This window comes from Tursiops truncatus, chromosome 15, assembly GCF_011762595.2.
Source record: "Tursiops truncatus isolate mTurTru1 chromosome 15, mTurTru1.mat.Y, whole genome shotgun sequence".
In the NCBI taxonomy this organism is placed as follows: domain Eukaryota; kingdom Metazoa; phylum Chordata; class Mammalia; order Artiodactyla; family Delphinidae; genus Tursiops; species Tursiops truncatus.
This window is the reverse complement of record NC_047048.1, coordinates 82,379,032-82,667,389: the sequence shown is the minus strand read 5'-3', so window position 1 is coordinate 82,667,389 and position 288,358 is coordinate 82,379,032. Positions and strand designations below refer to the sequence as shown.

Below are 288,358 nucleotides of genomic sequence, written 5' to 3'. Positions count from 1 at the left end.
CCGTACTCCCAGCCTTTTACAAACAATAGGCACACACTGTAAATTCTTATTCTCCTTATCATTGTCATATTTAATTTGGCTGCTACAAGGAGACATCTGAGGCCTTGAGGATGGAAAAGCTGAGGCCAGAGGCTTCTCTCAGATGGTGAGACACAGACACACGTCCGCTTGGACCATGAAAGACAAGAGTAGCTCTTTCAAGACGTCTGCTTTCCTTCTAGTCTGGCAGGAAAAGAGTTCCTTCCAGTCTCTGAGACTGCCTTGTCTTGTCAGAAGGGAATAGCTGAGCTAATTAGGAAAGTGTTGTCTGTGTAGGGCTAGAGCTGTAGGTTGGAAAGTCAGTGGAGGAGTTTGCATCCGGCCACACGCATACTTTTTATGGGCTTTTGTCTTTCGGGGGCACGTAGATAGCGGGCTTGCCAAGCACGTTGGTGAACCAGGCAATGGGGTGTCTCTTTCTCACTTCCAGACAGCACAGTGTCCCGCCACTAACGCAGCCCCATTGGGGAGGGATGGCTTCAGAAGACGCGAGGACGCGCTTTGTCAACGAGGCAACGTTCCGCTCTGATGGTGGGGTCTGGAGTCAGACGTCCAGGGCCCCCCGGTGGACGGCGGCTGCTTCCCCATGCCCAGCCCCCCACCCCGGGCTGCATGCATTTCTCAGCTCCAGCTCACGAAAGGCCTCCCTGCTAATCTGTGTCCAGAACAAACTTTGGGAACTGCCCTTCCCCTTCTGTGACTGCAAACATTCTCCAGGACTGAACTTGGCACCGTGGCAAAGCACACAGCAGAGACGACTATCACCCGCCACGGAGTTACCAAGATTAGATGAAATAAAACCCTACAAAGCAACATTGCGACACTGCAGATTAAAAAAAAAAAAAAGTCCTGCTGTCTCTCACTCAGATGATTCAAATCCTCGGGTCTCTTCCGCCCTGGGAGCCGCGGCCCTTCACTTAGGACCCCTACCCCCAACCCGTGTTTGGGAAGCATGCGTTCCCTCCGCACACTGACCCCAGCCTGTAGTCGCCCTAGATCTCCTGGGTTTGGCTTTTTCCAAATTTCATCTAATGGTCTTCGTCGTAGATTTGATTCCCACTTTAAAAGTTCTGAAGAAAACATGTTTCTGCATATCATCTCTGGGATGACATTTTTGTGGTTTACGAAATCTGGATTCAATATATTGGATAAACTGTGGCTCCAGAGACTTTTTTTTGTTACAGCTTGAAACTCTCATTCGAAGGTGGCAGCGTCTACAGGATTGTCATCATACTGCCCTGAGCTCTGAACTGACTTTTCTAGCGTTTATTCGCCAGAAAACTTGAAAAGTGCAGTTTGATGTGGAAAAGATTTGGTACCAATTTCTCTGCATGTGTGTCTTTCAAATGTTTCTTTTTTCTATCATGTAACTTTCAGTCAAATCCTTGAAAAGAGAGGGATTTCTTTTTTTTTCTTTTTTTCATCCCCACAGGTCTCCCTTGAAACCAAGGCACCCCAACCCAAGCTAGGCCAGTTCACAGGGAGACGGACACTAAAAAGGTGGTTGTTATTCTTGTTTTGTTTTGTTTTGGCCGCACTGCACGGTTTGTGGGATCTTAGTTCCCCGACCAGGGATCGAACCTGAGCCCTCAGCAGTGAAAGCGCGGAGTCCTAACCGCTGGACTGCCAGAGAATTTCTTTCTTTTTTTTTTTTTTAATCAATTTCCCTGAGAAGTTTCCAGAGATGGTTCCGATGGAGGGGGTGACATCTCAGTCGAGCCAAATGAAAGGAGGTCTGAGGGATAAAATACGCAGCCGCTTTCACCTCGGCATCAAAAAGGCCATTAAAAGCCCATCACCGAACAGAAAGATAGGGGCTTTCCCTGTACAGCTTTTAACACGATGGAGAGGAAGGTATTTCGTTAGGGCTGTGTGCGCATCTGTAGGAAAAAAAAAAGGCAGAGGACGGAAGTCTTTTTTAGAAAGTATGTAAATGAGTTGGTGCATACAGCGTTCAAGTAGGTGCAAGAGGAGATGGAAGGAAGAATAATTCAGGAGCATTTCTCTGGTAACCTTTTCTGTGTGGGAGCTAAGAACCTCTCTCTTCCTTTCATGTGCACTTGCGTCCCGCTTGTATTTAGTGAGGTAATTAATTCATTTCTAACATTCCTTGACTTGTAAATCTGGCTTGAAGGTTAGGCAAGGGAAAGAGTCCCCGGGGTTTTCACAAAACTGTTATTAAAGTCGGAGGAGAGATAGATCGGCTGTGTTTGCATTCGAGAGGCAGAAGGTCTCTTGAAAGGCAGAGAAGATCACTCCCCCCATTTCCCTGAGATACACAGGGTTCCCCGGAACCAAAGTGTCCGTGCATCCCCGCCCACGCACCCACCCACGCATGCACGCAGAAGTACGTGAACAGGGGCGAGTGATTCCCACTCGCGTGTGCGCGAACTTCTGGATCAATTGCAAACAACAATATTTGGAGATGCCTTGTTTCAAAATAAAATGGGATGTAAATTGTAAATTTTCCATAGTGCAGCCACTATGGAAAACAGTATAGAGGTTCCTCAAAAAACTAAAAATAGAGCTATCATATGATCCAGCAATCCCACTCCTGGGCATATACCTGGACAGACTATAATTCGAAAAGATATATGCACCCCTATGTCCATAGCAGCTCTATTTACAATAGCCAAGACATGGAAAGAACTTAAATGTCCATCGACAGATGAATGGATAAAGAAGATGTGGTACATATATACAAGGGAATATTACTCAGCCATAAAAAAAGAATGAAATAGTGCCATTTGCAGCAACAAAGATGGACCCAGAGATGATCATACTGAGTGAAGTAAGTCAGAGAGACAAATACCATATGATATCACTTATATGTGGAATCTAAAATACGACACAAATGAACATATCTACAAAAGAGAAACAGACTCACAGACATAGAGAACAGACTTGTGGGTGCCAAGGGGGAGGAGGGTGGGGGAGGGATGGAGTGGGAGTTTGGGGTCAGCAGATGCAAACTACTATATATAGGATGGATAAACAACAAGGTCCTACTATATAGCACAGGGAACTATTTTCAATATCCTGTGATAAACCATAATAAAAAAGAATATGAAAAAGAATATATATGTATAACTGTCACCTTGCTGTACAGCAGGAATGAACACAACCTTGTAAATCAACTATGCTTTAATAAAGTTAAAAAACAAACAAAAAAAACCAAAATAAAATGGGTATTTAAAAAAATTAAAAGAGGGCTTCCCTGGTGGAGCAGTGGTTGGGGGTCCGCCTGCCGTTGCGGGGGACGCGGGTTCGTGCCCCGGTCCGGGAAGATCCCACATGCCGCGGATTGGCTGCGCCCGTGAGCCACGGCCGCTGAGCCTGCGCGTCCGGAGCCTGTGCTCCGCAATGGGAGAGGCCACAACAGTGAGAGGCCCGCGTACCGCAAAAAAAAAAAAAAAAAAAAAAAAATTAAAACAAAGGTCATCAGTATCCTCCTGGGTCTACGAATTTACCATTCGCTCCAATCTGTCTGTTATTCTGCACCAAACAGAAATCTAGGGCGCCTGAGCCTTTTCCACTGTTAATCCCAGGTGATTAGCACGGGGCCTGGGGGACACTGGTGTGGAAAGAAGGAAGGAGAGAAGGGGCACCGATGTCTTTCAAAAGCCAATCTATTTACATATTTTAAGTGAACTGCCTTGAAGAACAATGTTCAGTAAGTGATGCTGGCCTGTCCTCTGTACCAGGAGCGTTTGAGGCTGATGTTGCGTGTCTCTCCCGGCCCTCACCTCCACGCACCCAGGGCTGCTACCCAAGTAACGGCACCAACCTCCACACAGAGACCACCAAAGGACCAGAGTTAACGTGCCCAGAAGCAGCCCTCAACCCCATCAGTTAAGTGTCTTGGTTTGGGTTCCCCCGGGAGCAAAGCCTGAGATGAGGATTCGAGGGCAAGCAGTTTAGTTGGGAGGGAGTCCCAGGAAACACCCGGGGAAGAGTGGGAAGGGAGACGGGGAAGGGAAGCAGCCACGAGCGGGTCCACTGATGAACAGGTGGCCTCTGTGGGCAGCAGAGGCTCCGCCCTGCTGGCTTGCTCCGAGATGGGGCAGGACAGTGCCCTTCACACTTTCTGCTGTGCAGAATTCACTTGTCTTGCCAAACTAAGGAGAACTTACGTTTTTGTAAAACATAATAAAATGGAGAACAAAGACATACAAAATCCAAGCCCTACTTTTCTTATTATTCGCGTCAACGGCCATGAAATTAAAGTATCAGATTGCTGTTGAAGTTTCTAGCTGGTCACGCTCAATTTTAGTATTTGGCCCATCACAGATCAGTAACAAAACAGCTCAGGAAACCAGCCAGCACTGGTGCCGGGACCACACTTGGAGTCGGAGGATTGGTGCAGACCACAGCTCAGAATGACCCCATCCAAGGGCTAGGGAACCTAGTGTATTTATCCACCACTGTCCTGCCTGCAATTGATTAAGGGCTGCTTCCAAGGGCATTAACTCTCCAGCAGTTTACGCACCCTCTGCAGGCCCAGTGCATCCCTGCAGCGGAGAGTGGCAGGGGACGCTGTGACAGCCTTCAGGTGTAGAGGTGAGTGTGAAGGGGATGTGGACGGGATGCCAATGTCAGCTGCTACCTGGAAGGCTTTTTGCTTCATCTCCGCTTCATTGCCACGGTCCTCAGAGTGTGGTACCCAGGTGGGCAGCATCAGTATCCCCTGGGAACTTGCTTAGAAATGCAATTTATCTGGCCTCATCCCAGACCTCTTGAATTAGAAACTCTGGGGGTGAGGCCCAGCCGTGTGGATTTTGACAAACCTTCCAGAGGGTTCTGCCTCCTGCTCAAGCTTAAGACCCTCCACACTACTGCATCTTAGGGTAATTAGTCCCATCAAGATTTAAGGAGACATATCCTTGCTCTCACATACAAGTAATCCAAACTTAACTAGGGTCGGTGCCTTTCTTTCAAAGGGCACAAATGAACTCATTTTTCCAAGAATTGCATTATTGAAATAAATACAAAGCTTAAGTCGCATACTGCCTTTCTCTAAACCAGGCCAATAAGCCCAACGCATAAAAATCCCTTTCAAATCCAGCTCTGAAGATCTGCATTCGGCAATGTTTCTCCAGTCCCTCCTCTGTTACATGTCAGCAGTGGCACGTGATAAACCGTCTTCTGCAATGCGACACCTTCCTTATACCAACAGCCATTAAGCTATCTGAAACAGAGTGCGCGCTGATTAAACAGGGTTTACCAAGATGGGACCCAGACACAGAAGAAGAAAAACCCTTTGATTTGCTCCAAGTGTTCTATTCCTCAAGGTGCTTCTGTGTAAATAACCCCCAGAGAGTCTGGTCATAGCCACGTGCGGAAAACAAAAAGGCAGAGTGATGTCCCCACCTGGGGGGCAAGGGGATTGAAGTTGGGATGGTGGGGGGACTTGCCGGGTGAATGGCGTTTGCTGAGTGTGAGGTCCCATCTCCCTGCCCCGTGCTCTTTTCTCGCTTGGACCAGAACCAGAACTTGGATGGATCTGCTCATGTAGACATGTTTTCCATCGAGCCGTCTTCTCCTGCGGGCATCAAATAGCTGCTAGCGAGTGGAGTGTGGGCTCAGCCTCCCGGCCTGGCTGAGGGTCCCCGGCCTCACATCTCACGCCCAGGTTGTCACGGTTTCGTCAAAACTTTGGTGTCACCTGTGAGTCTGATGAAGCCAGAAAGGTTTCATTAAATAGATCATTGGTCCTGAGACTAGAAACACAAAGGCAAAGCCCAGTGAATGTGCTTTGCTGTCTGTGGACATGTGTCAGCCCTAAGTGAGCAGCCCAAATTAATTTGAAGGTTTAATTCCTTGGCATTTTAGCTGTGCCTATTAAGTGCTTCTTGACTGGGGTGATTGTGCCCTCAGCCTCAGCCTGGGGCACATCTGACAATGTCTGCAGATATTTTTCATTGTCACAACCGGGGCGGGGGGGTGATGGGAAGGATGCTATTGGGATCTAACGTGTGGAGGCCAGAGGTGTTGCTTAATGCTTGGGACCCCCTCCATGGTGACAGATCTGACCCAAGCTTGAGAAATGTTGCTTCATGGCTTTCTGTGGACACCATTTTCCCACTCAGCCATACCTAGCAAATCATAATAAATAAAACAACACACTAGAAACATAGTGAGGAGAGGAAGGCAGGTCCCCGGCACTGAGAGTACAGTTTTGCTGAACAGTGAAGCTGGGTGTCTTAGCTTCGTTCCCTCTTTGCAGGAGGGAGGATTCTTCCTACCAAGGGTTCATTAGTGAGTGTCTCTGGGCTCTATTTTAGGCCACCAAACAAGCAATTTATGTTTTTTTGTTTTTTGGGTTTTTTTTGCAGTACGCGGGCCTCTCACTGTCGTGGCCTCTCCCGCTGAGGAGCACAGGCTCCGGACGCACAGGCTCAGTGGCCATGGCTCATGGGCCCAGCCGCTCCGCAGCATGTGGGATCTTCCCGGACCGGGGCACGAACCCATGTCCCCTGCATCGGCAGGCGGACTCTCAACCACTGCGCCACCAGGGAAGCCCGCAATTTTGCTGTAACAATTCTTGCTGTAACAATTCAGCTCCATGGGATGGACTTTTATTGAGCGTCTACACTGCTGGCCACCACAGGGTCACTGTGGAGCGCAAGGAGAGGATGGGGAGAGAACAGGTGCAGGCGAAGTACAAAGGAGGGTGTCAGATGGAGGCCGGTGAGCAGCTAAGAGCGATGGGGCTCAGAGAGACCAGGTGATGAGAGTCGGGGAGGGAGAGGCGTGGGGTCAGGAGACTCTCTGCAGAACCAGAAAACCCCAAGGATGCCAGGTTCCTCGCCATGTACAACAACTGCAAAGCCCCGGAGAAAATTCTCTGCAGTCACGTGGGGTAGAAAGGTCAATGAGACTCAGAAGTGTGCCTGTCTATTCAATTTCCTTCCTTCAAGTCCTTCTTTTTCCCACCTGCTTCCCGGCCCCCAAACGAAGACAAACATCTACAGTGCATGAGGTCCCAAGAGCCCCGCACCAGGTTTTCCAGTTTCTTAACTGGAGAAATAAAAGCAGTCATGCCTGCCTTCCGCTTTCTGTGTAAATGAATACATTTCGGTAAACTCTCTGAAGACGCACCGGGAGCTGCAATTATTCCCGGCTGAAACGGACCATCACAGACTCACCTCATGAAACACAACTCATTTGTTCCTTCTTGTAATCCGATTTCTACTCACTAACTTTATTAGTGTCAAAATGGAGCCCAAGTGCCCGGCGAGGGATGTACGATCATGTGACTAGGGTTTGCTGTGTCCGGCGTGCCCTCCTTGGATCTGGGGGTCATGAAGAAGGTTGGGTGGTTATAAAATCATCCTCACGACGGAAGCAGGGATTCCATGGGGAGCACGTGTCCTGAGGCAGACAGAAACTCTCCCCAGAGCCCACGGAGGAATTACCCTCCTTTCTAAAACTGGGCAGAACCAGTTAGTTTCTATTTCTAAGCCCCTGGGGCTGGGACGACCCCATTTTCCAAGGAGCTGTTGTAACCGTTTTTGATCCTTAGAGCAGGTGACTTGGGTCCAGTTGTTTTCTTAGTGTTTTTGTGGAACTAATAAATGTCTTTCCAGTGCTTTGTTGTAGCCCACAAGACAGGAAGTGAGGCTCAGCCTGGGGGGAGTCCGTCCGATGGGTTGAGTCCAGGCTCCACGGCAGCGAGGTTGCCATCCTGGAGAGCACCTCATGCAAAGGCAGCTCAGCAGGAAATTGGAATTTCTCCCCCTCAATTTATTCATTATCGGCAGCAACATCTTAATAAAACAGACAGGGGGTCAGCGATTTGAGCTTGGTAATTAAACTGAAAAAGAACAGCCTAGCTCAACGGTCGAGCATGGTAATATATTCTGACATGTAATGACACACGAGTGAAGGGAAGGGGCACGTGGGGGGTGGCACAGAGATCAGACACGAGACAGCTGCGTGAGTCGCTGCAGAACGGCCCTGCGTTCAGGTGGGGTGGCTTTTGTTGGCTGGGGTCACTGCTGGGGCCTTTGACAGGCAGGCCACTTAACCAGATTGCGGGACAAACGAAAATGAAATGTCTGTGGATTTCCATTTCTTTTAAGAATGGTAAATGCCAAGCGTCCCTGGAAGCTTGCCTGGAAAAAGAAAGTAGTCCCACCTTTCAGAAAAGAGGGAGTTGGGGACGCACCCGTAAAACTCCTCATGTGGGCTTCATGCTGACGGCAGAGGAAGATGGAACTCCACGGGGAAATGCAGAGGAGAAGCAGCCCCCAAAACACCCACCTTGGGCTGTCACTTCCGATGTGCTTATCTCCTGGTTGATTATAAAATCACGAGGGCTTCACCCCAGGCAGTGGAGGGCTCAGTGGAAGAACCAGGACAGTAGGGAGGCTTGGTTTATCTAAATAATACGCCTTATCAAACACACCTGGAGTGTGCGAGCTGTCATTCTGAGAGCTGGGTTTCCAGCGATCATAACTGTCTGGTTCGTTCCCACAGCCCGACTCTGCAATCCAACAGCCGACCTGGGGAAGAGCAGCTCCCCTGAAGCCCCGTCCCAGGCGTCTCACGTGCCTGTAGCCACAGCCCCATTTGAAGGGCCTTCCGGTTGTCAAGCTTTGCTCTCACATTTCCCTTCAGAGAGGATCACAGAAACAATTTCATGTGTCTTTCATGCAGGGAGAGAAATGCTGGATTTAATAGCCCCGAACAGGCAGGTGTTCATTGTCTGAGAAAAGAGATTTCTCTGCCTCTTGACATCGTATCTTCCACAACGTCCTGGGAACCCCTTTGCTCAGGGACACCCTCTCGCCCACCAACCCCACTACCCGCGCCTTCCAGTCAGTGGTCACCTCTCCCCATGCCTCTGTCCTCATCCCACCTGGCTGGCCAGTTCCCTTTTCCTTCTGGGGTAGGAAAATACCTTTGTCTCCAATTTGTCAAGCCCTGACTACATCCACCCCTTGTTTCAAACTTGCTGGTTAGATTTTAGCCCACCAGCGTAGAGGGCTGCCCAGGGTCAGGAGGCAGACGTCCAGAGACGGACGTCGGTGGGGAGAATCTAGCACAGCATGGCACAGAGAGAGCACGAAGTGCTCATTTTATCCACCAGCCTAGGCACCTGCTTCTCGACAGGCTACTTATTTGTCAGTTTTCCCTGCGCGTGGCAGTGGTCAGTGACGCCGTAGAAAACCCTTCCGTTATTCCGTTTTATCAACGTTCGCGTCGTCAATGATCAGAAACCACAGAGGCCTCATCACGGTTTCCTCCTGATCAGAGACGGGAGGTGAGTCCCTGATCACAGGTGGAGTCCCGGCCAAACACTGGTTTATCGCGGGCCCACTGGACCCATAGACTGACCCCCGCCCACCGGGGTCAGCGCCCTGATTCCCGGCTGCATATTTAGGACTGCCGTGCTGGGCAGCCGGTCCTTGTTCTGTGAGGTTAAGAGCCATCTCGGTGGAGAAGGTCAAGTGGAAGGTTACACTTCATCCCCTCCAGCCCAGGAGCGGGTGGTGGTCAGCATCATTCTTAAAAGAGCTAAAAGATCCAGGGATAGGTCCCCATCATATCACTGTGGGATTCACCTATCTGGTCCTCGAAGGAACAGGAGGAGTCCCAGGGGTGACTGTGGGTGACCGTTAGTAAGGACCCCTGATCAGTTTCTGTACTGAGTGTGTTACCCTCACAAACTAACTTGCCCGAGGTCCGCAGCTACGGATCAGATATTTGAGCTCTATTCCATCCCAATCAGAAAAGAGGTCCAGAGATGGTCTGCAGGGCTCCAGAAATGGATCTGGAGCGGACAAGATGGGTTTGCAGGTTTGTCCCAGGCCGAGTGGCCTCCTTCGCCCTCTCTCGTAATGCAATCTGGACCATCTGCATATCCGTGGAGCATTTCTTTGGTCCATGACAGTGATGATATTATGTTGATCAGCCCAAACGCGCAAGAAGTGGCCAGCACGCCAGAGGCCTTGAGAAGACACACGTGCTTCAGGGGGCTTAGACAGGCCCTGCGAAGAGGCGGGGGCCTGTTACACCTTAAGGGCCCCCGTGGTCAGAGGCACACCAAGACACTCTCCCTAAGGCAGAAGACAGTGTTGAATCTTGACCTCTCTGCCGCAACCATGAAAGAAGCACAACTCCTGGTGGGTCACAGCTGGGTACTTTGCATCCGTAGGCGGGGTGACATGCAGCGGCTAGCTGCAGGTGCGCTCGGAGCAGGTCCACACAACCGAGCAGGTGCCGTGGAGCTGGAGGCGTCAGTGGTGGGGAAAGAATTCACTGGAGGATCCTATACCTGGTGGAAACCAGCTCCTGCGGTGCCCTGGTACACCTAAAATGTCATAAAATTAATGCACGTCTGTCTTTACTAACTAGCTAGCCTCAGTTCTGAACACCGTAGAAAGCACAGTTCTCAGGTCATTATATCAGAAGAATAAGAATGATTCTTGAAGGCTCATAATCTGTATTTTGATCGAGGATTGTACAGTAGAGTTTTTAATGCTTTCTTTAGACTATGTGTGAATGTAATATACATTAATTAATGAAACGGAATGGTTTATAGTGTGTTAAAAAAATTCCATTCTTGGCAGAGAAGGAATGGCTAACCGTGGGACATCAGGTGACCACGAAGTCATGACTACCCATCAGGATCTGTGTCCCCACCAAGCCATGGGGTAGAGCTGGCCCCAGAGCAGCCGTCATAACACGGAAATGGCACAGGCGGGACCAGAGGGCTCAAGCAAGTCCACGCACCCACCATTAGCTGTGCCCCTTCCGCTTAATGATGGAAGCCCCCAGGGCCCCCTTCAGGGAAGCACGTGCTCACAGCTCCAGGAAAGATGGGCAGCCTCGGCTGCTTCAGCAGCGTCACTCCTTTCCTGGGACAGCCGACATCCAGCGGTGGCAAGGGGAGGACACAGAGGCCTGGCGATTTCAGCCCGATGGGCACAGCCTCTTCTCACATTCCTGCTGGACTACCGGGGCTTGGGGGTCCTCCATCTGGGTCCTGATTCCACTTCCCCTTTGCTCAGCCCTGGCTCCTCCTTTCACAAGTATTGGTCCCTGATGGACACCTCGCACTCCAATTCCATTTCAGCATCCGCTTCTGGAGGGAGGGCTCAACCTGTGACGGAGACCCAGCAAGACAGAGTGACGTCAATCCGCCAGAACTCGCTCCTCCCTCGATGACGGGCCTGTCTGCGCAGGTGAATCACTTGCGGGATGGTTTTATTCCCAGGCTGGCTCTGCCTGCGCCGCCCACAACACTTGGGTTCCAGCGTCAGCCTGGTCGTTTCCCTTCTGGCCCACGGGGGCAGAGGTGAACGCTAGGAGGAGGCACACCTGCTTCTGAGATGCTATGACCCCAAGGTGACATGGCCACACCCGGCTGCACAGCAGGCTGAGCAGCCCTGGCCGGATGCCCCGTGGACCCAGGCCAGATCTCATGCCATGTCTCGCTCATGTCGGTGTCTGCCGGAAGCAGACCTTGACATGGGGAATCCAATGCAAGTAGTTGATTCGGAAGGTGATTCCAGGAAACACTGAAAGAGGATGGAGAAGGAGACCGGGAAGGGAGGAAGCCCATAGCTGCGCATGAGCAGGCAAGGTACCATTGATGCAAGTGCTGTTTATCCCCGCCCCCCACCCCCACCCCGACAAGCATCGACCCTCCAACTCTCCCTTCCTGCTCTTCTCTGGGTATTTTCTGGGACTCCCTCCCCCCAAAACTACTTGCTCTCGAATCCTTGTCTCTGAGACTGCTCCTGGTGGAACCCAAACCAAGACCCTTAACTGATGCGAGTTCTTGAAATTCTTTAAAATGAAAGTCACTCTTTCTCTTTAAATGTTAAAATACGTTGATGGGAAGTTTCTACATAAATATTCAGGTCTCTGGCTTCCCTCTGAAAATAAGAACAAGTAACAGCATGGGACCCACTGTTAAGCATGGCAGCAAGGAGCTGTAACGGGGCCCCCTTGGGATGCAAAGTTCTGGGGTTTTCCACATCCTCCACCATGCCCTGTGGTTTCCCCGAGGCTATTTTCCTTGCCAATTATCATTTCGTTGCAGGGTATTTTCCTCAAAGTAGAGAAATATTTCCCGTGAACACAGACTCCATCAAAAATGGGTACAGATGAATCAAGGGCACTCCATGTTTCAAGCAAGAAATGAAAGAAAACACATTTCTTTGAAGGAAGGAAGAGGGTTTCTTATGCATTTCACAAACAGCAGCAAAGACTCTTCACCCCCAGCTCTGGCCTCCGAGGGAGTTTGAGCCTGTGATCTTGGGGCCTAGAATGAGATTTCATCTTCCGCCTCCAAGGACAATCAGATCATACAGGCAGCAGGTAGCTCGAGGGATGCCATCGGGACCCAGTACATCAATTCTGGGCGAAATTGGAAAGCCAGTGGGGCATGTGGATGGAAGAGCTTCCTTATCTCAGAGGACAGAACCGACTGCCATGTCCTCAAGTCCATTTCTCTTGGATGAGGCCTCAGACCAGGAGACAGGGCTCCTTTTCTGAAGCCTCACCCTGTTGCCTTGAAGCCTGGCAAGGTCACCACTGATGGCCTCTTCTTAGACCCAGTCTCCCTCTTGTCTATAGCGATACCCTCGCTGGCTTGGATTGAGCGAAGTGAGTCCTTTTACGCGAACGTTTTTCTGTAAACGTTCCAAATGTTGGTTATTATTGTTAGCAATGTAGAAAACCTCTACTTCCAAACGGCCGTGAGCCCCTTCTGCTCATTTAGCCAAAGAGATTATTACACAATCTAGAGACAGAGCATCGCTTGAAAGGCTGTCGCTTCTCCTTCAGAATCCTGCTACAGAGGCACCTGCTTTACTTGGCCTCTCTTCTTTGTTCTCCACATTTCTATTTGTCAGAAATGTGCAGTTTCAAGCCCAAACAAGGGGAGAAGTCCTTCCCTCTGAAACGCACGATCCTGACACAGTAGGCATTTTCCTTTTTCCCACTGCAGAGGGTACCTACAACTTTTGATTCCTGGGTTTTCCCCCATATGATCTCATCAATGTTTCCGTATGTCTGGGCAGCCTTTATGATGTCTGGGGGGGCCGGGGGGTTCCGATCACAGGAGCTCTGATAGCACCGGCCAGAGGCACTTAGGTTGTTTTCAGTTTGCTTGCTTGTTTGTTTATTCCGCTATTATCCTCCTGTGCTTGAACGTCTGTACACATGCAGCATTTTTTCCCTCTAATGTATTTTCTCCTTCAGATAAATAACCAGGAGAAGGAGGACCCCCGGGATGAAAGGACGTGAGGTTTAGAAAGCACACAAGGAAATCAGCCTCTGGGAACTGGCTTCGCTGTGCAAAATTTTATCTCAGAGCATTATCTTCCCAGCTTATCACTAACCGATCTTGGCTCCAGTGACTTATTTCAGGAAATCCAGCCCTCCCTCAAAGAACGTAAATATGACATTACGAAGATTTTCAAACTTGTGCCAAGTTCTCTGTTCCCCAAAGGGAAGGCTGCATCCAAAGAAGGAGGCTCAGACTCCCTGGGACCTGGATTTGGGGGCCCATTTTTTAGGGAACCCCCCCGGGGGGAACCTTCTTCTTGCCCATACATGCTCACTTCTACACACCTGTGTCCCACCTGCAAATCCACGGCCACCTTACCTAGAGCAAGGTGGGTTCTGACATTAAAATATCTTAAATTACATATTTTACGTTTCTCTCATTTTTATGTTTCCCATTCCCACTAACACCAGTGGTCACCCCCAAATCAACATTAAAACAGCAGAAGACTCCAGAAACTCATCTCTTTCTGAAGCAAAAGCCTGGAAATGACATTTTACACAATTAAGAAGATAACATTTTAAATATAATCCTATCTATTCAGCTAAATGCTCTCAAACTATAAGATCTTCTCTCTGAAACAAAGGAATACGTCTTTCTAATCAGTATAATTATATTTTTAAATGAAATTTTTAGAGTACCCTTTCCATGAGGCATCTCAATTGTTTCTAAATGCTCGATTAGGTTATTAATCTCCTTTCCCTCCTTAGCAATGCACTTCGAGAGGCTACTTTATGTCAAGTTCACATTAATGAAACAATTAAGACCATTTAAGATAATACATCATTTCAAAAAGATACGATTCCGGATCCCTGAAAGCATCTTCTAAAAGACCCAAGAATTTCATTGCAGAAATGGCCCATCCAAACAGAATAATGTCTTACACTATTTGAAGGACTCAGATATTCTTTCAACTTGGGGTGTTTTTGCCACAGCCAGAGTTCTTTAAAATAGTTCTATCTTTTATTTCTCCCCATAAGATTTTCAGGATTCCCAAGGATCCGAATAATCTCCAAGAGAATTTGGGAAATGAAATAAGAAAATCTTTCCGAGATAAAATACTGCTACAAACATAGCTCTAATGCTAGAGATCAGGATGGCGATAGCTGGGTGGTACGTGATCGGAAGGCAACGTCAGAGAACCCTACAAGGATTCATCCATATACAAAAAACCATTACGATTTTTGGGCTTTGTCGTTTGCATGTTATACCTTAATTTAAAAGTCCAGGTAAACAGTAATCAAGAGAAAAAGGAAATGCCACCACAAACTCACCTCCCTGAGAAATAGGGGTGGACTATATTGTGTACGGTGGAGAGAAGAATATTTAAAAGGAGGCCTGGAGGTACGGCAGGTACGGCAGCCAAATTCCATGACCAGGCTCAGCTCCACAGTCTGTGGGGCTCAGGGCAGTGAGATTGCGGACTCTCCTTCAACAGCTGTTAAGAACTGCAAGATGGTGGCAACCCAGCATTAAAGCGCGGTGTGTCGGCGCCTGGGGCCCCGGTCTTGCTGGAGAAGGTGGCGCTGTCTGTAATCTGTCCCCACGGCCAAGAAGGGACTGCTGGACTTCTTAGGTGTTCCGTTTTTCTCCTTCCCTTCCTAATTTCAGCCTAATAGAATCTCTCGTTGCCATGGTTAGTCGTGGCTATCATTGGTGCCCCTATTCAAGGCAAATTCACCCTTTCAAGGGCCCGCAGAGGTCTGTCTCTGCTGAGGCCTGTAGCTGGGGAGGGTGGGACAGGAGAGGCTGGCGTCTGGGACCGAGTTCTGACTCGTGCTGGGGCCTGGCTCAGCCCAGGTGCTTCTGCATAACGCACGGAAGCCACTGGCTTTGAGAATCAGGTGCCCTGCGCACAGCTTGCCCCTAAGTGTCTCCAGACTCCTCCTGGGACCCGCAAAGAGTTGCTTTCCCGGAGCGGCAGGTCTGCAGGGCCCCTGCCTCGGGCAGGACACAGCGAGGGTGCCACATGGGGGCCTGGGAGCCTGCCTTCTCCACGGGGTCTCCTCGACCCCCTCTTTGGTCCTCAGAGCAGCGTTCCCCCAGGAGTCCCCAGACACAACTAATGACATGCTTTCAGCTCCTCCAGGGCTTGGAACTCTCTGGAACTTAAGGGAGGGTTTGGCCCACGCTTGCCTGTTGGAGCAGGAGAGGCGGCTCCAGCTGCCACAGCCCTGGAGCCGCAGCCAGGCGCACACATGCCACGGCCTCCCGCCCCTGCTCTCATCTCACTGCTGCTCTCAGGTTCCCAAACGCACCTCCAGCCTCCTGGCTGCCACCCATGCGGTCCCCCCGGCCTGGATCATTTCCCTTCCTTCCCTCCAACCTCGTTCCTCTTGCCTCGTGGTCTCCTTCTGCCGGGAGATCTGGTGCCACGACGCTAGCACACAGCCAGGACACGTCGCCCCCGTGCCCACCTCGCTCAGCACTGGCAGCTTCCCTGCGGGCTGTGGGTTCCATGACAGCAGGGACCTATCTTGTTCCACATCACCCAGCACCTATAAGTCTGAGGGACGTGTGTAGTTGCTTTCTAAAAATCTGAGTGAGTCTTGGGATTAGCAGATGCAAGCTGTTATATATAGGATGCATAAACACCAAGGTCCTCCTGTAGAGCACAGGGAACTATACTCAATATCCTGTGATAAACCACAATGGAAAAGAATACGAAAAACAATGTATATATATGTATAACTGAGTCACTTTGCTGTACACCAGTAATTAACACAACATTGTAAATCAACTATACTTTTATAAAAAAATTTTTAATCTGAGTGAGTGAGTGAATGAATGAATGAGTCACTCCAGCTAAGGGTCTCTGGTCAGGCCTTGCTACTTTCTCACCAGGGAAAGGGCTCCAGATGCAAGGATTACGTGTTTAATGATAATCAGGGGCTTGCAAGAGGTGTAGGCTGTAGAGAGAGAATAATTTTAAGGTTCTTCAGCATTCCTTCATGGTTTGGTCCCTCTTGGTTCCAAAGGATTCCTGAAAAAACAGGGAAGAGTTGAAGTTCTCAACTCCAAAGATGACGGCTGCTCTCCCTGGGGGATACTCAACGTTGCCTGACTCAGGAGGATGGAAATGTGTGGAAGGAGCAGGACCCAGACAGAACTGCGGTCATTTGGGGCCAGAAGCACTTATTAAGCACCTACTGTTTGAATGCTCAGTGAAGGGCAGTGCACGGGTCTGAAGAAATGGCAAAGCTGAGCGTGATCCTGGGTGTTGAACCATCAGAGGTTCAAACGTCCCCTCCAGGTCCTGCAGACACAGTGGGTGGGGCAGCAGCCAGGCTCCGCTCGGGGGGCCACAACTGAGTGACCTCCCCCCCGTTTGGAGGCTGACAAGACATCGCTCCAGGGAAACACTCAGGCCCCGTCAGCAGTACACGGGGAGGGTTTCCCGACCAACTGCTCTGAGCCCAGAGCCCTGGCCCAGGGGGCAGGTGCCACCCTGAGCCCCAGCACAGTACACGTCACCACCCAGGAGATTTTTTGGCTGCAAAACGTTTTGGAAAGAAGTTGATAATCTGGCTTTTACAATGATTTGGAATTTGACTCACAAAAAGTCACAGATGACCTTAATTTGTCTTTACAATTTTCTTGTGATGTTTTATTTTGTATTTTGAGACACACGGGTCTTGTTCATCCTGATCTGGTAACTTCAACTGTATTACGAGTGAAGCAACCTGCAGGCCCCTGGCTGAAACGCTATGGAGTCAAACATTTACGTAGTCCACTGTTACTGCTTTGTTTTGACCTTTTAGAGGACTTTGCGGAAAGCAGGTGGGCCTAAGGGGAGCACCTGCGGGGCCTGAGTGTTCACAGGCAGATCCAATGATAAGACCCAGACAAGAAGGGCCGGTCAGAAACCGTGCCCAGCACCTACCGTAGAGCACGGGAAACTATACTCTGTATGTTGTAATGACCTATATGGGAAAAGAATCTGAAAAAAATATATGTCTATAACTGAGTCACTTGGCTGTACACCTAAAACTAACCCAACGTTGTAAAACAACTCTACTTCAATTAAAAAGAATAATTTTTTTTAAAAAAAAATTGAAAAAGAATGTTAAAAAAAAAAAAGAAAAGGCACCTAGACTTGGCTCTGGGAGTGCCTCTCCCCAGTGGTCAGGGCCAATGCTGGAGACCCTTGACCTGTTGCCAGCTGTCAGGGGTCCCAGCTGTGTCCTTCCAGGCCCCTACGACCACGAAGGCCAAGCCCGGGCCCCTGGACGTGCCAGTTTGGTCCTCACTCTGCCATTCCTCGGGCTGGAGCGAAGGGTATGGAGAGAAATTAAAACATCAGCGTGAAAAAGAAACACAAAAAAAATCCTTCTGCCTTTTTTCATCTGACCCTTTAGCCGAAGTAGCTAATAGGAATTATAAAACAATATAACGATTTAATAATTAGATCCAAGACACATGCGGTCTTCATTATTACAATGATTACTTTTCAGTAATATAAGGAAAAACATGAATCTTAAAGTAATTCTCAATAATTAGATTACGGTCAACCTTCCCCTACAGAGCTATAGCTTTGCTCGGGAGGGATTTATGAGAAACCCCGATAATGCAGTAACAGGCCTTCAGAACAGCTCTGGGAGCCCGTGCACTTCTCAATAGGAACCGGGTGGCACATTTCAGGGTTTTTTTTGTTTTGTTTTGAGAAAGGGAAATATGAAAGAGTTCCCCAATGTGTTTATTCTATTAAAACCCAGCTGAGGCTGAGCACGTCTGAACCCATAAGCGTTTTCCATGATCTCCTCTGTGCGAGGGCTTTCTGGTTCCTTCATATTTCGCTGCGTTGGGGTCATTGGACTGACCGTTAATGCTTAGGTTCCATAAGCCAAATTAGTTTAATTTAGCTGGAACTTAAATTAGAAAATGGTCCCCATTCTCCCCAGTACAGGGCAGCGGAGGTGGAGAAAAGACCCATTCCCTGTCGCCCTGTCCCTCAGCTCCTTTTCCATCCTGAAGCAGCGATGCTGTTTCTAAGCCGGAACTCAGACTTCCCAAATGGTACTCAGCATGCTTCAGTTCGACCCCTACTGCCCACCCCGCCTTCCTCCTCACCCCTCTCTCTCCCTCCAGACCTGCGGTCAGTGTTCAGACTGCCCCGCTCCCTCCTGCCACTGGGCCTTTGCACCAGCTGTTCCCTCCGCCAGCCAGAAACATCTCTCTTCTGATGGCCACCTGTCACCCTCTGGTCGGCCAGGTCTCAACTCCAAAGCTATGTCCTCCTCGGGTGGCCTGCTGAGAGCACCTGCTCATCACTCCCATCCACCATCCAGTGTCCTTGCAGTCCAGGCCTGGATCACTGCCTGTATTTTCTTTGCAGTTCTTCCACTGCCTTCCCCACTGACACGCAACCTCCGTAAGGCGCTTGTCTCCTTGGTCAAGGCCATTTTCCCTGAGTGAGAACGGCACTGGGGCCGAGGAGGTGCTCCCTGTGTGAGTGAACGGAGTTACTGCAGGGTGTGGCGGCCCCGCTTTGTGTCTTCAAGGTCGGTGCCAGGGTGAGGGGTGATGGGATGCACAGTGACCAGAGCCCAAGAGAAGCCGAAGAGGCAGGGGCTTTAGGAGGAGAAAGGCAGGACCTCGGCCTGCGGTCGGCAGGGGAAGGCTGGCGACAGTCCCCCCCCTCCCCTTCACAGCTCTGGTCCTGGTGTCCCCAGTCGTTGCCAGGTCCCTGCACCGAGGACACTGCGATCATCCTTGTTTCCCGTACGAGGAGCCGGAGCCTTGGAGAAGGTAGGTAGAAACTTCAGAAGTTTGCAGAGCTAGCGAGAGGCAGAGATGGGAACCGAGCCTGGGTTTATGCCCACGTTCATTCTCCTAAAGGCTTCTCGGGCGGATCAAACGAGATCGGCCAGGGAGACGGTGTGGGGAGCTGGGGTCTGGGAGGTCGCAGACAGGTTGGAACCAGGGGTGGACATTTCAGGCTGGGGGAAGGGCGGGTCCAGCCGGGCACAGACCCCGTTTGCAGCCCAGCCAGACAGCCGTGAGGCCCTGGCGCTGTGGGGCCACAGAGTCTTGGGAGAGGCTACAGGCCACACTCTCCACGGGAAGGGGCCCTTCCCGCCCCGACTCCAAGCCTGTTACTCAGCCTCTCCGACCCTCCTTTGCTTTCTCTCCAGGCCTTGCAGCAGCTGGCCGCCCACCCAGCCACCTGCCGCATCTGCAGTGATCACGTGCCACGTCCAAGGTCATCTGACTTTCGGGAAATCTAAGGACAAAGGCTGGGCCCCCCAGTCCTCCCCCGGCCCCCCGACCCCACGGCCCAGCTGGCAGAGGCCCCCAGAGGTGCCTGATCTCCTTGAGGTGACCGAGTTCACTGCTGCACGGCCCAGCCAAGAACAGAGGTCTTCCCGGCCAGGCGCGCCCTGCCAAGTCACAAAGACTTTACTGTATATATTCCAGATGGAGGAGGAAGAATTTCAGGTTTTTCCACCCCGACAAAGTCGTGTGGATTATTTGCAAGAAGTCTGGGAAATTCCAGAAGTCTGTTTTCAAAAGACGCCCACTTCTGCACCCCCGCTTCAGGTGCGGAAGAGGACGTATTCCGCTGAAATTTCCAGACCCCACGATCAACCCCTTGGGCGAAGACGGCCAGAGGTGGAACAATCAGAGACCCAAAATCATGCCCCCACCCACGGTCCCTCACGTTGTTCACAGCCTGCCCCAGCGGCGGGAGCCAGGCTTCCCGGGCCACCTGCCCGAAGCCAGCACCTGGCTTTCGCTTGGCATCCGTCAGTCTGTGTCCATTTCCCATTACTTTAATTCCAATTCTCAACTCGGTCAGCCCCCCTCTCTCTCCCCCCTATAATGTGCCTTGGCCTGTACATGTAAACTCTGAGATCAGATCGAGATTCCAATTCACGGACGTAAATTGTCCGTGTGATTTGAGTAACTGGGACAAGCCTGGTTATTTTTCCTGGATTCCTAGACGGGGTATTTACATGTTGGAAGGCACTGGTTACATAATTGAGCTGTTCCTCTTGGATGGGGCTATACGTTGCTTCTGTGTTGAGGGAAAATAAAACAGGACCAGGAGGGGAAGGTTGGTGCCTGGACTAAGTGAATTTGTCGGTTGTACCTAGAAACTATTTATAAAGATATAGAAGGGAATTTGTAAAATATACAAGCGTAAGAAAAGCTGAAACTGAAGTCCTTTCTTCCCAAATAGTTTAGACTAAAACCTGAGGACCGTACATTGAGTATTTAAGAAGAGAGCTATGGTAGATCATTTTAAACATATAATTACAATGTCACTCTAGGATTTTTATTATGTAGATGGAATTACTCCATTCCTAAAACTTGTTTTGTTCTTTTATGAAATAATTTTTATTTTAAACATTTCAAAGGCAGAAAAGTTCAAAGACTAATAAAACAAACACCTTGTGAACCCTCCACTGAAATCTGACAGTTGCAAACATTTCTTCATATTGCCCCAGATATTTCTTTTAACTAAAGAAATGGAAATTTAGGATGGAGAAAATTTTGTGTATTTATTCTCTGTCTTTGGACTCCCACTTAGAGGCAACCTCTACCGTGAACTTAAATGTCTTTTCAACCAAATGTCTCTATCTTGCCTAGATGTCGATAGGAAATATTTGAGATACGTGCACTTGTATTTATATATGTCCCCAAATAATGTAGAGCTAACTTTTCCTGGAAATGGTCTGCTAAGACACATTTCGGCGTGGTGGACCATGTGGCCTGCGTCGCAGCTACTCAGCCTCGCTGCTACGGCGCGAAAGCAGCCCCAGGCGATAGGTGAACAAACGAGCATGCGCGGGTTTGGTTTTTTATTTACAAAAACAGGTGGTGGGTGGCGCTTCCCCAAGTCCTGTTATACACTTGCTATGTTGTGTGTCTGTTTAACGATATGTCCACCGAGCTGTAGTTCCTTCGTTTTAACTGCTCTTTCGAGTTCGGACATGTGCACTGTCTCATTTTATTTAGCCAGTCTTCTGCTGATAGGCACTGAGATTTCCATGAACGTTTTGTGGTTTTTTTTGAAAGACCAAACCCATATGATCCAACAGGTTAGCTGGAGCTGACACAGTCTAGTTGGAGCTGAGCCATTCATGAGCTCTTGAATTGTGAATTCAAACCTCGGAGGGTATGGTGACAACCTGATTGGCTTGTGCCCCCATGGAGCCATCTTTGCCTAGTGCCCCCCAAATTTGTGCAAGAACTAAAATGTTCCCCTCTAATTACCCAGGTGCTTCTCTCAATCTCCTTTGTTTGTTTCCCTTGAAGGTGTGGGAGAATGCTTGCCCCAAAGAGGTGGGTCCTGGCAGAGCACAGAGGTCACATCCAGGCACCAAGAGAGGGCAGACCAGAGTAAACGAGGGAAATGCGCTGAGGACGCCAGCCCCGTCTGAGGGTCAGCACTGCGGGGGAGCACGGCCATTGCTGCCGGACCTTTTGACGCTTCAAGAGAAGCTGTGTATCTGGACTGCAACAGGAATGTGCCCGATTTTCAAATGCAAGTAATTGATGGAAGGACGGGAGGAAGGAAGGAGGGGAAGGAGGGAGGGACCCCTCGGACGCGTCCTGGAACACATCTGGCCAGAGTTTCCAACCTCTAGGGGAGAACAGGGACAAGCAATCGTGGCACAGAAAAGCCTAGAAGGCTTTTCTTCTAGGGAACTCGGAATCCGCTGGCTCTGCCCTTGCTTCTCCCTCTGTCCACCTGGGTGAGTCTTTCAGCCTCATGGGCTGAGCCTGGAGTTTCCCATCTACAAAGTGGGGCCTGAGGATCCGCATGCTGCTGACCTATTTACAAAGACGGGGCGCTTTGGGAAAAGCAGAAAGGAAGGTGTTATTATCATTACCCTACAAAACCTCTGAAACGGAGTATAAGCAGCGGCTCTCTCCTCCCGCAAAGCCCCATCTGCTCCATTGTAGGGCGTGTGCTCGTTCCTTGTTAGCTCCTGCCACACCAGATGCTCGTAGAACCCGGATTCCTTTCCGAATTCCACTGGGCCATATCCCTGGAGCTTGTTGAGTGCGCGATCTTTTGCGGGTCCAAGAAAGACACTCCTTCCTTTGCTTTCTTGCAAGAGGTTTATGAGGGCACGTCCTGCCCTTTCCCCAACATCCAATAACTTACATTTTCTCTTCTCCCCATCCCTCCTCCTCAGTTTGGAGAGAATGTTTTTGCAATCATCTCCCATTGTTTCTCCTTATTTCTTTTTCACTTATTTCAGGGTCCTGGCCAGCTGTGCAGCCCAGGCAACTTCCCAGCCCTTTGTGAGCATCATTTGCCATATTTCCCCCTAAGATTCAAAAAGCAAACAAACAAACAAAATTTTTTAAATCCTCTTATAGAATGCCAGGCCTCCCAACAGACTAGAGGGGGCGTTTCCTGTGGGCTTTCTAGCTGCTCTGAAGGCATTTGGAAGAAGTGGGGCTGTTCGGAGGTCACCAGGTGCACAGAAAGCCTGGCATCTATCTCCCTTTCCTTGGAGCTGACCCAACCAGCTTCTTCCAAGGATCCTGGACACACGGTCCAAGCCACAGGGGCAGTCGATCTTCAGAAAGACCCAGGTGGCGTCACTACAAGGAAAACCACAACCTGATGTTAGAACAGTGGGAAACTGGGACACCTCACAGCCTCGATGGACGGACTGTCAAAGCTCCTTTCCCGTTACTGCAAGCAGCCCCTCCTAGAAGCCTAGGCCTGCCTCCCCTCGTCCTGCCCCCTCTGCAGCTGGTCCACGTGGATGGATCAGACAGGCCAGGATGAAAAGCCCATGCATGGCAGATATAAACTTGATTTTCATTCCAGACTCCAGTTTTCTCACCCAGGAGATAGAATGTACCCAGATACAGGCTTGGACTTGGCCCAAGAGCAGAGAGAGGAATGGGGTAGGGCAGAAAGAGAGGTGATAGAGATAAGCCTCTCTCTTTTCCTGGGTTCTGCCGCTTGCATCTTCTGCTGTTTCATCTCTAGGCTTGATAGGAAATCTGGTGACGTGTGAGGCCGGATATTTTCATTCCATCTGCAGGGCCGTCCTGCGTTCTTTCAAAGGGCAGAGGACAGTCACGGAGCTCAGAAGAGAGGTTTCCCTCAACACATGAGAACACCCCGGTCGAGCGGGTACAGGGCCCCTGATGGGCTGATCCTGGGCTTGACTCCTGGGCTGTGACGCTGGCTGGCTGGCCTTGGGCAAATCACCTACTGCCGCTCATGAATCTTCAATTTCCCCAACGACAGCACGAGAATCTGAGCCATATCCATCTCGGACGGTGTTGTGAGCAGCCGGCTGGCCCAGGAATGAAAGAGTAAAAGGAACAGCGAGCCTGAACATGGCTCCTGGTGGTGCCTGCCGTGGTAGGAGTGGATGCTGTCACGGTCAGAATCCAGGGACAGTGAGACTAGGAGCTCTGCCCCACGGACAGCACCCGGAGGGATGGTAGGAAACACAGCCGTGGGTGGTGAAAGGAGAAAAGCGTCCCCAAGCTTCCTTCTAAAACCCCAGATTCCTACACACACTTCCTTGCCCATCGGCTTTGCGCGGCTCCCACCTGCCCAGAGCAGGGCCTGCTCTCTCCTCCGCACAGAGCTTGGGAGCTCTATAGATACGGATGGAAGGGTTGAGTAAGTCGCATTTTCCCGTTGGCTTTCAAGACGCCCCTATCATCCACCTAAACTTGAAGCCCCCAGACCACCCTCCACTGCCTTACTGGAAACATCTCCCCTCCTTAGGACTCTCCCCACGCTCTCCAGCACTGGACCAAACCAGTGCCAACCCTGTCTCTCTCCCCTGAATCCCACAAGCGGTGTTGTCCAGCTCCTCTCCTGGGGATGGATTACTCTGTGTGTGCACGCTCCCCGGTCCCCAAACACGTGGACAGATCCCCCAGGGTGGAGACCCACCTTGCACTTATGACTGATTTCACCCTGGCCACCACCTTGGACTTTTTCTCCTGGACCCATTTCTTACTTTTCCCTCTTTGGGCATCTTCATCCCGGGTTTCTGCAAATGGGATTCTTTATACTGTCATTTTTTTCACCTCATTTTCTCACTTTCTTCCTTATGTCTGTCCTCAAGAGTTCCCCTTCTTTTTCTATTCGTTCCCTAATTCCCTGCTGGTCTGGCAATACCTTGACCTTGATGGAAGCTGCAGGTCAAGGTCAAACCACCTTTAGGAACTCAGCTGGCTCACAGGCCCTAGAATGGGATAAACACCTTCCCAAACACAAACCCGGCAGCAGCAAACGCCACAAGGAAGAGCCGAGGAAACAATGAGATAAGTTCTTGCTGCAGATGACTTCATGGTTGACCTTAGACTTAGCTCTGCCATTTCTCAGCCTCTGAAACCATCTGTAGAGCATTTGATGGGAAAAGGACAGACAGTCTTTGAAACCTTCGTCCGAGAAGCGTCATCTAAATCCTTTGTGACTTTTACTCTTCAATGTCTAATTGTACCCCCTTCATTGGATAGCATGACCAATTTCTCAAATACAACCTTAGCAATACATTTCCTGGAAGAATTTACTGCCAGATTATTAGCTTTGTAGTGCAGCTATTATTGTTTTGATAAGAAAAAAAACATTTGAAAGACTGCACACAATACATGTGTATTTCAGGGTGAGTTCATAAAGGCAGGCGGCCAACTGGACATGTCAGCAGGGAAACCAGCAATCAGGGCTCAGGGTGGCTGCGGCACGTGGGTCTTACGGGGGAGGAAGGACAAGGACTCTCGGATGAGCACTCACTATCTACCCCCCACCCCCAGGAGCAACTTCCAAACGTGGAGGTCTCGAGAGCTGTTTGGCATAAGACTCTCTGGACATAAGGAAATGGAGACATTTCTTCTGAGCATCAGCTCTAGCCCATGAAGGCGGGGAGCCACGGTCCCCTGGGAAATTCAACCTGCCTTTGGGGCCACCCACTAGACCAGGACGTCAGCATGTGACACGTCATGATGCTGCCCCCTCTAGAACTGGGCATGGGTTCGAGCCTTTGGTCGGCAAACACTTTGCTCATTCGATGACCTGTCTCACGCCTCCCGGCTACCACTAACCTCTTTTTATCTTAGACTTAAAAGTCTGATTCCAGGATTGTTGGATAAATGAGAAAAAGTGTGAATGTTTGCAACTTGCCATCCATAAGCCTGTAGTCCTAGACCTTCGGGACCAGCGACACACACACCCCCGCCCCCATCCAGGACTATGTGTATATTAGTGCTAGGAGCTTAAAAAACTATATTAAGTATCTTAAAAATTCCACCACGATTTCCTCCGCTGTGAATATATATATATATATATATATATTTTTTTTTTTTTTTTTTTTTTTTTTTTTTTGCGGTACACAGGCCTCTCACCATCGTGGCCTCTCCCATTGCAGAGCACAGGCTCCGGACGCGCAGGCTCAGCGGCCATGGCTCACGGGCCCAGCCGCTCCGCGGCATGTGGGATCTTCCCGGACCGGGGCACGAACCCGCGTCCCCTGCATCGGCAGGCGGACTCTCAACCACTACGCCACCAGGGAAGCCCCGTGAATGTATTTAATTACTGGTACTTGTATCCCATTCCCCTGCTCCTCTGCCCCCTGCCCCCCTTGTTCACAATGCATGTGGATCTCTGTCTGTAAAATAACCGCTTCTCACTCTAATTAAGTTCTGGTTCTTTCTAAGCTGGGTTTGAACGCTCAGCTAAGAATTTGCCTGCAGTTTTCTAGGGATCCAAACGTTAGGGTTTCTTCATAACTGTATTAACATTTTATGCGTAGCCTTTAATAAAGAGGGATTTTCTCTAAAAGTCGTTAACCCTAAGAAAAAGCGGGGATAGAAGCTGGAATAGTACTGGGGGTGGGCATTGAGGAGAAGGGGCACATGGGAGCCTTCTGGGTCATGGGGGTGGTTTCCATCTGGATCTGAGTATAGGTGGGAGGGTGAATAACGACCCCCAAAGAGGATACCTCCTCATTCCCAGAATCTGTGAGTATGATATCTTTCACGGCAAAGGGGACTTTGCAGGTGGAATGAAGTTAAGGATCGTGAAGTGGGGAGATTATCCTGGTGGCCCAGTGTCATCAGAAGGGTCCTTTTAAGAGGCACATAGGATGGTCAGAGACAGAAAGAGAGATTGGAAGATGCTATGTTGCTGGCTTTAGAGGGGGCAGCCACGAGCCAAGGGATGCAGGCAGCTTCTGGAAACTGGAAAGGACAAGGAATTCTCTCCTAAAGCCGCCAGAAGGGACGCAGTCCTGCTGACACCTTGATTTTAGGACCTCTGACCTCTAGAACTGTAAAATAGTAAATGTGTGTTGTTTTAAACTACTAAGTTTGTGGTAATTCGTTACAGCAGCGTTAAGAAACTAATACAGTTATGTCTATATCGGAAAATTCACGGATGTGTCTTAAGACCGATACCCTTAAGATGTGTACACTTAAGATTTACACACTTGGCTATACATCAGGCCAGACCTCAACCTCAGCACTGCTGACACTTGACGCCGGCTTACGCGCTGTAGCGGGGACTGCCCTGTGCACTGCAGCCTCCTGAGGCTCTATCCACGAGATGCCAACAGCATCCCCCCGTCCCCAGACACCCAAAATGACTCCAGACATTGCCAAGCGTTCCCTAGAAGGCAAAGCCACCCTTGGTTGAGAATCACTGCCATCTGAGTATCATACTTCAATATTAAACCCGTTTAATAAATCCCACACAAAATGAAGTCAAAGAAAACAAAGCAAAACAAACAACCCCTCCGTCCAAGTCTAACCATAGCAGCTGTAGAAACACTCGCTTTCTTCCAGGCGCAGATGAGGCTGTTCCCCTCGAGGACAGCTTTGAGGGGCTCGCCAGGTACCATCTCAGAGGACATTTCTAAGCCCCCTGGTTGTGCCGTGCGTGCAGGGGGCGAGGGTGAGACTGTGCCAGCCTCTAAGGGGACCAGGGTGCCTGGGCTGAGACCCCACAGGGCCGGACGCGGATGCAGAGCAGGCAGGGGAGGCCGCCGCGGCCCTGGGGCCCTTCTGTCCGTGTTAAATGGAACCACCTGAGTTAGACAGAAACCAGCCTCGGGGTTGGAAACCTGAGCCCCCTGGAGAGGCCGGGCCTGCACAGTGTGAGGGACCCGTGGGACTTTGATGGTTCCCAGTCGGCGCTCTGGAGGGAGAGTGCTGGGTGGCTGATTAGTTGGAAGGAAAACAGGGGTGAGAAGAGACAGCTTTCTAAACAAGAAGTCTCTGCCTGACGATTTCTCTCTTACTACCAGCCTTGGACTGACTGTCAGCACATCTACCTTCCCAATCACCTAATTGCTGCTGAGGGACATCTGAAGGCTCCAGGAGGCCAGGCCTGGAGGTGGGCTCCCTCTTTGCTGGACGGGGTCAGCCCCTGGGTCCCCAGCCAGGGTCGGGGAGGCACCAAATGTGGCTGGCTTGGCTCAGACGCCACCTTTGAAGGCCTGGGATCGTTCCCTTTGACGTGGGGTCAGCGGGTCACCTGGGAATTCCAGGAGGAGCAGAAGGCAAGAGGCTGGAAACCAGGAGACAGAGAACAGTTGGATGCTTGGGCCACAGCTCTTGTAAATGGGGCCAGAAGGTTCTGGGTGGTTTGGCTGCTTTCCAGCTGGGCAGCTCAAGGTGGCCCTGGAACACTTTCTCAGGCTGCCAGGGATCAGAGCTATAGGACAGATGCCACTCTCGCCTGGGTTTTGAGGGCAGGAGAACTGTTTTTCGAGGTTTAGGGTGTGAGCAAAGTGCTGAAAAGGGGGGGATTGTGGCCCCAGATCTTTCCTGAATTAGGGGGACCCCATTTTCTCCTTCTTCTATGGGGTCTGTCCTCACACGCATCACAAAGTCAGCAAAATGGGGCAAGGAAACAGTAATCCCCTCATTCTTGTTCCCAGACCCTTTAATCCTGAACTCCAACGATGAAATAAAATCGCTATCTCCCTCAAAGAAGGATAATTCCCAGGCTTTGGGAGCGGGGACTCCAGGAAGAGGGATGTGGGTCCAGACACTGCAGGATGTGTCAGCGGCAGCCGGTGTTTACCAGCAAGACCATTTCTCTCTCCTCCTTCCGGGCCAAGATTAAATGTGCTGAACAGCCCAGCTGTTGGGAGGCTTTACTTTCTGCGAGGTTTTTAACAGGCTGTGGTCGCTGTCCGGCTTAGTGGAGTCAAGGAAAAATAAAACGGACCCTTGCACTTATAAAACCTACAGTCCCCTCGGTAACCCAGCGTGACATCTACCATCAGGGCTTCACACCTGTGGACCAGCTCGATGCCCAGCTGGGCTCCTGGCTGGCGTCCGCACCCCTGGCGGGAGGTCCCCAGAAAGATCCCACCATCGGCCCAGGCCCTGTCTGACGGGGGAAGAGGGAGGGAAGAGCTTAGCGCTACCCAAATGTTTATTATTCAGACTTCTTGGATTATTAATGCTAAGATATATGAAAATGCAGAGGTTGCTCTTTTTATGATCCAAGAATGTGAGGTTTAGGCAAAAAGCCTTCACTGAGCTTTGGCACGAAATCCCTTGACGTTAACTCTGCAGGGTGGGGTGTTCTCTGACCGCTGCTTTTGATGGTTTTCCAAGTCTCTGGATTCAAGGAGCCGAGAGGTCTCCACTCCACCTGCTGGACTGCCAGCCTCTTCAGAGAGGGCTCCTGATTCCAGGGTGGTCTCTGGCCTGAGGGCAGAAACAGGGTTCGTGACGGTAGAGAGGTGCAGGCACTCCAGGCAGGATGAATGGTGGCCTTTCCTCGTGGGAACTGAGAAGCGGCCTGGTCCGGGGTTTCCTGCACCGACACACAGCCCGTCTCTGAGCTGTGTGCCCTTGGACAAGTCACTTCCCCGCTCTGTGTGTTTTTCTCACCTGGAAAATGGAGCTGATGATACAGCCCTGCCTCAGGGATACTCCCTGCGGTCACCTGGGGCCATGCTGAGTGAGGGGGGCTGTCCTGGGCCCTTCGAGGGTTTGGCAGCCCCCCTGGCCTCTACCCACTAGAGGTCAGTCAGCCCCTCACCCAGTTGTGACAACCGGAAATATCTCTGGACATGGCCAGACACCCCTGCCCTACCTCAAAGGCCACCGCGAGGGTTCAGCAAGTCACTGTGTACCAAGCCTTCACAGTAGTGCCTCGGAGGGGAAGCGTTGGCTTAAAAGAAGCCCTCGGAATTGGGAGCGGACTAGACTCCACACGAAACCCTGCCTGGGTGCTCCCCTGGCTCCTTGAGGGGGTATCGCACTTTCCCAGGGGGCTGGGAGCTCCCTTACCTCCACTGCCCCTGGGGCTGTGTTTTGTGCCATGCCCATTATGCCAGCCGCTGACAGTGCCACCACCCAGCCACTTCCTCATTGCCCCGGGTCCCCTCCTTGGCAGACACTAGGTTGTGGAGTATGGGATGGGGGCTTTGAGCTGGGACTGTTTTCTCTCCCTTTGCTTATTTACATCCAGCGATGCTGTTCCCTGGGCTTCTCCCGGGGCCTGGAAGACGGAACTGCAGAAACACCGAGTGTCCTTAACCAGGGGGCGACCAGGCAGCCTCCACCCAAGGGCACTCAGTGGCTGTTTGCAGAGTCTTCATCACCACAAGAGCAACAGCCCCTCCCTTTGTAATAACCCGCTCAGAAACAAAATCCTCCCACATTGGAAACATCAGACCATTTTCTACAGGCCTCTGGAAGAGGCAAAGTTGGTGATGATGGGTCCGGAAAGTCCCTTGACTGGAAGCGTCCAAAAGGGCCGCTGGAGACGGGCCCGGGAGGCCAGATGCGCCCTGGGCCTTGAGGAGGTGAGGGAGGGGAGGGAGGAGAAGGCTTCTTGGCTGGGCCAGTGAGGTGTCATCCATGTGTTTGGTAAATACCGTCGGTGGGCAGAGAGTTCTGTGGGCCGCGCCAGGAGACGGTGGTAGCAGTTAGTGCCCATCTGGTGACGCCATGTAGCCTCTGAACTCTGAGGCCCCAGATGCAGCCACAGTTGGTGATATACACCTTCTCTTGAAAAGTCCAAGGATCCAGCAGCCCTGGCCGTGTTCCCAGGGGATGGAAGGTGGAGGTGGAGGGGAGCTGACAGCAGCTGGTGCGGCTCTGGCCCCAGGGCCAGGACCCAAACAGGGGCCCTCGTTCCGGGCAACGGTGGATGTGCACCTGATTTCTCCACAAACAAGGAGAAGTCAGTTGTGACAAGGCACACACTTTGAGGCGTCAATTCCCCATCATAATTTCAAAGCGAATAAATGAAGCGGGGGTAATAAAGTGACAGCCAGGGAAGATGGTGGCCTAATGAGTGCGTCCCGCGTGCTCATCTCAGCTGGCCTGCTGCGGTCACTGGAGCCCAAACATTCGGGTGGATGTAAATAAACATTCGTCAGCTTCTTCAGGGGTAGTTTATTTGCTGAGCCAACATGAATTCTCCTGGCAATATTTTCTACATGACTCTTGATGGACGCTCTCATGGTCTCTTAAACAACTTCCTGCTAAGTCTGCTTTTCAGAGTCTTTCTCTGCTCTCTCATTTTTTCTGCAATAACCTCATTAAAAGGGCTTGAAAATAGATGCCAACTTGCTGTTTTTTTTTTTAATAACGACTGTATTTGAATAGCGAGAGACTATTTTTTATGGAAAAAAAGGAGACAACCTTTCATAAAGATGCCCTTTGGGGGTTATAACCCCCAAAGTCCTTCCTTTCTGGATTCATTTTGTAATTATCCCCTGTCAGGTCTTTTCTTTCCTAATTCATCACGTGGTTGATCTTCTCGTTTCTCACAATGAGAAAAGCTAACGCGCCCATTTCTCATTTCCTCCCAAGCCTGTTGGATCCTCTCAATGACACGTATCATCTTAAAAGGTTCTGCCCGGTGCTCACAGGATTTCTATGCTAACGAGGACCCAGACTCTGTGTACCTGGACGTTGACATGCTTTGGGCCATTCCTGCTTGCCACCTGAATGATGAAAAGTGGCATAAAATTCAACCACAAAATATATGGTTGCTCATGTGTGAATGAACTTCCTGCATCACCATCTTCAAAGGTCCATCATTTTTGGAGCATGTCATGAGCATGACAAACATTCCAGTTCAAGCGACCGACGTGTGTCAAGGGAACCCAATCAAGAGATGTAGATGGCGGGGCGCTGGGTGGGCTCCGCAGGCGAACGGGGTTCCACTTTTCCACTCCTGAATGGGGGTCCTCTTCCCCCTTCTGTCTTGACTCTTCTTCCTCTGCTCCCCCCTTGCAAGGGAGTTGCGATGAAATGATGCCTGAAGATCACAGAGACATTGAAACTGCGGAGGCTTCATCTCTGGAAGAGTGGGGACCAGCTGGCCCACCGGGGGCCAGGAAGCAACACGGGGAGACGAGAGTCCTGCTCTAGCTTCTCTTTTTCCAGCTGCAGCCCTAATACATTCACTCATTGTTTCTTGTTGACAATGAAAAATCATGATCTTTTTGCCTGTGTTCTCATTGACAGCAAAGAGATGGATCTGCGTAAACAGGAAATCAGACTTGCCAAGAATATTTTATGCCACTTGGGAAAGGTAAAGCTAACAGACCTTTTGCAATAACAGAGGCTTTAGCCAGGTCCTGTCACTCTATATCATTCATTCATGAAGTGAACGGTCTGGGTGCCGTCACGTCCCTGAATCTAAATTGTGTTCTCACCCAAGATTCCTGAAAAAAAAACCTATTTTCTAGGTTGTTTTCTGAGCCTCCATGTTTAATATTATAAATGTGGCCAATGGAAATTTCAGTCTTATTCTGGGGGGCACAATGGGCACATGCCTAAATTCGAAGACAAGAATTTTTTCCATCAAGACTCCCATATGCCAGAAAGCAAATGAATGTTGTGTATGGAGAGAGAGGTTCAGTGCACTGCAGAATCATTCACTTCTAAATTAAAGAACGTCTGAGATCAACTCAACACAACGCGCTTCATGAATAAAAACATACTTGCCCACTGGGGCCAAAGAGAGACAGAGAGAGCAGAGTCAGGAAGGAAAAAGTGAGATGCACAGACAGAGCCAGGTAAAAGAAGGGAAGAAAGAGGAAAAGAGAAGGAAAGGCAAAAACAGGGGCGCAAAGGAGAACTTGTTTCCCATTCTTTCCATAACCTGAGTATGGTTGTCACATGGGAACCCAGGGCCTCCCTGAGGACGTAGGCCAGTCGTCGCTACTCCTTGTAACCTTGGGATGTAGCACAGCACCTAGTACACAGTAAGCGCTCAATAATTGCTTGAACGTTGGACAAGAGGCCAAAAGAATCTGACTTTCATGGAAAGACCTCCCTCATTTTGTGGCTTAAATGGATTCAACTCAACTTGATTCAAGTCAACTCAGTTCTCTTCTCCTTTCCTTTCTTTTTCTTTCAGTTCTTTATTTTCCTTATACCCTTATTTCTCATCATGGAGAGAAGATACTAAAGTTTTTTCAGTTGTCTTTGGATTGTGGCAACCAGGGGGAGCCATTCCTCCAGGGAAATCTTACATCCAGGTACGAGGCTCTGAAGGGCCAATGCAAGACCAGCGTTTTGCTGCAGGTTCCCGACTGTATTTCCTCATTTCAGAAAAAGTCAGCTGGGGAGGTTCGCCACTGCTCTAGGAAACCCCTTTGCCAGCTCTCTCGGAGGACACGTGGCTTTGGACTAGAAAGAAGGCTTGTTCTACTCACACAACTGTAAGGAAGAAGGTTCCTCTGGGTTTACGTGGAGGCTCAGACAAGATAACTCTGTGGGCCTAGAACTTGGCTGATGTCACATGGTTAGTGAAAGGAAGAGCGAAGACTCCAATTTAAGGCCTTGGCTTCCTAAGCAGCTCTTTTTTTTTCTTCTTTTGGGAGGGGGCGTCTCGCTTGTGGGGACAGACCCCTGCACTGCACTGGATGGCTTTCCAGAACCCCAAGTGTGGACTTCTCAAGGACACTCAGAAACCCTGGAAGACCCTCGGGATCCAGAGCACGTCTTGCCTCCAAGGCCGTCTTCAGGCCTTAGTAACCCCAAGCCCACCTCTCCTTCACTGGTCACAGTGAAATTGGGATGAAAAAGGGATCTCATGTTGGGGACGTTCACATGGATTCATGGTGGAGAGCTGAAATCAGTGCTCCTATTCTAACTAAAGTGTGAAGGGTTAACATAATTTCATTTCCAGTAGGTGAACGTTGCAGATAAGGGTCCACAATGAGGGGACGTACACCGTGGGAGGATTCTTAACAAAGAGGTGGGTGTTTTCCAAAATTCTACTTTGGTTTCCCTTTCACTGAACGCTATCAAGTCTCCTCTGGGGAGTTTCAGCCAAGTCTAACCTGGGTTCAAAGCATGTCTCCTTTGCAAATTATTATGGAACTGGAACATCTAAAAATAAACATTGTAGGATTTATGGCAAATTGAAAAATCTCCTCCTTGAAAGAGATTCTAAGTGAAATTGAGAGAAAACGATTGTTCTGGGCCATCCAGGAAATGTTGGGGTTGGCGGCTTCTCCATAACCCTCGTTCTTTCTTGTGAACTCTGAAACGCGGTAATTGGGGAATGATATATTTGTATCAATGACTATTACAGAACACATTTTAGACTATTGTTTTCAATATCATGAGCCAGGCTGTTTAAACATTTTATTTCAAAGTTGGAGCCGGCAGTCCATACTGTGGGTCTAGCCCCTCTCCCTCAGACGCATTGTAAGGCAATTGAAGAACTTGAGGTCAACATGTAAGCATGTTGAGAAAACAACAGCAATGCCCACAAGGAAATGGTTTCTTGGGGTTCAACCCAGCCCTCAGAGGAGCAGCAGGAGAGGTTCTGAAGGAAAGCCCAAAGCAAGAGGTCTTGGAGAGCCAACGCCACTAAGGGAAAGACAACAGGAGGGGGACACTCGCTTGGAAAACTATTGGCCCTCTGGTCAACCATCCACAGCTAGATCAAATTATGCATTCATTCATTCAAGAAATATATATGGACAACTACATGGCATGTGCTATCCTAGGCAGTGGGGATACAGCTGTGAACAGAGCAGACATCTCTGTAGCTACTCAGGAAAGTTGCTGTGGGTAAGACCTTACAAGGGATGGGAGGAAGGAAAAAGTGAGTTACTAGCTCTTTCCTCAAGGAAGCTCCTTAATCAGGTAGATAGCAAGACAGAAGCCTGGGAGAAAGTCAACAGCATTAGCTATATATGTTTTTCAAAGCATTGGTAGATAAGATGGCAGACAGTTAGGGCTGAAGAGGTAAGGACCCTCCCTACAGTAGGAAGTGGGATTCCTTCCCAACTGCACAGCCTTTCTTTGTACCTCAGCCTAAATATCTGAGAAATGGAATAATGTTGCTGCATTACAAATTCTATTGCCTTTACCTCCCAAATTGGAACACATTTCTCCACCTCCAGCATCTCCAACTATTGTTTCCTACCTGGACCTCAGCAAATGTGACTTACGTCCTGGGTCCACAACTGCTCCCCAGCCCTCACCCTTCCACACAGTCCCAGAGGGACCTTATGACCAGTAATCAGATTCTGTCATTCCCTGCTTGAAATCTACTGGCTTCTCCCAAACTTAGACTAAAATCCCAGTCCCTCACCTTGTCTTCACATCTAGCACAGGTGGGTCCTGCCTGCTTCCCCGATCTCACCTCCGCATCCTCACCCCAGGGCCTTTGCACGTTCTATTCGCGCTACTAAGCACACCGTTACTGCTATTCTGCACATGGCTGGCACCTTCTCATTATTCCGAGAAGCCTTCCCTGACCCCCATGTTTAAAGAAGCCGCTCCTCATTGCTCTCTATCCTATCTTGCTTCATTTGCAGGCATTATCATCTGCAATCATCTTGTTTACTTGTTAATTTACTCATTTGTTGTCTTCTCCCCCACTAGAATGTAAGCTCCTTGAGAAAACGGGGACTTGCCTTGTTTATGCCACATCCCCAGTAGCTGGCACAGTTCCTGAAAGATAGCAGGACCTCAATAAACAACTGTCAAAGAAATGGCGTTCTCTTTAATCTTCTAAAGCAGGCAGATTTTGGAGGAGAAATGGGATAAGACATGGGGAAGGGCTATTGAGCTGCACAAACACGCATGGTCAGAGCGCAGATAAAGATGATACTATGAGCCTAACCAGCTGTGCCGATGGAGCCGGGGGTGGGGGGCGGGGAGGAAGATGGCGGCTCTGCCTCACCTCCCAAACGTGATTGAGAATCCCCAGCGGACCTAACCCAGTGTGGGTCCATTAGTGACCCAATGAGGAGCTCACTGGGGTGGCATATTTTATAGTCGGTCTACAGGGCTGAGCTAATCCTTGTTGATAGGAGACAGGGTATCATTAGGAGAGATTACCCTTGGCCTAGAACTTCTTCCCTAGGACACGTGAGCACACCTCTTTACGTTCCCACCGCCGCAGGAGCCCAGACTCCCCAGGAACACCCCGACTTGACTAGCACAGAGGCATCCATTGGGGTGGCTGGTGGCCCTGGGACCCCACGTTCCCCCACAGTCTGGGAGCTGTGTTTGCGGATAATCACAAGGGCACCTACACGGGAGGAACCACCGTGTCCTGGGAGCCCACTCGCTGCCCACCACGGTCTCCAGGCTTCACCCACCCTGTGGTCCCGCCAGCACCTCCACCAGGGCTGTGTGTTTCCAGATGGGGAAACAGGCTCAGAAGGGCCGTATGACTTGCCAAGTTCCCCTAGTCAGCAAGTGAAAGGGCAGAGAGTTGAACCTGTCTATGAGCTCATCCTGTCTGTGTTCCCTCTAGTGAAACGGCATGGATCGGCCACCTGGAATCTTTTATTTATTTATTTTGGGGGGGAGTGTGGGTTTTTTCAGGCACAAATGCATTACATCATGAGTAGAGAGCACCACCTGAAATACGTAAATTCAAGGAGAGGAGATTGGAGATAAGCCCCTCTTCTTAGGTCCCGAGTCAGGGCCTCTAGGACGGGGAAAAGACTGGTGGAAGCTTCTAGAAGGAACTGAGCCTCTAAGAAAACATTGCGCAGAGAGGCTCACGGCGGCCGCCTGCAGTTCCGCCTGCGGCCGCGTGGGCACGCTGTTGTGTAGCGAGTGAGCGCAGCGCGTTGGGGGTGGCGGCGGCGCGGGGACTTCTCGGGTTTGCGGAGCCGCGCGGTTGGGTGCGGGGGGGGGCGGGGGGAGACCGGCGGTCCCTTCCCTTTCCTCGGGCCCACGTCCCCCACCCGAGTCACGGGGCGAGGTCCTGGTTGTGGCATCGCCCCCCGCGAGTGCCAGGCCTCCCCTTGACGGAGCCCAGATGAGATGGGGTCCGGGAGGCAGACCCCGGAGAGAGGGGCTGGAGATGGGACGCCTCGGGGTGACTGGGCCGGGACCGGCTTGCTCGGGGCCAAGAGCCCGCCCTCCCGGCCTGGGGGCGTCCTAATTGCGGCGGTGTCCTCAGGACGCCCAGCACGGGCTGGTACAGTGAAGTGCTGGGGAGGTGGGCATGGGGGGGGGCGTGTGCAGGAAGGTACCCAGCTGGGACACCGAGTACCCTACCTGCTCTGGAGGGGGACGGCGCAGCCTGGCCCAGGTGCTGCAGATGGGAAGGGGACCCCAGGAGAGGCCTTGGGAGCGAGGGATGGGGGCGCTGGGCGAAAGGGCCAAGGTCACCGTCTGGTGGGCCAGGGTGTTGGATGAACCACAGAGCCTTTGGGCCTGGACAGTGACACAAGAACACTTTTCAGCCTAGGGAAACGGTGTGTGTGTGTGTGTGTGTGTGAGAGAGAGAGAGAGAGAGAGAGAGACAGACAGACAGACGGAAAGACGGGGCCTAAGTAGAGAGAGACACGGTCACACTCTACATCCATAAGGAGGAGAGGTGCCCTTGGTTCTCACGGAGGCTGAGGTAGAGCCAGGCTCTCGGCCGCAGGGAGGACGGGGTGATGGGGTTTGCAGCCCTCATGGTGGTTAAAGGAGGGAGACCTTTCCAGGGTGGTCCAGAGAAACAAACAATGATTTTTCCAGCAGAGAGAGAGAGAGAGAGAGAGAGGGAGGGAGGGAGGGAGGGAGGGAGGGAGGGAGATTGATTTTCTTCTTCCCAGAGAAAACACGCACGCACGCACACGTGTTTCCGTGAGCAGGAGAGACAGAGCGACAGACAGGGCCCCTGGAGGGTCCCGTCTGGAGGGGGACGAGTGTTTCCTAGCGCCCTGTGTTTCTTGGCTGCCACAGAGGAGACGTTTCCAAGAGGGGATGAGAGAGGGAAAGGGAGGAGGGCAAAGGAGAGGAGGGCGCCTGCTGCCCACACGCACACACGGAATTTTCTGCAAGCTGCGAAGTAGTGTTTGCTTCTCAGGTGGGGAAGCCTGAGTGATGGGGTGGGAGACAGATGTGCCCAGGAGCAGGGCCAGCAAAGGGATCTTTGTGCTTCTGTGTGTGTGTGTGTTACACAGACAGACAGAGAGGATCTTCTAATATACGTTTGGAAAAACAGCACATATATTCCTCCGCTTGCAGGGAATCAACAAAAATCAGGAAATCCACACAGAGACACTCTGGGGCCACACACATGTGAACACGCACAGGCGCACACACAGAGTTTTCTTCTTTCCCAGTGTGCACTCTTCCTAGCTCATCTGTGATTTCTTGGGGAGAGGGGAGTGACTTGGGCCCGGTGATGAAAAGCTTTCTTTAGAGCGGAGAGGGAAAAAAGAACATTTTCTGCCCGGAGACACACGTTTCGGTGAGCTGAGAATTACAAAGTGCTGGAAATTCAGGTGATGCATACTTAGTGAGGAAGCGAAGACCTTCTGCCCAAATGTGTGTGTGTGTGCGCGCGCACGTGAGCCTGACATCCACGTTTTGCTGCATGGAAAAACGTGTGTTTTTTTGGCCCACAGGAAGAGACAGTCTAATAAATTAAAGGTTTTTTCCCCTACATACACACAGGCATACACACACACAGAGTTTTCTGAGTCTAAGCACGTGTGTTTTTATCTGTGGTGGTCTTTATGGGGAAGGGTGCATTTCTGTCCAGTGATTTTTAAAAAGTGACTTTTCGAAGTGGAAATAGAGACTTTTTTTTTTTGGCCTGGAGACAAGCACAGATATAATTTTCTATGAGCTGAGAAACAGAATGTTTGTTTGTCTGTTCATTTTCCAGATAGTACAAACACAGCGGAGAGCCACCTTTCTGTGTGTGTGTGTGTGTGTGTGTGTGTTGGGAGTATTATTTTTTCTTTCTGGAAAAAGAACATTTTTTTTTCTGCTTTCACGGAGTTGGCTCAGCCCCAGAGAGACTTTTTCTGCTTATATCCACACTCATGGACACACACGGATCTCTTCTTGCTGTGTTTGTGTGTGTGTGAGAGAGAGAGAGAAACAGACACAGATCCAGAGACACAGAGACAGAGACACAGAGACAGAGAGTTTTACTGTCTGGAAAAAGATACGTACTTGGGGACTCGCAAGAAGACAGACCCAAAGCAGTGATTCTGCACACACGCGTGTACACACACAATTTCCAGATACGGAAAGGGGGTGAGAGTGGGCGTGAGTTTCCTGTCAAGGGCCCTCCCTTTGACGGGGGGTCATTTGTCTCCAGTGATAACATGCTTTGGAGAAAGGCTTCTCAGAGGAAGAAAGCCTTTCTCATCTGCAGACAGGTTTTTGTGAGCCGAGCCTGAGAAGGAAGGAGCCTTGATTGTCACGCAGTGCACACTTGGTGGGAGGGGCATGTTTCTGCTCTAGTGTATGTGTGTGCACATGGGCGTGTAGAGAGGGTAACAGGGGTGTGTGGAAACACACACCATGTTCTTCCTGCTGTGAGTTTCCATGTGCCTGACTCTGTGTGTGTGTGTGTGTGTGTGTGTGTGTGTGTGTGTGGAGGAGGGTCCTGCCTGGTGACAGAGAGCTCTCAGCCCTTCTCAGTGAACAAGAGTGTTCATGATTTCTTGAGAACCAAGAATTCCAGAGAAAGATGTTGGTTTTTCAGGTGATGAAAACTTAGGGAGAGGAAGGGACACATTTGTGTGTGTGTGTGTGTGTGTGTGTGTGTGTGTGTGTGTGTGTGTTTTGAGGGAGATGGATTGTGTGTGTGTAGGCACACACACACACACACACACACACACACAATGAGTAAGCTTTTCTCCAGTGCGAGAGTAGGGCAGCTGCAGGACATGCATTTTGAGCACGAGAGATCATTTTCTGCTCGTAAACAGACACACAAAATTTTCCATGAGCTAAAAAATAGTGTTCAGCGGCTGAATGCTCAGTGAGAGGAGAGAGGTGTGTGTGTGAGATAGGTCTGCTTGCAGGAAGGGAACTAGATAAACAACAGAAAGACATTTTCTGCTTGTGCCCCCGGCACCCATGCAGATGCATCCCTTCTTGCTCTGTGTGTGTGTGTGTGTGTGTGTGTGTGTGTGTGTGTGTGTGTGTGTGTGTGTTGCAAAGACAATTGCTGCTTTTTTCTGTTTTCTTTTGTTTTCGTATCTGGAAAAAAGCACGTCTTTCCGAGCCTGCAGGGAGCCTGCCCGGTACCTGCCGTGTGCTGTGTGGTACAAGCACACACGTGACCTTTCTGGTGTGCAAGGGCTCGCTTTTCTGGGGGCACACAGTGAGGCCTTGCTGCCAAACGGGTGAGTGTGTGTCTGGTGCGTGTGTGAGTGTCTGAGACGGCTTTTTCTGCCCAGAGGATGGCGCGTCCATTCCCCTGCCCCCATCCCCAAGTCTGTAGGGAGACTCAGGCTGACAGAAAGAAGTTTCTATTCGTTTTGTTTTGTCCGTTTGTTCCTGCACGGCACGTGCGCACACACATACACGAACACACACAATTTTCTTCTTGCCCAGACAGAGAATTTACATGTTTTTTCTCTCTGGTACATATTTTCTCAAGGGAGCCCGCACCTCTGCTCAGTGAGAACCAGCTACAGGACGAGACTCAGAATAATTTGTGCCTAAAACACACACACACACACACACACACACACACACACACACGCATGTATGCACTTTCCCGCAAGCTGGGAGACAGAGTGTTTAGTTCTCAGGTGATGAATCCCTAAGAAGACAAGTAATTTCTGTCTAGTTTTAACAATGAATAGAGAGAATTTTTTGCCTGAGAGAGAGAGAGAGAGAGAGAGAGAGAGAGAGAGAGAGAGTGTGTGTGTGTGTGTGTGTGTGTGTGTGTGTGTGTTTTCCAGATTCTTCTGCCTGGAGAGAAGACATGCATAGATGTTCCTGCCTGTGGGGAGAGACCAGCAGTCCGTGGACAGAGGCTCGTTGCCAGCACACACGTTCACACACACGCCCACACACACACACACATGCACTTTTCTTCCTGCTGTCAGAGTGAGACTAAGCATTTCTCTTCCGTGTGCACTTTCTTAGTGTCAGTGTGTGTGTGCGTGTGTACCTTTAGAGAGAGACTTTTCTGAAACAGAAAGAGACCAACAGACAGAGAGAGAAACAGAAAGACAATTATTTTAAAAAAGAAAAAAATAGAAAAAAAAGAAAAAAAGGAAAGAGAAAAAAGAAAAAATGATTTAAAAAAATGAGAGAGAGAGGGTCCTTTCTGGCTCCCCCCTTCAGACACACACACGTTACCCCACATCCTGGGAGGAGAGAGTCTGTCTTGCCAATAAGAGACACTCAGTGAGGGAAGGGAAGGCACTTGTGTGTGTGTGAGACAGAAGGGGTACGTTTTTCTTCAAAAAAAAGGGCATATTTTCCCCTCATTGCACGGAGAGATAAATCAACCCAGAAAGACGTGTATCTGATACACACACATGTACATGCGTGTGCACACACACACACACACACAGAGTTTTCTTTGGGGACAGAGAATTTATGTGTATGTTTTTCTCTCTGGTACGTGTTTTCTCAAGGCAGCCAGCATCTCTGCCCAGGGAGAATGAGCTTCAGAAGGAGACTCTGAGAGAGAATAATTTTTACCTAATACACACACACACTTTTCTGTATGCAGAGAACTAGAGTGTTTTTCTCAAATGATTCTTCCCTAAATAAGGGGAGTAATTTCTGTCCAGTTTTAAATCCAATAGAGAGAACTTTCTGCCTGAGTGTGTGAGTGTGTTGTGTGTGTGTGTTTGAGAGAGACAGACACAGACACAGAGACAGAGAGACAGAAGGAGACAGAAAGTCATTGAGTGGGAGAGAGACAGATTTTTTTTTCTTCCTGAAAAGAAAGCACAGATATATTTTTCAGCTTCCATGGAAAAACAGATCACAGGCAGAAGTACTTCTCTGAGTATTTCTCTCTCAGTTGCACTTTCTTAGGGAGAAGGATGTACAGTGGTTGCCCCATGTTCGCAGGGGATACGATACGTCCCAATCCCCCTCCCCAACCAGTGGATGCTGAAAGCACGGACAGTACCGAGCCCTCTGTGTTCCGTGCTTTTCCTGTACCAGCGGGTAGGTAGCACGAGCATCAGCGGGCCGATTCCTGGGGGAGCAGGATGGGGCAGCTCCAGGACGGCACAAAATTTCACCCCACTCCTCAGAACAGCATGCAGTGAACTTATTTACAAAACAGAAATAGACTCACGGGCATAGAAAACAAACCTACGGTTACCAAAGGGGAAAAGGTGGGACAGGTATAAATAAGGAGTTTGGATTAACACATACACACTACTATATATAAAATAAACAACAAGGACCTACTGCATAGCACAGGGAACCATACTCGACATTTTATAATAACCTCTAAGGGAAAAGAATCTGACAAAGAATAGACACATAACGGAATCACTGTGCTGTACTCCTGAAACTAACACAACACTGTAAATCAACTATACTTCAAGAAAAAGGTTAATTAAATCCAAAACAAACCAAAGCCAAACAAACAAAAGAACACCTTATGAATTATTTCTGGAATCTTCCATTTCATATTTTCTAGCCAACGTTGACCGTGGTAACTGAAACCTCGGATGGGGGAGTTGGTGGGGGGCTCGTGGATTGTTGCTTAGAGATAGGCGCTTCAGAGAGAGGCTTTTGTGGGGGCGGGGCGGGGAGCATTTCACCAGGGACCTGCGCGCTTCCCTATGTGCTGAAAAACGGATGGCGTTGATTTTGCATTTCAGCTGGTAGATAACTCAGCAAGAGAAATGGAGACCATTCTGTCCTGGGAGGGTCCTTCCTACCCACGTGTGAGATCCTCACCTATGCAAGCACGCATGTACACCCACACCCTCCCCCTGGGGCCGGCGGGATCAGGGTATGTGGCATTTCCTTAAATGCTGCCTTAAAAATTGCTATCTTCTCATGTTTATATATAAAATAAGCAATAAGGATATATTGTCCAACACGGGGAATATAGCCAAAATTTTATAATAACTATAAATGGAGTATAACCTTTAAAAACTGAATCACTATATTGTACACTTGTAACTTAGATAATATATATCAACTATGCTTCAATTTAAAAATTAAAACAAAAATAAACCAAAAAATGTGTCCATATGCAAATCAATAACAACAATAACAAAATTGGTGTGTCCTACCCAGAGAGAGGGGAGGAAGGAGAGACCCTCGCTGTCCAGAGAGACACTTGTGTACATGTGCGTGCGTGCACACACCCACACAGAATTTTCTACTATATAATTGAGAAATGCAGAGTGTGCTCATGTGTGTCTGAGAGACAGAGACAGAGAAATAGACAGACTTCAGATCCAGAGGAGAGCTGCCGGCAGGTGAGAGACAGGACCAGATGACCAGACCTAGGCAGCTCAGGGCCGTGTCCCCCTCCTGACACCCAAGCTTCCCTTTCATGGGTCAGAAACAGGTCCAAGTGCCAGTTTGTTGCTACACCCAGGGGAATATGTAACTGAGGGGGCAGAGGCCCTGCCCACGATCCCTCCTCCAGCTGCTCTGGGGTAATAGGGGAGGGCGGGTCTATCCTTGACCAGACCTGAGCAAGGATGCGTGGAATTTGAGGTGGGGCCGCTGCTAGGGTCTGTGGTTTTCATTACAGCCTTGCTGACTGATGGAACTCAGTCTGCGAACCCAGGGATAACCTCTGGGGTGGCCCCAAGTGCTCTCCTGCTTCCCCCATAAGATGGGGCAAGCACTGCGGCTTGTCGGGTTGTGATGAGGTTGGAGAGGGGCTGCTGGGAGGATTCAACTCAGTGACTGGGCTCAAGAAACAGAGGCTCTTTTCACCTGCATTACTATTACGAGTTGCAGAAATACTGACCACCCACCCAACAGTCATTTTCCCTTTGTTTTTGTGAATAGAACCCTGATTTTGTGCGACAATATGCCCAACTCCACAGAAAGACGGCTGATTTGTCTAAGCCACTGAAATCTTATTCTCTTTTGTCTTGATTGACGTAGAGATGGGCATATAACCTACTCTTAGACAATGGAATGCAAGAGAAAACCTAATCTCTGGAAGAGATTATCCCCCCAGAATAAAGAGAGAGTCCTAAAGAGAAGGTTCTTTGGCTTGTATCCCCTTCTTTCTTGTTTGGGATGTCATTGTACAAGGATGTGATGCTTGGAGCTATGGCAACCATACTGTCACCATGAAGATGGCAAAGCAGAAAGATGGGAGGAGTGAGTCTTAGCTGATATTGCTGAGTTACTGTCCATCTCTAGGCTGCTAGTTATACAAGATTAGTCAACCCTGCTATTTGAGTCACTTGGAGTTAGTTAATTCATCACCTGCAGCCATGAGAATTTTGACCAACCCATTTTTATAGTAGATTAACGTTGCCATTCTGAAAAATTGCAGATGCATGCATCGTTTGAAACAAATAACAAGCTGGCATTGGAGAGCCCATCCTTGTAAAATTTCTTATGCACTTTTTAGGGGAGCAAGCAACCTTGTTCTGACCTCTCTTTCCTCAGAAGATAAGGGCTAGGAAAAAGCCGCAAACCAATCCAACTTTCCTCAAATGAACCCCATGTTAGAGGAATTCCAAGGGTGCTTGAAGGGCCTAGGATGGATCCTCTTGTGGCATAAATAACCTTGCTCGTGGCTACTGGTTCTATAATAATAGCTGGCATTTGGGGAGCATTTTCTACAGCTCTTTGTGGTCCAATCACTAAACCCATTTGTCGGTGGATGGACGCAAAGGCTCCCACAGGTACCCTGCTAAGAGTACTCGAAGAGTTAATCCTCAAGTTCACGTTCAAGTCTGTCTCATCCCAAAACCCGAGTCTCAACATGGCCTCTTAGGAATTGCCCTTTAAAAAAAACTACCAGTTTTTTTATTCCACTGCCAATGAGGGTGGAATTTAGGAGTGGTCGGGGTCATGTGTAGACGCAGAGATCTCTGCAATAGACGAGGTAGGGAGGGGGCAGGTCACAAAGAGAGCTACTGAGAAGAGGGGGCTTGGGGACCAGGAGGACAGACCAGTGAGCACGGGGAATGACCTCTGCCCTGAGAGTCGCCCTAACGGCCACTCCTCTGCTCCGACCTCGGCCGCCGTTCCTCTGGACACATCTATCCCCCTTTAATCATCTTATTCCAGTTGATCCTTTGAACACTCCTACAAGGATGAGAGTTTGCAAACTGACAGCCCTTGGGCTGCGTTTGGCTCACAGATGTGTTTTCTGTGACTTGCAGAGCACTTTTTAACCTGGATATTGAGGGCGTCTCGCCGAAGTCTATGCCCTGCCGTCTACAGAGTCCAAGTCCCTGGTTGCATCTCCAGTTTCACAGATGAGAAAGGTGACTCTCACATCCTAGCTTTTCTTAACCCCGAGTACCTGGCACTAGGAAGGTGCCCTATGAGTGTTTCTACTTGAATGAATGAATGAATGAATGACACAGGCTTCTTGCTTCCCAGGCTTTTTAAGCATCAGGACAAGAGAAGACGTGTCAAGAGATTCCTTCCCTAGGCACCATCTAGAAGAGGAAGCAAGGCCAGTATCTATAAAATGAGAGAAGTAGCAGGCGCTATGTGGTGGGGTCCCACCTCTAGGAGCAGGTGGAGTTCAGGATTTGAAAGAGTGAGACACTGACAGATGCTGAAGTGGGCAAAGGCAGCCAGGTGGAAGAGACGAGGAAACCCAGAAAAATGGGCAGGTTTGTCTAGGGGAAAAGGAGGACCTGCCTTGCACACAGTAGGTGCTCAATAAATAGGAGTTGGTTTGATCCAAAAGACCATGTGCACCTATGTCCAGGAAAATAATTACTGGTATTCTGTTGTCAGTAAATATTTTGGGGATAGATGGATGATTGATTGGATGGCTGGATAGATGGATGAAGAGATGGATGGATGGAGGGATGGAGGATGGAGGATTGGTGGATGGATGGATGGATGGATGGTTGGCTGGACGGAGGGATGGAAGGAGGGATGGAGGGATGGAGGAGTGGGTCGGTGGATGGATGGAGGGATGGAGGATTGGTGGATGGGTGGATGGATGGAGGGATGGAGGATGGAGGATTGGTGGATGGATGGATGGCTGGATGGAGGGACGGAAGGAGGGATGGAGGAGTGGGTCGGTGGATGGATGGATGGAGGGATGGAGGATTGGTGGATGGGTGGATGGAGGGAGGGAGGGAGGGATGTTGGGAATGGAGGACTGGGTGGGTGGATGGATAGATGGATGGATGGATGGATGGAGGGAGGGAGGGAGGGATGTTGGGAATGGAGGACTGGGTGGGTGGATGGATAGATGGATGGATGGATGATGGATGGATGGATGGATGGATGGAGGGAGGGATGTTGGGAATGGAGGACTGGGTGGGTGGATGGATAGATGGATGGATGGATGGATAATGGATGGATGGATGGATGGATGGATGGATGGATGATGGATGGATGGATGGATGGGTGGATGGATGGATGAATGGATGGATGGGTGGATGAATAAATATTGGCATGGGAGGAAACGGGGACATTTCAAGTGGGTCCCAGCAAGTCATGGGATAAGGCAAGGGCAGTGAGATTAGAGGCAAAAAGAACCTGTCACTTTTGGGTGCTCCAAAAGCGAGGGGCATGTCATTCCTCTCCCAGCTCTGTGTCCGGATGGAGAGGTCCAGTGATTTATAATTCCCTCCCTGGTATAACCAAATCAGAAGATGCTGACTGTCAGCTCTCTGAGGGTCTGGAGCAACCTCCAGCCTGGAGTTAGTTCTCCAGGGGACCCAGATCCACAGACTCTCTGAATCTGTTCCTTGTAAGCTCTGTGGGGGGGCAGGACAGCTGGCTGCTGGCAGGGGTTCAAGGAGCCCCAGCAAGGCAGCGAAGCATTAATGGACTTTATCACTTTGTCAAGAACTTAGAATTGCAGTCATTTCCGTGACTTCGTTTTAATTTGCTGCAATAAATAATTTTTGCTTAATTAGGATGTATAAACTTATACATCATTTATTAAAAAAAATAATTTGCAGTAAAAATTGATGTGTTTTGGGCTTCCCTGGTGGCACAGTGGTTGAGAGTCCGCCTGCCAATGCAGGGGACGCGGGTTCATGCCCCGGTCCGGGAGGATCCCACATGCCGCGGGGCGGCTGGGCCTGTGAGCCATGGCCGCTGAGCCTGCGCGTCCGGAGCCTGTGCTCCACAACGGGAGAGGCCACAGCAGTGAGAGGCCCGCATACCAGAAAAAAAAAAAAAAAAAAAATTGATGTGTTTTGCCATTGGGCACATTCTGTAGCCTTTGGAAATTCTGAAGCATAAACAGTCGCACAAACACCAGAAACAGACATTCATAGATAGAACCGAGCAGTCTTTTCAGGCCTCCTGTGTGCCTGGCTCTGTGCTGGTGTCGGGGAGCCACAAACAGAGGAGATCAGAGAACCAACAACAGCACAGACAATTTTGGGGGTCATTACAAGGAACCTTGCAGCTGGGCTGGAGTCTTCTTACAATTTATCAACTTATCCAAGAAACCTCTCTATGCCTCACTTCCTCCTCTGCAAAATGCGTCATAATAGAACCTTCCTCCTGAAGGTGGTGTTAGGATTTGCATGAAAAGGACCACAGAGGACAAATATTCCTTTAGATGACTCAGCATCTGTTTCCCTTTCTTATTTTTTTCTTTTTATTTTTGGCCTCACCGAGACATGTGGGATCTTAGTTCCCTGACCAGGGATCGAACCTGAACCCCCTGCAGTGAAAGCTCGGAGTCCTAACCACTGGACAGCCAGGGAAGTCTCCTCCCTTTCTTCTAGTAACTATATCCTGAGGTTCCTGGAGGGATGCATTCCCTTTTCTCAGTCCACGTGGTTTGAGTGGGGCTGATTACTGAAGATCTTTGGGAAAGGGGTCATGCAACTCAGCCCTAAATCAGCCAACATCATTGTAACCATAGTGACCTGGATTGTCCAATCAGAGCGAATGCTGAGATTTTTGCCGGAGTGACTGGAAAATGTCCTTTCCCACCAGGAGCTACAGGAACAGAGTCTTGGCACCAGCACATGGACAAGCAGAGCCAGGAGAGGTCTCAGAGTCCTGTGATGCCCCCTGGCGCTGCAGGATCCAGCCATGCCTGAAGCTGGAATAACCCTTGGCCCATTCAGATACATCAGCCAATGACATCTGGATTGGGCTTGAGCCGGTTTGAATTTTTCTTTTCATGGGCGACTGAAAGACTCTTAATAAAAACAATTAGAACAATGCCAGGCTCATGGGGGAATTCAATACTTGGTAATTAACAATATAGAAGGCTAAAGAAGCAAAATGCAACTCTTAAACCTGGCCTTAACCTGACAATCCCATGAGGAATGGCATGTGGTCCCACAGTTTGGGGTGTTTGCATCAGTTTGGAGCAGGAGACGGACAGAAAAGAGATGACAATTCAAGGCCCAATAAAATCAAATGCTAAGCCTCGATAAATCTATATGTTGAGTAAGTTGTGTCTCCCAAGAGGTTACTATTAATAATAATAAACTGATCCAGAGAAAGGAGATATTAGAATTGGCTGACGTGACTGAGGGAAGTTTCCTGAAAATGGGTGGCTACTCATTCCCTCGGTCAACAAATATTAATGACGCTCAGTGCTTCCCCCCCGGGAGGAACAGAGACGGGCTTGCCCTACTCAGCTCAAGGGTCAGGCAGTGCCACTTCCCTGGAGACCAGTGGGGGAGATGCTGCTGTGCCCGCCCGTATCCCCCCAGCACTTGTTCCAGAGCATTCCAGAAGTGTCCTTCGGTGAACACTGAACCTTTTCTCCCGACCGGAAGTGCTAAGGAGCTCTCACGCCCAGAGCCGTTCTCAGCCAAAGATGGTGGGAGGTGGGGGATAAAATCCCCCGTCTCCTTCTCCCTCTGTGACGACAGCTCCGAGGGCCTGGTCCACACCACGAGCAGAGGCTCATCTCCCGAGAAACAGCCTCGGTTGCTCGTGGCCACGACCTTCACGCTCTGCTCCCCTCTGTCATCTGCCTGGCTTCCTCTCCTAGGGGTGCCTCCTGGGGTCGCCTCCCAATCCAGCTGCTTGTCTCCAGCCCTACTGATGTGTCCAGAGCCAGGAGCGAATCAGTATCTGTTCTTTCGATCCATCCAGTTTGTGCTCGTTTGTTAACACAATCCCGGGAAACGAATCCACCTATCTTGGGCGAGACGCGGCCACCCTGACTTCTGGGATAAGGGTCCGGTACTGGGCTTACATCTCATTCAGCAGACTGGACTTCATACCTCGGAGGAGCCCACGAGCCACCAACCGAGAGACTTCCAGCAAAGGAGCAACAGGGCCAACCTTCATCTTTAAAGGGCTCCTGGGTGTTATGCAGGACGCAGACCGGGGCTGGGCTGGGAGTGGACTGTCCAGCGATGAACCTGGAAAGGCCTCGGGTGCCCCCGCTGCTCCCGACATCTTTGAGTCAATCCTAAAGGCACAGCCACACCCCAGGGAGGCAGGCTTTGACGTTCCCATCGCACAGCTGGTTCTGTAGGGTTGGGCGCCTGCTCTGGGCCAGCCAGAGGCAGGGGACGGGTACCTGGGCAAAGGCTGTAGGCTCCTGGTGGCCCTGAGCAGCCCCTGGCGACGATGCCCACCGTGGAGGTGGCCTTCCCCTGCGTCTGCCTTGTGTTTGTGGGACAGCTCTCCAGGTTGGGCACCTGCTCTGGGCCAGCCAGAGGCAGGGGACGGGTACCTGGGCAAAGGCTGTAGGCTCCTGGTGGCCCTGAGCAGCCCCTGGCGACGATGCCCACCGTGGAGGTGGCCTTCCCCTGCGTCTGCCTTGTGTTTGTGGGACAGCAGCTCTCCAGAAATCCTGGAACCAAGTGTAATTTACTTCCCTCCTTGCTGAGGTCGCTTTCATCCTGCCAATCACATTCCAGAAGTAACGATCCTGGCAGCACCCCTGCTTTTGACCCACTTCACCAAACCGGGCGATGGATCTCCCCCGGCCTCGCGCAATGTCCCCAGGGGAGAAAGACAGTCACTCTTCTCGACGCTGGCCGATGTCCTTTCTGGGTAACCCACGGTCTTCCTGTGACCACCAAGACGGTACGCCCAGCTGAATTTGTTCTTTGTGTAATATTTCAGCTGAGGACTGGTTTCTTCATGTTCCCCACTCCCTCTGATGAAGTTCTTAAAGGATTCGCTGTATCTTTCCACCTCCGAGTCTCCCGCAACAGAAAGAAAAAGAGGGGAGTCCTATGACCTAACTTCCATGGCATTAATAACTTCGGGGCAATTCATCTTTTCCCACTAACCTCTCCCTCCTCACCTTCCCATCCCCACAGCCAAGACCCATTAAGGCAACCGACTGGCTGGGGGGAAACTGAGAAGCATTCCTGGAGAGACGGGAGGGAGACGGATGTATTTCTTCCTGAGGAAAGAAGGAAACGTCCTTCCCCCTCATCCGCACCAGCTGGGTTCACCTGCCCTTGTTTTGGGCCCCTCTTGTGCCAATACAGGGAACTCTTGCCTGGAGATTCAGCACTTCCCTGGGGTGTGTCCCTCGCCGCGTCCCAAGATGCTAAGCTCTCCTTGAAGAAGCACAAAGTCACGCAGGACCTTCCCCGCAGTGTCCGGGGGGCGGGGGGCGGGCGAGGGGTGAGTCATGGACTCCTGATCCAGCAGCTTCTTTGCTAGCCCCTCTGCGGTGATGGACAGCCAGGTGGTGCTCTGTCTTCCCCTCCCACGCTGGCACTCAAACACTCACCAAATGTGAAGACAGTCAGGAGAGAGAGAAAAAAGAAAACTGTCCACGCAGCCAAGAAGCCCCGGGAGATGTTTGATCAGGAGGAAGGAAACTTACATCCCTGCTGGCAGCCACGCCCTCCATCTCCCGATTCAGCTGCAGTTTAAACATCCCCTTCGGTTTTCCAGGAGGAATTGGTGGAATTTGCATGTGCCTTTTCCACCTACCTCAGTCTGGTGCCAGGATTGCTGTCAGTTTCTTTGAAAGCCACGTGGAGAGAGTCAACGTAGGCAAAGGAAGAGACCAGGGGGGCGCCCGGGGCCAGCGTGGAGCTGAGGATGGGCTCCTTCTCTGATGCCTGATCTACCGAGGCTGTGAACTCCCCCTCTGACCTGGGGTCTCTGTTCTCTCCACTTGATGCCTCAGTTTCCCCCTCTGGGATTTGAAGGGCTGCCCTCGGTCCGCGTTTGATGAAGTGTGGTGTTGCAAGGACAGATTGCGTAAGGAAAATTTTATTTCCCGTCCAAGTCTTTGACATTTTCTCATTACATCAAGAAGAATCTCAATCTAACGTATCTGCCGCCCCCAAACCCTCAAAGAACTTCCCTGTCAAACAAAGCAGGGCTCCGGCTCAGAATCTTTGGGCAAGGTCTCCTGGCAGATCTCATAATGTTTCATTTCCGTTGCCTTTCTTGTCATGGTTCCCATCTATTTATTATGGCAAGGAAGAACGATTTTTCACTTTCAACCCTTTGTAAAGAAATCTATTACATTTTTTTTTTTAAGGTGAACTGATTCAGAAACAAATATCGGAAAGTGACGTCAGTGGGAGTCAAAGGGGGCGGGTTTATGAAAGTGGTGCCCTTTGCACCTGGTGAGGCCGGCGTGGCGAGCGTGTCCTCAAATGCAGGACCTGGGCCACCTGCCTTCCTCCCGAGTCTCGGGTCTGTGTGGCTTGGAAAACAGTTCAAGGTTTGGGACAAGCATGTGAAGCTAAAGGATGGGCGAACAGGGCGAGATTTTTAAAGTAGCTGCCACACGTGTCCAAAGGTAAGGGTGGGTCTGCTGGTGGGGTTCAGGAAGAAGGGACACAGGGTGGCTGAAACAAGAGAGGAACCTCACAGCCAGGCGCTGGGCAGTTGAGGTCAGCGCCGGTCACACGGGAAGGGCAATGACTGCTGGCCTTGGAGGAAAAACTGCCCATCTCTTTGGGTTTTGTCTGTAGCTGCCCTGGGAACTGGCCCCTGGCCCTCCTTCCTGTGTCAACACAGGCCCTTCCAGAGAGGGAGGCAGCCCTTGGTTCCAGAACAGCCCAGAGCCACAGACACACAGAGCCCAGGAGCTCCAGGCAGGCGGCCTTCAGGGCAGTGAGCCTGGCCGCCTGTGACGACCTTGCCACACTCCTCCCTGTGGCCCAAGGAGGAGCCCCTCCTCCATCTCCAGTTGGGGAAACAGAGGCTCAGGTGTTCAGGATCGCCCAGGGACACAGGAGAGAGCAGAGCAGGCGTGAGCCGTGGGTTTGCTGCTGCCCACGCCAGCTACTCGTTCCGTTGCGGCAGGGCTGGAGCAACGCTGGAGGGTGCAGCCCTGTCCGCCTCGGGCACCTGACGGGGAAGCTGCCCAGCTTCTCGGTGTGCGAAGCGGCACCGGGCCTGAGCTGGTATTTGAGACGTTCAGTGGAGCAGAGCGTGCGGCGTGCTCACGCTGACCAGGTCCTCCTGCCGCATCAGCGACACGCCGCTCACACAGATCAAGGGGGCAAAGCCCTTCTTCTGGGCACTGAGGACACTCCCCCCCTCGCAGCTCTTAGTCCCCGTGGCCCATGGACGGAGGATGCCTAAGGAGCCGGGATTGCACCCTCCCGCCCCTCCCCCCTCCCCCCCTCCCCCCTCACAGCCTCCCCTGGAGGAGGCGGGCCTGGAGCTGGGTCCTGTGCATTTAGGATGAAGTGACATCCTAAACGGTGGGAGCAGCCCGAGGAAGAGGCCTGGACACTGGATGGCGTGTGTGTGGCCTCGAGGGTGGGCTGAGCAGGGACACAAGGATGACCGTTGTGCTCTTCACATTGGAGACAAGATCCGGCATTCAGACGGCGCCCCCCTCCAGCCTCAGAGGACCCACATGCACCTCTCGGTCTGTCCGCACACGTCGGGGGCACAAGAGGCTGGACAGACCCCTGCAGTGGTCGGGTCAGATTCCCAAACCCGCCTCAGTCTCAAGCCAAGCTCCGCCCGGAGGGCAGACAGACAGTGGATGTGCAGAAGGACAAACATATGCAGACTCACACCCCAGCACAGCCGTCCCGAGGGACCCCAGAGCAGGGAGATGAGGAAAGCAGCAAGGCCAGCCCAGACCCCCTGCTCCCTCCAGAAACCACTGCCTTCTGCAGCCTGGGCTCCTGGCCTACTGGTCAGTCCCCGGAGTGTGGACTCTGCCTCCGGAAAGGACCGTCAGAGCCCTGACCGCCCTGTGCTCGGTACTTCAGCGCTGAAGGCCAGTTACCTGATAGAACATTTAGCAATTAATTTGGTTCCCAATAAGTCACAGAGAGCCTGGTTTCCCAGAACAGTCTGTTTCTTGCCCACGCGGACCAAGAATGTAGCCCCAGATTTCAAAGCCAAAGCAAGGGTGCAGGAAATTGAATGTCTGTGCTTTGCCACCATCCCAGACCTCTGCTTAAGCTACATTTTAACCACCCTTTATTTATATATATATATTTTTTTTTTTTTTTTTTCTTGCAAGAACAAATTATGTACCATGGAAAGGTACAAGCCCAATGCTGTGATCGCGGGCTTGCGGGTGCCTGCTGTGAAAAGTGGTTCTATCACTCAGCTGGATAATCGCCTCTTTATTGAGCTCGGCTATTAGCTGGCTGTCTTCCCAGAAAGGGTGGCATCCTGAGCTGACAGGACTTGGGGTGGAGCAGAGACGCAGTGGCGATGACCCTGGTCCACCGAGCGTCCCTCTGACCTGCCGTACACAGGACAGAACGGGTACCAGGGAGCAGAGGTTGGCAGGGGGAGCGTGTGCCCTGAGTGTCTGGCATCCTTGTTCTTGGATGTCCATCCCACTCACGGCTCTGTGCCCAGGTTGTCACCCTGTTGTGAGCCCTTCCTCAGAGGCCCTTCGCCTGTCCCAGGAATGTCTTTCTAGCAATGAACCCAGGCCAAAACCAAAGGACTGGCTAGAAACCCAGCCATGTCCAGTTTCCAGGTCCTTGGCTAAGTAAGAGAGGGGCCCGCGGGCCAGGAGGTTATGACTGTGATTGGTGAGGAAAGGGTATTCCCTGACCAGGTGGACATGTGGGTGCTCAGGTCACAGAGTGACCCCGAAGCTGCCAGGGAGCAGGCGGGGCCGATGTGACCTCCCGTCTCACAGAGCTCAAGCCTGGAGCTCAGGACTGGGGCAGGCCTGGCCAGAGACCCCTTGGTTAGCGGGGAGCGAGTCTGAGATCTCAGCCCAGGCCTGACCCCAGAGCTCGGGCTCCCTACCGTGTCCCACCTGCCTGCTGCCATTCGTGCTTCCTGGGCGTGTCCCCATGGGGTCCCTTGTCTCGGCCATGGTTGGAGTGCCCAGGGAGCGGAGAGGGGTGACAGAGGGCCGGAGGGGCCGAGGCACAGAGAAGGGGCTGACCATGTCTCAACTGAGCACTGGTGCCAACACCCTGAGAAGGAAGAAAGCCCAGGGACTGAGGGACTCAGGGACACAGGGACCCCCAGCTCCGGCTCTGAATCAGCCAGCAAGCTACAGCCTCTTAGCAGCCATGTACTCTGCCCCTGCTGAGGTGCACTTGCCTCTGTGGCCTTAGCCCTTGCCTCAGCCCACCCACACTACCATGTATAGGATTTTTTCTTTAAATCAACTGTAGATGAACTGACGTTTTAAAACTTAACCTACTCCTGGGACTTCCCTGGTGGCACAGTGGATAAGACTCCGTGCTCCCAGAGCATGGGGCCCAGGTTCGATCCCTGGTCAGGGAACTAGATCCCACATGCGTGCCTCAGCTAAGAGTTCCCATGCCACAACTAAGGAGCCCACGTGCTGCAACTAAGGAGACTGAGAGCCGCAATTAAGGAGCCCGCCTGCTGCAACGAGGACCCCATGCAACCAAATAAATAAATATTAAAAAAAAAAAAAAAAACTTAACCTACTCCTAAGCAATGCTCTCCATGAAACCCCAGACAGGAGGACCCAGAAACATTTTCTAATAGCTGCTAAGATCAATAAACCCAGAGTAATGAAGACGAAAGGTCTCCACGGGCGTTCCATCAGAAATCTCTCACAGCGGTGTGTGGACCTAACCCGAGTTGGTGATGCATGTGAAATCCTTGGCCGAGCGCTGGCACACAGTAGGCGCTTAATGAATGGAACTGCCTCCTGTGGCCTGGGAAAGGTCTTCTCTGGAACTCTCTGATCCCTCCATCAGAACATCTCCCCCATCCTCCTGACTACCCACCTTGCTGTCGGTCCCCTGGTTCCTGCATCCCCGTTGGCTGGTTGCCTCCACCCTGGGCCTGTGCGTTTCCGTGGTGGCACTTGTGACAATCTGTCCTTGTATGTTGAGCTGTGCTGGAACCTGTTTAATATCTGTCGCCGCAATAGATGTCAAGCTCCCTGAGGGTAGGGACCCTATCTGCCTTCTTTGCCACTGATTCCTGAGGTCAAAGAACAGTGCCTGGGGGGAGGGAGCCATTTGGTAAATATTAGGGGAAAAAGGGAAGGAGAAGGGAGGACTCGCGCGAGTTTCCCAGACACTGGGGGCCCCTGGTGGAGGCTGCGTAGGCTCCTCTTGGGGATACTGAAAGGTGCTCCCATGAGAAGGAGGTCACAGTAGACAATTCAAGCCCCCAAGAGGCTTGTAAAAATACTAATATTTTAGATTTCTGCAGAATGTGAGGTCAGCTGTTGGCATTAGTAATGGATGTTATAAACAAACAGGACCCTGAATCATTAAGAAGAGATTAAATGATGCTGAGTATGTTCTGTTAACTAAGGCAGGAGCCCATGCAAAGGATGGGTAATGACATCCATTAGGAGTAGACAGAAGGGGGACTTCCCTGGTGGTGCAGTGATTAAGAATCCACCTGCCAGTGCAGGGGACACGGGTTCGAGCCCTGGTCCAGGAAGATCCCACATGCCGCGGAGCAACTAAGCCCGTGCGCCACAACTACTGAGCCTGTGCTCTAGAGCCCACAAGCCACAACTACTGAGGCTGTGCACCACAACAACTGAAGCCCACGTGCCTAGATCCCGTGCTCCGCAACAGGAGAAGCCACCGCAATGAGAAGCCCGCGCACCGCAAGGAAGAGTAGCCCCGGCTCAACGCAACTAGAGAAAGCCCGCGCGCAGCAACGAAGACCCAACGCAGGCAAAGATAAATAAATAAATTTATTTAAAAAAAAAAAAGGAGTAGACAAGGAAGGAGTTTGGGTGCTCAGAATGATTTCGGCCTCCCCTTAACCAAAAGCTCACTTATCCGGAACACTGTGCCCCACCCCCTCTCCCCCCAAAAACGCCAGGCCAGGGGTGATGTTGCCAAACTTCTAGGTGGTTTTGCTGAGTTCGGGCATTCTCTCCCCATGCTCACTTGAACTATCGATTAACATCAGCAGCTTCCCTCGCAGCTCATTTTTTCAATAATGCTAATTTTAGGAATTGATTACGTGAGCCTAAGAGTGTATCTGCTTCTAACGTGTAACGAGCTAAGTCATGAAATCGGGTGATGTACAAACTCCAGGGAAAAACAGGTACTTGGCTGAACGTTGCTGATCGGCGTGGCACCTGGCTCTGAAAACGTGAAACGCGCCACACGCTGAGACCTGAAATGACCCTCGTGCTGCCCCAAACGGCCATCTCCGAGGCCGAGCGAAACTTCTCCCACGAGGCCAAATGAGTCATCTTGTTTCTGAAGTTCTCGGTATTACAGAGATATTCTGCCCCAGACCATCATCATTCATTGCAGAGTTTAATATCCTGCAGCATCAGGAAGTTTTCCCCAGTATCTAAATTAAATTCTTTCTCCTGAGGCTCAGATCCATTTCCTTCTGAGTAGATAGCAAACTACCAGCCACAGCCATCTGTGCCATAACCAGAGATTCATAGACTTTTGAGGATTATCTGATCCAAACCCTTCTTCCTGGAGGAAACCGCATTCGTAGGTGGGCACACATATTTTGCAAGACCACACGGAGAACTGGATGCAGTGTTCGTCTTAGAGTCCAAGACCCAGGCACCCCTCGCCCGCCCCTGACCCAAGACCACCCCTCATCGTCCCATGCAAGGGGTCTGACGGGCAGGGTAGGATAATGCCAAGGGTGTGCCCTGAAAGTCCTGAACAGAGAAGCCACAGGGAAGGAAACTGCCGTTGGCTTTGAAAGTACGTGAAAAACTGCCCCGCCCCACTCATAACAAGAACAAGGCCAATGTGGCATCCATCAGATCGGCGAAATCACAAAATTTGGCAACATCCTGCAGTTCCTTGGCCTGGGCACACCTGACACCCTTGAACACAACCGTTGGCAATAACCATTCAGATGAAAGATGGACACACCCTTTGACTCAGCAGCTCCCTTCTAGGAATTTGCCCGAAAGACATTCTCGCACGCCGGAAACTACAGATGTACCGCGATGATGTACCGCGATGATGTACCGCGATGATGTACCGCGATGCTGCACGGCTCTACGCACACACACACACACACGGGCGCACAGGATGGCTCTGTAAACTACGGCTCATCCACACCACTGTATGAGCCACCCCAAGAATGAGTCAAGTCCATCTGTACTGACGCAGAACTGTCCCCCAAATAGCCTGTTAACTGAGAAAAGCGAGGCACAGAGAAGCGCACGTTAGCTGCAGCTGTTTGCGTAAAAAGTAAAAAGAAGGTCATGATGCAGAAATATGCATGGAATACGCATAGAAGGATGTCCAAGAAATTGTTATCTGTGGTTGCTTCGAGGAGGGGGGACTGGAGAGCGGGGAGGGGAAGCGGGAGGGGATGGAGACTGATCTTCCTTCGCACTTTCTGTTCTCCTTTGGAGTTCTTCAGGTGCGAGCATCTCTCACCTAGCATGTTTATGCGCGAACTGACGTTACGTAACAGAGCAAAGTTGATCATGGCCTTTAGAGCCAGACAGACGCGGCTGAATGGCTGTAGCTGCACTGCTACACTTCCTGGTGTCTAGGACTTGGTTTCCTCATCTGTAGAATGGGGAGGATCCTGGCTCCTAGGGCCACCAAGATGGGGGTGTGGCTCGTGTCTTACTGGGAGGTGGTGGCTTTGCCAGATGCCCTTTGGAACCCACACGAGGGGACTTTCTCTTCTGCACTGAGTGTTGGACGTGAGGTTGTTTTTAAAGGTCAGAGCAGAACAAGTAGATCTGGGCCACGGGGCGCAGGATCTCAGCAGCTCCACAGAAGCCCCCCTCCCCTTGCAGCCTGCGAGCTCCCCCAGGACCTCCTGTCCACACTCCGTGCTCGCTTGTACGACACCAGCACGTCCTCACCTGCTCCTCCAACTCGGATCACCTCCCATCCCCCTTCTCATCGACTCATGACTCACAGCTTCCCTCAAACCCACTCAGTGTTCAGAATCTTCTAGATCTTTGTCTCGGCATCCCCAAGACTCGAACACATAGGATTGGGGGTTTTGCTGTCTGGAGAGAATCCTAAGGACTGTCACATGAAGGGGGACAAGGGGCGCGTTCCCACCTCCCAGCTAGCTGGCGCTCTTCCCACTGCGGGGCCATGGCCTTTGCTGTCCCCTGGCCAGGGGCACCTTCTCTCAGCTTTTCTTGAGCCTGGCTCTTCCTCAACAGCCCCGTCCCAGCTCAAATGCCATTTTCTCGAACGCGTCTCCCTCGACCACAGCAGCCAAGCAGCCTCGCCCCACCCAGCCTTCTCTGTCTCGTCTGTGTAATTATGCATAACCTACACCCCCCAGAACATGAGCTCCAGGAGGCCAGGGAACCGGGATTGCCCGTCATGACAGTATCCCCAGAGTCCTGTGCCCGTTAGAGCTCACCCAACATCTGCTGAAGGAACTAATGATGACAGCACATGAGAAATGTCTTCCTTTTCTCCTTAAACCTTTCTGCGGGTTTGTGCTCCAGAACCTCTAAGAGCGCTCCCCCTGCCGGTCCACTGTGGTCCAGGCCCCCGTGCCTAGCACTCAGCACCTCCTAGCCAGGCCAGACTCCCCCGATGTCACACTCTCCCCCAGCTCCCTTCCCCAGCGTTACAGCCTGCAGCCCCGTCAGACACACGCACCCTGTTCTACCTCTAGATCTCTCCACGTGCTCGTGCTCAGACCCCAGGCACCTCTCCCCTTCCCTACGCAACTCCAACCCGCCTTCAGGGCTGACTCCCTCCCCCTCCCGGTGGCCTTCCTGGCCTATCCAGTGAGAACATACCCCCTCCCTCACCTGTTCCACCCCCAGCGATGCTTAATTAAAACGCTGTGTTTCTCTGACCCCTGCAAGCACAAGCACATGGGGCTTGGGCAAAGCTGGGACCCGCTGCTTCCCTGCAAGGCAGGATGGGAAAGGCTCTGCAAGGTTCAAATCCTAAACCTCCTGGGCTGTCGGGTAAGTTCCTCAACCATAGCTCAGCTCCCCCTCCCAGGACACGGATCTTCCCACCTGGTGGTTGTGAAAATTAACAGGGAGTGAGTTGAGCATTGTAGCAAGAAATCAAGAAGAGGTTGTCATCATCACCCTCCTCAACATCATCACCATTTTTAAATGTACGGATACAGCTTCACGTGTCCTTTGTGCAAGTCCGGTTTGCCGAGCTCTGCAGCTGCGCCAAAGGGCTGCCCTGAGCAAGGCGAGACCAGCAGGCTGACCTTTCCCTGGGCCTCAGGGTTTGCAAAGAGTGAGACGGCACAGGCCCCAGGTTGGCTCGGGCTGTCAGGATGGAGCTGGCATTTGTGGGGGGGCGAATCGATGCTGCTGGACTGGCATCAATCACGGTAACCTTTCCCGGCACCTGCCGGCATCCTTCAGGGCCAAGGGCCACCGTCGCGGTCCATGGCAGCCTGTTTCCGTTAATATGTCCACCCAGTGAGTACACGAGTGATGACTCCAGCCTCCAGATCCTCAGGAGCTGGGCTGGGGATCTGGCCCTGGACCCTGTGGGCAGGGCCACCTGACACACAGGCCACTGAAGAGCAGGAAGTGCCGTTCAGGTACAGAGGACCTGTCCCCACGGGTCCTCATCCTCCGTGCAATCCTGAATCTGAGGGCTTTGGAAGAATGCCTGCCCCTGGTGGGGTTGCTCCAGGTGGCATCTGGCCGTGCCACTCCTCTCTGCCACCTGAGGGCCCTTACCGTCCTAGAGGGACTTCTCCTGTGTTTACTGAGAAAATCATGCTCACAACTCTCCAGTCATTCCAACTCAGAGACACCAGCAATTTTTTTTGTGTGTGTGGTACGCGGGGCTCTCACTGTTGTGGCCTCTCCCGTTGCGGAGCACAGGCTCCGGACGCACAGGCTCAGCGGCCATGGCTCACGGGCCCAGCCGCTCCATGGCACGTGGGATCTTCCCGGACCAGGGCACGAACCCGTGTCCTCTACATCGGCAGGCGGACTCTCAACTACTGCACCACCAGGGAAGCCCCAATTTTTTTTTTAACTTTTCCCAGGGAGTACCCCAGGTGGAAGCGACCAAGCCTAATTACGAACTCACCTTTTTCTCTGCAAATTAAAGCTCAACGAGATACCATTCCATGTGCGTGAGAACAACAAACATTTAAAAGCCCATCAAAACCGAGGCAAGGATATAGAGCAACAGGAGTTCTCAGAAACCACCGACGGTGGTGGGAAAAGGCATGACTACTTTGGGACTTTTGGGAAGTTCTTGATAGAGTTTAACAAGGAGGTATCACGTGACACGGCAATTCCACTCCTAGGAATTGACCCAAAAGGAATGAAAGCACATATACAAGAGTATTTAAAGCAGCTTTATGGATGACAGCCCCCAAATTGGAAACAACCCAACTATCTCTCAATAGTAGATAACAGTAAACAGATTGAGGTATATCCACACAATGAAATATATTCATACAAGAATAAAAATAACAGATTGCCGAGGTAGACAACACCATAGTCGATTCTCAAAAGCATTATGCTGAGTGAAAGAGGCCAGGTGTGACTGCGTATGTCTGTATCAGCCCAATTATATGAAGTTCAAGAACAGGCGGAATTAGTCTGTGGTACCAGCAACCAGAACATTGGGTGCCTTTGGGTCGCCAAGGTTGAGGGGTGTGGGGTAGTCACCTGGAAGGAGACAGCGGGACTTTCTGGTTGAAGGAAATGCCTTATGTCTTGGTCAGGATGCTGGCCGCATGGGTGTACACGTGGTAGAGTTTACAACGCTGTAAACTTAAGATGGAAGCATTTTACTGAACGTAAATATACCTCAAACCGAAAACGTGGGGGGAAAAGAGCCACATTTCCCAAGGCCAGATTTCTAGCCCCGATCCTTCATCAGTGTTTCGTCCTTTGATCTGTACTAACTCTGCATGCCAAGACCCTAGCGGCGGGGGTCCTCCTGGGCTCCAAAGGCACGCACTTGAAAAGAGCATCCCTTAAGCAGCTGGGGGCACAAAGGAAGCCGAGAATAGTTGAGAGCTATTTTGACACTGTGGTGAACACGTACGGAATCGTTCTGTGTAGATGAACGCTTCTGGGTATTTTCTTGCCTAATAAGGAGAAAGTTCTGTGTGCCATTTCTTGGCCTTGGAATTCCTGCCAGGGCGACCTGTTGAGGCCCAGGAGGGTCTGTGTAATAAGTGATAGAATTTTGTTTATGGGGAGCCAGGTACCCTGGACCCGCCTGGTGGGCTGATGGGTGGGATCAGCTCTCAGGTGATTGCTGAAATTACTGGCTTACTGGCTCACAAAACTGAGGTGCGAGCTGCACCCCGCTGGGCTGGGCCTCTAGATCCTAACAGCCCCGGGGAGTAGTTACATTTGGTCTTGACATGACCCCACATCTCTATTTCTAACGGTTACTTATTCTGCCCCCGAACTCTTGCGTGTCCGCCTTGCCGACAATTCCAAAGAAGCTCCCTTATGTGGGGAAGAAGATGGGAGGCTTCCGAGTGGTCCCACACGGTGGAGAGCGGCAGAGCCAGGTCCCCAGCCTGTCACTACCATACACCGCATTGCCCCCGGCCCACACTCTCTGACTCCGCAAAGCCTCCATCCCTCCAGGGGTCTCTGCTCACGGGGCTACCCAGATTCTCATTCGCTGCCTCCCTGCATTCCAAACTGGCTTAACATCCTGGATGGTTTACCGCTGAAAGTGGGCGCCTCTCACAGCACCTGGGAGAGCCTCACCTCTTTGGACAGCTGGTCCTCGTCTGAGGTCTTCACAGCATGGGATTCAGGGCTGAACTGATGTCAGGGAGGCAGAGGGGGCGGAAGCATGCTCGGTACTACCGATTGATCCATTGACTGGCCCGCATCCCATTGGCGATCTGTTTTAGGAGTCTCCTGGGGCATGCACGCTTCCGGATTCGATTTTTACTCCATCAATTAAGGATGCTGTGTGAGCCCGCTGTGTCAGCTAAAGATCAAACTCTAAATAATGCTTAGTGTCTGTTCCGGAAGCACGTTTGCTAAGCCTCGATCCCACGCTGGAGAGGTGAGGCTGTGAAATGTCTAACACCCCACGCAATGCAAACACACCGGGGAGAGCCAGCGTAAATCAATTAGAAGTATGATCATTAGCATTCAGGTGAAGGCAGCTACTGAAGGGGGTTGAGATACGGAGGGTTTTTTTTTTTTGCGGTACGCGGGCCTCTCACTGCTGTGGCCTCTCCCGTTGCGGAGCACAGGCTCCGGTCGCGCAGGCTCAGCGGCCATGGCTCACGGGCCCAGCCGCTCCGCGGCACATGAGATCCTCCCGGACCGGGGCACAAACCCGTGTCCCCTGCATCGGCAGGCGGACCCCCAACCACTGCGCCACCAGGGAAGCCCCGGAGGTTTTTTTTTCTCAACCACAAGGTCATTTCGCCTTCATCGACCTACCGACTGTTTTCAACCCCGGATTTAAACAATAAAATGTGTTACCCAAGTAAAAATGCGGCAGTGAAACATCTTTATCACTCTAGTGTGGCTTCCTGGATGTCAGCTAGGAACGTGCAGGGAGAGGGCAGAGGCAGGTGGCGGCGAATATCTCCCCTTGTCCTGACCCCTGGGAAGAAAGCTTCCAGCAGGAGCTTAGGGCTGTGAAGTTCTGGGGCAGAGGGCTGCTGAAGGACATATGGGTCTTTATGCTGACCTTGGACAACAGGTGTGTCCCAGAAAGGTGTGCCCGTCTGCATGGGTAGGGGTGAACCCACCCTGGGCACCCCCAGACACCGAGAAGCGTTACCTACCCCGTCTCTGTGCTCTGGCCCATTGATTCTCATTTGCTGTTATGTCCACTTCTTTGCCTTTGTTTCAGTGCCCTCTTCCCATTTCCTCAGCCCTGCGGGTGGTTTGATTATACTTTTTCTTTCTTAGCCTTTTAAAATATTCGTATGCTTCGGGGACCCTGGTGGGGCCGCCCTTCGAACAGGAAATAAACCTGCTATGTGGACACCAAGCCCTGCTCCATCCGTGGCTCCAGTCCCAACTTCCATCTAAACCACAGCCCAGGTGAGCCGCAGCCCAGCCCAGCCCAGCCCCGTCCAGTTCAGCCTTGGCTGGTCCAACTGGAAACCATCTGGCCGCTCTCTTGCCATCACCCGGGGCTGCAGCGGCCAGAACCACGGGGGGCCAACAGGAACATGCCCATCAAGCAGCCAACGTCAATAACAGCTCGAACGAGGACATTGGATTCCTGATATTCTAAATTCAAACTGATGCTAACTTTTCTTTCAAAACTTTTCTTTCTTTCTTCCACCCTAAATACAATCCTACATTAAAATGCACGGAAGGAAAGAGCCAGGGAAGGCTGTGAGCAAAGTGGGACCTGGTGAAACCGGGGGCATGAGACAGCCGTTCTCCCGCCCCCCCATCCTCCCACCCCCACCTGCTGGAAGGACTTTCAGATTCCAGAAAGTCTTCAACATGCTAATTGATGACACCCCAATGAAGAGCTAATGTAAACACTAAATGAGAAACTGACTATAATAACGTCAGCTTCTGGGGCCCCTCTGGGCTTGAACAGAAGACACCTGCTGGGTGGCGGAACACCTAATTGGGAATTTAATGAGGCTCCGGTCCCACGCTAACAAGTGCTCCCCAGGGTGGCGATGCGGATGCCCCCCCAAATGTACCCAAGGGGCCGGAGCAGATGGGCCGGGCCTTCTGCAGCTCCAGGCGGCTGCTTCTTGCTCAGAAATTAGCCCGAGAGGCTCCTTGGAAGCCAAAATGACTTCTTCAATAACTGCAATTTGAATTTCTTCCCCATTCGCCAGGGCCTTAAATCTATATGGAACGCGCACGTGTCGGCAGTCGCGCTCGCCGCTGCCTCTCGAGGTCGGAGACGTTCCATCCAGGCAGATGCCGGTTTTCTGCGGAGTCCCCCATCCCTGCCCTGACTGGCCTGGCTGTAGAGGGGGCGGATTTATCAGTGGCCAGTCGGGATGGGGGAGCTTTGGGCAGAGAAGTGGAAGGCCAGCCCAGGAGGGAGGGAGCCCTGCAGGGGAGGGCGCCTGATCCCGAGCAGGGGGTCCGGGAGAAGCAGCGCAGCTCTGGCCTCACAGGACAAGCTCTCGGTGCCTCCTGGTGACCTCTCCGCTCTCCTCAGAGGAGCAGCGGGGGCCTGCATCTTCAAACCTCTCGTATAACTGTACAGGGAGGGGCACAGCTCCCTAGAGGCACACACCAGGCGGTGACACCTAGCCACCGGGATCTCAGAGGGCCCACGTCGCTGCCCTGCAGTCACCACCCACTTTGGAAGGGCAGCCATGACCCTGACTCCCACCAGCATCACCTTACTTCCCCTGCTCCACAGACTGTTAAGTGGAGCCATTCAGAGAAGACTCTTTTAACATCTGTCTTCTCTCACCCCCGTGTCTGTGGGATCCTTCCAGGTCACAGAGGTTGCCGATGGCGACTTACGCAGGATTCCGTCACGTGGATGGACCACCACGCATCCGTCCCATGTCTGGTGACCGGCCCTTGGGCGGCTCCGGGCCTGAGCTCTTGGGGAAAATGCTGCTGTGAATATTTAGTGAGTTTGGGTGGACCTAGGAATTTGTACCTGGCATGGATTTGGGCCACAGGCCGGGTACGTGTGCCGCGGAGAATGCCAGGCAAGTGTTCATATGGAGTCTACAGATGATTCTTTTTATTCTTTACTGGATTAATCATTTTGATTTTGGAAATCGCTACGGCAGCTTTCTCTCTGGATCACAAAACGTTCTCCCTTGCCGTGACAGTGATCGCTACGGCCATTACTTTTCTCATTGCTGTCGGAGTGGTACTTTTTGACGCAGTCTGCCAAGAGCCAGAGGAGCGCGCCACTCCCCAGGTGAGGCGGAAGGATCGTGGCGGTGCAGAATTGAACAGGTGGAAGTTTAGGCTTAAGCGACAGAGATAGTAACAGTCAGCACCTGCCTCTCATCTTACCTGAAACCTGGCTATCTTTAGACCTTTGGACCTTTTAAAAGTCTCGAGCATTTTAAAAGGAATAAATGTTGACTTTTTAAAAGCTTAAAAAAAAGAAAGACGGGCTCGCTCTCACCACTCAGCATCCATCCGAATGCCACATGCCTGGAGAGGCCTCAGCAGACCTCACTAACCGGACACCCTCCCTCAGGAGGCCCCACCCCTTCCTCTGCGGAGCATTTGTCATCATTTTTAGTTGGACATTTATTTTTTTGTATATCTGGTTAAGGCCTGTCTCCCTGCTGTGCTATAAAGCCCATGAGGGCAGGGAGCTGATTCTGCCTTCTGCTCTGCACTCATCCACTCCGTCAACATTTATTAAGCTCCAACTGCACGCACGGCACCCGAGACTCAGCTGTGCACAAGACCAAGTCCCTGTCTTCAGGCGTCTCGGAGCCTGACGGCGGAGAGCGATTTTAAGCAACAATATAGAAGGAGTCCTAGGTACTCAGAGGGAGTGGGGGGATGGGTAGAAAGAGTAGGGGGCCCCCTGCACAGAAGGAGCCACAGCAGCTGCAGCGAGGGGCTCGGGTGGGAGGGAAGGAGGTCAGAGATGGGATGGGGGTAGGGATGGCAGTGCAGGTACATCAGGGGCTCAGAGGGCAAGGGGAGCCCCCGAGCCCAGCCCAGTGCTCCATGTGAACGAATGAATGAACGAATGTCCTCCTAACGGTTCACACAACCAACAGAACACTCTTCCTGTCCACCGCTCGGAGTCCTTGTCCCTTCTGGAAGCTGCAGCCTTAGAGGGTCCACTGAGCACGTTTGCATGCAGAGAGTCTCTGACTTCCCCTCCCTCCCTAACCCTGCCGGTCAAGACTACCCACCCCACCCCCGCCAACACCTGGGGCAGCCGCGTTGCGTAGCATTTCCCAGGAAACTAAGCTGAGGACATGGGGGCAAGCAGCAACTTATCAGTCTCTGCCCCTCGAGGCTGCTGTCCCCCGGGCAGGGCTATTCCGTTTCTACTGAGGAAACTGAACTGCCAAGAGGCCACTCAGGGTCCCTCAACCCTTGATGTCTGTCCCTTCATCACCACCTATTTTTGATTTCCAAAAATGCAGCTGAAATAGCAGCAGAACAGATGCTCCCTTTGGGACTACAAGGGGACTTGGGGACGTTGGTGGTGACGGTGGGGGTCGGGGGACGGGGGAAGCCCTGTGGGCTCCAGGCCTGTAGAAATGGCCATGGTTGCAGCAGCCGTTTCCATGGGAAAGAACCCCAAAGACTAAACAAAGATGGCTTGTTTTGGCCGAGCAAACTTGGGAGTTGAAAGGCTCCGGATAACGTATGTCAAGTTTCACAGCTCTGAGAACAAGTTCACGTCCAGCCAGCTGAGGAAATCCAGGCAGAGGTCAGAATTCACTGCTGAGCCGTCTGCACACCGGAGGGTAGAGGACTGGGCCCGGGACGGGAGCCAGGGGAGCCTGCTTTCTCTGTGGTTTGGCCTGTCAACATCGGGACTGGAAACGAGCATGGGAAAGGTCAGCGAGGGGGGACCGGGGTTGCAGTGTGTGAGGGAAGGTGGGGTCTCTCTTCTCCTCCACCCATCCATCTCTCTCTTCCTCTTTCTTTCAAGAAACAAGCCAGTGGAAAGCATTCTGTTCATCAGTGCTTAGATTTTGAATCAGCCATTTAATCATCCAACCCTCTATCCTAATAACCAACATTTTGTTTATCTATATATTCAAGTATCCGACATTCATCCATTCAAACATCTCTCTGACCATCTACCCAACCACCTGTTTGTCTGTTTGTCCTTCCTTCCGTCCATCGAATCACCAACCATCTATTCAAACACCACTGGAGAACCATCTACCTGTCCACTCACCTACCTATCCATCCACCCACCCATCCATCCATCCAACAAATATATCTTGTACTCACTCGGGATCAGACATGGTTCTATGAGACACAGTGATGAACAATACAGACCCAGTTCTTCTGGAGCTCATTTCCTAGTGATAAAATCCAACAAATATTCAGTGACTGCCTATTCTGTCCCCGGCCCTTAAACAGGAAAGACTGATACAAAACGGGCAGTTGCCCCAGACCTCTAAATGCTGGGGTCGGGGAAGCACAGAACCTAGGGGGGCATCAAAGAGGCTCCTGCCTCTGGCCGGCACGTTCAGGAAAAGCCTTCCTGGGAGAAATGCTCTGTAGGTTCTGGGCGGTGAGTAGCAATGAACAAGTAGAAAACAAAGTCCAAGCGCAGGCCCTGCCCTTCCTCCCCAGTGTCTAGAACAAGATGTAACATGCAGTAGGAGCGCCATAAACCCTTGTTGAATGAATGTTGGGTAAAAGCGAGAGAGAGCGAGACGGTGCTTTAGGGAACTTGACGATCGCGCTTGGTACGGGGCCCGAGGCATAGTTTTAATGCAGTGAAAGGTTAGAGGGCATAACCGTTAGCCCATCTGTACAATGAGGATGATAACAGTGCCTGCCTTGCAAGGTTGTGATGAGGATTAGAGCTCCCAAAACACTCGTGGCACACACTGGTACCCTGTGTTACTATTAGTAATTAAGGTCAATAGCAATTGATCATTAATAACGCAATTAAACAACACGATACTGCAACGATAATCACACTGAACGCTACCTTATTGGCACCTAGCTATTATTATTGTCATATAGTACCGTCATTCATTACAGGTGATGCTTTTCTGTACCGCTTTGCAGGAGGTATCTGCTGGGGAGTCCGGAGGGTACCACGGCCTCATCTCTTTTCTCTCCCTACTGAGCCCTGGCTGAGAGCAGTGGAGTAGCCCTTGGACTGTTGGACTCAGAGGCTTCTAGGAGGGCCTGCCATGTGCCCGGCCTCTGGCTGCTGTGGTGACGAGGGGATGGCTGCAGAAACGTACAGGTGAGCAGGTCCCCACCTGACCGGAGGTAGGTCTCGCCCACGGCTCCAGAAGTGGTGCGTCCTACTCTCTAAATAATGCCATTATGGCTGTCACCCATGAATTTCGCTAAAACCTTTTGGAAATTGTTTATATTTTCAGCCGAATGACCTCTCGGGGTAATGAGTTTCCATAACGACTAATGGGTGGCCGGCGTGCTTCCGCCAGGCTGGGCACTGCCTGCTGGTTGAGCGCTGATGGAAGTTCCTGTTTGCATCCTCCCGCAGGCAGGGGAGGGGCGGGTGAAGGGCTGGGTCTCTGGCTTTGCCCCCAAATACCCTCTGACATGAGCCTCTCCCCACTTGGAGCTGAGGGGACAAGCTTGTGGCTGGCTGGAAGCTTGGAGAAAGCACTCCTAGGCCCAAAAAGGGGACACCCTGGCTCCGTGGCCACCTCTGCAGCTAAACAGAGGGAAAGCTTGGAACGCGAGAAAGCGAGGGCATAAATCCAAGTGTCAGCGTCCACGTCTGGCCTTTTTCTCGGTCCGCTGTTCCTGCCGGTCGGGGAAGAGAAGGGGAGATTTACGGATACCACAACAGACCACCTCCGATGGAACTAGGTGTTACAGTAGAATGGGCTGCCTCTGACTTGCAGGAAACACTCTGCCAGCCAGCAGACTCCCCAGACCCCGCTCCGGGCCTGGAGGAGGGAAGGCTGGGCTCAGTTTCCAGCCTGGAGCCCTCCCGGCACGGCTCCCACCAGAGGGGATAAGCGATCCTACACTGTTTTCAGTGCGCAGAGGTGAGCTGATGGGCAGCTCTTTATGAAGGATTAAGAGCCGGGGAAGCACCTGGCAGATGTCAGTGGCCTCAAAACGACTCTGTCTCTTTCTATATTGGGAGCCGCGTGCCTCTCGCCGGAACTGAGCTCTTGGTACCAGTTTCAACTCCTCACTGGAAGTGAGGGGCCTCGGTCACTGACAAGGCCAGGTGGTCCCATTGACCCCGAGGGCCTTTTTGCCAGGCTCAGAGGCCACGTGGCACCATCTACCTTCTTTCCAAACCCAAAACCGCCCGGAGGGTACCCCCGGGGTGGAGAGGGGACTACCTGAGGACCCCACTAATAGCTGCGGGGGGAACCCTCCCAGGACGATCAACCTACTGGGAACCTCTGCTCCCTCGTGTGTAAAATGAGCTCAAGAAAGATGAGCCCAGACTCACGAAATGTCACAGCTGAAAAAGGCCTGTAATGAGCCTTTGGCTGTGTCCCAGGGCCTCCGAAACTTGTCTGATCACAGAATGCATTCATTCACTCATGCACTCCGCTGACGTCTCTGAACACCTACTATGTGCCAGACAAGGGGCCAGGCGTGCCGATGCAAGGATGAAAGGGCACGTTCTCGTGAGGCAGGAGACACACGAGCAGATAAACAGAACAGAATTCCGGGCCACGATACGGGGCGATGCTATAGGAAGGTAGACGGTGTGACCTGGGGAAGTGACCACTGAGCTGAGGATTGAAGAACATGATGGGTGGGCCACGGGCAGATCAGAGCATTCCAGGCAAAGGAAACGGCATGTGCAAAGGCCTGCGGTGAGAACCACTTTGGAGAGAACCACCGACTGAATGAAGCCCAGAATGGCTTAACAGAATAAAGAGGGAAAGAGCGGCACAGGTGCAGGCAGAGACAACAGGGGGAGGACCCTGGGGCCACAGTCCCAACTCCTGTGGGTCTCACTCTCAGTGAGTTGGGAGCTGCTGGTGAGTTCTGAGGCACGGTTTAGACTTTAAAGTTCACTAGGTAAAGAACAGACGTGGGGGCCAGAGAGGCATTGACCGCTGGAAATGCTGAGTCAGGGCCCCCGGGCAGAGCCAGGCTGTCAGTGTTTCTGTAGAGTTTGGTGCTCAGGCAGAGGTGGACCCCTCTACAGGCTCTGGCCCCTCGGTGGTGGACACAGGCGAACTGAGACCCTGAAGGGTCAGCGACTCTCCCAAGACGGGCCAGGGGCTGCTGGCTTCTCGGCCTTTGCTCTGCACAAAAGTGAAGCTCTGTCAGCAAAGGGGAGAAATCAGAAGCAAGAAACTTTCTGAGCCTCTGTTAACTGTGTCCTGAGCAGAAAGAAAGAAAAGAGCTCAGAAATGATGGAGGGGGGACGATGAGCCGCATAAAATTGGGTTTATGAAAGAAAAATCAATCTGTACTCCTTCTCAGGAAGAGGGCCCCACGGGGCCCAAATTACCCCTGTGGGTTATTTGGTTTTGCCTTCAAATCAGAAAATTGTAGTTATTACAGCCCCAGGACTGATTGGCACGGAGGCGGCCTCGGGGCCGCACCTCTGGCTTTGTCCGTGCAAGATCGGGATGGAGGGTGGGTCTCATTTCCTCCCTGGTGGGTGAGGTCCGGGAGGGCCAAGCGTGGGCGTCTTCATGGGGCCAGTGAACCAGCAAACCGCTTACCCTCACGCACTGGAGCCCTGGTTCCTCTAGTCTGACACGTGCCAACGCATCGCATACTTTTGATGTTCAAAGGGGTGCAGTCAGAGCTGCCCCTCCCCTCTGGCAGCCCCTGATCCCAAGGCTGCAGCCTGCTGCCCCCTCCCTCCAGCACAGCACAGCAGTAATGGCCCATTGATCATCCACAGGCTTTAACCTTAATCCCCTTTAAGCCTCAGTCAATAGCCCTTAATTCACAATCACCTGAAACGCCATTGATTTTTTTTTTAATTTAACCTGCCGTAAGTTTCCACTCGCACTGCCTCCCAGAGGGAAGGAGAGGATTTCAAACCCCCCCCCCGAGCCATTAAAACACCCCCCACCCCCCTCCAAAATAAAAGCCTATCTCTCAAGCACAAAATAAGCTTTTTTTGGGGGGGGTGTCATTATTTATTGTAACTCCATGACCTTTTAAATTCCTAACAGCTCCAAGAACAAAGGCAAGTCGCTAGGGCACGTTAGTTTTGCAATTTGTTATTAATTTGTGTTCCTTGGATGTGAGCAGATACCTTCCCTCTGGTGTGTGTGTTGGGGCCTCGCCTGCCCCCCTCTCGTGGGAGGTGGGTTTCCATTTGCCAGTGGGTCTCCCCCAGCCCTGGCTGTCCCTGGTCACTTTTGTCCACACCACCAGACTGGAGACACCTTGTCAAACCGCCCCTTCTCCGCAACTCTCCACCTGTTCACTCACGTCAAGGCCATGCCTAGACGTGAAGATACTTGTACCACACTTTTTTTTTTTTAAATCTCTCCTCATCGCGTATCATCTTTAGAGGAGATAAACTGGTAAGAAGACATTTTTACCACCAGCTGTGTCGGTTATTCAAGGGCTAAATTCATCCGCAAGTCAAGTTTCCACATTTTAATCATGTTCCCACAGAGTGGGGTACTGGAAAGTCTAGAGGGGCAGGTGGGGTGTGCAGGCATCTGACCCTGATGTTGCCTGGCTTGGCCACTTACAAGCCTTGTCATCTTGGGCCAGTCCCTTCAGCCTCTCTACAGTTTGGTTTCCTCATCTACGAAAAGGAGATCAGAGTGACAAAACTGAATAGAACTACACACACACACACACACACACACACACACACACACACACACAAATGGTGCATGCAACACCAGTGATCTCTGAGTAAGGGCTGCAGACGGAACCAGTGTCAATGTTCCTGCTTTTGATACTGGGCTATGGTCACATAAGATGTCATCAAGCTGGGTGAAGGGTACGTGAGACCTCTCTGTTCTTTGTTTGCAATTTCCTGTCTATTTCAAAATTAAAAAGTTGTTTTTCATAAACAACAAGGTCCTAATGTATAGCACAGGGAGTTATAGTCAATATCCTGTAATAAACCATACTGCAAAAGAATATGAAATATACGTATAACTGAATCACTTTGCTGCACAGTAGAAATTAACATTGGAAATCGACTATACGTCAATAAAATCAATTTTTTTACAAAAAATTTTTTTTCTTAAGGGCATAACAGTGTCGATTTTACCAGATTTTAGAGGGGATTCAGAGAACTAAGTCAACAGGGAGTGCTGAGTGCCAAGCCTGGCATCCGTTACTGTGTTTACTAATGGGATTTATTTTTGACCCATCCGTCTATTTATTTAAACCACCGGCAGCTCTTTTTCTCATTAGGAGTGTCCAGAAAATCAGAATGGTGTTTGTTGAAAGGGTGTCTGCTGTGCTTGGCAAAAGAGAAACTTTTTCTTTTGTGGTGGTTCATTTATTCTCAAGGTTAATTGTTGCTAATTGTACCACTGGATTGTCAAAAGAAGTGTCAACACAAGCCCAATTAGATGTTCTAGTTGTTGATTGGCTCCCGCGAGGTGGCCAGGAAGCAGAGCCTTGGGGAGAGTTTGGGGTCCACAGAACAAGATAAAGTCCAAATAAGGGAGGGAGGACCCTGGCCACTGGTCCGTGTGGTGCCTGTTATCCCTCCTACCCTGTAGGAATTCAAGTCTCCTCCAGGCCTTTGCAAAGCAAAGTGCGTCTCAGATAGAAATGAAGCTCTGTCTTCATTTCGGCTCTTAGGCATCAGACGTAGCCTTTTGCAGAGACCTACAGTTCTGCTCCTGGATTCTGTAGTTGCACGACAAGCCCCTGCTCCTGCTTTTTAAGCCCTTCGGTTGTTCACACTTACAGGCAGCTGGGGGTGTCACAGGCAAAGCTGCACCCAGATTCATGCTCATATCCCACCACTGCTGTGTGACCTATTGCAGGTTCCTTAACCTCTCTGGGCCTCTGCTTTCTCTTAGAGATTGCTAATTAAAAACACTTTTTGCTGTCAACACAAGGGAAAGCTGGCTGAAGGGTCTAGAGGAATACTATTTTTGCAAGTCTTCTGTAAGTCTCCATTCATCCAAAAAGTAAAAAAATTTGACCCAAGCACTAACTTCCTAGGTTGTCTGAGGACTGGAGATGACAAATGTGAAGTGCTTGGTATGTACCCGGCATTCACTAGCTTTTATGTAGAAGAAAGAAACAGCCCAAACATTGCTTCATCTTCTTTTTTTTTCCTTTTCTCCCCTGCTGTACTCTGTTTCAGATTAGGAAAACAGATTGATCCAGCTCTGAAGGGGTGATATAAATTAAAGAAGCTTATGGTCTATGAAAGAATACTCTTGATTCTATGGAGGGAAGCGTGTTTCTCCCCTTGGGATTGCAATCACAACCTTAGAAGCGAGTTCCTGGGGCCGCCAGCTGAACGCACTGCTGCTTCTCCCACACCAAGGGTGAGAGCCCACCTTCTCCCTAGGGCCATGCAAGGCAGGAGATGGTGGGGCTGGTACAGGACCCGTCCTTAAGCTGCTGAGAATAAAAGGAGGCTCAGCTTCCTCCTGTGGCGGATCCCCCAGGCGCTCCTGGCAAGCTTAACCATTCTGGAGCCCAGGGACAGATGAAGAATGGCCTGTATCCATTTCTGCTATTAAAGCAGGAGGGGTCCCTGATTGTATTTACAGGGAGAGTTGGCAGCGGAAAGGCAATTCAATTAAACAAAAGGCAGGACGCCCGGGAAGTTTGAAAGGAGGGTCAATGGCTGAAATGCTTCATCCAAACACAATTCCATCCCCACCTGGAGGCTGCAGAGAAGCTGCGTCCTGTGCAAGATTTACGGCCCCGAGCATCGCCTCCATTGGGTAATAAACTGTGTCCTCTAATCAATACCGGTGCTGGCTGCCCGTCTGCAGCCTGGCCACCCATTTAGCAAGATCACTGAGTAATGGAAAACGCAATCAAGTTGTATCATGAGTCTGGGTAATTGGATGGACCAGGCAGAATGGCCCAGCTAAATATATGCAGGCTGCCCGTGTATTAATTAAAAGCTTGACACTCCAAGCCCCGTCCAAAGTGCCCCATTAATTATTCTTTGAATCCAAAGGTCAGAGGTAGTGGGTGAGTTACAAGATGGCGATCACATTGCTCAACACCAAGGCCTTTGTGGTCGGCACCGCGTCGGGGCCGGGATTGACCTGTAGCTCCCATGGCGCATCAGCTCTCCTGTCACCTGGGCACCCTGGGTGCCGGACCTGGAGGAAGGGCCAGCAGCTGCGGGAAGCGCTGACCCAGCTCAGCCCCAACCCGGGGCCCGGGCCGCAGCCACCCAGCAGCAGAGTCTCCCTTGCATCGGCCCAAGGAGGAGCTCACCCCATTAGGCCCCTCACCTGTGACCTCTGCAGGCACACACAGGTAAAGGGGCTTACCCAGAGTCAGCAGGTGAGGATTCAAACCCAGAGCCATAACATGGTCCTTATTTTATATAGGAAGAAACAAAGATATTTTGGGCTTCAAGCAAAAAGCAGAAGTGGTGGAGCTCCCCCTGGGAACCTGACAAGCTGTGTGACCTTGGGCAAGTCGCTTTGCCTCTCTGGGCCGCTGTTTGCCTATAATTGATCAGATCACCTCATCTCTGGGACTCGAAACCACTTCAGAGAGGAGTGGACCATCGGGAGGGGTGGCCTCACTTAGCAGCTGCCCATGGGGCCTCAAACAATCCTTGAAGTTAGTACAGAGGCACGGTAGGCGGTAGCAGTGGCTCCAGAGGCCTCCATCTCCACCGCGCTTGTGTCTCTGGGCCTGAAAGTGCCAGGCGGAAAGAACGTACAAGACTTCCGGAAAAACCCAGAACCGTGCCAAGAGTCAAGGACCAGCTGTCTCCTTGGAAGGGTCAGCAATTTGACAATATCCCTCAGAGTTAACCACTTGGCCCCTTTGATTTGGGGACTCTGCTTCCAGGAATTTACCCTCCTGATTCATTGGTTCGTGCGTCTAAGAAGCAAGGGGCTTTCAGAGCAGGATTTCTTACAGCCCTCACCTCCGGCTCCTAGGTCCCTGAGACCCATGAGGGGGTGTCGCACCATGAGAACCCCACAGCCGGCCAACAGGGAGGCTCACCTGTATTCCTCCACTCGATGCAAATATTTCCAGGGGGCTACTTCAAGCCAGGTGCCGGGCCAGTGACCAAGATAGGGCCTCCGCCTCCCTGGGCTCATATGGGAAGAGATCCCAGTTAATCCAGAGGAGAAAAGCTAGTGGCAACCAGCACACAAGAGGCTCCACTGTAGTTGTTAAAATGTAAGATAGACACATACACGGGTGAATATATATGGAAAAGTTCCAGAAAAATGTAACATCAGGGTGAAGGAGGGGGGAACATTTTTTCTTTTAAATTGTATTTCCTCCCATCATGATTAATTTGCTTTTGCACTATCATGAACACATATTTTGTAATTGTTTTAAAAAGAGTTTGAATTTGAAAACTTCCATGACCAGCTCTGAAGTCTGCCGATGAGACGGAATTCCTCCTCCCTCCAGGGATGGCCCCCCACCTCCTGGCCTCTGAGGGAACCGCACACACATCAAAGTTCAGAAGCCAGCAAAGCCCGGGAGAGAGCGGCCAGGCGGTGTTCTAAGCCCGGCTGGTCCTTGAAACCATGTGACTGTTTATTTAACTGATGGCTGCTGTCCTAATTCAAACGATGTTCTCCCTGTAAGAAATGAACGCCCCTGAATCTGTCACCGTGACAAAGTGCATCTGCGCGTGTCCTTCAGGGGCCAAGCTGGCAGCTTAAGGTTTTGTACATTAATTTTTAACACCTTTTTGTAAATGGGTCTTTAGAGAGGGAATCAATAGGAGATCACATACGGTCTCCCCCCCTCCTCCTTCTCCCGGGGTTCGTCTGGAGGCAGAATGAAGACACCCTTGTGGGCCCTGCCGTGGAAGGAAGGTCACGCTCCCCCAAAGCTGTGGCTGATGGGTAGAAAGAGGCAGGTGACTTTCTAACCGCGAGAGGACACCCCGGCTTGTGTCCAGACGCGTGCACCCCCAGTAGGAACATCCTGCTGTCCTTTGAAAATGCCCAAACCTTGTCAAGGCTTCTGGGCTGCCTTCTCCCCTCGCTCAGCCTGCTCTGTCCACATGGGCACCGTTTCTGTTCCTTGTCTTGTTCCCACAACAAATGTTCTCCAGGTGAACTGATTTATTCTGTTTCCGCGAGGCTCTGACGTGGATCTGGCTTCGACAAGCTCATGTCCCATAAGGAAGGACGGAAAGGTTCTGCTGTGTGAGCTTGTTCGTTCGTTCATTCATTCATTCACTCATTCATTCTCAGCCCATCTGAAGCTCCTGATGAGGGCTGAGTACCACGCTGGGTCTGGGGACCTGGCGGTGAACCATCACACGGGAAAGCCCGTCCACACGGAAGGGGCAGGCTTCCCAGGCGTGGTGGGCACTCGGGGATGGATCCCCCTCCTCCATGGTGCTGGAAACCAAATGGAGCCTGGGACGTGTGAACAGGCAGGGTTTGAAGGCAAGGGGAGACGGCCAAGGAGCCCGCAGACTGTTACCAGCTTCTTGAGGCTGGAGCTGCGTGCCCTCAGTGCTGGGTTTCCATCTCTGTCTCCCACGCGCCTTTGCTCACACTGAGCGGAACTCATCCTCGGAAGCCTTCCCCACCCACTGCCCAGCACAGGCCGCCTTCACCCCTCAAACTCTCTGTGCCTCTGTTTCCTTATTCCCCCAGCGGGGATGGGACAGCTCCTGCGTGGCCGGTGCCAGGCTGCCTCCTAAACCCTGTCTGTGCTGCATCCCTGTTCATCATCCCAGCAACCAATGCAGCAAGTTCTAGCTCTGCCCCCGCGACCCCAGGAGGAAACGAAGACTCAAAGAGCCCAGGAATGGCCAAGGCCACGCTGCCGCTGAGCGGTGCAGCCGGGATTTGAATGTGGCCACGTCTGACCTGAGTGGCGATGGCCTTGACCACGCCCCTTCCTCCACGGATGGGGGTGGGAGGCACTGGGCTGCAGTGTGTAGATGCCAGGGCTGGGCACGGCCAGGCTCAGTTACAGCTTCCTTCCTTCCCACTGAGGTCCGGCCCGCATCCGGTCAGCATGAAATATACCACGGATGACCTCAGCTCCAGCCATATCCGGGCCGTGGCCTTGGGGGAGCACCCAGAGGGGGTCCAAGGCTGGGCCACACTGAAACCCCAGACAGTGGGTGCCCTGCATCTCCCCAGACCAGCTGAGAGCCCACACGGGACCCCACCAGGTAGAGGCAGGGGTCACCTCCACCTGCTGGAGAAAACTCCTGGTATTTCATCGCACCCTTTTGTTTCTTAGAGGGTGGGCCCTGGTCCCGGTGAGCAGGTGGGGACACAGAGAGAGACAGACACAGAGAGAGAGGGTGGCAGCGGTCCTAAAGACAATGGAAAGCACAGCAGAGGAAGCCTGGCCCCGACTTCGATGGAGCTGAGTGGGGAGGGGGAGACGCGCAGAGGTCAAAAAGGCCAAGGCAGCATTTCCCTTCTGCTTTCCTGGACCCCAGGAGCCCCTTGGCAAATGTCCCTGTGGTTCCCTTGGGGCCATCCCCGAGGCCCTGCGGCCCGGCGATAAACCCATGACAATGGGGGCTCCCCTGAGGCCTGCTTCCTCCTTCCCCACGTGCACTATTAATTATAACAACCCCGAGGATATTCAGAATAGCTGCTTCCTGAGCCCTTGCCATGCCCGGCGTGGCTGTGATCCCACCGGACACTCATATCAGCCCCATGGGAGAGGCGCTGTGGTCACGCCCATTTTTCAGATGAGCAAACTGAGGCTTCAGGAGTCCAGCGGCCCACTGCCCAAGGTCATTCGGCTGGAGCAGTAGGACTGAGCCCATGACCTCGCTGTTCCCTTTACTTCATTCATTTGACTCAGTGACTAGACATGAAGTGGACGAGTCTATCCTCTTAGAAAGGGTCCCCCGGACAGGCCTGCCTCCCCAGCTACAGTGGACACACCTGAAACAAAGGCCTGTGATGGCCCACAGGGCCTGGTGCTGGGCAGTTATAGAGGTCCAAATCCACACTGTTTCTATCCGATCTCAGCCTTATCAGGTAATACCATACCTTTGTGTAATTATACTTAATTGAGGGGGAAATGGCTTTTATCACAAAAGCCATAACTCTGATTTTGCTTTTTCATTTTAAAAATTCCATTTATTTAAAAAGCAAAACAAAAGGCCTAAGAGGGCAGGGATGGGGGTATTTAGGCTGAGACAAGAAGAGCCAGCCAGGTGAGTGGGTGGGGGAGGGCATTGCAGGCAGAGAGAAGAACACGTGTGACTCTCAGACGGGCCCGGCCAGGCACTGGCTAAGGACACAGGGATGACCAGCCTCTGCTCTGTGCACACAAAATGGAACAAATGGTCATAGCAGTGGCCAACTGGAAGCCGGTGAGATTCAGGCCTGGCTTGACCTGGGGTCCGAATCCTAGTGGGTGACCTGGGGGCACCGCTGAGACCAGCGTCCTCATCTGTCTCGGGGACGGGGTTCAGATTGAAACGCGAAATTGCTACTGCCCCAGTTGGTGAATCAGGCAATGGCCCCCTGCCCAGAAGGATGCCGGTCCAGAGCCTGCAGGCCACACAGAGCAGGGAAAGTGACCTCCTGCCGGGGGCTCCAGGCTCCCGTGGAGCCAGTGAGGATCTCAGGCCACAACTCAGAGGGGCCATGTTTCTTAGTCTCCCCATCACTGGAATTCACTGCCGTGGGCCTCTCCTGTCAGCTGGAGGGCACCATGGGGCTCCCTAGGGCGTGCTGAGGTCTGAACAGCCTCCAGAGTGAGGAGAGATGCCTCTGGCTGGTCCACCATCCGCAAAGGTGCCCACACTGCCCCAGCCAACGAGATCACGTTGGGGAACCCGTGTGAGCTCAGACCTCCCTCCTCCGGCCTGTCCTGGGCCCCGAGTGAGGATGAGTGCCCTTCCACAAGCTCCAGCTTCCCTCTGTCTCTGCCAAATCGCCCCCCGCCCGCACTCTCCGCAGTTCCCGCAGGACCCCCAGCCTTAGTTCTGCAAACAGCCATGATCGGGTGGGGAGGGCGGGATCGTCTCAATCTGACCCAGACGTGCACCCGACGTGTGTACATCTTCTGCTCCATGTCAGTGACCCGCGAGGCCTGGGATGCAGTGGGTCCAGCATGGATGGAAACCAGGGAGGTGAGGGCCCCCTTCCCTCACTCAGCTTCAAGCAGGCAGGAAAAACAAGCCCCCTGAAGGCAGCGACGGCCCCCAGCTCCAGCCCACTGTTGCCAAGTGTGGATGCCCAGATCACCCGGCTCCTCAAGAGAACCCAGGTGCCTGGCTTTTGTGTGGAACCTGCGGATTTCCCGTGGCCAGTTCACAGGGGACCTGCTTTCATGGGAGGAGGGAAGCTCCAGCAGGTGACTCCCACCTGGGCCCGTGGAGCACACACCTGGCAGGAGGCCAGGGGGTGCAGCCGGGCCGGCGAGCTGCCAGAAAAGGGGGAAGGAAAAATAGGAAATCCGGCCTGAATGACTGTTTAAAGAAATGACCAGTTAACACTATCTGGGGAGGCCAGTCCTTGTGAGGAGCAGAGAACAGGGTCACCCGAGGAGACCCCCAGAACCATGACTGAAAAAACAGAACCATCCCGAATCCAGTGGGCCAGAGTGAGGGGCAGCGGGAGGCGTGTTCTAGGAGAAGGGAAGGAGAAATCTCGGCACCACAGGAGATCCTATCGGCCCTGCCATCTCCTGAGAACAAATGATTAATTACCCAGATCATGCCAGTGGTACCAGCTCTGAATTCCTTGAACGATTCAGTACTGACGTCAAGGTTCAGGTGGATAAGTAACTTCCGCCTTGGAGAGGAAGGAGTATAGCATCTGCCTGTCCTCAGATGAAAGATCTCCAGATAAGTGCTGCACTGTTGCTGCCACACTCCATTAGGGAAAGCAAGTTTAACCTATTCCAAGCCCTCAGGTTATGAAACGCAGCCACAGTTTCCGAGGGAGAGAAAGTCATTTTTCTTTTGTTTTTTTTCCACTCTTCAAATTTAGTTTCACTTGCTAAGGCATGCACCAGAGCTTCCTGCTGGCAGGTTGGGTCCCAGCTCAGCAAGTTGGCACACAAGCCCACCCCAATGTGCTTCTCCCACCCACCTCCCTCTGCCCCTGTCACCCACCCTACCTGCAGGAAAACGGGCCCTCCCTCCCCTGGGTCCCCATTGCCTCTGTTACCACTCTTCATCTGACTGGGCCAAAACGTAGGTATTTATTTGATTCTCTTTCCCCACCATGATGAGCGAAGGACTTCCAGAAAGATCACTGTGTACTCCTAAGGACTTCATACAGAGCCTCACATCGCAGAGGCACTAAGTGATAATTGGATGGATAGATGGAAGGAAGGAAGGAAGGAAGGAAGCAAGGAAGAAAGGAAGACCTGCCAATAATTAAAGCAACGGTCATCAAATTGTAGTGTGCAGAGTCCTCATCTCTAAAATGGAAACAGTAACCCTACCTCTGAGTTGGGGGTATTATTGCCTCCATTTCACAGATGAGAAGGCTGAGGCTCAGAGAACCCAAGTTCCACAGAGGCTGCCTCCTGGTCACCTGCCCCAGAGCCCACATCCTCAGCCTCCCTGTTGATGAGACACACACAGCTCCCGTCCCCTGGTGCTGAAGTCTAGGTGGGGAGGGTGGGAGGCTCGTGGCTAACTTGTCCTCTGGCTGCCACTGGGTAAGGGTACGGGGGAAGCAAAGCAGGAGGCATCGGAAGGGTCAGAGAGGGACTCCACATGGCGGGGGGTTGGGGGCGGCGGGGGGCGGGGATGAAGACGGTTCTGGATTCAACTTTCATAGTGATTGTTTGCTCTGATTGGCTCAGGGTTACTTGGATAGCTATAAAACGGCGACCTGGCCCAGTGCATTTGCCAACACTATCAACCCTTGGATGGGCAGGCGGTGGTGAGGAATTCCTGTAAAAGAACTGAAGGCAACTCTGAACTTGCCTCTAGGTCTCCCCGTCTTAGCTGACATTTTATTTTTTATTTTTTGCGGTACGCGGGCCTCTCACTGCTGCGGCCTCTCCCGCTGCGGAGCACAGGCTCCGGATGTGCAGGCTCAGCGGCCATGGCTCACGGGCCCAGCCGCTCTGCGGTATGTGGGATCTTCCCCCCAGACCGGGGCACGAACACCGCATCCCCTGCATCGGCAGGCGGACTCTCAACCACTGCGCCACCAGGGAAGCCCTAGCTGACATCTTTCAGAGCTGGGTTGCCTCCTGGGTGGCCCACTGAAGCACAGATCATAGCTTTTCTGGTGCATTAAATGATTCCCCCATTAAAGGGGGCCTGTTTGGCCAAAGATCTCTGGGGGAGGAGAGGAGAGGTACGTGATGACCCCATAGTGAGGCCGTGATATCCACATAGACAGTGACGAACAGCCCAGGGCCTCCGGCAGGCTACACTAAATGTTCATGTCATCGTGGCTGGTTTTTGTTCCTTACGTATTTGTTTAGATTACACCATAATCCCTGGAAAAGGTAAAAGGCCCTTCCAGAGTATATGTTTAAGACCCATTAGGAAAACCCTGCTGTGTTCGAATAGAAAAATAGGATCTGGGTTAATGAACTGCTTCTTTGTGTTTGTTTTATCTTGGTGTCCTAGGGGGTTAGTGCTGGAAGCAGCACGGATGGCCCCTTCTTCTCAGCCCTGTGTTTTACAGAAGGGGAAGCTGAGGTTCTCTGGACTGCAGGTTTCTCGCTGTTTAAGTGACATAAGCAAAGAGGGGAGGTGAAAATGACCCATGAAGTAGTGGGTTACACTGGAGATACCAGTATGAACTCACTGCTGACCTTAATATAGACACAGGTAGTCGCCTATGAAAATATGTGTTGATACGTGTAGTGCCTGGCTTAGTGTACACACACCCATCTCCTCACTGCCGGCTGAGCACACCTGGAAGCAACAACACCCCAGAAGCAGTGAACACACCCAGCACCCAGATCTTGGTTTCTAATACCATTCTCCAATAAAAGCAACCAGAGCTCCTTAGAGAAGTAGCTTATTCTGGACAGGAATATGCAAGATGAACTTGGGGCATCTTACAGTGCCAGAAAGTCAGGAAATGCTTACTAATAATAATAATGACCACCCACAATGATTGGGGGTAAGTGAAAGAGACACGGGAGCCAACGGAAGAACCCCGAGCGGTCAAAGCCGGACAATTTATGCAAGAAAAATAAAAATGTAATACTGGATTAAAACTCAAAGCTAAAGCAAATATCCATGAGACCATACTGACTAAATAAATGATTGAATAAATAAATAAACTGGGGAGAAGAGAGAAGTCTCCCATGAAGAATAATCCCAAATAGTTGATGTATCCTCCAGCCTCAAGGAGGTGGAGCGTGACCCCTGCTCTTTACGTGTGGGCGGGGCATTGTGACCCCTTCCAAAGGGGATGGGATGCAAAGGGAGGGGGGACAAAAAGAGTAACTTTACAGTAGAAAAAGCTGATAAACACAACCTCAGCCAGGTGGTCAAAGTCAACGTCAACAGTGATAAGTCAGGTTGAGTGCGTGGACTCCTGATACGATGTGAGGAGAAGGGTGCCCTTCGACTCTTCCTCCCCAAAGCCTTTAACCCTAGTCTAACCAGCAGAAAAGCATCAGACAAACCCAAATTCTACAAAATACCTGACAAGGAAAGTCTGGAAAACTCCACAGCCAAGAGGAGCCTAGGGAAACGTGACTATCAGATGTCATGTCGGGTCCTGGGTGGGATCCTGGGACAGAAAAAGGACATTAGAGACCTAAATGGGAAGGAAATCCAAAAAACAGGGGATATGTGTACACGTGTAGCTGACCCACTTTGCTGTACAGCAGAAAATAACACAACATTGTAAAGCAACTACACTCCAATTTAAAAAAAAGAAAAAGGACATTAGGGGGAATTCCCTGGCGGTCCAGTGGTTAGGACTCTGCACTTTCATTGCCGTGGGCACAGGTTCAATCCCCGGTCAGGGGATTAAGATCCCATAAGCCATAAGCCTCACAGCGAGGCAGAGGAAAAAAAGGAAAAAAGGACATTAGGGAAAGGACTAAGAAAACCCACACAAAGTACGGACTCTATTGCTCCCTTAGTTGTGACAACATACCACACTGATCTGAAACGTTAGTAGGGGAACTAGGTGTGGGGTACAGGGGAACACTCTACACATTCTTCACAGTAAGTGTGTAAATCTGAAACTGCTCTAAAATGAACAGTTCATTTGTTAAAAAGGCCTTCACCTCCACTGAATCTATAATCAGGAAACGGCAGTATACTAAAACATGGCCCCCCAAAGATATGGGGTCCTAATCCCTGGAAGCTCTAAACGTGCCTTTGTTCGGAAAACGCATCTTTGCAGATGTGACTAAGGGTCCGGAGATTACCCTAGATTATCTGCGTGGACCCATAATCCATGACAGGTGTCCTCATAAGAGCGAGACAGAGGAGAGGAACAGAAGGGGGGAGGCCACCTGATGATGCAAGTAGAGACGGGAGGGATGCGGCCACCGGCCACGGAACCCCTGGGGCCACCAGAAGCTGGAAGTGGCAGGAAGGATCCTCCCCTCCAGCCTCTGCAGGGAGTGTGGTCCTGAAGCCACCTACATTTTAGACTTCCACCTCCAGAGCTGTAACAGGATACATCTCTGCGGTTTTAGGGCCCCCCCCCCCCCCGCCTCCGGGTCACAGTCATTTGTTACAGAAGCCACGGGAATGCAGTCAGTCAACCATCTTTTCACAGAGTCCTGCCAGGAGCCCGGTGCCTCCCAGGTGCCCACGATTCAGCCCTGAGAACGACAGCAGGGTCCCCGCACTGAGCAGGACAGTAAGCACAGCAGGCGATGAGGATATAATTACAAATGTTCGAGGGATCACGATGGGCTGCATCGTGAGAAGTTCACGGCCACAGCAGCATGGAACTGGGAATCTCACCTAACCTTGGCGCAGAGGAGGCCCCGCTGACACTTTAGCCGAGACCTGAGGGGGAGAGGGACCAGCTGAGTTTGTGTGGGTGATGGGGATGAGGGGAAGAGCATTCGGGCACAGGGAACAGAGTGAGCTAAAGGCAAAAGGAAGCACAGTTTGCTGAAGGAGCAGCAACAGGACCAGGGGCGGGATTTAAACCATGAAGCACCGGTAGCATGGTGGGAGCCATCATGAGAGAAGACCCAGGTGGTCGCAGGGGTCTGGACCCCTCCTGACAGCCCAGCTGTCACCCCTTTGTTGATGGATTGGGAGAGGTCCCGAAGGTTCCTGGGGAGGGGCGCTCAGGGCAGCCGCGGTTTAACAACCGGCAGGGAGGGATTTCACAATTCCAACCAGGCGTCAGAAAACACTTTCTGTAAAAGGTCACATAGTAAATATTGTAGATTTGGGGAGGGACGACTCAGCAGAGGAAGTGGAGGAAGCAAGCCTGGAGCAATCCGTAAAAGAACGGGCGTGGCTGCGTTCCAATAGAACTTCCTTTGTGGGTGCTGAAGTGTGAATTGCAGGTAATTTTTCAGGTCATGAAATATCGGTTTGATTTTTAAAAATTTAATCAACCATTTGAAAGTGCAGAAAGCGTTCCTGGCTTGCAGGCCTTACAAAAACAGGGGGTGGGCTGGATTTGGCCACAATTTGCTGGCCCGATTGTCCCATCGATCAGATCGTAGCTGCACCCGGCACTGAAAGTATCAGCCCCGAGGTTTGCAGGGCTCCGGTGTGCAGAGAGCAAGGCGGAAGGGGCCACATGCCCCTGGGGGCGAGCTAGGCGAGGCGGGAATACAGGCCTCGGTGCTAACCTGGCCTTCCAGTGCCCAGACACTGGAAAGCCTTCCCCTCAAATCTACCCTTTGGGCTTTCTTTCCAAAAGACCACGGAACAGCAGGAGGACGGGGCTGAGTCTATGGGTCCCACTGCCTTGGACTCTGTCTGCTCAGAGGCGACGGCAGCAAGGCGCCTTTCTCCGTGGGGCTGTGGTTTTGCCATTGAACTCAGACTCCATTAGGCAAGGCTGGGCTCTAAAACCACATCTGAACCTGTCACCCTATGGTCCTGCCCTACCCCCCACACATCTGATCTCCGCCAGTCTTGAAGGCATGGGGGAGGGGAGGCAAGTCCCCTGCAGGAGGGTTTTACTTGGAAGTTGATTTTTAAAGATACAGCTTTCTTGACCAGCAAGGCACGCCCCTTAGAAGAAGCTGGGCAAGGGATGGGGGCCCAGGGAGGCTGGGGCGGGAGGCCAGAGGCCCCTATTTTCAGGTCCTCCAGGCCTGCGCCGAATGTCAGCAGCTACAAAATACGTTATTTATAAAGCGCCTTTGCAGAGACAGCACCAAGGTGAGGAAGCAGCCTGGCATCCCACTGCCCGAGCCCTTGCCAAGGTCACCTCTGTCTCTCACCTGCTTCCCTTCCACCCCTCCGGCTCCTCCAGCAGCCCCTTCACTGTCAAGTCACCCTCTGCTCAGTGCCCTCCAATAACCCCTCATCTTGGCCTCCGAGGCCTGTGTGGTCCAGCCCTTGTTGATCTGCCTGGCTGCATCTCCCTCAATTCTTCTTTTTCACATGCCCCTTCTCCCCTAACCACAGGGCCTTTGCACCTGCTGTTGCCACTGCTGACGCTCCCTGCCCTGTTGACTTAGTTACCTCCTTCTCACCCATCAGGGTGCAGGTCCTAGCTTCGTTTCTCCCCTCTTCTCTCTCTCTCTCTCTCCCTCTCTCTCCCTCTCTCTCTCTCTATATATATATAGAGAGAGAGAGAGGGAGAGAGAGGGAGAGAGAGAGGGAGAGAGAGGGAGAGAGAGAGGGAGAAAGAGAGAGAGAGATTCCCTGGAAACAATATGTCTCCAATGGATACAGTTATGTAAAGCACTTGGCACATAGGAGGTGTTCAGTGAACGGCTACTGTATTTTTTCTATTGGCTCAGTCACTATGCATCAGGACCCTAACACATAACAGGTACCAGGCTAAGTGTTGGGGAAGAGGGAGGTTTGGGGTTGAAAGGCCTGTCCTCTGGTTCTCACAGTCAAGTGTCATTATCATCTTCCTTTTACAATGAGGACAATGAGACTCTGAAAACTTAAGTGACAACTGCCCAGAGGCAGGACAAAACCCGACCTGAAGTCCATGCTCATGACCCCGATGCCACACTTTTGTACAGGCCTTTTCATCTTTCCAGGACACCGTTCTCTTTCATCTTTGCCTCGTGGGTAAGCAGAGTTACTATGCCACGTTATGGATGGGAAAGCTGGGATTCAGGGAAGTCCTGAGGGTGACACCGGGTCTGGGCCAGGACTCGCCTGCCCACATTCTCCCCAGCCGCCGTTTGCTTAGCAGAGCCCCAATTCCCAGTGGCCAGGGAGACTGGGAAGAGCATTCACACCCATCCCCTTGAGCCGCGCCTTCCAGAACTGTGTGGTCCTCCCAGCCGTGGGTTCCACCAAATGAGTTTTGCTGTTACTTCAGTTAGCGCTGCTTTTGGAATCATTGTCTCTGTTGTGTTTCTCTCGCCTCAGTGCAGCCCAATATGTTCATTTCCATGAGCCAGGAGCCCCCACGAGGTGCTAAGAAACAGAGTCTGAGCTACAAACACATCTGATGTTCTCTCGCTGCTCAGCCTGGGAGCTGAGGGCCACTGCAGAGACTCCGGGCCACATGCAGTAAAGACATGAGGCTCTTTCTTTCTCTGGGAAGTTTTTTTGGTTATTGAAACAAACCTCTTATTGACTCTGGTTCTGTTATTATGGGGACTGGCTCCATTGGAGTCAGGGTCTACCCTCTGGTCCTAACACCCACTAGTCATGTGACTTTGGCCAAATCAATCTTCTCCCTGAGCCTTGGTCTATTTACTGTACATGAGTCAGCATCTGCTGCATAACAAACAAGTCCCAGACTAAAAGGCTTGAAACAATAAACCTTTACTATTGTTCATGGGTCTATGGATCAGCCAGTGGTTCTTCTGGGCTCAGCTGAACTCACTCATTATTCCGTGGTCCTCTGCAGTTTAGGTGGGCAGCTCTGCTGGTCTTGGCTGGGCTCTCTCATGTGTTTGGGGGCTGGCTGGTTGTTGGCTGGTCTAGGATGGCCTTGGCTGGGACAACTGGGCTCTCCTGCTTATGGCTTCTCATCCCCCACAGGCTTATTCTCATGGCAGCTGGGCAGGGTCCCTAGAGAGCAGAATCACTGAAGACCTCCTGTTGCCTGGGGCTCTGGGCTGGCACACTGGCCGTTCTGATTCATTAAGGTGAACAAAGCCAGCCACAGCCCAGCCCAAATTCAAAGGATGGGGAAACCGACATCTTTTGGGGAGAAGACAGGGAGTCACATCACTAATCCTGTGGACACAGAGAGGGTTAGGAACCGCAGTCATTTCTGCAATGTCTGTCGCCACCTGTAGGGAGTCACATCACTAATGCTGTGGACACAGAGAGGGTTAGGAACCGCAGTCATTTCTGCCATGTCTGTCACCATCTATGTAGCAGCCACTGGTTTATCTTCTCTGGATTTTTGACCTCCAGCATCCACTTCTTCTTTCTCACGTCATCCTTTTGGGGAACTTCCCCGCCCTTGAATGTCATCAGGCAAGACTGTTAATAACGAGTGTCGCTGTCCCCAAGCTAAGAAGCGGGCCCACCAGCATGCTGGCCGATCGACCCTCCCTCCGTGAACAGTGATGATCCAGCAAAGGGTAACCGAGCCTGGAAACGGCTGCATTCGCTCACTCCAGGAGTGATTCTGATCAGACCTTTCCTGCAGCCCCTCTGTCCTGGGCCTCGAAAGCGTCTTTGGTTCCAGCCCAGCCCCAGGCCTGGTTCTCCTGCCTCATCGATTCTGTGAGCCCCCAATATCCTTCACTGACCTCCTTGCCCTCCCCCATCTCCAAGCCCATCTCCCCCCGGCCCAAGTGGTCCTCCCAAAGCATAAATCCCAAGACGTCACTCTCCTGTTCCCAGCCCTGCAGGGGCCCCTCAGCTCAGAGTCCAGACTGCTTCCCTGTGGCCTCCAGGCCCCCAAGTGCGGCCGGCCATCGGTGACCCCGGCTCAGAGCCGCATGGCTTCAGTGTCTGCTTCCCTCTCCACGTGGCCTCTTCCCTGTGTGTCTGCATCCTCTCCGCTTCTTCAAGGAGCACCATGTCCCTAGATATTAATGTGCATCTTGCATCTAAAGGTGGCCAGTGCCGAGCAGTCTTGGGGTTCGCCTTTGCCCGACCTGCTGTCAGCGGGCACTGAGTTGCTCTCAACTTCTCACTATTCACGGCGCCTGGGATGAACAGCCTTCTGCAGACACACCTGCTGCGCTCCTGCGGGATTCTTTCCAGAGGTGACCCACTGGAGCCAGGAACACATGAACTTCACCTCTTGGCCTCAGCCTCCCATGACCCTCCAGAAAGGAGGCCGCCACTCTGGCCTCTGCCGGTGGAGTATCAGGGTGCCCACCTTCTCACACAGTTGCCTACAACATGCAGATGGCTTTCAAGACCCTTGGGAGTTTGCCCCATGCTGGACACCGCAGACAGTTTAACCTGAATGTGACCAGGTCCTTGAAAAAGTGGCACAGGAAGTGGCTGAAGCCTTGTGTAAATGTCCCAAGGCTAACACAGGCTCTGAGGCATCGCCAGTGAAGTAAAAAACAGATGAGAAAGGTACGTGGAAGTTTCAATCTCTGGGAGACCTTTGCCTGCAGCCTGACCAAGGCACATCATAGCCCAGCAGGCGACAAGGTCTGAGCTCATTTTCAGCAGGTCAGCCCAACAGGCAGCGTTGATGCTGGGGATGGGTTGGAGGAAAGGGGGCAGCTGGAGATATTTTGAGGTCATCTTAGCCTCTCCCTAAAACATGAGTTCTAAGCCGGGACCGATTCCTCAGGGCACATCTGGCAGGTCTGGAAACATTCTTCACAAGTGGAGGGGGGCGGGTCTACTGGCATCTCGTGGGTAGAGGCCAGGGATGTCGCTAAACACCCTACGATGATGCACAAGGACAGCCCCCGCGATGGAGAAGGATCCAGCACAAACGATCAGCGGCACCGGAGCTGAGAACCCTTCTGCAGAACTGGCGAGAGGTTCGGATTGTGGCTCAAGGTCAGCCGCTACCCGGAATCCTTCTCCTTCCCTAGTTTCCTCATCTATGGGATGTATATCAAAATGGTCCCCACACAGTGTTATGAGAATCGGGTGAGACAGAGCAGATGACGAGACCTCCATCACCAAGAGCGTGTCTCCGAGCAGACGCCCAAGTGGCTTTTCCAGACGAACGTGGGCTCCTGCAGCAAAGTGAGGACCAGGCAGGTGCAAAGCAGAGGCTGCCGCCCTGTGACATCTCCAGAGCGTCTTGTCTTCATCTCGTTTCTCCAGTGCATCCATCTGCCGGGTGTGACCAGCCCAGATGAGAGGGCACCAACCGGCAGGGCAGCAGGCCATCTGCACGGACGCCCAGACATCTCCCTAAATCACAATCGCTCCTGTCGAAAGATGGCGGCCACTGTCACCACGCTGCCTGGTGGCACTCTCTTTGACAAAGGAACTCGGGGCTCTGGAGTTTTCTGGGAAAGAATGTGTGTTCCACGTGCACCCAAGTTCAGCAGCAGTCAAGCTCCCCCGACGAGGGATGGGCGGGGAGGGAGACACGTCACATCTTGGCCATAAATCTCTCTTGAGCAGACTTTTCCTGAGAGCAGGTCAGCAGCCCCTCCGGCCTCTGTCACCTCGTGCCTGGCTGGGCTGTTGTTCCAGTGCCCCAGGGTCTCTGGGGCCCTGTCTGACCCCTAACCCTGTGGGGAGCCCAAGCGCCCCTTCTAATGTGAACCTAAATGTCCCCGCCCCACTCCATGGCTCCTCAAGGAGCCTCAGTCTTTGATGCCTTACTAAAAGCTGCCTTCTCCAGGAAGCCCTCCTGATGCCTTCCCAGAATCCCAGGGCAGAACAGTAACAGGGAGCTTGTGCCAGTTTTCCAAACACTTAGATGTATTACCCCATTTAACCCTCACAAAAACCACAGATGAGGGCACCAGCACAGAGAGGTTGAGCAATTTGCCCTAAGTCACAGAGCCAGTAAGTGGGGAGCCAGGATTGGCACCGTGGCCGTCGGGCAGTCTCCAGAACACTTAGTGCCCTGGGATCCCGCAGTATGTCTCTTAGACCTTTGATCGCCCTCCAGATGGCTGCCTGGATGGCTCTACCCAGAGGACCAGATTCCAGGAGGCAAGGACCAGCCTCAGAGCCCCAGGGCTGAGCCCAGAGCCTGGCGCCGGGTCAGTTCTGAATTGTTTCCACCAGGCCCTTTGGCTCATGTGTGATTCCAAGCTGTCTGAAGGACGGGCTGAGAGACTTTCTTTTCATCACCATCCATCTCCCCAGCTGCTCCCTGGCAGGCACCCCCGGCCTCACCATGCTGGGCGCAGATGTCGTCTGGCTGGAGCAGAGCAGCGCCCCTTATGGGTGAACCCCTGCACCCTGCGACTTAGCGCCCCGTCTCCTTGCTGTTCTTCCAACACGTGCTTCTTTGCAAAGACGACCAGTCGGGGAGTCCTAGTCTGACAGGGTGCACGTTCCAATAACCCAGATCATGTCCTGGCCGAGGCTTAGAGCGGCCCGAGGGGGCTCCTCGTGTCACACGCGGGGGACCGCTGGACGGTGAAGGGTTTCATGGCAGATACATGGAGGGACTGCAGACACAGGCCCCTCCTCTCAGCCCCTCTTCCTCATGATTTTCATTGATGACACATGCCCCGTGCACACCCTGCTAAGTGTTTATGAGCACCAGCTCCTGTAGCCGTCACGACCACCCCGTGAGAAAGCGTCCTCACTATCCCACTTTACAGATGGGGAAATCAAGGCGGAGGGAGGTCAAAGAGCTTGCCACAGACGGCCAGAGGTATGGGGTCAGGCTTCCGGCCCCGAGCACTCAGGCCTCCCCGGATGCTGCTGATAAGGGGCTGCACCCCAGACCCCAGCTTTCGAGTGCAGTGCATCACCGCTGCCTCACGCTTTCACCCTCACCTGCGCGGGTGGAATTTCTCGGAGTCCCCGGCGGCCTCTCAACTTGTGCAGATACAGGGCCACGTACGTCCTCCAGCAGGACACCGGCCCTCCTTTTCTCCCAACTTCCAGGAGAAAACCCATCTTCGGAGAAAGCCCTCACTGATGAGGTGCTGCCACCCAGAGCCATATCGTGGCTCTCACTGGTCCCAGGCACTTTCGCCCTCCTGGTCCCCTTCCTCCCTAAAAAGTACTGAAAAGCATATTTTACAATTACATCGGTACAAGGATGAAGGTAATCCAGGCTGAATCTGTTATTAGATACTCATTGTAACGATGTGCATTTTTCTTCCGACTTTAAAAGAAATGTCAACATTGTCAAAGCGCCCTGGAAGTCTTGTGGGGCGCAGCGCTGTGTTTACTGAGTCTAATGGGGAAGGTGGCTCTGAACTGCTGGGCTTGCGGCAGAAGGGGGGCGGGTCCCGAACTCTGCGCCCCTGGTCTGGGGGCCCACAGCTGCGCTGACTCCACCTTCTCATGAGAGAGCGGCTCACGTCCACATGGCAACGGGAAGGTAGGCAAGGGGGATGCCACGGAACCGCCCCCCGTTTCTTGTCTCTGTCCTTTAGGAAACCACCTTGCCCCAAACTCTTTCATGCACGTCAACATTGCGGGTAACCCACAACCCATCAGTTCCCCAGACATCAGGCTATGGATTCCAGCCTCGGCTTGGCCAGGCCACCGTTCACCGCCCTTCCGCCCACCAACATCCCAGGATCCAGCAAACACATGCGTCTGCCTTTGTAACAGGGGGCCCTGCCGCGTGTTGGCATTGGAACCACACCAGCATCCTCCCAGCGCACGGCTGCCAGCCTGACCCTAAGCCTGCCTGGAGCCCTTACACCACCCCAGACGCTGTCAGGAGCGCCTCAGTTTAGGCAGAGCTGGTGTTCCTGACGGGTTATGTGTGAAAGGAATTTTGCATGCATTTTGTATGTTTCCTAAGACACCGATCCAACCCTCTGACTTCAAGTTTCTCTGAACCTCGGGCCCTGGGTCAAGGAATCAGAGTTGATGGTCTGTGCGTGAGCCCTGATGAATGGTCGAGGGGCCAGCGCATCTGCAGAAGGAACCCCTCTGCACGTGGACAGTCACCTCCAAATGTCCGTTCCCGGGCCAATGACAGCCCAGCCAGAAGACTATGTTTTGGTGTTTATATTTTCTCACTCCACCGAAAACTTCTTTGACAGCCGTCATTGGATTAGTCGCTTCTTGCTAAAAAACTTAGGGGAAGGTTTCAGAATATTATTTAAGCAACAGGTTTTTGTTTTTTTTCTCTCCAGGTATTTTGCTATTTTAAGTAACATTGTGATGAATACCTTTGTGATCAAAGTTCAAGGTATGAACATTTGCAAGTTCTTCCATCATTTTGACAGACTGTTTACAGATGGACCATTGCAGCTTGCACTTCTGCCAGGAGGCGATGAGAATGGTACCTCCTCTGTACTGTTGTCAGGTTGGGTCATTGCCGAAGTCAGTTCTACGCTCAGAAACTGCTGTCTTGTTTTGTTTTCCAATTAGGGAATAAAGGGCTGAACCGCGCCAGACACAGACATCTGTTGGAATGTGCAGAACGAAATCTCCTCTATCTCAGATTACCAGATGAAATATAGGACACGCAGTGCAATTTGAATTTCAGATAAACAACCAGTAGTTTCTCAGCACAGTATGTCCCAACGACTGTATGGGATATACTTCTACTAAAAATTTATTGCTTATCCGAAATTCAAATTGAACTGCGTTTCCCACATCTTAGTTTGCTAAATCTGGCAACCCTACCCCAATCCCCCTTTGTAAGCCTGTGTGTTTTATCTGCTCTTTTCCGTCACACATCAGGGCAAAGCTTGTTACCTCTATCATTTATGAGCTCTTACTCTATGCTAAGATGGTCCTAAAGCACTTTCTCTGCATTGACTCATTTCATCTTCACAATGACCCTACAGGTCAGTACTATTGTAGTAGTATTGTTTCGCTTACGGCAATTAAGCAATTTATTATCTTAGAAGTTTCTGTGAGTCAGGAATGCAGGAAGGGCTTGCTGGGTTGTTCCCGCTTGGGGCCTTTCCTGAGGCTGCAGTCAAGGTGTCGACCTAGGATGCAGACTTCTGAGGGGTGGCAGTGGGCAGGACGATCCACCCCCAAGGTGGTTTCTCTTGCCAACCGGGAACGTTGCTGCTGACTGTTGGCAGGAGGCCTTATCATCCCCCATTTTTACAGGTGGAAAATTTGAGGCTCAGAGAGATTAAGGAACCAACCAGGGCAGCAAGTGGCAGAACTGAGGCTGGGGCCCAGGCCTCCTGACTCCAGAACTGAGCCCTGCATTTCTTCTCCGTTTCATCGTGGGTGAAGTATTCTAAGTGCATCAGAAAGGAAACTGTTGTAATGAGCTACCTTAAGTGCTACTGTGTGCGACTCTGAGCACAGCCAAAACCAAGAGGAGGTCGCCCACCAGAATTCTGGTAGACCTGGAAAAGACTCATCGGTAATTACCCTATGAATTTATGACACAGTAACAGGTGTGCTGAAAGGGCATGGAGTTTGTTCCTATAGGCATGTCCCATGCCAACAGGATTATGCTCTTAATTTGCTATTTCATAGATAATTTGAAGATCCAATCCGTTCCCTGTCAGAACAATTATAAACTCGAAATTTATGGAGCCCACATTACCGAGCGTGGACCACACAATTCTGCAGGTGCAGAAAATACGACATCAGAGGATGATTTCATTGAGGCCTGAGTGCAAAACAGTACAAATTCTGCTGTTCCGGGCCTTTTTGCTAATTAACCCTGAGCCTCTCAGAGGCTTCCAGGCTGAATGCCCATCTCCCTAATCCTTTCACAACAGTCTCTTCCCAGCTTCCTCTGTATTCCCTGCAACTCTCAAGTGAGAGACGGCTGGGCCCCCCTGACGAGGTTGGGAGAAATGTGGTAACCAGAGCAGGTGGGTACCACTTGTGGTTGGCTCCAATTCCAGGCCCACAGCTGCTGCCCAGCTGCAGGGACCCAAATCCAAACATTTTCTGAGGATTTTCCCACCATCTGGGCTCAGACACTCCCATGCCCAGAAGCTTCCTTGTGAGCCAAAGGGGCCCAAGTGTTCCATTTCAAATGTTACCAGTGCCATTTCCAGCCTGTTCCTGTCCCTGAGAACATTTGAATCCCCTCCCCCCCGATGCCCCCCACCTCCTGCAGCAGTGAGGCCCCATCTGTCTTCCAGCAAGGACTGTCCATCAGAAGACGGGCTTCTGCCCAGACCCTCATCATGCCTGGTTCAGAAAGAGCCTGGAGCCTCTCCAGTAACATCATGTTACCCTTTGCTGTCCTCGTGGTTTGGTTTTACTATCCTAACAGAGAAAAGAAGCAACTCAAAGTTCCGAGAAAAAGCCCTCTTCCCATGCTTCAAAAGTCTCAGGATATTCTCCCATTAGCTACGTAACAGCCCAGATATCTGACACACGACAGGGGACCAGGGGTCCATGTTGTTCCTCACAAGACCCCAAGAGCCTGGGCAAACCTCCTTGCCTTCTTTTCCTCGCATATGTTCTATTGCTGTGCTCTTGAAAAGCGGGTCTCGGGCTTCCCTGGTGGCGCAGTGGTTGAGAATCTGCCTGCTAATGCAGGGGACATGGGTTCGAGCCCTGGTCTGGGAGGATCCCACATGCCGTGGAGCAACTAGGCCTGTGAGCCACAACTACTGAGCCTGCGCGTCTGGAGCCTGTGCTCCGCAACGAGAGGCCGCCATAGTGAGAGGCCCGCGCACCGCGATGAAGAGTGGCCCCCGCTCGCCGCAACTAGAGAAAGCCCTCGCACAGAAACGAAGACGCAACACAGCAAAAATAAATACATTACTTAATAAACTCCTACCCCCAGCATCTTAAAAACAAACAAAAAAAGCGGGTCTCACATCATTCATTCATTCATTCAACAAACTTCCCTGGGCTCTAGACAGCCGGCAAGAACAGCAGGAAGGTCACGTTTATCGAAACCATTCAAGGTGTCCAGGAGCTCGTCAAGCCCCTGGCAGATATTAACAAAGTCCACACGGCAGCCCTGTGAGGAAGCTGACATTGCCACCCCAGTCTTGAAAGCAACCGGGGCTCAGAAGATTAATTCACTGCTTCAAAGGCAGACAACTAGTTAACAGCAGAGTTACAAACCCCAGAACCCAAGGGAGGGAGGCCTCTGATGAGACATTGGGACCAACACACACACTTGGACACCACACAGCTTGACGCTGGGAAAGACCATCACAGCGAGTGTGCATTTCGTGTCTCTGTCACTGGACTTAACATCAGGAAACACAGATTGCACTGTATAGGACAGACAGAATTCGGGTACAAGGAGGTTCTATTTCTTGCTAGGGCTAAACATTTCCTTGAACTATAAAACACAAATGAGAGATTTGCTGTCTATCTGTGATAAATACACCAGTGTAACTCCAATTTTCCACCTCTCTCATATATCCACGCCCTTTGCAATATGATTTTGTGATCCCTGCTACTGAGAAACGGAGTTCATTTCTGTGCCGCTCGAACCTGGGCTGCAAGATGTGGAGGAACTGAGGCCCCAGGGACCCTGCATCCTTTGCTCCCTCACATTCCTGCCTCCAGCAGGGAGACCAGCCTGTGGGAAGAAAGGGACCACACGGAGTAGAGCCAGGTCAGCCCAGCCAGTCCCGAGCCAAGCCACCAGCTGACGGTACATTATAGACCAACCCGCAGACAGCAGCCAAGCCTGCTCAGTAGATACACTCAGACGACCCACAGACCCATGGGCAGAATAACAAATGGTTATCTTTTCAAAGTCACTAAATTTTGAGATGATCTGCTACCAAGCAATGGCTCACTGAACTGTTGACAGAAGCTAGCCACACGTCAACCATTTTGCTTCATTTCTCAAGACTGATCATTTGAATCTAAGCAGTACTTGGACCCATGATAATCTAGAACCCTACCGGCAAAAAAAGAGAAAGAAAAAAAGAACCCTAATGGCAGCCCGGAGCCATTCTATCCCGAGGCACATCCTTGTAGGAACAAGGCTTCGGTTGAGAAAGCGCTCAAGGACCCGCATTTGAGGGCTGAAAAACTATGAAATCTATTGGCTCCGAAATACAAACAAACCTTGCAAAATAAAATTGATAAATGCTTCACTAAAGGCCTTCAAAACATTAGCATTTCGTCAACTAGTCAACTGCAACTCTGCTGTATCCACATGTAGCTGTCTAAGTCCAAGTTAACACACCCGAGCCAAATGAATCATTTCTTCTGAGTAAAATTTAAAAATGTTGAAAATCATAAGTTCGTATAGTTATATCTTTGCCACTTTAACTGACCCTAATTCCACATGTGTCCAAAGAAAAATAATAAACCTTTCAGAGAATTTTACAGTCCCCGCAAAATTGTCTAGCAGGGATGTGCGCGTACTTTCATGTAGTCAACATATTGTGGCCCGAGACCGCTGACAATGATGGTGACCATGGCCTGCAAAAGTCTGCAAACAGCTCTGGGAAAGCATCCTCATTTTTCAGATGGAAAAAGTGAGATCTTGAGAGGCTAACTGCTAAGGAGACATTAGCACTGATCTAAAGCAAGAAACACCATGGGCAGACGAATGTGGTGACTCTTGGTGAGACAGCAGAAGAGCCCCATAGCTGGCAGGTACCTGTTAGGTGTCCTGGAGAGGAGGCCTGCTTGGTCCTTGCTCCTGTATCAGTCACAGAATCCCAGGCTGATCACGCTCTGTCTGTTGGCTTGCTTTTCCACTGGACGGTGGGCCCTCCAGGCAGGAACTGGGCAGTACTCCCTGTGAGGGCTGACTGCTGGTCTGAGTGCTGCAGTCACGCAGAAAACACGATGGATGTCCTAGCATGGGAGACTAACGGAGGGGACGAGAAATAAACAAAATGACAAAATAAGTATGCGCAGGACGAACTACACATGAATTAACAAGGAGGTCTGCAGCCTTGACCTGCACCTCCCCCTCTGGCTCCTCCACCTACCCTGTCTGAAGGGGAACCCCCTCTGTGAGATGGAACTGGGGAGAAGGGCTGAGGACGGGAGGCTCTTGCCTCGTGGGAGATGTGGAGAAAGTGTGAGCGGGTGCGCGTGTGCGGGAAGATGCTGACACGCGTTGCCGATCTGTAGGGTCTCCCTTCAACACCTCTGGGAAATTCAAGTAAAGGACTCGGGTCTTTTCCATCACTGAACTGTGCCTCTTAGCGGCTCTCTCCCAAGACAGGACCATGTGGATGAAGGCTTGGTGTGCACGGTGAAGGTCACCAGGAGGACAGGAACTCAGGAAGCTGCAAGGAGTCTCGTGTGGTGGGAGCATCAGTAGTAACTGGGCAAGATGAGGTTGTAATAGATAAACAACAGGAACCTACAGTAGAGCTCAGGGACCTATAGTCAGTATCTTGTAATAACCTATAACGGAAAAGAATCTGAAGCCGTGTACCTGAAACTAACACAATATTGTCAATCAACTAGCATGAAATCTAAAAAATAATTTAAAAGATGAGATTGTAGATGGGGAAGGACCAAATCAAATATGGCCTCACAGTCACAGGAGGGATTTACGCTCACTTTATCTTAAGAGTAACTGGTAAGCAGTACGTTCTTAGGAACTGGCCTTCCCCCTGCCCCGCACCCCATGCCAATACTGACTTCCAGTTTACATAAACCAAGAGAAAAAGCAAAACCTTCAGAACTCATCTCCCCCCAGATCTAAGCTAGGGCCATATTTAAAGTCCCTGCGCCAGTTGGAAGTCCCTCTGTTGTCAAATAACTTTGAAGAAGATTCAATAGCAATTCTGATTCATACTGATGTTTTCTTATCTCTAACTTATACCTGTAATTAGGACTCCTTGATCCCAAGTAAATCAATTAGTCACTAGGAAAATGTTTCCCCTGGTCTTTGATCCAAGCAACTAAGTGCATGAGTACTTAAAATATAAAAGATATGACTTCTGAAACTCCAGACACCCTGACCCTGGGTAAGACTGGAGTATGGTTGTGGGTGATGGTTTCCTGGGCATCCCCGTAATGCTACACACACACACACACACACACTCGTTGGCCTCAGACTTATAGTTCCATTGCAATTTGTGCGACAGTCTCCTCTAACACTTTTCTTAAAAAGAAGGCATATTTCCCCTTTGAATTTTCTCTTTCCCCCAATTAAAACCCTAGGCTCTTTCTTGGGTCACAGGGCATGGAGAGAAATAAAGATGGTACCGGGTCTTCTCTGGTGAGAAATGCTAGAAAGATGTGTCTGGAAAGAAGTCCCTGAACACGCCTGTCAAGATGCATTTCACGTTGGCAGGCTGCAAACTGAGGAAAACCATGGTTTCTCTTGGAAGCACTTAGTTCACTTAATTCAAGGCAGACATGATACCTTAACCAACGTCCTTGGGTTACAGGCACGTGCAATAGGGCCCCATGGGTTTAGCTGCCCATCTCCCATTTCCCCCATCTTCTGAGAAGAGCATTGAAGCTTCCTTCAGTCCAAGAGCTGAGTGAGCATCGGAGCCCAGGCCAATCCTCTGGCCCAGTGACCAGTTCAGGGATGGACAGATGACCCAGGTTGGCCCAGTTGCAATGGATGCAGGACTTTACAGGAGCAACGGAGTCAAAGCTCTCTCTTTTCCCTTGGACTTGGGACCACAAGAGCTGGTAATTACTGGGTTCTGTCTGGTAAGTTAGAGGAGAGTGCCCACATTAGAATTTTTATCCCATTACATGAGCTTCAGGAACCGGAGGGATTTTGCTGAGAGAAGAATGTGTAATTGCATAAAATCCAAGTGTAAAGTACACCCAGTGCTTATACGAAGTTGAGCCAGAGAGAAAGCATCACCAAGAACCATCACCAAGAACCAGGCTTCATGCTGTCTTGTCTCTCTGCTAGGACTGTAGGTTCCTTGTTCCTCTCTCCATCTCTGAAGACGGGCTTTCTTCAATGCTCTAAGGCAGTACACACATACACACAAACACACACACACACACACACACACACACACACTGGAATATTACTCGGCCATAACAAAGAATGAAATAATGCCATTTGCAGCAACATGGATGAACCTAGAGATTATTATACTAAGGGAAGTCAGACAGCGAAAGACAAATACCATATGATATCACTTATATGTGGAATCTAAAAGAAAGATACAAATGAATTTATATACAAAACAGAAATAGACACAGACATAGAAAACAAACTTATGGTTACCAAAGGGGAAAGGTGGGGGGAAGGATAAATAGAAGTTTGGAATTAACATACACACACTATATATATATAATAGATAACCAGTAAGGATGTGCTGTAGAGCACAAGGAACTATACTCAATATTTTGTAATCGCCTATAAGGGAAAAGAATCTGAAAAAGAATAGATACATATGTATGTAAAACTGAATCACTTTGCTGAGCACCTTCAGCTAACACAACACTGTAAATCAATATACTTCAATAAAAAATTAAGAAACTTTTTAAAAAGAAAAGGGAGCTCCTTCCTGAGCTGTGACACCCCCAATTGCAGCGCCCTCACCCCCAGTATCTATCCAGCTGTCAGACCATCCCACTTCTAAACTCCTAATGGACAGTTTGTTCAGGTGGCCAACCCTGGTCCAATCAGATATGGCCAGAGTGGCGGGGTCATGTGGTATAAACTCTGCCACAGAGATCTACCCTGTGGGTGGGCGGTTAAGTTTTTGAAGAATGGGCTTTATAGACACCCCCAGAATGTCTGGCATACACGGATATGGACCTTGTCTTTTGCATTCTCCATGAGGAAAATATGCTCGTGTTGGTGAAAAGATGCAAAAGCTATCATAATGGGATGGAGGCCTAGTGTTTCTGAAAATGGCAACCAAACGAAGGAGTCCAGTCTGAAAGAATTGCCTATGAGGGGGTTCACTCAACAGTAAGGAAGAAACAAATCTATCCTGTTTTTAATGGCTCCCACTGCCCTTCCTGATGTTATCAAAATTCCAGAAAGAATCAGTCACCCCCAGGATCACTATGGGACAGGAGAGGTTCTCAACAACCTTCAGTGGCTCCCACTTCCTTGTGTACCAGTCCTCACTCCACTCACTGTTTTCCCTAATGTTTCACGAGTATCACTCGTGAAACGTATCTCCCTTTACCTAGACAGTACTTTCCATCCCAGCCCATCAGGCCTCCCTAATTCTTAAATAAGTTGGTCCTTCTTACCTCCTTATTAGCCGTGGCACTTTGGGGACATTACTTCACCTTGTTAAGCCTCAGACAGATTACTTCTCTAGAGGTGGGGATAATAACACATTCCTCAACTATGACAGTATCTACCCAAAATACGGACATCTTTCCGCTTTAACACACCGATCTCACTTCTAGAAATGATGTGCACGTATATGAAATGACCACTGTGGGGTTATTCATCATAGTATTATGTGTCATATAATAAAAATATTGAAAGTGACCCAGTTGCCTATCAATAGGTATCAGTTGAAGAAACCATGGTAAATTCATCTCCTAGACATAAGAGGCAAAAAAAGCGAGGTACAAAAGAAGTGTGGGTTCATGGTATAATAGAAAATAAATATTTGGTCTCTGTGCCCAGTTTCTGTCACCAAGCTTCTAAAACCTCTGGAATTTCCTATCTTTTCTGTACTAATGAGGTGACTCATGGCGGGGGGCGGGGGCCTAGGTATCTTCAGGATGGGGGCTGATGCCAGAAGGACGAAGCCATGATTAAAGGGTTGGAACGTTCAGCCCCATCTCATGACCCCCAGGGAAGGGAGAGGGACTAGAGGTTGAATTCAACCACCAGTGGCCAGAGATTTAATCAGTTATGTCTCGATAAAAACCCCTACTGGGGTTTGGGAGCTTCTGGATTGGCGAATACATTGATGTGCTGGGGAGGGGGTGGGCTTAGAGAAGGCATGGAAGCTCTGTGCCGGCCTGACACCCCCTCCCCCAACAACCTGTTCTACGCCCCTCTTCCATCTGGCTGTTCTTGAGTTACATCCTTTGTCAAAACAAAACAAAACAAAACACCTGTAGTTGCAAACAGAGTGCTTTCCTGAGTTCTGCAAATCGTTCTAGTGAGTTGTCAGACCTGATGGGGGAGGCAAGGTTGTGAGAATAGTCAAACTGTAGTCAGCTGGGCAGAAGTGGGGATCCCCTGGGGACCCCTCTTGTGCTGGTATCTGAAATGGGGTCGGTCTCCTGGGAATGAGCCCTTGATTTGTGGGATGCGATGCTACCTCCAGGTACCTTGAAATTGAATTGAATTGACACCCAGCTGGTGTCACAGAATTGGAGTATTGGTGCGGGAAAATGACAACGTATTTGGTATCAGAAGAAAACCATGCATTTGGACTAAGAAGTGGTGTCCGGAAAGAAAAATCACAGTGTCGTATGCTTTCACATAAGAAAGGAGAGAGAAGCAAGTCTATGCGTTTGGATTTGCCCATATTCTCACAATTGAACAGCAGAAGGGGAGACTAGAAAGTAACAAAAATGACCACCTAGAACAGGGTGGCCAGGTCAGAGATGGGGATAAGACTTCCCTATATGTCATTTTTTCATAGTTCTAATTTCTCAATCACGTAAGAGTATCACTTGTTAAATGCTTTAATTTACAATATCTTCGTAAAATTATCACGAGCCTTAATTCCTCACTGTCTTGCCATTAACTAAGTGAGCGCTATGCAGATAGGTGAGGACCAAGTACGAGCCACGTGACTGTGGGCTAATTACCTCTCTGGGTCTCTGTTTCCTTGAGAATCTGAGATGAGGACAATGAAAGCACCTATATCATGGAATTAAATATACTGAAGATTTGAAAAGGTGGCACATACTTTGAATAAATGGGAGAAATTAATGTGTGTTTTGGACTCCTCATAGTACCTTGCACAGGGAGAACCCCTACAAACATCTGTGGATTGACTGACCGGAATAAAGCTTTACAGGAAAACTTGCTCCCTGGAAAACCTAAAAGAGTCTTCTAATGATAGGCCTGGATTTTCAATACTAAACTCAGACTCAAAGAAAGAAAGAAAAAGAACATAAAATATGCAGGCAAGGGAACATGAAGAAAATAGGTACTTGAAATTCTAAAGATGTGATACACACACACACGCACACACACACACACACACACAATGGAATATTACTCAGCCGTGAAAAAGAATGAAATAATGCCATTTGCAGCGACATGGACAGATCTAGAGATTATCACACTAAGTGAAGTAAGCCAGACAAAGAGAAATATCATATGATATCACTTATATGTGGAACCTAAAAAGAAAATGATACGAAGGAACTAATATACAAAACAGAAACAGACTCACAGACATAGGAAAAAGATGAAAGGTTACCAAAAGGGAAAGAGGAGGGAGGGACAAATTAGGAGCTTGGGATTAACATATGCACACTACTATATATAAAATAGATAACCAACAAGGACCTACTGTATAGCACAGGGAACTATACTCAATATTTTATAATAACTTCTAAGGGAAAAAAATCTGAAAAAGAATATATATATATATTATATATATATAATGTATAACTGAATCACTGTGCTATACACCTAAAACTAACACAAAGTTATAAATCAACTATGCTTCAATAAAAAAATAGATTTTTTAAAAAGAAATTCTATTAATAGACACTCCAGAGAGACAGACCAGCAGAGCAGCAGTACTGGGGACAGAGCATAACGTCTTCCAGAAACTTTTAAAATAGGAGCTGGGGGTAGAGATCCTCAGACTGAAAAGTTATACGAAGTACTAATTGGTATACACTGGAGGAAAAAAAAAAAAAATCCCCACTTAGACACTTGCTACTGAAACTTCAGACCATCAGCGATAAGGAGAAAATTCCTAAAGTACCAGAGAGAAAAGACAAATTACCAAGGCAGGAAGGGCAGTCGGTCTTAGACAAGATTTTCCCCAGCAGTAACCGACATCAGGAGAGAATGACATAACATCTTTAAGCAACTGCGGGAATACAGCTGTCAACCTAAATTCTATCCCCAGCCAAACTGCCATCTATAAATTCCAACATAAAGACACTTCAGACGGACAAGGACACAGAAAATTCACTACTCACGGAGTTCTCTGTAGCAGGGATTGGCAAGTGGTAGCCCACTGGCCCACTGACTGTTTTGGCAAACAAAGTTTTATTGGAACACAGCCAAGCCAGTTCATATATTCATATACACATTATCTAGGGGTGCTTTCCAATTACAACAGCAGAGTAGCTGCCACAGACACTGTATAGTCCAGACAGCCAAGGATATTTACGCTCTGGTTCTTTACAGGAACATTTTGCTGATCCCTGCTCCACAGGACTCAGTATTTACACGTGTGTCTATTCATCCAACATATACTTGCTAAGCCAGACCTAAACACGGTGAGATGAATGATGGCAGGTCCTGGTCCAGGCAGACGGAAGCTTAGCAAGGGCAGTGCTGGATAGCCACCCCTCTTTTCTGGGAGGTGGAGCCCACAGGTGTGTCTGAAAACAGCAAAACAGACATCTGTCTGGACAGAGACAACTCAGCCCCCTTTGAATCTCATGTTTCAGACAGGGAGCTGGTACCCTGAGATAGTTCAAGGGTCACAGAGTTGGCTTTGGTTCCTTGTGTCACGGACCTGGTCATGAATTCCTCATCCCTCTCACTTGCCATCTGTCCACATCTGCTCTGACTGTGCCCTGACGCACAGCTGATGCTGCAACACCCCGCAGCCCACCCCCGCAGGTGGTGCTGCGCGGGGAGCCGATACTGGCCAGACTTGACCTTGGTGGTTATTGCCAATAGTGTAGATAAATAGGAATGGATGTAGAGCAGCTCCATGATGGAGGTCTGTTCAAACAAAGACGGGAGAGGAGAAGGGAGGAAGGAAGCAGGGGAGGCAGCAAGCTCGTGTTCAACAGACGAACCCCTCCTCCCCGCCCCGGTCCCATGGGATTCTTTCCCTCTGTCACGAATTCTTGATCCCTCTGCCTCTTCCGTTTCTCGCCCACCTCTTGTCATTTACTCAGCGCCTCATTCCGGAATGCTGGAAGGATTAATGTGACACGCGTGGCAGAAGGGTGCTCATGTTTATTCACTCCGGCCCCCCACTGTTATAATTCTTACAATTTCCCTGCACTAAATACCACTCAGATCTCAACAGTTCTGAGCTTTCCTGCCAGCTAAGAGACAAGAAATCACATATTCAGGTGACGGAAGGACCCAAGTGGATTTATAATGGTGTGAATAGCAGGTAGCTTGATTTACAAAGCTTCGAGATACTTAAGAATTCATATAAAAGGATTTGGGGATTTTGAGAATACATGTCTTCCAGGGGTGGGGATGGGGGTAATTGACTATCCTGACAATTTCTCTAAGTCAAATTCTATTACTCTGAGGAACATTCACAGATGTGCTTCCGTGAGAAACTTCTAAGTAAAAATAGGAACCCGGGACTAGTTCAGGGCAAACTTTGAAGACTGTATCTTTGCCTTGTGTGAGTTTAGGATTCAAAAAGTTGTCTATATACTTGTTTCTTTCCACTTGGCCTCCCAATAAGGCTGTGCGGTAGGCAGGGGCCAGTGGTCACATCCATTTATAAACGAGGAAAGTGAGGCTCAGTTTAAGGTTGGTTCCCCTCGGAGATTTGGTGGCAAAGCCAGGTCTCCAGACCGAACAGCCCCTTCCACTGGGCTTCCCCGGCCTGCAAACTGGGCAGGTGATAGACCCCGCGCCTGGAAAGGCCCCCAGCTTGGTTCTACTGTTGCCGTCTTGAAATTCTCAATAATTTTGACCCAGCGTTACCGAACCAGGTTCATTTTGCCCAACGCACAAGCGAAAATGCTAAGACTCCAAGGTTTGCAGCAAAGAAAGGGTTTACTCACGTGGCAGCCAAGCGAGGAGATGGGACACCGAGTCCCGGACGCCCCTTCTTGAAGGCAAGGGGCTTGGGGTATTTGGGGATGAAGAAGCAGGGTGTTCTGAGGCGTGGGGGCCGTGAGCAGCGTGGAGAAGGTGGTTGGAAAAAGATGCAGTCATTGTCATTCTGCACAGATGTAACCAAGCTCCAGGCCTCTGCACGTTAAAACATGGAGGTGCTTAGCACAATCGGAGGGTGGAGACTTGAGCCCTCTGACGTCAAAGGTCACCGAGCAGACGCTCACACATGCCCAGTTGGAGGGCTGGTGGTCTTATCCAGTCTTAACTGGCTCCGCTTGAACTAGACACAGCTGACTCCAAGTTCTTGGAAAACAACTTGGACAAATATCTTATTCTTTAGGCTACGTGCCCCTTGGAGGACAAGCACGTTTTTTGTAGCAACAATTAAAACGACCTTGGTGGTGAAAGCAGGGTACAGGTGTAATGGATTCAGTTAATGATTACCCGCGGTCTCACCAGGAGTCCTGCATTTGCATTTTGCACGGGGCCCTGTAACTCCTGTAGCCCATCCTACCCACAGTTCCACGGGCTCCCCTTCTATTCCTCCACCCGGATGCCAGAAACGCCCGCCACACTGGGGCTTGCTCTCCCAGCTCCCGGGACTCCTCGGCCCTCCTCCTTCTCCCTGGATCTGCAGCAGCTAAAAGGGCTGAGAGTCCAGGAGGAGTACCCCCCCATGCACACTGGCAGCTCCTCCTGTGCGGCTTCACATCCTACAGGATAAATCAGTACCCAACTCTATCAGTTCATCAAAGTCAAAATTCTCTAAAATGTGTTTAATTAAAACAAGAGTCTCTTGGGCTTTCTCAGATTAGACGTGATCAAACCCACCCAGAATACTGGATTTCTCTTGGCGTTTAGGCTGGGTCTCTGTCCAATTCCCTGCCTCTGATGGTCTCCAATTCTTGACTCAAAAGGGAGAGAGGGAGGGAGAGAGAGAGGGAGGGAGAGAGAGAGGGAGGGAGAGAGAGAGGGAGGGAGGGAAAGAGGGAGGGAGAGAGAGAGAGGGAGGGAGAGAGAGGGAGGGAGAGAGAGAGGGAGGGAGAGAGAGGGAGGGAGAGAGAGAGGGAGGGAGAGAGAGAGGGAGGGAGAGAGGAAGGGAGCCCATCGGAAAGGCTGCGAAGGTCCACTGTTGGCTGTTGGCTATGACCGTCCTCTCCCTGGAATCCTGCCCAGCACGTGTCCGTGCCTCTGGGGACAGAAGACAAAGCTATGCATCGCTACGAAGGTGACCAGGATGGTGCCTGGGGAAGGAGCCAACGCTCTCCCCAGATTTATCTCTCCCCAACCACCCCGAATGTTCTTTCTTCCTTGGATGGTCTCCAGATCCCGCTCCTTCCTTAAAATTCAAGCAGCCCCCCTCACCCATCTTGCTCCATAATTGACTTTAGATGAATCTACTTCCCGAACGGTAACTCTTTTCTGTCCTCTCCAGAGGTCCATGGAAAACTGACATGTAACCATGCATATCACACCAGCGAGAAAAACCCACATCAGAGCAAACTTTGAGATTTTTTTTATTATGCATTTGACAGTATTTTCTGTGTTAGCACAATGAATGAATTTCTCTCTGAGATATCATCTTGCCACAGAGACAAACAGTGCACAGGTGTTTAAAAAATGTGATTCAAGCCCTAAGGACTATGAGTGGGACTCAGAACACAAGTGAACATCTCTCTATGTACAGAGGCTTTGCGTTGAACACATCCGCCACAAGGAGTTGACACAGAGAACAGTTTCACAATAAATAATTGCTTCTCTAAACTGTACCCCATCCTGCTGCCAAATCAGTCCTTTCCATTTCCTTGTGACACTCACTTTTATACCTGTAACGCTTAGGATATACTCATCGAAAATTTAGCATTTGGTCAAGGCTAGCACCCCGGCATCCACCATCACATCAGGACCTCGGCAGGCACTCAAAATGCCGGCCGTCGGGGGAGGGGGCGGCCTCTCCCCATCCCCGTGGATGACACAACACTGCATCAGCTTCAGAAGCTCAGCAATCTCAGCGTGGCCGCTAGAGCACAGGTGAAAGAGATTGCGGAACAGTCAGGTGTTACGATTCCCAGTTGTTGCCAATTACATAGATAAATAGAGATTTACGTAACTTACAAAGCCTTTGTGTCTGCAGCTTACTTTCAAGCCGTTCCCCCAAAGATCCACATTTCTTCCGGAAAACAAATATCACCTTAATAGCCTTGAGCTGGGGGTGCCTTTACAGTGGCTTCCAGGCAACTGGGTCTACTGCTCATCATCTGCCTGTGAAGGGCACAGAGGTCTCTCTGCTGCACGCCAGGGGGTTCAAAACACAGGTGTTAATTTCCTCCTTCTCTTATCACAAACATCAAGGTTTCTTCTTTCTTTCTTTTCTTTCTTTTTTTGGAGATACATTCTTTTAGCGGCACCAAGCACAGCTGAAAATGCCTGTCTAAATCCTCTAAGCCTGAAACTCATCAAACCTGTACAGCTGTGATCCGCGTCTCAAGTTGAGGCCCGGTGGCCTCAGCGGCTCACACCCCATGCCTGCCCCATGTGAGGGCTCAGACGTCGGCATGCTCCTGCCAGGGCCTGCATCTGTTCCAACATGGACAAGGGTTTACATTTGCAAAGAGTTAGCTTGAAGTCCACTTATTCTCCAAGAGAAGTGGCTTTGCAACGTGCCATACCTCTCCGCAAACAATTTCCTGCATGAAACCGGAGCCCTGGGCGGCGGGCCCCAGGGCACAGCTGGGATCGTTTTACCCATTAGGGAAACTGGGGTCTTTGGATGGGGCATTCTTGGGGAAGGGCTGTATTGTTAAGTGAGGACCCTTTGAGTGGGTTTTCTCCCCCAGGCAAAACTCATTTCTTGTCCTCAAAGAGGTGAAAATGTGAACCCAGCAGAAGCCATAACTGAGGCCTTCCTGCTGCAGGACCCTCCCCCAGGGGGCTCCTGAAAGGGCAGGCAGAGCCCGGGAGGCGGGGAGGTCCACTCCCCGGCAAGCATTTGATGGTGGAGGTCTAAAGCCTACTCGCTTTGTCCGGCCTTAACTTTAACCTATCTCGGAAAAGGGAGGCAAAAGAAAAAAAAAAAAAAAAGAGGCCTGTTACAAAAGACGAGCTCTCTGCTGGCTGAAAGAGGAGATGTCTCCCCAGCCTATCTCTAGCCCGTTCCCTGTTTTGAACGGAACCTCCTCGCCAGAGCTTCTAGGCAATTTCAGAGCCTGCCATCCACCTGGGAAGGTGTGAACACAATCATCGCTGCTGACGCGGCCGCGGCGCGTTCTCTCTCCCACGGTCTGCTCCCATCTTTGATGATCACGTGCTCAGGATGGCAGCAGCTTCCACTCTGAGAATGTCAATCTGGAGATTACTGACTTGAGTCTTGCAAGAAAGTAGGGACCGGGCTTGTAAGGAAAGACTTTTTCTTCCCAAGTAAAGCGTCTTACAGGAGCTTGACATGCATCGTAAAGACCTAGAAGAAGCACCTTTCCAGGCCCCAGTGGGACATCTGTGCCACTGTTCTCATCTCCTGAACATCCAACAGAATGATAACACCAACAGCAAAAGCAACCAGTGCTTTTTCTGTGCTGGCCTCTGCTGCCTTCCTAGAACACACCCAGCACAGCACATTCCTACCACAGGGCCTTTGCACTTACCCTTCCGCTGCCTGACATCCCCTTCCCTCTCTCATCCCTCTGGCTCACCCCTCCCCACTTCCTCCAGTTCTTTATGCCAATGTCACCTGGCCAGTGAGACCACCCCTGTCCACCCACGCTGCAACCACCCCCAACACTTCCTGCCCCCAGCCTGCTTCCTGCTCTCCTTCATATGCCCCATTCTGTGTTTAATGTATTGGTTTGCTATCTTTTTCCCCCACTATTTAAGTGCCGGGAAGGCTGACCTTCTGCCTTATTCCCTGTGGTGTCCCCAGCATCTGGGACGGTGCCCTGCACATCACAGGTGCTCAACAAATCTTTGCTGAATTGAATAAATGCCACGATGGATGGTGGTTTTAATCACGTCCCTCCCTTGCTGAGAAGGGTTTGGTTTTGGGGTGAGGAAGAGGAGAAAAAGGAAGAAGAGGCAAAGTGGGGACCAGCTGGGGCCTAATTCATGCTCTCCTGGGGTCTGTCTCTGCCTCTCCTCTGCATTTTCATTGTGGATGCTGACAGAACCCTCTCCAGACGGCTCAAAGCAATCTGCCACCAATTTGGAAAGCCTCCCGGATACTAAGCAGGGTTTAATCCTCCCTTGATCAGACCCTGTAGGACCCCAAGCCGCCCCCCCCCCAGGCCATTACTATGAACATCAATTACCATCCCGTTGCAGATGTGTAGGCAACTCAGTAATACCGATTTCTGATCGACTGAATGACAGATAAACCCAGTTGCGCTGCAGGAAACCCTCAGGATCACACAAAAAGACAAGTGGGTTTAAAAAAAAAAAAATTCCTAAAATGAACTGGAGGACTCGGAGGGCCTGGTGCCCAGCTGCTATAATTCACCTCTGTCCAGAATCAGCTGCTGAAAAGAAGAAATGATTCTTTTTGTAGAGACCACCAGTTGTTCTGGGAGCAGAGGGGCAACATGGGCACCGATAGATAAGCCTGCAGGGGCTCCGGGAAGCAGCGATCGGTGAGATTTGTCCAGACCTGGTGAAATCCAGGGCTGGACATCACTGCTCAAAAGCTACAGGGAGCTCAGGACTCAGCTCCTAAGACGCAGGGCAGGCTGTCCACAGCTTTAGGCTGTTCTGTCCCCAGGGTAATCTACCAAAAGCACCATTGCCCGTGGATGCCCACCACACGCGGTGTACCGCTGTCGGCCCGCACAGACCAGATGCGCCCCACACGTCCTCTGTGCCCCCCATACGGCAGCGACTCAGAAAGCAGCTTCACCTCCTCGGACACACGCCCCCGGCAGCACCGCCAGCCTGCTTTCCTGCTTCTTTGTCAGGTGTTTGTGCCGTCCTTGAATTCCTGTGGGGAGAGAGCTGGTCTGAATGAATCAACCCACATTTCCACACGGCTGGTTCTTCAGCACCCAGTTAGGAATGATTTCCTCTTCCCACGAACATGAGCGCGGTCCCCCAGGTCCGCATCTCAGGCACAGTTTCTGAAGGCTGAGCACACGGTCAGTGGATTCCTACCAGAGTCCAGCCTCCACCCACACTACTCAGTTATTCATCAGATGTTAAGGAGCCAGGAAGGAAAATGTGGTTGGCGCTTCTGGACAGCAGATCCTGGGCCCCTGGCTACCACAGCACCTGCTGCATAGGAAGCCCCCCTGCTTGTGCGTTTCACTTGCTCAGGAAGCACCTGGAGGTCCCATCCCACCAGCGATGGCTCTTGGAAGAGGCAGCTCTGCCTGGCGGGGCTGATGCGTCTTGGCCCAAAGTAAAGAAAAGGAGGAGCAAGGGGCATGAGTAGTAAACACCAGCTTAAGTGGCTACACGGGTCGCACCTAGGGTCTGCTTGTTTATTCAAGTCCACACTGACTCACAAGCTTCTCTCCAGCAGTTAGAGCAGACTACAGGGTCTCAAACTCAGGGGCCTGGGGGGCCACCAAGTAAGATGATGAGTGACACAGGTGAATGGACATTGCATGTCCCACTCGAACCTGAGTGGTCCTTATTTGGTTCCAGCCTATCCGGCCAAGAGGGGATGTGGGCTGGTGAGACCAGATGGTCCCATTTGCTACTTTTGGAGAAGCGTAAAATATGCATTTGTTGAGGAGGGGGGTGATTCTGCAATTTTAAAGTGTTGGCAACTTATTCAAATTTTGGCAAATTGCTGTGCAATTCAGAAGAAATACGTCTGGAGGCCAGACATGGCCGTGGCGCGTTCAAGGCCTTGTTTTGAAAGGCATTGAAGGGACGGGGCTGCTGCACCCTCTGCGCCCAGCCCGCCCCCACACTCACCCACCCCCGCCTGCAGGACCGCATCGGGTGGAACAGGCAGAGCCCTGCTGCACCCACGTGGCCCAGGGCAACCGATCTCTGGAAATGCAGAAAGCCAGGGAGGGGGCTCATACCCGCGGGCAGCCAGGGTCCGGGGAGGGGGTCGTACCCGCGGGCATCCGGGGTCCAGGTGCAGAAATGCACGCAGGCGGCGTCCTCGCTCTCCGCACAGGCGCAGCGCGGCGTCCCCTTCGACGGCTGTGAGCTCCGCGGAAAGGTCCCGGCCGACCTCCTGCCCCGGAAGCTGCCTCTGTAGTTGGACAGCCCATAGGGCACAGTCCGTCTGCAAAGGACAGAGAAAGGTCAGGGCCACGTCTGGACGAACCGCCCCAGCCTCTGTGCTCATGGAGCTGGTGAGGGCGTCTGAGATGGTGGGCCTGGGTATGAATGAGGCAGGTGGTACAGTCCTGTCCCAGGAACTGGTGTCCACACCCTCCCCTGCACCTTGGGCCTTGGGAAACCTCTGGAGTGAATCCGTCATCCCCGCTACCCCGTACTCCCCAGGCAGTGGGCTGGGGCAGCCGGGATGGAAAGATGGGGAGGCCCTGGGGGAGATGGATGATGGCCTCTCTACATCCTCCCAGCAGCCAGCCCTCTTGCGGAGGGAGCGAGCAGACGCCGGGTGGATGCGTTTTTAGTCTTTTCAAGACCCAACTGTGGCCAGCGCGCCTCCCAGCCCGGGTCCTTCCAGGGCAGTTCTGGTTTTCCTTCCAGCACTCAAACCCCTGACATTGACATTCCCGCTGCCCTGAACACTGGTCCCAGCTTTCATCCTTGAGCCAGTGGCACCTGAGCCTGGCCATCCAGACCAGTCAGACACCTTCCAGACCCGCAGCCCAAGGCCGGCCCTGGCTCCCGCCCTGCTGGCCACTGAATTTCTTCTGTGCGCACATCATGTTTACAGTCTGTACTAACTGGAATAGGACAAATCCAATTACGGCCATTAGAGACACATGCTGGCCCCCGAACACGGCTTCCTCAAAGCCACAAACGTCAGGGGAACCCTCTGTGCCCTGTGAGATTCAGCTGAGGACAGAACTGACCTTGGGAAAAGTCTTCTTATGAAACTGTTTACCCATCTCATTTACGGTTGGAGCTGGGATGAGGGTGATGGTGTCATTTGAAACAATAAATGTTTACATCTGTTTCTGATGCTCGTGTCCATCCAAACCATTGCTCACCAGGGACGGGAGGCCACTGCCAGGCAATTCAGTGGGGAAAAGTGAAAAGCATATGCTTAATGCATTAGCTCTACTGAACAGGGTTTGGGGGACAGACTACTAGTAACTAGAGGAAACACATGTAGCCAAAAGTTACTTTTCCAATAAGTCTTGGTTTTCCTGCTAGTTCCCAGGATCCACCACCTTGGCTTCCCTGAGCCCCATGGAGTCTCACCAATCATCCACCTCAAAGGGGGCTCTGACATTCTCTGTGCGTTTTCAAAATAGCATCAAATTGAATTTCCTTTAATTTGAAACACATGCCATGGAGCCTTTCTGGGGTGGTGAGGGCAAAGTGGGGGGGGGGTGCCCCATCGTGACCTAATGCTTGGAACGGACCTGCTCCCTGCTGGGCAGGACACTGGAGCTAATAACATAACCCCATAACCCCACCCTCTTTCTCTTTTCCCCTCTCCCCATTCCCTCCCACCCAAGTGAGTTGAGAAATGGCCTTGTACGGCTTCCCCGGATCCAAGCAGGCCCAGTACTGAGCAGTCTGTGCTCACAGGATGGAGAAAGGAAGCGGGGGCCAGTCCCCTTCTGAGCTGAATCTTGGCTAAAACCCCATCTTTTCTCAGGAATGGGAAATAGGGGTGGGGGTGAGGTTGCAAAACAATACAGACATTGTGGTGAGGCAGGATTTGGCTAAAGGTATAGATTTCCAGTAACAGGGCCACATGAAATCTCTAGGTGTTGACATTGAACCCACACCCCCATTTCTTGGTGAAAATTACACACAAGGAATAACAACCACGGCTCCCATTTTTCCATCAACAGCAAGACCTGCAATTTTGAAATTGCTGTCAGTGGATCAGGCATCTGTGTGCGCAGAGCCACTCAACTTTGCAAACGCACGAAGTGTTTCTAGTGAGGAAACAAGGCGACATGGTATTTGGTAACAGAGAACCGCTAAGCGCTTTCCCAGCAGCCTCGTGGGAGGAGCTAGTATGCAAATGAGCCCTTGTAACTTTCCAAGAATGCTTATGGAGGCAAGAACCCCCTGCTCCCAGCCCCAGGTGCTCAAGGTGTGCACTCCGCTGGCGGACCTGGAAGCCGGTGGGGGATGACAACATCTATGAACCAGAGGACTTAACAGATGGTCCAGACCACAGATGGCCCACCCCCATCAAGAGTTCCGGGTCCAGTGAAGGCCCACCTCCCATAGGTCAAAAATTTAAAGGTTTCTAAATCAATCTGATAAGTGCTTAAATAAGACAGTTCAGCTTCAAAACACCTTGGAAGTTGGAGCTTGGTTTTAGGGTTCTGGGGCTCCTTGGAGTTCCATGTCAGAACACGGCAGCACAAGGTACATTACCTTCCAACCTGCTCCATCCCACATACAGCCCGAGCTCCATCTGCCCCCCCATCCCACAAGCAGCTGTCCCTTGACCACCCTGTAGGCCTTGGGAGACGTGCTGGAGCCCTGTTCTGTCCGTGGGTATCAGACCCTGGAAGTGGGCTCAGGGACATCTGAGTAGAGGGAGTCCAGGATGGTGACTACCTGGTACATGGTCTAGAAGAAGGGGTATATGGCTTTCAGTCTCATAGACTCCTTGCAGTGGGGTGGGAGATATGGCCAGAGGAGGGTCAGAGGTACCCTCTACGCCACAGGACCAGGGCAGGTGTCTTTCTTTTTTCTATATATATGTATTTTTTAAATTAATTATTTATTTACTTTTGGCCACGTTGGGTCTTCATTGCTGTGTGCAGGCTTTCTCTAGGTGTGGCGAGCAGGGGCTACTCTTCGTTGAGATGTGCGGGCTTCTCGTTGCGTTGGCTTCTCTTATTGCGGAGCACGGGCTCTAGGCGCGCAGGCTTCAGTAGTTGTGGCTCGCGAGCTCTAGAGCGCAGGCTCGGTAGTTGTGGCGCAACGGGCTTAGTTGCTCCGTGGCATGTGGGGTCTTCCCGGACCAGGGCTTGAACCCATGTCCCCCGCATTGGCAGGCAGATTCTTAACCACTGCGTGCCACCAGGGAAGCCCCTAGGTGTCTTTAGGTCTAAGAGAGGATACCAGCTCCTCAAGAGTACAAGAAAGAGTGACTTCTTTTGCACCTGCTGTGGACCCAGCACAAGGCTGAGCAAATGAAGACTATTAATTAAGCAACTGGTTGTTGATTGTGAGATAAACTAGTCCAATAAGACTGGATTCTCTCCAACCTAACATTCAACAACCACAAAATTCATTACAAAGAATTACCAACACCTGCCAAGCATCCACTATATCTGGGCGTACCTCATTTTATTGCGCTTCACAGATATTATTGATTTTACGAATTGAAGCTTTGTGGCAACCCTGCATTGTCAGATGATGATTGGCATTTTTTAGCAATAAAGTATTTTTTAAGGGATATACATTTTTTTAGACATAATGCTATTGCATACCTAACAGACTGCAGTATAGCGTAAACGTAACTTTAATATGCATTAGAAACCAAAAAATTCGTGTGACTTGCTTTTTCGCTTTGTTGAGGCTGTCTGGAACCAAATCCACAATATTTTCAAGGTCTGCCTGTATCTCCCTGGTATTAGTCTAACTGTGACGAGGATGCAGAAAGGCCTTAAGGAGTTCACATGCTACTGGTGTATGAAAACAGTACAGGTAAAGGAAACCTGACAAGCCCAATACGCCCAGGTATGTGCAAGGTACACAGAGCACAGAGAAAGGTTACCTGGTGATCCCGTTATTATGTTGTAAAGCACTTACATGATGAGCACTCCACCTGCTCCACAGTTTCCTGATCTATGAAAGGGCTGTCAGACGGACTGAATGATACACTGCACTGCATGAAAAATGCTTAGCAAAGAGCTCCTAGTGGTGAATTAACGTGGCTGCTGTTGTTGCTTTTTTGGTCTGGGAATTCAAGTGAGTTGTACCAGGCAGAAAAACCCCATCTACCAGGACTGCGTTTGAGATGTGTGCCTAAGTAATAAAGACAGGTAAGAAGGACCCAGAGTGTCGCAGGGCACAGCAATGCCATTCTTTGCCAGGCTTCCTTTTGGCTGGTCTATCATTCTACACTGTCTACCCAATAAGCACTCGTGTTTTAGTTGGTTTGGTACCTTTATCATTTCTTGAATGTTTCTTGAACGGTGAATTGGAAGGACCTAATGATGGAACCAGGAAAATGAAGTTAAATCGGCTGAGAACTTTGACCAGCACACCATCTGACCTGTGGTTTAGCCTGTGTTTTACAGTGGGGCTTAGAGAACACAATTCTTTGTAAAAGTAGTCAGCTCTCCCACCTGTTAATGTTCCAGTTATAACACAGAGCTCCAAACAAAAGAGAAGCAGATGAGAAGGTGAGTCCAAGTGCTCTTAGACAAAACACCCCAAAACATTCACATAGGCAACGTCTAGCATTGTGTGTATTTGTATAATAAATTGTCCTCAGCGTATGTGGTCAGAACATTCATTAGTTGATCAGTGATGGTGGTACCAGAGTCATATTTACCATTTACCATTTTCTCCCACGTGTCATACATAAATGTTAAATACTAAACTTCCAAATCTCCTGTATTCATGGTTCATCTGCATCGTCACACTGGAAGAACTTTCTTTCTTTCTACAAGAAGTTTTTAAATAAGGAAAGTTGAATGTTTCTTTTAAGAATCTGTTTTTGAGTTCAGTGTTGCCTTTTCCTACATGAACCAACCATCTCCACCTCTCTGATCGGAAAATTGGCTTCAGTCCCTGAAGTGAAAGGAGGGAAACAGATATTCACAAGGGTCAGCTAGAAGCAGCAAAAGGAGCTTCACTGGCCGAATTCTAAATTCTCAGGAAAGTTTATCGAATTGTCCTTGAAAACCCAGTTTTCATATCCTCCCCCCCAACGCTGAATAGCACTCAACAAATACCTGTGGAGTGGTTTTCAATGTACGGGCCCTGGACTAGACTGTGGGTGAACATCCGTGAACGAGACAGACCAGTGGCCCTGTACACACACAGTTTTAATCTAGTACAGGGGTTAGCAAATTGGCATTTTTGTGGGCTTCATCCAATCAAAAGAGGGTGGTTTTTCTTTAATCTGAAAATTTCATATAAACATCACAACTTCCAGCTTCTCTTGTATAACTGGAAGTTATACTCGCTCCAACCCCACACTCTAACGTGGCAGCAGGTGTCTGGAGCTGAGTGATACTGTCAGAGCCTGGCTCAAGCTCTCTGTTTGGCCCCAGTCCCTGTATCTGTCCTTCTTTGCTTGCTTCTCTCACCTGTCTAGCCCTCAGGGGCATGTCAGTTTACAAGCCCTGCTCTAGCAGCTTGTCCCATAAAGCAAAGCCAGACAGGTCACGTGCCAGGGTGACAAAATTAGCACCTGCTACTATTTTTACAAATAAAGGTGCTGTCATTATCAATTCAAAAAGCCTAGGTTCTAGGGAGTGTCTCCCCAACAAACAGAACATTTTCACTTCACGGTCAGAACATGAAGTTGATGCTCTGGTTCACATTCTTCCTGCTGAAAGGGAAAGCAAGGACAGGATCGCCTTTGGGACGCACTGTACAGAAGGCGTGACTCTGATGACCAGTCCTGCAGCCGAGAGGAAGGGGAACAACTGTTTCCCAGGGGGAGGCAGACAGGCAGGGGCAGCAGCCCCAGCTACCAGGCACCAGCAGTCATTAGATACTTCCCCCCACCACTCCCCAGAGAATCAACTTCGAGACTCCAACATGCTTTCTAACTAGGGCTTGATTTCAGATTTTATTAAATTCCTTCCTTAGAAGACACCACTCACTTGTTCTCTCAAGCTTCAAAATATCTTCTTGGGCAAGGAAGAAAGTGTGGATCAGCTTCACTGACTGTCTTTGTAACCTTAGCCAGAAAAAACTGCTAGCTAAGAACTCTGTCTAAGAGTAAGACAGGATGAAGTAACTACAGGAAGTGGCTGAATATTCAAAGGTCTATAAAAGCGTCCATTCACTTCAACAAGCATCTAGTGGACCACCCCCCCCGCCCACTGCCACTTTGCACAAAGACATAGAGGCAAGAGGGAAACACCAGCTCAGAGACAGGAGCACCCCTCTCGAAGGACTTAAAAGCCCACAATTTTCTAGAGCCTGGGATCAACGCTGGCTGTTTTTGTCTCCTGGAATCCAATCTCTTATCTTTCCCCTGGGGAATTATCCCTCCCTCCCTGTGTGAGGTCCTGCAGAGACTGTCGACTGACAGTCTCACCTTCCCCTGCCTCAGGACTCAACAGGTGACCCAAGCTGGCCCATCACACCCTCTCCCTCCCAAGACACCTGAGCAAAGCAATTCACGGTCAGAAAATACTCTGAAGCTGCTACTTGCCAGGTGGCTCCATCCTGCCTTGTCTGTTCGACTGTGCCTCCACTGGGACCCCCAGTCCCGTCTTGGCACCTCTCCTTTCTAAGCCTGGTACTGCTTCTCCCTCCCTCCCAGTTTGTGGGCCACGCTGTGTCCTCCCAGGAAACTCCTATGCTGTGTTAGCAACACTAGGTTTCTGTTGCTTGCGACCAGCGACCTCTAGCTGACCCCGGAACTCACTTTCTCCGGATGGATGCAACCATGATCTCTTGGGTTCCATAGAAAGACCCGGAGTCTCTGCAGCTGACAAGGACAAGTAGAGATTTTCTTCATGGAAACAAGCACAAAAGAATATGTTCCGCATCAGGACAAAACCCAGCCAACGGAGCTGGCTGGAATCCTTCCTTCCCAGGTATGCCCACTGTGAAATGTTCGGTTTGGATCACACTTTGGGCGGGTGGAAGCAAGCGGATGACCCCACGATGCTCAGGGCCCAGCCCCCAGACACTTGGCTGACCACCTCACAAGGCTTACCCTCCAGTGACTTGATTCCTTGTCCACTCACCAAACGCCTGTGAAAGTCTGCTTGGGACAGGCCTTGTGCCAGACAACCACTGGGTGCCCTTCCGACCTCCAGGAAGGAAAACAGCCAGAACACATCTCCTCGTTGGCCTCGTTATGCGAGCAGAAGCACACACACACGCTTTCTGGTTCTAAAGGATACGCCCCAAGCTTCATGCTCACGAACAACATAAAGTGAAGTGACCGTTTGTAGCTTCACTTCTGCAGAAAATCCCCGCATCTCTAAGGGGGAGGATCCCAAGGCGGATTGCTCCTCCACCACCCGGCACTGGGGAAGGTCCTCCTGCAGCCTCAGAAATAGCCAATGGCCCAGAGCATTAGAAACATCAAAAGAGCGAGCAACGTGCTGTGGGCTGGAGATTAATTTTTTTTAAGACATTCCCCCCACCCCACCCCCCAAAAAACCAACCCACGACTTTCGAATTTATCCAGGACTTGGTTGTTGGGGAATTTTACCAGAATTACATACATTTTCAAAGAGAACAGTGACTCTCCATCAATCGGACCCAAGGCATGGGGGCGTTCCTCACCTGTGCTGCAGGTGTGGCTTCCTTCTTGTCCCCTGGGGTTGGTAACAGCTGGTCTCTGCCTGTTCACCTCGGCACCCAGGGCAGCCCAGGCAGTACCTGGCTCAGAGCGGGTGCCCAATAATACCTCAGCATCTCAGTAACAAAGGTCTGCTACGTGAAGAAAGGAGGGAGGGAAGGAGGTCTCAATTGGCCGTTTCTTCTAGGCCGTGCCCAGCCTGCAACTGTACAGAATTCCTGGCTGAGTCACTGGACTTCACTATCGTTGTCCTCAATCGGCCCCTCTTTGCGGTTCTTCTAGAGAGAATATGGTCTCTAGATCACAAGAAATGGAAGAACCATGTCTTGATAGTAACTTCCACAGACACAAGAGGAAGAAACCAGGCTGCCTGGATGGATGAGGCCTCAGAGACAAAACCAGAGGCTGCCCTCGGCAGACAGACCCAGGTTTCTGGCCCAAATTGAAGACTAGCTCCCTGAGAGGCCCTAGGTGACTGGCTTCTCTCTGGGGTTGAGAAATGAAATGACTGGCTCTCCGGAAGGTCCGTCCAGCTCCAAATTCCATCGAGAGATTCCCGAATGCCCTCACTGTTACTTGAGCGTCTCCGAACAGCACAAACCCTAGAGCAGGGCCCAGCCCTTCTCTCCAGCAATTAAACCACAATGAAATGTGGGGTCTCTACCCCACCCAAGCGGAGAGATTCCCAGGATCTCACCAACTGTATTTAGAAAGCTTTGGCCCAAAGAGTAGGACTCTCCCATGTCCTACCGCCACATAACTGAGCTTAAAAATCACCCCAAAGCCACAGGCTGTCTCATCCCATCAGCTCCCTGGACACGGCATCCTCCTCCCCTAATGCAGACACAGGGGCTCTGAATGAAGGATATTTGACCAGTGGTCAAAGCAAGGGAGAACGGCAGAAAAATCCTTCTGTGTTTGGTGTGTGGGGTGGGATTTCCAAGAATGACAGCTTAAAAAAAAAAAAAAAGTTAGGGCAACAAACGCCTGCAATATTTGGAGAATGAAGCCAGCTATGGAATCCAACAGATTAGCTGGTTTCCCCTCCATCTGGTACAACCCAAATGCGTCCATACGAGTTAGGCTAGAGTTTCTCTCCCCAACCCCCAGTGACCCTAACGAATTCCAGGTCGAATGTAGGCATGAGCAATCCACGTCTGTCTGGCATGGCCTCATTATAACTTTATGCAAAGCTGCAGACAGATGTGGCTCAAAATAGTTCCCAGCAGTGGAAACAGAAGGGGTGAAATAAGGAGCAGGTATTTTTTTAAGAATGGGGGGTATCTGTACAGGGATTAAAACAAAATACAGACACCATCACACATCCCTTTAAATAACCCACAGAAAGCAAGAGAAGACACCGTTGCTAATTTTCAGGAGACTTCATCTTACGGATGGAAAAATCCTACTGAAGGAAGACATGCTCGCCATGGCAACAAAAATAAAGACACTCGTTTTCTTCCTAATCTAATTGTTTGCATCCTTGTGGCAGCTCTGATCACTGGATTGCTGACCTCAAACTAAGAAGACCTGAGTCCCTCTAGAGAGACAGGCTTTATCCCCAAACAAGAACCAAGCACAGGGTCAGATCCTGTCTTTATTAAAAATGTCGATATTTGGTCGATTATGACGAGTGATTTTTGCACTAATGTTGACTTTTTAAAAATATCGCGTTAAGTTTTATTTTGCTTTTTGACATCTCCAAGTTTGCACCTGAAAGAGTGGGTCATAAGTCTCACCCTATTCTCCACCCTGCAAGAAACCCACGGAAATCGGATTTAGAAAAACCCAGAAAAGCTACAGACACCTCTGCTCTCTTGCCAACTTGCTTCTGACTTTTGGCAAAGCTGCTGGCCGCTCCCCAAGTTGTGGGCTGTTCGTGCCATCACCGAGCAACAAAGGATCACAACACGTCGGCCACATCAGCCTTCGAGGCTTTCTCATGGATGCGTGAATCTGTTTCTGTTTTTTAAATTACCGGGCCGGGCACAGCGTTCGCTGGCTGCCCTGTTCTAGTATTACTGTTTATTAAGGCCTCCTGCTAAGTCAGCCCTGAGAGGCTATAAAAGAAGAGAAGACCTGTGTCGCCACGGCTCTGAACATTGCCAAGTTCTCCCAAAGCTCTTGGCTCTCCTGAGATTCTGAGCTGGGACACGTGAGAAAGGCCAGGGGATGCCCTAGCCTGCTGTCCATTCCTAGGAGACTTAGCCGGGGAGCAGGGCTTTAGAAACCCCCTGAACTGTGTCTGGACCGGCAGCTCATCTACACTGTGGCCATTGCCCGGATTTATTTTCCTTCCAAATACAATTGGTTCCTATCCCAAATAGGGGGAAAGTGTGTGTGTTTGTGTGTGTGTGTGCGTGCGTGCGCACGCATGCGTGTCCCATTTTAAGGAGGTCTCTGTTTCCACCGAAACATGACTTAGAATGAGATGGGGTCATTTCCCTCTTAAACAGTGGATCTATTTGTTATGTGCTCCAAAGCTGAGCGTCAGTGGCACGGGGTTACCTGGAGCTAGGAAAGGGGCCCCAGGCAGCCCCACTGGACGTGCTGAGATGCTGCCAATCCGGAGCGGGATGAAGAGCTGGCGCTACAAAGCCCTGTGAGTTCCGACCCAGCCGTGGGACCCCCTTAATGAAAGCAATGTTTGCTCCCCAGCTTCCTTTGTTTTAAATTCTTGCAGGAATATACCGCACCAGAGATGTCAGAGCCTTTCATCTGCCTTCACATTTAAGGCCAAGTTCCTAGCTGCAATGCCCCTTTCATCTAGCAGAAATCTAAATTCTCCCTCCAGGGTCATGCAGGGTCACGACCTCTTTGTACGGAGTTTTCTGGAGGCAAATCAAACTGCCTTCCAGCCTCAAGCCTCTTTCTCATCCAGTCAGGATCAGCTGCATTTCAACGAACCCATTTCTGTCCCTGGATATCTCACCTCCTCACAGCCACTCTGGGGTAGAAAAGGGGACTTTCAGTCCAAGTGAACCCAACCGGAAGGTCACCTTGTGTGAGCCGACCTTGCCAACAAACTCTGAAATTTAGCCCCGAGGCCGTCAAATTTGAAAGACGCATCTTGCTGTGAAATGTTCTGAGCTACGGCTACCCAAACTCAAAATTGGGATGGAAACATCTACTAGATTTCCAAGGGGGAGATGGTTACACGGGAGGGAAACAACTCAGAGCGTCAAACCACGATCACTCAGAACCCTGAGTTCAAGATCACTTTTAGTCCGGCTGATACAGTCTTTTCTTATGTGTCCTTATTTATTTACCACTTTTGTAAACAGATTCCGTAGTTATTTCCTGGGATCCCTTCCTAGTGGCGCACACTCAGGTCCCCGGCGGTGCTGGGTGCCTGGGAAACGGCTGCAAAGCGTTGTGTCTATGCTGCTGGACTCACCCTTACTAAGATTTCATCGTTTAACAAAAAAGTTCTAAACAGATCATTCGAATTATCCTGAAATGCCACACCCCCTCCCTCTCCCCTGCTTCAACTGTACCCACCTCCCCATTTAGCAGAGGGAGCCCAGGGCAGCACCTTCCGAGAACACCATGCCCTGTTGCCCCAAATTCTAGTTATTTACCAAGGTAGGTAGGACTCACGCAAGAAAGGAGGGGCAGAAAGGGCAGAAAGAAATCTCATCAAGCCTGTAACAACCTTTGGCCACCAGAGCGCTTATCAAGCCACTTATCAGCAGTCCTCCAAACACACCTTTTCCCAGGGTCTGTAAACCTTATGCAAATCAGATGCTAATAGACCGCGCACCGAGGGCCATAGAGGAGGGAAAAGCTGAGGTATCCGGGGGCAGGCTCCTCAGCGTTACTGCAGGAAGCAGCGCGAGCCCAGTCGGAGGGTCCAAGGAAGCTGACCTCAGCAGGACTCGAGCTACCTAGTCACCGGCTTCTCCAGTCACAGACTGGGATACGGCAGGTGCGGCGGCAGGAAGGGTCAAGCAGCCCCAGGGGCTGTACAGTTATCTGCGTGGTCACGTCTTTGAGGGACTGAGTGTCTGCTAGAGTCCAGACACTGTGCTGAGAACGCCCCTCACGCTTTCTCATGTCATCCTCACACACCTTTACTCAGAAGCCACGGTCAACATCAGTGTGGACCATTGTCACCATCATCACCATCGTCTACATGGTCATGACGTAGCTCAGAAAGACTATCCTTCTGCCTCAAAAGCTGCATCTCCAGCAACGATGCTCCCAGTCCTGACTCACGGGTCACATGACCGTCACTGGGGTCTCCGAAATCACATGGTGGGCGGGCAGCCCGCCCCGCATCAGTGGGAGGCTGCAAACCAGATCCATCCATTCCTCTGGGATGTTCTCAAACTTAAAATGTCCCTTCTGGGGCTTCCCTGGTGGCGCAGTGGTTGAGAGTCCGCCTGCCGATGCAGGGGACGCGGGTTCGTGCCCTGGTCCGGGAGGATCCCACGTGCCGCGGAGCGGCTGGGCCCGTGAGCCATGGCCGCTGAGCCTGCGCGTCCGGAGCCTGTGCTCCGCAACGGGAGAGGCCCCAACAGTGACAGGCCCGCATACAGGGAAAAAAAAAAAAAAAGTCCCTTCTTAGAAACGTGCTGGCATATTTCTCTTGAACAACACAGGAGGCAAAGATGAGTCTGTGGAATTGTTGCCTTTTTGTGGTAGAATACATTGAAATACAATTTAAATGTTTTGCTATTATTATTTTCACTCTGGGGAGACACATGTCATTCCTGAGTCAGTGTGGCCAGGTTGATCATCTTGTTAGGTCACCATCCTAGAGCCACACTGATGTCTGCAACTTACCCAGGGGCACAGGGAGAGGGTGGTACCACCCCCAGGCCATGCAGCGAGTCACATTCAGGACACAGGGCAGAGCTCCTGGGTCTGGAGTCTTCCCACGAGATTACAGAGCCCAGATTTTCCACCACAGCCATGATACCAAACATCCCGCACTGCTCTTTCCAGAAATACATTCCTACTTGTCAGCCCATGTGGCTCGGATTTTTGTTTGGAAACATGGTCACTGTCACAGCACCACAATGCCTCCCTCATTATGTCCTTGGAGGGATTTAACAGATGGAAATTTCCCTCAATTCTCAGGAGAAAAGTGGGGAGGAACAGAGCAGGGTTCCTTGCTGGGGGCCCTGCAGCTAACTCCACTGGCCATCTGAGAGTGAGTGGCTTCACTCCACAGCCAGGTGCACAGTGGCAGGTGCAGAGGGACTGCCCTGCTATGGGGTACCATTAGCACCGAGAGCTCTGTGATGGTTCATTTTTTATGTGCCAACTTGGCTGGACCATGGTACCCAGATATGTGACCAAATGCCAGTCTAGATGTTGCTAGGAAGGTATATTTTAGAGGCAATTAACATTTAAATCAGTAGACGTCGAGTAAAGCAGATCACCCTTCATAACGGGGGCGGGCCTCATCCAATCAGGTGAAAGAGAGGGCAGAGAGGAGTGAGGTGCCCTGAGCAGGGAGGGAATTCTGCCTCCAGGATGCCTCAGACTGAAGAGTGCAACATCAGCTCCTGTGTGTGTGTGTGTGTGTGTGTGTGTGTGTGTGTGTGTGTGTGTGTGGTGTGTTTATATACACATAGATACCTACACACACACGTCCTATTAGTTCCATCTCTCTGGAGACCCTGACAGACACAATCCCCCACCATGTCACAGGACACTCCTGTTTTTGAAGTATTCTCATGGAAAACAACCCCGAGGGCACAGGGATGTAAGCACGTGGGCTACTTGTCCCTACTTCTCTACTTATTATCTTATTCTCGGCAAATTTTCCATGGCCTTAAGACGGGATGTGTTTTTCTCTGGTGTGGAGTTTTGTTTTTGTTTTTGTTGGCAACAGTGGGGCTGCTGGGGGGAGGGTAGGGGCGGGGCTTCCTAACGTGGCCAAGGAGAGCCATGAGCATCCCTTGTCCCGTGGGTGAGCTGCTATCTCCGCCGCCTCCCCAGGGGCGAGAAGGGCAGTGCCCAGGATGCACTTGGTTCATTTCTCTTTGGGGTCCCAGATCTTCTGGAAGAAACAATGGAAGTTATGGGCAACAGCTCTGGGAAAATCCACATTCCCGCACACGTCTATAGGGATGTGAGACCTCCGGCAGCACCCACACACCCTGGGACAGCAACGCCTCATGTGTGGGAGAAAGACCCGCAGACAGAACCTCAGTGACAACAAAGACAAGGGCCTCACAGGAAGTCACCAGCGTTACTGGGATCTACTACGTGCTGGGTGCTATTCGAGCGCAGGTCTGGAAGAACCAAGTGTGCAGAAGGATGTGGGGAAACCAGAGAACTTGGATCTCACACCCAGAAAACACCTCTGGGAGCAGCTGGTCTCTCGAGCCTTCACTTTCCACGTGAGATACAGTAACTACAGCATCCCTCCTGAAGCTTCTGGGTTCTTAAACACAGCCAAAACAACCATTCTCCAAGAATGCCTGCAACCTTGCAAGCATCCTTCCGAGATACAGCCGGATTTTTGCCTCTGCCTCCATGTGACCGAAGGGCAGAAGAAGGAAAGACACCAGAAGCTGAAAACCACCCAAAGTTCAAGACTCTCTGTTTAGGCCTGAGGCTCCAGACCCCTGCGGGTTCCCAGCATAGCCAGCGGTGGGGACGGGATGCAACTCACACCCTGAAGAAGTTTTGAGACAGCAAGAGGGTCTGCTAAAGAAGAGGGGGTGACAGCTAAGGGGTGGGGCTGGAAAAGCCCTCGGTGTGTGCTACCCTCGTCCGTTTAGCTCAATCCAGTCATTCTTCAGATGCTTCCATTTCTCCAAAGGTCCAAGTTCCCTAAAACCCATTTCCTCACTTCGCGATCTTATCCAACATGTTTTAAAGTTTGCCAGTGGACCTGTCCATATACCAACAGAGAATTTTTGGACGGAAGGGAAGAAAGAGGGAAGGAGGGAGGGAGGAGGAAAAGAAAGGAAGACAGAGAAAGACCATCCAGGAACACCTTCCGTATAAAAGTTTATGTCGCTTGTCTGACTTCAAAACGCTCAAGCCTGGCTATTGTCATTTTTTTTTGTTTCCCCGGGTAGCTCACGAAACTCCCAAACACCATATTTAATCCTTTCCCCCTAGTGTTTAAAATGAATCAGGGTCAGGGAAGAGGGGAAGAGGTAAATCAAGCTGTGAGGGGAACGTTAGCAAGTTAGCTAGAAAAAGCCACAGACCCATGGCTTCATCTCGGGCCCTACACCACAGCTCAGAACTGGGAGACAGGATTCGCACCAGGTCGCAGGGCTTTGCGACAATCGCTTCCCGCAGCCAGTGCTCAGGGCTTGGCAACAGGCAGAGAACTAAGGTGGTCTCCAAATGTCCCCTCCTCTCCTCTGCAAAGGCCCCCCTGCCCCAAATTTGCTTAGCTTTCTTCTTTCTCCTTCTTGACCCACAGTCTGGGATTCCTACCAAGGCTGCCCTCAGTCCTGGGTTCTGTGAAGCTAATTTGGTCAGAGGACAATGCCAGGAAGATAAGCATCAGAAATGACAAGTGTCAGGGTGATGGGGACGGTAGGAGAAGGTGACCCTGATCACTGTCTGAGAACAGAAGGCAATCAGTGACAGCCCGTCCAAGGGTCCCTCCCCAGCACACATCACTTTTATGACCTGGCCCCATCCTTCCTACTGTGGGCTGACGGTATGTGCAGGAGCTGATCAGACACAGCCCGGCAGGCAAATTCTGCAATCAGGGTCAGCTTCATTTTGGGGGACCTGGGATAAAATGCAAACGTGGAGCCCTTGCTTCAAAGAGTATTAAGCATTTCCACCGCTGTGCTGCACACCTGAAACTAACACGATATTGTAGGTCAACTATACTTCGATTTTTTTTTTAAAAGTATTAAGTATTTCAAGATGGCAACAATACGCTTTAAACCATGAGGGTCTTTCTGACCTGGAGCCCTGTGCACGTGTCCAGGCTCCCCGCTGGAGCCAGCCCTGCTTGCCATGCTGGACAACAGGGTGACTTTCCAGACCTCTCCCAGATGCACTGAGAGGGTTCACGACCTGGTTTGAAACACATTCGGCCCCCCAGGTTCACCCTCTTTTGCACTTCATCCTCGAGGTGTCAGTGAAACAAGGTGGGTATGTGAGGCCCATCGAGATATCACCCAGGGTGCTCAGAGGTTAGATGGCTCGGGATGAAGGAACCCCTGAAAGACCCGAATCAAGGGGCTCCAAACACAGTGGCAAAGTTGCCTTTGCGGGCCAAGGGCTCCAGGAAGGCTAAGAACCCCTAGTCAGGTGCAAGCAGGACGCCCAAGAGACCCCAAGAATACCTAGAGACATCTAGAGCCATCTGGTCCAAGTCCCAGACTGTAGAGACCAGGAAGGCAAAGTCCAAAGGCTGGTGACCAGAGCACGGTCAAGCCCTCTTCCCAGTTTGCAGGATGATGTTTCTGCAGAAGGGGTTCCTGAACTGAGTCGCTGCCCACGGCCTCGGGAGAGAGTGAGCTTTACAGCAAGGAGACCCCACAACTAAGTCAGGTGTCACTGTCTCGGTCCTGCAGTAAGAGAGTTCTTAGGGACCGGAAGGGCCAAGGGGGTGCTGTCCGGGGCAGGGGGTGACAGTGGGCAGGAGAAGCCAGCCTGGGGAGGACCCGTGGGCTTGCCCCCACAGGAGGTAAGGAGCCTGGAGCCCATGGAATTTCACCCCTACGGGGCAGGTTCCACGAGATCCTGCCAAGCCCACCCCTGTGCTCCCTAGAGAGCGGGCTGATGTCAAGGAATCTGAAACTCCTTGGAGGCTGGCAGGGTCAGCAAGGGGGGCCAGGCCCACTTAGCCCCTGGGGCAGGAGATAACTTTCGGGGCTTCTTCCCTCCCAGAGGGACTTCTCAGGTGTCTAATCCCTCTGGCCGGCTCATTTCACTCAGAGGGAGGGCTCGCCCTTCCACCGGATCAGAAACTCTGGGGTTGGGTTTCTCCTGGGCCAGACCCTCAGAGGGGATGGGGGTCACACCCTTGACCTGCAGACCTGACCTGGGCTGGCAGGAGAGCCTAGCAAGGGCTGAAGGCTGTGCCAGGCGGGCTCTGGGCTGACCAGGCTGGGATGGGACCAGGTCATCCCGGAGTGTGAAGAGAGGGGCCTGGCCCAGGAGCCCCCGCCCCCAGGGCTGACTCACTCAGGAGTGTTGATCCAGATGATGTCCAGGTGGCAATAGTAGACACACTCTTTGTCCTTGTAGGTGAAACATGTACAGCGCCGGGCTCGGTGGTGCACGGGGCCCCCCTTGGCCGCCTGCTCCCCAAACCGACCAGGTCCCTCCTCCTGCCCAGGGCTTCTGGGGCTTGGACCGCGCACTGCTGTTGTGGCCACAGTCTCCTCTGCGTCCCCCTCCGATGTGGCGGCAGAGGGGGCCCGGGGCTCGCCGCTCCTGCCAGCGTCCCCAGGCTGGGGGCGAGGCACCAATCCTGCAGAAGGCAGATTGAGGGGCTCCTGAGTTGCCGAGGGTGCAGGCCCCGGACACCCACCATCCCCCAAAACCCAGGGGAGGGGGAGCCAAACCTTCTGCCAAGTTTGCAAGCTAATGGTACTTTCTGTTAAGTCTCCAAGCTACGCCCGAGGTTCGGAAAAGTGTGCAAAGCTAGGCGCGCCGCTTCCGAAAAGTTTGCAAGTTGCGTGCACGCTTGGTGAAAAGCTTGGGAGCTCTTCTTGCCGCGCAGCGCGCGAGCTATCTGTGCCCGCTGAAAACGTGCAAGCATTGTGCAGGCTTTCGGAAAACTGTGCAGTCATTTTGCACAGTTTCGGAATCGTTTGCAAACTTTTGGAAAAGTTCCCGACTTCACGAAATATCGACAAAGTCCGCCCCGGGCTCCGGGTCTCCAGTCTGCGTGTGGGCTGCAACCTCCCGAGCCCCCGGGGGTTCGTGCCCTCAGCTTCTGCCCCCCAGCCCGCCCCCCGAGCGCCTGCAGGGGTGGCGAGCCGGGGCCAGAGGCCTCTGCCAGCAGTGCCCCCTTCCCCGCGCCCCCCGCCCCGCCCGTCCCGGGGTCCTTTTGTGTGCGCTCGCGCCAGGAGCCGCGCGCCGCCCCGCCCGCTTACCTGCGGCAGAGGTCACTGCGAGCCCGAAAAGGAACCACAGCCGCAGCTCCATGAACCCCGATCGGCCGCGGGAGCACCGGGCCGGAGGACGAACGCCTGTGGCCGTGAAAGGGGGCTCGTGCCGGGCACGGCGGGCCTCGCCCTCCGGCTAGGCGGTCTTCGAGGCCGACCACTGGCTGGCTGCGTCCCGGGCTGCGGCCAGGAGTTGGCTGCGACGGTCTCGAACTTCAGAGCGCGCTACCCATCCCGGCGCAGGGCTGGCCGGCTGTGGGCTCCGGCTCTTCTGCTTCCCGCACCACCCCCCTCGCCTCCCCGCCCCCCGGAGGGGCTGGAGCTGCCGCGCAGGGCCTTTGAACCCGGGGCGCACGGGGGTCGCCTCGCAGGCGCGGGGGAGCCGGCCAGGCACAGGGCCGGGTGCGATGGGTGGGGGCCGGGACAGTTGCCGGAAGGCCACGCGCGCACACACTCGCATACACACGCACACGCGCGCACTCACGCTCACGCGCCCACCCCGCCGCGTCGCTGCCCGGACCCTGCAGCTCCCACCGCAGCTCAGTGGGAGAGAGAAAAGGCTGCGCCTGAATCCTATCTTTTATCTCTGGGGCTCTGGAAAGCAGCATTTCTCACCGTTCACCTAATGACACCTTACCCTTGGCGTACCCTGGGCGTACTTTACACTCGTGACTCACGGGCACAGGCAGCGTCTGCCCGCCTCTCCCGGGAGCTCAGAGCTCAGAGGGTTTGGGCAGCAATCAGGGACAAAGTCAACCAAGAAGTGGAGCTAGCGGTCCTGGGGTGTCCGTGACTTCCGCACAGTCCCCTGCACTGGGGAGGTGGCTTCGGTGAGAAGCAGGTTCCTCTCTCAGTCGTGGTCTTCCCACCCCACGTGTCGGAGGCGCTCCTAGCTCACTTGAGACTGGTCTCCTGCCCTGAGCACCACAGGAGAGAGGGTCGGTTAATTTCCTTGTTAAACACCCCCTTTGCTGAGAACTGTGCCTGGGCACAGGAAGTACTCAAGAAAGATTTGTCGATGAATGAAAGAATGAATGAATAAATGCTTCCCATGGACTCCGCCCTGGACTGCTGACCTCTGAGCACACCAAGAAGCCCTTAGAGCCCCTCCCTGGCCAGAGTTCCCCGACCAGAGGGAAGGATGCAAAGAGAGGCAGTGCTCCAGGTGGCATCGGGCACTTCCCTCTTGGCCACTGCCTACCCCATCAGCTTGGACTGGATTGGAGTTGGCGTTCCCTGAAAACCCCAGGCAGGGCAGGGAGTCACAGGCCACACAGAGGAAGATAAACAGGTCTGAGGCCCTGGAGTCACTCCTCATGTCGCAGGGTACTTGTGGTGACTTGAACATGTCCACCAGTCCTTTGACACTCCTCCCACAAAAGACACAGTCGAGTACCACCCCACTCCCCTTCAGCCTGAATGACCCACTTGGAAAAAATCGAAGGCAGCAGAAGTGACATGAGTGCCTTTGGAGGCAAAGTCATAAAAGGTGGCACAGCACCCACATGGCTCTCTCCCTTGGGATCCTGGTCCTCTGGACACAGCTACCATGCCGGGAGGAAGGCCAAGCAAGCCCACAGAGAGAAACTGAGGCCTCGCAGACAACAGCCCATGCCAACCACTGTGTGAATGAATGAGCCTTGAGGTGACTGGAGCCCCCAGCCTTGAAGACTTCCAACCGAGGACTAGCCATCCCCACTCTGTGCCCTGTCTGAATTCTGACCCAAGAACCCATGGGCACAAGAAATGGTTGTTCTGCACCCCACTCTGCGTTGGGCAATTTGTTACAGAGCTGTAGTAACTAGAAAGGTACCCGAGTCCCCAGAACTGAGCTGAGGCTTAAACTTCTCCATCACCTCCAGCCCCCTTCCATCCTACCCAGTCCCTCAGTCCAAGTCAAGGTGTGGAGAGGGAAAGATCACATCTTTTAAGGTCATTTGTCACCAAACAGGACAAATACTTTACAGGGGCCTCTTCCTCATTTTCTGTGTTGCATGTTTTGAAAATTAGAAAAGTCCAAGACTAGAATCACCTTCTGCTCCTGCCGGGCTAGAACCTGGATCGCTTTGTTATCATCCCTCTCCTCGGACTTAAAATATTCATCGCCTACAAAATGAAAAAATCCTGGATTGGGGGATGGCTGGAGAAATAGAAAATACGGTATACTCATCGGCTAGAAAGAGAAAAGGGGTAGAGGGCAGTTTCCTGGTATATTCAGACACAGGAGAGGTCAGAGCTCTTGGACCACTCTGAGTCTGCTGCCTTCCACAGCTTGGACTAAAACCTGCCCCACCCGGATGAGCCTGCAAGGCACGCGTAGCTACGGAATACCAGCATGGCACCGGCCCGTCCTCAGAGTCTTCTAATCTAGTTGAGAGAAGGAGAGTACGGTCAGCTGGAGAGTCAGAAGAGTGAGAATTTCAGCTGGTCCTTCCAGCAACCTGAGGACCGTGACGGAGGTGTCCCTGCCATGACACTCAGCGGCAGCCACGCACAGGTGAGAAAGGTCCCCCCTTTTCTACTCCTTCAGTCCTTCTGCCTGCGCCCAGGAGGCTCCTCAGTTGGGTGTGTCTTTAACGTTCTAACAATCGAACATTTTTGTGCTTCGAGCCGTGAGCAGGCCACCGAATCTAGCTAGGATTTTTTCTCGTTTTTTTGTTGTTGTTGTGCTAACATGCGTATCATGTAAAATCTACCATCTTCACCGTTTTTCAGTGTACAGTTCAGTGGCATTAAATCCACTCATAATGTTGGGCAACCATCACTAACACCCATTTCGATAACTCCTTTCATCTTGTTAAAGTGAAGTGCTATACCCGTTAGACATTAACTCGTCATCCTTCCCTCCCCGGCCCCTGGCCACCACCATTCTATTTCAATCTGTCTCTGATTTTGACTACCCTAAGTACCTCATGTAAGTGGAATCATACGGTGTTTGTCCTTTTGTGACTGGCTTATTTCACGTAATATAATGTCTTCAACATTCATCCATGTGTCAGGATTTCCTTCCCTTTTAAGGCTGAATAATATTCCATCCTATAGATAGACTACATTTTGCTTATCCCTGCATCTGTTAATAGACACTTGGGTTGCTTCCATGTTTTAGCCAACGTGAATAAAGCTTCTTTGAACATGAGTGTACAAATACCTCTTTGAGACTCTGCTTTCAGTTCTTTTGGGTGTATACCCAGAGGTAGAATTGCTGGGTCATTAGGTAATTCCACTTTTAATTTTTTGAGTAACTACCATACCATTTTCCACAGTAGCTATACCATCTTAGATTCCCACTAACAATGCACAGGAGTTCCAATTTTTTCGTACTCTCCCCAACATTTGCTGTCTTCTGGGTTTTTTTTTTTTTTTTTTAATAGTAGCCATCCTAATGGGTATCTCATTGTAGTTTTGATTTGCATTTCTCTAATTCTTATTGATGTTGAGCATCTTTTTGTGTGCTTATTGGCTATTTGTATATGTCTTCTTTGGAGAAATGTTTATTCAAGTCCTATGCCCATCTTTTTTTTTTTTTTTTTTTTTTTTCACAGCACGTGGCATGCAGGACCTTAGTTCCCCTACCAGGGGTCGAACCTGCGCCCCCTGCAGTGGAAGCGCAGATTCTTAACCACTGGACTTCCAGGGAAGTCCCCATGCCCTTTTTTTTTTTTTTGGCGGTACGCGGGCCTCTCATTGTTGTGGCCTCTCCCGTTGCGGAGCACTGGCTCCGGACGCGCAGGCTCAGCGGCCATGGCTCACGGGCCCAGCCGCTCCGCGGCATGTGGGATCTTCCCGGACCAGGGCACGAACCGTGTCCCCTGCATCAGCAGGCGGACTCTCAACCACTGCGCCACCAGGGAAGCCCTGCCTATGCCCATTTTTTAATTGGATTGTTTGGGGTGGTGTTGGGTGGTGTTGGGTGGTGGTGTTGCTGGTCCACTTAGGACTTTGTAACGTCGTTTTCATTGCATTTAAATTTATATTTATCTTTCACTTATGGCATGTGTGGTAGTAATATAAATCCCTTTCTAAATTAATTTAAGTTTTAAAGATGGAGATGAGCTGGAGAAGCTGGGTTGTGTCCTGATTTGAGCCACTGGATCCAACTGGGCCTGAAATCCACACTCTCCCTGTACTTTTCATTTGTAAAAGCTCATAGTTTCTAGTTTTTTAAAGTTGATTCGGGATTCTGTCCTTTCACCTGAAAAACAATCCTGGCTGGAGCACTACCAGTCTTCCTGGGCTCCAGGCTGTGCAGTATGCAAAGGAAACAAACATACAATTCACAAGCTGGTGGTGAGGGTTTTAATCATTGTTCTGATCTGTGAGAGCACAATTTGTACTATCATTATCCTCATTTTACAGATGAAAAAATGAAGGCTCAGAAAGGTTAAGTGAACGTTCTACAATCACACAGCTGTTAGGTGACGAGTCGGTATTCAGATTCAGTTCTATCCAATATCAGGGACACAGTTCCTAACCGTTAGGCAGCACTGCTTCTAGATCTCATACCCTGTGTTTATAATCACACCCATTTTCCTCCGAGTGTCATCGATGAGTCATGGCTTCTCCATTTGTCTTGTTTCTTTATTCCCATAATCTCTGATGAAAGGTCATGGGAGGGAATGGAGACGGCACGCCTCCCCCGCAGAGGACACTAAGGAAGGGTCCTTCTCCCCCTCTCGAGTCTCCATCCCTCCTTAGTCACCCTTTGCTGTCTCTGCCATCAAATGCCCCCCTAAGAGAAGTGATATATCAGGACACTTCTGCGACTCCGCCAACTGCATGGCTAGGGTCCTTCCGTTTAGTTTTCATTAACATTTTCCAAGCTGGTAGATGTGTGGATGTATCTTTGAGACGGTATCTCTCGCTTAAATTTTGACTAGACATCCAGCTGTTAAGAATATTGTGATTTATCTAGCTAAGCATCCCCTCAAGATGCCTCTTCATGTGCTTTATGACTCTTTTGAAGATTGTTTTCCCTTAAAATGAGGGGATTTAAGTGAGAGTAACATAATACGTTATGTAGTTTTCCACTATCCTGGAGTTTCTTCCTCTCGCCTGGCCTCATCAGTGGAAACCCTGGACTTGCCCAGAAATCTGATAATTAAGTGCTTTTCCACGCTGCCCAAGTCTTAGCTGTGCACCTCCCCATCTTCCTGTGGTCACTGGGATCCACTGGAGGAGGTACCAGGCTCCAAATTCCTTGCTTTAAAAGCGACATAAATTGTTTTTCAAGTTCTCAATGAAATAAAATTACCACAGTGCGTTCCAAACTTCAGCCCTGCCAATTCCGTGTGCTCAAGGGCTAAAAGAAATTAGTCGATCCCCAAAAGAAATCTGACAGCGAGTCTCAAAAAATTTGTTTAAAAGAGATTTTTCCTGTGTTTTCTGTTACGGATGCTTGCTGTTGCTGCCCCTTGGCCATCCCGTTCCTCCAGCTCTGGTTCGGACTACATCTTCCCCTGGAAAACAGCTTCTCCACACACTATATGGTTTGGGTGGGGCTGCAAGGCCAGGCTTGTGTCTCTGGATTATCCAATCAGAGCATCACATCATATTTGAGATAGGCAGGCCTCCAGAATTGTAAGATACTAAACTTGCTTTGTTTTAAGCCACTATGTTTGTGGTCATTTGTTACAGCAGCAAGAGGAAATGAACACAATCTTGAATACAGTGAATTGAATACAGTGATTGGTTCGGATATAAGCCCGTGAGCTAAGCCCAGCCCTATCAGAGCCAATGGGATTCAGTTCTGGGACTTTGAGTGGGACACTCTTCTCTTTTTCCATGGAGGTGCTGAGAGGACCAGATGGAAGCTTAGAGGTGCTGGCAGCCATCTTGTCACCATGAGGGAAAAAAAGTCTGTCCAAGAATGGAGCCAATATGGAAAGAGCAGAAGTACAAAGTGGAAGTAGGGAGATGAGACTAAGTCTTGAGCCCCGGATCCGACATGGTACACTAGACTTTTCACCTACATCAGCCACTACATTCCCATCTTTGTTTAAGCCAGTTCAAATTAGGTTTCTGCCACTGGCAGTCAAATTCATACTGATATATTTTGTCTCAACCCATTGTGAAACGGGAGTCAGTTGTCAAGACAACTGATGCCGGGGTGAGGCATCATTGGGTAGCAACTGGCAGTAGATGTGGCTACTGGTGGTTGCCTCAAGACAGAGTAGCAAGACGTCATGCTGGTTGACTTGGTTGGCGATGAGAAGGGCCACCAAAATAAATATTTTAAACTTTTTAGAACATCTGAGGTTCCATACTTCCAGCAGGCGAAAGACACGAGTACCTGTTCTAAGACCATTTCTTGTGGTAGCAGGAACTACACAGGAGGGGCTGGGAGAGCTAGCTGAACCGTGAAGCAGCATGCTATACAACCGTCAGGTGCAGTGCCGGCCCAGAGCCTCGTGGCTGCCTGTCACAAGCATCAAACCATAGAGAGACTGTTGCCTGATGGACGGGCACAGAGACTCCACCTTTTCCAGCCTCAGCCCTTGGCAGAAGCAGATTTAGTTTGGGAATCTCTGGTCTACATTTCAGTGTCTGTTTTCCTTCAGCAATGCCTCCAACTCATGCCTTTCCCACCCCCTCCTAAGAGCCTCCACCCGGACCACGGTCTCACATACCCACTCTCAACGTACCTCCGACGCTTTACCTAAAGGCGGGAATTTCAGGCATCCCAGCAGATTAATGGGCGAGATACTTTTGAACAAGTTAAGTCAACATGCCACAAACACACCTGCCCCTTTTACCTGCCTTGAAGTAGCCTTGACTTTTATCAGAGGAATTTCTCACAAACTGTAACCTTCTAAAGCTCACAGAGGGGTAAGTTCCCATGTCCACCAAAGGCAGCCAGTCACTGCATTTGGGAAGCTTGATTCCAGCAGCTGTCAGACGCCTTGATCTCTATGCGGAATAAAAATATTCACAAAATTTTCCTCCATTCCCTTCACCTCACGGCACGAATCCTGCCCAAAGCCGCTTTAAAGCCCAAACGCTGCCCCTTCTAGAAAGTTCTACCTGATTTGCGTGGTTAAAGGGAATACCTTCTGAATCTCTTAGAGCTCCTGAAACATTTAGACTTGCAGTCAGGCCAAATGGTAACACTTGCGGGTCTTGGAACTGAACGGCACCTAACTGAAATCCTGACACCCCCTAACCTTGCCTAGCTGTGTGACCTTGGCCAGGTCACTCCACCTCTCTGAGTCTCAGCTTCCTCATCTTTGAAATGGGGATAAAAGTAGTAGTCATCTAGTAGGGTTGCTCTATGGATTCAATGAGAGACTACAGGTAAAGCATTGAATATAGGGCCTGGCACAAAATAAATAAGCATTTCACACATGTTATCCAGCTGTGGTAGTAGTTGGAATAATTACCGTTGTGTGCAGACTTTACCGATCGATTGGAAGTCCTCTGAGGGTGGCATTTTCATTACCTAGTGACACAATAGTATGTGTAGGAACTGTAACAATTGGTCCACGAAGCACTCATTGGCTAAGCAGCTCTGCAATCGTACTGATCTCACTCATCTATCCAGTGGTCATCTGACTGGTGGGGGGGCCAGGTTGACCTTCACTGAGACAACAAAAATGACTCAGCTCTGCTGGCGTGATTCTCACCCTCCAGCAGCCCAGCCCAGCCATGTCCTTCCTATGGCGGTAGGAGGGGCTCCAGAGAGAGAAAACCCGATGCGCTGACCCTTCTCAAGCCTCTGTTGTTGCCACATCTGTGAGCATCTCATTGGCCAAAGCCACTCCCTTGGCAAGCCCAAGACTGGGGAGGACACTACAAGGTTACAGGGTCAAGGGCATGGTAAGGGAGGCATGAAGAATTGGACCCCTTAGCAACCAACCACAGGCAGGAACTTAAATCCTCCAACACGCCTAAAATGGTAGGTAAAACTGACCCTGAGAAATCTGCAAAGGTCGGCTGAGTCGGACATGACCTTGGGCTCCAAACCTAAGTTGCCAATGTTGCCAGACATCAGAATTGGCGATTAAAAATAGAGGAATTTACAGACTACAGGTGATTCACTGTTACTGTTTGGGTTTCTTTTTTCCTCCTCCAAACAGCTAGCTTTACTTCCTTAGATGGAAATCTTTAAACTTTTGTTCCCAGGGTCAGAGAAAAAAAAAGATCTATTCCATTTGCCTAAGTTCCCTTGTGTGTCAAGCACTTCTCTCCTCATCTAAGTCTCCTGTACACCTGGGGAACCGTCCAAACTTCCAAGAGAAGTAAGGAAACGAAGGGTGAGAGGGACATGAAAACAAATGGGAGGAAGAGGAAGTTTTCGGGGGGGGGGGGCGGGACAGAATCCTAAGGGGCTGCCTGATTCTGGAACTTTCCAAAGTTAGAATAAAGAAGGGACTCCACAGAACTCAAGTTATGGCACGGATGCACCTTCTTCTGAAAGAAATTTCACAATCGCGTTTTGAACGAGCTCCACATTTTCTCCTATAAAAACGCTTTCCTTCTAAAAGACAAGAGAAGCCGCCGCAGCTGGACACCAGTTAAACAAAAGAGTAATGAACTGAGTCTGGAAGTCATAACTCAAGTTCAGAAATCCAGAGAGGCCAGGATTTAACCTGATACCTTCTCAGAGATGAAGAACTCTGAGACGCAGCAAACTCTCCGGCCGGGATGTGGTGATGAATTGGGGGAGGAAATGGAAACAGGTTGCTTTTTTTAACCTTAGGATTAAACTCTTAGTTCCCAGAGATGTCCACGGGTGTCACAGTAAAAGTGAATTTAAAAGGGTCCTAAGTGTGTTCCTTTATTCATTCAACAACCGTTTGTGAAGCAACTGTCGGGAACCAGATACTATTCTAGATACTGACGTTAGGACTTGAATGAGACGGATGCTTCCGTGGTGCCTGCAGGCTATCAGAGAAAGACGATCACCAATGAACATACAAATGATTAATTCACATGAATTTGGGTTGGGATAAGTTCTATGAAGAAAAATGCATGAGGTGAAGGAGTAGAAGTGACAGAGAGGGTAGGGAGGGGGCCCCCGTTTCTTTTACTATTTTTACTTTTTAAATGTTATTGAAGTATAGTTGATTTACGATGCTGCGTTAATTTCTGCCTTACAGCAAAGTGACGCGGTGATACATATGTATCTGTGTATATATATACATATATTCTTTTTCATATTCTTTTCCATTATGGTTTATCGGAGGGGCCCCGTTTCGAACGGAGTGGAGAGGGAGGTTGCTCTGAGGACGTGCCATTTGAGCAGAGACCCAGAGCTGAAGGAGAAAGCCCCGCCATGCGAAGACACGGGAGAACGTTCCAGACAGACAGAACAGCACGGCGGGAATGAACTTGGCATGTTCCAGGAAGGGCAGCAGGTCCAGGCTGTTAGTTACTCTCCACAGTATCATCTGATCTGCCTTCCGAGCCCGGATCCAGGGCGGCTCACTCCCCTCCCCGTTTAAGCCGAGTGCGGTCTCCCATTCTTTTTTTTTTTTTTTTTTTTGCGGTACGCGGGCCTCTCACTGTCGTGGCCTCTCCCGTCGCAGAGCACAAGCTCCGGACGCGCAGGCTCAGCGGCCATGGCTCACGGGCCCAGCCGCTCCGCGGCATGCGGGATCTTCCCGGACCGGGGCACGAACCCGCGTCCCCTGCGTCGGCAGGCGGACTCTCAGCCACTGCGCCACCAGGGAAGCCCGGGTCTCCCGTTCTTGATGCTCCTGGGGAGACTCCCGATTTGTCCCTTATGGTGTTCTTCAGAGCTGTTGCCAAATGCCCATTTCTGTGATGACCTGGTGAGTGTCTGGCGCCCCCGTGGCCTTGCTGCAAGGCATGGACCACGTCTCCCTGTTCGTCGCTGGGGCTTCAGTACGTAGTCCAGGGCCTGACACTTAGCAGCATCTCCCCAGATGCACTTGGCACCTTCTGCGCATTCTCTCCTTTAATCCTCGTGACACCGCTGCCACGTGGGTACCAGCATTTCATCTGTGAATGGTTATATCCTCATTTCACAGGGGAGAAAACTGAGACAGCGTGGGGAAGTGACTTGCCAAAGGTCTCACGGTTGCGGGAGAGAGGGGCGCCAGGATTTAATCCAGGCCTGTTTGCCTTTAAAACCCAACCAAGGCACCCCACCCTCTGGAGAGGTGACGTGTTCAGGGGTGGGCACGTGACCCAAGCAGAGCCAGTGATGAATCAGGCAATACTGCTGGGGCTTCTGGGGAAGAGAAGCCACCTCCATGGAAGATAGGATGGGGCCACTGAGAGAAGCAGGTCCACGGTGACATCATCTGAGGCACTGGGTCAGCCTCACCTGAGTCAGCCCTGCACATGGACAGCCAAGACTTCCCGTTGTAGGGTGGTGGGTCTGTGTCTTTGCCTGGAACATCAATATTTTCTAATTGATGGGGCATTCTGGCAACAGTCATCACCCTCCCTACTGGGGTTAGTGTTTTATGGAAGAAACTACGATATAAATATGTACATATTTGACCAGAGCTGGTTACACATTGAGTTTCCTAGAAAGGTTTCATCCCCTCCCATGTTCTCAAATTTCCTACGGTAAATCAGCTGTCCCCATTCCCTGCTGTGGCTACCGTAGCTCCGGAAGGAACGAGATGCCTGGAAAGTCTGGTGGTAAGAAAATTCTGAGCCCTGCCTTTTCCTCGATACCATGAATAAATGATTAATTCGTGTCAAATGCTGAATTCAGGTAACAGTCATGTGATCACTGTTAAGCCCAGGAGAGATGAATCCATCAATCACCGGCAACTCAGGAGCGTCGTGCTTGGGGCCCAGGGGCAGGCAGAAGTGTGACACAGTCTTTGCACTTTAAAAGCCTGTGATCTGCCAGGGAGATGAAGGAAAAGACAGGGGATTGTTCGAGCGCAATGCAATCAGGGCTAAGTCGTGTCCCGCGGTCTGTGTGGGTGATGGGCGTTCAGAAGATGCAAGGCTGGTTCTCAGATGTGATCCCTGCAGCAGGGCTGTCACACACACTCCACCACCACGATTCTTGCCCTAGCTGGGGACTCCCCTACCATTAGTCACTCCATCTCTTCCTTTTTCCTGTAACTTTTTTTCCTCAAAGTTTTTGCTTTAGAGAGATGGCATCAGCTACACAGACACCAGTCTCATGGGCCATAAAGAGAAAGGAACGATAAAATGAAACCTAACGAAAGCACAAAACAGCATCATGCAACATCTAACCAGACGTGATCGTGTGCCAGAGACTCTCAGCTCCTGGCTGGCCCTCTTTCTGCAGAAAAGGGAAGTGAGCAAGTGGTAGGGAGGTGCCCAGGCTATGCTATTGGCAAAGAGATACTGACTGTCTTGGAGGCAATCAGGATTGAAATAGAACTCGGCAGTGGCCTTATCAGGAGGTGATCAGTGTCAATGTCATGTTCCCTGCACCATCTAAGACTCTCTCACTCGCCCCACTTGGGCACACCTGCAGGGTAGCTGTGGGCGAGGGCGTCAGCATCCCAGCACTAGTTCAGATGCCACTCAAAGTGTTGGCTCTGAGCACCAGACCTGTATCGTCCTTGGAGAAACGGAGGCAAGAATGATCCCTAACCGGCTCGCAGCAAGATCGGGAGGATTTTAAGTGAGATGACCCTGTGTGCAATGACAACTCATCATAACTCGACAACTCTAAGCTGCTTTATTTTTGCTGCAATTATGACGGTGACGGTGTTAACGACCAAGACCCACAGCCTGCCTGCTGGGGGGAGTGGCTCCAGGTTTATTTATCTGGCACTCACTATGAATGCTCCCTTGTCTCAGACACTGTCCCGTCCCTACCGGAGTTTAGACTTCAGTGGGGCAGGAAGTATCATTCCAACAAAAGCAAGGTGATAACTTTGACGACAGCTGCAAGGGATGAGCCCAAGTTGCTAGAACAGGGCAAGCCAGACTGGTCTGAGGAATCAGAGAAGACCTCCTGGGAAAGCGCCCAGTGTTGGTGAGGGGAGAACAGGTGAGAGGGAACATCCCTGCCATGCAAATGAGCAGGTCTGGGCAGCCAATGGGAGAGCAGCTCCAAGCACCTGGCGGAGATAGATGGGCCCTGGGAATTTCCACCCCGTATCCTTCTGGGCAAAGGCCAGGCCGGCCTCACAGGGAGCCGATTGATCCTGGGTGAGGGTGTGGCCAGGGAGGCCCACGCCGTGTTCATTCCAAAGGGCTGCCTGGGTGTTGCCGGGGTGAAGTGCTGCCACCACCCTCCGTTCCCATCACCCAGGAAGCCTCGCTTTCCCCGTGAGAGCGCCTTGCTGACCACATAGCAGTGGAACCCGAGCCAGGCACGCCCAGACATTGGTGCGAAAGCAACCCTGGAATCACTCCTTTTGCAAAGTGTAGGAATTATTTATAAAGTTGAAAACTTCGATGTATCGTGTCTGTTTCTGGGAGACCTAGGGGCACCACAGGACACAGTCTGGAGACAACTCCAGAAGCTCCGTCTCAAACCCCCAAATTCTTCTTTGCTCCCAGAATGCATCTCTGGAGCAGCTTCCCACTGCAGTGATACTGAGTAGGATGCAAGCACAGGAGGGGATACGGTTCACCCTCTGCACGGCCAGATGTGAAACCCAGGAGGTGGGTTTCTGCCGAGTTGGGTACAAATCATAACTTATTAGTAAGATTAAAAGCTACCATTTACTGATTCTCCGCTATGTACCAGTCACCAGGCTAAGCTCTTCCCTTACCTCATCTCATTTAATCTTCATGTCAGCCATGGGGTAGATAGCCATATGATCCCTTTTTTGCTATCTGGGAAACTGAGGCACAGAAAGATCGAGTAACTGGCCTTAGGTCAGAAAGCTGAAAAAAAGAAACCAAAAAACGGAGGCACCGGAGCCAGAATTCAGGTCTGTCTGACACCAAACCCAGGCTTTTCATCAGATTCTCACACTCCCTCCTCTGCAGTGCGGTCTTGCCCTGGCATGTCCCCGCTAATGGAAGGCGAGCTCCTTGGTGTGAGGACCGTGCCATTGTCACCTTCATGGCCTCAGCATCACACAGTACCTGGCAGGTGATAGTGCCCAACTGAAGCTCATCAGGTGAGTTTGCAGAACTGAGCTGACATTGAAAATATGTGAACAAGGAGTGGTTGGTGTCAAGACGTGCTCTGGTATCTGGGGTTTATGTTAAAGATAAGCAAACCCAGCCCCTCCTCTGGAGGAGAAGGCGGGAATCCCCTGGGCTTGGGGACCTGTGTGCCTGTCTCCAGCCAGAACTGACTTGCCAAGGGCACCGTCTTGGGAGCAGAGGCTGGGAACATGCAAGGTGGCATCAATAGGACCCCATGGCAATGCCACCAGACCTTATGAGGGTTGCTCCAGGCACCAGCTGCCCCTCAACTTCCCAGGTCCAGTTGCTCACAAGCAAAGCAGTTGTGCAAAGACCAGCAAGGGCGGAATCAAGCCTCTTAAAAGGACACTTGTCATTGGACTCAGGGCCCGCCCTAATCCAGAATGATCTCATCTCTTAATTATATCTTCAAAAACCCTTCTTCCAAATTAGGTCACCCTCACAGTTTCCCTGGGGACATGTCTTTTGGGGAGCATTACCAGTCAACCCACTACTGGCCTCTGGCTCCATCTGACGTGCAAAACATATTCACCCCAACCCCAATTCCCCACAAATCTCAACCATTACAGCATCAACTCTAGTCCCAAATCTCATCTAAATATCAACAACTCAAAAGTCCAGCATCTCATCATCTAAATCAGCATGGATGAGACATTGGTTATGATCTATCCCAGGGTAAAATTATTTTCCACCTGCTTACTTGTGCCCTAGGAAACAAGTTATCTGCTTCCAGAATACAATGGTGGGACAGGTATAGGAACAGACACTGCCATTCCGAAAAGGAGAAACTGTGGGAAATAAAGGGGTCACTGGTCCCAAGCAAGTTAGAAATCCAGCAGGGCAACTTCCATTAGGTTTCCAGGCCTGAGAATAATTCTCTGTGGCTCTTGGCCCTCTAGCAGCAGGTAAGGAACAGATTTTTGATTTCAAGGACTGAAGCGCGGAGCCCAGTTAAGAGGCTTGGACAGACCAAACAGGAGATGACGATGGCTGAACCTGAGATCAGGGTGGTGGCAGTAAAGAATCATGGTCAGATCAGGTTCAGAAAGTATTCTGGGGGCAGAGCCAACTGGATTTTGTGATATTGAATTTGGGAAGCAAGAGAACAGTGAGGGAAAGGACTCAAAATGCCCTCGAGGATTTTGGCCTGAAACTTAGGAAGAGGGAGTGGATGCAGACGTGTTTTGGAATGCGTGGAATTCTGAGTGAAGAGAATTTTTCATGCCATTTCAGAAACTGAAACTAAGGGGTGGGCAGCCCCTCTACCCCAAGATTAGAAGGTCACACCCCAAAGTCCTTTCCCTTAGCACTCAACGAGTTTCTTTCTTTTATTCCATCCCTCATCTCTACTTCAAACTCAAAGCACATTTCCTATAGAAAAGCTTTTGTGGGTGAAAAAGAGAAAAGAGTTAACTTGGAGGCCAACTCTGTAACCCAGAGTCCTGGGAGGGCCTCCCTCCAGCCCTGGGACCTCCTACCCACCCCTCTATCACTTAAGAACAGCCAGGAGATGCTAGGGTCTACAATATTTTAATTCTTGCTTTCATTTTCCCCCCAAGTGTTCCTTATTAGAATTGATCTTGGGGGCTTCCTATAGCTGAAACTTAATAAAGAAACTAAAAATAATGCTCGCCACTTGCTGGGCCCCTGCCAGGTGCTGCATATTGACACACAAAATGGATAATACACAGCAGCAAGGAAGGTCATTTTATCCCTGTTTTACAGATGGGGAAACTGAGAAGCAGAAAGGCTCAGAGGCTCAACTACAGTCTGAAGATTCGGATTGGGGAGCTGTCAGCAGATGCATTGCGTGTAACGCTTTCGGGATCGGCTCATCTTGGAAATAAATGTGGACCAAGAAGACATCTGGAGACTGAGACCTGGGGAGATCCAAAGTTTAGAGCTGGAAGATCCACAAAAGAGGACAGAGAAGAGCATCTAGCTGTGATTCAACCCAACTGGGCCACTTCTCCCCACTGATAAGGGCGGGAGGGTACAGATCCAGACATCCGTGGTCACTCCCATATTCCCAACACCGTTTACCCACCAGCTCATCTGTTTACTCAACAAAACTTCTTGAGACGTGAGCAATGGGCAGGGTATTGCCGAGGTGCTCACTGGCTGGAGGAGAAGGCTTGTGGTACCAAATCATTCGAATTCTGCATGAGTTACCTATGAAATGCCTGCGGGTGGGGGTCAAGTTTCAAGTCGGGATCAATGTACACCCACCCACCAGGTCACTTAGGTCAATATGCGCACCTGACTACATTGATCCGGACAATCTCCCAAATAAAAAAGAAAGCCACCAGGCAACTCAAAGAAACAAAATACTGAGAAAACCTGTTTAACTGTTGTTAAGCATTTTATAATCTAGTGGAACTACTATATAGGAAACCAGGATCACACAGATGCTGTTAGAACACGGCAAGTTCAAATAATGCATAAATACAGTAAAAGTTATGAATGCAAGTGCAGAAGAAAACCCTTGCATATATATGCAAATGATTTTCAACCAGGGTGGCAAGGTCCTTCAATGAGGAAGAGACAGTCTTTTCAACATACGGTACCAGGAAAATTGGAAATCCATATATAAAAAAATAAAGTTGGACCCTTACCTAACACCATATACAAAACTTAACTCAAAACTGTTCAAGGACCTAAACCTAAGAGCTAAAACTATAAAACGCTTAGGAGAAAGCTAGGGGAAAAAATTCATTACTTGGGATTTCGCAATGATTTCTTGGATATGACGCCAAAGGCACAAGGAACAACAAGAAGAAACATACTGTTCTCCACAGCGGCTGCACCAATTTTCATTCCCACCAGCAGTGCACCAGGGCTCCCTTTTCTCCACACCCTCACCAACGCTTGTTGTTTCCTGCTGTTTTTGATAATTGCCATTCTGATAGGTGTGAGATGCTTTCTCACTGTGGTTTTGACTTGCATTTCAAAGCCAAAAATTAGAACTACCATATGATCCAGCAATTCTACTTCTGGGTATTTATTCAAAGAAAACAAAAACACTAATTTAAAAAGGTACATGCACCCCTGTGTTCATTGCAGCATTATTTACAATAGCCAAGATATGGAAGCAACCTAAGTGTCCCTCCATAGATGAACGGATAAAAAGATGTGGCTCATATATACACAATGGAATATTATTCAGACATAAAAAGTGAAACCTGACCATTGGTGACAACATGGATGGGTCTGGATGGTATTATGCTAAATGGAATAAGTCAGAGAAAAAACAAATACAGTATGATTTCACTTACATGTGAAATCAAAAAAACAAAACAAAGGAACACACAAAACAAAACAGAAGAAGACTCATAATACAGAGAAAGAACTGGTGGTTGCCAGAGGGGAGGGGGAGGCGGAGGGGGGACTGACAAAAAAGGTGAAGGGGATTAAGAGGTACAAACTCCCAGCGAAAAAATAAATGAGCCATGGGGATGTAATGGACACATAGGGAATATAGTCAGTAATACTGTAACAACTTGGTATGGTGATAGATGGTCTCACTGCAGTGACCATTTCATAATGTATAAAAATATCGAATCACTATGTTGTGTACCTGAAACTAATATAATATCGTATGTCAACTATAACTCAATAAAAAAACCAAACAAGTTGGATTTCATCAAAATTAAAAACATTCGTGCATCAAAGGACACTATCAACAGAGTAAAAAGGCAACACGCAGGATGAGAGAAAATATTTGCAAAGCACATACGTGATAAGGAACTAATACATAAAATATGTAGAGAATACTAAAACTCAACCACAAAGAAACAGATTCAAAAGTGGCAAAGGACTTGAATAGACATTTCTCCAAAGAAAAGAAAAAGTACAAATGATTAATAAGCACATGAAAAGAGGCTTAGCATCACTAATCATTAGAGAAATGCAAATCAGAACCACAATGAGATATCAATTCACACCCAATAAGATGGCTACTACTGAAAACAGAAACTAAGTATTGAGAGCAAGGACACAAACAGATATTTGTACACCCATGTTTATAGCAGTGCTATTCACAGTAGCCAAAAAGTGGAAGCAACCCAAATGCCCACTGATGGTGGAATGGATACATAAAATGTCGTACATACTGCATACAGAGGCACATTATTCAGCCTGAAAAAGGAGGGAAACTCTGACACGTGCTGCAACAGGGATGAACCTTGAAAACATTTTGCTAAGTGAAATAAGCCAGTAACAAAAGGAAAATAGTGCCAGATTCTATGTATATGAAGAGCTGAGAGGAGTCTAATTCCTAGAGACAGAAAGTAGAGCGGTGGCTGCCTGCGGCTGCGGTGCTCAAACGAGTGGGGAGGAAAGGGGAGTTAGTATTTAATGGGCACAGTTTCAGTTTCGCAAGATGAAAAACGTTCCAGTGGTGTACGACCCAGCAATTCCGCTCCAGGGCATGTATCCCGAGGAAACTCTAATTTGAAAAGTTACCTGCACCCCTATGTCTGTAGCAGCGCTATTTACAGTAGCCAAGACGTGGAAGTAACCTAAACGTTCATTGACAGAGGAATGGGTAAAGGAGGTGTGGTATAGGCACACAATGAAATATTAGCCATAAAAAAGAACGAAATAATGCCTTTTGCAGCAACATGGATTAGCATAGAGATGATCATACTAAGTGAAGTCAGTCAAAGACTACATGCTATCACTTATATGTGAAATCTACCAAATGATACAAATGAACTTATTTACAGACTCACAGACGTAGAAAACAAACACGTTTACCGAAGGGGAAAGTCGGGGAGGGATACATTGGGAACTTGGGATTAACTGATACACACTTGTATATATAAAATAAATAAATAACAAGGGCCTACTGTACAGTACAGGGACCTATCTTCACTATCTTGTAATATAACCCGTAATGGAAAATAATCTGAAAAAGAATCTGGGAAGAATCTAAAACGGAATCACTTTGCTATACACTAGAAACTAACACAACATTGTAAACCAATTATACTTCGATTAAAATAAAATGGTCCAGTGGTGGCACTGATGGCTGAACGACAATGGGAATTTTGCTTAATGCCACAGAACTGTACACTAAAATATAATTAAAATGGTAAATCTTATGTTATCTATATTTTACACCATTAAAAAATAAATTAAAAAGCGGGGGGGGGGGGAATCCTCTCCCCCGGCCCCAAAAGTTACTGATGACAACAGTGGCCAAGTACGTTTTTTTTTTCAGAGCCCTGTAGTCCAAGGGCAGAGGGTGACTCTTTGAAAGAGCAATTAGGGCAAATCATTTCTCTCTCCTCCCAGCTCCCCTGCAAAGCATAACTGGTCTGCAGTGAGCTGCTCTGCATTCTCCACACCGCCTCTTGAAAGGGGAGGTGAAGCCCCCCGGAGAGGGGACCCTGAAATACGATCCTTGTCTTAATGGCCGCTGTAATGCTGCCCTGCGACGCCCAGCACCAGGCGAGGCACTTGGAATGGGGTGGGTCCACACTGCTGGACGGATGTCTGGGCTTCTCTGTAGTTTTCCAAAGGCAGTTTTAGGAAGCGGGGAGGCGGGGGTTTGAAACATAATGCAAGTTTCAAGTGAAAGAGATGTTCCGAATCTCTCATTTTAAACAAGTGCCAGGAGAAAGGTCAGGGAAGAAAGGTTACATGGAAATGAAGGAGGGGGGCGCAAATGCCAGGGGGGCTTTGATTTTTTATTTAAATCCAGTACTAATTGCTAGCTTCTGCTTTCCATGAATGATAAGCAGAGACTGTCCAGATGCGGCTGCCCGGGGCGATCAAACCACACCGTGTTGCTATAGAATACGTTTCTCTGGGTGGAGCGTTCCAACAGGTGCTGATTTCCTGGGAGGAACGACCTCTTCACCCCCAAGGCGAGAAAATACTCCTCTTGCATACCCTGCCCTTCGAAGCCGGAAAAGCATCTCGGCTAATGTGTGACTGATTCCCTTGGTAGGTGTCACCTCCTTCGCTTTGGGGTCACTTGAATTATAATTTTTGAACTTGCCTGGCCTTTGAACAGACACAAGCTCTCTTTGAGCAGTTTTTCTCTCTGGAGGGGAATTTTAATTTTAAATGCCAATAGCTATACAAATGAAAGCTTCCGTGCCAACTCGGGCTTTGTTCGGAAGAGAAACGTTATTTTATGACATCTTGGAAAATATTTCAAATGAATGGATTCCTTTGATGTTCAGACATATTAAAGAGTAAATCACTCCACGAAGTTGCCAGGGACAGGAAACAAGATTACTTCCTATGTGCATGGCTTTTTTGTTTGCCTTAAATACTTATTCTGTATCAGTCCCTTAGATTTCCTTGAAAAGTCAGTTTTTAAATGTACGTTGGCATGGGTTCATCCAGGCAGGACCTCTGGGTCATCCCTCGATTTGATCAAATCCGTGTACAAATCTGACATATGGGTCCATGGGTCTTGCTGGGGTTTTTTGTTTGTTTGTTTTTGTTTTCCTGCATTGGCTACTTAAAGTACTTTAAATTCACCCTTTTCACGTGTCACTGAGGAATATACGATTGTTTCCTTGGATTGCCTGACGTATCCTCTTGAGCGCAGTCCTGTCTCCTTCTGCAAAGTGTGTGTGTTTGGGATGGGAAAGAGGTGCGGAAAGTCTCTGGAAAGTTGTGTCAGGGGATTAAAAGAAAAAAAAAATTCCAGACAAAGCAGGGGTAATGAAGTTAAAGGCTGACGTGCAGTCCGCTCTGAGACTTTCAGATTTGGTTTTTGCCATGGGTGCATTTCCCCACAGAGTCAGAAATACCGGTACATTTTCTGGGAAACAGAGAAGCATTGCGGGGAAAGATTGGGCGAGGGGTAGTGATGCGTTTGACTTCTGAGGAGGTTCTGTAGCTGTGGTGCCTTTGTTCTGTCTCACAGTAGATTATGAATAAGATTTCGTGGTTAGAAGTAGCCTTAGACAGCTGGGGAAGCAAGGCAGGGGCCTCGGGAGAAAATCCTGACATCAACCAAAACGGAGGCCAGATGTTGTCTAAATAAGCTTTGAGAAATAACAATTCGGCAAGAAGCAGAGCCCAGTTCTGTGGTGTAATGAATGTTCAAAGCTGTCCAGATTCAACGGAAGAGATGGCTGTGTGCAAAGGGACATCTTCCTGACGTCAAAAGCCAATGAAAAAGCTGAGGGCCTGCAGGGCCGGCCTCCGAGGTCCCAGCCCCGCAGGCTAAAACGCATGGAAGCTTCACCTGGCAAGGCCGGTTCTGGGACTTTTCACGCCTGCAAACGGAAGCAAAGGGAAGCCTGCATTCTAGCGACGGAACCCAATTAATTACACGATCCGTTCTACACCTTCAGCTGCAGAACTTTGGCAGAAAGCACATTTGTCGTCTCAAGAGGACTTCGCTGTTCTAAATAAATAAGTGCAATTAGGATGATAAGCAAACTTGTGCTTATTTGAAACCCCTTCATCATTAAGAGAGAGAAAGATGGAGACAGGGTAGAAATGTGAGCCGTGCTCGGTAAGACATTAAATGACTCCAACACAGACCAGAAGCTTCTGGAATATAAATGTCTGGGATCAGCATTGGCATCTGAAGACGGCAAACCTCTTCTAAACCAGAAGGAGCACAAGAAATGAGATCTTGACCTTTCTTTCATTTCAATCCACCTTGTCTCACTTTAGTCTAGTTTAGTTTCTGGTGTTCTCATCCAGTCCGTGCGGTACTTTTTATAGAAGATGTCCAATTGCAGGTTTGTTTAAATCAGTGGGTCTCAACTGGGGGCGATACGCCTGCTCCCCAGGGGACACTGGGCAGTGTCTGAAGACAGTTTTGATTGTCGCTGCTTGGGGGAGCGATGTTGGTTACCGGCATCTAGTGGATGGAGGCCAGGGATGCTGCTACACCTACGGGGCACAGGACAGCCCCTACAAGGAAGCATCTGGCCCCAAGTGTCTATGTGCCAAGGCTGGGAACCCTGGTGCCCAGGAGTGTGCATTTTAAAGCCTTCAGTCATTCAGACAGGAATGCTTACTAGGCATCCCTTTGCAGACCGGGCTCTGTGTTTAGAAACCGGGGAGGACTCTTTAGATGACAAAACACAAAACACAACTCAAATCAGCTCCGGCAGAACAGGGAACCCAGTGACTCTAGCAACTAAAATCTACGGCTGGAACATTTGGGTTGAGAATCCCTGGTACCCTCACACCAACTCTGCTCACACGGACTAACATCTGCAAACAAAAATTGGGGTATGAAAAAAAAATCCAGGTATGTGTTCATTTTATGTGCTTTGTCCAACTGAGACCATCTGCTGGAACGGGCAGAACTTCTGTTTCTTGTCAATGGAGGATGGGAGAAAGAAAAAGAAAAAAGGCTGGAGCCCTTTGATTTTCCATTGTCTTCTAACTCTAGGACTGGACGCTATTCCCCTGGGGTTCGAAACTTTCCCTGGAAAATCATGGTGAAAATAAGTGCAGTTCATACACGGCATAAATTTAAAACTCCTAGAGCTCAAGCACGTACATTGTGCAATGTAACTCCGCTTGGAAATGTTCCCTGCAGGCTTGCCCATCAGTGCTCTGCTGTAAGGGAATCTGTTGAACTTTGGAGCATTTGTAAGTCCTAGGTCCACTTATAAGTCCATGGTGCTAAGCTAGCATCCTCCCCCTGCCCCCAAAATAAGAAATAATTAGTTTCCCCTAGTATCCATTTTTCACCCATGATCCTATACGTGCTGTGAGCGCTTCACTGATGAGGAAAATGTGATTAAAATGTTCCGATAGTTGCGAAGAGCAGAAGAACATCCCACACGTACCCATCACTGCTGCTTCTCCAGTCAAAAAAATGAAAGCTCACTTGAGCTCAAGGGGACATTCATTGTGATTAAAGAATGCCCCAAAAGCAGGGCTGGGAACTTCTTACAGGCTCCTGTTAAAACCATAGTTTGCTGAATTGAAACAAGTTCCCAAACTGTTATCCTCCAAGATTTTCAACTAGAACAAGACAATGGCTTTGCGTGTTAGGGAGTTATACTAACCATGTTGTGCCTTGGTTGAAAACCTGTTATTTAAAAATTGCCTATCTTATAAGAGACGGAGAGTTGCCCTCATTCTGGCCACTCAGAGGCAGCAGAACCGCCACAGCAGCCTTTTTTTATATTTGGTGGTGTCACCAGGCTGGTGAGAAAAAGGGATGGAAAGACAGATGAGACCATCTCACCCAGCCTTTTATTTATTATTTTAATTAATTTTTTTTTTTTAACCACGTCCAACGGCTTGTGGGATCTTAGTTCTCCAACCAGGGGTTACATCTGGGCCCGTGGCAGTGAAAGCCCATGTCTTAACCACTGGGCCACCAGGGAATTCCCAGGCTTTTATCTAGAAACCTTACATTTGTGTTGCACTTTTTCTTTTCAGGTACTTTTTACATGTTTGGTACCTTTTGAGTCTCATCATATTCTAAAACTGAGCTTTTTGTGAGGACTGGTATTTTTTTTGTCTCTGTATCTACATGTACCCAAAGGCTAATCGACTTAAACTGGAGAAAAACTCCACTCGGCAAGGACTGCCCCCATTTTTGCACACGAGGAAATCAACAATGGACATTTGGAGGGGTGCTTCCAAGGTAGTGTGGGAAGTCAATGCGAGAGACGCTGCAGGTGTCCCACTCGGCCACTGGGTTCCACCGAGAGCTATTTCAAAAGAATCCCCCCCTTTCTAGTGGCTCGCTGTCTCCACTGCAGGCTGAGCTCATTCTTTTGAGCCCTGCAGCGTATGCATTGAACAGATGTACTATGGTTTATTGAACTTTTTACTTGTGGGTGGACATTTATGCTGCATTCTCCTAAAAAATGTCTTGGGGCACCTGTCAACGTGTTTTTGTAGGATAAAGGTAGAGAAGTAGACATGTTACTTGAAAGTGAAAATGGGCAACGACCACACCACGGATGGACCTCAAGGGCTCCGCCATCTCTCACCTTGACCCTGGCTCTCTGCGGCCAGCACTCGATGGTGCCTTGAGGCTTGTTCTGTGAAAACTGAGGAGAGAGCTCACGTTGAGTGAGAACCTTCTGTGTGTGTGTGTCGGGCTCTGAGCATTTCGAACTCTACGTGCTTTTAACCCTGTGAAGCTGGAACAATTACTACCCCCACTTTACAGATGAGAAAACGGAAGCTCATGGCAAGTCAGGAATTTGCCCCAAATCGTAGAACTGATGCATGAACAGAATAGGAATTTAGCTCCAATCTTGCCTGACTCCGGAGGCTGTGCTCGGCACCTCCCCTCCCCCTCCCGGTGGCTGATGGTGGGTGGACAGATGGATGGATGGGTGGGCGATGGATGGATTACTTCCACAGTAATTGATTAGAAATCAGAGCAATTGGTGTGGGGTTAGATACGAAGTTCTCTTCATCTGGTTTGAATTATTACGAAATCAAGATTATGTTGCTATTTTTTCAGGCTACATCCTGGAGGACAGTGATATTTATTTTCTTTTTCTATCAGCTTTAGCTGCTAAATCCTCCTCAGTATAACCTTCTGGATCTTCCCAAAATTGCACAGGAAGAGGAGGCTTTGCTGTGTTCTAAGCCTTCGGCTTCATAGGGTAGGTCAGATGGCCTCACGGGCAGACGGGCACTTCCCAGGTCTTTGTCTTTGGGGCTATTCTGTCCACAGACTTCTGGCTTCTCAGGGAAAACACGTTTCTAGATGTGGAGAAAAGGGAAGCTTCGCGCACTGTGGTGGGAATGTAAATTGGTGCAGCCACTATGGAGAACAATATGGAGGTTTTTCAAAAAACTAAAAATAGAGCTACCGTGTGACCCAGCGACCCCACTCCTGGGTAGATATCCGAGAAAAACAAAAACACTAATTCAGAAAGATCCATGCGCCCCAATGTTCATAGCAGCATTATTTATGATTGCCAGGATATAGACGCAACCTGAGTGTCCATCAACATATGAATGGATAAAGGAGATGTGGTGTACACACACACACACACACACACACACACACACAAAATGGAATACTACTCAGGGGATTCCCCACAAAGAGACTGGGTGTTCCCGTGCTGGGCACCCACTGTCCCCTCACTGCTTCGACAGAGCTGGGGAGGGGAGAGAGGAGAGGAACACGTTTCTGAGGCCAGTCTTGCCAGCCAGACGAAAGGCATTTGTGAAACATTAAGCTCCGAGCCAGCAGCAGCCGGAAGTGAAACTGCAGAGGTGAAGGAAAGGACCATAGTGGGCACAGCGTGTGTGATGCTATCAGGGATTTCTCAACCCTGATTGTTGGTAGGGTGACCAACACCCCCGTTTGCCCAAGACTCAGGGGAATCCTGGGATGTTGTGCTTTCAGCCCTAAAACTGGGAAAGTCCCAGGCAAACTGGGACAAGCTGGTCACGGTGGCAAACATCTCTATCCCGTTAGGGATAAAAGAACGGACAGAGCTCATGAAGGCTCAGACTGGACCACTCCCCGAAGCTGGGCCCGTGGCCCTTGATTCTCAAAGGCACATTCTGAAAAAGTTTGATGGAGTTTGGGAATGCAATAAGAAATGCTAAATATTAATGACCTTTCCCCCCAGGCGCTTCTGATTAAATCTAGAGTGTTTATCCCTGATGTGGGCCTTGATGGTGATGAAATCAAATCCCCTTGCTGTCCTGCAGTTCTACCCAGGGCAAAACTCTATTCCACGCAGCTACCAAAGCTAAACCCACAGAGTATATGGCAGGGCCTTGGAAATTGCAAAGCATTATGCAAATGTAAGTAAGATATTATTATCATCCTGGTTTGTGAAGGTCCCTTGTGGTACTGGTGACTTTTTATATGACAAAGATCTATGCTTTTTCTGTGCTGAATTAATAATTCACTTATGCTAATAAAACAAAGAAATCCAGTTGCCAGTGTCTCAAATACAATCTCATTTCCTCCCATGAATTCTAATGTGGCTGGTTTTTTCCTCTTCTTCTTTTCTTTTGAACTGGCAAATGGGAACAGGTGAGTTGCAAAGTCTTGGCATATTTTGAGCCAAAAACGGTCCACGGATTTGTTTTAAGTGTGAGACATATTCCTCTGCTTTTGCTTGGCCTCAGAGGGTACCACCCCCACCCCCACCCCACCCCCGCCCCAAGCTGCAAGTCGTTTGAATCAACTACCCACGTTTTTGGTCAAAGCATGAGAGACCTGTGCTGATGGGACATTTTCACCCCTCTCCCTTAAACGTGTGTGTCTCGTTTGTTCTCCACAAATTTACGTGGTGGGTTGGCCCCATCACAGCATGCTGATGGCCGGGGGATTTCTAAAGCTTTTCGGGTGCTCAGACAGACAGACTCTTCTCTGTGAGTGACCTCTAGTCCCTGGAGATGTTCTAGAATGCGAATTCAGTGATTAAGGAATGTTCAGATTCTTCAGGACTGTTTTCCAAAGCCTTGAATCTCGATTCCAATGGGCTGTCCGTCTCTCCCTCCATCCATTTCTCTGAGCACCAAGATGAACTGGCCCTTGGAGGATGGGATGGGATCGTTTCCATAACAGAAGGATGTCACAGTACTTCCTGGCTGTCCCACCTGCTCTCATTTACCAAGAGCTTCCTGTGTCTGACGCTATTCTGGGTTCTCTGAATGAGAAGGGGTTAGGGAGGAACACAGACCCTAGGGGCAGACAGCTGGGTTTAAATGCCAGCTCTGCTGCTATTAACTGTGTGGCCTCAGGCAAGTTTCTTAACCTTTTGGTGCCTCAATTTCCTCATCTGTAAAATGGGAATGAAAATAGTACTTACCTGGAGGGTTATAGTGAAGATCAAAGGACTTGCCACAGTGGTGCTGTGGTGAGAGCTGGGGTCCCTTTCAAGGGGTTTGACACCATTTTCAGAGAAATACTCAGATGTTGTTGGCCTTTTATATTCAGATTCTCTTAGGAGCACATGGTGGAATTTTCCAGAGACCACATGGAGTGTGATACTGCAACAGACATTGAAAGAGATGTGCAAAAATGGCAAACAATGCCCCTCTTTTCACTAAATGTTTGGTTTGGAAAATATTGCTGTTTTCTATATAAAGATATGTCATGGGTTTATTATTACTACTTTAAAATGAATTAATACATAATTTTAAATAGTTTTCATGTTGATTTATAGAATGATAAATATTGATCACCATTTTGTAACAGAGATTTTGTTATCATTTTGTAATCTTTTCAGGTTCCCAGTCATTTTTAGGGTGTCGTCAAGTTCTGAGACCAGAGCTGCTGGCTAAGAGATGAAAGGTCCTCATTTAATGCAAGAAACCCAAGAGCTGGTTCTCACTGTCCCTATTTTATGGAAGGAAAAACTGAGGCACAGAGGAGACTCAAACCAGACAGAGTCAGAGCAGAGGCAGACTCAAGCCCAGGTTTGTCTGGGTCCAAAGCGTTGAACACATTCTCCTATAAGCCTTTGTTTTATCTGGTGACCCGTGGACGCTGACTCTGAAGATTTTAGGCACTCTGGCTCGTTGACGGCTTGTTGAATGAATGGATCACTGAATGAGCATTCCAGCTCACACTATATAATTGAACACATCTTATTCTGAGCCTTCCTGTGAGCAGAAGCAGGTCTGTCTTGGTCTCGGAATCTCGGCTATCCAGCACCAGCTGGACCCACAGGGGCTGCTCATATGCAAATCGGCCACCCCTGGTGATTTTGGGGGGGGTCTCTTCTGCATGAAAGCAAAAGACTTTCTTGTTCAAGGAAACCATCCTCCTTTCTTATAATCAACCCTATCACAAACACCTTGTCTTTTGTTTGAATACCGGAGGAAAACTCTGGAAGCTTAACCGAAGAGGATCTTTCAAACTTGGATGGTAAAGAATGCATATTAATGCGGAAAAGCCTTCCCCAGCTGGCCTTCCCCTTATCTCGACATTTAGTGAACCCCTGAAAGATCATTTAAATACAGACACAACCTGCCTTTTGTCTCTCTGACATTCAGGGTAGAAAATGGCTGAATGCACCCAGAGGTAGTTCGTATTCAAGGCAGATCTGAAGTCTATTCAGGCCAGGGCTGTGGCAAAGGGCTTTGTAGGAAGGAAGAGAGCATGTGCTTCAACAGAGAGCTGACCAGGTGGGACCCTTATGGACTGGGGGCTTTTCACCCTCACCGTGCCCACCCCCAGTGCTCTGTAATTCCACCATTTTATGGGGTGGTGTAGCTCTGCTCAAGTGCGTCCAGAGATGGGTTGCGACTCCCCAGCCACACGAATTCTTCCCTCTGGTACACCAGGTGTCATTTGAAATTCATACGTAGGTAACTGGAAGCTACATTTCCTCCCGGTGTGCAGGAGACCACCAAGCAGTGACCACTGGGCTGATTAATAATATAGCCGCTCCTAGGTTTAGGGTAGAAATCAATTAGATTTCCACCTTTAAGTTCCCTGCTGCTCCAAAGCGTATTATTTCATTCAATCTGTCAGTAATTTCCAACAATCCGCTTATAAAATCAAAGTACAATCCTTAGGATTTTTTTCGTCCATCCCTCCTCCTGTAAGCTCTTTCTCCCTCAGATGAGATTGTGATGAAATCTGCATGATGAGGTCCTGATCGCTCGGCGCATGGCGGCGCCCTTGCGCGGTCCCACACCTGCGGGTCTTTCCGGGCCGAGAACCATCACTTCTCCAGCTCTGTTAATGTTTTGTGGCAAATGCGTCCCCCAGGAGGGGACTGCAGCTTTGCTTCCTTTGCCACTTGTGAAAATTGAGTTCTCGCAGCACGGGGAGTCGATGATCATTTCTAATTCCCCCTTGGTGGGAAGCATTTAGCTTTGGGTCAGTTGCAGGGGCCAAGGCAGGTACCAGGACAGCGGGGGCAACAAGCCCATCTTTGTCACCCAGGCGCTTCCTGTAGCTGTGAAGCCACCGGTGGTTTAAAATGTTAAATGTTCTTCCTTCTCAACCGTTTCCTTAATTAAAGACCAATATGCACCTTCTGTTCCCAGGCTCCCAGCCCTGAAGGGTTATCTTCTGACACTTTGAAGACAGCACATTTTGAAGTGCTTTTTCCTGATGCCTTCCTGGTCGGATGTGGACCATTTTTATAAGCATCAAATAAAAGACGACTCATCTACAATGACCCAGGAATTGTTTTTTTAATTGGCTGATCTCTACGGGGTGAGAGCTCAGCTACTGACTGAAAAGGTTAAGCGTTTCAAACTTTAAATCTACGTGAAATAAGAACGGAGGTAGCCGAACAAAACAAAGCAGCCCCGGCGGGTGCGGTGTTCTGAGTGGATCCTGGGTGAGACCGCACATCAGTAGAGTCTGCTCCTCCTTCAGCCAAAAATAGGCTTGTTTTTCAAATGCTTCCCCACCATTCTCTCTCAGTGAAGAGGGAATGAGAGGGAGAGAGAAGGAGGAAGACTCCAAATCCGAGTCTAAGACTCTGGAATTTTCTCAGATCCCAATTCATCTCACTTCTGTTCCTCCGTAGTCAGAAGAGAAATGTCTTACTTCGTGAGTCTCATAAGACGCAACCCCGGACAGCAGACATTTGGACTCTTCTGGTTGTTACAGTGACTTATTTTCTGTCATCTTTTCATCCAGGTGACTGTAAAAACTGCAAGGCAGCGGCTTCCCTGGTGGCGCAGTGGTTGAGAGTCCGCCTGCCGAGGCAGGGGACACAGGTTTGAGCCCTGGTCTGGGAAGATGCCACATGCCGCGGAGCAACTAGGCCCGTGAGCCACAACTACTGAGCCTGCGCGTCTGGAGCCTGTGCTCCGCAAAAAGAGAGGCCGCAACAGTGAGAGGCCCGCGCACCGCGATGAAGAGTGGCCCCTGCTTGCCGCAACTAGAGAAAGCCCTCGCACAGAAACGAAGACCCAACACAGCAAAAATTAATTAATTAATTAATTAATAAACTCCTACCCCCAACGTCTTCTTAAAAAAAAAAAGAAGAAAAACTGCAAGGCAATTCAAGCCATCTACTTCTTCATTAGAGGGTTTATGGACAGCAGTTCTCAAATCCTGTGGTCAACTGACCCTTTTAAGTATTTCATTTTATAGCTTAGATTATTCCGTTGAGATAAGCTGCTGTGAAAATTACCATGGTCAGGGTGAACCAGATGCTGAGACAAAACTCTAAACGGCTCCATATGTAATTCTGTGCAGCTCTGTGCAGCTCCCTCTTGAGCCCGTTGGAAGATGCTATTTTCATCTTAGGTACCTCCCATTCTCAGGAACAGTATGAACTTTGCCGACAGGAGTGTGCGTTTACACTTTAAGCCAATTTCCAGCTTTCTAGTCCCAGGAGGATCTCCTTCCTGGATCCCTAAGCATGGTGGGGATGTTTTGGTCACAGCCTTTAGGATAAAAGCATACTCCTTAACTCTGCCCATAAAATCCCCCAGGTCTGGCCCTTGCCCCCTGCAGTCTCACTGTCTGCTCCCATCCCACATGTCAGGGCCACATCACCATCCTTTCGGTTCCTGCCACTCAAAGCTCCCTCCACCTGAAACGTCAATTTTCCTCTCATCCTAAGTCAGCATTCAGGCTCAAGGTACCCCGATTCTGTCGGTTCCCCCAATTCTTTTCTCTTTTCTCATCTGGTATGGTCCTTTTTTATCATTTGACAAATTTTAAGTAAATAACATGCACTATTTTGTTTAATGACAGCTTCTCTACCCGGCTATACCTGGCAGATGGCAGGTGCTGAATAAATATTTGTTGGATGCATGGCAGTAAGGAAAGAAGGAAGGGAGGGAGGGAGGATGGATGTGCCCGCAGTGGAGCCTCACCGTAGTGGATACTGTGAACTGCCGCCAGAACCTCTTTAGCGAAGGATTGTTGCCCCAGGCGCCGGAAGTGCTGTCAGCAGGCACTGGGTCCCTCTGACGACTGCCTCAGCTGCAGAGATCTGCCTCCAAAAGGCCATACCCCTTCTCCAGAGCATCCCAAGGGTTGGCCAAGGCTGTCATGGTCTGTATTAGAGTTCAGCTTCTCCCTCTGCCCAACCTGCTTCTCTAGTCTCCTTTGCACAGCTGTGGACCTCAAGGGCATCCCCTGATAGACCCCGGCACTGAACGCTGTTTCAGAGTCTGCTTCCAGGAAAAGCCAACCTGAGACTCATAAACCTCTCATTGCAAATGGATGTCCCCTAAGCCTAGTTGGACCAAGCCCTAAAACTCAGGTTCCCATGGGGGGTGAGGGGACAAAGTGAGATTCCCAGCTGCATCTCTGAAGTTGAACCCTAATGGTTTTGGCAAAAACCTTAGAAGAATGGCCTTTCTCGAACGCTGGAATCCAGCAACGAGGCATCTAGAAGTTCTTGACTGAAAGTAATTTTAAAAGCAGAAAAAGTCACAGAAAGTGTAGCCTGGTGCCTGGCAACATACTAATACCCAATAAATGTTTGTTGAAACAATGAAAGCTTCTTTTCTTTTCTCTCTTGTTCTCTGTTTCTCCCCTAAGAATTTAAAACCAGAAAAAGATAATAAGACTAACACATTCACTCCCATGTAGTTATTTTCTCCAAATCACTTGTTTTTAGCACAAAAGGGATAACTACTTATGATGTATTTTTCCATTACTTTCTTTGTGCAGGAGGTTTTAAAATTAATTTATTCTCTCTCTGCATCAGGTTGTCTTATAATTGAAGATGAGAAGTGTTTGTCTTCCAAAGGCTTTTTGGTGATGTCTTTTTTGCTGTTAACACTTCTTTGTCTATGCTTGTGATCCCTGCCAAATTTATTGTACCCAAGTACATAAATTAGGGGACCACATAGGCACCACTCACATCTATTTGAGTCCAGATGTCTTAGGAGAGAAGTTTTCTTTTTGCAAAACCAACAGAATAACACCTAGATTAACTAGAACATTTGGGGAATGGGTTCGTGGATAATTTAATTTTCTGGATGATTTCTAGTTAACCAGAACTCCATTGGTATTTCCCAACCCTGATGCAGAAAACCTTTATGAATGTCTTGTCCTACTTGACCCTCTTAGCAAGGACAGCGGACATAATGGAAGATTTCAGAGGCAGGACCTGGTCATGTCACGGCAAGCATGTTGGACTTGGGGGCTTTGGTATTAGTCACAGCCTTGCCTCTGACTCGAGCCAGGACCAAATCCTCTGGTTCTCAGTTTCCTCTACAAAGAAGAAGGTTCAAAAGCAAACTTTCAGATTTCGTGCACCCCAACCAAATCTGAAAACTCCCTGGTTCCCCGCAGCAGTATTCATGTTCTTTCATTCCATTTGGCTGTAGAGGTCAATGGAGTAGTATGGGACTTTGGGTTGCATTTACCCTCACAGTAAAAGCTGGTCTTTTGATCTGTCTTTACTGAATGTCTAGTTGATATTCACACATCTGTTCACATTGACTTAACTTCCCATGTCCTGGTTCTTTCTCCTCAAGGTGGAGTGAAGAGTGGAAAAAAAAAAAAAAATGAAGTTAATTGCACCATAACCCATAGATGGTCTACTGTGTGTAGACTCAAGACACAAGTCCTCACGCAACTTGGAAAGTTCCAGATGTGAGGCTACGGAAAGCATACCGGACTGGGATACGGAGCCCGGACTCTGCTTCTGGTCCTGCCAAGGCAAGTCTTTCTCCCCGTTCTAATCTCGTCATCAGTTTGAGGACAGGGCTGTTCTAGGGTCTCTAATAGAATGTGACCTTACCTCCTTAGACCAGAGTTCCTAACCCTCAGCACTACTGGCAGTGAGACTGGATACTTCTCGATGGGGGCCATCCTGTGCCTCGTAGGATGCTGAGCAAATCCCTGGCCTCCAGCTCAGATGCCAGTGGCACCCCTCACCCAAGCTGTGAAATCAAAACTTCCTTCGGTCAACACTTCTCCAAAGAAGACATACAGATGGCCAACAGGCACGTGAAAATATGCTCCACATTGCTAATTATTAGAGAAGTGCAAATCAAAACTACAATGAAGTACCACCTCACACTGGTCAGAATGGCCATCATTCAAAAGTCTACAAATAATGCTGGAGAGGGTGTGAGACAAGGGAACCCTCCTACACTGCTGGTGGGAATGTATAATAAATTGGTGCAGCCACTGTGGAGAACAGGATGGAGGTTCCTTAAAAAACTACAAATAGAGCTACCATATGACCCAGCCATCCCACTCCTAGGCGTACAACTGGACAAATCTACAATTTGAAAAGATACATGCATCCCAATGTTCACAGCAGCACTATTCACAATAGCCAAGACACGGAAAATACCTAAATGTCCATTGACAGATGAATGGATAAAGAAGATGTGGTATATATATACACGATGGAATATTACTCAGCCATAAAAAAGAATGAAACAATGCCATTTGCAGCAACACTGAATGGACCTAGATATTATCATACTAAGTGAAGTAAGTCAGAAAAAGAAAGACAAATACCATATGCTATCACTTATATGTGGAATCTAAAATATGATACAAATGAACTTATCTAGGAAACAGAAACAGACTCACAGACAGAGAGAACAGACTTGTGGTTACCAAGGGGGAGGTGGGGAAGGAATGGATTGGGAGTTTGGGATTAGCAGACGCAAACTATTTTATATAGGATAGGTAAACAGCAAGGTCCTACTGTATTGCACAGGGGACTATATTCAATATCCCATAATAAACCATAATGGAAAAGAGTATGAAAAAGAATGTATATGTGTATAACTGAATTATTTCGTTGTACAACATAAATTAACATAACATTGTAAATCAACTATACCTCAATAAAATCAATTTTTAAAAATAAGACATTAAAAATTTTTTTTTAAACTGTCTTTGGTCATTGTCTTCCGTCTTCAGGGAGGTAAACTGCTCCCTTTTGAGAACCTCTGACTTTAAGGATGCTTTCTTAACCTTTCCTGAGAAAAAGAATCCAGACTTGAGCACATCAAGTCATCAAACATTTGATGGTTTCTCCTGAGAAAATTAGCTGCAAAATAGTGCCCACCTGGGTTTCTCTGCTACCGTGGGATCCAACAGGCATTCACTCTCTAAGTGCTAAGGCATGTGGAATTCAGCACATTAGCACAGGCGGCCCCAAATTACCATGCTTACTGATGCTAACTGAAGCTTTCAGGAGAGTAAAAGAAATTATAAGTACAAGACTAGAGACACGTCACCCTGCAACATTCTCTTCTTCACGTGCGAAGAACTGAGGTGGTGGCATGAAACAGAAAAGGAGATAGATCTTAATGTGTAGGATGGTTTCTCTTCTGCTGAGGACAACAAAAGAAAAGTGTTTATTTGCATTAAACGTTTTGAATTAGGGTAAGATAAACCTTCTAACGTTCCCTTTGCGTTCTTAGCCATTGGCAACGTCTGATAACACGCTGCTTACACATTTGTTTGCCTGGTTGGTTCATGAATTGGCATTCTCTCCCCCAAATAAAAGCCCCACAGATGCTGTATGCCTTTTCCACTCCTATATTCCCCTGTGCCTGCTATGTACTTAAGCACTCGATAAATATTGGGCGAATGAACGGGATGGAATAGTCATGGAAAATTGTCGCTTAATTCTGAAGTCACTGGACAGGAACGTCTCTCGATGCCTTGGCTCATCTCTGATGAGGAGGCAGGTCTCCATCAGAAGAGGGGTGTGTCAAATTACCCATCTTAGAATCTTTCTTTCGTCTCCCTGCCTGGTGAGCTATTTCCATTCGTTTACTTAGCAAGTGTGCGTTAATACCTGCTCTGAGCCAGGCACTATTCCGAGATGAAGACACCATGGGCCCTGCCTCCAAGGAAGTCTCTTTGGGGCCATTTAGGGAGCCATTTCTTACCTCATTGGCCCACTCCACCCACTTCTTTATTTTAACAAGAAGAGGACTTTCAGAGTAGGGTGTGGCTTACGTGCGTGTGTGTCTGTGTGTGTGCGCACACGCACGTGTGCCCACATGCGCATAAGGTGGGGTTCTTTAAACCAAACACAAGCCTAGATATCTGGCCTTTCATTTACGATGGCGTCAAGGGGCTCTGTCTGAATTTCTGCTGGATTCTGCTGAATTCTACTCTGTTTCACGCAACATACACATAGAAGACAAACTAGATTGCCACTGGGGCCAGAGACAGGGCTGGGTCCCGTGCCCAGATGCTGCACGTACAAAACCGCCAATTCCCTAGAGGAATCCGTTCACGCCTGCATTTACCCAGAAAACAATTCCCCTACTTCTGGGTAGAAATCGCCTGGATGCTCAAAAGGGTGTTGAGTTTGCCCCCCGGCAGAAGCTGAGGGAGGCTGAAAGCAGACGTCTGTCGCAGCTGGAGACAAATGTCCTAGATGTCACCAAGCAATTCCTTCTGCGTTTGCAGCCCAGAGATCAACAGGCTGTCCCCAAGCAGGAGACTGGAGAATTAGGGTTAGTACAGACAAGTTAGTACAATTAGTACAGCCAAATGCATTTGCTTCAAGTTCAAGAGTATGGAAGCGGGTGTTTCATCAGAACTGATGGGAGTTACTGGTGGTTCAGCATGAATCCCTAACCACGCTTTCCTGTATATCATTCCGTACTCATTAACCAACCAACCAACCAATAAAATACCAAAAAAGAAAATATATATATTGACATTATATGATTGTTCCTTTGAGACTAAAAGAAGTGAGAATCCTTTGACTTGGAATGCTCATTAATCAGCTGTAAAGTTTCACTGAAGACACTTATCTGATAAACCTACAACGCAACTTGCCGCCACCAGTTCTGCTGGACTGGAGAGAGAGCTGAGCTTAACAAAACCCGAGATAACTTGGGCTTCCCTGGTGGCGCAGTGGTTGAGAGTCCGCCTGCCGATGCAGGGGACACGGGTTCGTGCCCTGGTCTGGGAAGATCCCACATGCCGCAGAGCGGCTGGGCCCGTGAGCCATGGTCGCTGGGCCTGCGCGTCCGGAGCCTGTGCTCCGCAACGGGAGAGGCCACAACAGTGAGAGGCCCACGTACTGCAAAAAAAACCAACAAAAAACAAAAACAAAAAACGGAGTAACTCAAGAACTAACAACACATGTACCTTTTAGATTAGCTCCATGCTTCCCCTGAGTGTGGGGTGTGTGCCAGGTAGTACAAAGGTGATATTTAACTGGTACATGGATAACCAGTCTTAATACTTTTATTTTAATGCATATCAGAAGATACACACAACTACCAAATTAAGGTTATTTCACAGATATTATTACTTAGGAAAAGAATAGCTTCTTTAAGACAAAGATGATTTAAATGAAAGTATTAATAATGTACCCACATGTGGACACATATGGCCAAAAGCAGTAAGATGGTTCTCAAATGATGGAAATTTGGAAATAATGGATTAATTTATCACTATTAGAGTTTGATAAGTTAGCAAAAAAGCTATGAAGATCCATCAGTTGGTGTATCTGTTCCTCCCATGTTTCCATTCCCACTTTTTCTCCCAATGCATCGTGTCTTCATTGACTTCACGTGGCTTCAGGAGGTATAGACATAGAAGAATATTGTGTTGGTATGTAAAATAAGTCTACTTGTTCTTGCCAAGAGTACATGATTTATCTTCATAAGGAGGCACTGCTTTGAATTACAGATTTTTTTCTCTGCTAATGAATAACATTAATTATCTAAGCAACATCAATTCTAAGGGGAAAACTTTGGGATTATTGCACTGCGGATAGTGCCCTCGTGTGGCTTCAAACTTTAGCTCCATTTAGGAATTTAAAAACACATTTCTAAGTTATGAACCATAAAATATGGCAGACAATGACAGAAGAGACACATGGGAAAAGAAAACAGCACAAGAAAATGTGATAATTTGCCATAACCTAATCCTTTCGTTGAGTGGAATGGGATACCAATATGGCGGCCAGGACGCTTGGTCAACTATTTAGGAATAATCAGACATCCAATTTACATAGGACATTCTTTGTGGTAGTTTTGGTTAAAATGTGAACAAATCACACAAGGCATTTTCATTTTCAGTTTTATTTTTATCAAAACAAAATAATTTAGCCATATAAAGAAGGAAATACATTTAAACAAACCACCAAGAAGCCAATAGCTTCTTGGTTGTGAACAATCAATAGAGTAGTAAGTTCTGAAGAGTTGACTGCATATATAAGGTATTGAGTCATCCTCTAGGGCCTCAACTGACTGAGGCTGACTATTTTCCCTGGTTTCTTTTCTTCCAGTGGTGAAGTAATATGCTCAATGTTCTATACTTCAGATTGAATTATATGTATTCCCACATAAGTACAAAGCATGGGTGGAAAGGACTGTACAAGGTACAAACCTGGCACTGGATTTTTTGGGTCCTGACACCTATGTTCAATGAGTATCTGAAAGAGAAGGGCAAAAACTTGTGCTTATGTATTGAGAGATGTAGTGTTTCAAAAGCCGAAGAGTCTCCCTCAAGAATTATGGGAATCACAACTGAAGTGAGAAGAAATACACAAGCCCTGTTTGCTGTGGTTGTAGAAACATGGTCACCATAGGGCCAGGCAGACCGTTTTCTCCTCACCATATTGAATTATGTCTGGGGATCTGAGCAGTGGTACATCCCGATAATGATGAGTTTCCATAACTATAGAAATCGGCTGCACCAGGCAAATTTTGTGCAAAACGCACATTTCTATGCTGGGGAAAAAATGAATAATGTGATCATTCTAAGTAATGAATGTAAATGCAAGGAAATACGTTTTGGCGTGAGGCTGCAAATCGTTCACCTGTCATGCCAAGAACTGTGGCCACGATGCGTTTTTACAAGGCCACTCTTCCCATCTGAGCTTTAGAGGAGGGATTTTAGGAAAGGGAAGTTTAACTTGCCCTCAGGTACCCATCATGCTATTGACAGGGTTTTGATTCGAATCTAGAAGCACCAATCCCCTGTCTTGTTTCATCTCTTGACAAATGAACCATAGGTTCTTCTGGATTGTGAAGTAAAGGATATTAGCTTCGTCCAGAATCTCAAATGCAACAGGAGACATGAGTTGTCTCCATCATGCTTTACAACAAGGAGGATTCAGGTTGTCCATCAAAAAGCACATGACGTTAAGAGCCACTTAACAGTATAGGTTGCCAAGGGGGAACATGAAAGCTCTTTTCTCTATGCATCTTCAACAAGTGAGATCTGGCCAGGTGTAGGTACAGCTGGAGAAAGAAACTTGGCAGTGTCTCGAGCATCATGGTTAGTGGCATTTGTATACCTTGCTCTGAGAGAAAAGGAAAGAATTCAAAGTGCCCTTTATCTTAGTCGGTACCAGCATCCCAGGAGTTATTCTCTGTGGGAGAAGCTGAGACACCACGGGTTAAGGCCTTACCTGAAGGTACAATGAAATTAGCAGTACTGGGGAGAAAGGGGGAATCCCTGATCTTTAAACTCTAGTTTGCCCTGTTCTAAAATAAATTTGTCTTCCCTGAACCATTACACAGCACACACTTGCAGAGTCACTGCAGCAATGATCAATCCATATTACTGAAGTTTTATTTTCAATAACCCAAACTGGGTTCTAGATCACTGATACTATCTTTTAAATGTATCCCTATAGTTGCATTCCACTTTAAGAAAAACCCTAGGAAAGTTAACATTTATAAAATCAGAGATTGTTTGTTGATTTATAAAAGAGTTTTTCATTAAAAAAAATATTCACCTTGGGATGATTTTCAGTAGCCAAGTCCCCTCGGGTCACTCAAAATACATTAAAAAAATTTTTTTTAAACCCACTGAAATATAGCTTTTCACAAATTCATGTTGATATAAAGTAAGGTACACTTGTAAAACACTGCCGCCAACTAGCTAAATGACCAGCTGAGACAGGAAATTTTGGTAACCTGCTCACTCTTGTATGAGAGACACGGGGAGTTGGAGATGGAATCAATGTTGCGTCATGTTTGATGGAGGTTGGGATGTGGCAGCCAGCATCCGTGGCTCGTAGAAGGATCAAGCTTCCGCCTAACCTGACTATCCTGAGGTCGGCGCTACTGGGAGCAGTGACTCACTGACCTCAGTCCAGTGGTCCAGCCAACAGCTCCGCAGCCGTCCAGGAGAGAAGCATCTGGATGACCAGTACCTCCCAACACAAAGTAAACCAATCCAGCCCACAGACATGTTGTCTTCCACTCACACAGTAGTGTTCTGTTTTTGCTTCTAATTTTTGCATTATGAGCCACCGTTTAGAAATGGGTTGACTGCACCCCCAAATCTAGAGCTCTGGAGAAAAAAACACATTAGAAGGAGCTTCCCCGAGCTCACATTCTTCAAAAAAATAATTGGCTTTAGTTCCCCACAGCCCCCTCCCAAACTCCTTGAGCGCAGGACCCTTTCCCACGGGGACCACCTCCGAGCCACTCGCACAAGGGTCGGGGCCTGAGGTCACATTCGGCACATCTTGTCTTACTCTCTTCTTCCCAGTCGGAGAAACAGGCGCTGAGAGGGCCTGAGTCTTCGCCAAGATGCCCCAGCCAGCTCAGGACAAGGTCCCTTTCTCTCCCTCCAGGATTCAGACCATTTTCCTAGACCTCTCTCTCATTATAGTGGCACGGACGATCCAATGGGTAGATAACGACATCACTTCTGTTTGGTTTAGAAAGTCCACGCACTGAATGCTTAGCATACTTTTACCTCCCTTCTCATGTTTTCCTTGGCTGGGCTTGAAATCACTTGGCTACGTATGAGTGCATCTGAAATGACCACAGACATATGCTAAGTCACCCGGGGCAGCTAGTCCCACCCTGACGTTTCTAGAGTTACCCTAAAATTGGAAAATTCACTTGAAGATACGTGAAATCGGACCATCCTTCGTCACAGACAAGGACGTATTAAAGCATCTTCGTGCACGTGAGATGTTCTGCATTGCTGCCCCGCCTTTGAATTACAAGATGTCACATGAACATCCTTACATCAAAGTGAAGCCAAAAGAGCTCGGCTATAAATTTCAAATTGTACAAAACCATACCAAAAGCAAGTATAAAATTTTATTGGAATGCAGCAGTGTAAATGTCTTGAAGTTTTTCCTCTCCCGTTTAAGGAGGAGGAGAAGAGTGCAGTTAATCGGAGGCTTTGCTCACTGCGTCGTGTGACGCAGATCACCTATTTTCTTCTGCACAGGGGCGCACGGGCTTGGAACACTGGCGAATTTTCTCTGTGCTGTTCTGACTTGCACAATACAGAGGCTGGTTTAATTTGACAGCAAAGTAACACCAAGCCCCCAAAATAAAATTACTGAGATGTAAAACAGCGTCAAAACTCCAATTAGTTTTGTATCCTTGAAGCTTCTGGAGGAAATCTAAAAGGCTCCCATCACGATGAGCAGGCATCAATTTAAGCTGCAGAGATTACTAAAATGTAACCCTCTAATTGAAATTGCTCGGAGCACAATATGACAGAAAGAATCAGAGGAAAATAAGTGAATTTTTCCCCCTCAAAAATGACTCATTACAGAGACTGTTCTATTAACTTTTAACACAACGTTCCTTTTGCAAGAACTGGAAAAACCAAGGGTGTCAGAGGTCTCCACAGAAAAGGCACTGGGCACAAGAGCTGTACATGCTTGTGTCACTGAATCATATATAAGCACTGACCATTTGTGCAACACTGAAAGATACTTAGTATTTCACCAGATCATGGGCATTTTGAAGTATATTTACAACTTCCATTAAGGAGGCAAATTATTGGGACCAAACTTCAGTTTTTGAATGAATCTGGATTTTGTCTCCAGAATAAACAGAAGTGTCTCGATGCCCAGTTCACACCCCATCTCTTCTGCAAGCTACCCCAGTTTTCCCAAGTATGCTCACTCCCTTTGAAGCCAACCCCCAGCTCACTAACAGAGGAAACCTGTCACCTTGACTCTGGGGGGGTTCACATTTGTTCGGAAACAAGTCGATCGTGGCTCTCTGGGTCAATGCCATTTTCCCAGATGAGGCAGTGAAGGACCAATGCAGTGGATACAGCTGGGAGTCAAGCCACAGTCACTGTGTAGGTCAAGACTTCTTAGACCTTGCTTCACTGCCAGCTTTGCCCAGCCTGGTGCCTAGTGAGCAGGGCCTCTTGGGAAGGGTGAAGCTGCGTTTGGGTTTCAGAGTTGGTTGGGGAGATCTTAGAAAGACCCCCAAATGGCTTTCCTCTCTGTAGGGGCTTCATGAATAGAGTTCACTTCTCCTGCCCGCTTGACGGCATTTACTGTGAAGCATCATCTGTCTTTGACCGTGGACGCATCTTTCTCTGGAAGTTTCAGATCTCTATCACCAACCGATCTTCATCATCGCTGCTGGTGTCGCTGAACTCCACGCGAGTTTGCTTTCTCATTCCTTCCAAACTCCTCTTCCTGAGGGTTTTCGAAGGGGCTGCAGGGATCTCCGTGGGCTGCCCTGGGCTAGACGGAACCACACCATCCTTTAGAGCGATGAATCCAGATCCTTGACATTTCCCACTGTCATTTCCTACAGGAGGGCAGGGGACCCGCACTTCCCCACACCCGTATTTCCCCCCCGAAGGGAAAAATGTCTTGTGTTTCCCTTCCTCTTGGTGTGAACTAGCTGAACCTGGTCCTGAAGCTGGTATTTCAAGATGAGTTTTTCCAGTGGACCCCAGTGGAACTGAACCTGAAAGTCTCTGCCCAGATGAAGGTTTCCCTGGCAAGAGTGATGGGGACACACCCTTTGCTATCGCTTTTCTGTCGGGGGAGCTTTGTGTCAGAGTCTCCCTTGCACCCTGGCTGTGGTCTTGTGGTTCCACACTGTGAATTCCCAGGGTTGTGTGATCTGCTCTTTTCCCCAGAGAAGGACAAAAGGCAGCCACAGAGGTAGCAAGGTCATGGCAGAGAGAGGTTCCTTTGGACTCAAAGGAAGAAGGTTCTTGAGCATCTGAGGAAATGCGTGGTGTGGGGTCTGTTGAGACTTGCTCCTGGGGGGGCGGCAGGTGAGTCTCAGGCAATCCCATGTGCAGACCTTTGCCACAGGCTGGAAGTCTGTCATTAGCCACTGCCACCAAGGAGTCGGATGGCAGAGATGATCCTGACCTCACAGCTGTATTCTGAGGACGACGACCCCCATGCTCACCGGCAGATGGAGAAATCTCCTGCAGCAGTGTGCAAAGGAAAATAAATGGAGGGACAAAAGGTTAATTGGTACAAAAAAACTTGTGGTCAGAAACGTGGTCCTCAATGGGAACAAGGTCTGGAGGTCTTAATGATTCTTTACAGAGCCTGAACTTCGATACAGCGTTCTCATCAGTTTTCATTAATAACTAATTGATGCATTAACTCCAGTAAAGTTCCGTGTTGACACACAATAAGCTACTGACACAGCTCTGTATTTGTATCTGGCCTTGTGAAAACCCAGCCACTCAATTATCCAACCGGTTCCGAGCATCCGATTTTAAATCATCGCTGCTCCTGCGGCGGGTGTGCTACTTTATAGTACCGTGCATTTGAGTGTTTCCAGATTAGTGGTTTTTCAAGGCGCGGTCTGGACTATAGCATTTTCATGTTTCTCAGCCCAAAGCCCCCCAGTCTGCCTGGCATTGATGCCGCATTGCAGTGACCTCCGCAGGGTGACAGGCATCTCTATTCAGGTACGAAATAATAAGGGACTTGGGATTTTTTAATCAACTGTGAGATCATCCCAAGTTCACAGCCCAAGTCGCCGTCTGATTGAGCGCAATGTCTGGAGGCGTCTGTTTGCCTCACGGGGTTTCTGTGCCAGGAAACCTCTAGGTGGCCCAAGCGAGTTTTGCCACACTGGACACTAACAAGAAAAAAGAGGCATAAATCTAGAAAAGAGATAGGCAGAGACCGCTCAGAACCACAGTTCCCACCTTCGAGGTTGATCTGTCTGTTTCCCTGACAGCTCTTGAACTTGGGTGAGGACAGGAGCTTCCCGAGCTGTGTCTGTTGCCCTCCTTCCTCTCCTCCTTCTCTCCGTCCCCAACACAAAGAGAGGATTCTGAGGCAGCACAAGGTGGCTCCCCTGACAGATTTAGACCTAAAAAGGGGGGAGGCACATGGATATACACCTGAAGTTATAAAGTCAGCCAACAGTCATTTCCTAGGAGTTGATCTGTTTCTTCACGACCAGCTCTGAACTCATAGCCTCCTCTCACGCGGTGTATCTGGGAAATGGATTTGCCGTGAAACGGTTCACGTGGTCAAGCAAAACGTCTCCACTTCTGATAAGGAAAGAAATGGCAAAACCAATTCCCAAGGCAGAAAACCCCCTTGATTACAGATATTTGAGAAGATATTTCATGTGAATCTTTTTTTCATCAAAGTCATCTTCCTGGCCACATGGGTTAATTTTGGATCGGTCTGAATTCTCTGGCCATTCAACTGAGGGTCGAGAGTAGAAATTTCCCTATCATGTAGGATGCCTTAGTCTCCATGAGGGCGCTGACAGCAGGAGGGAGGTTGGTTTTTGTGTTGCTGTGGTTCTGTGGTGGTGTTTGTGATGTGTGGGGGGAGAGGGGTGACAAAGATATGGCCTTGACAACATCCCCAAAACAGCATCTCCCTTTCAGGGGAAGAGCTGCCCTTCCCTCGTCCTTCATCGGTACTCTCTCCTCCATTTTGTCATATTGGCCTGGGATACAAGTCCGAAGGACCACAGAGTTTCAGCAAGTAGATCCCATCATGAGAGGAGATCAGAAAAACATTCTAGAAGAGCTGTGTCACCAGAGAAAAGCATTCAACCCACTTTTACATCTGCTTTTAGCTTGATTAACGTTACACATGCCCAGAGTTTTTAAAAGTCAAGTGTTTCTGTGTATTAAGAGAAACAGCCACACCTGCCCACCCACTCATCTTTTCCCACTTTGGATTCCTTTTGTATTTATCTCCTTCTCTCCTAAGAACAAGCGCGTAGCACCCCTCCTGGATTCCCCGTTTCCGGTTTGGAGGATAGCCTATGACGTCATGAGGGGAGAGGAGGGTTTAGGACGAGCTCCCCCATCCACAATCCTTATCACCTGCACACCTGGGCACACCCCCTCCCCTCTCTTCTCTCTACAGTCATACGACTATGATGTCATAATTTTGTTTAGGATATCCAGTGTTTACATCGCTATGCTGAGGAACACGCTCTTCACCACCAAGCCCGGTAGCGTGCTGTGATTACATTGCCTTTCTTGCCAGCACTGTTCTCCCTGGAGTTAATCATTATTTTGTCTTTTTCTTTTGTTTACTTTTTTGTATGGACTTATTCCTAAAATCATCCTCCCACCTCCTTCCCTGTGGTCTTTTATTTCATTTATTAGGTTCCATTTCATTTCCTTGGAAATCTGTCTCTCAAAACTTTCTGACCTGCTCCCAGTGGACCACTGCTCCCTTGGCCTGATGGGGGCTGAGCCCGTGCGCCACCCTCATCCTGGCAATTTTCTTCACCTCCTTGGTTCCTGGACACCCACGCTTCTTTTTCCTGGGTTTACTCTGCATTCTTTCTTAACGCAAAACTTCCAGCAGCTTCATGAGAAAGGGTGAAATAAAATTGTTTAGACTTTAATTGGCTACTTGTCTGGGTATAGCTGTCTGAATTAAAATTCATCTTCCTTCAGTAGAGCTCAGCTCCACTGAGCTCTAGTTGTTGAGAAGTCTGGAGCCAACATGATTCATGGTTCCCGATCCTTTGGAGGAAACCTTCTGGTTTCTCTCTCTCTGGAAACTCCTAAACTCTTTTTATGCCAGTGTTACCGTGGTCCTGGGTCTATTTCCATTCATTGTCAGGACATTCAGTGGGCCCTTTCAACGTGAACCACGTCTTTCCATTTTAGAAAAATATGTTATTTCTTTGATACATTTTTTTCCTTATTTTTTGTCTTTTCTTTTTCTAGAACTGCTCTTCGTAGGTTATTGGACATCTTGATCTAATCCTCTATTTTTCTTATCTTTTCTCTCCTATTTTCTAATTCTTTGTCTTTTTCACTTGGGACAATTCTTTCAACTTTCTATTTCAACTCAGTGGTGTCCGTGTCTGCTATCATGTTTTTAATTTCATTATTATTATTAATTATTATTATTCCTTCTTTATAGCATCCTGTTACTATTTCATGGCTCCAACATCTTCCCTTCTGTCTCAGGCAAGATTAACAATGATCTGTTGTCACTGTGATTGCTGAAGTTCGCCTCTTCCTATATTGTCTCTCTTTCTTCCAAGTTCCTTTGTTTCTGTATGTTTTTATCTCTCTCCTTCCCACTAAAGGCTTCCCTGAGATACCCGGCAATCTTAACTACCTGCTCATGTTTAGGAAATAGGCACTGAAAAACTGGTTAGAAACACTTTACAAGCATAAAATGTCAATCGTGGACCTCCCTGCAGGGTTATCTGGTTGCCCTGTTGATGTGGGGAGACCTGAAGTAATCCCCGTTAGGTCTTCCACACAGGCCGGTCGGCTTCTGCCCAAGGAGTTCTCTGATCTCCTGCCTGGAAAGTGTAAGGCAGGTCCCAGCATCCTGCAGTCGGAATTGGGATTGAGAGCGGGGCCTCGATGTGCAGTGCCAGCCTTTGCTTAAACCCCCTGTTTTCAGTACAGCCCCCTTGCTCCCCAGCATTTTGTAGAGTCTCCAGAGAGTAAGCCCAGAGTCTTATCTGGGGGCGAGAGCGAGAGCGAGGGACGTGACCAGGCTCTGAGAAGCAGGGGCGGGGTGCAGATCTGGGGGGCGTGGTTTGAATGCTGCTGATTCTTTCAACCAACGTTCCTGTTTTCAGCCCCACCTGGTACCATGGATTTCTGAATGTCTAGGGCTTGACCACTGTTAAACAAGGATTAAGTTCACTTGGGTCTGCTAATCAGTGACCACTTAGCCTCTGCATTCCAGCCCCTACAACCATGGCGCCATTTCTTCTCCGGTCATCTTGTCCCCTTGGGCCTGGGCATTCCAAACACATTCCTTCACTAATGTCTGGGAGGGAAGTGTAGGAAGTGTATGTGCTCTGTCCTCCACCTTGATCCCAAAAGAACAGACCTACTTCTTATACCCCCAGGGGTAGGTCACTAAGATGATCGAGCACACTAATCTTGAGCAGATCAACTTTAAAAATCCATCAACGTTGCGACAATTTGGGAAAGGAAGCAATGATTTTTCCTTTAATACAAACAATCTTCACTTGTGCACCACGTTACTGAGATCACCTAAAGATGCAGCACCGGGGTCTTTGGTATTTCATTCATCCGCTCAACAGACATGTCCTGGGCTCCTTCAAGGAACCAGGTACCATGTTCAACCCTGAGGAATTGGAGGACAAGACGAAGGTGCCCTGGCCCTCAGGAGCCTCTGTTCCGACGGGGAAGAGAAACAGAGACAAGTAAGATAATTGAGGTTGTGACGGGCGTCACGAAGGAAATAAACAGGGGGGACCCCAGAGAGGAACGATACACAGGAGGCTATGACAAAGATGCAATAAACAGGAGAGGGTAGAGTAATAACAAAAGTGATGATAAACAGGGAATATTATAGAGAGTAACAGTCCCTGAAGGGCAGATTACAGAGAGTAACTGGCTTGCCTAGTTGAGGAAGGCATCTCTGAGAAGGTGACACCTGAAATGAGACCTTCAGGATAAGAATGGCCCTCAAAGGCCATTCCAGACAAAGGAGGAACAGAGGCAGGGGCCCTGCGGTGGATGGAGCTGGGAGGATTAAGGAATCAGTGGACGGCGGTGGTGGAAAGACGGTGGTGAGCACGGGGCAGAATGAAGCTGAGGAAGCCACCAAGGGCTCAGATCTTGTAGGGTGCAGGCAGCCCTGGGAGGGGGTTTACATTTTATTCTTCATTCATTGTGAAGAAACCAGTGTTTCCAGCAAGAGGTCTATACCTTCTAACGAGGCACTTGGCTACTATATGGAGACTGAAGAAGGAGAGAGGGGAATAGGATGGGAAAACCAGTTACAAGGTTCCCAAAGTAGTCTAGGGGGCCAGGTGAGATGACTTGGCTAGGGCAGTGGAAATAGAAATGGAGAAAATGGATGGATCTGAGATCCATCTGCATTCTCACCTATGAAAAATCACCCAAAGACCACAATGATGAAAAACGTTTCTGGAGCTCCAGAGTTTACCAAGCCCAAGCGCCTCGCTCTAAGTGGATTAAGCTGTGCTCCCACAGTGACAAAACCACCAGGCAATTCATTCAATTCAAAGAAGACGTAAAACCAATTAGTACAGAGAAAATAATCAGATTGGCCAAGCATCTTCTCAGCAGGTCATTTGGGTTTTTAAGCTTAACGAAAAGGTCATGCACGCCTTTGACCAATAACTTCTGACTCATCCGAGGAAGCAAGGGAAGAAAATACATTGATTTAATTTGCCTGTGACCTAACAGTCTACAGAGAAAAGTGCGTTACCTTTAATCATTGTGAAAAATGCCCAAATAATGTCACAGAAGTGTGTTAAGCGAATTGTGACTCTTGAAGAAGGAAAGCATCCTTGCTATTAGATGAATGGCCCTTTTCAAAAGGTCGGTAGGGCTCCAGTCGAGGGTTAAAGCACAGAACGGCATCCTCTTTACGTTTCGGCATCACTCTGGGAATCACTTTGTACATCTTCAGAAATTATGGATTCCACCGTCCTATCGCAATCTTTGCGAATTCGACCGCTCTTACGCAATTACCAGAATCTTACTATAGGACCCATCTCTCATCACAGCTCTGTGTGCTGTTCTGCCCCACCCCCACCCCGATTAAAGGCTGCGTTTTTAATAATTTCCCTCAGAACTCATTGCCAAACCACGTGGAGAGAGGAAGAGACTGCTTCGTATTGTAGCAAATTTAAATTTAGCCATCTTGGAAAGGCGGCAGGAAACTGTAAAATAATTAGAAGGAAAACGGAGTGAAGAAACAACATGATGAAACTTACAGCTTAACTGGTGACATCTTTAATGTCAAGCCTCCTGCAGGCTGTCTCATTGCGAGGCCTTGTTAAAATGCTAACAGACATATTACTCTATTATATCATTATCTGAAAATGTAAGTAATCTGATGCCTTTTCATCAGTTGCCCCAATATACCCCAAACCTCCATGAATTTGGAGTCCAAAGACGCTGAATTATAAGGAAGGGGCAAAAATGAGTCTATCACGTTGGCCTCATTAAGTAAGCTATAAGCATCAACACGATCCCAGGGGTAATCTCCCAGACTCCTAATTTATCTGAGATGAAATTGTTTACAAGCAACCCTGTCATCGAAGGATGCAAAATGTGCTAGCAATTAAAATGTGCAATTACTTAAGGAAGGCGGGGCAGAACTCTAAGAGGAATCACTATGTGGGCAGCTATTTGCTCATATTCCAAATACTAGTTGAGCCCCTTTGAGTCCATATTTTTTGAGCCCATTTATGAGCCCATATGATGGAGCCTAAATATTTATTGAGCACTGACCACAGTCAACGCTCTGTGCCAGGAACTGTGCTGAACACAGGCAATGTATTCAGTGACGGAGGCAGATACCCTCATGGAAATGACAGTCTAATGGGGGGAGAAATTCAGCCAGCAAATAATTACACCAAAAAAAAAAAAATCACTTACAAATAACAAATGCTGGAGAGGGTATGGAGAAAAGGGAACCCTCCTACACTGCCAGTGGAATGTAAATTGGTGCAGCCACTGTGGAGAACAATATGGAGGTTCCTCAGAAAACTAAAAATAGAGCTACCACGTGACCCAGCAATCCCACTCCTGGACATATATCCAGACAAAACTCTAATTCAGAAAGATACGTGCACCCCTATGTTCATAGCAGCACTATTCACAATAGCCAAGGCATGGAAACAACCTAAATGTCCATCAACAGACGAATGGATAAAGAAGATGTGGTACACATGCACAACGGAATACTACTCAGCCATAAAAAAGAATGAAATAATGCCTTTTGCAGCAATATGGACGGACCTAGAGACTATCATACTAAGTGAAGTAAGTCAGACAAAGACAAACATCATATATCACTTATATGTGGAATCTAAAATATGACAAATGAACTTGTCTACAAAACAGAAACAGACTCACAGACATAGAGGACAGACTTGTGGTTGCCAAAGGGAAGGGAGGGTTGGAGGAGGGATGGACTGGGAGTTTGGGGTTAGCAGATGCAAACTATTATATATAGGATGGATAAACAACAAGGTCCTACTGTATCACATGGGGAACTATATTCAATATCCTGTAATAAACCATAATGGAAAAGAATATGAAAAAAATAAAAGTCCAATCGGAAAAAAAAATCACCAAGTATATGTAGCGAATGCTAGGAAGGAAAAAGCAGAGGGTGCAATGAGATGGTACAACGGGGCCCTGACCCCACCTGTATCCACGGAAATGAGTAAAACCACGCATACTGTGAAACCGTTCCCACATGCCACCTGTTTGGGGCCGGTTTTCTCTCTACCGAGTCTGAATCATTCATTCGAGTAATTATTCAACCAATATTTGTTAAGGCTCTATGGCACACCAGATATCAGACTAAAATTTTCTGCAAGTAAATTCATTTGTTTCTGCAATCGTATTACAATTTTTGTTTATAAGGCCTCTGAAGAAGAAAAAAATACGGCTGAAGATGATGGAGGGAAGAAGCTTTATTCTTCTCAGGCAGGGGCTGGGGACATTCATTCCAATCAGAAAACAATCAGAAGTGGGTGGACTGTAGGACGTGGGGAGCGGCCACCCACTTGAGTCTCACAGGCAGAGAGCGACTTGAGAGACAGCCAGGAAAATATATTGATCGAGTACAGCATCGGGTATTTCTGTGCTACCCTAATGCAGTCTTCGGAAGGTTCGCCTCTAAGTAATCACAAATGAACCTTTTATTTCAGAAACCACTTTCCTTTGTGGTTCTCATCTCTTTTCTATTCCTTTGATGGAAGGCAATGAAGACAAGAACTGTCCCCGCACAGAAATTCTTCACCTAATAGACTATGTTTAGTGCAAATCGGTGTTTAAAATATTGCTTTAAGGGGCTTCACTGGTGGCGCAGCGGTTGAGAGTCCGCCTGCCGTTGCGGGGCGCACGGGTTCGTGTCCCGGTCCGGGAAGATCCCACCTGCCGCGGAGCGGCTGGGCCTGTGAGCCATGGCCGCTGAGCCTGCGCGTCCGGAGCCTGTGCTCCGCAACGGGAGGGGCCACAACAGCGAGAGGCCCGCGTACCGCAAAAAAAAAAAAATCTTGCTTTAAGTTAAAAGTTGTATCCTGTCCAGACAACAAGAGAGTGACTTTAAAATACAGAGTGAAAATAGGATGATGAAATCACGTCAGGAAAAGAGATGATCGAAGAAATGCCATTTGAAACGTTAAATGCCAAGACAGAACACAGCAGCCCATCTAGTCTATGTATCGTTATTTTAAAAGTTTCCTATGGCTAAATGAAAATTGTCTATGAGGGTCCCTTCCTGGGGACCTAATTGATACACTCACAAAAGCTTCTCATCTTGCCTCGAGATTTACACGTTGGAAGGAAGGAGAAATTACCCTGTTTCAGCAATTCCGGAGCTCTGTGACTTAACTAATAGCTTTAGGGAAAGAATTAATACTTCTCTATTAATTCTAATGAGAAAAGATGTAGGAAAGTCATTTGCTCCTGTCAGAGAAGGAGAGAGAAGGCAAAGGGGGAGAAAAGCCCTGGAGAGACCCCCTCCCCAGCCTTGCTGATTCTTCCTGATGCTTGGGAACATTCTGAGGAGAACTCTTGTGAGGACAGAAGGGGAGAAGGGTGCTTGCCCGAGGCCCTAAATCACAAAAAGAAAACCCAAGGGAACAAAGGCAATGTCTCCCTTTCTTCCAGGGACTTATTCAAGCCTCTTCATCGAGTATTTAGAAATTGTACCTTTTACGTGTGTGTGATTAGGTAAAGCTTTTACTTGAGAAACCACCTGGAATCACGGCCGTGTCTACACTTCTGTTCCGGAGGTGAAAGGAAAGTGTTTTGATCACTTTCTCCGCTCAGATATTTTCTCGCAATGCGGCGAATGGGGCTGGTTTGAAATATTTCCGTGACTTTAAAGCTTGGTTGTGTACAGAATTCAACAACATTCCTTCAGAACCCGAGACAGAGGCCTACAGGATAGAGAGAAATAATGAAAGTGGCTCAGGAACACGCTGGGAAAAGTTGATCTCAACATCCACCGAAGAAAATGGGATTTGTGGGTCTGTTTGAGCCAGTGGTTTTCAGCCGGAGGTGATGTCCGGGGACTTTCCTGGACATGCGGTACACAGGATGGACCCACGGCCCACCCTGGATGGACCCAGCTGCGAAGGTCAACAGGGCCACGGCTGGGAAACCCTGGTTGAAACCAGGAATCACAAACTCAAAAGCTACAGGGCCAGGCCAATAACAGAAACAAGGGCTTCTGCCTGGGGTGAGGGCTGTGGATGGAGAGGGAGGACAGGCCCAGCCTCCAAGGGCAAGGCTGCCCCTCAGCTCCCACCCACCAAGACCACCGAGGACCAAGCATCCGGTTTGCCAGAACTATCCATTTTCCAAGAGAAACCGGAAATCTGAGTTCCATGATTCCCTTTAAACACTGATAACGAGTTAATTTTCAAACAACAGCGCCGTGCTAACCAACGTATGCGTGGCCTGAGTGCTGCCAAGAGAGGCCAGTGTGAGACCCTTTGTCCATGAAGAGGTTCAAGGGCACCCACGATGAAGGGAAGGCTTTAGTCTCCGCGCAGGCTCTGCTCCTTTGCAGAAGCAGAGTTTCTTTTCAAAAATACTGTTAAAAAGGTATTTATGGGAGAGTAACCCTGTTTTGGAAAAGTAATTTAGCAGTATCTTATAAAATGAAATTTATAATTATAAAACATGCATTGATCCAGCAACTGCTCTTTGCAAAATGGAGCAAGAATATTTACTGCAGCAACAGCTGTGGTAGGAAAACCAACAGAACCAACAGGAACATCCATCAGTACAGGAAGAGTTGAATAAATAAAGATGGTAGAGCTATACTGTGGGATTCTGCACCATTACTAAAATGACCTATCGATCTGTAATATATGCCTAGAGTTATACACAAGATATATTAAGAAGAAAAGAGCTGTCGATGACTATGTGTGGTATGATCTGTCTGTGTAAACCACAAAATAAAGTGTCCATCATGGATGTGATGGCCACATCAGCCCAACTCTGGCAACCTCGGGGGGCCACGAGGCTGGGGATTGTCGAGCTTTCCTTGCATATGTCAATGTTGCTTTTCTGTTGCAACAAGTATGGGATTGCTTTATTCGTTTGAAAGAAAAATCAGAGGCAAATAATGACACTGGCTCTAAAATTCAGACTGAACGTCATGAAGAAAAGCCCCAGAGTGTACAAGGGAGGTCATTTCAATCAGAACACACATCTGACAGAGGGAGATGGACCCTCACACCCTCATACCAAGAGTTCAGTTTCTCAGGATGAGAAAAGGTTGAGAAGACTCAAAAGGAAAAGAAAAATATATTTTCCCATCTCTAACCAAATCTGAAGTATTTCTGTTCTAGCCTCATTTTTTTGCGTGAAATTCTGCCTCTTCCGAGTAATCATTTTCCAATCTCTTTTTTTCCAGAAACCACTTTTCTCTACGATTTAAATTTCTCTTCTCTTTCTCTGATGAAAGGCAATCAGTTTGAGAACACTTCACTTACCATTTTCTCTAAAAAAATATCTTTAGTGGGAAAGTATGCTTAAAATCTTTCAATAAGTTGAAACTTGAATCATCCTCAGACAATAAGAGAATGCCTTCAAATAAAGAGAGGACAAATTGTGGGGAAGAGAGAAAACGAAATGACGAACAAAGAAAAGAAAGGAAGCAAAAAGAAAAACCCAGCTAATATTATTTGAATTATTTAGTGCCAAAATTGAATCAAGAGAACCTACTTTAAGGGATCATTACTTTCAAACTTTCTTGACTCTAAATGAAAATTGTAGCAGAAAAAAAGTTCAGGCTTTGGAATATAATTGATGTGTTTAGGCAAGCGCCTCATCATTTCTTAAGATTTACACCCTGAGAAGGAGGTGTTACCCCTGTTTCAGCAATTCTGTAAGCAATATTACTTAACTAATGGCTTTAGGAAAAGAATATCTCCCCATTAAATCTGACAGGAAAAATAATGGTACGGAGCCATTAGCTCTAGTCAGAGGCGGAGAGGGAACTGGTGGGTGACGGAACCCTGGAGTTCAGGCTGCCATTTTGTTTCTCTCAGGAAAACGTCTGGAGGCGATGTGTGACAAAGACAGCAGGGCACAAGTGACATGAAGTAAACCTCCCCAGGCCCACCTCTGCCAGTTCACTCAACTAACAAAAGTTGAAAGGGTGAAAAAAAAAAAAAACAACAATTCACAGCTACTTAATTTCAGAGAATTGCATCACCATCCTCCCATAATATTGAACTATTCTACCTTTTCAACAGGATTAGGTAAACCTTTTATCTCAGGAAGTACCTGTCAGAGAAGTTCTCTTTACCTTTCTATTTTTTCAATGAAAGACAGCTGCTTTGATAACGTCTGCCTCAGAGGAATTTTTCCTAAACTATGTTAACAAAAAAAAAAAATCCAGTTAAAATATTTCAGTCCCTTAAAAGCTTAGGTACGGACAGAAAATTCAAAAGAAGAGATTCCGGTGAGAAAGAAAGTAAATGAGGCCAGGAGAAAGCACAGAAGAGGCTCCTTCACCCTGGAATTAAATATGGGGTTACTGTTAATGATTTAAGAAGCTCAATTCTGCCTCGCTGAGGTAGTACACACGTAGGTGAAGAGAAGAAAATTAGGACATAATTATATAAGGATTTGTATTGTGGTAAATGCCACAAAGGAGACGGGTTATGAGTCATACCACAAGGACACCTAATCTGGCTTGAGAGGAAATGACCAGCCTGAGGAATCATGAAAATGTCACCTCAAAAAAACATCCAAGGATTGGACTGATCTGCAGATTGCCTTGGGTAGTACAGTCATTTTAACAATATTGCTTCTTCCGATCCAAGAACACGGTGTTATCTTTCCATCTGTTTGTGTTGTCTTCAATTTCTTTCTTCAGTGTCTTACAGTGTTCGGAGTACAGGTCTTTTTGCTTCCTTAGGTAGGTTTATTCCTAGGTATTGTATTCTTTCTGATGAGATGGTAAATGGGATTGTTACCTTTCTGATCTTCTGTTGTTAGCGTCTAGAAATGCAGCAGGTTTCTGTGAATTTCTTTTGTATCCTGCAACTTTACCGAGTCCGCTGATGAGCTCTAGTAGTTTTCTGGTAGCATCTTCAGGATTCTCTATGTATAGTATCATGTCATCTGCAAACAGTGATAGTTTTACTTCTTTTCCAATTTGGATTCCTTTTATTTTTTTCACCTCTGATTGCTGGGGCTAGGACTTCCAAAACTATGTTGAATAAAAGTGGCGAGAGTGGACATCCTCATCTTGTTCCTGATCTTAGAGGAAATGCTTTCAGCTTTTCGCCATTGAGTATGATGTTAGCTGTGGGTTTGTCATGGGTGACCTTTACTTTGTTGAGGTGGGTTCCCTCTATGCCCACTTTCTGGAGAAGAATAGTATGAAAACTCAACTGGGTTCTTCAGAGAGAACATAGTTGAAGGACCCACCAGAGGGACAGAAAAACACATTCATCGAAATCTCACTACATGCCAGAGTATTTCTTTCTCCTAATGCAGTTTTCTAAGCAATCATATGTTTTATTTCAGAAACTACTCTCAGTGGTGCTTATTCTCTTCTTTGATGAAAGGCAATCAGTTTAAGATTTCCCTCTCAGAGAATTTTTTTTTTTTTCCCTGAAAGATGTTGAGTGGAAAGCCATGTTTAAAATCAATCCTGAAGTTAAAAGTTTGTTCCCAGACCATAAGCATGTACCTAAAATTTAGAGAGCCACTCTGGGGATGAGGTGAAAGGGAAAACATACAATTACTGAAAATACCATTGGGGATCTATAAGGCCCAGATCGAAATCAAGAGTATCTACCCTTTGAATTACGGTTTTCAATGCTTCTCATTACGAAATGAGTCTGTAAAGATGGTCCATTTCTCGACATATGATTGAGATATTTGAGAGCTCATTTGTCCTCAAGATTTGCATCCTTAAAAAGAAACAACTGATCCATTTCAATGGTAATAGCTTGGGAAGAAAGAGCTTCCCTCTTCTCCTTCACTAATCCTGATAAGGGGGGAAAATGGACCAATTTCCAACTAGAAACAAAGACGAGAAAGAAAATATTGGCGTTGGCCTCCTCCATTTTGGTTACCCACTCACCTTAGGAAAGCAAACATTCTAAGTTCAGTCTCTGTGAAAAGATAAATGTTCGGGGAGGATCTAGCTCTTCCCTCAACCCTAAGCTGCAGTAAAACTTAATTAGACAAGAAAACCAGGAAACAGGATGAGAGAACACTTTTCTGGTTTTGTAACGTGTTTAGGTACGCCTCTCACATGGTACTTGGGCATTTCTTTTCTTTCTTCAGAGCACCTGCCACTCTAGTTCTACCTTTTCTGAGGAAAGGCAAGTGTTTGGAAAGCTGAAAACTTTCTCCCGCTGAGATATTTCTCCTAAACAACATTAGCGAAGGAGTCAGGGTAAAATATTTCAATAATGTGAAATCCTGTGCGCGCACAGAATTCGACAGCATTTCTTAAATACTGTTGAGGAGCAAAGGGGACTGAGAGAAAGGGAAGAGAATAAAGGCAGCTCAAAAGACTCTTTGAAAACTTTTCAGACCAAAATTTACTCAAGAATGTATCCTTTCAGCCTGATTTTCTAAGTGGGGTTTTTCTTAATAATGAAAGAAACTCTACTGGGTGGACTCTGCCCATAACTGAAGGACTTTCAACTCGCCTTCAGCTCTTCTCAAGATTTCCAGCTCAAAAGAAAGAGTACTCCTGCGACTGCAATTCCGTAGCAATGCGACTCAATGAGTGTGTTTTGAGCAAAAGCCTCTATGTGGTTTCTACGGATGCTGGCAGAAAATAAAGGGGGACAGTCATGAGTTCTTTCAGCCGAAGCAGGAAATAAAATACCAAGGGTTGACTCTGCCCTGAGATGAAGAGGCTTGACTCGGAAGTGCACGCAACAAAGGGGAAAAGAGTAATAGCAGGAAGAGATAGACCCAAGTCTTTCAGAATCCTATGAAGTCACTCTTTTGTCCTCCCACCAGCTTTAGAAATTCTACCTTTTATGATGGGAAACTTGAATTCAGGACTTTTTTTTTTTTTTTTAACTTCAGAAACTCTCCTAGACTCAGGGTCACACCCTTTATCTCCCCCTACATTTAATCAGTCTGCTTAAAACACACTGGAAATATAAAAGCTCAGTTACACAACCAAAGGCTTTCCTGGAAATATAGGCAGGACTCCCAACGCAACATTAAGGAAAAAGAGAGGCTCAAGAAGAAGGAATACCGCCCCAGAAATAAATGTTAACCCTACCAAACTCATTAAGAAATTTGATTTCTAGATTTTTTTTTTTTTTAAGAACAGCGATCGACATATTAGGACCGTTGAGAAAGTCAACGCTTTGAGGCATTTAAGAAATCTTTACGTCTTTCCTTGAAGATTTCTACTCCATCACCCATAAAAGGAGTCTGTTTTGCAAGTCAAAACCACTTTAGGAAGGAAGACCCAGATCCTACAGAAAGTGGGAGATGCCCCTTAACCCTTGTCTGGGAAAGAGTATAAATAATGTCACACATCCAGAAAATTCCACCTGGGGAAGGAGTAGGGAATGGAGTGGAAGATGACACTTGAGGTAGATATACAATTCCGCATAAATGATATACAGAGGCGAAGGAGGTTGTGGGAACAACAGAATTTAAAATATGCAAATTTTGGGACTTCCCTGGTGGTCCAGGGGTTAAGAATCTGCCTTCCAATGCAAGGGACGCTGGTTCAATCCCTGGTCTGGGAACTAAGATCCCACATGCCGCGCGGGGGCTACTGAGCCCATATGCCACAACTGGAGAGACCTGCCTGCCACAATTAAGACCCGACGCAGCCAAAAATAAATAAATACTTTAAAAAAGAAAAAAATTAAAAAAAATAAAATATGCAAATCTTGCTCCAGGGAGAGAAGACAGTCTTACAAACTCCTGCCTTCAAGCAGTTTCTGGAATTCTCGCTGGGGGTGGTCCCGAGCAGGGTCGGGCTGGGGTCACCACTGCACCTGACCACACAGCTGGCCCCTGGTTATTTTCTTGAATCAAAGACAGTTGGTTTGATAAGACGACCCCCCCCCCACACTCCAAAATTTTCTCCTCATAGAAGTCCCAGGGTCTGTTTAAAATGCCTGGATAAAGAAAGGATGACTCAATTACGTATGTAAAACTAAGGTCCAATAAAAGGACGTTAAAGAAGGGGAAAAAAAACCAAAAACCCGGAAACGTCAGCAGTTGTCATGGAAAATTTATTCAGGAAATCTTCTTGACTTCTGTCTTAAAATATGTTATTACTAAATTCAAATCAGAAAAAGAATACACGGCTTAAATTATCATGGAGTAAACTAACATAATGGTTTTGAAATAAAGTAGTTTACACTGTTCCTGTGAAAGCTGAGAGAAAAATAATGAGACAATAGTATGAACATCTATCAAAGAATGAGGGCTAGAAGCACCGAAGAGGGGGTTCTGGTAAGCTTTCTCAGTCAGACCTCTCATGAAAATGTAAAAAGAAGAAAAGTCACTGTGGGGAGAGCATCAGAAAGATGGGAAATGGGCTTGAACCCCAGAGGATGCTGGCACCCAGAGAGACAGGATGACAGCAGCCTGCCAGGGAGGGAAGTCATAAAGATGCTCACAGCAGCTTTCTGCCCCTTCAAGGGGTTTTCAACTTCTCTATGCAAAAGCAACCTTCAACACTTCCATCTTGAGAAATAATGAGTCTATCTTATCTCAAATATTTCTCTCGGACAGAGGAAAACAAGCCTGCCCATTTCCCTTGTAGAATACCCTCCAATCCTGTATGTTCACCGTGAGCGTCTGCCAAGCATACTTCATTATTATAAAAGTTCTCTCAGGGAAAGAAATCCCTACCGAGCCTCTAATAAATACGAGGGGGGAGGGCAAGAGGAGATGAAATAGCAAGAGGAAGATGATAAAATTTAAAATAGGTTTCAGTGTAGAAATGCACCCTGCCTAGAAGGTCACCCCTGATTACAGCTTCTGAGTGTGTGTTCTGAGCCAGAATGGGGCAGCTTTGATGCTGTCTCCCGCACATATTTCAAAGAGAAGAGAAAATTAACCCCTTTCTTTCCAGGGTTTGGCTTGGCAAAGAAAGAAAGTGAAGGTGACCTTTCATCACTCGTGGAGTGACAGGACTTGGAGGATGCGCGCCTCCCTCACCGACCTGGCTTGGGGTCTGGGTGTCTGGCTGAGTGGCCTCAGGTCACAGAAGGAAATGCCTTATCCAAGGGAAGCAACCCAGAAAGCAAAGACGGCCAGAGGGAGACACAAAGGGAAGTGGGGAGAGAGAGAGAGAGATCAAAATAGACTGATTACAGGCGAAACTGGGGGGTCCGGGTGCCCAGGTGACCGGACCAGCCTCCCACCCCTCTTAAGAGGCAACCGATTAAGAGCTGGAACAACTTGACAGCCCAGGAGTCAACCCAGCTGCAGGAAGAGCCCCACGCCACGCAGACGGGGAAGAGATGACAGAGCACCCCCAGGCTGACCGGAAAATGCAGACGTGAAATCAGACATGAAAGGACATTCAGGTCCATTTTCAAGCACATGGGGTCCCCCCGGGATGGGCTGGGCTGGAAAGGGGGGTCTGAGGGCCTTAGGGAAAGGCGGCCGGATGAAACGTGGGTGCCCAGTTAAATCTGAATGTCAGGTCAACAATGAATGGTTTTTAGCATAACGTGTCTTATTGCTATGTTTGGGGGCATACTGTGCTAACACGTATATGTTATATACACATATATGCACGTGTGTATATACATGTACGTATTTACTGTTCGCGTGAGATTTGGCTTTAACTGGGTGCCTGCATTTGCACCTGCTGACTCTGGCCCCCGGCGTGAGGTGTGGGGAAGGGGAGCTGGCTGGGCTCAGAAGCATCTGCCCGGGCAGCCACCGCCTCCCCGCAGGCTCCAGGCATTGCACGCCGCCGTCAACCCAGGGACAGATTGACTCAGGACGAGCCATTATTATCAATAAAGCCACCTCTGTGAGGAGGTGCCTCGCAAACGTTTTGAGTGGGGACTTGGTCCCAACAGCCCTTGTGACGAAATGACTTAGGAGGGTTCCAAAAACCCTGCGGAGACGAGCCCACCAGCAAAAGACAAAGAGAGGAGCAGCATTCTGTGGCCCTTCTACTATGGTTAAGAAATGTTTAGGGCTTCCCTGGTGGCGCAGTGGTTGAGAGTCCGCCTGCCGACGCAGGGGACATGGGTTCGTGCCCCGGTCCGGGAAGATCCCACGTGCCACGGAGCCGCTAGGCCCGTGAGCCATGGCCGCTGAGCCTGCGCGTCTGGAGCCTGTGCTCCGCAACGGGAGAGGCCACAACAGTGAGAGGCCCGCGTACCGCAAAAAAAAAAAAAAAAAGAAATGTTTAACACCACCACAAAGCAACAACCTTCAGAAATTACCAGTCTCTACAATCTCAGAGTTGTTTCTCCCATCCCCATGGATCCAAGGACCCCAGGCTATCTATGATCGTCCCCTAACCCAGCCCCACCAGGAGAGGCCACCAAGGAGAGCTCACTGTTACAAAGGGTTTTTCTGGGTGAGAAAGCCGGGCGAGTCTCTAATAAACACAAGAGGGGAAGGACCGGGCGGCAGAAATGGCACAGTGGAGATGATCACGTTCAACAGAGGCGCCACGTGGAAACGCTTTCTGGAGGTCGGAGCCCAACGGCCGCATTCCAGTAACTGCAGGTCTGGACACATTTTCCAGATGAGAGTTTCGTTAGGCTCCTAACTTCTACTGCTACAGTTGTTTCTGTTTTGTTTTGGTTTGGTTTGGGATTGCACCGCACGGCTTGTGGGATCTTATTTCCCCGACCAGGGATCAAACCCGGGCCCCCTGCAGTGGAAACACGGAGTCCTAACTACTGGACCGCCAGGGAAGTCGCCTCCCACTAGAATGTTTAAGCGGGGCCAGGGGAGAGAAAAAGAATAAAACCCCTTTGCTTCCCCATTTAAGCTAGGAGGCGAAAAGAGTGCAGACTTTGGCTTTTATAGTGAAACTTGTCAATGGTGTGTACTTCACAGAAGGGCAAGGGTTGACTTTGCCATTCACCTGAGGGCCAATGGCTCGTAAGAAAATGGTACCCATCCGAAGGAGAGGCCTCAGCCCACAAGACAGGGTTCCCTGAAGGGACAAACCAAGCCACCCAGGAAGACACTGTGTGTTCATCTCCGCCTCTTCACCTGGCAGAGGGGAGAGAAGAAAACAAATGGACGAATGGCAGGTCTGGTCCAAGTGGCCAGTCGGCCAGCACGGCACACACACACACTTCCTTTTGTGTCCGATGGAAGCAGAAAAGGTCCAGGCACGTCATGACAGTACCTTGAGTTTGGAGGGCTCTCAGACAGGCCCAGATGGAGGAATGAATTTAAAACGACTTCAGACAGACCCAGGAGGCCACAACACATAGACAGAAGGGAAAGGACTGATGGACGGTCAAGCTGTGAAAAATCGGAATCCCACATACTTCCTGTCAGTTCAAGACATTTTTAACCTCACTATGCAAAATCAGCCTTCGAAAAGTCTATTTTTAAAAAAATTCCTAGTCTGTTTAGCTCAGAAACATTTCTCCCCCGTAGATGAGGACTCAAGGCGATCCACATTTTCCCCACTGAAATCGCCCTCCCCTGCTGCCTTGCCCTCGCTGGCAGAGAATCGGATGCGTGCTCCATTATCACGAAGGTCCTCCGAGGGGCAGGAGGCTACGCCCACCTGCTCATAAATTCAAGGAGAGGAGATGGGAATCGATGAAAGAGTACAGGGTAAATAATAAAATTCGAAATAGGTTTCAGTGTGGAAATGTACCCGGTGGTTCTTTCTTTTTTTTTATATAGGTAATATCTCTCCTCTGATGACAGGTTCTGGGTCTATTTTCTCAGCGAGAATTCTCATGCACTGCCTATCAAATTTTTTCAAGGAAAATAAAAGGAATTTACTTTTCCAATAATGTTTCGGTTCGGGTAGAGACGACGGTGAACTTGATCACCAGTAGCGGCTCTGGGTTCTTTGTTCTAGAAATAATAATTACCTCCTGCATCACAGGAGATGAGATTGGGCGAGTGAGGAGAGACTTCAGGGCAGAGTTTGCAACCGAAGGAAGCCAGTGGTAGAACAGGGACGCAGAGGCAGTCCTGGACACTGCCGGTGGAGAGAAGCAGAGTTCCTGTGGGTAAAATGTCTAACGGTGGGAGGCGGTGTGGGATCACTTGACAATGGAGAACCTGAGAGACCTCAGCCAGGTGATCAAGGTCGACAGCGGCAATGATAAGCCATGTTGATGGTTTAGCCTTGATAGGATGTTATGAGAAGGGCACTGCGCCTCTGGGGTCTTGCTCCTCAGACCCATCCCCCTAGTCTAACCTCGAGAAAACCACTAGACAAACCCCAGTGGAGGGACATTCTCCACAACAACTGAGCGGGACTCCTCCCAACCGTCAAGGGCATCAAAAACAAGAAAAGTTGGAGACGCTGTTAGAGACAAGAGGCACCTAAAAACCTCCTGGAAGTGCACACTTTCTCCCTTACTCTTTAGATCTCGGGCACACGATGCAGCTCTTCTTCCGAGATGTATCATGAGAGCATTTTTCCTTCACTGATGGGTATATATATATTTTTTCCAGTTCTCCCATTTCAAACCACTTTCTCTGATACTACCCAGGGTATTGGGCTGTCAGGACAAACTACCGAATTTGCAGGGCCGAGTGAACATGAAAATGTGGGGTCTTTATTCAAAATGATTAAGAATTTCGACTCATACAATAACCAAGATATGGAAGCATCAATAGGTGAATGGATAAAGTGGCCATCAATAGACAAAAGGATAAAGATGTGGTATATACATGCAATGGAATATTACTCAGCCATAAAAAAGAATCAAGTCTTGCCATCTGCAACAATATGGATGGACCTAGAGGGTGTTGTGCTTAGTGAAATAAGTCAGACAGATAAAGACAAATACTGTATGATTTACTTATATGTGGAATCTAGAAACCAAAACAAACATAACCAAACAGAGTCATAGGTACAGAGAACAGATAGGGGTGAGGAGAGGAAGAAATAGGTGAGGGAGACTGAGAGGTTCAAATTTCCAGCTACAAAATAAATGAGTCACTGTATGAAATGTACAGTGTAGAGAATACAGTCAAAAATTATGTGATACCTTTGTATGGTGACAGATGGTAACTAAACTTATCATGGAGAACATTTTGAAATGTATAGAAATATCGGATCGCTGTGTTGTATAACAGGAACTAACATAGTGTTGTAGGTCAATTATACTTCAAAAATAAACTCATAGAAAAAGAGGTTAGATTTGCGGTTACCAGAGGTGGGGGCAGGGGCGGGGGAACTGGACGAAGGTGGTCAAAAGGTACAGGCTTCCAGTTATAAGACAAACAAGTGCCAGGGATGTAACGTACAAGAGGATAAATATTACGGGCACTGCTCTACGTGATACATGGAAGCTGTTAAGAGAGTGAATCCTAAGACCTCCCATCACAAGGAGAAAAAATTTTTTTAATTTCTTAAATTTTGTATCTGTATGAGAGGGTGGATGTTCGCTAAACTTATCATGATAATCATTTCATGACGTATGTAGGTCAAATCATGATGCTGTGTATCTTAAACTGATACAGTGCTGTATGTCAGTTGCATCTCAATACAACTGGAAGGAAAGAAAGAATTTCAAGTCATCCCAGCAGACCAAGCTTGGGGCCTTCTGAGTTTGGCCCTGTGTCCTGCACGGGTCACAGGCACACCAGGATTTCTGTTAGAAGGTGTTTATTTCTTCTGATGAAACCAATCTTAACATCAACCATGACAAGAACCAACAGAACAATTCTTCAAGGACAGAACGAGCTGAAGAATGGAGCTCTTATGTGGAGCGAGGTGAGGCTGTGTCTGAAGGTGAGGGGCACACCTCTGTGCTCTGTTACTCCCCAAAGGACCCCGAGACCCCCAGACCGCTGGCTGACCTTTCTTCTCGGGGAGGAACCCAAAGCCTATGGTGGCAAAGCTGCTTGCGGCCAGAGGGAGGGAAAGCGGTGAGAATGAGAAGCCCATCTGGGTTGTTTTCTCTTTTATTCTTTTTCAGAGGATGGGGAGAGGTCGCAGATTGTCGGACACAGACACAGACACACGCATTAACACACACACACACACGGATTAACTCATCAACGCTGGGCACATGGTGAAGGCAGTTGTCGGCTTTGATCCTCAGGAAAATTAGAGAAAGGCCTTGAGAGAATCCTTCAAGGTCTCTCCCCAGTTCCTGCCGTGTGTTTGGGATAAAGCAGAGGTGCGCTTTAGGTCTGATAAATAAAACTTTCATCTGACCACAGCCCCCGTGTTTAGAGGAACTCTGCATGGGGAGGAGGCATGGGCACTCTTCTTCCTCTGAAGTTATCGTTTCGAAGCCCTCGGCTTTGGTAGAGTTTAAGCTCTTGGCTATTTCCTGATGAGACTGGGGTCTCCTGTTCGTTTGTTTTGGAGCTCTGTGTTTCGGCCGCCCTACGGTCTAGGGTGGAAACAGACGCAGCTGAGTTTCCCTTGATTCTGGTCAGGCCACCTGTGCCCCTGCTATGCAAGTTTTCCCCCCACCGCGCCCAGAGGGGCTCAAAGGCAGATGTTGGGGGGAGACCATTGGCCAAAACGGCGGCCTTGTGAGGCACAAAGCCAGTCATTTCGGGGCGGGGGTGGGGGGATGGTTACTGAGCCGGCCAGGAGTTGTAAAGAAATGCTCACCTCCATGCACAGATCACTCCCCTCTGTGCCTCCTCATCTGTGTAATGGGAGGAAACTAGCACTTCCTGCCAGGGCGCTTGAAGGAGTTATATGGGTTCATACCACAAGCACCACTCTCAGGACCTGGGATAAATGCTCCTGGGATAACGGCGGGGCTCTTATTCCTGCTAGCATGGCCTGTATCATCACCGCTCGGTGTTGTCTTAGTCATTAATTTGTGGTTTGTGGCCCGTCTCCTTCCACCTGGAACGTCAGCCCCATGAGTGAGGGTTCACGGCCTGTCTTTATGGTCCCCGTTCTTCCAGCACCTAAAGGTCTGAGTGAACAGCACATATTAGGTGCTCGATAAACACCTGTGAAATGAGCTTAGGGAGTGAAACTAAATCGGTCTGACTCCAAAATTTGGGCCAGATGCTGCTTTTCCCCTTGATTTCTCAAATGGCAAATATGACCCCTGAACAGAGATTTTTCCCCCCTTTGATGTGATGGTAGGTGCACAAGCTCCAGGGGAAGTTCGGCAAGGGTTAGTAAGTGTCCAGCACCTCAGCAACTCGGGTAGGGGCCCCAGGGCAGAGGTGGGCCCCAGGGAGCATTCCCAGTTGGTCAGGCTTTACAGAAAAGCTCCTTTTCTGATGAATTCACGGCAGTTCTTCCTTCCCACCCCCACGAGTGAAATCAATAATGATTTGACTCTGCTCCACTATTCCCACTGAGTATAATCATATTTTAAAACCCTGATCATTTTTTTAAACTCCATTTAATGTCAGTTTGCATTCATCAAGGATTTTTTTTTTCTTTAAAGCGGTAGTTCTCTTCAAAGGCTCAGTTTGAATTTTGAACGTAACAGGCTCTATGTCTGAAGGGAATCTGAAGAAGAAGATTAAAGGTGACCACAGGTTGCAGCCCTGTTTTCCCCAAGAAGGGAAGCAGAGCCTCAAAATTTACACGCCAGCTCACGTTTCCGGGCCCCATACAGCTTCCATCCTCTTCGTTCCACTGAAATTAATTTTCTTTTAGGGGATATACAGGTATAACCACGAGTTCTCCCCAGCTGATCAGTCGGGGGTACTGGGAAGAAACAGTAGCATATGTACGAAAAATGGGACACCCTCAAGCAGCTATGACAGTCTCACACCTTGTTCTGTGTAGATACCAGCAAGGTGTTTTTACTACTGTTATTACCATAGCTCACCATATAATTTGAGATTCCTTCAGTGGGCAATGGAGGAAAAGCAGCAACGACTGCACGGAAGTGACAAGATGAAACCAGCCACCATCAGGTGCAGGACCTGGAATGGTGGGGACAAAGGAGGCTACCTGGTTCCTTGTTTGACAATTGGGGGTGGGGGGAGCATGCCAAAGGGGTTAAAAGCAGAAGCACGTGAAAGGACTTAAGGAAGAAATGCACATCCCCGAGCTTGCCGACGTGAACAAGGGTGTTTAGTAACAAGATTCTTGAAGTGGTATCACTTGCTTTCTGCAGATAAACAAACAGAAACATGTTTTTCTCTAACTAGAATTTCAAAGTTCTATCTTTTCTTTAACTTGTGATGGGGAGTAGGGAAAGGAATAAGATGTTACTACTGCCCAGAGAGACTCATGATCAAGGCACAGAGGGGAAATTTTAGCATGTACATAGTACCTGGAAAATGGCATTACTGGCATGAATATTAACTGAATTTAAAGTTTGGACTTTCACCCCGTCTATATCTCTAGCCCTAGTGGCAGAGCACGGGAGTTGCCTCCCTATTCTCTAATCCTTTTTCTTAGTAATGAGAACCCACTTTCTGGATGGGGTGTGTTGCCACTCTGCTAAAAACTACATTTCCCAGTTTTTCTTGCAGCCAAGTATGACCAGGTAACTAGGTTTTGGCCAACGAGATGTGAGAGCATGTGATATACACAGTTTCCAAGGCATGCCCTTAAAGGGAGGGCTGGTCCCCTCTCATTCCTCTTTTCTCCTATTAGATGGAGTGCAGATGTGATGGCAAGAGCTGAAGCAGCCATCCTAGACCACAAAGCAGGAAAGCTATGGTGAAGAGAACAGAGCAACAAGACAGGAGGAAACTGGGTTCCTACCACACCACCGAACCACCATCCTAGATCGTTCTACTTACACCCAATTGTTACTTGTGAGAGAAATAAAATTTTACAAGTATCTTTTAAAATTCACTGTTATTTTCATTCTTCACTAGAGAAGCCAAAGCTTTATCATACTAAATACCACAGTGATGAGAAATATTTTACAGTAAGAGTCTAATAAACTTTAGACTATTACCTAAACTTTGCTTATCCCCATACAACCTTGATGAATTTGGCTTATCTGCTGAAGCCTTCACCATTTTGTCATATCTACAAATTATCTGGACCAGGGATCAGCAAACTACAGCCTGAAGACCAAACCTGGCCCTCCACCTATTTTTATAAATAAAGTTCTATTGGAACACAGCCATGCCCATTCATTTACATAGTGTCAGTGGTCGTTTTCTCCCTACAACGTCAGAGTTGAGTCTTCGCAATAGAGACTGTATGGTTGGCAAAGTAAAAAATTTACTATCTGGCCTTTTACAGAGAGAGACTATTAATTACATAAAAATGTTTAACTCCCTTTTTTCACTTAAATAAGATTACTTTTAAAAATTAATTAATTAATTAATTATTAGCTGCATTGGGCCTTCCTTGCTGCATGCGGGCTTTCTCTAGTTTGCGGTGAGCGGGGGCTACTCTTCATTGCAGTGTGCAGACTTCTCATTGCAGTGGCTTCTCTTGTTGTGGAGCACGGGCTCTAGGTGTGCGGGCTTCAGTAGTTGTGGTGCATGGGCTAGGTAGTTGTGGCTCACGGGCTCTAGAGCACAGGTTCAGTAGTTGTGGCACACAGGCTTAGTTGCTCAACAAGATTATTTTTTAAGTAAACTTTCTAAGACTGCTTCAGATGGAAATGCTAGTATCACTTGCTGAGGCTGACACTGGGAGTCACCTACCCCCTATGACTCTCCCCTTCTTTCTCATCAATAGAACCCCAAAGATGTTTAGTGCTCCTCTAGAACACTCTTTCCCAGACTCCCTACAGCCAGGCGTGGGCTTGTGACCCAGTGCTAGACAATGAGATGTAAGTAGGGATTGTTGGAAACCCTCCAGACAGCTTTATTATGGTTTTTTTTTGCATATTCTTCACCCTTAAGTTGTTCCTTCTATATTTACCTGCCTTTGGAGGAATTAAATTATATCATACTATCATGTAGTAGATACAGATGGTATTTAGCAATCTTTTTTTTCAGTTATATGTATGTATATTCTTTTTCAGTTTCTTTTCTGTTATAGGTTATTACAAGATATTGAGTGTACTTCCCTGTGCTATACAGTAGGTCCTTGTTGTTTATCTGTTCTATATATAGTAGTGTGTATCTGTTAATCCTAACCTCCTGATTAATCTCTCCCCCCCACCCACCCCCCACAATCCCCTTTGGTAACCGTTAGTTTATTTTCTATGTCTGTGAATCTGTTTCTGTTTTTTAAATAAGTTCATTTGTATCGTTTTTTTAGAGTCCACATATAAGTGATATCATATGATATTTGTCTTTCTCAGTCTGACTTACTTCACTTAATATGATAATCTTTAGGTCCATCCATGTCGCTGCAAATGGCACTATTTTTGTTCTGTTTTATGGCTGAGTAATATTCCATTGTATACATGTACCACATCTTCTCTATCCATTCATCTGCTGATGGACACTTAGGTTGCTTCTGTGTCTCGGCTATTGTAAATAGTGCTGCTATGAACACTGAGGTGCAGGTATCTTTTCAAACTAGAGTTTTCTTGGGATATATGCCCAGGAGTGGGATTTCAGGATGACATGGCAACTCCAGACAGCTTTTTAAAGGCACACCCCTTCGGATCTTAGGCCTTTTCCCTGCCTGAAATGCAATCATGACGCCTGGAGGGGCTGCGATGATGATCCTGTGCACAGGATAAAGGCATAGGGTAGGGAGCGCAGGGCAGAAAAGTGGAGGGACCCTTCACTGCTGGGCTCCCTGCCCAGCTGCACTAGCCCAGAGCACGTATCCCTAGCCTACCCATTATGTGAAAAGATGAACCACCTTTTTTTAAGGGCTGGTAAATGTGTTCTAAATTGCAGCCACATGCACTAAATAGAAAGCAGAGTTGACTGATTACAAGAACAAAAAAACAAACAAAAACAGCTTCCATTCTTCACCACTCCCTGTATCCACACCCTTTGCAATGTGATTTTTAAAGTCCCCCATCAGGAGGTGGAGTCAATCCCCCCCCACCCCCCTGCCGCCTTGAATCTGGGCTGGTCTGTGACTCTCCTTGGCCAGTAGAATGCATCAGGGTAACGTCATGCCAATTCCATACCTAGGTCTCAAGAGGTCTGTGAGAATCTGCCCTCTCTCTGAAACCCTGGGAGGCTGGAAGACATATGCTTCATGCAACCCCACTCTCCCTGCTGACAGTCAACCGACGTCCAGGATGTGAGTGGAAGACCATCCTAGACCAGCCAGTCTCAGCCGTTTCCCCACTGACTCCACAGATGCGTGACCAAACCCAGCAAGACTGCCAAACCTGAATGCCCTGCTAACCCAAAGACTCACGGGCAAGAATAAAGATTCAAGAACCATTGAGTTTGGGGGTGTTTTGTTACATGGCAGTAGCTAACTTATATCACAGGTCAACCTATGTTTGACATAAGTTAGCTACTGCTATACAGTAAATATATGTATCATTACCTTTGATACAAGATATATGTATATATTTATCATGACTAATATGTATATTTTGGGATGATTAAAATTCTTTCAGAATAGTTGTTTATAAACCATAGACGTAAATGTACTTCATTTGGGGCTTCCACTGATAATTAGTGAGATTTGGAATGAGAAGCATAGCATTTCATAACCTGGGTCTGGAGGCAGATTGCCTAGATTTTCAGCGCTTGCTTCTCGTGTAACCTCCTCATTTCCTGGCTTTAAAATGAGTATAGGGGAATTCCCTGACGGTCCAGTGGTTAAGACTCCATGCTTCCACTGCAGGGCGGGGGGCACGGGTTTGATCCCTGGCCAGGGAACTAAGATCCTGCATGCCGCACAGCACGGCCAAAAAAAAAAAAGAAGACACGAAAGAGTATAATTTTAGCACTTGTATTTCCATCAAGAAGTTCACAGGGGATGATAAAAGAGCTCAGAAGAGTGACTCGCCCATGGTGTCCACCCCGTTGATATTTGCTAAGATTATTCCTCTTGTGAATCTTATTAGATAATATAAGACATTGCAAACAAATTATAATATGGCTGAGCAATGAACAGAACTGAAGTTTGAGAATAAAGATGTTTATAATAAAGGAATTTGAAATGAATGACGTTTTAAAATAATTCATGGGCTTCAAAAACAAACTTACCAAAGGGGAAACGTTGGGTGTGCGGGGGCTAAGTCAGGAGTTTGGGATTAACGTACACACAGTACTGTACGTAAACTAGGTAACCAACAAGGACCTACTGTAGAGCACGGGGAACTCTACTCAGTAATCTGTAATAACTTATATGGAAGAGAATCCAAAAAAGAATGGATATATGTATGCGTATAACTGAATCACTTAGCTGTACACCTGAAACTAACACGACATTGTAAATCAACTATAATATAAAATACAATTTAAATTAAAAAAATAAATGCATAATTCTAAAGCAGAAAACAGAACAATAAAATAATGCATATGGGGAAACATAGCTACTCCCAAATATCCCCATATGATTGGATCATCATTTAGATATTAGGTCTTTTTCTACCTCTGTTTGTACTAAGACAGCAAAGAAAGCATCCCTTCTCCAGGTCCTCCCAAATTTCACTTTGCTTTCAAGATGTCACATCTGAGTCAAGCAAGACCAGCTGGTCCCATTTCGGTTCCTTTGATGATCACTCAGAGGATATGATATGCCCAAGTGTAAGAGAGGTTCCCCCCCCAATTTATCCCTCAGAAAAGAATGAGTTGCTTTATTAATCAAATCCCTACAAAGTCTCCCATTTTCCAGGGAGCTCTCTCCGTGACTTCATTGTAAATGACAAAATACTATTTAGGAAGACACATTAGCCTGAAACAATGCCAGTCAGTGCTGGTTTGGGTCCTACACAGATACCATCTGAAAAAACTGGTTTCAAAAAGTGATGGGAGGGGGGACCCTGAATATACATTTAGTCATTTTTCCTGGGTGCTTGGGACACAATTATAAGCTTTGGGTGTTATCGTAAACAAGTCCCTTGTAGGCTGCTATAAAAAGCGAAACAGGATGTGTTTATTTGGTGAAAACTGGGAACAGGTACCTACCTGAGAAATGAAAGCGGCCGACCTAATATTATGTAAATGGGTGCTCATGGCCGTGGATAAATCTCTAGGATGGCATTGCACTCTGATTCTAAAAGTTCTAAATCTCAAAGAGCTGGGACGAAAGTGAAGATGCTGCGCTCGGAAATCTCTGTTAGGTGCCTCAAACCAGGGGCTCTAGCGATGACAAAAGCCACCTCAAAGATGCATGCTACAAGTGCAGCTAGAATGGCTTCTTGAAATTGAGTAGAAAACACAATGTCGCTCCACCGGTATTTTATGTAATGTGTGATTTAAAGGGCTACGTGCAACCACCTGAATACGTTAAATACTATAAGTAGAAGTTTGCCTGCTTCATCTCTGTCTTGATGTTGTATTTCAGGTTGGTCCAGAAACTCCTTCGGATCTTTGTGTTGAGAAAATAGGGGACAGCCTTATACCGGGGAGTAAGTGGTGAATAGCTGTGATTCTCGATTCATAAATAACTGGTATCTCGGGCTCTCGTGTAACTGACTTTTTGAGAGGGCCCACCTGAGAGAAACTTGAGATGCGTGAGAGAAGCCGGACGAAGTTAGATAACAAGGATTTCTGGAGATGCCCACAGGGAGGTCTGGAGTGTGAACTGTATCACAAAACTCATCCCACCCGGAGGCCAAAGGGCTGAGTGGTCCTATCCCTCCATCAATCAGTCAGGGGCTGTGGACCAACCCCAGGGTCTGTGTCTACGTTGGGGGCAAAGTAATTCCCATCAGCCAAGGGCCAATCCTTTGGAGAAGGGTACAGATAAGAGAGGGCAGCAGCCAAGACATGGAGATGGGTGGGCACCTGGCTTGAAAAGGGATCTGGGCAGGGCACCAGTGGTACTGAGTACAACTGTCACCTTGTAGCCCACGGCACGCCGAGCGCAACTGCCCCACTCTTTGTTCTCCTCTACCTAGGATGCAAGAGTGGGTTGTTCTCTGATTTCAGCAGCCTTTCCTCCACCTTCCGGGAACATCTCGTCTCAATATGAGTTGGCTGGTTTATAATCAATCACCGCCCCCTCCCATCTCCAGGAGTGGGCATATTCCACTCATCTGGACAAACAGAAGGTTCAGGGCTAGGCACGCGACTCAAACCTCACTAAGTCAGAGTCAATGCTGGACTTCAATTAGAACACTCCCTACCGCAATTGCTAAGTGGGTAGGATGTACGCTGGGGCCTCTGGGGACCACCACGTGCCTGGGAATGAAAGCCACCCAGAAGAAGGCTAACTCAGGAAGAGGGAGAAACCTCTAACCCTAAGTCTGGTGATACTGTTTTGAGTCCCTGGGCTTTTTGTTTCACGAGGAATCGTGTGCTTAAATCTTTCTGAGTTGGATTTCGGTCCCATGCTGCCAAGAATTAGAACCCATGACAAACTGTTCTCCTGACTCTTACAGCCATTGCTTACTTTCCTTCTGTCCCAGAGAAGGAGGTGGGTGTGTGCCATGGACACCCAGGATCCCCAGCCCCTTCCTAACCACGCTGAACGTGGGATTAAGGATTTACCTAACGTCACCTAGTGACAGACTTAAAATTTGCGCCCTGATTGTCTGCTCCCAACCCCTGGAAAACCATCCAGTGTGGGCACACACCATGAGCCCAGTGAAAGGAGCCAGTCTCTTCTATTAAGAGTCCCTGCCAAAGGACAGTGATTAATCTAGTTTCCCATTCTTCTAAGCAAAATAATAGAGAAATCATCTTCTCCCTTATCTAACTACACAGATGACGGCATCGTGACTCCTCAAATTTATTGAGTGGCAAAACTGGAAGCAAAGAAATACGTCCTCTGTCCTCAGAAGCACTGAAAGCTTCAAGCTGTCAGAACCAACGCAGGTCTTACTAAACGAGCTGCAGATAACCCAAGGAGAGATGGGGGAAGGTAAACAAAAGCAAACACAACCGAAAAGCACCTCTTCCTCTTCAAGGAAACTTCCAGACTAAACCAGGCTAAGTGGATTTTCTTAGCTTTGATGCAGCATGACTTAAAAGTCACTAAAAATGTTCCCCATTTCTTAATTTAAAAAACAATATGTATGCATTGAATCTATAATGAAATGTTACTCAAATTAATCCAAATTCATTGGAATTGAACACAATAGAACATAGAATTTAAAAGGTAAAGCAGATAGAGATTAACAAGTGAAAAATGAAGAGCCTTTCCCCCTCCACTTAGCAACATGCAGTATTTTGCTCTGCAGAATGAAAAGGGAAAGAAGAAAAAAAAACGAAACCAAAAAAAACCCGTACAGACCCAGGAAGCAGTTTTAAAAGGAAAGTAATTGCTTTCATACTAAAACATACAAAACCAATTTCTTTTGAAACACTAATGTGTGGTTTTAAAAATCAATAACATATTCTGTTTACTCCATCTGAACCAAGATAGATGGGAATTCGTGCCTCTGGCTCTCGGTACTCTCTAATGCTTTTTGGAATCACTGTGCCATGTAATTTCTGTTGTTGTTTTCTCTATGACACTTGGAGAAGCTTTAAACTCTCAACATTTTTGGAGACAATGGGAGCTCAGTGAAATGGGCTTGATGTGCCCTTCAAGGAACAATGTCACGGCACAACAGATGTTCAGTAAGTGGCCTGTGAGTGCATGGAGGGCCGAGTGAAGGAAGCACCTCGCCCAGGGCTGGGCCGTGTGCAAAGAGCAGCCGGAGAGATCAAAGCAGTAAGAGTAGATGGGCAGTGAGGCACGTGCTCAGGCATCAGGGCAGAAGGACGTGCCAATCAGGAGGGGACACAGGAAACCCAGGAGGGCACTAAGCAGAGGCGAGCCCCCCCCATGCTCTCCTCTCCTGGTGCAGGAACTTATGAGAAGCCAGCCTGGCAGAGACCAAACCGAAGACAGAAGCCAAGATGTGCCTTGAAGCACCAAGGTTGAAAGGCACCTGGGCTGGTGAAAAGCACACAGTTGCCAGGAGGGGCAAGCGGGGTCTCCAGGGACAAGGAGGGGAAGTCCCCCCTCCCCACTCCTCCGTGGCTGCCCACATGCCAACACATTTCCATCATGGCTTCCTGGTGGGCATGGACTCAAAGTGGGTCCCCTCCCACGTTCTCGGGGGGAGGGGTGGGGGGAGAGGAAAAGGGGTCATTTCCCCAAAATCCATTCACCCCGAAAGAACTGTGACGCCACTGGCTTCAGCATTTGGCTCAAGTGTCCCGGATGTGCGGGTAATAGGTGACAGGGAGGGGTGGCAGCCAGCCCCCTCCTCTATCCTCCCTCCCCTCCCATGCCTCCCGGCAGCCTGCCAAGTAAAGGTCTCGAAGTACCTGACTCTACTGGGGCTCAGACCACTGTGTATGTATGTGTTTGTTTTTTAATGTGAATTCATTCCCATCAAGTACAAATTGGGAGATTTAACCTAATGGAAAAGTCTGGGTCTCTGGTTCCTCTCTAGAGATAGATTAATAAACAGAAGCTGGCATGCTCACCGTAAAGTATGATGCTAAGCCCTATTTTAAATGATAGATACAAGTGATATGTCAACAGCCCAACAAAAGGGATACTGTTATTTATCGTCTCCACGGCACAGATGGGGAAACTGAGGTGTCGGGCAGCTGAGGCGCCTCGGGAGGACGCAGGACCGCAGCTGCTCTCCGAGCCCGCCCTCTCGATGCTGCCCCACTGGTGCCCCTGCTAAGCAGGCTACCGCACGCTCTCTCCTCTCCCGCATCCCTAGTTCAGAATGTTTGCTTTTTGATACTTTTAACGTGTGCGTCTTAAAAACACGGCCAGTTCTGAAGGAGAACCGGTGTGTTTCCAAGTTGGGGAGGATAGAAATCTCTCACATACTTGGTACGGAAAGATCGAAAAGTCCTGTTCGGTGTGCAAAGAGCCGGGAGCCTGCGTTTGCAGCAGAATCCTGGACCCTGCATCACATACCTTGGAACAGGGAGCCCTGAAAAGGTCCGGCAGCCCGCCCTCCCGCCCCGTTGAGTCCTTTCCTTTACCCCATCTTATCACCCTTCTCTTTTTTCCTCTCCCCCTCCCTCCTTTCCCGGCTAGGGCTTCTGCCCCTTCTCTTAGGACCGGCTTTTATCTTGCACATCTGGGTGGCATTTACATGAGAGCAATGAAACGAGCGAAAAAAAGCCAGGGTCGCCTGTGTGCTGAGACAGTGGCAAGAGTCACTTCTTCAGCGGGGGTCCAACCTCTTTCAAACAGCACTTGGGCTCTTGGATCAAAACTGTCCTCTCCCATCCTAGGGCTGTAGTCACCTGAATTCCAAACAACAGAAAAAAAATTCGTGCCAAGGGGTCGCCTGGTATTCAGAGCAGGTCTCCCCGACAGCACAGCTTCCCCCGCGCTTGAATCGAGGTCCGGTCCAGGCCGGACGCACAACTGGGCGAGATCAGGCCCCCCCCCCCCACCAGAGAGGGACCCCAGAGCTGGGGTTTCAGCCGGGCTCGCGGGCGAGAGGGAGCCGCGCTGCCTGCTCCTCGCAGGCTGGCGCTAGGGGGCGCCCTTGAAGCTTGGAAGACGATTTCCCATCAAATAAAAAGTCGTGCTGCCTTTTTTTTTTTTTTTTTTTTTTTCTGGGTAATAAATTCCCAGGGCTTCTTTTTTAACCCCCACCAGAGGTTAGAATAGTTTCATTAAAAAAGTTTTGGTAAATTCATGGGCAACTTCTGAGGTTATGTGAGGTTGTTGTCAAAAAAAAAAAAAAAAAAAGAGAGAAAGAGAAAAACAGCCTTTCTCTCTGCTCATGCAAGACTCAGCATCACGGGGTGTGAGGGCGCACAGGAGGGGGTCTTCGGGCTTCTGTGTTTTTCCAGAAGGGTCCACTCAGAGATTGGGGTTCTCGAGGGTCCTTGATGCCAATCAGTGGGGGGCAGGGCCCCCCGGGAGCTGAGCCCGAGCTCATCCTGCACCGGCTCCGATGCCGCAGAGCTGCCCGCGGCCCCGCTGCCCATCAAAGGCTGCCTTTGCCGCCTTCTCGATTTTTCCATCGCTCCGCTCCCACCCGCAGTCCCGGGCGAGTGCTGGTCACAGCTTTTGCACTCATTTCTTCCTGGCAGGTAGTCAGGAACAAACAAAAAGTTCCAGCCCCTGAGTAGGGGTTAAAAAGAATCAGAACTTTATCGGATTGATAAGAAAAGAGACAAGAGGGGGCAGAAGAGAAACAGCGCGGTTAAGGGAGGGGGCGTTGCACATTAACTATGATTCAGAGACTCAAATGCACTGAGTTCATTTTTCAATCTGCCTTTAGCGAAGGGGAAAAAATCAGGAAATTATAGAAAATTGAGAAACAAACATCTCCGGGAGTGCTTTGCACCCGGGGGTGCTTAATGAACACTTAATAATTTCAAACGCGAGTACTTAGAAAAATGGCTTTGGTCCATTCCCGGAATGCCAGGTGCCTCGTGGCAAAAAGGGAGAGCTGAAAATGACTGAAAATGATCACTAATGTCTGTGTGGAGGGGGGCACGAAAATTACTTTTTCGTGTCTCTGGAAGTCAGAGAAGTAAACAAGCCAAAATTTAAAGAGTTTTAGCAAAGGAAAAACCTTGGAATGGAACTTTCATTCTTTTCCTTCATGTCTGAACTTGGGCAAGACTTCTAATTAGGATGGAGAATGGCCACGACATTCCCCTCCTGACCCCATGGGGCCACACTGAAAAGTGGATGAAGAAAAACATTTGGAGGAAACTCCAAATGCTCAAGCAGGAAGCAATCCTTGTTGGACGAGATTCCCCACTGCTCCCTGCCAGCATCCAACAGTGGGGTGAAGGCCGCCGTGAATGCATTTATTTAGAGGAAGACAGCGTCCCTAAGAAGAGCTCATCGTTGCTAGGGAGGTGTGAGATGGGATGGGGCAGGAGCAGAGGATTATTCAAATCCCTTTGCCTCCTCTACCTCTGGGGCCAGTCTCACCCCAGCAGGGAGAGCACCATCTGTATCCAAGTGCATAAATTCATGTGCCCCCAAGTATCGGCTCAATACCGCGTAGCTCCCTAGCTGAAATGCACTGTTCCTTGATTCATCGCTTTGACTTGCAGATATCTTCCCCAGACCTGGGTGGAAATATAGCCCATGGTCCCCCACTGTCAGCCACGATAACCAGCACACCTACAAAGTCCTTCATAGGTGACACAGCATCTTTCCAACTCACCATCTCATGTAGCTTGAGTGTCTCAACAGTCCTCTGGAGAGATGAGTGGGATATTTCTAGACTGCCCTCATAGGCTTTTCAAGGGCTAGGTTAGCGAGTCAGCATAGGTGAATGTCTCTGACACCTGCGGACTCAGAAATGGCCCCATTTTACAGATGAGGATCTGAGGGAAAGAGAAGGGAGGATCTGAGGGAAAGAGAAGGGATGACCTTGGCCAAGGAAGTGGTAAGAGGAGAAGTCAGGACTCAAATGAATTCTTCTGACTCCAGAAACAAAGTTTCTTCCCCTGCACTACTCTTGGCCTAAGGGAGGCTGTGAGAGAGGGAGAGGGAAGAAGTATTTGGCTTTTCAAGGCCTGTTGTAGGAGGAAGCTGGGTGAGATGAAGTATCTGGCCTGAGAAGGTCCCTGTCAAAATACAAACAATAAAAACAGAACTGTGTTCTCAAATTCTAGCTAGAGGTTGAAACCCAACCTTTGTCTGTTCAAAGGGAGATTAGTAAAGACTTTTAGTTAGGCAGGTGTTAAAGACATATTAGCATCAAAACAAGACTTCCTTTGTGATGTAAGCAAGAGGCTTAACAGGGAATTGAGAACGACCTTCTCATTAAGACTCCATGTAGTTGGTCTATATAACAGTATTTCCCCTCTAGGCTCCCTATTGGTGACACCATTCTGCCTCCCCTTGCCACTAATCCCTTAGTTAGAATTAACCCTAAAGGCCACCTGTCTCCAAAACCAAAGCAGCCTTGCCCCTCCTAAAGACCAGCTCGCAAGTGGAGGTGAAAGAGCCAACAAGGTGAGCCCGGAACCCTTCATGATTTTGTCCCCCATCTGCAGGTCTGTTGAAATCATCACTTCCCTCTGATTCCATTTGTCTACCAGCCTTCGACATAGAAAATTCTAGAACAAGACTCCTTTTGTGGGTTCTGCTGAGAAGGGGCTCTCCCAACTCAAAGGTGAGGACAGTTTCCAGAGAGTCCTTGCAAAGCAGAGCCGTCTCCACTTCAGGTTTGGGATTGAAGGCATGTGACTCTAGGGCCCTGGCCTCCCACCTCCCCGGTGGAACCGGCCATGAGCGCACTGGCCACTTTGGCCCTCCCACCTTCTGTTGGCGCAGAAATCAGAATTCAGATCGCGTCGCCCCGTTTCTTTAGGAATCTGTTAGCGACTGCCGAGGGAAACACTTAGCGTTTTAGGTAAATAAGTAAATAGTAGTTAAGTGCTGTGCACCTCCATTTCCGGCAGTTTAGTGTGGATGGCAAAAACCCTTTATTATCCAAGGAGGAGAAGAGGAATGATGAAGAGTGACAGGCTGCGGGTCTCCGTAGGGGGCCGCGCTCCTCCTGCAGCGGGTGCCCCGATGCGGGGGCCTTGGGATGGGCGTCGGAAGCACGGCCCCCTCCTGTTTTGTTCCTGTTTATGCTAGCCCACTCTCCCTTCCACGCTCCAGCCGGTCTTGTCAGGATCGCTCATTTGGAAGCTTAATCATATCAGCCAGCTTACCGCATTGCATGTGTAATGACTTGTTTACCAGTCTGTGCCGGCTCCCTCTGCCAGACTGGGCTCTCCCTAAGGACAGGGCCGTGTTGTGTTCTTGTCTGCCTCTCGTTCTGCTCCCACACACTGCCTGGCACAGAGCGGGCCCCGCTAATTGCACAGGAGCTCTCATCTATTTCACAAAGGTGTCTCGGTCCACCAACTGGTCCCCAAGCTCCTTGAGGAGAGGACTCATGGCATCTTGTGCTTCTCCCCCTCTCAGGGGGCATGACTGCTCATACACAGATGCTGAATTCCATTAAACCATGAGTAAGAGGCGGTTTGGACATCTGGGCCCCAACTCTTTTGGGAAACTGTCTCTCCTCTCCTCTTAAAGGCTGTAGCGGAGGTGGGCCCCAACCCGTCCCTCCATACAAGGACAGGGGCCGCTCAAATCCCCAGTGACTGGTTCAGGAGAGACGCCTACCCCCAACCAGGCCACCCGGCTTCAGTCTGGGGACTTGGGTTACGGAGAGGAGTCAAGCATGTTCGGCAGGCCAGGTACTAGAGGAGCCAGTGATGCTGACCCAGAAGAGCAGCCAAGAGATGGAGAGAAACTGAGTCCGAGTGACATCGCTGGTACCTCTGGATCCAGCCATGCCTGAAGCCCCCTTCTCTGTTCCATGAGATGATGAATGTTTCTGTCTAGGTCAATTTACATTGAGTCTCTTTGCCCCACACCCCAAAGAGTCCTTTCTGATACAGGCAGGCAGAGTTGAAATTTCCACCTCTGGTAGAGCAACTTTTCAGAGCGAGATAAGCAAGGTGTCTGTCTGGGGATAATCACAGCTTGCGAAGAGAACATTGCTATCATATGGGCAGCTGTGGCTCCACGAGGCTTCTCATTTTATTCCGGGAGCCTGGACTATGGCCCCAAATCCCACACTAAACCAGAAGGGGCTGAGAACTTCATCACTCTGGCTTCTGTTTATAATGAGGAATGAAGACAACGCTCGGCCTTTGACTAAAGTCTCGCATATTACTGTCTGCTCTGTCGAGCTCCTGGGCGGCCTGAGCTTTCTGGGAGGTAGCTGAGTAACACTCAGTGCTGGGCAGCCTGCAAATCAATTAATCTCTGCTGCAAATTGCTCACCGGGTCTAATGAATTGGCTCGGCACAGAGGAAGTCCTGTGTGGCCTTGTGTCCTCTGCAGTGACGGACCTCTCTCGGAGCAGACTAAGACTTCGTGCCTCGGCCGAGGAACAAATCTATTAATATTTGGAGAGAACATCAGATTGTACCCAGTGGACTTAAAGTTTGGTCAAGAGAAACTCACTTCTCTGTGATTTAAAAGCAAAATGGTCTACTCAGCCCTCCATGTTTTTTTCCACTGGATAATTAATGCCAGGCTTCCTCATGGTCTGTCTGGGGAATGGACCCCCCAGTGGGATGCAAGGCACGGGTGGAAAGGCCCTCCTGGCCATGGGCATTCGAGATAGCATCTTTTACCCATCTTGCAGATTTTTTTTAAGTTTGATAAGATCCATGAAAGAAGTACATGCTATTTACGGGAATGTGAAATAGAAAGCAACTTGGAAATATCTAATAAAAATGTGCGATGTAACAAAACGACAATGTGGTGTCACCTCACACCGGTCAGAATGGCCATCATCAGAAAGTCTACAAATAATAAGTGCTGGAGAGGGCGTGGAGAAAAGGGAGCCCCCCTACACTGCTGGTGGGAATGCAAATTGGTGTAGTCACTATGGAAAACACTATGGAGGTTCCTCATAAAACTAAAAATAGAGAGCTACCATATGATCCTGCAATCCCACTCCTGGGCACATATCTGGAGAAAACTCTAATTTGAAGAGATACATGCACCCCAACGTTCACTGCAGCATTATTTACGATAGCCAAGACATGGAAGCAACCTAAATGTCCACTGACAGATGAATGGATAAAGAAGATGGGGTGTACATATACAATGGGATATCACTCAGCCCTAAAAAAGAATGAAATAATGCCATTGGCAGCAACATGGATGGACCTAGAGATTACCATATTAAGTGAAGTAAGATAAAGACAAATATCATATGACATCATTTATATGTGGAATCTAAAAAAAAATGATACAGATGAACTTATTTACAAAACAGAAACAGACTCACAGACATAGAAAACAAACTTATGGTTACCAGAGGGATAAATCAGGAGTTTGTGATTAACATATACCCACTACCATATATAAACTAGATCCATCAACAAGGACCTACTGTATAGCACAGGGAACTCTACTCGATACTCTGTAATAACCTATATGGGAAAAGAATCTGAAAAAGAATAGATGTATGTGCACGTATAACTGAATCACTTTGCTGTACACCAGAAACTAACACAACACTGTAAATCAACTATACTCCAATATAACATAACATTTTTTTAAATGTGCAACATAAGAAAGACCCAGTGATTCTTCCTCTTGCGTCTTCCCTAGAGAAGCCCCCTGCTTGGGTCAGGGAGTCATGGACAGTGGGTCCAAAGAGCACGATGCCATAGTGAAGCACTGGCAATGATAAACTGTCCATTATTGGGAGAATGACTACCTAAAATTACAGTAGCCCCACCCCGAGAGACTCTGTCCCTACCTACACTGTTGAGATAGGTCTGTATGTACTAGCAGTGTGGGAAGACCACAAAATGCTGTTGAGTTAACCAAAAGCAAGTTGCACGATGAGATGGGCAGTGTGGTACCACTCACGTTAAACACAGACATACACACACACGCGCACACGTGTACAGAAATAACGATCTGGCAGATGCCCTCCTAATTCCAAACTGTAGTTTTATCTGGGAGGGCCGTTGGGAATGGGGGTGGTGGTCAAAGTGAACATGAGCCTTATTACCATATTTTAAGGTGTTAAAAGAAGCATGGTTCATGATTAGACGCATAACTAGAAACTAATAGTTAACGTTTCTATTCCTCTAGGTGGAGCATCCCTTTTTTCCAAGTTCTTTTTCAATGCAAACCTGCCCAACCTGTTTCAGGAACTTTCTCATCAGTCTCCTAGGTATCCACTCTACCTACCCCGAGCCTCTCTCCCCCCTGCACCTACGTTGGTCTTCCCTCTGCCCTCCTCTCCTGCACCCACATCCACCAATGGCTCCCCACTCTCCTCAGGAGGATGAGTCCACACCAAGGTCTCAGATGTGCCTGGTCTCTCCCGCCTCCTCTCTCTGCATCCTGGGCATTTCCCACCATCCCTCCTTCAGCCACGGAAGCCTCTGGGTCAGCATCTCAGACTCTTTTTTTTTTTTTTTTGCGGTACGCGGGCCTCTCACTATTGTGGCCTCTCCCGTTGCGGAGCACAGGCTCCAGACGCGCAGGCTCAGTGGCCATGGCTCACGGGCCCAGCCGCTCCGCGGCATGTGGGATCTTCCCGGACCGGGGCACGAACCCGTGTCCCCTGCATCGGCAGGCGGACTCTCAACCACTGCGCCACCAGGGAAGCCCCATCTCAGAGTCTTAACAAATGCAGAGTTTGAACCTGCCTAGGAGACCTCTGACACCCCCAAGAGGCAGAAAAGGTTCGGTCTGCAAGCAGGGTCTTTGCAGAATGTTGGTCCATGGCCTCTACAGCCAACTCTGTTGAATGTAGAGTTTAAGTTGATACAGGTGAAGGCCTTACAAGAGTTGAGGAAATCCCAGATAAGACCGTAGAAGCCGGGGGGATCTTACTGACAGAGAAAAGCGGATATGACAGCACAAGAAAGTCCCAGGGAGGGGCTCAGACCCCCAGTGGGCGGTGAGTCACAAGCTTAGTGTTAAATAAAATGGAATCACCCAGTGAGAAAGCTATTCTCCCTACACCCTCTGATTAGGGAAAGAAGAACGTCTCAGCTGCATGCTAATATATCTCTAACACTTCCCTAACGCTTCCAAATCTCTTTTTAAGCAAAGGGAGTGTACCTAGCGCTCTTGGTCTTCTGCCCACAACAGTCTAGCTAGAATTTATTTACCAAGAAAATATTGTTCATAGCATTTTCTTTCTGTAACGTTCTCTTAATGGCATGTGATATTGGCTTTCCATTTTTGGCGTCAATAAACAGTTTTTTTTTTTTAATAAATGTATTTATGGTTTTTGTCAGTGAGCTTAAATGGATCACATAAGCAACTAATTGCACAGGTGACATGCAGATGTGACATTTCTGACTGTAGGAAACACCATGGACCCCCAGATTCATCATCTGGGTGGCCCTGGGCAAGTCACTGGATGCCTCTCTGAGTCTCAGTTTCTCCCTCTGCAAAATGAGAATGAGTCACTCATCACAAGTCTGTTGGGGGGATTAGATGTGGGTGCAGCTCCTAAAATGAAAGCGCCCTCTGAGTTTAGTTATTGGGAGATTTTTTCTAAAATCTCACTTTTAAATGTAGCCCCGAATCACACAGTGTTTACTGCCAGAAGCCACGCCAGCTGCAGGAAATTGCAAACCCAGAAACTCGGTGGAGTTCGTATCGTTCAATAAAGCATCTCCCTCAATCAATATGACTTCAGATGCGTCATCCGGGCGCAGGGCCACACTGGGCTCCTCTTCAGTGTTCCAATTTTAGTCTGTGTACCGGCAGAAGCAGCATGGCTTCCAATGTGCCCGGCAAAAGCCCGAATAATTAACCTCGACCACATCAGTGTTCTCCATTCAGTTCCACAAAATGCGTTTCTAAGGAAATATTTAAGAGTGCTCTTTATACCACGGAATGTTTTAATGTATCCCAGCATTGGAGGCAATAGAACAGGTCTCAGTTAATGGAGCAGGTCCTTTTAACACAAAGGACTTCAATAATAAAATAAATAAAAGTTGATATGTCATCGGCTAGAGAGACAGAAATGTGCACAGAAGCAGGGCAAACCTAATTATGAGATTCTTCTTTTGCAGCCCAGGGTCAATAACTGTGATATTAGGAAAAGGGTAATAGGGCTGTGGCTGCTGATGGGTTTTAAGCTCCCAGAGACTAGAATGTCCCACTCGAAATGCAAACAGCTGAATGACGCACTCATCCCCACCGTGCCCCACGTTCTGGAAAGAAAAGTATTCATTTCAGAGCGGTGACCTCATCAGGAGAGATGCATCAGGAATTGTATAACCACAACAAAAGAGGATCAGTAGTGGCTTTTGCTCAGGTGGTGTCACCCACTTTGTATGGACGTGTGGGTTTTTCAATTGCTTTTCCTAATGGAAAAATAACACTCAAACGCGAGAACACAAATGCACACGCGCGCGCACAGCACGCACTTGCAAAGCTGCCCTTCCTGAGTCCCTAAGACCCTAACTTGGTGAGTGAACAGCGGAGAGATCGCTTTCATAACAAGCTTAGTGGTGAACTTCCCCTTAAGCTACAAAAGATGGTCTTTCTCTGACTGTTAATTACACGGGCGTAATTGCCAAGTGGAGAACGGCCCCCCAATTCTTAAACTGGCACCAGGAAGACAGGTGCTCAGGTAAGATGAGAAACCGCCCCAGCAGGGTCCCATCACACATTTAACTTAAACCCTGACTTCTGAAACTCACTACCTCCTACACAGATCCAACATCTCAGTTAATCCCCCGGCAACAAGCCAGTCCAGTAAGACGTCATCACAGTTTCAGACACTTCATGCTGAAACCAAATCGCATACACCACGCGGCCAAGCGGGGACCTTTGAGAATTCCTCACCAGAAATTGCTGTTTGTTGTCAAAGCAGCCCGGATGGACGGACTGCCTTTTTTCTTTCCTTCCTTTCCCTCAATGGTCCTCAAACATGTTATGCCTGAGAATTTCTGCTCAGAGTTGTAGACACCGTTCATACTCTTATGATGGATTTACAGAATTTTCAAAGATAATTTTGACTACTGCTGGCTTTGGAAACACATCCCCCACTCAAGATTTGGTCCCGCTGTGGTGTAAGAGAGGACCCCAGGTTAAAAGACATCAGAGTGAACACCTGCCGGCTCAAAGCCCCCATCTTTGTCTCGCCAGAGCTCTCACCTGTAAAGCGGAGGTGGCGTTAGATGATCCTTACGGGTGAAGATGGCGATTCCACAAATTTGAATCTAGCAAGGGGGCAGGGGGAGCTGGAACTATTTTTAGATAAGGAAGTTTCTTTTATGAGGAAAAGAACGATGAAGTTTGCTTTTATGCTGCTTAGCCCACCACCATCCAAACTCGATACCCACTGGATTCTTCCATTGCTGACACATCCCCAAAACACCATCAGGAATGAAACCTCCAGATTGCATGTCCCTTCCTTCATTCTTAAAGATTTGGGGGCTGGTTTTGAATGTCCTTTCAACTGAAGGTGAGCTTAAAGGAAGCTTAAAATAAGGAGACTCACTTCTGCTGTTCAGCTCAGCTGGTCGCTCAACAAACACTACGGATCTGCTAGGCGCCTTGTGCAAAGGAGAAGATGACTTATCAGCTGGGCAAACAGGGTCCTTATTAGCTGAGGTCATCGCCACGGACGAAAGACCACGAAAAATGAATTCATTCACAATGGGGACCAAAATTTCACAGTAAACAGTGGAAAATTAAGGACTTGGAGAATTTCTCTTGAAAAACCATGAAACCTAATGTTGTGAAAATAAGCAGATGAACCTACAAAAATGAAAGTAAAACAAACTTCCAGTTTGTGGGTTACAATGACAAGCTATGAGCTAATTGTTAACATCAACAAAGGTTAATCGAACGTTGATGGGGGCAGAGTACATCTTTCCACCAAACTATAGGGTAGAACAATGGGCTGTTCTTCACTTTCACATTCACTTTCAGAGCAAGATTATCGAGAGACACTTTTTCCCATCCCAAAAATATTCTAGACTTTCCTCAATTTTTCTAAGGGCTTCTCTTAAGCCTTTGATGTTCCCGTCACTCTCTGGAATGAGCCTCACCAGTTTTCTCTTATTCGTTACCTGATTCTGCCAATGGGAATGAATCAACCCAATGGTCACTCCCATCAATCTCATTAAATTCGAAGTCTTGAGCATGATTTGCGGTTTCACTTGGCAATCGGTTTACACGACATTGTGAAAGTCAATCTGAAGGGCAGGGATGGAAAGTAATGGTAAGGAGAGATGGAGAGAGACAAAGAGAAGTGTTTGAATGGGGTCTAAATGTATCAGCAGTCAGTTTAGTAGGGACTGTTCTCATTCTGTGACAGTCACTGCCTCCCCAGCCGACCTCCGACTGGGAGGTGAATCCCGTGAAGAACGTCTGGATTACGAGGACTGTCCTCAAGGGGAGGCTTGCTCTCCTGGGGACATTCAACCACTTGATATCTAAGAACCATTTTTTACCAGTCCCTTCAGTGAAGCAGCTCAAGTGTCTGAGATTAAATCCACCTAACTCCACACCTCAGCCCTGATCTGGAAGCGACCCTGGGTGAGGAAGGACTTTCTTTGAAATAGGAACAACCCTGCAGTTCTCAGTCACATTCAGCCTGGGGCGTCTGGTAAGTCAACGATACTTGATGTCTCCAAAGAAACTTCCAGCTCCCTCCACACCTTTGCTGGGAACTTGGATGGGATGGACCACTGAATTTAGGTTTTAAAAAAGTTCACTCAACATCACTAATCATTAGAGAAACACAGATCAAAACTACAATGAGATGTCACCTCACACCAGTCAGAATGGCCATCAGCAAAAAGTCTACAATTAATAAATGCTGGAAAGGGTGTGGAGAAAAGGGAACCCTCCTACACTGTTGGTGGGAATGTAAACTGGTGCAGCCACTACAGAGAACAGTATGGAGGTTCCTTAAAAAGCTAAAAATAGAGCTACCATTTGATCCTGCAATCTCACTCCTGGGCATACATCCGGAGAAAACCATGGTTCGAAAGGATACATACACCCCAGTGTTCATCGCTGCACTATTTACAATAGGCAAGACATGGAAGCAACCTAAATGTGGAAGCAACCTAAATGTCCATTGACAGATGGATGGATAAAGAAGATGTGGTGTATATATACAATGGAATACTATTTTTTTACTCAGCCATAAAAAAATAATGAAATAATGTCATTTGCAGCAACATGAGACCTAGACATTACCATACTAAGTGAAGTAAGTCAAAAAGAGAAAGACAAATACCATATGGAATATAAAGTATGACACAAATGAACTTATCCACGAAACAGAAACAGACTCACAGACATAGAGAACAGACTTGTGGGTGCCAAGGGGGAGAGTGGGTGGAGGAGGGATGGATTAAGAGTTTGGGATTAGCAGACACAAACTATTATATATAGGATGGATAAACAACAAGGTCCTAGTGTATAGCACAGGGAACTATATTCAATATCCTGGGATAAACCATAATGGAAAAGAATATGAAAAAGAATATATATATGTATATATATAAAGAATATATAAAGAATATATATATGTATAACTGAGTCACTTTGCTGTACAGCAGTAATTAACACAACATTGTAATTCAATTATACTTCAATAAAAAAAGTTAAAAATAAAATAAATAAAAGGCATGTGACATCGATAACAAACAAACAGAAGAATAAAATAATGCCATTTGCAGCAACATGGATGGACCTGGAGATGATCATACTAAGTGAAGCAGGTCAGACAAAGAAAGGCAAGTATTATATGATATCACTTATATGCAGAAGCTAAAAAAATACAATGAACTTATTTACAAAACAGAAACAGACTCACAGACACAGAAAACAAACTTATGGTTACCAAATGGGAAAGGTGGGGGGGGAGGGATAAATGGGGAGTTTGAGATTGACATAAACACACTACTATATTTAAAACAGGTAACCAACAGGGACCTACTGTATAGCACAGGGAACTCTGCTCAATATTCTGTAATAACCTAAATGGGAAAAGAATTTGAAAAAGAATAGATATATATATATGTAAAACTGAATCACTCTGCTGTACACCTGATACTAACACAACATTGTAAATCAGCTATAGTCCAATATAAAATAAAAATTTTAAAAAAAGAAAAAAATTAAATTCAGTGGTATTGGAAAGTCAAAAGAATAAAAATAAAAAATGAAAACGTTCAGTTCTAAGGAGAGTCTCAAAGATCCCAATCACCATAAAATCTTATAAATTAGGTCTCCATCCTTGATGACTCCTCTGGCCTTCTGTGTGCAGATGACTTCACGACCAAGCCATCTGTTAATTCGAATGATTAGTACCAAGCTATTGGAAGCGTTGAAAGGAGAGGGAAATTAAGCAACCTTTAAAAAGATACTGTTCAAAAGCATCCTCTCTCTCATCTTCGTAAACTACTGACAGGAAGTTTCTCCAAAAATAAAGAGGAGAAAGAATCTGTTACAATATCTTATTTCGGCCCCTGGACACAAGTATTCCTGTCTACTTATTTGAAAATGTTTTGCTGATTCTAATTGGCCTTCAAGGATCAGGACCAAAGGTTTTCCCTACCTTTGAATTGGGAAATTCCCCTGCAAAGGTTATTCTCGATTTCTTTGTTGGGTTTCATCAAGTTCCCCCAAGTTACAACCCCTCAGGTCACCCAAAACAGATCACCCTATCATTGTCCTGCTGTGGAAACCAGGTCCTCCCCCCACAAAAATATACGTTTGCATGCATTCACAAGTATACTCACGTGCACGCACGCGCGCGCACACACACGCACACGCACACACACACACACACACCATCACACCCCCCCCCCCCCCCCCCCCCCCGTGAGGTCAGCTCCCTCACTGAGCAGCCAGCTCTGATCTCTCCAACCAGGACCTGCCAGGTCAAAGGACACAAGAAATTTGTTTGTAAATGGTGGGCGACCAAGGGCCATCTTTAGGTTCCTTTGAAGTTACAGCACTCTGTCTTCAAACACCCAACACTCTGAGTGCCTGTCACTCTGCTGTGAAACACTGGCTTTGGGAGATGGTGTAAATAAACTTCCCAAGCTCCTTTGATTTCCAGGTGGTATTTATTTTAAGGCACTCTACCACCTGCCCCCAACCCAGTGGTGTCCATAACAGCCCGTCCACTCCGGGCTTGCTGGTTTACCCAACCTGCCATCCCTGTTCCCTCTCTGACACTTCAATAAGGAATGGGGGTGGCGGGGTGATTAATATTCCCCGGGCCAATGCTTAGACCACACCCCACAGGCTCACATCTGTCCTGAGTGGACATTGTGGCAGGAGGGAGCCCTTTGAAAATGGGCACCAGTGACCCAGACCTCTGACTCAAGTAGCTGTTCCAATAACAAACATGAAAGTGCAGACATTTGTCACCACCCTGCTGCTGCACCGTTACTACCTACATGGAGGGAGGGGCACTAGGTTCCCAGGGGGATTCGCATTACATTTGGCCCCTCAATCTTAGCTCCACATTTAGATTTCGCTTCTGGTTTTTTTTTCTGTTTGGGGCTGGTTTTATCCCCCATTCACTGGAGCCCACAGTTTGCTCTTAGGATTTTGGTAGGAAAGGCCGATGTTGAGATCAGAAGTGCACAGAAGTGGGATTCTCCCAACGTGGAGGGAGCAAGGCCATTCCCCGAGGCCAAGAGAAGCTTGTAAAGGAAAGACGGTGTGGAGAGGACCATGAAAGATCAGAGGCTTTCCAGCTGGTCTCTCTGCTGGCACTGGGGTCCCCAGGGGTACCATGAGCACACGGCATACACATGTAAATTAGGAAGAGGCAACAACTTCCACTGGAGGATGTGTGGAAAGGTGTCCCCCACCCCCTTGGGAGAAGGAGGAAGGAGCTCCTTGCTTTGGGTGGACAGCCCCACAGTCAGAGCAAAAGGCTGCACCAACCAGTGGTGGCTGGATTTCAGCCCCTATGGGCACCATCCACACAGCCACACTCAGAGGCCCTGCCCACCCCCTATCCAGCCGGCCACAGGCCTTCTTCCCAAAGAGAAGCGAATAGGGCCCCTTACCCAACACACCTGTCTCACGATCGGAGCTGCCTGTAGCCACTTGGACAAGACTCCCCACAAGTGTGAACACATCCTGCTGGGTGGTGGGCTGGGTGATCCCGTTTTAATGAATACATACTGATTTAAGCTTATAATAGAACTTTCCTGCCAAAACTGTTGGCAGGAGTGTTCATGGGTGCTGCTGCCTTTTTCACTTAGAAACACATTTTAAGGTCCCTTCTGTTGGTTCCCAGATAGGGGGAAAGTTGTTAGTGGTTGAATCATGCCTCCCCCTCCAAGTCCTAAGCCACAGAACCTGTGACTGTGACCTTACTTGGAAAAAAGTATTTGCACATGAAATGAAGAATCTCAAAATAAGATCATCCTGGATTTAGGGCGAGCCCTAAATTCAACGGCAAGTGTCCTTATAAGAGAAACACAGAGGGAGATCTGACCCACAGGAACACAGGGGAGAAGCCCTGTGAAGATGAAGACAGAGACTGGAGTGATGCGGCCACAAGCCAAGGATGCCTGGAGTCCCCAGAAGCTGAGAGGCAGGGAAGGATCCTCCCCTAGAGGTTTCGGAGAGACAGCGAGACTCCTGGCCTGCGGAACTGGGAGAGAATACACCTTGGACCAAGTTTGTGGCAATTTCTTTGGCTGCCATAGGCAATTTTCTTCCCCAGTCCAGAAAGCCTCTGTTCTATTCTCCCTACACCTGAATTTCCAGAAGAAGCCGTCTCTCTCCCGAGAAAACTCCCCCTTTGGGCTCTTCCTCCAACCCTGACCTTGTCCTCTGCTAAACAACAGGCACACTGGTTACCACGCGCTCCACACTCACTGGGCACTCAGCACACGCCAGGTCTCAATGCACATATGCTTATTATGCTCAGGAGATAATTACAATCAACATTTATCACCTGCCTTGGCGTCTGCAAATTCCCTGCCGCACACGAGCTCGCTCTGTGCTCACACTGAGCCATTGGGTGGGCAAGACCTCCATCAACGGCCTCGCTGCACAGACGTAAGATTCCCAGGAGGGAGCTCACTGACCCGCCAGTGTCATTCCCCATGTGATCTGAGCAAAGGATGGACAGCAAGCCTGTCTGTCTTCACCCTGAACCACATTTATCCAGAGCAGGGACTGTCGTCTTTTCCCTTCAGTTTCTAGCACGGAGCTTAGCAATGGAAACATGGAAGCTGATGGGAGTTTCCAGAAGCAGCTTGATTCAGCTCTATTTATGGTGCTGGGAAGAGAGCTGGTGGGAAAGCACTGCCATTAGGGACAAGTGACAGAGTTCTGGTGGGTTCTGGTGGGTTCTGCTGTGGAGGTGGTATCGCCCATGAACACCCCAATGGGCAGTTCCATTGGCTGTATCTATCTGACCAGGAGGAAAGCAGTGGAGTTCAAGGTGATGAGCCACAGAAAATGAAGAAAGGGCAAAGCCGGGTGCCCTGACTGCGCTTTTGTCTACACCCACTCAGCCTCCCCCCATGAGGTCTTAACCCTTGACGTTCCATAAAAAGACCGTGCTTTTGCCTTCCACAACTGGCCATCCAGTTGAGCAAATACCTACCTTGATTTAAACTCTCACTGAGAAAAAGACTAATCCTCGTCCTTGCCTGCCTACCAGAGAGGGCGTTGGGGTTGGAGGTGGGGGGTCGAGGGGCAGCATGGAAGCACCATCTGCCCGCAGGGGGCGCTGGAGCCACACAGAGGGGGAGGGGGAGGGGCCCCAGCCAACTGTCTCCAGGGACCAAAACCGCAGCCAGCAGGCAGAGCCCAAGGTCAGCCCTTGAGCCAAACAAACAGCAATCAGCCACAAAAGGGTGGTAATTCAGTCACCACTGGCCAGATGGGACCGGCCACCTTCTCAAATATGGTCTCCATCTTCCCCAGTCAACACATTGCCAGCAAGGCTAAGGCTGGGCTCATGACTGCCAGGCAGATGGGAGGAAGGGAGGGAAATTGTGGGCCAGAGAAGTTACGCGATTTGCCCTCGTTGCCCAGTGACTGCACCTTAAAATAGCCCTTTTCCAGGAAGCAGCCTCCATTAGTTCATCCTTTGTTTGTTTCCGAGAATGATGGAGAGGGCCCTGCTCACCACCTCCCGTGGAAGCATGTTCCCTGCAGCTCTCACATCGTAACTCCTCCCTATTCTTCTATCTCACATTCATTCAAAAGCCCATCCACTGACCCATTTTAGCCTCACAATGGCCCTGTGGAAAGAACCCAGTGAACTTCCTCTTTAATGATGGGGAAAAGTAGAGGCACCCAGAGTTCCAATTCAGGTTTTCCAGGTCCTGGAGGGAGTCTGTACTTGGACAGGGCTGAGCATCCGTGGCCAGTACTTGAGGACGTTTGTTGTCTTCTCAGTACTGGATTCTCCATATCCTCACCCAGGACCCTCTCCCCTAGTTTAGGGTCTCGACTGTCCCACATCACCCCACATGCATCATCTCCCTGCTGGACTTCAGGCTCCGGACAGCAAGGATGGCTGCTCTGCTCATTTCATAGCCCAGCAGCCTGGTGCCCGGTTTGGATGCACCTCCAAGGAGAGCCTTACCTGCCGTTTCGGAAGAAGCCTGCCCGCAGGTCCTGCGTGGCGCCGGCCCCTCGGATGGGGGTGAGCGGCCGTCTTTCCTCAGCACCCAGTGTGGCTTCCTCAGTCTGCTGGCTCTCAGCTGGAAACGACTTTGCAAGAAATTCCCTTTGTACCTGGGGGACGAGAAGCACATGTGCAGTGATCAGCCTTGAGAGGGTGTCCGGGAGCTCAAAGGCACAAAAATCCAAGACAGGATATGCCCAGAGGATAAAATCCAGGTCCGTGTGGGAAGCCTGGGAGAACACAGGGACGTGAGGTCCAGGCAGCTCATCAGCTGTCAGGAACCCCTTTTCCCTCCAATCCTCATTCTCCCGCCAGGACGTGGGGATGAAAACAGGACTCAACTCAGGCGGCCGTTGTAGGGATGAAATGAGATAGCGCCTAGAAAATGCTTCCCACACCACTTAGCACACAACAAGCGCTTAATAAAGGTCAGCTGCTGTAATTAAATACTGAATTATATGGTCTTCACTACTTACTAAACAGGCTGTCCAGTAGAACTTTCCACGGTGATGGGCGTCTTCTATAACCTGCATGGACCAATACGGTGGCCACTAACCACAGGCAGCTCTAGAGTGAGTGAAATGTAGTTCATGTGTCCGAGGAACTGCGCTTTACATTCAATTTCATTTTAACGAGTTTAAAAAGCCACTGGTGGCTAGTGCCTACCGTTACTGGACAGGTCAGGCCCAAAGCATCTCCTCTGAAAAAACGGGCATCACACATGCTACCCCTAGAGAAGCGCTTCCAGATCATCTGGTCTATGTAAAATAGAAAGCTAGTGGGAAGCAGCCGCATAGCACAGGGAGACCAGCTCCGGGCTTGTGACCACCTACAGGGGTGGGATAGGGAGGGTGGGAGGGAGGGAGACGCAAGAGGGAGGGGAGATGGGGACATATGTATACGTATAGCTGATTCACTTTGTTATACAGCAGAAACTAACACACCATCGTAAAGCAATTATACTCCAATAAAGATGTTAAATAAATAAAAGGTGAAATAAACATTCAAAAAATATATAATAATCTCTAAAACAGAGCCTTCACATCCCAGGGGGAGGGCACGACAAGGGTAGAGAAAGAAAATAGTGAGCTTCTCAGCATCACCATTAGAGAAATGTTAATCAAAACTACAATGTGAGACTTCCGGGAGGATGGCGGAAGGGTAAGACGCGGAGATCACCTTCCTCCCCACAGATACACCAGAAATACATCTACACGTGGAACAACTCCTACAGAACACCTACTGAACGCTGGCAGAAGACCTCAGACCTCCCAAAAGGCAAGAAACCCCCCCACGTACTTGGATAGGGAAAAAGAGAAAAGAATAAACAGAGGGGAAAGCTTCGGTGCCGCGGAGGAGAGCGCAGCCACAGGGGTGCGGAGGGAAAAGCGGGGAGATTACCGCACAGAGGATCGGTGCCGACCGGCACTCACCAGGCCGAGAGGCTTGTCTGCTCCCCCGCCGGGGCGGGCGGGGCTGGGAGCTGAGGCTCGGGCTTCGGTCGGAGCGCAGGGAGAGGACTGGGGTTGGCGGCGTGAACACAGCCTGCAGGGGGTTAGTGCGCCGTGGCTGGCCGGGAGGGAGTCCGGGGAAAAGTCTGGAGCTGCCGAAGAGGCAAGAGACTTTTTCTTCCCTCTTTGTTTCCTGGTGCGCGAGGAGAGGGGATTAAGAGCGCCGCTTAAAGGAGCTCCAGAGACGGGCCGAGCCGCGGCTAAAAGCGCGGACCCCAGAGACAGGCATGAGACTCTAAGGCTGCTGCTGCCGCCACAAGAAGCCTGTGTGCGAGCACAGGTCACTCTCCACACCCCCCTTCCGGGGAGCCTGTGCAGCCCGCCACCGCCAGGGTCCCGTGACCCAGAGACTACTTACCCGGGAGAACGCACGGCGCGCCTCAAGCTGGTGCAACGTCACGCCGGCGCAACGTCAGGCCGGCGCGACGTCACGCCTGCCTCTGCTGCCGCAGGCCCGCCCCACCTCCGTGCCCGCCCCGCCTCCGTGCCCCTCCCTCCCCCGGTCTGAGTGAGCCAGAGCCCCCGAATCAGCGGCTCCTTTAACCCCGTCCTGTCTGAGCGAAGAACAGACGCCCTCCGGCGACCTACACACAGAGGCGGGGCCAAATCCAAAGCTGAGCCCCCGGGAGCTGTGCGAACAAAGAAGAGAAAGGGAAATCTCTCCCAGCAGCCTCAGGAGCAGCAGATTAAATGTCCACAATCAACTTGATGTACCTGCATCGGTGGAATACCTGAATAGACAATGAATCATCCCAAATTGAGGAGATGGACTTTGAGAGCAAGATTTATGATTTTTTCCCCTTTTCCTCTTTTTGTGACTGTGTATGTGTATGCTTCTGTGTGAGATTTTGTCTGTATAGCTTTGCTTCCACCATTTGTCCTATGGTTCTATTCGTCCGTTGTTTTTTTTTTTCTCTTAATAATTATTTTTTATTTTAATAACTTTATTATATTTTATTTTATTTTATTTTACTTTATCTTCTTTCTTTCTCTTTTTCCTTCCTTCCTTCCCTCCTTCCTCCCTCCCTCCTTCCTTTCTACTTCTAATAATTCTTTCTTTCTACTTTTTTTCCCTTTTCTTCTAAGCCGTGTGGATGAAATGCTCTTGGTGCTGCAGCCAGGAGTCACTGCTGTGCCTCTGAGGTGAGAGAGCCAACTTCAGGACACTGTTCCACAAGAGACCTCCCAGATCCACATATCAAATGGCAAAAATCTCCCAGAGATCTCCATCTCAACACCAGCACCCAGCTTCACTCAACGACCAGCAAGCTACAGTGCTTGACATCCTATGCCAAACAACTAGCAAGACAGGAACACAACCCCAACCATTAGCAGAGCGGCTGCCCCAAATCATAATAAGTCCACAGACACCCCAAAACACACCACCAGACGACCTGCCCACCAGAAAGACAAGATCCAGCCTCATCCACCAGAGCACAGGCACTAGTCTCCTCCACCAGGAAGCCTACACAACCCACTGAACAAACCTTAGCCACTGGGGACAGACACCAAAAACAACGGGAACTACAAACCTGCAGCCTCCAAAAAGGAGACCCCAAACACAGTAAGATAGCAAAATGAGAAGACAGAAAAACACACAGCAGATGAAGGAGCAAGATAAAAACCCACCAGACCTAACAAATGAAGAGGAAATGGGCAGTCTACCTGAAAAAGAATTCAGAATAATGATAGTAAAGATGATCCAAAATCTGGGAAATAGAATAGACAAAATGCAAGAAACATTTAACAAGGACCTAGAAGAACTAAAGATGAAACAAACAATGATGAACAACACAATAAATGAAATGAAAAATACTCTAGATGGGATCAATAGCAGAATAACTGAGGCAGAAGAACGGATAAGTGACCTGGAAGATAAAAGAGTGGAAATAACTACTGCAGAGCAGAATAAAGAAAAAAGAATGAAAAGAACTGAGGACAGTCTCAGAGACCTCTGGGACACCATTAAATGCACCAACATTTGAATTATAGGGGTCCCAGAAGAAGAAGAGAAAAAGAAAGGGACTGAGAACATATTTGAAGAGATTATAGTTGAAAACTTCCCTAATATGGGAAAGGAAATAGTTAATCAAGTCCAGGAAGCACAGAGAGTCCCATACAGGATAAATCCAAGGAGAAACACGCCAAGACACATATTAATCAAACTGTCAAAAATTAAATACAAAGCAAACATATTAAAAGCAGCAAGGGAAAAACAACAAATAACACCCAAGGGAATCCCCATAAGGTTAACAGCTGATCTTTCAGCAGAAACTCTGCAAGCCAGAAGGGACTGGCAGGACATATTTAAAGTGATGAAGGAGAAAAACCTGCAACCAAGATTACTGTACCCAGCAAGGATCTCATTCAGATTTGATGGAGAAATTAAAGCTGTTGCAGACAAGCAAAAGGTGAGAGAGTTCAGCACCACAAAACCAGCTCTACAACAACTGCTAAAGGAACTTCTCTAGGCAAGAAACACAAGAGAAGGAAAAGACCTACAACAATTACAAATAATGAACCCAAAACAATTAAGAAAATGGGAATAGGAACATACATATCGATAATTACCTTAAATGTAAATGGACTAAATGCTCCCACCAAAAGACACAGATTGGCTGAATGGATACAGAAACAAGACCCATATATTTGCTGTCTACAAGAGACCCACATCAGACCTAGAGAAACATACAGACTGAAAGTAAGGAGATGGAAAAAGATACTTCATGCAAATAGAAACCAAAAGAAAGCTGGAGTAGCAATTCTCATATCAGACAAAATAGACTTTAAAATAAAGACTATTAGAAGAGACAAAGAAGGACACTACATAATGATCAAGGGATCGATCCACGAAGAAGATATAACAATTGTAAATATTTATGCACCCAACATAGGAGCACCTCAATACATAAGGCAAATACTAACAGCCATAAAAGGGGAAATCCACAGTAACACATTCATAGTAGGGGACTTTAACACCCCACTTTCACCCATGGACAGATCATCCAAAATGAAAATAAATAAGGAAACACAAGCTTTAAATGATATATTAAACAAGATGGACTTAAGTGATATTTATAGGACATTCCATCCAGAAACAACAGAATACACATTTTTCACAGGTGCTCATGGAACATTCTCCAGGATAGATCATATCTTGGGTCACAAATCAAGCCTTGGTAAATTTAAGAAAATTGAAATTGTATCAAGTATCTTTTCCAACCACAACACTATGAGACTAGATATCAATTACAGGAAAAGATCTGTAAAAAATACAAACACATGGAGGCTAAACAATACGCTACTTAATAATGAAGTGATCACTGAAGAAATCAAAGAGGAAATTTAAAAATACCTAGAAACAAATGACAATGGAGACATGACAACTCAAAATCTATGGGATGCAGCAAAAGCAGTTGTAAGAGGGAAGTTTATAGCAATACAGTCCTACCTTAAGAAACAGGTAAGAACAGGAAACATCTCGAATAAACAACCTAACCTTGCACCTAAAGCAATTAGAGAAAGAAGACAAAAAACCCCCAAAGTCAGCAGAAGGAAAGAAATCATAAAGATCAGATCAGAAATAAAGAAAAAGAAATGAAGGAAACGATAGCAAAGATCAATAAAACTAAAAGCTGGTTCTTTGAGAAGATAAACAAAATTGATAAACCATTAGCCAGACTCATCAAGAAGAAAAGGGAGAAGACTCAAGTCAATAGAATTAGAAATGAAAAAGGAGAAGTAACAACTGACATTGCAGAAATACAAAAGATCATGAGAGATTACTACAAGCAACTCTATGCCAATAAAATGGACAACCTGGAAGAAATGGACAAATTCTTAGAAAGGCACAACCTGCCAAGGCTGAATCAGGAAGAAATAGAAAATATGAACAGACCAATCACAAGCATTGAAATTGAAACTGCGATTAAAAATCTTCCAACAAACAAAAGCCCAGGACCAGATGGCTTCACAGGCGAATTCTATCAAACATTTAGAGAAGAGATAACACCTATCCTTCTCAAACTTTTCCAAAATATTACAGAGGGACGAACACTCCCAAACTCATTCTACGAGGCCACCATCACCCTGATACCAAAACCAGACAAGGATGTCACAAAGAAAGAAAACTACAGGCCAATATCACTGATGAACATAGATGCAAGAATCCTGAACAAAATACTAGCAAACAGAATCCAACAGCACATTAAACGGATCATACACCATGATCAAGTGGGTTTATTCCAGGAATGCAAGGATTCTTTAATATACGCAAATCAATCAACGTGATACACCATATTAACAAATTGAAGGAGAAAAACCATATGATCATCTCAATAGATGCAGAGAAAGCTTTCGACAAAATTCAACACCCATTTATGATAAAAACCCTCCAGAAAGTAGGCATAGCGGGAACTTTCCTCAACTTAATAAAGGCCATATATGACAGACCCACAGCCAGCATCATCCTCAATGGTGAAAAACTGAAAGCATTTCCACTAAGATCAGGAACAAGACAAGGTTGCCCACTCTCACCACTCTTATTCAACAGAGTTTTGAAAGTTTTAGCCACGGCAATCAGAGAAGAAAAGGCAATAAAAGGAATCCAAGTCGGAAAAGAAGAAGTAAAGCTGTCACTGTTTGCAGACGACATGATACTATACATAGAGAATCCTAAAGATGCTACCAGAAAACTACTAGAGCTAATCAATGAATTTGGTAAAGTAGCAGGATACAAAATTAATGCACAGAAATCTCTGGCATTCCTATACACTAATGATGAAAAATCTGAAAGTGAAATCAAGAAAACACTCCCATTTACCATTGCAACAAAAAGAATAAAATATCTAGGAATAAACCTACCTAAGGAGACAAAAGACCTGTATGCAGAAAATTATAAGACACTGATGAAAGAAATTAAAGATGATACAAATAGATAGAGAGATATACCATGTTCTTGGATTGGAAGAATCAACATTGTGGAAATGACTACTACCCAAAGCAATCTGCAGATTCAACGCAATCCCTATCAAACTACCACTGGCATTTTTCACAGAACTAGAACAAAAAATTTCACAATTTGTATGGAAACACAAAAGACCCCAAACAGCCAAAGCAATCTTGAGAATGAAAAACAGAGCTGGAAGAATCAGGCTCCCTGACTTCAGACTATACTACAAAGCTACAGTAATCAAGACAGTATGGTACTGGCACAAAAACAGAAAGATAGATCAATGGAACAGGATAGAAAGCCCAGAGATAAACCCATACACATACACATATGGTCACCTTATCTTTGATAAAGGAGGCAGGAATGTACAGTGGAGAAAGGACAGCCTCTTCAATAAGTGGTGCTGGGAAAACTGGACAGGTACATGTAAAAGTATGAGATTAGATCACTCCCTAACACCATACACAAAAATAACCTCAAAATGGATTAAAGACCTAAATGTAAGGCCAGAAACTATCAAACTCTTAGAGGAAAACATAGGCAGGACACTCTATGACATAAATCACAAGATCCTTTTTGACCCACCTCCTAAAGAAATGGAAATAAAAACAAAAATAAACAAATGGGACCTAATGAAACTTCAAAGCTTTTGCACAGCAAAGGAAACCATAAACAAGATGAAAAGACAACCCTCAGAATGGGAGAAAATATTTGCAAATGAAGCAACTGACAAAGGATTGATCTCCAAAATTTATAAGCAGCTCATGCAGCTCAATAACAAAAAAACAAACAACCCAATCCAAAAATGGGCAGAAGACCTAAATAGACATTTCTCCAAAGAAGATATACAGACTGCCAACAGACACATGAAAGAATGCTCAACATCACTAATCATTAGAGAAATGCAAATCAAAACTACAATGAGATATCATCTCACACCAGTCAGAATGGCCATCATCAAAAAATCTAGAAACAATAAATGCTGGAGAGGGTGTGGAGAAAAGGGAACACTCTTGCACTGTTGGTGGGAATGTAAATTGATACAGCCACTGTGGAGAACAGTATGGAGGTTCCTTAAAAAACTACAAATAGAACTACCATATGACTCAGCCATCCCACTACCGGGCATATACCCTGAGAAAACCATAATTCAAAAAGAGTCATGTACCAAAATGTTCATTGCAGCTCTATTTACAATAGCCCGGAGATGGAAACAACCTAAGTGTCCATCATCGGATGAATGGATAAAGAAGATGTGGCACATATATACAATGGAATATTACTCAGCCATAAAAAGAAACGAAATTGAGCTATTTGTAATGAGGTGGATAGACCTAGAGTCTGTCATACAGAGTGAAGTAAGTCAGAAAGAGAGAGACAAATACCGTATGCTAACACATATATATGGAATTTAAGAAAAAAAATGTCATGAAGAACCTAGGGGTAAAACAGGAATAAAGACACAGACCTACTAGAGAATGGACTTGAGGATATGGGGAGGGGGAAGGGTGAGCTGTGACAAAGCGAGAGTGAGGCATGGACATATATACACTACCAAAAGTAAGGTACATAGCTAGTGGGAAGCAGCTGCATAGCACAGGGAGATCAGCTCGGTGCTTTGTGACCACCTAGAGGGGTGGGATAGGGAGGGTGGGAGGGAGGGAGACGCAAGAGTGAAGAGATATGGGAACACATGTATATATATAACAGATTCATTTTGTTGTAAAGCAGAAACTAACATACCATTGTAAAGCAGTTATAATTCAATAAAGATGTTAAAAAAAAAGAAAATACTTTAAAAGACATATTTACAAAGTACATTGATTTTTTCAGTCGATTCCATTTTATTGATTTTATGAAATGAGTTAATCATTCATATTTCACTTCAGATAATAAATGGTTTGATATTGCTTCCTAAGATACAAAACCTTTAATCTTCCTAATAAAATTAAACCTTAAAAAAAAAGAAACAAAAATAAAGTATTCTCTTCTCATAAGGAAATAGTAAAGATACACGTAAAAACCAAAAGACCAGTAAATATATTCAAAGTCAAGCTTGGTTACCCATGAAAATACTAGATAAAAGCTGGTATTGTAGAGTTGATTTAAACACAAGTGAAGAATCTTGAAGACCAGGGTTCCACCAGAATGTTGAGATTACCAATTCAATTTTGTGATACAATTTTATGATATTGTTCCTATATATCATAAAAGGAAATCTCCTGTAACAGAATCTGACCATTTTCTGATCACCTGAAGTCTTACCACCAATGATAAAGTGCTTATTCCTAGTGGATCCATTGATGATCCCCCAGAAAGGCTTAGAGAGAGACCTTCCAGCAACCCCTGCCCATCAGAGCCACTTCCAGAAATGCAGAGGGCTTGTGATTATAACCAGAAGTCACAACTCAGCCAAGGCTTCTTAATCACAGGATGGCTTCCTGAGGCCTCCCGTCTTGCTGCTGGAAATGGCCAGCAAGGAACACATGTCAAAGTGAGCTCCACAACTGGGAAGTCTCGTCTAAAATGACTGAGTTTAAGTCTAAGTACTGAGCACCCAGCTCAGGACCCTTAATGAATGTCTTTTGTTTGTTTGTTTTTAATGACCCCAAAAGAAAGGACAGAGGGAGGGAGGAAGACAAAGGTAGAAAGACCCGCATATGTGACATGGTGTCTATGGTCTATGGGAACTGCTTAGACAGTTATTCCTTATGGTAGGAATTATTGTAATCATAACTCTAAACTGCTATTTAAATGACAAACATCCTACATATCACTTACAACAAAACATGTAAGACATGCATTTATGGTTTCTTAATTTGTGCAAAATCTGGTATCTATCAAAGCAACATGACAAGCCAGAGGCTCCTAAATAATCCTAAAAAATAAAAATAAAAATAATTTTTAAGGAAACTATCAACATTGCCCTCTACCTCTGGGCCTATACAGCTATTCAAAACCAACTGGTGCTTATTTTACGGTTAATGTTTGGTTTTTTTCTTTAACATCTTTATTGGAGTTTAATTGCTTTACAATGCTATGTTAGTTTAAATAAAAAACAAACAAACAAACAAACAAAAAAAACTACAATGAGGTAGCACCTCACACCATCAGAATGCCATCATTAAAAATTCTACAAATAACAAATGCTGGAGAGGGCGTGGAGAAACGGGAACCCTCCTACACTGTTGATGGAAATGTATATTGGTACAGCCACTGTGGAAAACAGTATGGAGGTTCCTCTAAAAACTAAGCATAGAGTTGTCATATGATCCAGCTATCCCACTCCTGGGGATATATCCAGACAAAACTATAATTCAAAAAGATACAAGCACTCCTATGTTCATAGCAGCATTATTCACAATAGCCAAGACATGGAAACAACCTAAATGTCCATTGACAGATGAATGGATAAAGAAGATGTGGTATATATATACAACGGAATACTACTCAGCCATAAAAAAATAATGAAATAATGTCATTTGCAGCAACATGAGACCTAGACATTATCATACTAAATGAAGTAAGTCAGAAAGGGAAAGACAAATACCGTACGATACCACTTACATGTGGAATCTAAAATATGACACAAATGAACTTAACTACAACACAGAAATGGGTTCACATACATAGAGAACAGATGTGTGGTTGCCAAGTGGGGGGAGCAGAGAGAAATGGATTGGGAGTTTGGGATTAGCATATGCAAACTATTATATATAGAATGGATAAATAGCAAGGTCCTACTGTATAGCACAGGGAACTATATTCAATATCCTGGGATAAACCATAATGGAAAAGAATGTGTATATATATATATATATATATATATATATATATATATATATGTACGTATAACTGAATCACTTTGCTGTACAGCAGAAATTAACACAACACTGTAAATCAACTATACTTCAATAAAATAAAATTAAAAAAATACTGAGCTTCTATCTACAGTTATTTTTATCTAGACTTTCTTATATCTATTGTTGCAGGCCCTTTATAATGTACATAATACATTAGGGGAGTAGAACAGATGGATAACTGGTAAATGAACAGTTGTGCATTTCTTAGGGTGCAGGCTAAAAATTTTTTACCAATAAGAATGTGCAGCCGAAAGCAGACCAGCAAGCTGGTCTAGCGCCCCACTTGGCAGGTGAAAGAACTGAGAGGCAGAAGGCCTGCAGTATGCCCTGAGGCTCGAAGCCCTGGAGCCAGGTGGGAGCTAAACTCTTGACTCGAGTCCCTGAACCATTTTGACCATTATCAGTGCTCAGCTCTTTGGAAAGATCTTTGCACCGCTTCTAGCTGCCTGGTTGAGCCACAGGGACTCCCTTCCCTTTGCAAGCCTCAGTTTACAAGAATTCTGTTCCCTCGATGATGCTCTTTAGAGCCACCAGGCTGGGGAGGAAGGTGAGGTAACCTGCTTCGCCATTTTTCTTTCTCATTTGTCTGAGCTGCCGCCAACATCCAGCCGCAGTCCCCTAATAATCAGGGCTGCTTGCAGAATTTAATTTAAGTAAGATCTGCAGAATTCCGTATCCTCTTGGGCGCTCATTTTCATAGCAGCAACAAGGAAAAAGCGACTTTTTCTTCATCTTTTTCATGTTTGGGAGAGGCTCCACTTACAGGCACTATGGCCTCCTGGGCCCTGGGCAGGAGCTGTCACTCCCCAGGGGTGCTTTCCTGGTTCTTTGAAGCAACTCATCCCTGCTTGTCAAGACCCCAGGTTCCTGAAAGACTATCTGAGCCCAGGTGGAGAGCAACAGGGCTGCCGTTCTGCTAATCACAAATCCCTGAACCAGTCGGGGCTCCTGCTGGGCCGGGGGAGAGTGATTTCCAAGTACAGAGACAAAGGCAGGAAGGAAAGTGGGAGGTGTGGGAGCATTCTTCCCCTGTGTGCCGTGGGTCACCTTTGCCCCCAGTCAGTGGGTGGCTGCCTACACGCTGGCAGGTGTTAAGAATGGCACAGTTTGAACTGCAGGGAGGTTTGCTTTTGGAAAACGGACAAAAGCGAGGAACTGCGCTCAATGAAAACAACGAGGAGACTGCTGAGAGAGCTCCAGCCTCTGGATTCAGATCTCATTAAGACAGAATTTGGACCCTTTCGGCCTTGGGGGGAGCCCAAGTGGATCTTGGCATTGTCTTCAAAGCAATTTTTGTTTAGTCACGGGCAGGGTCTCCTTTTTTCCCTCCTGTGTTCTCCAGAACATTCTGCGTGCAGCCCCTCCTAGAGCAGCATCACTCTGGGAACGGACAGCCACGGTGGGGCAGGTCATGCAAGCTCGCCATCACCCGTCCTGCAAGGCCCCTCGCGGTTCAGCAGATGCCATTAGTGCCTGTCTCCACCGCCTTCACCGGGCTGCTCGTCTGGGGCCGGCTGCTGGGACGCACACTTACCACCTTCTCAAGAGGGCTGCCCTAGGCCAGTGGGAGCCAGCTTGCCTGGAAGGCCTGGGGGAGTGTGCACACCCCCCACGAAGGGCCCTTAGCCATTGACTGACTGTCACAGGGTGTGAGAGCCCAGTCCCTTTGCCTCTGAGCGGGACCATCTCTGGGATGCACTTCACACTCCAGAGCTCCCTGTGGGATCAGGCACGACTGGACACCCAAGCCCGCATCTTTGCTGAGTTCTTCCGTCGCCCTTGTCTGCTTCCGTCATCCCTTACACGCCTCCTGAGAGCCCTCCCTGCGTGAATCTCTTGTACAAGAATCCCCGTCTCAGGCTCTGCTTCTAGGCAGCCCAACCTCAGATGCAAGGTTAGAGTGTCGCCCCTGCTTCTCTTCTTCTCACTCCCATCCGCCTATTTCCCCCAGAAGCACTCGGGCATGTTTGCCAAACCTCCTTAAATATGCATGTATCCTTATGAATATGTAGTGTCGCTTTTGTGCGTGACATTGTGCCACAGAGCCATTCTTATTCTCACTTTATTTTTACTCAAGGCTATGTTTTGAAGATCAGTCTCGATTTTTGTATTCATGTCTAATTCTCTGCTTTTAGCTGTCTTGTACAGTGCTTTACATTTTGTTTTAATAAGCTGCTATTTAAGGGCCAGACTTTAAATCCAACTCATGCTTGACACACCCTCTGCTCTCTTGGTCTCTCTCTCTGTAGATCTTCCTGTAAGAGCCGACATTATCAGCACTTACGTAAGAACAGCACAATATCTTTGTTTATAGACCTCATGGAGGACCAATCAGAAGAAAGCTTTCTTACCCCAGGTCAGCTCCAGCCGGGGCACTGATGACTGGTGGACCAAGGTCAAGAGCACAGGGGACACCAGCTTTGCCTGGAGTCCAGTGGGAAGCTCACAAAAGGAGGCAGGGTGAGGTCTGTCATGTATCTTGATGCCGGTTGACAGCCATTGACCACCCTGCCTACTCCAATCCCGCCCTGACCCCCACGCCCACTGTCCCTTTTATCAGCCAGGTCTTGGAAGGTACATCCAAGGAGGCAGACTTGCAGGTTTGCGTGGCCTGCCTGACACACGCTCATCCTGGGGAAGGAGTATGTGGTGTGTCATATTATCCTCCTCACTTTCCTCTCTTGATCCCACGGGGAGTAACAAAGCAAAGAGAAGTGGAGTGGAGGTATAGCAGACCCTCAGCATCCCACCAAACCGGACTTGAGACTGGGGTCAAAGCTCTGGTGCCGTGGAGCACGTCACAGAGGGTCTCAGCCATGAGGAGTGGCGGCCACCTCGTCCCTAGGTCTGCGTCTCCATCTCACCTCAGAGTTACCTCGTTGAATGAGTAAAAAGTGAGCAGACACAGGCTCAGACTATAAACATCTGCTTTATAAGGAAAAACACCATCAATTAAGAGATTTCCATCCTCTGTGTGTTCTCCTGTGCTCTCCCCTTCTGTGACGAAGCTACATTTTAGGGTTTGCAAAGCACCCTTCACCCATATAACCTCCAACCTCCTCTCCACTCATCCCGCTTCACCTGGGGCTTCATAATTCATTGTTCATTGTCAGGAGCTCCCTAGAACAAGTCTCTGAGCGTTTCATGCTTCGTACAGCACTGTACACAGTTACAAATTAATCAGTAAAATTCAATTCCATGGTCCAGTGCCTGCTCTGGGCACGGCCGAGACATTGTTAATGAATGCTCTGAATCTCTATGCCTCTAGTTAATGTCAGGGCAATTAGGTGTCCAAGTATGAATTTTCTACATTTTCCCATTTCCACTCTGAAAATGGACCCTGTCTTTTCTAATCCCTCTCCTTTAACTCATGTGCTTTCATTAATGACAACACCCATTTTCATTACAGTGTGGTGTTTGGAGCTGGCAACAAAGAGTCGAATGATACACAAGGGAGGGCCCTGAAATAAACTTCAGGTACGAACGGGAAGTTAAAATACAGCAAATAAGTGAAAAAAGGGGATTGGGCCAGGGGTCTATAAGCTTTTTATATAAAGGTCCAGGTAATAAATATTTTAGACTTTACAAGCCACATACAATCTCTGCCACACATTTTTCATATACATATATATACACATATGTGTGTGTGTGTGTGTGTGTGTGTGTGTGTGTATGTATGTATGTATTGGGGTGGCCATAAAGTTCGTTCGGGTTTTTGGTACCATCTTACAGACAAACCTGAATGAACTTTTTGGCCAATCCAGTATACAGATACACATTCTTTTTAAAATGTAAAAATCATGCCTACCTCACATACAGGTATACAGGACGTACACAGGGCATACAGAAACAAGCCAAGAGCCAAACTTGACCCAAGGTCCACTGTTTTCTATATAAACAAAAATAAAAATAAATCCTTCTTTGCATTAATATATAGAGAGAAAGAACATAAGGGACTATCTTTCTGTATTTGTGACATTGGGGGCTTGAGACAAGGAAAAATTTCTTGGACAAGAACAAAAAACAATAATCGTAAAGGAAAAGGTAACTCCATCTGACTACATCAAAATATGCAATTTCTTGATGAGCAAAGAAGCATAAGCAAGGTTAGAAAATAAGAAGCCCATTTCTAACAGTACAGTGAACTGGTTACTTTGGTTGACTACCCCCATATTTACCCTTATACTGAAACCAACGAAAAATGTAGATTAAATATAAAAATGTTTACAATTTATATTTAAACGCATTGGTGTTCTGATTAAAAGGTAAGATATATTTAAAAGTTAAAAACCAAGTGGAAAAAAGTGAGAGTGATTTCATTTTGAGGGCATTTGCCAAACCAGGTGAGCTTGCCCTTTTGTTTCCACGATCCTGCTCTTCCATTTCCATTGTCTGGTGGGGTTCAGGGTGCATGATTCAAACCCAGAATCTACCCTGTGAGTCCCGTGGAAGATCCAACCTCTACTCCTGCAGAAAACTGAGACCTCAGAGGCTATACCCTCAATATATGGGTTAATTAGGGATAATACATCCTACCCCCACCACCTGCCCAGAGAATATATATATTTTTTAATTCCAATCTTATCACTGAGTGGAGGGGGCAAAAGTCTCTCCTGTTAATTTCATAACAATAAGACAGTCTTCTCATGGGTTTGCAGTCTGAATTCACACTACCCTGTGACATGGAGAAACCTACCACCAAGAACCTTATTTAAAGTAGTGCTCACTGTGTGCCCCCAGGCACCTAGCGGAAGCAAAACAAATCATTACTGGAGAAACCCACCACAAAGTTGCAAAAATCTCAGCTCACCATCAAATATCCAAAAACAAACAAGGAAACAAGATACCATAAGTGAGAGCTCATATATAAAACAGAGTCAGACATGCCAAGACTTCCTGTGTTGGCATTATCAGATGCAAAATATTTAGTGTGTCTTTTTAAAAGGTTGAAAATAAGAGTACAGTTTACATAAATAGAAAAAACAATCCTAAAATACATATGGAACCACAAGAGACTCCAAATAACTGAAGCAATCTTGAGCAAGAAGGACAAAGCAGGAGGCATCACACTTCCTGGGTTTTTAAAATATACCACAAAGCTACAGTAATAGAAACAGTATGGTACTGGCATAAAAACAGATGTATTAACAAATGGAACAGAATAAAGAGACCAGAAATAAACCCCCACATTTACTGTAAACTGATTTTCAATGGGGGTGGGAGGAAGAGGACAAGAATATACAGTGGGGAAAAGATAGTCTCTTCAATAAATGGTGTTGGGAAAACTGGATGTCCACATGCAAAACAGTGAAATTAGACCCTTGTCTTACACCATACACAAAAAATCAACTCCAAATGCATTAAAGACCTAAACATAAGACCTGAAACTAAAACTCTTAGAAGGAAACATAGAGAAAATCTGCTTGTACTGGCCTTGGTAATGATTTCTTGGATATGATGCCAAAAGCACAGGCCACAAAAGCAACAATAAACACGTGGGACAACATCAAACCAAAAAGCCTCTGCACAGCAAAGGAAATAATCAACAGAATGAAATGGTAACCTAGGGAATGGTAGAAAATATTTGCAAACCATATATCTGACAGGGAACCAATATCCAAAATACATAAGGAACTCACACAACTGAATAGCAAAACGAATAGGAAAAAACCCCAAGAACTCAATTATTAAATGGGCAAAGGACATGAATAGATATTTCTCAAAAGAAGACATACGAATGGCCAACAGGTATATGAAAAGGTGCTCAACATCAGGGAAATACAAATCAAACCTACAGTGAGATATCACCTCACACCTCTTAAAATGGCTCTCATCAAAGAGGCAAAAGGTAAGGGTCGGTGAGGATGTGGAGACTAGGGGACCCTTGTACATTGTTGGTAGGAATGTAAATTTATGCAGCCATTACGGAAAGCAGTATGAAAGTGCCTCAAAACCTTAAAAATAGAAGTCCTCTATGACCCAGCAATCCCACTTCTGGGTAAATACCCAAACAAATTGAAAGCAGGATCTTGAAGAGATAACTGCACACCTATGTTCATTGCAGCATTATTTACAATAGCCAAGACATGGAAACAACCCAAACATCCATCGATGACTAGATAAAGAAAATGTGGTGTATACATAAAATGGGATATTACTTGTCTTAAAAAGGAGAGAAATATTGCCATTTACTACAACAGGGATGAACTGGATAATATTATGCTAAATGAAATAAGCCAGATACAGAACAAATACTACATGATCCCACTTAAATCAGGAACCTAATGTAGTCAATGTCATCAAAACAGAGAACAGAATAGTGGTTACCAGGGATGGAGGGAGGGAGAATCAAGAAGGTGTTGATCTAAGGGTACAAAGTTTCACTTCCACAAAATGAATAAATACTAGATATCTACTGCACACCACAGTGCATATAGTTAACGATACTGTATTATATACTTAAAACGATACCGTTAACGATACTGTATTATATACTTAAACGATATCTGTATATCTAATACTTAAACGATAACTATTGTTAACGATACAGTTAACGATACTGTATTATATACTTAAAAATTTTTTCATTTAAAATTTACATAAAATTTAAATTTTATGTCAAATATTCTTATCAAAAAACAAAAAAGAGGAAGGGAAGAAACTTCTAGAGATGATGGATAAGTTTAGGAAAGTGTAGGACACTGAATGTGGTGATGGCTTCATGGGTGTACATGTACCTTCAAACTTGTCAAGATGTATATATTAAATATACACAGCTTTTATGTTTGTCAATCATACCTCCATTTAAAAAAAGAAGAGTAAAGAGCAAGAGACTATAAAAATGACCAGGCAGATTTGAAAAATAATTAAATGGAACTTAAAAAAAAATAAATATAATATTGTCAGGAATTAAATTTAAAACTCGACAGACATGTAAAAGCAGGGGACCAATTAAGAGGCCATTGCATTAGTCCAGGGAATTCTTCTGACCAAGATGGTATAGCAGTGACTAGATGTGCCCTCCCAAATAAAAAAATGGACAAATGTCTAAAACAATGATTCTCAGGACATTAGACACCAAGCAATGAAGGCAGTGGTCCCTGAGAGAAGAGGAACAGATGAGGTGAGCCTCATGATTGCCTTGGCTTCCTGGTGGGGAAACTTTCCAGGTCCAGCAAAATTTGTTGAAAAGACTATACTTTTGCCATTGAACTTCCTTTGAACCTTAGTCAAAAATCAATTGACCATGTATGTGTGGTCTATTTCTGTATTCTTTACTCTGTTTCATTGATCTATTTGTCGATTTTGATGTGAATACCACACTGCCTTGAATACTTAAGTTTTAGAGTAACCCTTCAAGTCAGGCAGTGTCATCAAAACAACATGGCATACGCATCAAAATAGACAAATAGATGAACAAATCATGCTGGAACAATTAGGTATCCACCTGCAAAACTAAGGACTTTGATTTATACATCACACCATATACAAAAATTTGATCCTAAGTCTGAATATTAAACCTACAACAATAAAGCTACAGAAGAAAACTTAAGAGAAAAATCTCTGTGGCTATGATTTAGGCCAAGATTTTTTAGTTATGACATCGAAAGCACAATCCAAAGAAAGAATGATAATTGGAATTCATCAAAATTTAAAATATCTGCCCTTTAAAAGACACTGTTAAGAGAATTAAAAACAACAAAAAACAAGGCACAGACTGGAAGGAAATAGTTACCACTTGCATATCGGAAAAAGGACTTATAGCCAGAATATATAAATAACTCTCAAAATTCAATAAGAAGAAAACTAACAACCCATTTTTAGTGGGAAAAGATGCAAACAGATATTCCACCAAAAAAGATACATAAATGACAAATAAGCACATGAAAAGATAGTCAATATCATCATTTATTAGGGAAATGTAAATTCAAACTAATACAATACCATCAGACATCTATTAGAATGACAAAAATGAAAAAGGATGGCCATACTAAGTGCTGGCAAGGAGGTGGAGAAGCAGAAGCTGTCACACACTGCTCGTGGAAATGTAAAATGATACAACCGCTTTGGAAAACAGCTTGGCAGCATCTTAAAAAATTATGCCTCTACCATATAAGATCCAGACGTTCCACTCTTCGGTATTTACTCAAGAGAATTTAAAGCTTATTCCCATACAAAGACTTGTATATGAATATTTATAGTACTTTTTATTTGTAACAGCTCAAAACTGAAACAAGCCAAATGTCTACCAACAAGTGGTTGTATAAACAAATTGTGCCGTATACACCCAATGGCTTACTACTTAGGAATGAAAAGGAACAAATGACTGATACACACAACATGGACGAGCCTCAGAATAATCATATGGAGTGAAGAAAACGCCCAGCCGAAAAAAAAGGGGGGGAAGGTATATATTGTCTGCTTCCATTTTTATAAAATTCTAGAAAAAGTGAAATACTCTATAGTGACACAAAGCACATCGGTGGTTACCTGGGGGGGGGGGGAGGGTGGCAGGGTGGGGGCAGGAGGAAAGAATTACAAAGAGGTACATGGAAACTGTGGGCATTGCGGATACGTTTGCTATCTTGATAGTGTTGTTGGTTTCACCGGTGGGAACATGTCAAAACTTACTATACTGCACACTTTCAATATGCATATTAAAATTCAATATATGTCAATAGGGCTTTGAAAAAAACACACGGTGGCTTAAGACAATTAGTAACATTTTAAAGATAACATCCGAACAAAGTATCTAGGTTATAGCAGGGAGAGACAAAGTTGTTGAAAACAGAGGTTAAGAGACATGAAAGACAGATCTAAGATGCATTATTTCAATGTTCCAGAGAAGAGGGAGACTGGGATGGAGGCAACATCTAAGGAACAATGGCTGAGAATTTTCCTGGTAGACATCAATCCAGAAATTATAGAAGCCCAGTGGATTCCTAATGGAATAAATTAAAGTGACGTGTACCTGGATACATCAAAGTAAAAGTATGGAACACCAAAGAAGAAGATCTTGAAAGTAGCCAGAGATAAGAGACCTTCAAAAGACAGATGAGTAGACTCATAGCTGACTTCTCACCACAAAACAGAAGCCAAGTGACGATGCAATAACAGCTTTGATGGACTGAGAGGAAATAACTGTCAACCTGAGACTGTGTACCCAGAAAAAATATTTTTCAACAACAAGGGTGAAATAAATGCACTTTCAGGCTAATAAAAACTGAGATTTTTCTTCTCTAAAGGAAATTCCAAAGAATATACTTCAGACAGAAGAAAACAATCCCAGAAGGAAGATCTGACATGCCAAAAGGAATGAAGAGGCAAGATGTTTGCAATTATGCGGGTAAATATAAATGAATGGGCTTAAAAAGTCAGATAATAGACCTGGAAAAATATCTGCAATATATATAACAGGCAAAGAATATAGGCAAATCTAGGATATATACACAATCCTACAAATTCTGGGTGGGCAAAACATTAAAAATCTGCTCCTAACAAACATTAGTAAGAATATGGGAGCAGGGCAAACTCTCACTGTTAGCTGGAGGAAACCTACAGTGACACAAGCACTGCAGAGAGTGATTTGGTAATAACTTGCAAAGTTGAAAATGTGATTATCTTATAACCCAGTAATTCCATTTTAGGTATGTTTCTTAGAAAACTTCTCACATTGTGTCTAAGGAGGCACGTATAAGCATGTTCATTGCAAAGTTAGCACACACACAAAAAACTGGAAATGATTTAAATGTCCATAAATAGGGGAATGGAAAATACAGTGTGTTATTTCCATGGGACAGAATACTCTACAGCAATTAAGATGAATGAATTTTATCTGTATGTACCAAACATGGCGAGATCTTCAAAAACACAATATGGAGTTTAAAAATCAAACTGAAGGATGATAAATTCATATATGTGTGTGTATATATATATATATATATATTTTTTTTTTTTTTTTTTCGGTACGCGGGCCTCTCACTGTTGTGGCCTCTCCCGTTGCGGAGCACAGGCTCCGGACACACAGGCTCAGCGGCCATGGCTCACGGGCCCAGCCGCTCCGCGGCATGTGGGATCTTCCCAGACCGGGGCACGAACCCATGTCCCCTGCATCGGCAGGCGGACTCTCAACCACTGCGCCACCAGGGAAGCCCTCCACTGTTGGCTTTTAAGAAGCAAGCTGCCATCAATTCCATGCCTCAAGAAAATGAATTCTACCAACAACCTATGAAGGAAATAAAACAAGACGATGGGATGGAGAAAAAAAGGGGGGAACCACTGAGGTACAGGGGTCAGGTGAGTCTCCGCCACAATACCAACGTCTTTGCTGAGATGAGGGGGAGCCAGCCCCATGAGGAGCCAGAGGTGGTGTGTGCAGGTGGAGGTAAATAGATCAGCAAGTGCAAAGGTCCTGAGGTTAGAATGACTCAAAGGACGATCATGAGCCAATAAAGGCACGAATGATGAAGGAATCACGGTTGACCAGTCAAAGTTTGGTGAATGTAAAAACTTCAAGAGCGTCATCCCCAGTGCACCCAGTTGGAGGCTCCAGGACAGAGCTGTCGAGCCTGGGTTCTGACCTCTCCTGTTTGCACGCTGGGGTCCCTCTGCCCCCTCACTTTTTCACCTGCAGCCTCTTGCTGAGAAGCTCACTGACTGGGAGGCAGAGTTTTGGCTCCCACAAAACCGGATGTTAAGATGAAGATTTGCAAACACGCATGCCTATGAGGGCCAGGCAGACTACATGACTAAACGTAAGACACTAGGGAACAACCTACAGGCGGTGAGAAAATATTTGCAAATGATGCAGCCAACAAGAGATTAATCTCCAAAACATACAAACAGCTCCTACAGCTCAACACCAAAAAAGCAAACAACCCAATCAAAAAAATGGGCAGAAGATCTAAATAGACACTTCTCCAAAGAAGACGTACAGGTGGCCAAAAGGCACATGAAACAATGCTCAACATCGCTAATTATTAGAGAAATGCAAATCAAAGCTGCAGTGAGGTATCACCTTACACCGGTCAGAATAGCCATCATCAAAAAAAAAAAAAAATCTACAAATAATAAATGCGGGAGAGGGTGTGGAGAAAAGGGAACCCTCCTACACTGTTGATGGGAATATACACGGGTGCAGCCACTATGGAAAACAGTATGGAGTTTTCCCCCCAAAATAAAAATAGAGTTGTCATATGACCCAGCAATCCCACTCCAGGGCATATATCCAGACAAAACTATAATTCGAAAAGATACATGCACCCGTGTTCACAGCAGCACTATTCACAATAGCCAAAACACGGAAACAACCTAAACGTCCATCAACAGATGAATGGATGAAGTTGTGGTACATAAATACAACGGAATACTACTCAGCCATAAAAAAGAATGAAATAATGCCATTTGCAGCAAGCTGGATGGACCTAGAGATTATCATGCTAAGTGAAGTAAGTCAGACAGAGAAAGACAAATACCATACGATAGCACTTATAGGTGGAAACTAAAATATGACACAAATGAACTTATCTCAGAAACAGACTCACACACATAGAAAACAAACGTATGGTTACCAAAGGGGAAAGGGGGGTGGTGGGAGGAGGGATAAATTAGGAGTTTGGGATTAGTAGATACAAACTACCATATATAAAATAGATAAACAAGGACCTACTGTAGAGCACAGAGAACCATACTCAATATTTTGTAATAACCTATAAGGGAAAAGAGTCTGAAAAAGAATGTGTGTGTGTATAATGAATCTCTGTGTTGTACACCTGAAACTAACACAATATTGTTAATCAACTACACTTCAATTTTTTAAAAAAAACTAAAAAAAAAAAAAAATGGGAAAAAAGGACACTAGGGACAAGTGGGGACTGAGGCAGGCTGCAGAGCACAGGCACCGTTCACAGGCATAGCTGCTGCTAAGCCCCAGCCAGCCGCTGCCCTGCAAGAAGGCAGGCCCAATGTCTTCAGAGCTTCAGCTATTTTAAGAGAAGCCAAAATCCAGGTTTATATGTGAAATCTCCTGATATTTATTATTTGGATACTAAGCATCAAAACTTAGCGGCCAAATAAGATTCCTACATGGGCTGTTTGGCCCCGGGGCTGCTGATGGGTTTGCAAGGCATCCTGGAGAGACATCTCCAGGCCTCTCGGAGGACCAGCCTGGGACCATCAGCCTTATTTGGGAATGTTTCCCCAACGGCCTCCACATGTAGACACCTGGCACCTAGCAGGTGCACAACGAATGTCTGTTGAAACAGTCAAGTTCCAGTGTTGGGAACTGAAGGTTTGCTGGTTCAGATCCGGGTCCTTGGGGAAGTTGCCTGACTTCTCTGTGTGTCTCAGTTTCCTCGAGAGAAAAATGCTGTGCCTGGCACACAGCAAGCCCTCAGCGATGCCAGCCCTGGAAACGTGGTCCTGGCAGACAAGTGAAAGCGGGTGCAGGGGCCTCAGAAGAGGGTATGTCATCTCTGGCCAGTGAGAGCCTGAGCAGCTGTAGGCAAGCATTAGGAATTCGTGTGGCCTCTCGACAAATACCTATGTCTGGACCAAACACTGACAATAGGAGAAGGCCAGGCATTCTAGGAACGGGAGATTGCGGGTGCAGGAGAGCCTTGGGGATATGGGTTCGGAGTGTCAAATAGAGAATAGGCGAGGGCTGGGACCATATGACATCACACTGAGAGGGAGGGGGGCGACCATGGGAAAATGGGACCTAAAAGCTTTGCGGGGCGGGGGGGGGGGGGGGGCGGGGTGTTGGAGGGAGGAGGGTATGCAGTGGGCAACCTGAGGGGTTTTGAGCAAAGGAGCGAGACGATCAGAATGACGCGATGAAAGAGGGGTTTTAAAATCCATCTGCCCCCCAGCCCGCATTTGCAGTCAGGAGATTATGTACGTGCACAGATCACGGAGAAAAGTCTCGAAGGGCATACACCTAAACGTGATTGTCTCCGAGTGGTGAGATCACTAGGATGTTTTATTGTCGTCTCCTCACTCATCTGTATTTTCTAATTTTTCTGCAAAGGACATGCATCACTTGCATAATTAAAAAAGCAATAAAAGCTGTAAATAATTAACATGCTCTCTCTTCAGGACTTAAACTGGATGGATGTGTTTTCAACTCAGTTATTTCGAATATTTGCTGGACGCCTGGCCTTAAAAAAGGCACCACTGAAAAACACATAGCCGGTAGGCTGGTGGGGAAACACACTGAGTCCTTTAACCATGAAACTCCAGACCCCAGTTCCTATACAGGACTCTGTCTCTCTCTCCCTGGAACGCAGAGATGCCTTTTGAATCCCTTGTGAAGTTTTCCTCGGGGGTTTACTGAAATCGCAGTTTGCAGCTCCTGACACTGTGGGCACACGGGGAAATGACAGAGGTGGCCACACACCCTACCTTTTGGAGCGGCTCCTCAGCTGTTTCTGCTTGCTGCTCCCACGAGGCATCTTTGCCCTCCTACGAGGCCATCCTTTCTTCCGTTCCGGCTCAGACATCCACTCCTGGGATGGCATCCCTGGGGCTGTTGGGTCGGAGAGCTGAAAATACCAGGCACGCAGGCGTCATATTGCTCACAGCCCTCACGGTGGGAACAACACAGAAGGGTTCTCTCTCTGCAGACAGGATGCCTGTCTGGGGAAATCGGGCATCGAAATGCTGCATTGCCAAATGGTCTGAGCATTGCTGGGCGGAACCTTCTGGAATCCTGCCTGGGCTGGATCCACAGAAGAAAAAGCCCAGACCTTTGGTGATAACTGGAGGTCTAGGGAACACCGTGGCCGGCTCCTTTCCCTCCTCCAGGAATGCCCACACCCAGTACCTGATGGCCTTGTGGAGGAAGGAGGCTAAGCTGGGCCTTGGATTCACCCTCTCTCAGGCCCAGCACACTCTTTCTTAACCCCCCACTCTCGGGATAAAGGCAGTGTTACCATGAGAACAGCCTTCAAGCTCTGGGACACAGACCCTGTTGTTCCACATGATTAAGTTAAAACTGAGGCTGCAGGATCCTCTCCAGTCACCCTGGCCCAGGACATCCCAGAGCAGGACAACACCCTCAATTATACAATCCAGATGCATGGAGTCGCTCTCAAGATGGGACTACAGGGACTTCCCTGGCGGTCCAGCGGTTAAGACTCTGTGCTTCCAATGCAGGGGGTGCAGGTTTGAGTCCTGGTCGGGAAATAAGATCCCATATGCCGCGAGGCACGGCCCTCCCCCCCCACAAAAAAAAGATGGGACTATAAATTTAATGACCAGTGAGAACTCTCTAGAGCACCCAGCTCCTTTCCCCTTTTGCCACTGCTTCCAGGAAACTCAGGGGTAAGTTAAATCTGACCATAGCAGCTATTTTCTCTGGAGTCCCTGGTATGATAACTATCTCCTTTTAAGAGTTTTTGTTTGGAGTCTATCTCTCAAAAAGGGTTTCTGATTTATAAGCTCTCCTGACCAGCGTTTCATTTTTACTGTTTGCCTCTGCTACCAGGAAACTCAGCATTAAGGTTTATGTCTAGCTATGAAAAATCTCACCCGGAGTCTTGGGTACAGTCATTCTGTCCTTTGAAACCTTTTCTCATGATGTTCTTTCGTTTTATTTTACATGTTGCGCCTTTTTTCTCTCCCTTGGGAGCAGGCTGAGAAGGTGTTATAATGGACAGCAGATGCTACACAGGACGGCTTCATACTTCCTCTCCATCGCTGTAAGTCCTGCCTGCCAAGCATCCTCCCTCAGCCCCCAGGGCCCTGGAACAAAGCTGGGTGTTACCTTCAGTGTCTGCGTCTGCCCTCCTCCTCCAGGGCTTATCCTGGTCCATCTTCCAGACACTGCCTTGCTCGCTGGCTGGGCGTCAGGACCCTCACCCGGGAGACTGCCAGCAGGGAAATGCAGCGCCAGGTGCACGGAAGTGTCCTTTTCCTTCTGCTCCAGCGGCAGAGGGAGGCTGCGGCTCAGGCAACACCATGTGAGCCGGGGCTCAGCCCTCAGCGAGGGGAAAGGCCCCTGGGCCCTGCAGCTCCCGGGGGTCTCCGCGGGCGCACACGAGGCCAACTCAGGCCAGCCCGGGGGTGGGAGGGCCGAGAGGGAGGGGCCGGGCTGGCGGGAGCAACCGGCACTGAGCCCCGCTAGTGGCCCTGAAGAAGGGCCCCACGGGGCACTCTCGAGAGGCCCCCCCAGCTCCCCAGTGGATTCCCAGGGATGGAGGACGCCCCCAGAGGGCCTGGCTCGCGCCCAAGTGCTGCTGCTGCAGGCTTGTTGGGTGTCATGGGTCCCACTCCTCCAAGAGTCACACGTTGGCGTGGACGGGAAGGAGACTGCCCCCCTGGGGACCCCAGCTGCTGGGGTGCCAGTGTCCAAGCCTCCTTTCTCCTCTCCCTGCACCCCCTTTCTCCTGTCACACGGCGTGGACCAGCTGGGGTCCTCCCCGAAGCTGTCTGCTCCACCAGGGGCCTGGCCTGAGGTTGGGCTGGGAAGCAGGGGGGCCTCCAGCCCTGACTCCATAAAGGATGCCCGTTCCTCAGGTCCCCCTCTCCTGCAGAGAAGGCCCCGGCCTTGGTCCGGCTTCTGGGGGATGGGCGACGGGCGACGGGTCTCTCCCTGGGGTAACCTGAGGAGGTACTGTGGGGGGAAGGCCATGTCCACTGGGGCAGCGAGGACGCCGGGGGCCCGAGGCTGCAAGGCCAGCTGGGAGGGACACCCGGGGGCTGCAGCTGTAGCACGCAGCCGAGGCTCTGTGTCCCGAGGCCCTGCCCACCTCAGGGTCCCAGCCCTGCCCCTCGCTGTGCAGTCGCCGCCTCCAGGCAGCCCCCCTGGCTTTTCCCCGGGGTCACTGTCCTGGTTCTGAGGGGGCGGGGAGGCAGCGTGCATGGGGCCCCCCGGGGTCTCTCCTCCTGCTCCCGGGGGCTCCTGGCAGCTTAGCGCCTCCACCTTCAGCTTCTTCCTCTCCGAGGGGAGCTTGACCTCTGTGGGCTGGGGTTCCCCGGAGCTCCCACCCGGCCGGCTCGGGACCACGTGGGCCTGCTGACAGGTCTCCTTGGCGTCCCCTCCGCCACCCCCGGTGCCACCTTCCAGCTTGGGGTCCGGCAGACCCCGCCTGGGAGCCTCTAAGTCACCTCCTTTGGGAGGACTGGGTGCTGGGAGCGGCTGACACCCCAGCTCCAGCCTCTCGTTTGGGGGAAGCAGAGGGCTCTTGCTGCCCAAGCAGAGGGGTCCTCTGCAGCTGAGGGCAGGGCGTGAGGCAGCCCTGTTCACACGGGGCTGGTCCCTGCCTCCGGCTCTGGCCACTGTCTCCCTCTGCTTGGGGGGCTCAGTCACCAAGAGGCCCTCACAGGCCGGTGGGCTTGCGCAAGGCGCTGGCCTGGCCTCCACGGCAGTGTCCTCGGGGCCCGGGGGCCTCCTCCCATCCTGGGAGGGGGCTGCACGCCCGCCACCCCCTGCATCCTGCTGGAGAAGACACTCCAGCTCGACCCCGCCGCCCGCTGTGACCTCCCTAGCCTTCTTGCCTCCGTGGTGGCCAGCTTTCGTTTTCTGGTAGATGCTCTTGAACGTGTCCTTCCCGTACACCTGCCACTTCTCCTGGGAGAACATCTTCAGCCTCCTCTGGCCGCGTTGCTTACCAGCCGCCTGGCCCTGGCCGGCCTGTCCCTCCCCCGCAGCCGGTCTCTTTCCATCCGGGTCCTCCGCCGGGGCCGAGGCGTCTCCCGTCGGGGGACACTGCAGGTCCTCCACCGCAGCCTGTCTGACCAGGGCCCGGGGGTGACTGCCAGGGACATCGGCCAATCGGGCGGGGGCAGGCCTGGGGCTCAGAGGCTTCTGCCTCCGGGACCAGGCGTCCCGGGGGTCCGGCAGCTCCGGCCATGTCCCCGTGCCCTCGACGAAGGGCAGCGAGTTGCTCCTGGTGACAGGCACACATTCGGTGCCGGTGGAGAGCTGCGTGGGGACCGAGTGGAAGAAGAGGGGCCGCGCCCTGTCTGGGGGCGCGCAGGTGGAGCGCGCGGCGCGGAGGGCGGCAGGCGTCCTCCTGGGCTCCGGTGGCCGCAGGTCGAAGTGAAAGGAGTCCTTGTAGGTGTAGGGCATGGGCAGGTCGATGCTGCCCTGCTTGGACAGGACCGTCTTGCGGGGCCGCACGTGGGCCAGCTGGGGGTCGTCCACCACGGCCTGGTTGTGAGAGATGAGCCTGGCGATGCGCTCCTCCAGCCGCCTCTTTTCCAGCTCCAGGCCGGCCGCCCGCTCCGCGCGCCCGGGCCCCGGGCCTCCCTCGCCCTCGGACTCGGCGCTGTGCTCCGACAGGCTGTGCAGGGGGCTGCCGGCGGCCGGTGGCTGCTCTGCGCTGTCCGAGCGGGACAGGTAGCCCGAGTCGGTGCTCTCGCACTTCCGCAGCCGACCCTCCGAGGGCTTGGCATCCCCGGGCTTCTCCACCTGCTGCTGCTGCAGCACGGAGCCCGGCCTGCTGGCCGTCGGGGACCGCTGCTCCGGCAGCTTCCTCCTCGGCTGCGAGCTGGCCAGTGGGGGCCCGGGGGCAGAGTCTCCAGGGGCCTCCCTGACATCGAACGTGGACCCTGGACAGGCAACAGTGTCCATCTTCAGGTCCAGGCTCTTGGCAACCGGGGACAGATGCGCCCTGGGCAGCAGGCAGTGCCCAGCAGACTGGGCACCCGGAGAAAGGGGTCTCTCTGATCGTGCCCCGTGGGTCCCGGAAGGCACTCCGGCCTTGTCCCCCTCCTCCGGGAGGCTGCCTCCCCCGCCGTCCGACTCCAAGGACAGCCTGGAGTTGTTGAGGTGTGTCTGGGTCCGTCTGTGCTTGTACAAGTTGCTCTGGGTCTTAAAGGCGATGCCGCAGGTGGCGCACGGGAAGGGCCTCTCACCCGTGTGGGAGCGGATGTGCTTCTCCAAAACGCTGGGCTTCAGGCAGTCCCGGCCACAGTGCGGGCACAGGTACTTGCCGGCGTTGCGCACCTTGCAGGGGCTGCCCAGCATGGGCCCCAGGCCCGGTGACAGGATGGGCAGAGCACCCACGAAGTTCACGGTGAGCGCTGGGGCCGCTGGCTTCCCCACCTGGGTGGGACCGGGCCCTTCAGGCTGCAGCAGGGGGCTGAGAATGAAGGGCACGCTGCCCCCGTCCACGCTGCCTGACACGAGGGGGGCACGTGGCTGGAGGCCCCCTGGAGGCACTGTGTGGTACAGTGGGATGGGCAACGCCTTCAGGAACAGGGTGGGGGCCAGGCCCTGCTCTGGGGGCAGGATGATGGGGCCCAGGGTCAGGTGAGGCGAGGCCTGCCCACCTGGGGCCCCTGGGGGGCCAGAAGCAGGAGCTGGCTGGTCCCTGGCAGGCAAGGCAGGGCAGGTGACTTCCGGCACCTCCATCCCACATCGTCTGGGTGGCCCAGGATGCCGGGCAACCTGTGAGCAACAACCGAGCTTTACTATGGGTAACTCTCTTCTCTCATCATACAGTAAACTCTTCCCTACCCCCCATCAGGCATTTCGTCACCTCCACTGAAGCCACAACAATCCCCCAAGAAAAATACCCCTATCCCCATATAAGGAAAGGGGAAACTGAGGCTCAGAGAGTGGAAGTGACTCGTCATGCAGCTAACATGTGGCAAAGCAGGTTCAGACCTGGGTCTGTCTCAATCCTATCTCATTTAATATGCCCAAAGGGAATTCTTTTTTTTTTACATCTTTATGGGAGTATAATTGCTTTACAATGTTTGCTGTACAACAAAGTGAATCAGCTCTATGTTTACATATGTCATCATATCCCCTCCCTCTTGAGCCTCCCTCCCACACTCCCTATCCCACCCCTCTAGGTCATCACAAAACACTGAGCTGATCTCCCTGCGCTATGCAGCTGCTTCCCACTAGCCATCCATTTTACATTTGGTAGTGTAGATATGTCAGTGCCACTCTCTCACTTCTTCCCAGCTTCCCCTTCCCCCTCCAACCGTGTCCTCAAGTCCGTTCTCTACATCTGCGTCTTTATTCCTGCCCTGCCACTAAGTTCATCAGTACCGTTTTTTTTTTAGATTCCATATATATGTGTTAGCATACAGTATTTGTTTTTCTTTCTGACTTACTTCACTCTGCATGACAGACTCTAGGTCCATCCACCTCACTACAAATAACTCAGTTTCGTTCCTTTTTATGGCTGAGTAATATTTCAAAGGGAATCCTTTTTTGGAGGGGGAAGTTATCTTTTTTTTTAACATCTTTATTGTAGTATAATTGCTTTACAATGGTGTGTTAGTTTCTGCTGTATAACAAAGTGAATCAGTTATACATATACATATGTTCCCATATCTCTTCCCTCTTGCATCTCCCTCCCTCCCACCCTCCCTATCCCACCCCTCTAGGTGGTCACAAAGCACCAAGCTGATCTCCCTGTGCTATGCGGCTGCTTCTCAAAGGGAATTCTTGATTCTTCCCCTGCACACGGGTACATGGCAGGCTTGTCACCATTGTCTCCCAACACCCAGCACAGTGCCCTGTGCAGAGGAGACACTCAGAAAATGTGCTGACTTCATGAAAAAGAAAAATCGTGTAGCTCGGCAAGGTCCTCAAAGTCCACAGTGATCCCATGAGCTGGGGCAAGTCCCTTTCCTCAGATGGGACTCAGTTTCCAGGTCTGTAAAATGGGTACCTCCCTAGGGCCCTTCCCACTCTGGAGTTCTGAGTCTCCGCTACTGGATTAGGACAATAAGGAAGAAAACTGACCTGAGGGGACACTTACTAGATTGAGCAAATGAAAACACAAGATTCCTAGATAAATTTGAATTTCAGATAAACAATGCATACTTTTTTTTTTTTTTTTTTTTTTTAGCGATACACGGGCCTCTCACTGTTGTGGCCTCTCCCGTTGCGGAGCACAGGCTCCGGACGCGCAGGCTCAGCGGCCATGGCTCACGGGCCCAGCCGCTCCGCGGCATGTGGGATCTTCCCGGACTGGGGCACGAACCCGTGTCCCCTGCATCAACAGGCAGACTCTCAACCACTGCGCCACCAGGGAAGCCCTGTATACTTCTTTAGTATATGTATGTCCCAATTCTTGTATGGGTCTTGCTTACACTAGAAAATTATGCATTATTTACCTGGAATCAAAATGTAACTGAGGGGACTTCCCTGGTGGCACAGTGGTTAAGAATCTGCCTGCCAATGCAGGGGACACAGGTTCAATCCCTGGTCCAGGAAGATCCCATATGCACAGAGCAACTAAGCCCGTGCGCCACAACTACTGAGCCTGTGCTCTAGAGCCCACGAGCCACAACTACTGAGCCTGTGCTCTAGAGCCCACGAGCCACAACTACTGAGCCCGCATGCTACAACTACTGAGGCCCGTGCACCTAGAGCCTGTGCTCTGCAACAAGAGAAGCTGCTGCAATGAGAAACCCATGCAAAGCAATGAAGAGTAGCCCCCAGTTGCCACAACTAGAGAAAGCCCACGTGCAGCAACGAAGACCCAATGCAGCCATAAATAAATAAATAAGTAAAATTAAAAAAATGTAACTGGGCATCCTGTATTTTATCTGGCCACCCCAGCAGGAAAAAAGCACTTCTTTAGCTTCAAGATCAGGCTTGGGTCTCTGCTCAAAGGTGGGGCTTCCAGAGCCCCTCTAAACCCAACAGAGACACAGCTGGTTCCCTCTCAGCCAGGGGTAACAGCTGGGCAAATGCTAGGCGAGGGAGCAAGAGAGACCCAGCCATGCTCTTCCAACTGTGGGAGGGAAAGCCAGATGCAATGAGAAAATGTAAACAGGCCCATGGCTACAGAATTGGGGGGCCTCCAGACCCTACACCCTCAGGTGCCCATCTCCCAGGAGCTCCATTGGTTGAGTTCCACTTCAGCCAATCCCCAGCTTAGCTCCTCAAGAAAAACAAATCCAAATTCCAGCCTTAGCAGCAAGACTGTTCAATCAGGGAAAGGTAGAAGTCATGGCAGCTCATACCAGCTCACACTGGCTCACAAGAGCTGATTGTTAACTTTTCAGAAATTTTGCAAGCTAGTTGTTAAATGTGGCCATAATTAAAAGTTAAATTATATAGACTTACAATTCGATAAATTATATTAAAAACAAAGTTACTACAACTGAATATTCACATGCAAAAGAATGAAGTTGAATCCCTACCTCACACCACATACCAAAATTGACTCAAAATTGATCAAAAACCTAAATGTAAGAGCTAAAACTACAAAACTCTTAGAAGAAAACATCGGGGTAAATCATGACCTTGGATTTGACATTGGATTCTTAGATATGACACCAAAAGCAAAATCAATTAAAAGAAAAAGATAAATTGGACTTCTTCAAAATAAAAAATAACTTTTGTGCATCAAAGTACACTATCAAGAAAGGGAAACGACAACTCACAAAATGGGAGAAAATATTTGCAAATTGTATACATGATAAATCCAGAATATATAAAGAACGCTTCTAACTCAATAACAAAGAGACAAGCAACTCAATTTAAAAATGAGCAAAGGACTTGAATAGACATTTCTCCAAGGCAGATATACAAAGGCCAAAAACACATGTAAAGATGTTCAGTATTATTAGTCATTAGGAAATGTAAATCAAAACCACAGTATGACTTCACATCAACTAGCATATTAATAATAAACTGAAAATAACCAATATTGGTAAGGATATGGAGAAATTTGAACACTTAACCACTGCTAGTGAGAATGTAAAATGATGCAGCCACTGTGGAAAACAGTTTGGCTGTTCCTGAAAAAGTTAAACACAGAACTACCACATGACCCAGAAATTCTGCATCTATGTATATACCCAAAAGAATTGAAAATAGGTATTCAAATAAAAACGTGTACATAAATGTTGATAACTGCACAATGCAACAGAGCCAAAAGATGGAAACAACCCAGATGTCCATCAACTGATGAATGGATAAACAAATTGCAGTCTATCTGTACAATGAGATGTTATTTAGCATAAAAAGGAATGACGTATTTATACAGGCTACATCATGGACGAGTCTTGGCCTTGGAAACATGATGCTGAGTGAAAGAAGCCAGTCTCAGAAGGGCACACTGTATGATTCCTTTCACATGAAAAACCCAGGAGAGGAAAATTCATACACACAGAAAACAGATGACAGTGGTTGCCAGGGGTGGAGAGGGAGAGGGAGGCGTGCATGCCTAACTGGGAACAGAGCTTCCTTTACGAAAGGAAGTGATGAAAATGTTCTGGAACCACATGCAGTCAGTAGTTGCACAACATTGTAATGTACTAAATGCCACAGAATTGTACGCTTTAAAATAGTTAAAACGGTGACTTTCATGTTATGTGAATTTTATGTCAGTAGTAGAAAAGGAACTCACCAAGCTCATCACTTACTAATTATTTTATTACATCTCAGCATGATCAATGCTCTGGACGTTACTCACGTGGATTGCGTCGGGATGGTGGAAATACTATGTAACAGCGTGGCACTCCACATCTCCACCTCCTGCCAATTTTAGGTCCAGTAACGTCACGTTCATAGCTTGCGATTGGCCGTGGTGGGACTATTTACACCACAGAAATTGGCAAATGCTACAGTCAGTCCTTTTTTTCTTTTTTATCCCAAGACCATCATTCCCATTCTCTATTCCTCATAAACCTGTCCACATTAGAGATCTCACAGATTTGAGACCTTATAATTTTTTAAGGAAAGATTGACAGACAGAAATCCCTAGAGATGGGTAGGAGCTATTAGAATTCCTAAGCACTGATGTGAATGGAAGACAAGGCTTCCCTCAAGCTGAGAAAGTTCGAGATGCTTCCCAGGGGAACCATCAGACCCGCCTTCCTGTCCCTGCTCACCAGGCTTGCTGGTGGACACCCCCGAGACCCAGCTCCCAGGTCACTTGGGCACAGCTCCTGGAAGGATCAGATGAAATAACGTGTGAGAAAACACCGAGGGTGGCGTCAGGCACGGAGGAAGTGCTTGGCTCAGTTGAGTTTCCAGTGATACGCCATAATATTTTGAACTATTAACTAGCGAATCCTCCCCACCCCACCTTCCCTCCTACCCCTTGTCTTTTCCCCATCAGTCAATGCAGCTGGCTCCCTTCAGTGCCTCCAGGAAAGGATGCCGTTCGCAGGTGCAATTCCCAAGAAAGAAGGTCATTATAAGGATTCTAGTTGGGAGGTGATCTCAGGCAATGCTAGCAGGGGAGCGGGAAAGCTGGGGTGAAGGACGCTTTAAAGAGTGTGTCATCAAGCCAGTCCCCACCGATGGCAGCTGGAGCTTACCAAACTCGTCTGGGGACCAAGAGATCACATAGAACACGTTACCCCACAGGGGACTGAGGGAGCAATGGTGTGCTGGCATGTCCAGCTGGTCAAAGGGACACACCCAGCGGGCTCTGTGGCCCCAGAAATTCTCATGCCCAGCAATGCTGCCTGCAGCTTGTTCCAAAATGGTAAAATGCAGAGGGGGATTGATGGGCGGGGCCTCCACTGAACTTGCTGTGGCAGAAACTGAGTAAAGACTTGTGAATTCCAAAGCCTAAACCCTAAGGGGAATCTGAGGAAGACCAGCCAGTTTTCCCCATCCTCGGGTTGGGAGGAGGTGGGAGGGAAGAAAGTCGGAGGGGGGCGACGAGACCCTCCAGCTTTGGCTTCAGAGGGGACTTGGGTAGAGAGAAGACCTGGGACCCCCATTCCTCGGGGCACTCGGGAGAGACCCCGCCCCCCGGACAGAATAGCAACATCCCTAAGCCCGAGTCCAGGCGGGAGGGAGGGAGGAAGCCCCCAGGGTTCTGTGCCCAGAGCCGGTGCAGCTCAGGATGAATCCCAGAGCACCCAAGAGGGGGCTGAGCGTGACTGAGAAAATGGGTCACACCAAGGGTAATGCTGCAGGAGGGGTGACTCAGCGTGGAGCTTGGGGAACTGGGGGCTGAGCACAACCTGTACCCCGAAATAAGCCCATCCTCAGGGGAGAGAGAAAAGAAGCCCAGAACTGACTGCCTCGGGGTGGGAGGAGCGGGGGCTTCAAAATAGAAATTCCAGAAAAAGAGCGTTACACTTCTGACACACCTGCCACGATGATTATTTTGCTCTCTCTGCAGCCTGTTCCGTGATCCCAGCAAAATCGATGCCTTTTAGCAGCAGCTGATCGCTGACTGGGAGGCTGCAAGCCCACCAGCACCTTCCTGGGGGATACGGCACTTTTCCTGGGAAAACCTCAAAGGGCTGCCACTGATGATTCTCACTCTGAACCAGGGAGGTGGCAAGTTGTCTCATCCCCATCGAGCAGGGGGGAAAGTGAGGGCGGGCGCACCAGGGAAGCCTCTGGGAGGACCACCTGCTCGGCGAGACCCACTGCCAAGCGCTGTCCCCGCGCCCGGTCGCCATCCCGAGGGTGCACCCTGCAGATAGCCCGTCGGACCCCTCACTTCCTCCCTCTGCCACGCGTGGGCTCCCCACTCCCCGACACCCCCCCAAAACTATGTTTTTCTGAGAGAGTGTGCCACCCCATGGGGAGGGAAAGTGACTATTTCCAAAGCCCCCTTTCTTCAAAGCAACCCACGAGGAGGCCTGGGCAAAAAGAGAACATGGAAATGCCACAAATAAGTTTTAAAAACTCGTGTTTTGGGCCCTGAGAGAGAAGACTATGGAGAATGGATTAAACGTATTCAGCAGATCGAACTTTCCAGAAAGAACGTGGTTGCTGAGACTGTTGTTCTAGTTGCAAGTTTCCCAAACTTCAGTCTGTCCTGCGCGCCTGTCAGCCGCCGTGCCGCATGCGGGGCCACTTGCTTCCTCCCCACCCCTGGGTACCTGGCCTAGCATTACGTTGAAAGGGAACTATGTGCATAAGGATGTGAGTGTACTTAGCGCCACTGAACTGCACTTAAAAAGGGTTGAAATGGGGCTTCCCTGGTGGCACAGTGGTTGCGAGTCCGCCTGCCGATGCAGGGGACGCGGGTTCGTGCCCCGGTCTGGGAAGACCCCACATGCCACGTTGTGGCTGGGCCCGTGAGCCGTGGCCACTGAGCCTGTGCGTCCGGAGCCTGTGCTCCGCCACGGGAGAGGCCACAATAGTGAGAGGCCCGCGTACCGCAAAAAAAAAAAAAAGGTTGAAATGATCAATTTTATGTTATGCATATTTTACAATTTTTAAAAATTAAAAAGGGGGGGCTATATCATTACCCAATTATCCAAAAACTTATTTTCATACAAAAGCCTGCAAACCGGTTTATATCAGCTTTATTCATAATTGTTAAAACTTAGAAGCAGCCAAGATGTCCTTCAGTAGATGGGTGAATAAATAAACCATGGTGAACTTCCCTGGTGGCGCAGTGGTAGGGAATCCATCTGCCAGTGCAGGGGACACAGGTTCTAGCCCTGGTCTGGGAAGATCCTACATGCCGTGGAGCAACTAAGCTCATGTGCCACAACTACTGAGCCTGTGAACCACAACTACTGAGCCTGCGTGCCACAACTACTGAGCCCATGCTCCACAACTACTGAGCCCGTGTGCCACAACTACTGAGCCTGTGCACCACAACGAAGAGTAGCCCCTGCTCGCCGCAACTAGAGAAAGCCTGCGCTCAGCAACAAAGACCCAAAGCAGCCAAAAATAAATAAATGAATAAATAAATTTATAAAAAATTTTAAAAAAACATGGTGCATCCAGACAGTGGAAAAACATGGTGCATCCAGACAGTGCATTAAAAAGAAATGAGTTTAATTAAAATTTAATTTTAATGACTTAAAAGACTTGGGCTATCAAGTCATGAAAAAACATGGAAGACACTTAAATGCATATTATTAAGTGAAAGAAGCCAATCTGAAAAGACTGCATACTGTAAGATTCCAACTATATAACGTTCTGGAAAAGCCAAAACTATGGAAACAGAAAGAGCAGTGGTTTCCAGGGCTCATCAATTATAACAAAAGTACCACACTAAGAAAAGGGAACCCTCCTACACTGTTGGTAGGAATGTATATTGGTGCAACCACTATGGAAAACAGTGTGGAGGTTCCTTAAAAAACTAAAAACACAGTTACCATGTGATCCAGCAATCCCATTCCTGGGCATATATCCAGGAAAGACAAAAGCTCTAATTCGAAAAGATACATGCACCCCAATGTTAATAGCAGCATTATTTACAATAGCCAAGACATGGAAGCAACCTAAATGTCCACCAACAGATGAATGGATAAGGAAGATGTGGCACATATATACAATGGAATATTGCTTAGCCATAAAAAAGGAACGAAATAATGCCATTTGCAGCAACATGGATGGACCTAAAGATTATCATATTAAGTGAAGTAAGTCAGAAAGAGAGAGACAAATACCATATGATATCACCTATATGTGGACTCTAAAAAAGAATACACATGAATCTATATACAAAACAAAAAGACTCACAGACACAGAAAACAAACTTATGGTTACCAAAGGGGAAAGGAGGTGGGGGAGGGATAAATTAGGAGTTTAGGATTAACAGATACAAAGTACTATATACAAAATAGATAATCAACAAGGACCTACTGTAGAGCACAGGGAAATGTTTTCAATATCTTGTAACAACCTGTAATGGAAAATAATATATGTATATATCTATGAATCACTTTGCTGTACACCTAAAACTCACACAATATTGTAAAACAATTATACTTCAATTTAAAAAAAAGTGCCACACTAAATGTAAGATATTAATAACAGAGGAGACTGTATGAGGGGTGTAGGTAAGTGGTATATGGGAACTCTCTGTACTCTCCCCTCAGTTCTCTATAAACCTAAACCACTCTAAAAATTGTCTGTTAATCTTTAAAATTAAAAAAATCAAAACAATTAACTTTTTTTTTTAAAAAAAGACATATGTGAAAAGACGTTTACTCTCACTGGCCAAGAAGTGCAAAGTATATACCAAATGCCATGTGTTGCCTCTCAGTTAAAAGAAAAAACCCAACAAATAAATACTTGTATTAACTGGAGGGGAAACGAGAGGAGGGCTGTGTCATTACCCAAAAAAAGGGAGATTCCAATTTTTTCTAAGAATGATGAAAATAAATGTATAATGATTAATCTTTTAAGCTGTGTATCTGTCATACAAACTAGCACAGCTGAGCGGTGTGGTCCCATACTTTGGGGAAACATGCCTCTAACTGAAGATCTTGACCTGAGATACCTTCAGGCTAGACCCTCCAGACAGACCGCATCTTCCTCCCTCTGCCCTGTGTCCCCAGGGTGTAGCCTCCTGTCCTGTGGTGTCTACACCCACAGGTCAGAGTGAGGAGGGAAGAGAGTCAGGCCAGGGCTGGTTCCAAGGCTGCTCTGTCCCTCTACTCAAGGCCACATTTTTGCCAGGCGACATGCCCCGGTCCCAGTTATGGTTCCCACCGTCCCCGGTCCCTGGGGTAACACCGCCGCCCTCCCCCCCGTCAGCCGTCACGCCCCCCCCATTATACTCGCCCCACTTGTGCATCCCACTCGCATGTGCATCAGGCCTGCCAGGCTGCAAAGTGAAACTACAACTTAAATTACGTGCATGGGTGAATTTTCCCAGAAAGCGAGAGCATCTCTGACTTCTGTCGGATTCTCAAGGGTCTGGAAGGGTCCCTGAGAGGGGGACTACCTAGTTCGGGGCATCACCTCCCTGAAAGCAGCTCCAGGACCTGACAGGCCCAAACACACATTGGTCCCCACCACTACTTCACCCAAATTCATTCCGCTTGATTTGCTTGAACCAAGTGAGATAAGGGAACAGGCCAGAGTTTACAAACAAAAACACGCCATGCAGAAGGCTTGCGCGAGTGAATGCAGAAGAGCATCCCGGGCGATGGCCTAACTTTCACACACAAATTACGGGATTTCCCTGTAGACGGTCGATAGGTTTAGGATGTTTGGAGGGAAGAGGCTGAAGTCAGGGCAGCTTTGGCAGGTGGGAGGCAGGGGGGGCTATGCCTCTGATCTGCTGTCCCTGGGGCTGGGGACGCCTCGGTTGAAGACGGAAACCCCCTCCAGGTTCACCTTCCAGTTTGACCACTTACCCCCGTGTGGCTTCTGCAAGTTCTTTTAACTTCAGATTCTCATTTGTAAAGTGGGGGTGAGGGGTGGGATCAAGGAGGATTAAACGGACACCATCTACAAGCACTTGTCACAGCACCTGAAAAGTGTTCATATGCTTCCCTTTTTTCCTTTTCTAAGTTAATCAGTTTCACCTTGGTCAGCCCGAGGCAATTATCTGCCCGAAGAGAAACCGAGAATTTTTACAGGTTCAGAGCAGACGTGGCCGAGCCGCACATAATGCCTACCACGTGCCATGGGTCACCATGCCGAAGGCTCAACATACACAAGTCATCTAACCCACACAGCGACCCCTTCACATAGGCGCTGTTACTGTTCCAACGAGGGGAAGCAGGCGCTGAGAGCTGGAGAGAGATGCTCAGGGTCAAGTTGTCGGGGAGGTATATCCCTTCCTAAAGAAGGAAGAGAGACACAAAGAACAAGGGAAGATTCAGCTGCCAGCGTGCAAAGTAGGACTTCCGGGCAGACCGAAATCTTGAGAGCAGATATTATTGTTGAGAGTGAAACGTTTCTCAAAATCGCCTTCTCTCTTTGCTTAAGGCTTCAGGCTCCAAGGCAAGACGTGTGTCGGGACTTCTCCTGCACAACAGAGTAGATGCCCCCTCATAACAGGGCCACAGCAGAGCTACAGGAGTAGCTGCTCAGAGGTGGAAGGAGGCTGTGATGTAAGGGAAGTGTAGTGGGTTGAATCGTGTCCCACAAAAGCATAGGTCTATGTCCTAATCCCTACTCCCTGTGAATGTGACCTTATTTGCAGTTAGGGTCTTTGCAGAGGTCATTAAATTAAGGATCTCAAGAAGAGATCATACCAGATTTAGGGTGGGTTTTAAATCCAACGACCAATGTCCTTATAAGAAGAGAGAGGACACAGACGTACAAGAGAGACGGCCATGCAAAGACCCATGTGACCACGGAGGCTGAGATTGGAGGGATGCGGCCACAAGCCAAGGAACACCTGGAGCCACAGAAGCTGGAGAATGCAGGAAGCATCCTTCCCTGGAGCCTTCAGAGGAGCATAGCTCTGCCTACACTGTGATTTGGGACTTAGAGCCTCCAAAAATGTGAGGGAGTCCATTTCTGTTGTTTTAGCCTCCCAGTTTGTGGGACTTTGTTACAGCATCCACACGACACTAATAGAGGAAATGAAAGAAAATGCTGCTATTTTCATAGTCTTGAGAGATGATGATGAGGGGACCCGCCAGAGGAGGAAGGCAAACAGGAAGGTCAGGTTTCAACCGAGAAAGGAGAAGGTGTAAGTCAGGGCAACACCAAGACTGTCCCCCACATCCACCTTGAAGCGCTGTAAGGAGATGGCTGGAGCAAGGCCAGGTCCTGCACAGAGAGACCCCCTCGGGCTGAGCTGTCCTGAACCCCGACAGGTCCTCCAGTGGCCTGTGGGGTCTGGCTTGGAGCTCGCAGAGTGCTGGGAAGGGACACCCAGAAGGAGGAATAGCTCTGTAACGAGAGCCCCCGAGAGGACCCAGTGGACCGCCAGATGCCATCTTGAAGACATGGGGGTGGGGAGGGGGTAATCAATTTGTTGCCTGCTTCAGTAGTTCATTCCTTTGGTTGCTGAGTAGTATTCCCGAGTGTGTGTGTGTGTGTGTGTGTGTGTGTGTGTGTGCGCGTGCGCGCCGCAGTTTATTTATTCACTTCCCTCCGTGCTGGGTGGTGTCTGATGAGGCTGCGGGGAGCGCCAGCATGTTCACCGCCCCTCAGCAGCAGTGAGGCCACTCCTGTCCACGGGGTCAGTGTAAGCCACGTGGGGAGCAAAAACCAGGCCTCCTATTTCCCCTGGAGATACCAGTGATGGCTGAGTGGGCAACCTGGACTTCCATCCACCCTATGCCCCTGCTGAGCAGCGTCAAAGGAAGCCAACACAAACAGAAGGTTTAATCCATCCAGACTCTCATAACATAGTAACCAAAGTGTTCAAGTTTCAATCAAAACTCACTTGGGGGGCTTCCCTGGTGGCGCAGTGGTTGAGAGTCCGCCTGCCGATGCAGGGGACGCGGGTTTGTGTCCCGGTCCCGGAAGATCCCACATGCCGTGGAGCGGCTGGGCCCGTGAGCCATGGCCGCTGAGCCTGCGCGTCCGGAGCCTGTGCTCCGCAACGGGAGAGGGAGAGGCCACAGCAGTGAGAGGCCCGCATACCGCAAAAAAAAAAAAAAAAAAACCTCACTTGGGACTTCCCTGGCGATCCAGTGGTTAAGACTCCGAGCTTCCACTGCAGGGGGCGTGGGTTCAATCCCTGGTCGGGGAACTAAGATCTTGCAGCACGGCCAAAAAAAAAAAAGAAGAACAAACAACTCACTTCTCACACCAGGAAGATGTCAAACTGAATGAAAAAAGATAATTCATAGATACCAACACCAAGATGCAAGAGGTGTTGGGATCATCTGACCAAGATTTTAGAGCAGCCGTCATAAAATTGTCTCCATGAATACTTACAAATATGCTTGAAACAAATAAAAATAGTCTCAGCGAAGAAATCAAAAGAACCAAATGGAAATTTTAGAAATGAAAACACTACAACCAAAATTCTAAAAACTCAGTGGATGCACTCAACAGCAGGATGGAAGGGACAGGAAAAAGAACCCATGAACTTGAAAACAGAACAATAGAAATTTCCCAGTGTGAACAACAGAGAGAAAGTAGGCTGAAAAAAGATGAGCAGAGCCTCAGGGACCTGTGAGATTAACAAAAGGTATAACATTCACATCATCTGGGTCCTGGAAGGAGAGGAGAAAAAGGACTGCGATAAAACAATACTCAACAAAACATGGCTGAAAAATTTGGCAAAAGACATAAACCCATGGAATCAGTACACTAGTGAACCCCAAATAGGATAAACCCAAAGAAATCCTCACCAAAACACATCATAGTCAAACTTCTGAACTCTTAAGACAAAGAAAAAATTCTTCAAAGCAGTGAAAGAGAAAAGACACCCTTCCTATAGGAAAAACAAATCCTAATGCCAGCAGGTTTCCCATCCAAAACTTGGGACCAGAAAGAAGTAGCACAACATTTTTCAAGGGCTTAAAGAAAAGACCTGTCAACTGCAAATTCTATATCCAACAAAAAGATTCTTCTTGAATGAAGGGGAAATCAAGGCATTCTCAAATTAAAAAACAAAACAAAACAATAAAATTTGTCACCAGCAGGAATGGCTAAAGGAAGTTCTCTACATAGAAAGGAAATAATAAAAGAAGGGGGAATCTCCCTGGCTGTCCAATGGTTAGGATTCTACACTTTCACTGCCGAGGATGCAGGTTCAATCCCTGGTCGGGGAACTAAGATCCCACAAGCCACGAGGTGCAGCCCAAAATTTTTTTTAAATAAAAAATAAAATAAGAAGTCATCATAAATTAATGGTGTAATCCACTGTTGTAAAAAATAATAACAGAAGGACACTTGGAACCTCAAGAATGAAAAAGAATGATGGAAAGAGTAAAAATATAGGTAAATACAATATTTCCTTTTGAATTTTCTAAATGATGTTTGATGGTTCAAACAAAAACACTGTCTAATGTATTTAGAGAAATATTTAAGACAGTTTTAAGTGGGAGAAGGTAAGAGAGGTAGTTTTTACATTTCACTTCAGCTGGTGGTAAAGCAGTGACGCCCATAGACTAGGATGAGTTATGAATCTATAATGTAAAACATAAAACAACCACATAATGAATACGAGGATATCCAACAGAGCCTGCCCACCACAGGCCACGGATGTGATCTCTCTGCAGCCGTAGAGCCTCGGGTTGGAGAGGATACAGCTGCAGCTTCCTTGACAGTGAAACTAGGGCCCTGCGCAGCCAAGGCACATCCCGTCTGTGGCTGGGGGCCCACATGGACTGGTCGCTCCCTCTGCAAGCCCAACCTCCCTCCACGCAGCCCATGAGCTTGGAAGGCTTCCGTCCCCACTGGCATCCGGACTCCCAATGCATGCCCACGTCCCCTGCTGTCCATTGCCTGCCTCCTACCCCCACTCCAGAGGGCTGCCCATTGTGTGCCCAGCGATTCCAGACCAGCTCCAGTCTGGCTAACCCAGCCACCCTCTCTGCTATTCGGTGACTAAACCACAGCTTCTCCAATGAAGTCTGAACCCCTTCTGAGTTTGCCTTTCTTGGGCCGTCTCTCTCAATCCTAGGGACCATACAGAATGTTCTTGTCTTATAGTTACTCTTTTATCACGGTTAATCAGTCTTACCCTAAACTTTCCCAGTGTAACCGACTATGTGATTTCTATCTCCTGATTAGATACAAATACTACAGAATTAGTAATTAGATCGGTGAATGTGGGATCTGGGGACTGATTCAGCCATACCCTCGGACTTGAGTGTGACGCTGAGATCCTTGCCAGTGAGAAATGGGATGCTGGCCACCCATGACGTGTAGTGGCATTGCAATTAATCAAGCCATCACCCGTGGTTTATTGCGATAAAGTGCCGATGGGAGTGCGTGCCTTGGGAACACAAGCTGCATGGCAGTAATAATGACAATCAGGGATGTGGTGTGAGATGAATTTTTTTTGAGGGCCCTTGAGCACTTAGAGAGAAAATGACAAACCCAGGTCCATTAACTCCCACCTCAAGTCACGATCTGAGAATCAGACAGCTTCCAGGACAGCCCTGAAAGGATTTCTTATTTCTTATAGCCACAGGGCTGACACGGCTGAAAATCAAACACAAAATTTAATGGTGCAAGTCGCTGCATTTAAATGGGTTGAATTCATGGTCTCACCAAGTTTCTCAGGTGAAAATGAGGGCATTAATCGTCTAAGAATGAGATCCTGAAACTTGGAATAAGGACACTTATCGGATCTGGAGAAACCGACAGCGTTGACCTCCAGGTCATTCTGAGCTTCTCTGACCAGCAGGGGCTCAGCAGTGGCTTTTCCTCCAGGGTTCAGGAAGACCAGTCTTCCTCAGCTCAAAAACCCCGTGATACCCTTACTTGGGGTAGATGCTTTGAAAGGGGATGCTCCCTCTTCTCAGAACCCACCACAAGCCCCCCACTTTTGCCGTTAGACCCGTAACTAGAGCCAAGTGTCAGCCTGATTCAGGGGACAGGTACAGGCTCTGACTCAAGAGGGAATAGCTTATACACCAAAAGAGCCGTAGGTCCTCAATAAGATATATCACCAGGGAATGCATGTGCGGGAATGGCTTCTAAGGGCGTTATACCAGAAAGGGCAGAAAAGAACACCAGCCATCGGGCCACAGTTATTGATAGGGGTGCTTATTAGACAGTCTCAATTCAATGTATTAGTTGAGCAACGGGATGTGGTTTTCACAGCTTACTTGGTTGATTAACTGAAACCTGGACCCCATAGTGACCTAGATTTAATGAGGTTAACATGCCAGCGGTTCTCTGGCCTGATGTGGAGGTGAGAATTCAAAGGCTCAGATAACTAGGAAGGCTGGCCTGGATGTACCACGTGTAACATTCAGACCCACCCACCAACTCCCCAACTACAATTCTCAAGAAGACCCAGAAGGCCCTCTCCTCCCTAGGGCATTGAGAAATACTTTAGTGAGGGACACCCGCATCCCTGAAAACCTCTGTGGTTGCTCTTTTTTCAGGCCAAGTATGACTAAGGGCTGCCAGCCTTGAGATGGGCTCCCTGATTTCTGTGGGAATCCTGGGAGAGCAGAGGCCAAGAGGCAACACTTAATTGTCAAAGGGAAAGTGGGCACATCGAGCACAGGGCAATAGGAAGGTGCCAGGGGTCAGAATTCTTTGGGTCACAGAGATCTTTAGCAGTAGCTAATTGACCATGGTGTCCCTAGGGGTAAAGTAAGAGGTCACCCCACTAGGACATGGCTCGCTCGACATAACAAGAAACTCTACGTGGCCACTAGCAAACCAACTTGAGTCGCCCAAAAAAAATCACAGCCCTTCACCCAGTTTTCAGACCTAAATCAGTTCATAGACCCAGAGGCCCCCGATTGAAGGGAAGCCCAGATCCCCTTGATAAAGGTCCCTGTACTATTGCCACAAAGACACACTGTCAATCTTCCTACAGCCTTCCCCAAAGGGACCTATGTGACTGTGATCTGGGGAAAAAAGTAAATACTCAAACCTTCCAGGGATTACTAGATACTCCAAGAGGTACCCAGAGCAGCTGAGGTTCTGCCCTAAGGGCAAGGGAAGGAGAAAGTCATAGACATGAACTAGAATCTGTGTCCACTTCCAGAGGCACAAGGCTGGGAGGGCTTCGTGTGCGATGCTACGCACGTTCCAGGAATGAGTTATTGACACACACCAGTTATTCTCTACCTCCCTCTCCTTCTTCGTATGTTTAAACGTCTACATGAGTTATTGGGGGTTAATTTTACACCTTAGTCTTGAGAGAACAGAAGAGTCAGTGAGTCATAGACTAGATGTGAGGGACCATTAATAGAGCTCATGGTGGATCCAATGACTGGGGCTTCTCATGGTGAAGAAGAGAGAACGTCTTCATTCGTGAGGAGAGATGTATCTGGCTGGTGGAAACACACAGTTGTTTTGTTGTTTTCAGGAAGTTCCAATGCCTATAAAAGGCTACATGGAGAAGCTGAGCAGCCAGAGAGATAGACTGTGTCAGTTATTAGTTTATTGCCTCTCGGCTCCAAATGCACCTTCAACATATGCTGTATAATGAACAATGCAATTCAGTTACGCTTTTCACCTTCAGAGTGGGCACAATGCTCAGTTCTCCCCATAGAGGATGTGGGAAGGACACTTTGGGAGGGAGAGGCTTCCTGCAATTCCCAGCAGAAGCCAGGGAGATGGTCAGTGGGATGGGTGTGAGGATGTATACACCAGTCCTACCCCTACCAACGGCCCCAACATACTCCCTGTGCAACCTGGCGGCCTCAGCCTGGCGCTGCCCTGTCTGCCTCCCCCCCCCCACACACATAGAAACCAAAGGTCTTACCTAGACTTCACGGAGCCTGTCTGTGGCCCAGAGGGTCCACATGGCTGTGAAGCTCCTTCTGCAGCCCCGTGCAGCCGGCACACAGCCCACCATTGGTCACGTGTCCACAGAGGGGCACTCCACAACCCAGACATGCGGCCCATGCATTCCAAAGGCCTTTGTCCCCACTTCTGTCCAGAGTCCCAATGCACACACATGTCTCCTGTGGTCAATGACACGCCTTCTGACCTCCAGGCACTCCAGAACATTCCCTGTTGTTTGCCCAGCAACCTCCAGTCTGGCTAAACCAGCCAACTCTTCTGCTATCTGGCGGCCAAATCCCAGCTTCTCCAATCAGGTGTGACTGTCTTCCAAGTCTGCCCTTCCTCTTAATCCTAGAATACCATGGAGGGTTCTCTCATGTTCTACAGTCACTCTTTAGAGTTAATAGTTCTTATTTTAAATTTCTCTTGTTGAACCTACTACATAGCTTCCGATTCCTGACTGGACCCAGATCGCTACACCAACATAGCTCATATCTCATAAAACAAACCTCAGCAAAGGTAAAGAATTGAAATCATACAGAGAGCGTTCTCTGACCATAACAGAATCAAACTGGAAATCAATAACAGAAAAATAACAGAAAAATCTTCAAACACTTGGAAACTGAAGAGCAAACTACTAAATAACCCACAGGTCAAAGAGGAAGTGTCAAGGAGCCCAGAAATACAGAGAATGAATGAAAATGATACTGGAACATCTCAGAATCTGTGGGACGCAGCTAAGGCTCTGCTGAGAGGGAATTTATAGCATGAAATGCTTGTTCTAGAAAAGACCGTCTCAAATCAATAATCCAAGCTCCTACCTCCATAACCTAGTAAAAGAAAAGCATAGTATACCCAAAGTAAGCAGAAGGAAGGAAATAATAAAGAAAAGGAAAGAAATCAATTAAATTGGAACAGAAAAATAATACAGTCAGTGAAAGAAAAAAAGAGTGTTCTTTAATAATACCAATAAAATTGATCTTTATGCAACCTATTATATGGAAAATGGACAAACAAGGTCCTAGTGTATAGCACAGGGAACTATATTCAGTAACCTATAATAAAACATAATGGAAAAGAATATGAAAAAGAATATATATATGTATAACTGAATCACTTCTGTACAGCAGAAATTAACAAAACATTGTAAATCAAGTATACTTCAATAAAATAAATTTTTTTAAATAAATAAATAGACTTCCGGGAAGATGGCGGAAGAGTAAGACACGGAGATCACCCTCCTCCCCACAGATACACCAGAAATACATCTACACGTGGAACAACTCCTACAGAACACCTACTGAACGCTGGCAGAAGACCTCAGACCTCCCAAAAGGCAAGAAACTCCCCACGTGTCTGGGTGGGGCAAAAGAAAAAACAGAGACAAAAGGATAGGGACGGGACCTGCACCAGTGGGAGGGAGCTGTGAAGGAGGAAAAGTTTGCACACACTAGGAGCCCCTTCGTGGGCGGAGACTGCGGGTGGCGGAGGGGGGAAGCTTCGGGGCCGCGGAGGAGAGCGCAGCCACAGGGGTGCAGAGGGAAAAGCGGGGAGATTCCCGCACAGAGGATCGGTGCCGACCGGCACTCACCAGGCCGAGAGGCTTGTCTGCTCCCCCGCCGGGGCGGGCAGGGGCTGCGAGCTGAGGCTCGGGCTTCGGTCGGAGCGCAGGGAGAGGACTGGGGTTGGCGGCGTGAACACAGCCTGCAGGGGGTTAGTGCACCACGGCTGGCCGGGAGGGAGTCCGGGGAAAAGTCTGGAGCTGCCGAAGAGGCAAGAGACTTTTTCTTCCCTCTTTGTTTCCTGGTGCGCGAGGAGAGGGGATTAAGAGCGCCGCTTAAAGGAGCTCCAGAGACGGGCCGAGCCGCGGCTAAAAGCGCGGACCCCAGAGACGGGCATGAGACGCTAAGGCTGCTGCTGCCGCCACAAGAAGCCTGTGTGCGAGCACAGGTCACTGTTCACACCCCCCTTCCGGGGAGCCTGTGCAGCCCTCCACCGCCAGGGTCCCGGGATCCAGGGACGACTTACCCGGGAGAACGCAAGGCCCGCCTCAGGCTGGTGCAACATCACGCCGGCCTCTGCCGCCGCAGGCCCGCCCCGCCTCCGTGCCCCTCCCTCCCCCGGCCTGAGTGCGCCAGAGCCCCCGAATCAGCGGCTCCTTTAACCCTGTCCTGTCTGAGCAAAGAACAGACGCCCTCCGGCGACCTACACGCAGAGGCGGGGCCAAATCCAAAGCTGAGCCCCGGGAGCTGTGCGGACAAAGAAGAGAAAGGGAAATCTCTCCCAGCAGCCTCAGGGGCAGCGGATTAAAGCTCCACAATCAACTTGATGTACCTGCACCTGTGGAATACATGAATAGACAACGGATCATCCCAAATTGAGGAGGTGGACTTTGGAGCAAGATTTATGATTTTTTTCCCCTTTTCATCTTTTTGAGAGTGTGTATGTGTATGCTTCTGTGTGAGATTTTGTCTGTATACTCTGCTTCCACCATTTGTCCCAGGGTTCTATCCATCCTTTTTTTTCTCTCTTAATAATTATTTTTTTATTTTAATAACTTTATTATATTTTATCTTACTTTATTTTATTTTACTTTATCTTCTTTCTTTCTTCTTTTCCTTCCTTCCCTCCCTCCTTCCTTCCCTCCCTCCTTCCTTCCTTCCTCCCTCCCTCCATGCCTCCCTCCTTTCTTTCTTTCTACTTCTAATAATTCTTTCTTTCTACTTTTTCTCCCTTTTTTTCTGAGCCGTGTGGATGAAAGGCTCTTGGTGCTGCAGCCAGGAATCAGTGCTGTGCCTCTGAGGTGAGAGAGCCAACTTCAGGACACTGTTCCACAAGAGACCTCCCAGATCCACATATCAAACGGCAAAAATCTCCCAGAGATCTCCATCTCAACACCAGCACCCAGCTTCACTCAACGACCAGCAAGCTACAGTGCTGGACATCCTATGGCAAACAACTAGTAAGACAGGAGCACAACCCCACCCATTAGCAGAGAGGCTGCCCCAAATCATAATAAGTCCACAGAAACCCCAAAACACACCACCTGACGTGGACCTACCCACCAGAAAGACAAGATCCAGCCTCATCCACCAGAACATAGGCACTAGTCCCCCCACCAGGAAGCCTACACAACCCACTGAACAAACCTTAGCCACTGGGGACAGACATCAAAAACAACGGGAACTACGAACCTGCAGCCTGCAAAAAGGACACCCCAAAAACAGTAAGTTAAACAAAATGAGAAGGCAGAGAAACTCACAGCAGATGAAGGAGCAAGATAAAAACCCACCAGACCTAACAAATGAAGAGGAAATGGGCAGTCTACCTGAAAAAGAATTCAGAATAATGATAGTAAAGATGATCCAAAATCTGGGAAATAGAATAGACAAAATGCAAGAAACATTTAACAAGGACCTAGAAGAACTAAAGATGAAACAAACAATGATGGACAACACAATAAATGAAATGAAAAATACTCTAGATGGGATCAATAGCAGAATAACTGAGGCAGAAGAACGGATAAGTGACCTGGAAGTTAAAAGAGTGGAAATAACTACTGCAGAGCAGAATAAAGAAAAAAGAATGAAAAGAACTGAGGACAGTCTCAGAGACCTCTGGGACAACATTAAATGCACCAACATTTGAATTATAGGGGTCCCAGAAGAAGAAGAGAAAAAGAAAGGGACTGAGAACATATTTGAAGAGATTATAGTTGAAAACTTCCCTAATATGGGAAAGGAAATAGTTAATCAAGTCTAGGAAGCACAGAGAGTCCCATACAGGATAAATCCAAGGAGAAACATGCCAAGACACATATTAATCAAACTGTCAAAAATTAAATACAAAGCAAACATATTAAAAGCAGCAAGGGAAAAACAACAAATAACACCCAAGGGAATCCCCATAAGGTTAACAGCTGGTCTTTCAGCAGAAACTCTGCAAGCCAGAAGGGACTGGCAGGACATATTTAAAGTGATGAAGGAGAAAAACCTGCAACCAAGATTACTGTACCCAGCAAGGATCTCATTCAGATTTGATGGAGAAATTAAAGCCGTTACAGACAAGCAAAAGCTGAGAGAGTTCAGCACCACAAAACCAGCTCTACAACAACTGCTAAAGCAACTTGTCTAGGCAAGAAACACAAGAGAAGGAAAAGACCTACAATAATGAACCCAAAACAATTAAGAAAATGGGAATAGGAACATGCATATCGATAATTACCTTAAATGTAAATGGACTAAATGCTCCCACCAAAAGACACAGATTGGCTGAATGGATACAGAAACAAGACCCATATATTTGCTGTCTACAAGAGACCCACTTCAGACCTAGAGACACATACAGACTGAAAGTAAGGAGATGGAAAAAGATATTTCATGCAAATGGAAACCAAAAGAAAGCTGGAGTAGCAATTCTCATATCAGACAAAATAGACTTTAAAATAAAGACTATTAGAAGAGACAAAGAAGGACACTACATAATGATCAAGGGATCGATCCACGAAGAAGATATAACAATTGTAAATATTTATGCACCCAACATAGGAGCACCTCAATACATAAGGCAAATACTAACAGCCATAAAAGGGGAAATCAACAGGAACACATTCATAGTAGAGGACTTTAACACCCCACTTTTACCAATGGACAGCTCATCCAAAATGAAAATAAATAAGGAGACACAAGCTTTAAATGATACATTAAACAAGATGGACTTAATTGATATTTATAGAACATTCCATCCAAAAACAACAGAATACACATTTTTCTCTACTGCTCATGGAACATTCTCCAGGATAGATCATATCTTGGGTCACAAATCAAGCCTTGGTAAATTTAAGAAAATTGAAATTGTATCAAGTATCTTTTCCGACCACAATGCTATGAGTCTAGATATCAATTACAGGAAAAGATCTGTAAAAAATACAAACACATGGAGGCTAAACAATACACTACTTAATAATGAAGTGATCACTGAAGAAATCAAAGAGGAAATTTAAAAATACCTAGAAACAAATGACAATGGAGACACGACAACCCAAAATCTATGGGATGCAGCAAAAGCAGTTCTAAGAGGGAAGTTTATAGCAATACAATCCTACCTTAAGAAACAGGTAAGAACAGGAAACATCTCGAATAAACAACCTAACCTTGCACCTAAAGCAATTAGAGAAAGAAGAACAAAAAAAACCCAAAGTTAGCAGAAGGAAAGAAATCATAAAGATCAGATCAGAAATAAATGAAAAAGAAATGAAGGAAACGATAGCAAAGATCAATAAAACTAAAAGCTGGTTCTTTGAGAAGATAAACAAAATTGATAAACCATTAGCCAGACTCATCAAGAAAAAACGGGAGAAGACTCAAGTCAATAGAATTAGAAATGAAAAAGGAGAAGTAACAACTGACATTGCAGAAATACAAAAGATCATGAGAGATTACTACAAGCAACTCTATGCCAATAAAATGGACAACCTAGAAGAAATGGACAAATTCTTAGAAAGGCACAACCTGCCAAGACTGAATCAGGAAGAAATAGAAAATATGAACAGACCAATCACAAGCACTGAAATTGAAACTGCGATTAAAAATCTTCCAACTAACAAAAGCCCAGGGCCAGATGGCTTCACAGGCGAATTCTATCAAACATTTAGAGAAGAGATAACACCCATCCTTCTCAAACTTCCAAAATATAGCAGAGGGAGGAACACTCCCAAACTCATTCTACGAGGCCACCATCACCCTGATACCAAAACCAGACAAGGATGTCACAAAGAAAGAAAACTACAGGCCAATATCACTGATGAACATAGATGCAAAAATCTTCAACAAAATACTAGCAAACAGAATCCAACAGCACATTAAAAGGATCATACACCATGATCAAGTGGGGTTTATTCCAGGAATGCAAGGATTCTTCAATATACGCAAATCAATCAACGTGATACACCATATTAACAAACTGAAGGAGAAAATCCATATGATCATCTCAATAGATGCAGAGAAAGCTTTCGACAAAATTCAACATCCATTTATGATAAAAACCCTGCAGAAAGTAGGCATAGCGGGAACTTTCCTCAACATAATAAAGGCCATATATGACAAACCCACAGCCAACATCGTCCTCAATGGTGAAAAACTGAAAGCATTTCCACTAAGATCAGGAACAAGACAAGGTTGCCCACTCTCACCACTATTATTCAACATAGTTTTGGAAGTTTTAGCCACAGCAATCAGAGAAGAAAAGGCAATAAAAGGAATCCAAGTTGGAAAAGAAGAAGTAAAGCTGTCACTGTTTGCAGACGACATGATACTATACATAGAGAATCCTAAAGATGCTACCAAAAAACTACTAGAGCTAATCAATGAATTTGGTAAAGTAGCAGGATACAATATTAATGCACAGAAATCTCTTGCATTCCTATACACTAATGATGAAAAATCTGAAAGTGAAATCAAGAAAACACTCCCATTTACCATTGCAACAAAAAGAATAAAATATCTAGGAATAAACCTACCTAAGGAGACAAAAGACCTGTATGCAGAAAGTTATAAGACACTGATGAAAGAAATTCAAGATGATACAAATAGATGGAGAGATATACCATGTTCTTGGATTGGAAGAATCAACATTGTGAAAATGACTCTACTACCCAAAGCAATCTACAGATTCAATGCAATCCCTATCAAACTACCACTGGCATTTTTCACAGAACTAGAACAAAAAATTTCACAATTTGTATGGAAACACAAAAGACCCCAAATAGCCAAAACAATCTTGAGAACGAAAAACGGAGCTGGAAGAATCAGGCTCCCTGACTTCAGACTATACTACAAAGCTACAGTAATCAAGACAGTATGGTACTGGCACAAAAACAGAAAGATAGATCAATGGAACAGGATAGAAAGCCTAGAGATAAACCCACGCACATATGGTCACCTTGTCTTTGATAAAGGAGGCAGGAATGTACAGTGGAGAAAGGACAGCCTCTTCAATAAGTGGTGTTGCGAAAACTGGACAGGTACATGTAAAAGTATGAGATTAGATCACTCCCTAACACCATACACAAAAATAAGCTCCAAATGGATTAAAGACCTAAATGTAAGGCCAGAAACTATCAAACTCTTAGAGGAAAACATAGGCAGGACACTCTATGACATAAATGACAGGAAGATCCTTTTTGACCCACCTCCTAGAGAAATGGAAGTAAAAACAAAAATAAACAAATGGGACCTAATGAAACTTCAAATCTTTTGCACAGCAAAGGAAACCATGAACAAGACCAAAAGACAACCCTCAGAATGGGAGAAAATATTTGCAAATGAAGCACGTGACAAAGGATTAATCTCCAAAATTTATAAAGCAGCTCATGCAGCTTAATAACAAAAAACCAAACAACCCAATCCAAAAATGGGCAGAAGACCTAAATAGACATTTCTCCAAAGAAGATATACAGACTGCCAACAAACACATGAAAGAATGCTCAACATCACTAATCATTAGAGAAATGCAAATCAAAACTACAATGAGATATCATCTCACACCAGTCAGAATGGCCATCATCAAAAAATCTAGAAACAATAAATGCTGGAGAGGGTGTGGAGAAAAGGGAACCCTCTTGCACTGTTGGGGGGAATGGAAATTGATACAGCCACTGTGGAGAACAGTATGGAGGTTCCTTAGAAAACTACAAATAGAACTACCATATGACCCAGCAATCCCACTACTGGGCATATACCCTGAGAAAACCATAATTCAAAGAGTCATGTACCAAAATGTTCATTGCAGCTCTATTTACAATAGCCAGGACATGGAAGCAACCTAAGTGCCCATCATCGGATGAATGGATAAAGAAGATGTGGCACATACATACAATGGAATATTGAATATTGAAACGAAATTGAGCTATTTGTAATGAGGTGGATAGACCTAGAGTCTGTCATACAGAGTGAAGTAAGTCTGAAAGAAAGAGACAAATACCATATGCTAACACATATATATGGAATTTAAGAAAAAAAAATGTCATGAAGAACCTAGGGGTAAAACAGGAATAAAGACACAGACCTACTAGAGAATGGACTTGAGGATATGGGGAGGGGGAAGGGTAAGCTGTGACAAAGTGAGAGAGAGGCATGGACATATATACACTACCAAACGTAAGGCAGATAGCTAGTGGGAAGCAGCTGCATAGCACAGGGAGATCAGCTCGGTGCTTTGTGACCGCCTGGAGGGGTGGGATAGGGAGGGTGGGAGGGAGGGAGACGCGAGAGGGAAGAGATATGGGAACATATGTATATATATATAACTGATTCATTTTGTTGTAAAGCACAAGCTAGCACACCATTGCAAAGCAATTATACTCCAATAAAGATGTTAAAAAATAAATAAATAAAACTGATCTTTAGAATCTCTACCAAGATTTAGAAAGGAAAAAGGAGAGAAGACACAAATTACCAACACCGGGAATGAAACAGAATATCATGACCGACCCTGTAAGTATCAAAAGGACAGCACAGGGATACCATGAATAACTCTATCCATATACATTCAATAACTTAAATAAAATGAACCAACTTCTCAAAAAGCACAAATTAGCAAAAGTCACCACATACGAAACAGATCATTTGAATAGCAGTGTAACTATTAAGCAGACAAAATTTGTAATTTTAAAACTCCCCCAAAAGCAGTCTTCAGGTCCTAATGGACCCGAAGAATTCTGCCTAGAGTTTAAAGAAAAATTAACAACAGTTCTACAAAATTTCTTCCAGGAAACAGAAGAGGAGAGAGCATTTCCCCATTAATTTCATGAAACTAGGTATTACCGTAACACCAAAACCAGACAAAGACAGTCCAAAAAAACAAACAAACAAACTACAGAGCACTATCTCTTCATGAATATAGATGCAAAATCCTCACAAAATGTCAGCAAATAGATTCTACAATATAGAAAGAATTACACATCATGACCCAGGGCCCCAGGGCCTCAACAGTGTAATCCACCATGTTTACAGGGCAAAGAAAAAAAATCACATGATTTATCAATTGCTGGAGAAAAAGCTCTTGATACAAGTCAACACCCATTCATAATAAAATCTCTCAGAAAATAGGAATAGGGACTTGCCTGGTGGTCCAGTGGTAAAGAATCTGCCTTACACTGCAGGGGACACGGGTTCAATCCCTGGTCAGGGAAGTAAGATCCCACATGCCGCGGGGAAACTAAACCCAGGTCACAACTACTGAGCTCATGTGCCTCAACTAGAGAGCCCGCGTGCCGCAAAGCACAGAGCCCACGTGCTCTATAGCTCGTGTGCCACAACTAGAGAGAGAAAACCCACATGCCACAACTAGAGAGAAGCCCATGCACCACAACGAAAGATCCCACATGCCGCAACTGAGACCCAACACAGCCAAAATAAATAAATAAAATTAATAAATAATTAATTTTTTTTAAAAAAGGAAAAGAAAATAGAAATAGGGGGAAAGCTTCTCGACTTGATGAAGCATCTAAAAACGTTACCCTTTACGGCAGAAAGCTGAATACTTCCTCCCAAAGATCAGGAATGAGACAGAGATGCAACCCAGCCCTTTCACATAACATAGATATGCAAATTCCAGCCAGTGCGACAAAGCAAGAAAGGCAATAAAGGACATACAGACAAGAGAGGAGGAAATAAAACCTGTCCCTAATTGCAGATGACATGATTGTCTACGTAGAAAATCCCAAGGAAAAAAAAATTTTTTCTAGAACTAATAGGCAAGTTCAGCAAAGTCTTGAGATACAAAAATCAATCCTACTTATATATACTAGCAATGAATAGTTGGAAACCCAAATTTTAAATGCAATACCATTTGTAATCACTCAAGAAATTGAAATACTTAAATGTAAAACTAACAAAACATACCCAGGACCTATTTACAAAACACTGATGAAAAACTCAAAGAAAATCTAAATAGAGGTAGATTATGTCATGGATTGGAAGACTGAACATAGTAAAGATGTCAGTTCTCCCCAAATTGATCTACAGGTTTAATTCAATTCCTATCAAAATCCCAGTAAGATTTTTTTGGTGGGCATAGACAAGATTATTCGAAAATTTATAGAGAAAGGAAAAGGAACTAGAATAAATCAGTTTTGAAAAAGCATAATAAAATGGGAGGCATCAGTCTAAATTTTCAATAAATTTGAAAACTTATTACAGAGCTACAGTAATGAAGACAGTGTCATATCAGCAGAGGAACAGACACATAGATCAATTGAACAGAACTGTTTTAAAAAACAGAAAAAGACTCACACAAATAGGCCCAACAGATTTTTAACAAAGGTTCAAAAGCAATCTGGTGGAGGGAGGGTAACCTTTTCAACAAATGGTGCTGGAGTAATTGACATACATAGACAGAAAGAATAACCTCAACTAAACCTCACACCTTACTTATACAAACATTAACTCTAAATGGGAAACAAGCTTAAATGGAAACTGTAAAACTGTAAAGCTCTAGAAAAAAAAAAAAATAGGAGAAAATCTTCAGAATCCAGGGCATAGGAAAGAGTTCTCAGACTTGATGCCAAAAGCATGTCCCACAGGAAGAAAAATTGATAAACTGGACCCCATCAAAATTAAAAATATTTGCTCTACAAGAGCCCCTGCTTTGAAGAGGATGAAAACACCCGCTACAGACCAGGAGAAAATATTCGTAAACCATATATCTGACCAGGGACTCGGATCTAGAGTATAAAAACTTAACATTAAAAAAAATTCAAACTATACTCCAATATAAAATAAAAATTAAATTAAAAAAATTCAACAACAATCCAAGCAGAAAATGAGCAAAAACACGAAGAGACACGTCGCCAAAGATATACAGATGGAAACAAGCACATGAAAAGGCGTTCAGCACCATTAACCATCAGAGAAATGCAAATGAAAGCCACAGCGAGCTGTCACTGCACACCCATCAGAATGGCGGAAATGAAAACCAGTGATGACACCAAGAGCAGGCGAGGATGTGGAAATACGAGATGATTAGCTGGTGTGGATATGAAGTGGAAAGGCCATTCTGGAAAAAAGTTAGGCAGTTTCTTTAAAAAAAAAAAAATCATGCCACTACAATTCAACCCAGGAATTACACTCCTGGCCTTTTATTCCAGAGAAATGAAAACTTAAGTTCACACAGGAGCCTGTACACAAATGTTCATGGTAGCTTTATTGTGTAATAGCTGAAAATTGGAATCAGCCCTGATGTCCTTCAACAGATAAATAGTTAAACCAGCTGTGGAACATCTATATTATAGAATATACTCAGCAATCCAAAGGAGTGAACAATTTTGAGAATTGAGAATTATGCTGAATTATGAGAATATTATGCTGCATGAAAAAATCCAGACCCAAAGGCCACACACTGTAATTTCATTTATATAACATTCTTCTTCTTTTCTATATTTTATTTTACTTTTTCCATTTTTTTATTGACATGTAGTTGATGTATAATCTTATATATAAATTACAGGGGTACAATACAATGATTCACAATTTTTGAGGGTTATACTTCATTTAGTTAGTATAAAATATTGGTTATATTCCCGTGTTGTACAATATATCCTTGTAGCTTATTTTATACCCAATCGTTTGTACCTCTTAATCCCCTCCCCCTCTATTGCCCCTCCCCCTTCCCTCTCCCCACTGGTAACCACTAGTTTGTTCCCTGTATCTGTGAGTCTGCTTCTTTTTTGTTTTATTCACTAGTTTGTTGTATTTTTTAGATTCCACATATACATGATATCATACATTCTGTCTTTCTCTGTGTGACATTTCACTCAGCATAATGCCCTCCAAGCCCATCCGTGTTGCTGCTAATGGCAAAATTTCATTATTTTGATGGCTGAGTAATATTCCATTGTATATATATGCACCACATCTTCTGTATCCGTTCATCCAATGTCCATTGATGGACATTTAGGTTGCTTCCATGTCTTGGCAATTGTAAATAACGCTGCTATGAACACTGGGGTGTGTGGATCTTTTAGAATTAGTGGTTTTGTTTCTTTCAAATATATACCCAGGGGTAGAATGGCTGGGTCATAGGGTAGTTCTATTTTTTCATTTATATAACATTCTTGAAATGACAAATTATGGAACTGGAGAACAGATGAAAAGTTACCAGGGGTTGAGAGGAAGAGAGCAGGAGGGAAGTGGGTGTGGCCATGAGAGATCCCTGTGGTGATGGAAATAGTTTGTATCTCGACTGTATCAATATGCAGGTTGTGATTTGCAAGATGTTACCATGGGGGGGGGAGAACTGGGTAAAAGGTACATGGGCTCCCTCTGGATTATTTCTTACAACTGCATGTGAATCTACAATTATCTCAAAACAAAAAAGCCTAATAAATAGTAAATAAGTAAATCAAAAGAGAGGGCACTGAAACAGGAAACAACCTTCACAGCGTGTGAGTCCGTGTTATTTACTGCAGCATCTAGAGTTGACCTAAAACCACGTCCCTAGGCCTGGGCTGCCCTTGGAGAAACACTGACTCAACACACATCATTTTCCTTGGCTCTGTTTCCTTTGGGTCCACTCACTTGCCCTCAGGTACCCTTATATCAGAGGACATTTGACATCACCGCCATATATGGAGAGGCTCCGCCATTGTATGAATGCAAATAATCGTCATGAAAATACAACGATAGCAACGAAGACCCTCAAAGACCTCTCACTTGGTTGCAAGTCAAAGCAGGGAGAAGGTTGCCTACGGATGCCCCCAGCGGACTCTGCAGAGATTCCTGAACGCAACCATTCACATCATCAACCATTCAACCATCCCTGCCGAGCCACACCCAGGAGGATTGAATACCCAGACCTCGGAGACGAGACCTGTCTTTGAACCTGTGCTCTGCTCCTTTCAAACTCTATGACTTTGTAAATTATTTTTTAAAGTAATGTAAAACATCATTTTTTTTTTTGGCCACGCTGCGTGGCTTGCAGGATCTTGGTTCCCCAACCAGGGATTGAACCCCGGCCCACAGCAGTGAAAGCCCCGTGTCCTAACCACTGGTGCACCAGGGAATTCCCAAACTCAATGACTTTGAATAAGTCACCGTGACTTTCAAGCCATGTTTTCGTTCTTTAGAGGGTGGGGCTCATGTCCACTTGTTCAAAGGACTAGACAACCAGTGAATGTATGGGTGGTGGGCATTCCACGTTGGGATTTTCCCCCTTAATCACACACAGACCTCCCCACCTCCTTCCACTGTCTTGGTTCTCTGCATACATGCTTATGGTTTCTACCACGAGAAAGGCCTCTGGCTGATACCCGTTTGCCCCTCCTGGTGGCCTCATTTCCTCTCGGCAACTAGGCAGTGATTATTTAGGTTTTGGGAGGTTCCCCTCCCCCGACTTCCTGGTCAAAGTAAAACTGAGGAAGCAACCCTTCATCTCCTGGCTTCTCAAAATCTTCCCACAGCCCCCAAGCCTTCTGCAGAAGCTAAACACTTGCTCTGATGGATATCAGTCTTGTGATCCTAAAAGCTTGCCCTTAGCTGGGGCAATAGAATTAGGGTAGTTAACAAGCACATTATTTTAAACCGACCCTGACGTTTATTCTGCTTTTCCCAGTCAGCTGATGTTATCGGTTTTCTAAGTTGCATCCTGTCTCCCCTTGCATTCTGGCAGATAACATCTCTGATTTCATTCTCACAGAAAGATTTGCTACGGGAACAGAGGAGCCAGCCACCTCTCAGAATATGGGCTCCAGGGCTTATCTGACAGACCCTCCAGCTCTTAGCTATTCTGGATGAAGGGAAGCCAAATATATGTATAAATACGTGGTCCAGGGTCCAGGGTCCCTTGTAAATCTCGTTGAAAAATGCTACCCTTGGGTGGTTGAACAGTAGAAATGCTAAAAATAGTGTCGCTATCAAATACCTTGATATTTAGATTATACTGTATGTTTTATTTTTCTAACCCTTGGGCTAATAGAACTGATGTTTCTAACCAATTCACACCTTCAGTTTAATTAGGTCCATCATTGAAAAAAAAAAAAGAACTGCTTATAAAGCAACGAATTTCCTTGTAGGTTGTTCTGTGTTCAGTAGAACACGGATTGTGGACTCAGTTTCTGACAGCCGTTATGATTTGCAGTAAATATTCTGACAAAAATAACAGTTGTGACAGGCACACAAGACAATTACTGAACTGGGTCAGGCCCAGTTTTGCGTAGCATTTTCTTTTTAACTGCGCGCTTGAAGGTAAATATATCATTAAGAGCACAACGTAAAAAAGAGTTGTTTATTTTTAACTAGGATCTTCTACAGACTTATCTTGTGGAGTATGTTACCTACCTTGATGAAGAGAGATGTACTTGCAGCCAGTGGTGCTCCGATTCAAACACGAATGACCTGGCCTGAAACTGGGGAGACATCCATAGCCCCAGAAAAGACAAGTGGGCAGGCGCCCCAGAGCAGAGAGGCACTGGCCCAGCCCTCCTCCCACTCTCTTTGCTGAGACGGCCGTCTCAGGCATCCTCTCTGGTCGCTACTCTGCAGGCAGCATCTCAGAGGACAGAGGCATCCTCCCTGCATCTTAGAAAATAAAATAAAAGAGGATGGCCTCCCATGGCTTGGCCTTTGAGTCAACGCCGGGTTTAACTGAGAAAAGCACCATTTTGAACCACCTGGAGGAGATGCAAGCAGAGACGAAACTTGGGCTGGCTCAGAAACAGGAAGTCAATTCTTTTCTATACATCACTTAATGTCACAGTAGCAACGCTTAGAAAACAGGAAGAGAGAGCCGCAGAGACGGGGAAGAAAATACAGCTCAGCTGAGGCCTTTAGTAATTGTGACTATTGATCTAGCAACCCGGCCACCGAGCCTGCTGCTGGGAAATGAAGGTGTGGCACCCAGTGCATCAGAGATATGGTTATTCTGTGGAGGCTGGTAAGAATTAGAGCCAGTTTGGTCATTTTCCTGGAGATGCGGTTGGAATAAGCATCAGCAGAGCCTCTCCACGTATTAACGCTGGAGGTTCCCGAGGGCCCAGATTGAGCATTTCCACTGCAGGTGATGATGGTGGGAAGCCTCACAAGGATCTCTGCGATGCCGACTTTATTTAAAATGTCACTATTTTGTTCAATATGGAATAGTTTGCATTAATTTTTATTTTCAAGGTATTGCACGAAAATATTGTCTTGATGACTCAGTTTGCATCCATGGTAAGTCCTCTGTCTCCCCACCCTAGTTCCTGCCCTGCTCTCTCTGACTTTGGAAGGAGCAAACACAGGAGTGATGGAACGTGAAAAAGTACAGTAAGTACAATCCATAAACATGTAAAAATACAATATATCAGAATTCAATACATAAATAAAAATAATTATTCTCAATGGTGGAGGTTGAGAGGCAAACTGAATCTCTAAGCCACATAGAAAACAAACTTATGGTTACCAAAGGGGAAAGGGTAAGGAGGGATAAATTAGGAGTTTGGGATTAACAGATATACACCACTGTATATAAAACAAATGACAAGGACCTACTGCCTAGCACAGAGAACTATATTCAATATCTAGTAATAACCTATAACGGAAAAGAATTTGAAAAAGAATACATATATACAAACATAAATATAAAAAACTGAATCACTTAGCTGTATACCTGAAACTAATGCAACATTGTAAATCAACTATACTTCAATTTTAAAATATTACGGCTACTTATTGTGGAGATCATTATACATGTGGCAATGTATACAAATATTGAATCTTTATAAAAATAATATAATGTTATATGTGAATTACATCTCAATAAAAAAGATAATCTGAGCTCTTAAAAATAAATAAATAAAATAAAATAAAATATTGCAGCTATTGGTATTGCCAAAAAAAAAATAAAAAGGAATCTCTAAGCCAGAATATGAGAGAATGAAAAGAAATACGTTTGGGGGTGACGCAGGGCAGACCAGATGCAAAACTGGCCGTGTAGACTGGTGGTGCGTTAACTTGTTTAGGCCAGTTTCCTGTTGCTTTAAAATATGCCATTTATTTTCACTGGGGAGAGGAGTGCTTCCTTACCCCACTTTGCCATCAATAACATCCAGCTGGTCATGTATCTAAGCCTCCTGTTGAGCTAGATCGGGTTTGGGGAGGAATCGGAATCTCATCTGGCTGAGCGAGCTAGTCTTTGGAAGAACAAAATCATGCGGATTCACATGACTTCCACCCCCCACACACCCCGCATCAATGCTCAGGCACCACCCTGGCTCTCTGAGCCACCAGGCGTGCAAGAGGTCACACACAGGTCGCGTGCAGGTAAGAATGGGAAAGAGACAGACACAGAGCCAGAGGCAACGCCTCAACAGGGTCGCATGACCACACCTCCCATGTCCCTTCCCCTCCCCAGGGACCCTCCGACACCCCCCAGAACCCAGCACCGACACCAGCATCCGTTCCAATTTATTTACCTACACCTCCCTCATCGCTAACTATCATAGAACCACGCCCGGTCGTAACATATAAACAAAGCATCATGGGAGTCCGGGGGAGGAGGGTCTGGGGAGACTTCCTTGAGGTAATAGGTGGGCTGGCGGTTGCAGGATGCGTAAGAATTTGCTGGGCAGAAGCACCAACAAGAGGCAGGCTGGGGAGGCTTGGAATTGCACCGAGGTCAAACGCGTGTGAGTGCTCGGCAGTCCCTGAAAGGGAGACAGAGGGCCGCAGGGCAGCCGCGGGCCAGGGGGTGGAGAGGAGGAGACCGGAAATAGGAAATGGTACCAACTAAAGGCCAAACTCTCGTGCTGAAGAGCTGCGCCTTCCGCTGGAGTAGGGTAAAACTCCCAGAAGCAGAGAGCTATGGAAAGGAATGCAGAAAGGGCTGAGCTGGGCCGGTCACCTCTCTCCGGGACCTGGGACAGACGTTTCCCCAGGCTTAACCAAGGAAGCCCTCAGGAATGAATCTGTCTCTATATCTGAAAAGGACTTTGATTTGCCTTTTTTGCTCTCAAGTTACAGTGTGAAAGCACTTCGTTAAGATAAATTAATGAGAAAGTTTTCCTGTACAAAAGATACTTTAAAAAGAAAAGGGGCTTCCCTGGTGGCACAGTGGTTAAGAATCCGCCTGCCAATGCAGGGCACACGAGTTCGAGCCCTGGTCCGGGAAGATTCCACGTGCCGCGGAGCAACTAAGCCCATGTGCCACAACTACTGAGCCTGTGCTCTAGAGCCTGTGAGCCACAACTACTGAGCCCAGGTGCCACAACTACTGAAGACCGTGCGCCTAAAGCCTGTGCTCCGCAGCAAGAGAAGCCACCGCAGTGAGAAGCCTGCGCACCACAACAAAGAGTAGCCCCCGCTCGCCGCAACTACAGAAAGCCCGTGTGCAGCAATGAAGACCCAACGCAGCCATAAATAAATAAATCCTTTGGAATTAATTGAAAATAAATATATCAATGGCTGATTATATAACAAAATGTGACATAGCTATGCCATGGATATCATCAGGCAATAAAAAGAGAATGAAGTTCTGACACCTGCTAAGATGTGGATGGACCCCAGAACTGCTGTGCTGAGTGACAGAAGCCAGACAGACACCAAAGACCACATATTGTCTGATTCCATGTATGTGAAATGTTCAGAACAGGCAAATCTGTAGAGACAGACGGTAGATTTGTGGTTCCCTAGGGCCGGGGGTAGGGAGGGGAGTGACTGCTAATGGGTGCAGAGGTTATTTGGAGGGTGGTGGAATGTTCTGGAATTCGATCGTAGTGATGAGTGCACAACTCTGTGAATACACTAAAACTCACTAACTCATAGACTTTAGCAGGAAAACTTTATGGTATGTGAATTATATCTCAAGATAATAAAGAACCACCCCCCTTCCGATTTTTCTAAGCACTGTCATATAAATCAAGTCTCCAGAGCGGGCAGCAGGTAACCAGGCCACTAAGCATGTGACAAGAGTCAACAAAGACAGAAAAAAGTCATTTCCAAATGATTGTGAACTTGCCTTCCTGGGCCGTTTTCCCCCCAAGGAAACAAACAGAAAAGGTATTTCACTCTCTTGTTAAGGGCAAGGCTCGTTTGGCAAAATTGGCAGTCTGTGATGACTGTTCTTTAAAGCAAGGCCCTTAGGTGCAGCTAAAAGAAAAGGCAGCAAAACCAGGACAGGGAGGACAGACCCAGACCAGGTGGGAAGAATAATGCACACAAGGGGCGATGCTGCATGGCCCTTGCATTCCTCGACACACATTCCTGTCCAGAAGCTGGGACCAGGGGGAGCAGAATGACCCCCTGCCTTTGGGGTTCAGCCCCCAGAACCTTCCCCAGTCCCCAGATATGCAGTCACGTGGCACAAAGCCACGGGGGTGGGGCGGCTGCCCCTGGCCCCCTTCTTGTAACTCTGAGAGCAGCCACCTGCCTCACCCAGGACTCGGCAGAAGGATGAGTCTGTGCAGGAAATCTGGGGCCCGGTGACCCGGCTCAGCCTCACCAGCAAGCAGGGCACTAAGAAGTGCTTCTCGGGGCCTCGGGTGAGTCAGATCAGAAGTTCCTACAAGGCGAGTCTCTCCGGGCTGGTCCCCAGGTGCAGGCTCTCTCCCCACATCCTCCTGCCTGCCCTTCTCTCCCTGACCTCCGAGGGCCTCTGCAAAGCCTTGAACTGGGCCTAGAACAGCATCAGGATCCCCAAAGCTGTGTTAAATGAATGGAAATGAACAGATGTGTTTGTTTGTTTGTTGTTTGTTTGTTTCAACTCTTATACATCCAGTGGGACAATTTGTGAAGAACGGAGAGCACGAAAGACCGATCAGAACAATCACCCTTGTCCTCTGGACTCTCCTGAGACGGACCCTCACAGCACATTTCTTGTCCTTCTCGGGTTACCTGTCCCATGGGTCTTAAGTGATTGATTGGGCGTTCCTCTGTGTCCTCTGCCACCCTGCACAATGTCAGCCCAAGGTCAATATCTGCTGAGTGACAAGCCCGATCAAATTTCTCTGGCCTTGAGCCAAACCCAGATCTTGCACTGAGGGACTTAGACGACCTACCAGGCAGGTGGAACCTGCCCGGCTTGGAAAACTGCAGAGGCTCCTAGCTCATGAAATGCAAAGTGTGTCACGGTGGGCTTCGCGGGGGGAGGCAGGGGGACTCGGCCTGCTCTTGGGAACACACACTCGGATTTTCATTTAAGCCCCTTCCCTCTTTGGGTTCAGTTCTCCTTAATGCCCTCATTGTCAAAAGAGGTTTGTAATCACAATCCAGGTGTGATGAGAAACGAGGTTGACCTGTAGAGTCCCTGTAGAAAGGAGCGCTCCATGGACGTGTGACGATGCCCCTACAGCTGTTGTTCTCATTTCTGTGCAGATAGAAAAGTGCCCCCCACCCCCAAGTGTAATCACATGAGTGGCCCATGCAATTACCTGCCTGCACATCCTCAGGGCCACTTAACCATGTTTTTACTTAAAACATGACGTATCCAGCGGGATTTTGATCATCCATGATAATGAAGGGTCAAGGTTCAGCTGAATAATTGAAATGGAAACTTTATTCCCACAGTCTCCCTCACCTCCACCTCCTGCTTTCCTCCAGTTGAGAAGGGAGACACTGTCGGATTGTGGAAGGGGTGCCGGGATGGGAGTCTCCCGCTGGGCCAGTCCTCCTGCCGGAACTCTGCCACCGGTATTCTGGGGGACCTTGCACGATGCCCCCCCTTTCAGCAGAGCGGTGAAGAGAGGGAGCTGGACCACCCCGTGCCTGAAGCCGCATCCCCAGGCTGCACACCATCTTCATTTATATGTATATTTCTTCAGATCGACCTGCTTTTCCTCATCTAATTGGTTGCAAGCTGTAATCATAGTTGATGTGGTCATGGTATACTTTTGTAATATCCATTAAAATAACTACCTGGGTAGTCACTTTTTTAAAAGATATATCAGAAGATACCCCTTGGGCTTCCCTGGTGGCGCAGTGGTTGAGAGTCCGCCTGCCGATGCAGGGGACACGGGTTCGTGCCCCGGTCCGGGAAGATCCCACATGCCGCGGAACGGCTGGGCCCATGAGCCGTGGCCACTGAGCCTGCGCGTCCGGAGCCTGTGCTCCGCAACGGGAGAGGCCACAACAGTGAGAGGCCCGCGTACCACAAAAAAAAAAAATAATAATAAATAAATAAGATATCCCTTGACCCTCACTTGGCCCCTAGAACAGAAGCCCAGCATTTGGGGAAAGACTGAAAATCCAAATAACGTCTGGAATTCAGTTACAGTCACTCATCAGCGTCAACATTCTCCATCATGACACACGCCCTGTGTGTACGTAAGATGCTCACAACGGCGGCAAAGGGACATGAGAACTCCCTGTGCTAATTTTGCAACTTTCCTGTAAACCGAAAATGATACCAAGATAAAAAGTTTATTTAAAAAAATTTTTAATGGTCCCACCTAAAGTTACATAAGTTAAAAATTTTTTGAAAAAAAACAGTACCCCCCAGGGTCTGCATACCAATCTTGGGAAATGTCGGGTGAGACTGCGTGCCAGCCCTTCAGACTCTTCTGACAAAAGGGATGGGCTGGGTTTGGGTTGGTGTCTTGGGTCCAAACCCGCTCTGGAGAGGGCTGAGTGAGGAAGCACAAAGTTGCCCCTTGCCATGACCTGTGGCTCAGTGGGCAGTGAGCAGAAGTTTGCCAAGATGATGTCCTTCTGACTCTCAAGACAGTTTCCCCAAAACTGTCCTCATCCCCTCTCCCTGGGCAGCGAAGGCTATTGGGATAAATGCCACCCCCCAGCCTTTCCGGAACAGCTCCCATCTGGCTGATGGAGATGATTCCATCAAGCTGGCTCCGGGCTCGCACCGGGCTGTGACTGTGCTGCATCCGGGGAAAGGTTCAAAGCCTCCCAGGGCCCATCACACGCGATGTTCCTATGTTCTCCCGCCGTAATTGCCTGCACAGTTCATTTCCCCAGACCATCGCCCTGACTGTGCTCTCGCAGGGCCACGGAGAATGAAAGTGACTGAGTGACAGACGAAAAGCCAGGGGAAGGTGGGCCCTTTTGGTTCCCTACAAGTTGTACCCCTTTTAGGAAGACGTGATGTACCTCTTGAGCGCTTTTGGCTTATCAGATTTTAATCATCAAGTGTAAAAATGAAATCATTGCAGCACCAGCAGTGATTTGTGTTGGCATCACCCACTGTTTCTGTAGATTAATTTTTTAGACTACAAAGAAAAAGCCTTAACGTTTCAGCTATAGCAAGAAAAATTGGTTCCTCCTTCCACCCACTCTCAAAAGTTTCTTATGTAAGGAGTTTGTTTTCTTGTTTTTTTTTTAAGGGGAAAGGTTCACTGGTCCAGATGAGGAACAAAATGGCGGGGCTGAGAACCCACTCCACCCCACCCCTTGGGAGACTGGTCAATCAGGGTCTTTTGGATGTATTTACAAAAGCAATATGTTTAAACATTTCAATAAACAGATTAAAACACGGATTTGTATATTAGCCTCTGCCAGCGGCTTCTCGAAGCCAAGAATCCTTTTCTCCTCGTGAAACCAAATGAGGACTGCTCCTCGACTCCAAGTTCTGGCCTGGGAGACCCCAGAGATCTGGTTCTCTTTTCCTCTGGGTGGCCCCTGATCTCAGGTTTTGGCTTTCTTTCTCACTGTCCCATCCTCTGGGTGCATCCTTAGTGTAAGTTCCCCCAAATCCTTTTTGGAAGCAGAGCTCAAATGATAAGCTACCCAGTTTCCCTCCAAAGCCAGAGTTCAGAGTCCCACCAGCGCCCGGAGCGAAGAGCTAGCCTGACCTCAATACGTCTCTCCCTGCAGCACAGGGACCACCATCCCCAGCTCCCTGCAGGACTTATTTTTAGTGCTAGGGACTTCAGGGTCATTGGTGGAGCACCAGGGAAGCACACACTTCATCCATACATTCTCTAGGGTCACCATCGCTTCATACCCTCCCAGAGAGGTTTTCCAGCACATCTCTTGAAGACAGATGCTAAAGATGAAGTTTCCTAATGTAGGAAAATTTGCCCCTTTAATTAAGGCTCCCAACCCAACTCTTCCCATTCCCAAAGGGATGAGACGGGATTTAGAGCTAGAGGTCCATCATGGACCATCTAGCCCAGGAATGTCAAGTTCAGGTGCACCTGTCCTCTCCCCTTCTGACACCCATGGCTACTTTGTCACAGCACTCTTCACCCCAGAGCTGGGCAGCAGATGCCTCTTTACCTGGACCTCCAAGAAATCATTCCCAGTGAGATTCAGCCCCTGACCTAAAGCCATTCAGCCCCTGACCTTAAAACGCCCTCGTTTTAAACATCACAGAGGTGGGACCAGAACCCACCTCTCACCAGAGCCCATGCCATTACCCACAACACCGATCTGGTTGCCACTGTGTTTGTCACGGTGTTAAAAGCACATACATGCAAATGTGGGCATCTGTGCAGGTGCGTGCAGACAAAAACCTTGATCCCTGTGTGCGTCCAGCCCGCTCTGTTTTCCTATCCATGAGAAGCTGTGATTTGTCCAGTCTGTCCCTTCACTTCTCACCGCCTGAGAACGTTTTGTCTCCTCTAGACTGTTCTTTATCTTTTCTGTGATACATGATCAAGATGATTGAGGAGAAAATAAGGACCAAAACCAAACAGGCAGATACCAATCAAAAAAGCAATGAAGAAGAAAACAGACCCCCTCCTAGGTGTCAGGGAAATGGCATTCAACAGTTACCCACACGTTTACCAAATATTTCTTGAATACCAATCAGGTTCCAACTTCTGTTCTAGGTCAAAGGATCGGGGGAGAATAAGACAGATAAGGTCCTTGCCCTCGTGGGGCTGACATTTTGGAGCAAAAGATAATCACGAGTAAGAATGCGCATAAATGAGTGAGGTCGTTTCAGACAGATAAGTGTGACGAAGAAAGAAAGACGGAGTGGTGTTACCCATGATGAGGAGACTTGAAATACAAGGAAGATTCAGCCGTGGGGAAATCTAAGAACAAGCCGTTCCAGACAGAGGGAGAGTGGCGTGAAAAGGCCCAGGGGTGAGAACTCACTTGGCAAGTTAAAAGCAGCAGAATGGGCTTCCCTGGTGGCGCAGTGGTTGAGAGTCCGCTTGCCGATGCAGGGGACGCAGGTTCGTGCCCTAGTCCGGGAGGATCCCACGTGCCGCAGAGCGGCTGGGCCCGTGAGCCATGGCCGCTGAGCCTGCGCATCCGGAGCCTGCGCTCCGCGGCGGGAGGGGCCACAACAGTGAGAGGCCGGCGTACCGCAAAAAAGAAAAAAAAAGCAGCAGAAGGCTAATGGGTGTGCAGAACAACAGCAAGGAGAACAATAGCAAACCGCTAGGAGATGAGGCCAGAGTTCATGCAGAGAACAAGTGATGTAGAGCGTTTGAGGCCACAGGAGAAATTTTATTCTAAGCAGCCTAAGACATGGCGCGGAGATCGGGAAAGCAATTGAGAGAAATAGGGTCAGGACAGAGGAAGGAACTTTGCACAGAGTTTGGAGAAGAGGGACATCGGACAGGGGAATGTGGATGGAAAAAGAAAGAAGAAACGTTACACGTTTTGCTGTGAATCATGAATCCCCTCCCCAGTGCTGAAGAAATCCAAGCAAAGAACCTTGCTGTTCGCTTATCAAATAAATCACTCGCCGTTTACTGCACTGAGTCTGGTGCTCATAAAGTCGCTCTGAGACTGGGCCACATGGGTCCCTGTTCCAAAAGTTATATACTTGTTCTGCGGGATTGACCCATGTGTGTGACTGGGTGCACGTTTCCTATCCCCGAAGTGGGAAAAAATGATCCAACCTCTCTAAGTATTGCATCCTCTATGAGGCGTGACCCGACTTGACCAGGCATCTGGGGGGACTTCTCCACTCTCAGGGTCCCACGGCAGTTTGCACATTCGTCCTCGTCATCAGCTTCTGTCCCTCGATGCACTCCTTGAAGATGTAGACAAATTTGAACTTTCTTAGCCCGGCTCCAGGTAGGTACTTGGCAAGCAACCGTGAGACAAATCTTCTCAGCTGTGCTGGGAACGCAAGGTTGAAAGGGTTCCCTCCAGCACGAAGCAGCTCGGCAATAATTCCCTCTCCGAGGCTGGGCCGGCCAAAGCGACTTCCTACCACGCCTTGTCTCTCCAGAGTTTAGTATGGCAGGGATGCCCGACCTCTGACTTGCCCTTCCTCTGGTGCGCCGGGTGCGGCTGGTCAAACATGTTTGTCCAGCCTCCCAGTCAGGTCTCGGCAGCCGGGAGCCCCAGGCTTCCCCGGGCAGCGTCCCGCACTATTAAGCACTTCGCCTAGTGGCCTCGGAGCGAGATCTCTCGGGGAAGCCACCCGTTCCTCCTGCCAAGCCTCCTGCTTCGTGGGAAGCCCAGCCATGAAGATGCACCCGGCCCAGGGTGGGGGGCCCAAAGCGAAATCAGGCCCTGACCTTCTCAAAAGTCAGGCAGTGAGGCTCAGGCATGCTTAATGCCGTGTTGACTCCTTCCTGTTCTCGTGGTGGGGTCCCGTGGTGCACTGTGTGGGCCCGAGGAGAAGCGCTCGGACAGTGTGGGCTTGGAGCCAGTGCACGTGTTCTCTGGAGGAGGGGCGTGGGGCAGGGAGCCAATCAGGGACAAACTCAGGAACAGG

General features: G+C 48.2%; 1 protein-coding gene and 1 long non-coding RNA gene across 5 annotated transcripts; one reads left to right on the top strand and one right to left on the bottom strand.

Annotated features, from left to right (window-relative positions):
* Nucleotides 1–67,633: 67,633 nt before the first annotated feature.
* On the top strand, nucleotides 67,634–73,271 carry LOC141276621 (uncharacterized). The gene is made up of 3 exons (XR_012326519.1): nucleotides 67,634–67,770; nucleotides 72,787–72,973; nucleotides 73,202–73,271. It is a non-coding gene; the product is annotated as an uncharacterized lncRNA (long non-coding RNA).
* Nucleotides 73,272–106,014: 32,743 nt separating this feature from the next.
* On the bottom strand, nucleotides 106,015–278,388 carry ZNF831 (zinc finger protein 831). Of its 4 annotated transcripts, none has more exons than XM_033840011.2 (6): nucleotides 278,089–278,388; nucleotides 243,542–247,171; nucleotides 242,179–242,318; nucleotides 218,411–218,562; nucleotides 110,586–110,759; nucleotides 106,015–109,496 (listed from the first exon to the last, which is right to left on the bottom strand). In XM_033840011.2, the coding sequence occupies exons 2-6, from the start codon at nucleotides 247,133–247,135 to the stop codon at nucleotides 109,399–109,401; spliced, it is 4,158 nt and encodes a 1,385-aa protein (XP_033695902.1). In that variant the 5' UTR covers nucleotides 247,136–247,171; nucleotides 278,089–278,388; the 3' UTR covers nucleotides 106,015–109,398. The 4 variants fall into 4 exon arrangements, 3 of the variants coding, with proteins under 3 accessions (XP_033695902.1, XP_033695901.1, XP_033695903.1); XM_033840010.2 differs by lacking the exons at nucleotides 106,015–109,496; nucleotides 110,586–110,759 and adding exons at nucleotides 164,095–169,202; nucleotides 169,941–170,107 and having other exon boundaries at nucleotides 278,089–278,375; XM_033840012.2 differs by lacking the exons at nucleotides 106,015–109,496; nucleotides 110,586–110,759 and adding an exon at nucleotides 169,054–169,202 and having other exon boundaries at nucleotides 278,089–278,387.
* Nucleotides 278,389–288,358: the final 9,970 nt, after the last annotated feature.

Bases quoted from the DNA above. Each gene is read 5' to 3' on its own strand.
- ZNF831 (XM_033840010.2), bottom strand. From the start codon at position 247,135: ATGGAGGTGCCGGAAGTCACCTGCCCTGCCTTGCCTGCCAGGGACCAG. The intron at 242,319-243,541 runs GTAACACCCAGC...TGGTATTTTCAG, and splicing joins GGCAGACGCAGACACTGAAG to CTCTCCGACCCAACAGCCCC. The intron at 218,563-242,178 runs GTAGGGTGTGTG...CTCGTCCCCCAG, and splicing joins CTGAGGAGCCGCTCCAAAAG to GTACAAAGGGAATTTCTTGC.